The sequence below is a fragment of the Mauremys reevesii genome, linkage group 22 (assembly GCF_016161935.1).
Source record: "Mauremys reevesii isolate NIE-2019 linkage group 22, ASM1616193v1, whole genome shotgun sequence".
NCBI lineage: Eukaryota > Metazoa > Chordata > Testudines > Geoemydidae > Mauremys > Mauremys reevesii.
Window position 1 is genome coordinate 22,106,523 of NC_052644.1, and position 207,740 is coordinate 22,314,262.

The 207,740-nt window shown below is 67.8% G+C and overlaps 17 protein-coding genes across 27 annotated transcripts; 9 read left to right on the forward strand and 8 right to left on the reverse strand.

The window, feature by feature from the left end:
- Window positions 1-19,905: 19,905 nt before the first annotated feature.
- Window positions 19,906-29,054, reverse strand: LOC120388481 (paired box protein Pax-6-like). Its single transcript, XM_039510303.1, has 7 exons — window positions 28,937-29,054; window positions 25,934-26,092; window positions 24,460-24,542; window positions 24,020-24,170; window positions 22,565-22,662; window positions 20,212-20,332; window positions 19,906-19,988 (listed from the first exon to the last, which is right to left on the reverse strand). Exons 1-7 carry the CDS (start codon window positions 29,049-29,051, stop codon window positions 19,906-19,908), a joined length of 810 nt encoding a protein of 269 aa, XP_039366237.1. The 5' UTR covers window positions 29,052-29,054.
- Window positions 29,055-38,817: 9,763 nt separating this feature from the next.
- Window positions 38,818-43,525, forward strand: RCN3 (reticulocalbin 3). Its single transcript, XM_039510101.1, has 7 exons — window positions 38,818-38,839; window positions 40,528-40,763; window positions 41,156-41,349; window positions 41,960-42,132; window positions 42,464-42,524; window positions 42,621-42,820; window positions 42,903-43,525. The coding sequence occupies exons 2-7, from the start codon at window positions 40,546-40,548 to the stop codon at window positions 43,008-43,010; spliced, it is 954 nt and encodes a 317-aa protein (XP_039366035.1). The 5' UTR covers window positions 38,818-38,839; window positions 40,528-40,545; the 3' UTR covers window positions 43,011-43,525.
- Window positions 43,526-45,046: 1,521 nt separating this feature from the next.
- Window positions 45,047-54,251, reverse strand: LOC120388331 (nitric oxide synthase interacting protein). 3 transcript variants are annotated; one of them, XM_039510104.1, is made up of 10 exons: window positions 54,105-54,251; window positions 53,355-53,547; window positions 48,868-48,952; window positions 48,301-48,406; window positions 47,994-48,075; window positions 47,532-47,673; window positions 46,687-46,793; window positions 46,003-46,190; window positions 45,403-45,511; window positions 45,047-45,293 (listed from the first exon to the last, which is right to left on the reverse strand). In XM_039510104.1, the coding sequence occupies exons 3-10, from the start codon at window positions 48,935-48,937 to the stop codon at window positions 45,222-45,224; spliced, it is 876 nt and encodes a 291-aa protein (XP_039366038.1). In that variant the 5' UTR covers window positions 48,938-48,952; window positions 53,355-53,547; window positions 54,105-54,251; the 3' UTR covers window positions 45,047-45,221. The 3 variants fall into 3 exon arrangements, with proteins under 3 accessions (XP_039366038.1, XP_039366039.1, XP_039366040.1); XM_039510105.1 differs by having other exon boundaries at window positions 53,298-53,547; XM_039510106.1 differs by lacking the exons at window positions 47,994-48,075; window positions 48,301-48,406; window positions 48,868-48,952; window positions 53,355-53,547; window positions 54,105-54,251 and adding an exon at window positions 47,771-47,823 and having other exon boundaries at window positions 47,532-47,740.
- A 1,255-nt stretch (window positions 54,252-55,506) lies between these two features.
- On the forward strand, window positions 55,507-61,499 carry PRRG2 (proline rich and Gla domain 2). Its single transcript, XM_039510155.1, has 7 exons — window positions 55,507-55,711; window positions 56,826-56,945; window positions 57,296-57,459; window positions 58,448-58,496; window positions 58,990-59,116; window positions 60,131-60,274; window positions 60,640-61,499. The coding sequence occupies exons 2-7, from the start codon at window positions 56,843-56,845 to the stop codon at window positions 60,668-60,670; spliced, it is 618 nt and encodes a 205-aa protein (XP_039366089.1). The 5' UTR covers window positions 55,507-55,711; window positions 56,826-56,842; the 3' UTR covers window positions 60,671-61,499.
- A 2,866-nt stretch (window positions 61,500-64,365) lies between these two features.
- Window positions 64,366-87,061, forward strand: PRR12 (proline rich 12). The gene is given in 16 exon segments (XM_039509928.1): window positions 64,366-64,489; window positions 69,061-69,173; window positions 70,451-70,612; window positions 71,685-75,061; window positions 75,490-76,006; window positions 76,872-77,043; window positions 77,045-77,180; window positions 77,488-77,604; window positions 77,914-78,047; window positions 78,166-78,602; window positions 83,231-83,356; window positions 84,089-84,186; window positions 84,538-84,556; window positions 84,559-84,665; window positions 84,760-84,855; window positions 85,767-87,061. Coding segments are annotated over 16 exon segments (5,838 nt in total). The 5' UTR covers window positions 64,366-64,403; the 3' UTR covers window positions 85,908-87,061.
- A 1,430-nt stretch (window positions 87,062-88,491) lies between these two features.
- Window positions 88,492-92,564, reverse strand: RRAS (RAS related). The gene is made up of 6 exons (XM_039510162.1): window positions 92,366-92,564; window positions 91,665-91,752; window positions 91,149-91,251; window positions 90,826-90,934; window positions 89,863-89,981; window positions 88,492-89,458 (listed from the first exon to the last, which is right to left on the reverse strand). The coding sequence occupies exons 1-6, from the start codon at window positions 92,465-92,467 to the stop codon at window positions 89,371-89,373; spliced, it is 609 nt and encodes a 202-aa protein (XP_039366096.1). The 5' UTR covers window positions 92,468-92,564; the 3' UTR covers window positions 88,492-89,370.
- Window positions 92,565-98,329: 5,765 nt separating this feature from the next.
- On the forward strand, window positions 98,330-110,615 carry SCAF1 (SR-related CTD associated factor 1). Its single transcript, XM_039510201.1, is given in 12 exon segments — window positions 98,330-98,513; window positions 99,568-99,637; window positions 99,841-99,959; window positions 101,733-101,863; window positions 102,174-102,286; window positions 102,682-105,419; window positions 105,422-105,623; window positions 105,802-105,884; window positions 106,826-107,098; window positions 108,643-108,771; window positions 108,857-108,978; window positions 109,128-110,615. Coding segments are annotated over 12 exon segments (4,569 nt in total). The 5' UTR covers window positions 98,330-98,369; the 3' UTR covers window positions 109,573-110,615.
- Window positions 99,981-101,633, forward strand: LOC120388300 (keratin-associated protein 10-2-like). Of its 2 annotated transcripts, XM_039510071.1 has the most exons (3): window positions 99,981-100,329; window positions 100,375-100,541; window positions 100,831-101,633. In XM_039510071.1, the coding sequence occupies exons 1-3, from the start codon at window positions 100,062-100,064 to the stop codon at window positions 101,503-101,505; spliced, it is 1,110 nt and encodes a 369-aa protein (XP_039366005.1). In that variant the 5' UTR covers window positions 99,981-100,061; the 3' UTR covers window positions 101,506-101,633. The 2 variants fall into 2 exon arrangements, with proteins under 2 accessions (XP_039366005.1, XP_039366004.1); XM_039510070.1 differs by having other exon boundaries at window positions 99,981-100,541.
- Window positions 110,616-111,131: 516 nt separating the features above from the next.
- Window positions 111,132-116,410, reverse strand: IRF3 (interferon regulatory factor 3). The gene is made up of 10 exons (XM_039510049.1): window positions 116,332-116,410; window positions 115,717-115,898; window positions 115,009-115,192; window positions 114,754-114,851; window positions 114,548-114,602; window positions 113,934-113,990; window positions 113,713-113,802; window positions 112,354-112,725; window positions 112,138-112,256; window positions 111,132-111,822 (listed from the first exon to the last, which is right to left on the reverse strand). The coding sequence occupies exons 2-10, from the start codon at window positions 115,879-115,881 to the stop codon at window positions 111,652-111,654; spliced, it is 1,311 nt and encodes a 436-aa protein (XP_039365983.1). The 5' UTR covers window positions 115,882-115,898; window positions 116,332-116,410; the 3' UTR covers window positions 111,132-111,651.
- A 2,596-nt stretch (window positions 116,411-119,006) lies between these two features.
- BCL2L12 (BCL2 like 12) lies at window positions 119,007-122,615 on the forward strand. The gene is made up of 7 exons (XM_039510086.1): window positions 119,007-119,028; window positions 119,216-119,369; window positions 119,845-120,212; window positions 120,583-120,741; window positions 120,820-120,914; window positions 121,423-121,674; window positions 122,251-122,615. The coding sequence occupies exons 2-7, from the start codon at window positions 119,224-119,226 to the stop codon at window positions 122,293-122,295; spliced, it is 1,065 nt and encodes a 354-aa protein (XP_039366020.1). The 5' UTR covers window positions 119,007-119,028; window positions 119,216-119,223; the 3' UTR covers window positions 122,296-122,615.
- A 4,403-nt stretch (window positions 122,616-127,018) lies between these two features.
- Window positions 127,019-139,315, forward strand: PRMT1 (protein arginine methyltransferase 1). Of its 2 annotated transcripts, XM_039510074.1 has the most exons (11): window positions 127,034-127,138; window positions 128,192-128,245; window positions 129,968-130,069; window positions 131,201-131,356; window positions 134,597-134,660; window positions 135,086-135,228; window positions 135,756-135,843; window positions 137,776-137,891; window positions 138,115-138,265; window positions 138,429-138,550; window positions 138,783-139,315. In XM_039510074.1, exons 1-11 carry the CDS (start codon window positions 127,109-127,111, stop codon window positions 138,864-138,866), a joined length of 1,110 nt encoding a protein of 369 aa, XP_039366008.1. In that variant the 5' UTR covers window positions 127,034-127,108; the 3' UTR covers window positions 138,867-139,315. The 2 variants fall into 2 exon arrangements, with proteins under 2 accessions (XP_039366007.1, XP_039366008.1); XM_039510073.1 differs by lacking the exon at window positions 128,192-128,245 and having other exon boundaries at window positions 127,019-127,138.
- A 3,233-nt stretch (window positions 139,316-142,548) lies between these two features.
- Window positions 142,549-145,000, reverse strand: LOC120388381 (DNA-directed RNA polymerases I, II, and III subunit RPABC5-like). Of its 2 annotated transcripts, none has more exons than XM_039510196.1 (3): window positions 144,942-145,000; window positions 143,163-143,258; window positions 142,549-142,803 (listed from the first exon to the last, which is right to left on the reverse strand). In XM_039510196.1, the coding sequence occupies exons 2-3, from the start codon at window positions 143,255-143,257 to the stop codon at window positions 142,695-142,697; spliced, it is 204 nt and encodes a 67-aa protein (XP_039366130.1). In that variant the 5' UTR covers window position 143,258; window positions 144,942-145,000; the 3' UTR covers window positions 142,549-142,694. The 2 variants fall into 2 exon arrangements, with proteins under 2 accessions (XP_039366130.1, XP_039366129.1); XM_039510195.1 differs by lacking the exon at window positions 144,942-145,000 and adding an exon at window positions 143,404-143,454.
- On the forward strand, window positions 142,742-154,948 carry LOC120388346 (tetraspanin-4-like). Of its 3 annotated transcripts, none has more exons than XM_039510131.1 (8): window positions 142,742-142,814; window positions 144,970-145,051; window positions 145,801-145,992; window positions 147,473-147,547; window positions 147,634-147,735; window positions 147,811-147,939; window positions 153,878-153,961; window positions 154,391-154,948. In XM_039510131.1, the coding sequence occupies exons 2-8, from the start codon at window positions 144,983-144,985 to the stop codon at window positions 154,457-154,459; spliced, it is 720 nt and encodes a 239-aa protein (XP_039366065.1). In that variant the 5' UTR covers window positions 142,742-142,814; window positions 144,970-144,982; the 3' UTR covers window positions 154,460-154,948. The 3 variants fall into 3 exon arrangements, with proteins under 3 accessions (XP_039366065.1, XP_039366064.1, XP_039366066.1); XM_039510130.1 differs by lacking the exon at window positions 142,742-142,814 and adding an exon at window positions 144,350-144,455 and having other exon boundaries at window positions 144,973-145,051; XM_039510132.1 differs by lacking the exons at window positions 142,742-142,814; window positions 153,878-153,961; window positions 154,391-154,948 and adding exons at window positions 144,350-144,455; window positions 149,745-150,443 and having other exon boundaries at window positions 144,973-145,051.
- Window positions 154,949-155,137: 189 nt separating this feature from the next.
- On the reverse strand, window positions 155,138-157,720 carry LOC120388382 (proline-rich AKT1 substrate 1-like). The gene is made up of 4 exons (XM_039510197.1): window positions 157,384-157,720; window positions 156,886-156,963; window positions 156,015-156,163; window positions 155,138-155,860 (listed from the first exon to the last, which is right to left on the reverse strand). Exons 2-4 carry the CDS (start codon window positions 156,950-156,952, stop codon window positions 155,717-155,719), a joined length of 360 nt encoding a protein of 119 aa, XP_039366131.1. The 5' UTR covers window positions 156,953-156,963; window positions 157,384-157,720; the 3' UTR covers window positions 155,138-155,716.
- On the reverse strand, window positions 157,380-158,966 carry LOC120388482 (proline-rich AKT1 substrate 1-like). The gene is made up of 2 exons (XM_039510305.1): window positions 158,832-158,966; window positions 157,380-157,841 (listed from the first exon to the last, which is right to left on the reverse strand). Exon 2 carries the CDS (start codon window positions 157,833-157,835, stop codon window positions 157,380-157,382), a length of 456 nt encoding a protein of 151 aa, XP_039366239.1. The 5' UTR covers window positions 157,836-157,841; window positions 158,832-158,966.
- A 302-nt stretch (window positions 158,967-159,268) lies between these two features.
- TBC1D17 (TBC1 domain family member 17) lies at window positions 159,269-169,260 on the forward strand. 2 transcript variants are annotated; one of them, XM_039510008.1, is made up of 17 exons: window positions 159,269-159,350; window positions 159,557-159,655; window positions 160,217-160,291; window positions 160,364-160,469; window positions 160,772-160,982; window positions 161,242-161,353; window positions 162,072-162,236; window positions 162,736-162,867; window positions 164,171-164,274; window positions 164,795-164,889; window positions 165,227-165,343; window positions 165,412-165,512; window positions 165,595-165,694; window positions 166,030-166,127; window positions 166,363-166,479; window positions 167,570-167,656; window positions 168,486-169,260. In XM_039510008.1, the coding sequence occupies exons 1-17, from the start codon at window positions 159,330-159,332 to the stop codon at window positions 168,687-168,689; spliced, it is 1,944 nt and encodes a 647-aa protein (XP_039365942.1). In that variant the 5' UTR covers window positions 159,269-159,329; the 3' UTR covers window positions 168,690-169,260. The 2 variants fall into 2 exon arrangements, with proteins under 2 accessions (XP_039365942.1, XP_039365943.1); XM_039510009.1 differs by lacking the exon at window positions 159,557-159,655 and having other exon boundaries at window positions 159,306-159,350.
- An 8,393-nt stretch (window positions 169,261-177,653) lies between these two features.
- On the reverse strand, window positions 177,654-207,438 carry KCNC3 (potassium voltage-gated channel subfamily C member 3). 3 transcript variants are annotated; one of them, XR_005590544.1, is made up of 7 exons: window positions 207,418-207,438; window positions 202,443-203,261; window positions 191,154-192,093; window positions 185,894-186,088; window positions 182,200-182,308; window positions 180,104-180,146; window positions 178,117-178,221 (listed from the first exon to the last, which is right to left on the reverse strand). XR_005590544.1 is itself a non-coding variant. In XM_039510012.1 (6 exons), the coding sequence occupies exons 2-5, from the start codon at window positions 203,043-203,045 to the stop codon at window positions 182,223-182,225; spliced, it is 1,824 nt and encodes a 607-aa protein (XP_039365946.1). In that variant the 5' UTR covers window positions 203,046-203,261; window positions 207,418-207,438; the 3' UTR covers window positions 180,091-180,146; window positions 182,200-182,222. The 3 variants fall into 3 exon arrangements, 2 of the variants coding, with proteins under 2 accessions (XP_039365944.1, XP_039365946.1); XM_039510012.1 differs by lacking the exon at window positions 178,117-178,221 and having other exon boundaries at window positions 180,091-180,146; XM_039510010.1 differs by lacking the exons at window positions 180,104-180,146; window positions 182,200-182,308 and having other exon boundaries at window positions 177,654-178,221.
- Between the last annotated feature and the right edge of the window lie 302 nt (window positions 207,439-207,740).

Sequence of the window (207,740 nt, forward strand, 5' to 3'; positions counted from 1 at the left end):
GCGAGGGGGCCCCGGATGGCCCCATCCCCGGCCAGGCTGCCCTTCGAATCGCCCAGTGCTGGGCCCACCCCGACCCCCTGGGGGCCAGGGCCTGAGCTCCCCCCGTGGCCACGGGGAGCCTGATCCCCCCGCCGGGTCCGAGCCCTGGGGTCACCCCCTGGCCGAACGGCCCTGGGGGGTTTCACCTGCCCTCCCTCTCCCCCAGGGCCGAGTGGGGCAGGGACGTCCCGTGTCTTCCACCCTGCTGAGACCCCCCGGACGACAGCCCCCCATTCAGGCCACCCCCCGCCAGCGCCCCCAGATCCTGCCGGGCTCCCCCCCCTTGGTAGCCGTGCCCCTGACGGCTCCGGGCCCTGGGCAATTCCCCGCTTTGATGACGCCGCCGGCCCCAGGCCGGATGCCCGCTGGCCCCCCAACCGGTGTGGCCATCCTGCCCCATGGCTTGTTCTTCGCATGGCCTGCCGTGTCCCGTGGTGGGGGACCGGCCCCCCACCACAACAGGATCTGGGGGGGTCTCCATGACCAGAGTGTCTGGGAGGGGTCCGGAAATCCCCCACCCCACCCCACTGCCACGCTGGGAGCGATGGGTGGGAGCCAGGACTCCTGGGTTCGCTCCTGGCTCTGGGAGGGGAGTGGGGTGTAGTGGTTAGAGCGGGGGGGGGCTGGGTTCTCTCCTGGCTCTGGGAGGGGAGTGGCTGTACCCCTGAGGCCAATCCCCCAGGTGGCTGACCCCTCAGGTCCCCATGACTGGAGGATGCGTCTCTGTGTGTTCAAATAAACCTCTTTATTTGCACTTCAGGCCCTAGGCCCCATAACCGATTATTCAGGGGCCCAGGAGGACCCCCCCCACCCCACACTCTGTCTCCCCCCCTCTTGCCCTGTCCCACAGCACCACTTGGGGGTCCGTGTGTGCTGCCAGGCTGCCCACTCTGGATGGGCAAGCGCTGCTGGGTGGGGGGGGGCATATCTCCACACACCCCGGCACAATCCTTGGTCCGATCCCCAGCTCTGGGGGGCCGGCTGCCCCTTTGCCGTGGGGTGCATGAGGCAGCCACCACCGCTGCCTGCAGGGGGCAGCAAGGAGCCGGTGTGGGCGGGTAGGTGGCAGTGTCTCCCCAGGGTGGGGATGCGTGTGCCAGTGGGTGCCAGCCCCCCCGGCTGTGCCCACCCCCTCTTCTCAGCCGGTGCCGCGTGTCTCCGGGCAGAGGTGCTGGGCCGCCCCCGGCTCAGGCTGTGTGTCTGCGGGGTGGGGCTCCCTATGCCCCGGCCGCGCCCAGCCCTGCTCTCAGCGGGTGCTGTCCCGGTGGGGGGCAGGCCCTAGGTGCCGGCCAGGGCTCCCCGCCCGGCGCCGCCGGCGGCCGTAGCCCATGGGGTCGGCCATGTCCTTCTGGGAGTCGTCTTTGTGGTCGCTGGCCCCGATGTGGTACAGCCAGTTGAAGAGGCGATGGGTCTGACACGTGCCCAGCTGGCAGCCGCGCCCAGTCGTCTGCGGAGAGAGCTGGCGGGGGATCCGGCGCCGGGGGCTGGGCGGGGCAGAGAGAGAGTCAGGACTCCTGGGTTCCATCCCCAGCTCTGGGAGGGGAGCGGGGTCTGGTGGTTAGAGCAGGGGGGGCTGGGAGCTAGGACTCCTGGGTTCCATCCCTGGCTCTGGGCAGGGAGAGGGTCTGGTGGTTAGAGCAGGGGGGGCTGGGAGCCAGGACTCCTGGGTTCTATCCCTGGCTCTGGGAGGGGAGCGGTGTCTAATGGTTGGAGCAGGGGGGGCTGGGAGCCAGGACTCCTGGGTTCTCTCCCAGCTCTGATGAGGGAACAGCTGGGCCCCCACCTTTCCTCCCCCTGCCCCTTGGAAGTGGAGGGGGGGTTCCGACCCCATGACACCCCCTCCCCGCCCCTGAACTACCCCAAACTTACCTCCTGGGCAGGCCGAGCGCCTCTCCTGCGTCCTCCGGCTGGACGTACCACACAGGCCTGGCTCCAGCTGCCGGGCCAGGCTCCCAACGGGCAGGTGCTGCCAGGGGGGGCCCCCTCTGGGCCCCCTGCAACTGCTGCAGGAAGGAGATCACGGGTGGGGGGTGCCATCTACAGTGGAGAAGGGGAGGTTGGGAAAAGAGCCCCAATGTCGGGGGAGGGTCCCCACAGCCCCCCAACCCTTCATCCCTCCCCCACACAGCCCCCTTCACTCAGCATCCCCTTCCCAGCCGGGTTCCCCACAAAATGGAGCCCCCCCCCGTCCGCCCTCCTGGCTGGAGTCTCGCCCTGCCCCCCTCAGCCCTCACCTGGCCGGGGGCTCCCCCATCCGCTGCGACTCACACCGGCCTGCCAGAGTCATCATGAGCAGCGAGACCAGTTCGAGGGGCACCATGGCAGAGAGCCTGGAAGAGAACCAGCCACTCAGCAGGGGAGAGAACCCAGGAGTCCGGGCACCCAGCCGCCCACCTCCCTGCTCCAACCACCAGACCCCACTCCCCTCCCAGAGAGGGGGAGAGAACCCAGGAGTCCTGGCTCCCATCCCCCCCCCCCGCTCTAACCACTAGCCCCCACTCCCCTCCTAGAGCCGAGGAGAGAACCCAGGAATCCGGGCTCCCAGCCCCCCTGCTCCAACCACCAGACCCCACTCCCCTCCCAGAGCCCAGGAGAGAACCCAGGAGTCCTGGCTCCCAGCCCCCCCTGCTCTAACCACCAGACCCCACTCCTCTCCCAGAGCGGGGGAGAGAACCCAGGAGTCCTGGCTCCCATCCCCCCGCCGCTCCAACCACCAGACCCCACTCCCCTCCCAGAGCGGGGGAGAGAACCCAGGAGTCCTGGCTCCCAGTCCCCCCCCCCGCTCTAACCACTAGCCCCCACTCCCCTCCCAGAGCCGGGAGAGAACCCAGGAGTCCGGGCTGACTAAAGCCCCCCTCCCGGGGGCGGGGCGGGCCCTACCTGCTGTCAGGGGGGGGTCGATGTCTGTCTGTCGGTCCGGGCCCGGCTGGCTGGTGCGGATGGATTCGCCGCGCGGCTGGTCCCCTTATATCCCGGCGGCGGGGGCGGGGGAGGGCAGACGGGGGGGGGCGGGGCGTCTCTTTACAGCTCCCGGGGTTGGGGGGGAAATGCCGGGCGGGGGGAAGGGGGGACTCATACCCCGCCCCCCGCCAAGGGTCTCAGCCGCTGGGGGGGTAAAGGGTGTTTGCGACCCCCCCCGACCGAATATCGGCCAGGGGGGGTTCACTAGTACCCCGACCCCTGCCCCCCCCCGCTCCTACCGCCCCACTGCCCCTCCCCCCAGTGGGGCACTGCGGTACGTGCCGGGCCCCACACATCAAGGGGCCGCGGATGCAACTTCCCACGTCCCCTGGGCTGACTCACCGCCCCCCCCAACCCCCGGAAAGGGATCCGGCGGGAACCTGTCTGGGATGCTGGGGGGGGGGGGCTGGGCTAGCAGGGGGCTGCGAGTCGGGAGTGGGGGGCACCGGCAGGGCGGGGGGGTGTCCCAGGGCTGGGCTAGCAGGGGCTGCGGGTCGGGAGTGAGGGGCACCGGCAGGGCGGGGGGGGGGGGTCCCAGGGCTGGGCTGGCAGGGGCTGCAGGTTGGGAGTGGGGGGCACCGGTGGGGCTGGGGGGGCCCTGCCAGGATTCCCCAAGTGGGGGCTGCACTGGTGGGGGAGGGGTTTTGTACAGGGCTCCCCCCTCAAGTGCCTTGAGCTGGAATTCCCCCCCCCCAGCCGCGATAGGAAATTCCCTGCTAGAAACCCCCTGCTCTGGCCCTGGGGTGCGGGGGGGCTCAGTTACCGGCCTCCCCCTCTCCCCATACCTGGTGCTCATGGACAGGCCAAGTCTGGGGGTGTAGATCAGAGGGAACTTCCCCCCCCCCCGCGCACCGCACGTGTGAGTGTGACCTAACCCCCCTTTGCACACTCGTGTGACAGGCGGGGGGGCAGCCCTGCCCCCCCCAGGATTAGGACAGGCACCAAAGCGCCCCTGAAACCACAGACCCTCCCCAGTGCCCCCTGCCCCACGTCTCCCCCCACCGAAGGTCCTGGTGCCCCCCCCCCAGGTCCCACTGCTCCCTCCCCCGCCAGGTGAGCTGAAATGGAACTTGGCTCAACCTGGCCTGATTTCCGGGACTGGGGGGGCGGGCGGGGGCACACAGCAATTCCTGCCCCCTCCCCAGGTGGGCAGGTGAGAGGTTCCCTCCCAGCCCAACTCACCCCCCCCCCCGGGCTCCCCTCCTGGGTTCTCTGCGGGGCTCTGGAGGGGAGTGGGGGCTGGTGGTTAGAGCGGGGGGGGGGGCAGGGAGCCAGGACTCCTGGGTTCTCTCCCTGGCTCTGAGAGGGGCGGGGGGGCTAGTGGTTAGAGCAGGGGGGCTGGCGGCCAGGACTCCTGGGTTCTCTCCCCAGCTCTGGGAGGGGAGGGGGGGGGGCTGGTGGTTAAAGCGGGGAGTGGGGAGTCTGGACTCCTGGGTTCTCTCCCTGGCTCTGAGAGGGGAGTGGGGGCTGGTGGTTAGAGCAGGGGGGGCTGGGAGCCAGGACTCCTGGGTTCTCTCCCTGGCTCTGAGAGGGGAGTGGGGACTGGTGGTTAGAGCGGGGGGGGGGCGGGGAGCCTGGACTCCTGGGTTCTCTCCCTGGCTCTGAGATGGGAGTGGGGGCTAGTGGTTAGAGCAGGGTGGGCTGGGAGCCAGGACTCCTGGGTTCTCTCCCTGGCTCTGAGAGGGGAGTGGGGGCTAGTGGTTAGAGCAGGGGGGCCTGGCGGCCAGGACTCCCGGGTTCTCTCCCCAGCTCTGGGAGGGGAGGGGCGGCTGGTGGTTAAAGCGGGGGGTGGGGAGTCTGGACTCCTGGGTTTGTGGGGAGGACAGTGGGGTCTAGTGGAACATCAGAACGGCCAGACTGGGTCAGACCAAAGCTCCGTCCAGCCCAGTGTCCCGTGTGCCGGCAGCCGCCAGCCGCCCCCGAGGGACCGAACAGCAGGGGGCACCGTCGAGTGACCCATCCCCAGCTCCCGGCAAACAGAGGCCACGGACCCCATCCCTGCCCAGCCTGGCTAATGGCCACCGCTGGACCTGGCCTCCAGGGACCTGGCTAGGTCTCTTCTGAACCCTCTTCTAGCCTTGGCCTTCACAGCATCCTGCGGCAGGGAGTTCCACAGGCCGACGGGCTTGGGTAAAACGAGTGGGGGGGGGCTGGATGCCAGGACTCCTGGGTTCTCTCCCCAGCTCAGGCCACAGGGGGAGGGGGGGGTCGCCCCAGCTCGGTCTCCTTGTCCTTGGAAGCGGCTGGGTTTTCCGCAGCACCTGGAGGGCTCCCGACAGGAAATAACAGGACCAGGCTGCGTCTGCATCTTGTGTGTGCTGGGGGCTGACAACAATGGGGGGGGGACGGGTGGGAAGCAGCTGGGATGCGGGTGGCAGGCGGGGGGGGGGCGGGTGACGCAGGTGCACATCCTAGTGCGGCGACACACACTGAAAGGGAACCAGGGCTCCTGGAACGGCCGGGGGGGGGGGCAAGATGTGGGGCAGGGGGGCCGAAATCCAGGGAGCCCAGGCCTGGGGTGGGGACAGGCCCTGGTGAGCCTAGGATGGGGGCCACTGGGCCTGTGTGTGTGTCCCTGGGCTCTGCCTTGGGGGGCACTGACCCCCCCCCACCCCATGCCCCTGCCCCAGTGAGCCACTGTGGGGCCGGGCTGGGAAGCCGGATGTGGGGCAGGAAGCCAGTGATTGTTAGATGCTTTTAGACACCACCTGCGTATTTATCACCGGGGGGGGGCAGACGGCGGGGGGGGGGAGTTTATTTCCAGAGCTGAGAATTTGTTTATAATTCTCCTTTGGTTCCTTGAACTTTGGAAGTGATTTGGAAGGATAAACAGGCGGAAACCGGGGGTGGGGTGACCGGGACAAATGCTGCTCCCACAACACCCCCCGGCCCCCACCTGGACTGGCAGGGGCTGCGGGTCGGGAGTGAGGGGCACCGGCTGGGCTAGGAGGGGGCTGCGGGTCGGGAGTGAGGGGCACCGGCTGGGCTAGGAGGGGGCTGCGGGTCAGGAGTGAGGGGCACCGGCTGGGCTAGGAGGGGGCTGCGGGTCAGGAGTGAGGGGCACCGGCAGGGCTGTGGGGGCTGCGGGTCGGGAGTGAGGGGCACCGGCAGGGTTGGGGGGGCTGCGGGTCGGGAGTGAGAGGCACCGGTAGGGCTGGGGGGGCAGGGCCGGGCTAGCAGGGGGCTGCGGGTCGGGAGTGAGAGGCACCGGTAGGGCTGGGGGGGCAGGGCTGGGCTAGGAGGGGGCTGTGGGTCGGGAGTGAGGGACACTGGCAGGGCTGGAGGGGCTGCGGGTCGGGAGTGAGGGGCACCGGCAGGGCTGGAGGGGCTGCGGGTCGGGAGTGAGGGGCACCGGCAGAGCCACATAGACTCAGTGGACCCCCCTCCGTCATCCTGCACGTGACGGTGCGGGATCGTGGGGAAATCCTGGGTCGGTGGCGCTGCCTGGCATCGGTTGGCAGCCAGGAGCTTCCCAGCACGAGAAGGAAACGGCCCCAGCGCTTCCGGGTGGGGAACAATTATCCCAGGAATAAAGCTTTATCACTGGAACGAAAACCCGTAGCCATGAGTCACACACTGAGCCCTCCGCGAGAGAGACGGGCACTGGCAGGGCTGGGCTGGCAGGGGGCTGCGGGTCGGGAGTGAGGGGCACCGGCAGGGCTGGGCTGACAGGGGGCTGCGGGTCAGGTGTGTGGGGCACCGGCCGGGCTGGGGGGGGCAGGGGGCTGCGGGTCGGGAGTGAGGGGCACCGGCAGGGCTGGGGGCTGCGGGTCGGGAGTGAGGGGCACCGGTAGGGCTGGGGGCCGGGCTGGGCTAGGAGGGGGCTGCGGGTCGGGAGTGAGGGGCACTGGCAGAGCTGGGCTGACAGGGACTGCGGGTCGGGAGTGAGGAGCACCGGCAGAGCTGGGCTGACAGGGGCTGCGGGTCGGGAGTGAGGGGCACCGGCAGGGCTGGGCTGGCAGGGGCTGGGGGTCTGGAGGGAGGGGCCCCGGCAGGGCTGGGGCAGGGCCGGGCTGGGAGGGGGCTGCGGTCGGGAGTGAGGGGCACCGGTAGGGCTGGGGGCAGGGCTGGGCTGGAGGGGGCTGCTGGTTGGGAGTGAGAGGCACTGGCAGGGCTGGGCTGGCAGGGGCTGCGAGTCAGGAGTGAGGGGCCCTGGCACTGCTGGTGGGGCGGGGCTGGGCTGGCAGGGGCTGCGGGTCGGGAGTGAGGGGCACCGGCAGGGCTGGGCTGGCAGGGGCTGCGGGTCAGGAGTGAGGGGCACCAGCAGGGCTGGGGGGAGCCCAGGGCTGGGCTGGCAGGGGCTGCGGGTCGGGAGTGAGGGGCACCGGCTGGGCGGGGCAGGGCTGGGCTGGCAGGGGGCTGTGGGTCGGGAGTGAGGGGCACCGGCGGGGCTGGACTGGCAGGGGCTGCGAGTCAGGAGTGAGGGGCACCGGCAGGGCTGGGCTGGCAGGGGGCTGCGGGTCGGGAGTGAGCGGCACCGGTGGGGCTGGTGGGGGCAGAGCTGGGCTACCAGGGGGCTGCGGGTCGGGAGTGAGGGGCACTGGTGGGGCTGGTGGGGGCAGAGCTGGGCTACCAGGGGGCTGCGGGTCGGGAGTGAGGGGCACTGTTTCCATTTCCATGACTTCCCAGCCCTGAGAGCCCAAGGCCTGCAATCCCCACCCCTGATTTCAGCGTCATTCCTGCCCGGCCGGAGCAGGACGGGCGGGGGCAGAACCAGGTCTCTGCCTGTTGCCTGCCAGAATGGACACGCCAGGTCTATGTGCCAGACGCCCCCTTCCCTCCCGGAGCCGGGGAGAGAACCCAGGAGTCCGGGCTCCCAGCCCTGAGCTCTGCCCACCGACCCCTCCCCTGCCCGAGCTGTCCGGGGAGCTGCTCCCAGACACCGGCCAAGGCGGGTTCCTGCCCCCGGGGCCCCCAACAGCAGTGGCAGCGGGCGGGGCCGTGACGCGGGTTCACGCGGCTTCGTGGGGCGCTGAGGGAGAAGATGAACCAGAGCGAAGGGAAATGAGGCCTGAATTCCCCGCGGCACCAGCCCCCCAGGGTGGTACCAGCCCCCCCCCCGGGCTGGCGCCGCTCTCGGCCCGGTCTCCGGTGGGTTCTCCCCTCGGCCCGGCTGGAAGGGGCGAGTCTTTGCACCGGACGTTCACCCCCGTCCGAGCTGGGTGCTCGGGAACCGCTCGGCGCGAAGCCGGGCGGGACCCGGGGCCAGGAGTCTGCTCGGCTTCGGTGCCTCCTGGGTCCGACCCCGGCGCGTTCACCCCCCCCCCCCCCCGTCACCCCGTGAGCTCCCCACGGCGAGTTCACCCGGATGGGACCCCCAAAGGGCCCTGCCCCCCCACCCCGCAGCCAGCCGGTATCACCGCAGGGTTATTGGCCGACGGGAGCACAGCGTCGGGCAGAGCTGGGGAGCACAGACAGGAAAGTCCATCTTGGGGGGACCCAGAGCCTGGAGCCCTGGACTCCTCCCCCCCAAATGTCCCAAACCAGGAGAGTGACCCCTTCCCGCAGCCCAGCCCCACCCCCGCCCGGTGCCCCTCCTCCATCCTTTGTCCCTTTGCCGGGCCGGCTCCGACACCTCCGGGCCGGCTGGCTCCCTGCAGAGGACGGGCCCCGGGCCCCAGTTGCCAGGCGGGCCGGTCCCCGTGCCCAGGCGGCCTGGTGGCGGGATCCCACCTGCCCTCTAGGGGTCACTGCAGCGCTCACCCCCCCCTTGTCCCACCGGCTGGATACTTGAGTAACACACAGGGGAAACTGAGGCACACACAGGATCCAGTCCTGCTGCGTCGCACCTGCTGATCCTGCCCCATGGGAGGGGGCGCGTGTCCGTCTGTGTGTCCCTGTGCGGGCATGGGGCCGGGACATGGCACTGCGGCATGGTGGGTGGGCAGGGTTGCCAGAGGACACCCCCCCCCAGCAGGCAAGGTGCTCAGCTGGGGGGATCCCCGAATGTGACCGCCTAGGTCACCATAGGGACATGCAGCCAGGCCTGGGGCACCCAGGTGCGTGGGGGGCAGCGGGGGGACAGTTTGCACCCTGCACTAATGAGGCTGGACTTGGGGGGCAGGGATCTGGCTGGAGAGCAAAGGGGGGGGCTCAGAGGTGAGGGGCAAGGAAGGGGGGGATGCTACCTGGGTACCACAAAACTTCAGCCCCCCAAGTCTCCCTCATTCAAGGGCATCTGCCAGCCCCACTGCAGCCCCCATGGCTCTGGAGAACCTGCCCCACGGGTCCCCTGTCTGCCCCCCAGGCTGGCATCCCTGGCCACTCCCCTGGCCCCATGTCTGCCCCTCCCACCGCAGCTGGGTCTGCTCCCCGAGTCACACCAGGCCACCCTCCCGAGCCAGGCTGCTGCCCCCTGAATCAAGGGCTGGGAGCCCCATGGCAGGTAGGACACGTCTGGCCTGATGCTCTGGGGCTGATTCTGGGGGGCTGTAACCCGCCCACCCAGTGCACCCCCCCAAGCTCCCCCCCCACCCCCCATGCTACGCTGGGAAGAATTTGGAATTTTCTGTAGCGATGTGATTAAGCCTGTGTGTGCCTCAGTTTCCCCTGCATTTGCACGGCTATGGGGTGGGGTGAAGGGGGCTGAGTCTGCTCTCAGGGCAGGCGATGGGAGCTGGGGGGTGTCCCCCCCCACGGGCCGGGTCACTGACAGCGCCATGGGGCCCCCAGCAGCCATCACCCCAGAGGGACCTATGTCCCCCCCAAGCCCCCCAGCTGGAGCCCAAGGGGCAGGTGGGGGGGCTGGCAGCTGGCACCGGCCTGAGGGCCGGAGACCCAAAGAAGGGGTCACGGCAGCTGGGCTGGGATCCGGGCAGGGGCTGCGCCCAGGGGACACCCCAGGCCCCGTCTTCTGCACCGGGGGGGGACGACATGTCGCTGCCAGCGCCCCCAGACCCACCAGGAGCCACCCCAAGAGCCTGGGGCCCACAGACTCCATGGGGGGACTGTGGGGCCCTGCCCAGTACGGCTGCACTCCTAGGAGACTGGCGCCAGGTGGGGCAGATCCCTGCCCCTGTGACGCCCCCACGGACCCCCCACTTCGCCCTGGCCTCCCTCCCCATTGCAACCTGCTCCCCTGCCCCTAATCCCCTCCCCACTGCAATCTGCCCCCCCCCCCCCGTTTGGCCAGGCCCCGCCCTGGTCCAGGCAGCAATGGGGCGCAACCACCAGGAGTGGCCACTAGGTGGCAGCAGGGGACAAATGATTCCCTGGTGGGGGGGCGTCCCCTTCATCACGGGGGGGGGGGGGTGGAAGCCTGGGGGGAGGGTAGAGGCGCCCCCCCCACCAGGGGGAAGTGGGGGAGTCTGCGGAGCATGGGGCAGCGGCTGCAATGGGGTGGGGGCAGCATGGGGGGTGTCACTGGGGAAGGGGCCTGGAGGGGTCTGAGGGCAGGGGGCAGCTGGGCCGCGGTTCCTGCCCGGGGGGGGTTGTGTGTTTGCCGGGGATCAGGAGTTGTGTGCAATGGTCCCCCCCCCCGTGAACACCTGCCGCTCCCCCACCCACTGACCCTGCCCCAGGGGCCAGGCACTGCCGAGGGGCGGAGGGAACACCCCACCCCCACGGCTGTCATGAAATAATTATTGTCCAACCCCCCCACCCCGCATCAACCAACGCGGGGAAAAAAATCCCTAAAAATGAACGGCCCAGAGTCAGCCACCAAAACGACACGGAAACCAACCGCGCCCGGTGAGACCCCTTTATTGTACACACCCCACAGCACAGAGACGGCTGCGGGTCGGGAGTGAGGGGCACCGGCAGGGCTGGGGGGGCAGGGCTGGGCTAGGAGGGGGCTGCGGGTCGGGAGTGAGGGGCCCCGGCAGGGCTGGGCGCGGAGGTGGCGGCGGGCCGGGAGTGCGGGGCTCTGGCAGGCTTGGGGGGCCAGCTGTGGGCTGGGGGGGCTGCGGGTCAGGAGTGAGGGGCACCGTCAGGGCTAAGGGAGGGGGCAGGGCTGGGGGCAGGGGCTGCGGGTCGGGAGTGAGGGCCCGGCAGGGCTGGGCTAGGAGGGGCTGCGGGTCGGGAGTGAGGGGCACCGGCAGGATTGGGGGCAGGGCTGGGCTAGGCGGGGGCTGTGGGTCGGGAGTGAGGGGCACCGGCAGGGCTGGGCTGGGCTGGGGGGCTGCGGGTCGGGAGTGAGGGGCACCGGCAGGGCAGGGCTGGGCTGGGCTGGGGGGGCTGCGGGTCGGGAGTGAGGGGCACCGGCAGGATTGGGGGGGCAGGGCTGGGCTAGCAGGGGCTGCGGGTCGGGAGTGAGGGGCACCGGCAGGATTGGGGGCAGGGCTGGGCTAGCAGGGGCTGCGGGTCGGGAGTGAGGGGCACTGGCAGGATTGGGGGCAGGGCTGGGCTAGCAGGGGGCTGCGGGTCGGGAGTGAGGGGCACTGGCAGGATTGGGGGCAGGGCTGGGCTAGGAGGGGGCTGGTCGGGAGTGAGGGGCACCGGCAGGGCTGGGCTAGCAGGGGCTGCGGGTCGGGAGTGAGGGGCACCGGCAGGATTGGGGGCAGGGCTGGGCTAGGAGGGGGCTGCGGGTCGGGAGAGAGGGGCACCGGCAGGATTGGGGGCAGGGCGGGGCTAGGAGGGGGCTGCGGGTCGGGAGTGAGGGGCACCGGCAGGGCTGGGCTAGGAGGGGGCTGCGGGTCGGGAGTGAGGGGCACCGGCAGGGCTGGGCTAGCAGGGGGCTGCGGGTCGGGAGTGAGGGGCACCGGCAGGATTGGGTGCAGGGCTGGGCTAGCAGGGGGGCTGCGGGTCAGGAGTGAGGGGCACAGGCAGGGCTGGGCTGGCAGCGGGCCGCGGTTCGGGAGGGAGGGGCACCGGCAGGATGGCGGGGGCGGGGCTGGGCTAGCAGGGGCTGTGGGTCGGGAGTGAGGGGCACCGGCAGGGCTGGGCTAGGGGGCGCTGCGGGTCGGGAGGGAGTGGCCCCGGCAGGGCTGGGGGCAGGGCTGGGCTGGGGGCTGGGTCGGGAGTGAGGGGCACCGGCAGGATTGGGGGCAGGGCTGGGCTAGGGGGGGGTGGGGGTCGGGTTTGAGGGGCACCGGCAGGGCTGGGCTAGCGGGGGCTGCGGGTCGGGAGTGAGGGGCACCGGCAGGGCTGGGCTAGCAGGGGGCTGCGGGTCGGGAGTGAGGGGCACCGGCAGGGCTGGGCTAGGAGGGGGCTGCGGGTCGGGAGTGAGGGGCACCGGCAGGATGGCGGGGGCAGGGCTGGGCTAGGAGGGGCTGCGGGTCGGTAGTGTGGGGCACCGGCAGGGCTGGGGGCAGGGCTGGGCTGGGGGCTGCGGGTTGGGAGTGAGGGGCACCGGCAGGGCTGGGCTAGGAGGGGCTGCGGGTCGGGAGTGAGGGGCACCGGCAGGGCTGGGCTAGGAGGGGCTGCGGGTCGGGAGTGAGGGGCACCGGCAGGGCTGGGGGCAGGGCTGGGCCAGGATGGGGGGCTGCGGGTCGGGAGTGAGGGGCACCGGCAGGGCTGGGCTAGCAGGGGGCTGCGGGTCGGGAGTGAGGGGCACCGGCAGGGCTGGGCTAGGAGGGGGCTGCGGGTCGGGAGTGAGGGGCACCGGCAGGGCTGGGGTAGGAGGGGGCTGCGGGTCGGGAGTGAGGGGCACCGGCAGGGCTGGGCTAGGAGGGGGCTGCGGGTCGGGAGTTCTTTGGGGTTCCAGGAGCCGGGGGGGCTGCGTGGTTTCCCACCCCCCCTTCTCATCCATCCTCTGCACCAGGGTTCGCTGCAGCATGACACTGGTACAAGGGTTGGGAGAGAGGGGGGAGCAGAGAGGCCCCCCCAGAGCCGCCTCGGGGAGACCCCGGGATCCGCCGCTGGGCAGGCCGACCTGCAAGAGAGAGCGAGAGACGGGCTGGAGTCAGACGGGGCGGGGAGATGGGGGGAGACATGGGCAGAGGGTTGGGGGTCCCCTCTGACTTCCAGCCCCCCAGGATCCCCATCTGGCTGGGGGGGTTGAGACTCTTCCTCCTTCCAGCCCCCCCCCCCCGGTTCCTTCCCTTTTTCACGGCTGTTTCGGTTCCCTGTCGGTTTCCGAAGCAGAATCTCACGGGGGGGGGGCACTCATGGGGGGTGGGGAGACGCTGGAGGGGCTGGCAGGGGAAATAGCCCCCCCACCCCAGTGCCAGGCAGGCCCCAGAGAACCAGAAGCAAATCCCTCCTGCCCCCTTCACCATCTGAGCTGCCCCCCCCCCGACCATTCTGGCCTTTAACTCCACCCACCTTCTGCTCTGTTTCCTGCAGGGGGGGGGACAGAAGTGCCCCCCCCCGATAAACCACAGGAACCCTGGGGAGGGGGATGGAGCAGGCCTGGGTCAAGCCACTTCGGGGGCAGCAAGGTGCAGCCCTGCACCTGGGATGTGGGGCCCTGCAGGGAGGGGACCCCAGGGAACTGAGGGGCTCACCCCCCACCTCCTGCTGCACAGCCCTTCCCCCCAAATCGCGGTCCCAGCCCCCATCACGCCAGGTGCTGCAGAGCCGCGCAGTCCTGCCCCGAGGAGTTCCCCGGGTGAACAGCCAACAGCCAGGTCGGGGCTCAGCCAGATGGAGCCTTGGCCCTATTACTGGTAACGACCCCCCCCCACCCCCCCAGCCGCTCTGCCGAGAGACCTAGGTTCCTTGGCAGATTTACAGGGGACCTGGGTCCCCCACACCCCCACTCAGGAGTGATTAACCCAGGGGCCCAAATGGGTGCACCCCTAGGGGGCAGCACAGGGCTCCCCCCTCTGTATCTCAGCACCCAGAGTCCTCAGCCACCTCCCCTCCCCCCCCCACATCCCTCCCAGAGCCAGGGAGAGAACCCAGGGTGGGGTGAGTGGGGTCTAGTGGTTAGAGCAGGGGGGGCTGGGAGCCAGGACTCCTGGGTTCTCTCCCTGGCTCTGGGTGGGGAGTGGGGGCTAGTGGTTAGAGCAGGGGGGGCTGGGAGCCAGGACTCCTGGGTTCTCTCCCTGGCTCTGGGAGGGGAGTGGGGTCTAGTGGTTAGAGCAGGGGGGTTGGGAGCCAGGACTCCTGGGTTCTCTCCTGGCTCTGGGTGGGAGTGGGGCTAGTGGTTAGAGCAGGGGGCTGGGAGCCAGGACTCCTGGGTTCTCTCCTGGCTCTGGGAGGAGTGGGGGGGGGTGGTATCTAGTGGTTAGAGCCGGGGGGGCTGGGAGCCAGGACTCCTGGGTTCTCTCCCTGGCTCTGGGAGGGGAGTGGGGTCTAGTGGTTAGAGCAGGGGGAGCTGGGTGCCAGGACTCCTGGGTTCTCTCCCTGGCTCTGGGAGGGGAGTGGGGTCTAGTGGTTAGAGCAGGGGGGGTTGGGAGCCAGGACTCCTGGGTTCTCTCCCTGGCTCTGGGTGGGGAGTGGGGGCTAGTGGTTAGAGCAGGGGGAGCTGGGGGCCAGGACTCCTGGGTTCTATCCCTGGCTCTGGGAGGGGAGTGGGGGCTAGTGGTTAGAGCAGGGGGAGCTGGGTGCCAGGACTCCTGGGTTCTCTCCCTGGCTCTAGCTGGGGGTGAGGGGGGATCTGACAGAGGGTCAGAGAACCCAGGCGTCCAAGTAACCCCAGCCCCCCACCCCGCTTACCCTTGGCCGCTCGCGTCCCGTCTGCGCCCCGAGTCTCCCCGCAACCCTGCGCCAGGCTCAGCCTTTAAACCCCCCTCCCCGCCCCCCGCCCCCCGGCCCCGCAGCCAATGGGGCGCGGCGGGAAGTGCCGCTTCCGGCCCGGGGGGAAGCCAGCGCCGAGAACCGGCTCCAGCTTCATAAACAGGAAGAGGCGGGGGGCTGAGGGGAGGGGGGAGGAGGCGAGAGAGAGACACGCGCACGCAGCCTCCGGGCAGCACCCGGAGGGGAAACTGAGGCACGGAGAACCCAGGAGTCCTGGCTCCCAGCCCCTCCCCGCTCTAACCACTAGCCCACACTCCCCTCCCAGCGCAGGGCGAGAACCCAGGAGTCCTGGCTCCCAGCCCCACCCTGCACTAACCACTAGCCCCCACTCCCCTCCCAAAGCCAAGAGAGAACCCAGGAGTCCTGGCTCCCAGCCCCTCCCCCATGCTCTGACCACCCCCCACTCCCCTCCCAGGGCCAGGGAGAGAACCCAGGAGTCCTGGCTCCCAGCCCCCGCCCCCATCACTGCCCTTACCCTTCATAGCCCGGAGTCCCTGGCTCCTGCGGGGGTAGCCTGGCCCCCCAGCTCAGGGAGGGGCAACAGCGGTACCCTGGGGCTGGGAGACAGGGGCAGCTGGCTTGGGTCTCTCCCACCCCTCAGCTCACAGCCCCCCCCCCCCCCGCCCCAGGCCCAACCTGTTCAGGAAGGTCCCCTCTCAGCTGTGTGTGTCCGGAGTGAGGGGCACTGGCAGGGCTGGGCTAGCAGGGGCTGCGGGTCGGGAGTGAGGGGCACCGGCAGGGCTGGGGGGGGCAGGGCTCGTCTGGCAGGGGCTGCGGGTCGGGAGTGAGGGGCACCGGCAGGGCTGGGCTAGCAGGGGCTGCGGGTCGGGAGTGAGGGGCACCGGCAGGGCTGGGGGGGCAGGGGGCTGCGGGTCGGGGTTGAGGGGCCACGGCAGGGCTGGCGGGGGCAGGGGGCTGCGGGTCGGGAGTGAGGGGCACCGGCAGGGCTGGGCTAGCAGGGGCTGCGGGTCGGGAGTGAGGGGCACCGGCAGGGCTGGCGGGGGCAGGGGGCTGCGGGTCGGGAGTGAGGGGCACCAGCAGAGCTTGGGGGGGGCAGCCTGGGGCTCCCTGTGCCCCACATCTTTGTTAGGCCCCCTGCTCCCTCAGCCCCCAGGGAGCCAACGCCCCTCAGGTGCCCCCCAGCCTTTGCCAAGCCCTCCCGACCACATCCTCCCGCAGGGAAGGTTTCAGGGGTGGGGACGGGTGGGTGGGTCTCTGGTTCCCACGTTGGGGGTGGGGGGACAACAACGGCAACAGGAACCGAGAGGCAGCCGCACCCCGAAAGGGTTAAGAAGAAAACCGCTGGGGCAGGCGGGTGGGGGCACCGCAGGGTCACAAACCTCAGCTACAGAGGTGCTGCAATTCGGGGGTGAGGGGCCCCGGCAGGGCTGGGTCGGGAGTGAGGGGCACCGGCAGGGCTGGGGGCTGGGGATCGGGTGTGAGGGGCACCGGCAGGGCTGGTGGGGGGCTGCGGGTTGGGAGTGAGGGGCACCGGCAGGGCTGGGGCTGCGGGTCGGGAGTGAGGAGCACCGGCAGGGCTGGGGGGGCAGGGCTGGGCTGGCAGGGGGCTGCGGGTCGGGAGTGAGGGGCACCGGCAGGGCTGTGGGGGGCAGGGCTGGGCTGGCAGGGGGCTGCGGGTCGGGAGTGAGGGGCACCGGCAGGGCTGGGGGGCGCCCAGGGCTGGGGGGGCTGCGGGTCGGGAGTGAGGGGCACCGGCAGGGCTGGGGGGGGACACTCTATCCCCCATCTTCAAGTCCAGAATCCTCTTTAGATCTCGGCCTTCACACTCCTGCCCCCCCCATCCCAGCCTGGATCCCCGCCCTGCCCCCCCATCCCAGCCTCCCCGCCCTGCACCCCCATCCCAGCCGCCCCGCCCCGCACCCCCATCCCAGCCTGGATCCCGCCTCGCCCCCCATCCCAGCCGGGAGCCCCGCCCTGCGCCCCCCATCCCAGCCTGGATCCCCGCCCTGCACCCCCCATCCCAGCCGCCCCCCGCCCTGCTCTGCTCCCCTGGGCTGTCGGGCCCGGGCCCCAAGTCACTTTAAGGATGATTCTGAAACTCGTAACCATGGCAACCCGACCCCCCCCTGCCCCCACCTCGGGCTCCCGCGCCCCAGCGCTGCTGCAGCGTGACTGGGCGAGAGAGACACTGAGCCGCGTGGGGCACAGGTTGGGGTAGGGGCAGTAGGGGCAGCAGGGGCAGGGGCAGAGGCAGTGGATGGAGGGCATAGGGGCAGGGGTGGTGGATGTGGGGGCAGTAGCGGGACAGGGGGCAGTAGGGGGCAGGGGGCTGTTGATATGGGGTCGGGGCAGAGGCAGTGGATGGAGGGGCATAGGGGCAGGGGCGGTTGATATGGGGTCAGGGGCAGAGGCAGTGGATGGAGGGGGCATAGGGGCAGGGGCGGTGGATGTGGGGGCAGTAGGGGCAGGGGCTGTTGATATGGGGTCGGGGCAGAGGCAGTGGATGGAGGGCATAGGGGCAGGGGTGGTGGATGGGGGGCAGTAGGGGCAGGGGCAGTTGATATGGGGTCAGGATGCAGAGGCAGTGGATGGAGGGCATAGGGGCAGGGGCAGTGGATGTGGGGCAGTAGCGGGCAGGGGCAGTAGGGGCAGGGGCAGTTGATATGGGGTCGGGGGCAGAGGCGGTGGATGTCGGGGGCAGTAGCGGGACAGGCCAGGGAGGCAGTTTTGCCCCAAATATTCCAACCCCCTACATCAGGCCCCAAATGGCCTGGATTCTCCCCCAGGCCTGGGGGGCGGCAGCCAGGTTTGGTGGAACGGGGAGGGGGGGCTGGTTCTCGCTGCCTCCTGGGACTCCGGGACCTGGGAATTTATCAGGGACACCCCCCGCCCCAGCCGTGTCCTGCAGCGTCACTGGGTCTGGGGGCGAGTGGGGTGGGGGAGCCGGATGGGTGGAGGGAATGGGGGGCAGTGGGGTGCGGACACTGTGCTGGGGGGCACTGGGGGGGTGCTGGATTGGGGGCCCCCCCACTGTCTCCACCTTGGCTCCCGTCCCCGCCATGCGGAATCCAGCCCGGATCTTCCCGCCCGGCCCGGCCTGGCCCCTTAATGTCGGCCTGACGCTGATCTGTCCTGACACCCCCTGCACCCCCCTCCGCCCCCATCGCCCTGGGGGCCGCATCCAGCTCCCTGTCACCAGCGCTGCTGCAGCGCTGCTGGGGGGGGCAGGAGGAGGGGGCAGCGGGGGATGGGGGCAGCGGATGGAGGGGGCAGCAGGGGATGGGGGCAAGAGGGGGCAGTGGGGATGGGGGCAGGAGGAGGGGGCAGCGGGGATGGGGGCAGCGGATGGAGGGGCAGCGGGGATGGGGGCAGGAGGAGGGGGCAGTGGGGATGGGGACAGCGGATGGAGGGGGCAGCAGGGGATGGGGGCAGGAGGAGGGGCAGCGGGGATGGGGACAGCGGATGGGGGGCAGCGGGGGAGGGGGGCAGGAGGAGGGGGCAGCAGGGGATGGGGACAGGAGTAGGGGGCAGTGGGGGATGGGGGCAGCGGATGGGGGGCAGCGGGGGCTGGGGGCAGGAGGAGGGGCAGCAGGGGATGGGGGCAGCGGATGGAGGGGCAGTGGGGATGGGGGCAGGAGGAGGGGCAGTGGGGATGGGGCAGCGGATGGAGGGCAGCCGGGATGGGGGCAGCGGATGGAGGGGCAGTGGGGATGGGGGCAGGAGGAGGGGCAGTGGGGATGGGGGCAGCGGATGGAGGGGCAGCAGGGGATGGGGGCAGCGGATGGAGGGGCAGCAGGGGATGGGGGCAGGAGTAGGGGCAGTGGGGATGGGGGCAGCGGATGGGGGCAGCGGGGATGGGGCAGGAGGAGGGGCAGCAGGATGGGGACAGGAGTAGGGGCAGTGGGGATGGGGGCAGCGGATGGGGGCAGCGGGGATGGGGGCAGGAGGAGGGGCAGCGGATGGAGGGGCAGCAGGGGATGGGTAGGAGGGGGCAGCGGGGACAGGGGCAGTGGGGGATGGGGGCAGGAGGAGGGGGCCGTGGGGGATGGGGGGCAGGCCGATGGGGCAGTGGGGGATGGGGGCAGTGGGAGCGGGTGGGACTAAGGGGCTGGGATGAGGGGATGGGGGGATCTGCCCCCCACACAGCTCCCCCTGCTGGGGGACGCCAGGGCTAAAGTATCCAGGAGCCCCCCCCCCCCCAGCTGGAGCCTCCCTGCTCCCCATACCCCCCCATCCCGCTGGTGATGGGGGGTGACACTAACACAGGAATAGCTGGGGGGGGCAGCACCTCCCCCACCCCGGATGCCCCAGGTGTTTCCTCCCCAGCCCCCCCCCCCGCCCGTGTTGACAGCCAGAAGTCGTTTCCTGTGGCAGCCGGCGCATGTTTATTGTAGGGTCTCCCCGGCACGTGTTTATTGTAGGGTCTCCCTGTCTGGGAGGTGGAGGGGCCTGTGGGGCTGATGGCGGGCGGTGGGGTGGGGGGGTCTTTCCCTCACAGGCGGCCGGACAGATGGACAACGGGGGCCAGTTGTTATTTACAGACGGGCTTTATTGACACACCACACAACTTATCACAGTGGGGGGCTCGGAGTGAGGTCACGGGGGTGTCAGGGGCCTGGGGGGGACAGGTCAAGGGTCAGGGCAGCGGGAGAATTGGGCCTTTCTCCCTCCCACCCCCCGGGATCTCTCAGCCCTAGATGGGTCCATCCGTTCAGGGAAAGATCTGGGGGTTGGGGGGGGGCAGACAGCCCCCCATTCCCGTGGTGGGCATGTGGGGGGGGGCACCCACTATCCCATCATGCCCCAGGAGGATGAGGAGCTGACACGTTTCCCAGAATCCTTTGCCAGCCAGGCTGAGTTGACTCGTCTCCCAGAATCCTTTGTGAGGCCTGAGCGCTTCTCCCAGAATCCTTTGCGGGGTCCATGGAGTCCCAGAATCCTTTGCCAGCTCCCGTTGGTTCTTTACTGCCCCCCTCTCTAGGGGTGGGGGGAGGGGAACACAAGACGGGAGGGTGCCACCCCCCAGTGGGGAGGGGAGGGGGACATGGGGAAGGGCTCGGTAATGGGGGGTTCGTCCCCCCCAACGCACACCACACTGGGTCACAGCGGCTCTAACAGACAGACACTGGCATGCGGGAACTGGGGGGGGATGACTGGGGATGGGGGCGCAGGGGGGCTCCCCCTTCCTGGCCAGGACTTACCCTGGGCAGCTGGGGATCTCCCCCCACCCCCACCCCCAGCCGTGGTGTCTGCCCCCCCCGGGGGCCAGGCACAGCCATCCCCCCCTCGCCCCCCCCCGGAAGGATCTGCTTTCTCCCATCTTTACAGACGCGGCCAATACTGGGGGACCTCCGGGTCGCCGCCAGGGACCTGCACGGGGACCGACACGCCGGGGGAGAGGAGACCTGGGGGCAGAGAGAGACGGGGCGTTAGGTGGGCAGGAGAGAGACCCAAAGGACCCGGGGCAGCTGGTCCATACGGGCCGTGCCAGGCCGCGGAGCCTGTGCCCAGGGCCAGCTGGTCCATACGGGCTGTGCCAGGCCGCGGAGCCTGTTCCCAAGGGGCAGCTGGTCCATACGGGCCGTGCCAGGCCGCGGAGCCTGTTCCCAAGGGGCAGCTGGTCCATACTGGCCGTGCCAGGCAGCAGAGCCTGTGCCCAAGGGGCAGCTGGTCCATACGGGCCGTGCCAGGCCGCGGAGCCTGTGCCCAGGGCCAGCTGGTCCATACGGGCCGTGCCAGGCCGCGGAGCCTGTTCCCAAGGGGCAGCTGGTCCATACGGGCCGTGCCAGGCCGCGGAGCCTGTCCCCAGGGCCAGCTGGTCCATACGGGCCGTGCCAGGCCGCGGAGCCTGTCCCCAGGGCCAGCTGGTCCATACGGGCCGTGCCAGGCCGCGGAGCCTGTTCCCAAGGGGCAGCTGGTCCATACGGGCCGTGCCAGGCCGCGGAGCCTGTTCCCAAGGGGCAGCTGGTCCATACGGGCCGTGCCAGGCCGCGGAGCCTGTTCCCAAGGGGCAGCTGGTCCGTACGGGCCGTGCCAGGCCGCGGAGCCTGTTCCCAAGGGGCAGCTGGTCCATACGGGCCGTGCCAGGCTGCAGAGCCTGTGCCCAGGGGCAGCTGGTCCATACGGGCCGTGCCAGGCCTGGGGACGTAGAAGGGACCAATGCCCAAAATCACCCAGTAATCCCATAATGCCCTGGGGGTGGCCCCAGTGCGTGGGGGGTAAGCCAGAGTTGGCATTGCTCCCAGGATGCTTTGCCCGCCCCCGGCCTTAGCCCTGCTCCCAGGATGCTTTGCCCGCCCCCGGCCTTAGCCCTGCTCCCAGGATGCTTTGCCCGCCCCCGGCCTTAGCCCTGCTCCCAGGATGCTTTGCCCGCCCGGGCCTTAGCCCTGCTCCCAGGATGCTTTGCCCGCCCCCGGCCTTAGCCCTGCTCCCAGGATGCTTTGCCCGCCCCCGGCCTTAGCCCTGCTCCCAGGATGCTTTGCCCGCCCCCGGCCTTAGCCCTGCTCCCAGGATGCTTTGCCCGCCCCCGGCCTTAGCCCTGCTCCCAGGATGCTTTGCCCGCCCCCGGCCTTAGCCCTGCTCCCAGGATGCTTTGCCCGCCCCCGGCCTTAGCCCTGCTCCCAGGATGCTTTGCCCGCCCTGGCCTTAGCCCTGCTCCCAGGATGCTTTGCCCGCCCCCGGCCTTAGCCCTGCTCCCAGAATGCTTTGCCCGCCCCCGGCCTTAGCCCTGCTCCCAGGATGCTTTGCCCGCCCTGGCCTTAGCCCTGCTCCCAGGATGCTTTGCCCGCCCTGGCCTTAGCCCTGCTCCCAGGATGCTTTGCCCGCCCCCGGCCTTAGCCCTGCTCCCAGGATGCTTTGCCCGCCCCCGGCCTTAGCCCTGCTCCCAGGATGCTTTGCCCGCCCCCGGCCTTAGCCCTGCTCCCAGGATGCTTTGCTGGCCGGGCTTAGCCCTGCTCCCAGGATGCTGGCCCGCCCCGGCAGGAGCCCTGCTCATGCAGGATGCTTTGCCCTGGCGACCGGCTGGAGCCCTGCTCCCAGGGGCTGTGAGACTCCTGTGCTGAGCCCCCCAAACCCCCCAGCCTGAGCCCTCCTCACCAGGATGCTTACCCCTGGGCCTGAGCCCTGCTCCCACGGTCTGGGTTGCCCGACCCCGGCCAGCCCCTGCTCCCAGGATGCCGACCCCGCCCCGGGCTGAGCCCTGCTCCCAGGATGCTTTGCCCGCCCCGGGCTGAGCCCTGCTCCCAGGATGCTTTGCCCAGGTAGCCCCTGCTGGAGGTGCTGGTGCCGAGCCCCCTCCGACCCACGCTGCCCCGGGCTGAGCCCCCGACCCCACATCCCCTGCTGGGGCCCCTCACCGACCGGGCGCCCGGGCTGAGCCCCCACACTGACCCCACTGCCCCGGGCTGGCCCCCACACTGACTGGACCCCTGGGCGGGGCTGTGACCGACTCCTGTGCTGAGCCCCAAACCCCCCCAGCTGGAGCCCTCCCCTCACCGACCCCACATACCCCCGGCTGAGCCCCCACGTAACCCCAGCCTGAGCCCTCCCCTCACCCACATAACCCCCTGGCTGAGTCCCCACTGACCCCACGGTCTGAGCCCCCAGACCCCACATCCCCTGCTGGGCCGAGCCCCCTCACCGACCCCACGTAACCCCGGGCTGAGCCCCCTCACCGACCCCACCTAACCCCCGGGCTGAGCCCCACACTGACCCCACGTGCCCGGGCTGAGCCCCACACACTGACCCCATGAACCCCCGGGCTGAGCCCCCCTCACCGACCCCACGTAACCCCTCTCTGGGCTGACCCCACCACACCAACCCCATGTACCCCCAGGCTAAGCTCCCCACAGACCTCCCCAGGCTGAACCCCCACCACACCAACCCCATGTACCCCCAGGCTAAGCTCCCCCACAGACCTCCCCAGGCTGAACCCCACGTCAACCCCATGTACCCCCCCAGGTCCCCTCCCCGCCCCCCTCACCTGCATGGGGAGGCTGTTGGCCATGGGGAAGCTGGGCAGTGGGGGGAGGGCTCCGTAGCTGGTGGGGAGGGGCCCCTCACTGCGCCCCAGCAGGGCACCTGGCGGGAGAGGACAGTCATCCACTGGCCGGGGGGGCAGGGAGGGATATGGCGTCCCTTGCGGGGTTGGGGGAAGAGGATGGCGGGGGTGAGGTAGGGACGCAGCGGGACCGTTCTTAGTGTTGTCTCGAAACGCTTCGTGCCTCAGTGTCCCCGGTGTGTTACTCAAGTATCTCTGCGGCGGGACAAGGCGGGTGAGGGCTGCAGGTGGGACCCCGCCGCCCACGGACAGGAGTGTGCCTCTGGGGGGGGTACTTGATCCGGCAAGTGGTGGCACCGACTGGGGTGTATGGGGTGGGGCTGGAGGGGTGAGGGAGCAGTTGGGGATACCTGATCCAGCAGGGGTATGGATGGGGACCGGGGCAATGGAGAGCAGTGGGGGTGCCGGGGGCAGTGGGGCAGGGGACAGCGGGAGGACTGGAGGGCAGACGAGACAGAGAACAGTGTGGGTGGGTGGGGGTACTGGGGGAAGTGGGGTACCCAGGGGCAGTAGGGGTTCGGGGAGGGCACTGAGGGGTACCGGGGGCAGTGGAGGGTACCGGGGCAGTGGGGTATGCCAGAGAGCAGCGGGGTACCTGGGGGCAGTGAGAGGTACCCAGGGGCAGAAGAGGTACCGGGGCAGTGGGGGTACCGGGGGCAGTTGGGGTACCGGGGTACCAGGGGCAGTGGGGGTACCCGGGGGCAGTAGGGGACCGGGAGTACTGGGGGCAGTGGGGGTACCCAGGGCAGTAGGGGACCGGGGATACCGGGGGCAGTGGGGTACCCGGGGGCAGTTGGGGTACCGGGGGGGTACCAGGGGGCAGTGGGGGTACCAGGGGCAGTTGGGGTACTGGGGGTACCAGGGGCAGTGGGGGTACCCAGGGGCAGTAGGGGTACCGGGGTACCAGGGGCAGTGGGGGTACCCAGGGGCAGTAGGGGACCGGGGACCGGGGGCAGTGGGGGTACCTGGGGCAGTTGGGGTACCAGGGGGTACCAGGGGCAGTGGGGGTACCCAGGGGCAGTAGGGGTACTGGTGGGTATTGGGGGCAGTGGGGTACCAGGGGCAGTTGGGGTACCGGGGTACCAGGGGGCAGTGGGGTACCCAGGGGCAGTAGGGGTACCGGGGTACCAGGGGCAGTGGGGGTACCCAGGGGCAGTAGGGGTACCGGGGTACCAGGGGGCAGTGGGGGTACCCAGGGGCAGTAGGGGACCGGGGGTACCAGGGGCAGTGGGGTACCCAGGGGCAGTAGGGGTACCGGGGTACCAGGGGGCAGTGGGGGTACCCAGGGCAGTAGGGGTACCGGGGGCAGTGGGGGTACCAGGGGCAGTGGGGGTACTGGGGGGTACCGGGGGGACGCCAGAGAGCAGCGGGGGGTACCTGACCCGGTGGGGGGCGCGGCCGGGAAGGCCCCGCTGCCAGGGAAGGCCCCGGTGCCCAGGGGCAGGTGCCCGGACCCGCCCGCCTGGCGCCGCTGGTTGCGGAGCTTCTCCTCACGCCGCCACTTGGCCCGTCGGTTGGAGAACCAGACCTGCGGGGGGGGGAGGCGTCAGGGTCCCTGTGCAGGTGGGGGCCCCCCCAGACAGCGCTGTCCCCCCAGGGGGCCTGTGGGGGGTTCCCTCGGGGTGGTGAATGGGGGGCCCCGTTGGGGTGTCAGGGATCCCCCTTGGAGCGGGGGGTTCCCCACTGGGGGCTGAGGGGGTAACCCTGGAGCCAGGGGGTCTCCTTTGGGGCAGGGGGCCACCTCTGGGGATCAGGGGGTGTCCCTGGGCTGGAGGGGTCTCCCTTGGGGTGGGGGGCCCTGGGGGGGTCTCCCTCACCTGGATCCGGGCCTCGGGTAGGTCGATCTTGGCGGCCAGGCGCTCGCGGGCGAAGACGTCGGGGTAGTGAGTCCGCTCAAACTCTGCATGGGGGCAGCGCAGTCAGAGACAGCCCCGGCCCCATATACCTCGAGCATCCCCCACATCTCCGGCCCCCCGGATACGCCCAGGGCACCCCAGTCCCCCCACATCTCCAGCCCCCCGGATACGCCCAGGGCGCCCCGGGTCCCCCCACATCTCCAGCCCCCCGGATACGCCCAGGGCCCCCGGGGCCCCCCACATCTCCGGCCCCCCGGAGACGCCCAGGAGCCCCGGGTCCCCCCACATCTCCCGCCCCCCGGCTACGCCCAGGGCCCCCCGGTCCCCACATCTCCGGCCCCCCGGATATGCCCAGGGCACCCGGGTCCCCCCACATCTCCGGCCCCCCGGATACGCCCAGGGCACCCGGGTCCCCCCACATCTCCGGCCCCCCGGATACGCCCAGGGCACCCCAGTCCCCCCACATCTCCGGTATCTCCGACGTGGGAATGTTCCTAATGTTTTCTCTGAATAGGGTGGGGGCCTCAGTTTCCCCTGTGCGGTTCTCAAGGATCTACGGGGTGGGATAAGGGGATGTGATTGGTGCAGAGCCCGAGAGGGCAGGGGAATGGCCGACGCCCTGTCTCCTGGTAACTAATGGCCTGGCCCCCCCAGCCCCCCCCCCCCAAGGTGCCAACTGAAGGGGCTGGAGAACAAGGGGATCCGGTGGCCTGGCCCGGGAGAGAGACACAGGCCAGAGGAGGGGCTGGGGGGGGGTCTGTTTGGAGCCGGCTGGGGAGACGAGGGGGGGCAGACCTGGGGTCTGGGCTCCCCCCGAAGAGGGACCTGACTGGGGGGTCTGGGCTCCCCCCCAAGCTCTGGTTTGGGCTGTTCCTGTTCCCGGCCGGCTGAGGGTCCCGGGACATCGCAGGAAGTGGGGGGTGCAGGGCCCCGACTCCCCCCCACTCCATGGCAGGGGGATAAGGGGGGGGGTGAGCGCTGCAGTGACCCCTAGAGGGCAGGTGGGATCCCGCCCCTGGGCCGCCTGGGCACAGAGACTGATAGCCAGGCCCATCCCCCGCAGGGAGCCCGCGGGTGCCCCCTGGGCAGGGAGCCGGGCGGGGGCGACCAGCTGGAGGACGAGGGGCCGGGGGGGGGTTGCTCCGTGTGGGGCTGGGGGGGGGAGCTGGGGGCACTGGCACTAAGGGGTCGGGGGGCTCTGGGCTCGGGCCCGACCCAGCCGGCCTCGGCTCTAATTTCTGCCCTTGGCTCCGAGGGGGGGTCCCAGGGGGCGGGAAGCCGAGGGGCTCGCCCCAGTGAGAGTGACCCCGGGGGGGGGCAGGCTGCAGGGCCCCCCCCGGGAGCTGGGCCAGGCCAGGTGGGGGCACCGGGCCCGTGGACCTGAGACACCCCAGAGTCCGGCTCAGCCCCCCCATCCCCGCTGCCCCCCCCCCACCTTTCTCCAGGGCCTCGATCTGCTCCTGGCTGAAGGACGTTCGGTTCCTTTGCAGTTTGCGTTTCAGCTGCAGCCGGAGCTGCGAGTCGTCCGGGTCGTCGGCGCCGGCCCCGGGCAGGGGCTCGGGCTCCAGGCCACCGTCCAGCTGCTGGCAGCTGTCTGGGGGGGCAAACGGGGGAGACGCGTCACCCCTCCCAGGGACGGGTCTGTGGGAAGGGGAGTCCCCTAGGGACTAGCTCCCCCCATGGGGAAAAGAGGGGCTGGGCGAGCGGGGGCTGCGGGTCGGGAGTGAGGGGCACCGGCGGGGCCGGGCGAGCAGGGGCTGCGGGTCGGGAGTGAGGGGCACCGGCAGGGCCAGGGGGGCTGTGGGTCGGGAGTGAGGGGCACCGGCAGGGCCAGGGGGGCTGTGGGTCGGGAGTGAGGGGCACCGGCAGGGCCGGGGGGGCTGCGGGTCGGGAGTGAGGGGCACCGGCAGGGCCTGGGGGCTGCGGCTCGGGAGTGAGGGGCACCGGCAGGGCTGGGGGGCTGCAGGTCGGGAGTGAGGGGCACCGGCAGGGCCGGGGGGGCTGCAGGTCGGGAGTGAGGGGCTCCGGCAGGGCTGTGGGGGGCTGCAGATCGGGAGTGAGGGGCACCGGCAGGGCTGGGGGCTGCGGGTCGGGAGTGAGGGGCACCGGCAGGGCTGGGGGCGGCGGGTCGGGAGTGAGGGGCACCGGCAGGGCGGGGGGCTGCGGGTCGGGAGTGAGGGGCACCGGCAGGGCTGGGGGGGGCTGCGGATCGGGAGTGAGGGGCACCGGCAGGGCTGGGGGGGGCTGCGGATCGGGAGTGAGGGGCACCGGCAGGGCTGGGGAGGAGGGGGGCTGTTGGTCCTGAGTGAGGTGGGGGACGGCAGCGTTGGGGGAGGCTGGATAAATTCTCCCCCATCTCTGCCCCCCGCAGACCACCCTCCCGCTGCCCCCCGGCCCAGCGCTGCCCGTGTCCTGTATCCAGCCCGTCAGCTCGCGCTGCGCCCGGCGCCCGCGGGGAGACAAACCCACCCGTCAGCTCTGCCACCCTGATGCGAAGCGACAGCCCCGGCTGGGCTCCCCCCCCAGCCCCCGCCGGGCAGGTGACAGGCCAGGGGCCGAGCGCCAGAGCCGGGGGGGGTCTGACCCCCGGCCCCTGTTCTCTCCCCCCATCGCCAGCCTGGCCTCGGCCCCAACCATCTCCTTGGGGGGGGTCTGCCGGGGTCACAGCAAGAAACACGTCCCCCCGCAACGGGGGGGGGTGAAGGAGGAAGGGGGAGTGTGGAGGGAGAAGGAGGGGGAAGAGGGAGGCAGTGGGGGAGCGGAGCAGAGTGGGGGGCACAGGCTGGGTGGGGAGGAGCCTGGCAGTGGGGAGGGGTGGTGTGGGGTGTGCAGGCCGGGGATCGGAGAGGAGCCCGGCAGTGGGGGCAGTGGGGCACGCAGGCCAGCGGGGATCGGGAGGAGCCCGGCAGTGGGGCGGTGTGGGGCACAGGCCGGGGATCGAGGGAGCCCAGCAGTGGGGGCAGTGGGGGCACGCAGGCCAGCGGGGATCGGGAGAGCCCGGCAGTGGGGCGGTGTGGGGCACAGGCCAGGGGATCGAGGAGGAGCCCAGCAGTGGGGGGCAGTGGGGCACGCAGGCCGGGGGATCAGGAGGAGCCCAGCAGTGGGGAGGGTGGTGTGGGCCACGCAGGCCGGGGATCGAGGAGGAGCCCGGCAGTGGGGAGGGGCAGTGTGGGCGCTGGGCCGGGGATCAGAAGGAGCCCGGCAGTGGGGAGGGCAGTGTGGGGGCAGTGTGGGGCACGCAGGCTGGGGATCGGGAGGAGCCCGGCAGTGGGGAGGGCAGTGTGGGGCTCACAGGCTGGGGATCGGGAGGAAGCCCGGCAGTGGGAGAGCGGTGTGGGGCACGCAGGCTGGGGATCGGGAGGAGCCCAGCAGTGGGGAGGGGGCAGTGTGGGGCACGCAGGCCGGGGATCGGGGAGGAGCCCGGCAGTGGGGAGGGGGCAGTGTGGGGCACGCAGGCCGGGGATCGGGAGGAGCCCGGCAGTGGGGAGGGGCAGTGTGGGGCACGCGGGCTGGGGATTGGGAGGAGCCCGGCAGTGGGGGCAGTGGGGGCACGAGGCCGGGGATCGGGAGAGCCCGGCAGTGGGGGCAGTGGGGCACGCAGGCCGGGGTGATCGGGAGGAGCCCGGCAGTGGGGAGGGTGGTGTGGGCGCGCAGGCCGGGGGGATCGGGAGGAGCCCGGCGGGGAGGGGCAGTGTGGGGCGCACAGGCCGGGGTCAGGGAGGAGCCCGGCAGTGGGGGCAGTGGGGCGCGCAGGCCGGGGTGATCGGGAGGAGCCCGGCAGTGGGGGCAGTGTGGGGCACGCAGGCCGGGGGATCGGGAGGAGCCCGGCAGTGGGGAGGGCAGTGTGGGGCACGCAGGCCGGGGATCGGGAGGAGCCCGGCAGTGGGGGGGGGCAGTGTGGGGCACGCAGGCTGGGGGATTGGGGAGGAGCCCGGCAGTGGGGGCAGTGGGGGCACGCAGGCCGGGGATCGGGGAGAGCCCGGCAGTGGGGGCAGTGGGGGCACGCAGGCCGGGGTGATCGGGAGGAGCCCGGCAGTGGGGAGGGGTGGTGTGGGGCGCGCAGGCCGGGGATCGGGAGGAGCCGGCGGGGAGGGGCAGTGTGGGGCGCACAGGCCGGGGTCAGGAGGAGCCCGGCAGTGGGGGCAGTGGGGCGCGCAGGCCGGGGTGATCGGGAGGAGCCCGGCAGTGGGGCAGTGTGGGGCACGCAGGCCGGGGATCGGGAGGAGCCCAGCAGTGGGGAGGGCAGTGTGGGCGCGCAGGCCGGGGTGATCGGGAGGAGCCCGGCAGTGGGGTGGGCAGTGTGGGGCACGCGGGGTCGGGAGGAGCCGGCGGGGGAGCAGTGTGGGGCACGCAGGCCAGGGGGGGATCGGGGAGGGAGCCCGGCGGGGGGAGGGGAGAACATGCCGAGGGCTCAGGCCCCCCCCCGCCCCACACCTACCTGGGTTGGGCTGCCCGGGGACCAGCCCGTCCGGGTACCAGTCCTGCCGCCCGCCCCAGCCTGTGCTCTGAATGTTCAGCATCCTGATCTTCTCATACATCCCATCTGCCCCCATGGACCGGCGCCGGGGGGCGGGCGGGGGGCCAGGGGTCGCCCCCTTGGCCGGGGGGCAGCAGCCGTCCCAGGGGCCTGCGGAGAGCGGGACGAGACAGACACAGACACAGGCACAGCCGGTGACCGGGGGCGCGGGGATGCGGCTGGCTCTGGGGTGGGGCGCGGGGATGCGGCTGGCTCTGGGGTGGGGCGCGGGGGGCGGCGACACGGGAATGTCGCCCTGCAGAGCGGACGTCTCTGCTGACAAATCAGCCGGGCCCAGGCGCTGCCGCGTCCCTCACAGGACCCTCCCCCAGGGGGGCAGCTGCTGCTCCGGGGGGGCAGGGGGCACTGGGGGGGCGGGATTCTCCTTTGCCCCTCACTCCCGACCCGCAGCCCCCTGCCAGCCCAGCCCTGCCCCCCTGCCCTGCCGGTGCCCCTCACTCCCGACCCGCAGCCCCTGCCAGCCCGGCCCTGCCCCCTGCCCACGGCTCCACTGATCGGGGACCCAGCTGCGTTCTCCCCGGCCTGTGACTCGCACACGAGAGCCGGGCTGGGGGCCGGGAGGAGGGGGGGGGGTCTCAGGTTTCTAGCTCTGTACAGGGGGAGCAGAGCTGGGTGGGGGGCTGGGCCCTGCCTCGGGGAAGGCTCCGGTCCCTGGGCCCCATCGCACAAAGGGGGAAACTGAGGCGGGGGGGAGGGTGGCTTCTGCAGGGATGTGAATTCTGCTGGACACCCCCTGGCACCATGCAGCCCCTCCTCCCCCATGTCACAGAGTGAGCCGCTGGGGGGGCACCAGGCGGGGGGGGGGTAAAGGGGCTTTGGTCAGACCCCCAGGCTGGGTCGAGAGTGGCTGGCTCCTCCCTGCAGTGGGGCTGAGGAGAGACAAGACGGACCAGGGAGCAGCAGCTTCCGTCGTCTCTGTCCGTCCGTCCGTCCGTCCCTCCCCACTATCCATCCGTCTCCGTCTGTCCGTCCATCCCTCCATCCCTCCCCACTATCCATCCGTCTCTGTCTGTCCGTCCATCCCTCCATCTGTCCCTCCGTCCCATCCATCCATCTGTCCATCTCTGTCCGTCTGTCTCTGTCCGTCCCCACTATCCATCCATCTCTGTCCGTCCATCCGTCGATTCAACCATCCATCTGTCCATCTCTGTCCGTCAGTCCAGCCGGCTGGGCATCCATCCACCCATCACCGTCCATCCGTCTCTCACGTCACCCCCCCCCCGACATGCCCCATCCCCTCCCCCACCCCTCTCAGCGTGGGTCTCTCGTCTGGCTCTTAGCGTATGTTGGGGTGTCCCTCCCCGGCCCCAGAAAACCCTCAGTTGAGAGGAAACAGCCCAGAGGCCCCCGCCCCAGCCCCCATGAGATCAGCTTGAGTCTCAGGAGTGAGGGGCCCGGCAGAGCGGGGGGAAGCGGGGGGCTGTGGGTCGGGATTGGGGGGCCCGGCAGAGCGGGGGGACGTGGGGGGCTGTGGGTCAGGATTGGGGACCCTGCAGAGTGGGGACGTGGGGGCTGTGGGTCGGGATTGGGGCCCGGCAGAGCAGGGGGCGTGGGGGCTGTGGGTCGGGATTGGGGCCCAGCAGAGTGGGGAAGTGGGGGCTGTGGGTCGGATTGAGGGCCCGGCAGAGTGGGGAAGTGGGGGCTGTGGGTCGGGATTGGGGGCCCGGCAGAGTGGGGACGTGGGGGCTGTGGGTCGGGATTGGGGCCCGGCAGGCGGGGAAGTGGGGGCTGTGGGTCGGTATTGAGGGGCCCGGCAGAGTGGGGAAGTGGGGGCTGTCGGTTGGTATTGAGGGGCCCGGCAGAGTGGGGAAGTGAGGGCTGTGGGTCGGGATTGGGGGGCCCGGCAGAGCGGGGGGGAAGTGGGGGGCTGTGGGTCGGGATTGGGGGGCCCAGCAAAGCAGGGAGCTTCCCCATTTTGTGTCCTGTCACCCCCCAATGCCCCAACCCACCCAGAAATGCGCCCCCCACACCCCACGTATGGGTCTATCCCCCTATGAAGCCCACATGACCTGCCCCACCCGAGTGCCTGGGTCTATGGGTGGAAATACCTTGGATCTGTCTGGCTCTGGTGTGTGGATCCCGGTGGGGTCGGGTCAGAACCCGTCTCTGGGTCGGTGCCGGGATCGGTTCGGTGCCGGGATCGGGTCGGTGGGATCGGGTCGGTGCCGTTACCAGGTTGGTGCTGGGATCGGGTCAGTGCCAGAATCGGGTTGGTATTGCTGGGATCAGGTCGGTGCCGGGATCAGGTCACTGCCGGTGGGATCGTGTCGGTGCCGGTGGGATCAGGTTGCTGCCAGTAGTGGGTCGGCGCCGGTGGGATCGTGTTGGTGCTGGAATCTGGTTGGTACCAGTGAGATTGGGTTGGTGCCGGTGGGATCGGGTCGGTGCCGGTGGGATCGGGTCGGTGCCGGTGGGATCGGGTCGGTGCCGGTGGGATCGGGTCGGTGCCGGGATCGGGTCGGTGCTGATACCGGGTCAGTCCAGGGGTACTAAAGCAGCGAGTGCCGTCCACCCGCCTGCAAAGGAAACATGGGAAGAAAATTCAAAGGTGGGGGAAGGATGGAACCCCCCCCCCGCCCCCTGCCCTGTCCTGGGGGGCAGCTGCACAGACCCATCGTCAGGGATGTAACGGTGTAACGAGGTGGGGGGAACTGGGAAAGGTCCGCGAGGGAGGGGCAGGAATCCCCAGGGATTTTTGGGGATGCAGCACCAGGGACACCCCCCATTGTCCTGGCTCAGGGAGCCCCCCGATTCCTCTATCACCCCCCAGCCTCTCCGATACCCCCCTTCTGTGCCACAACCCCACCCCCCCGCTGTCCCCCAACCTCAGCACCACGACACCCCCACCCTCTGCTGCCCCCCAAGCTCAACCCCCATTCCACCGGCCCCACGCCCCCCTGCCCGCCCCAATGTGCCCATCCCAGGACCCCCAGGCGCGCTCGGCCCCACATACCTCGCCTACGATCCTGGACAAAGTTGGGGTCCCCTCACGGGCAGCATCCAGCCCCCCCGTGTACCAGCTCAGCACCCCCTATCTCTGCCCCCCCCAGGGCCCCGCTACCCACCCCCGTCTCTGCCCAGCTCCGTGCCAGGTCTGCTGCCAAGCGGGCGTCGGGGAGAACTAAAGTTCCCAGGCGCTGGGGGGAGGCGGGGCAGGGGGCGCTGCGAGAGCAGGGGGCCAGGCCGCCGTGTGGTGACATTTGTGCTAAGCCGCAGTGTCAGCTTTGAACTTAATTCCCTCCAATGGGCTATGGGGTCGGGAGGGGGCGCTGGGGGCCGGGGGAGGGGAGAGTCCTGGACAATCAGCCCACGCTCCAGCGCTTGAAAAGCTCCCCCCGAGCCGCTCCGGACTGGGGACACGGGTGGGGGGCACGGGGGGGGCAGACCGGTGGGGGGGGCAGAGGGGAGTGTGGGGCGGTGTCTCCTCCTACCCCCACTGCCCTCAGGCCCCCAAGCCCCTCCCCCAGGAGGCAGCCCCCCCCACGTGATTGGAGGGAGCCTGCCCATGGGGGGGGGGGCAGGGCGGCGGGGGAGGAGCCGTGGGGGGGCGGGGGTGGGCAGACCGGGGCTGCAGGTCGGGAGTGAGGGGCACCGGCACAAGCCCCCCCCCCGTCCCCGCACACACATACCCCCCCCTTTCCCAGCCTGGAGCCCCACGGAGCAGCAACTGGGAGGGGAGTGGGGTCCACTGGCTGGTTGGGGCGGGGGCTGGGGGCCAGGACTCCTGGGTTCTCTCCTGGCTGTGGGAGGGGCGTGGGCCGTAGTGGTTAGTGCGGGGGGGGGCTGGTGGATTCCCCTGTGTCACTGGGGGTGGGGGTCATTGTTGATACCAAGTGGGTTGGACCAGCCCCAGCCCAGCCCCTCCCGGCCCCATAGCACAGCTGGGAGCTGTGGGGGAAGCCTGGGCCTGCCCAAACCCACCCCCTCTGTGCCTCCCTGCCCCCCACAACCCCTCATCTTCCCCAGCAGCCCCCACTGCCTCCATCCTGTACCACCCCTCGCACCACCACTGCTCCAGCCCCCGTCCCCCTCCGCACGGCCCCCCCGCTGGGCAGCGCCAGCCGCTCCGATTCTCCATAGCCCGGAGCCCCATCTCGCCGGTCTGACACCAGATCCCGCCTGGCAGCCCCCTCCCGCCTGGCAGCCTCCTCCCCTCTGCCAGCCCCAACCCGGCAGCCTCCTCCCCTCTGCCAGCCCCCAACCCAGCAGCCTCCTCCCCTCTGCCAGCCCCACAACCCGGCAGCCTCCTCCCCTCTGCCAGCCCCCAACCCAGCAGCCTCCTCCCCTCTGCCAGCCCCCAACCCAGCAGCCCTCCGCCCCTGCAGTCCCCAAACCTCTCTCTGAGAGCCCCCCCATCCTAGGCACAAAAAGGGGGGAAGTGACCTCCCCTCCCCCTACCCACAGTCCCCAAGAAACCCCTGAAATCCCACAGCCCCACCTTTCTCCCCAGAAATGGGGCAGCCCGAACACATGCCTCTGTAACCCCCCCCAGCACTGCCCCACATCCCCCAGCTCCCTGAGCGCCGAAACCCAACAGCTGTGGGGAGCTGGGGCAGCGGCGCTGGGGGGGGTGCTGAGGGGAGGGGGGCTGGGGGGGGCCGGGCCAGCGGCGGCCGGGGCGCGGGGGGGGTGGCGCTGGGGGGATCTGGGGGGCAGAGCTGGGGGGGAGCTGGGGGGCGGCCCAGGGGCAGGAGGTTAAGTACAAATCCATGTAGCTGAGACAATGTCAATTAAAAATGCAAAGCGGCGAGTGGTGTGGGAATGGGGGGGGAGCGCAGTGCGGGGGGGGGGACACGGGGGAAGTGGGGCTCTGTCACAGCCCATCCATCCACCAGGCCAGGGACCGGGCCAGGGCGGAGGATGGGACAGAGCAGGGGGGCAGCGGGGGGGGGGGGGCAGGTTTGAGTCCGTAATTCCCCCGCCCCACCCAGCCGCTGCATCCGGGTCAAGACGGAGCAGCCCCTGCTATGGGGACAAAGCCAATAACTCCCCCCACCCACCCCAGGGAACCCCCTAAAACCCCACCTGGACGCCTGGGTTCACCCTCGGCCTCCTCGTCTGCTCACAGGGATTGGAGGGGCCCAGATACCCCCCTTCTTGAACCCTGCCCTGTCAGGGACCCCCCGTCTGGTACCCGGGAGCCCCTCCCCTTAGCACTGGGGCCTCCCCCCAGCCCCCCCCCCCCAGCCCCATCGGATCCGATTAGCACCGAGTCCTGACAGGAGCCTGATCTGGCTAATTGCGGCTGCCGAGACGCTGTGCAAAGTGCCGGGGGTGTCAGACCCTCCTCCCCAGCCCGGACCCCCCCCCATCAATCCATTTTCCCAGAAGCCCCTGCGGATCCACCCCCCGCAAGGCCCAGATTTGGGGGTGGCAGGGGGGCAGCTCCCTGATTTACAAAGCAGGGAAACCCGACCCCCACAGAGCTCCAAGGGGAGCAGGTCACACACCCGGACGCCTGGGTTCTATTCCTCTTCCGTTTCCCCTCCGCTGAGACAAATCTGGGCATCAAGAAATACAAGTGGCCAAGGGAAGGGGCTGCGGGTCGGGAGTGAGGGGCACCGGCAGGGCCTGGGGGGCTGCGGGTCGGGAGTGAGGGGCACCGACAGGGCCTGGGGGGGGCAGGGGTGTCTGGCCTGTGACTCTGTGGCTGGGGCCCCTGGGAGCCTGGATGCCCGGGGGGGGGGGGGCAGCTCCGCTCCGACGCTCTGGATCGGGCCGGGCCGCTCGGCCGCCTCACATCGAAGTGACACGTTCGGGAGAAGGGGGCTGGGGGGGGATCGCCTGACGCCACCTCGTGTTTGGCCTCTGCTCAGTCAGTGGGGGGGGGGGGGCTGACCTGGCCTCATCCTGCAGCATCATTTGCCATTAGGGGAGAGAGCGTGCACCGGTGCCCCTCACTCCCGACCCGCAGCCCCCAGCTCTGCCGGTGCCCCTCACTCCCGACCCGCAGCCCCTGCTCACCCAGCCCTGGGCTCCCTGCCCCATAGCTCTGGGCTGTACACCTCCCATGCCCCAGGCAGTAAATACAGGCCTCAGGGGACCCCTCATGCCTGGGGGGCGAACCAGCCTCGTAGCTGGGCGGGGGACGCGGATCCTCAGGCTGCTGGGCAGGAGCAGAGCAGCTGGTGCCCCCCCCCCCATGGGCCAGGACCAGCCAGATGGGGAGAAGCCTCCAAGCTGGGAGCCTGGGATTGGTGTCACGAAGACACATGGGGGCGAGGGAACCCAGAGCTGGGCTGGCGGGGGGCTGCGGGTCGGGAGTGAGGGGCACCGGCAGGGCTGGGGGATGTGGGGCAGGGCTGGGCTAGGAAGGGATGTGGGTCAGGGCACTGATTTCCTGCAGAGATTCATTAGCACCTGGCCAGAGCACCTGGGCTCTAATGAATTAGGGGTGGGACCTTGGATCCAGACTCCAGGGTTCTCTCCTGGCTCTGGGACGGGAGGGGGACCAGTGGTTAGAGCTGGGCGGGGGCTGGGCGCCCGGACGCCGGGGTTCTCTCCTGGCTCTGGGACGGGAGGGGGTCCAGTGGTTAGCGCGGGGCGGGGCTGGGCACCCGGACTCGGGGTTCTCTCCTGGCTCTGGGGCGGGAGGCCCAGTGGTTAGAGCGGGGCGGGGGCTGGGCGCCCGGACTCCGGGGTTCTCTCCTGGCTCTGGGACGGGAGGGGGGCCCAGTGGTTAGAGCGGGGCGGGGGCTGGGCGCCCGGACTCCGGGGTTCTCTCCTGGCTCTGGGACGGGCGGGGGGTCCCGTGGTTAGAGCTGGGGGGGGGCTGGGTGTCCGGACTCCTGGGTTCTCTCCTGGCTCTGGGACGGGAGGGGTCCAGTGGTTAGAGCGGGGCGGGGCTGGGCGCGGACGCCTGGGTTCTCTCCTGGCTCTGGGACGGGAGGGGGTCCAGTGGTTAGAGCGGGGCGGGGGCTGGGCGCCCGGACTCCGGGGTTCTCTCCTGGCTCTGGGACGGGAGGGGGGCCCAGTGGTTAGAGCGGGGCGGGGGCTGGGCGCCCGGACTCCTGGGTTCTCTCCTGGCTCTGGGACGGGAGGGGGGCCCAGTGGTTAGAGCGGGGCGGGGGCTGGGCGCCCGGACGCCGGGGTTCTCTCCCCGGCTGTGACGGGCAGTGGGCCGAGGTCTCTGGATACCAAACCCTGAACCTTGTTTAACAGAGTTTCCGGGACCTGTTCCCACCTTGGGCCCATGGAGCTCAGGCCGCCTGCCTCAGTTTCCCCTCTGCGCCCAGCCCTGGTCCTGGGGGCTCTGGGCCCCACGCGGGGCAGCCGAGCACTTGGACAGTGGGTCCCGGGGCCTGGGTCAGGAGCCCAGCCCCCCTCCTGCCTCCCGCCCCCCAGCTGCCCCAAAGCCCCACCCCCCACACGCGGCACGTCACCCGCTGGGACAGGGGACGCTGGGGCTGTGCTGCCCCCTGGCGGGCGAAGGGAGAAACGTTCCGCGCAACCCAGAGACCAGCCCGGGGGGGACAGACGGCCGGGGGAGGGGTCGGGGATGGCTGGACGGACAGACGGCCGGGGTGGGGACGGTCGGACAGGGGAGGGGTGGGGACGGTCGGACGGGGAGGGTCGGGGATGGCTGGACGGACAGACGGCCGGGGGGGTGGGCAGACAGACGGCCGGGGGGGGGCTGTCCAGGCTCCCTGCGAGGCCGAGCACTGAGAGGGCCCCCGTGGAGCGATCACTCGGTGGCCCGGGCGGGTCCGTCCCAGAGCGCGGGGGAGGGGATTGTCCGGTGTCACCCGCGTCGCTGCTCCGGGGGCGCTCGGGGCACGGGGGGGGGACCCCGGCTCGGCGCCGGGCTGGGCGATCGCTGGATCTCGGAAGGCCGGTGAGGGGAACCCGGCGTCTCTCGGGATCCGCGGCTGGAGCAGCCCGGGGGGCCCTGGAAGTTGATGCTGGGGCGGGAGTGTCCCAGAGGGTTTGGAAATTCGGGCTTCTGCCCCGTCACCTCCTGCTTTGGGAGCCTTTCGGGGGCCCCGGGGGGGCACATTTTGCAGCTTTTTCCGCAGCCACCAGGGCCAGAAACGTGCGTTTTCTTGAAGGCTGAAATCATCCCAGATCCCCGTGGGCCCAGGGCGCCCGGCCCTTGGCGCGCTGAGCGGTTGGGGGTGGTTTTGGGGAGTCCCGAGATCCCTTCAGCGAGAGCGAAGATGGGACAGGAATTTTCTGGAACTATTTTGTAGGGACGCAGTGTGTGCCTCAGTTTCCCCTAGGAGTTGCACTGTGCCCTGCGGGTGGCGCAGGGCTGGTTACTCCCTGAGGGGGCCCAGAGATGCAGCTGGGACCTGCGCCGGGTGTCTGGGGCCTGGCCCCGGAGACCCAATCACCTGGACATTGGCTACCTGGCAGCTAACGGCCGTGGAGGGGCCCCCCTTGCAGGAGACCGGCCGGCGGCCGGATCTGACCAGCCAGCGAGCAAAGGGGGGGCGCTCCCAAGCTGGGAGAGGGACCGAGCGGGAGACGGGGGGGTCACCGCTGGGCCAGGCTCCGGGCACCAGAGCGGGCCAGGGGGTAACGCTACCCAAGGAGCGTCCGTGCCGCGTCCCAGCCCCTGACAATCCTGACCGTGGGCTGCCCCCCGGGGGGTACAGGGCTCTCTCGGGGGGTCTGTCACTGGCAGGGGGAAGCCGGGGGGGCTGCAGGCTCCAGGGGGGGGGCTGCAGGCTCTGGGGGGGCCGGGCAGCCGTGGGGCTGACCCTGGCAGAAGAGCGGGACCCCTGGGGGTCTGGCCCATGGATGGGGGCCTCCCTGAGGCTGTCCCCAGGCTGGGGGCAGAGCCGAATCCCCCCTGCCCCACGGTTCCTGTGTGAACTTCGGCCGGGACCCACCTTCCCTTGCCCGGCCCCGGAGCCCAGGGTGAAACATTCCTGCCCCACGTAGGCCCCGAGAGATGGGGGTCGAGCCCCCCCCCCGCCCTTTGCTCAGCTGCCCCCTCTCCGGTTCAGCCCCAGGATCCCAGCCGGACGGGGAGGGAGCTGTGGGGTGTGGATGGGCCCATGTGATGCCATAGGGATGCTGCATGGGGCCTGATCAGCTTGAGTCAGAACCCACAAGCCCCATTCCCCATCCCCGCCCCCACAGACCCCCCGATCCCAACCCCCGGGCCTGGTCCCCCCCACAGCTCCCTGGTCCCCTAAGTGCTGCCCTCCAGACCCGGCACATCCCCTGCCCCCACAGCCCAAACCCCAGCCCTGCCCCCATGCCCACTGAACCCCGTCCCTGCCCCCATTCCCCAGACCCCATCCCTGCCCCCATTCCCACAGCCCCGCCCCCATTCCCACTGAACCCCGTCCCTGCCCCCATTCCCACAGACCCCACAGTCCTGCCCCCATTCCCACTGAACCCCGTCCCTGCCCCCATTCCCCAGACCCCATCCCTGCCCCCATTCCCACAGCCCCGCCCCCCATTCCCACTGAACCCCCGTCCCTGCCCCCTATTCCCCCAGACCCCCATCCCCACAGACGCCCATACCTACCCCCTCTTCCCCCAACCCCCCGTCCCTGCCCCCCATTCCCACAGCCCCCCCCCAACCCGCCCTCACCCCCCTACGTGTCCCCCTTTTCCCGGGCCAGGAGTAAAACTTGCGGGAGATACTTTGTGTCAACGTGGCGCCGGGCAGCCAATCAGCGAGCGGCCTGGCCCCGTCCCCTCGGCGATACCGACCTCCGATTGGCCGCCCCGGGACGGGGGCGTGGCCCCGTGAGGGCGGAGTTTCAAGGGTTGGGGGGAGCCGGTTCCCCCTCATCGAAGACGGGAGCCGGGCGCGGCGCGGCGCGGCGCGGTGCGAAGCTGAGCGAGGTATTGGGGGGGGGGGCTGAGTCTGGGGGACCCCCCCGCCGCTGGGCGAAGTGTGGGGGGGCTGAGTCTGGGGGACCCTCCCCCCCGCCGCTGGGCGAGGTGTGGGGGGGCTGAGTCTGGGGACCCCGCCGCTGGGCGAAGTGTGGGGCTGAGTCTGGGGGACCCGCCCCACCGCTGGGCGAGGTGTGGGGGGGCTGAGTCTGGGGGACCCCCCCCCCGCTGGGCGAAGTGTGGGGGGCGGAGGCTGGGGGACCCTCCCCCCCGCCGCTGGGCGAGGTGTGGGGGGGCTGAGTCTGGGGGACCCCCCCGCCGCAGGGCGAGGTGTGGGGGGGGCTGAGTCTGGGGGACCCCCCTGCAGCTGGGCGAGGTGTGGGGGGGCTGAGTCTGGGGGACCCCCCCGCCGCTGGGCGAGGTGTGGGGGGGCTGAGTCTGGGGGACCCCCCCGCCGCAGGGCGAGGTGTGGGGGGGCTGAGTCTGGGGGACCCTCCCCCTGCAGCTGGGTGAGGTGTGGGGGGGCTGAGTCTGGGCCCCCCCCCCCCGCCGCTGGGCGAGGTGTGGGGGGGCTGAGTCTGGGGGACCCTCCCCCCTGCAGCTGGGCGAGGTGTGGGGGGGCTGAGTCTGGGGGACCCCCCCGCCGCTGGGCGAGGTGTGGGGGGCTGAGTCTGGGGGACCCTCCCCCCTGCAGCTGGGCGAGGTGTGGGGGGGCTGGGTCCTGGGGGACCCTCCTGTAGCTGGGTGAGATGGCTGGGCGGGGGGTGGGGGGGCTGAGTCTGGGGGACCCTCCCCCCTGCAGCGGGGTGTGGTGTTGGGGGGCTCGATCCTGGGGACCCCCCCTGCAGTGGGTGAGGTGTGGGGGGGCTGGGTCCTGGGGGACCCTCCTGTAGCTGGGTGAGGTGTGGGGGGCTGAGTCTGGGGGACCCCCCTGCGGATAGGTTGGCATATCCCCCATGTCAATGGAGTCCCAGCCTCTTGATTCCCCACAAGAGGATTTTCCCCCCAGGCACTGTGGAACGGGGGCAGTGGGAGAGCTGTGGGGCAGGAGTCAGTGGGGTTCTATGGGGCTGGTTGGTGGGAAGTGGGGTAGGTGTCAGTTGGGGAGCAGCTATGGGGCAGGCTGGTGGAAGTGGGGGCAGGTTTCAGTGGAGGAGGGGCTATGGGCAAGGTGGCGAGAGGCTGTGGGGCAGGCATCAGTGGGGAGGCGCTATGGGGCAGGGTGGCGAGGGGCTGTGGGGCAGGCATCCATGGGCGAGGGGCTGTGGGGCAGGTGTCAGTGGGGGAGAGTGGCGAGGGGCTGTGGGGCAGGCATCAGTGGGGATGGGGCTATGGGGCAGCATGGCAAGGGGCTGTGGGGCAGGTGTCAGTGGGGGAGGGGCCATGGGGCAGACTGGTGGGAACTGGGGCAGGTGTCAGTGGGGGAGCGGCTACGGGGCAGGGTGGCGAGGGGCTGTGGGGCAGGCGTCAGTGGGGGAGGGGCTATGGGGCAGGGTGGCGAGGGGCTGTGGGGCAGGCGTCAGTGAGGGAGGGTCTATGGGGCAGGGTGGCGAGGGGCTGTGGGGCAGGGGCCACGGGGCAGGCTGGTGGGAACTGGGGCAGGAGGCCGCTGTGGGTGCCAGACTGGCCCTAGGGCACGTGGCGGGGGGGCCCTGCCCCCATGGCCAGCGCAGCCCAGCCCCCGCCTGCCCCCCCAGGGCTGCGGTGGGCCGAGGATGCTGCGGAGCCGGGGGCTGCTGGTGCTGTGCCTGGGGCTGGCGCTGGCCAAGCCGCCCCCCGAGAAGCGGGACCGGGTGCACCACGGGCAGGAGCTGAGCGACCACCCGCACGACGACCACCAGGGCTTCCAGTACGACCACGAGGCCTTCCTGGGCAAGGAGCAGGCCAAGACCTTCGACCAGCTCACGCCCGAGGAGAGCCGGGAGCGCCTGGGGTGAGCCAGGGAACCCCGGAGTCCGGGTCCCAGCCCCCTCCCAGAGCCGGGGGAGAACCCAGGAGTCCTGGCTCCCAGCCCCCCTGTGCTCTAACCACTAGCTCCCGCTCCCACTCCCCTCCCAGAGCCAGGAGTGAACCCAGGAGTCCTGGCTCCAGACCCCGCTCTAAGCACTGGACCCCCCTCCCCTCTCAGAGCCAGGGAAAGAACCCAGGAGTCCTGGCTCCCAGCCCCAACCACTTGGCCCCACTCCCCTCCCAGAGCTGGGGAGGGAACCCAGGAGTCCTGGGTTCTCTCCCTGTTTGTGGGACCTCTCCACCCATTCTCTGTAGAGGGGCCGAGGGTGGGACCCAGGCGTCCAGCGCCCCCTGACGCGCCCCCCCCCCCCGCAGGAAGATCGTGGATCGGATCGACCGGGACCGGGACGGCTTCGTGACCCAGGCCGAGCTGAAGGACTGGATCAAGCACACCCAGAACCGGTACATCTTCGAGAACGTGCAGAAGAACTGGCGGGACTACGACCGGGACGGCGACGGGCGCATCGCCTGGCCCGAGTTCAAGAACGCCACCTACGGCTACTACGAGGGTGAGGGGGAGCCCCCCCTGCCCCCCAGGGTCCTTCTCTGGCCGCGCGAGACCCAGCTGCCCACGGCTCTCCGGGTTCTCTCCCTGGCCCTGGGAGGGGAGAGGAGACTGGTGGGTTAGAGCAGGGGGGGCTGGGCACCAGGACTCCTGGGTTCTCTCCCTGGCCCTGGGAGGGAAATGGGGGCTGGTGGTTAGAGCAGGGGGGCCTGGGAGCCTGGACTCCTGGGTTCTATCCCTGGCCCTTGGAGGGGAGAGGGGGCTGAGATGGAAGGTGAGATGCCCGGCCGTGGGGAGGGGTCGCTACTGAGGGGTCAGGGTGGCAGTAGGGTGGGGTCGGGGGTGGTGAGCAGGCTGTTATGCTGGGGGGGGGGGTCAGGCCCCAGCTGGGGTGGGAGAGGCAGGGTGGAGGGGGCCAGGCCCTGCTATGGGGCAGGATAGGGCAGCCCTGAGAGAGGGGAACACCCCCCCCCCCCCCGAGCAGGTGGGTGGTGTCTCCGTCACCACCGTGTGGCTAGCAAGGGAATAACCCACTTGATATGGGGGGGGGGGCTGGGCGCCAGGACTCCTGGGTTCCATCCCCAGGCTGGGGGCTCACAGCTCCGCGCCCCCAGGGGAGGAGTTCGGAGACCTGGAGGACAAACAGTCCTACCGCAAGATGCTGGTGCGGGACGAGCGGCGCTTCAAGGCGGCCGACAGGGACGGGGACATGGTCGCCACGCGGGAGGAGTTCACCGCCTTCCTGCACCCCGAGGAGTTCGACTACATGAAGGACATCGTCGTCACGGTGAGGGGCCCGGACGCCTGGGTTCCCTCCCCGGCTCTGGGACGGGAGTGGGGGCTGGGGGATAGAGCAGAGGGGGCTGGGAGCCAGGACTCCTGGGTTCTCTCCCTGGCTCTGGGAGGGGAGTGGGGGCTGGTGGTTAGAGCGGGGGGGCTGGGAGCCAGGACTCCTGGGTTCCCCTGGATGCATTCACTGCACCCCCATCCCCCAATTCCTGTCTCTGGCCAGGAACCCCTCAGCCCCGGGGAAAGCTGAGGCTGGGGGGGGGGGGGTCAGTGTTTCCACAGCTGTTCCCATGATGCTCAGCAGCACCTAACTCCTGCCCCCCCCCCAGGAAACGATTGAAGACATTGACAAGAACGGGGACGGCTACGTGCAGGTGGACGAGTACATCGGTGAGTGGGGGGTCCCTGGGGGGAGGGTTGGGGACAGCGGGAGCCTGGCCGGGGGGGGGGGGGTCCAGGCCCTGAGTCTCTCCGCGACCCCCCCAGGCGACATGTACACCCCCGAGAGCGGCGAGCCGGAGCCCGAGTGGGTGCAGAGCGAGCGGCAGCAGTTCCTGGATTTCCGGGACCTGGACCGGGACGGGCGGCTGGACCGGGCCGAGATCGGCCACTGGATCCTGCCCCAGGACTACGACCACCCCGAGGTGGAGGCCAAGCACCTGCTCTACGAGTCCGACAAGGACAAGGTGAGGGCGGGAGAGGGCTGGGCTGACCGGAGGGGAGGGGGGAGCCAGGACCCCCCCCGCTGTAACCGGCTCTGCCCCCCAGGACCAGCGGCTGACGAAGCAGGAGATCCTCGACAACTGGAACATGTTCGTGGGCAGCCAGGCCACCAACTACGGGGAGGATCTGACCCGCAAACACGATGAGCTGTGACCGGGGGGGGCCCGGGCCCCCCTGCCCCCCACAACGCCACTGCACGGACCCTGGGGGGAGGGGACTTATTTATTGGGGGGCTATACGGATTGGGAGGGGTGGTAGGGCACGGACTAGGAGCCAGGACTCCTGGGTTCTCTGCTCCCCCACTCCGGGAGGGGAGCGGGGTCTGGGGGTTAGAGCAGGGGAGGGGCAGCACTCCTGGGGTCCATGCCCAGGGAGAGCCCTTCCCTTCCCTTCCCCGTGCCTCGGTTTACCTGGGAGCTGCTGGCAGAACAGATCCCTCCCCCCACCCACCTGCACTGCAAAAAGCAACAGTATTAACATGGGGGGAGGGGGCTGGACACACACAAATCCCCCCCTCCCCCAGCTGAGACGGAGGTTTCCAGACCCTGACCCTCACGCTCACAGCGGGGGGTGGGGGGTGCCCCACCAAAATGGCCCTGTGGTGGGGCACAGGAGCGGCTCCCCCAGGCCCCCTTTCTGCAGCAGCCAGCGAGTGGGCGGGGGGTGCAGGGATGGGGGGGAAACCAGTGCTGCTGGGGGGGGGGGGTCACAGAGCTGTACACGCACACGCTGCAATAAACAGGGTCCCCCCCACCTCTGCCAGGCTGGGTGTGCTGTGTTGGGGGGGCAGGGACTGGCTGGCTTAGGGGGGTGGGAACAGGGGGAGTGGCCCCAGCATGGGGAGGGGGCACAGGGCCATTTGGATGCTGTGAGCCGGTTCTCCCCCTGCCGTGCGCGGTGGGGCCGGCGTGGGTGGGGGCCGGGGGCAGCTGTTGCTGGGTTTGCTCTGGGGCCTGCACTGGCTCTGGCCCGGTAGCCAGCCCGGCCGCTCTGGAGCGAATCGCCCACAGAGACCCCAGGCTCGGGGCGGGGGCCCTGCACCCCCCAGCCAGCCAGCCAGCCCCTCTGCCTGGCACAAAGCAGCCCCCGCTCCCAGCCTGGCCTAGCTCTGTACCCAGCCGGGGCCAGGGTGCTGCTTTGCCATCTCCCGGGACTGCGTTCGTATAACGAGCCGGGGCCTGGCCCTGCTCGGGAGTGGGGGGGGGGGGTCCCCTGACCCCTGCAGTTCCTCCCCTCCCCGCCTCTTGCCCCTGCCTGGGGCTATGGGGCCAGAAAGGACATTGCGCCAGCTCCAATCAGAAACGGCGCTCGGCTTGGGGTGGGGTCTTCCCCTGGAGCCTTCCGCTCTCGCCACGTCCTTTCCAGGTGCCGGTGACCAACGCTGGACGCAGTTCTCCAGCCGCGGGAACTCGGCGCGGGGGCGGCGAATCCGCCCAGGAATACACCCCCCCCCCCATGAAACACAAACCAAAACCGGGCACGCTTTTCTCGCCGCGGCACCGGCTTACGGCGCAGGCTGCCTGCAGACTCAGGCAGGCAGCGCCGCAAAGCGACTCCGGCCCCGAGCCCCGCCGCAGCCCAGCCCGGGTCGGGGTTGCCCACGGGCGGATCCCAGGGGCTGCTGGGCCGGGGGATGAATTACCTGCGCAAGGGGGGAGCCGACCTGGGGACGGGAGAGGACGGGAAGGTGGCGCTGCTCCCTGCCGGCTTCGCTCCCGGCTTCTCCCAAAAAATAACACGACCGGCCACCTAGCGCCGTTACCCCAGGGCAGAGGGGATGGGACGGGACGCACGAGATCTGGCCAATCGGGATGAATCCAAGTCTCGGGGCCGGAAGAACCTCGGAGCCACTGGGGGTGAGAACGGCAAACGCAGCTGACCGGAGAGTCCCGGCAGCCCGGAGCGGGGCCGGCGCGGTGCCCGTCTTTCAGAAGGGGCAGACTTGGGAGCTGGGGAAGTACCGAGCAGTGGGGCAGGGCTCCCAGAGGCGAGGCCGGGGGGTCTGATCTCCTCCTGCGGGATTCTGCGCCGCCGCACGCGCTCAGCGCCGGGCCGGGGCGGGTTACTGCCCCACGGGGACCAGGCCGCGGAGCGAGTCGGAGGCTGCAGGGTGGGCGCCGGAGGGCAGGCGCTGTGGGCTCCGTTTGGAGAAGGGGGGACGTCACAGCGATCAGACCCACAGGCGCTAGGGGGGACACACGGCTTTATTCACAGATACACAACAAGCAGCCCAGAGGTGGGGGGGGGCAGCACCTGCCTCAGTTTCCCTGCTCAGGAGGGCAGGTGGTGGCGCTGGGGTCTCGGAGGTTGAAACGACCCCTCCCCCATGGCACAAGCCCCGCCCTCTGCACTGAAGGGGCGGGGCTAGGCCTGCATGACAGGCCGGGATTTCTTGGCTTCCAGACACACCCCGGATCCGGCGAAGCCCGTCCCGCCCTGGAAGACAGTTGAGGGGAGAGAGGAGGGGGGTTGAGATCGGGGGGCTGCCCTGACATTGCCCCCCCAACACACCCCACCCCTCCCCCAGGGCCCCGCCCCCACTCACCCGCTGCAGCACGATGATGTCGTCCTCCCGCAGCTTCTCCCCATTCACCGGGTCCACCATGTCCTTCTTCAGCAGCCGCTCCACACACTCCAGGGTGACCACGGCGCCCCTGGGGGGGGACAACGGCTATGGGGGGGGCAGAGAGCCCAGGCCCACCTGTGCGGTATGAGCCGACTGCCCAGCCCTGCCCCCACCCAGCCCTGCCGGTGCCCCTCACCCCTGACCCGCAGCCCCTTCTAGCCTGGCCCTGCCCCCCCCAGCTCTGCCGGTGCCCCCGACCCGCAGCCCCTGCTAGCCTGGCCCTGGGCCCTCCCTGCCCAGCTCTGCCGGTGCCCCCCACCCGCACCCCCAGCAAGCCAGGCCCAGCCCCCCAGCTCTGCCGGTGCCCCCGACCCGCAGCCCCTGCTAGCCTGGCCCTGCCCACCCCCCACCCAGCTCTGCCGGTGCCCCCGACCCGCAGCCCCTGCTAGCCTGGCCCTGCCCCCCCCAGCTCTGCCGGTGCCCCTAACCCCCAACCCGCAGCCCCTGCTAGCCCGGCCCTGGGCCCTCCCTGCCCAGCTCTGCCGGTGCCCCTCACCCCCGACCCGCAGCCCGACTCACGAGGGGCGCAGCACGGCACAGGGCACCGAGTTGCCCAGCATGTCGCGGGTGACGGCGCAGACGTATCGGTCCTGCCGGTTGATGAGCCCGACGCGATCCACGGCCGGGTCCAGCAGGGTGAAGCACACGGGGGTCAGGTCCTTCAGCTTGAGGGGTCGCCCGCTCATGGGGCAGTACACGCACCGGTCCTGCAGGGGGGAGAGACGGGCTGGGTGCCAGGACGCCTGGGCTCTCCCCGTGGTCTGGGAGGGGAGTGGGGGCTAGTGGTTAGAGCAGGGGGGGCTGGGCGCCAGGACGCCTGGGTTCTCCCCCTGGTCTGGGAGGGGAGTGGGGGCTAGCGGTCAGAGCGGGGGGGGCTGGGTGCCAGGACGCCTGGGTTCTCCCCCTGGCTCTGGGAGGAGAATGGGGGCTAGTGGTTAGAGCAGGGGGGGTTGGGAGCCAGGACGCCTGGGCTCTCCCCCTGGTCTGGGAGGGGAGTGGGGGCTAGTGGTTAGAGCGGGGAGAGTTGCCTCAGCCCCTTGCCCCGCGCTGGGGATCTCACAGGCAGGTGACAGCCCATGTAGAAGTGCCCGGGGGAGCAGATGCTATGGGGGGGGGAGGGGCTTCAGCTCCTCCCAGGATGCTTTGGGAGAGCTGCAATGTGTGGGGGGGGGGGGCTGGCGGGGGGGGGGGCGGGACACTCACTGGCTTCCGCACCACGCTGGCCTTGGCCTCGGGGGTCAGCGACGGGATCCAGAAGCTGGGCAGCTGCTTGGCCTCCTCCGCGCTGCTCGGGCCGGGCTGGGGGTCCCCTGGAACACAGCGGTGCCCCTCACTCCCGACCCGCAGCCCCTGCTCGCCCAGCCCTGCTGGTGCCCCTCACTCCCGACCCGCAGCCCCCGCTAGCCCAGCCCTGCCGGTGCCCCTCACTCCCGACCCGCAGCCCCGCCGGTGCCCCTCACTCCTGACCCGCAGCCCCCGCTAGCCCAGGCCTGCCGGTGCCAATCACTCCCGACCGCAGCCCGCGGTGCCCCTCACTCCTGACCCGCAGCCCCGCGGTGCCCCTCACTCCCGCCCCGCAGCCCTGCCAGTGCCCCTCACTCCCGACCCGCAGCCCCGCCGGTGCCCCTCACTCCTGACCCGCAGCCCCCGCTAGCCCAGGCCTGCCGGTGCCAATCACTCCCGACCCGCAGCCCCGCCGGTGCCCCTCACTCCCAACCCGCAGCCCCCTGCCAGCCCAGCCCCGCCGGTGCCCCTCACTCCCGACCCGCAGCCCCTGCTAGCCCAGCCCAGCCGGTGCCCCTCACTCCCGACCCACAGCCCCCTGCCAGCCCAGCCCAGCCGGTGCCCCTCACTCCCGACCCACAGCCCCCTGCCAGCCCAGCCCCGCCGGTGCCCCTCACTCCCGACCCGCAGCCCCCGCTAGCCCAGCCCTGCCGGTGCCCCTCACTCCCGACCCGCAGCCCCGCCGGTGCCCCTCACTCCCGACCCACAGCCCCTGCTAGCCCAGCCCAGCCGGTGCCCCTCACTCCCGACCCACAGCCCCATACCTGACTTGTGGTCGAAGGGATTCAGGGGTTTGCTGACGATGCTCATCTCCTTGGCCAGGAAGCCCTTCACCTTGGCATCCTCAGCCGCCCGGCTCAGCTCCTCCAGCTCCGTCCTCTTCTCCTTCTTCTGCTTCTCGTAGGCCTGCAGCACAGGGGGAGACGGGGGGTTGCTGCAGGGACAGGCCCCCCCGTCACCCCAACACCCTGCCCCACCCCCCACAGGCTGTCAGTGACGGGCCTCACACCTGCCCCCTGCAGCTCCTGGGCTCAGAGCCATGTACCCAGACCAGCCACTGGGGGGCCAGGCCCCCCCACACTGAGCCCAGAGGAGGAATCGCCCAGTCAGGGGACCAGGAGCGGAATTACGACCTCCCAGCCTTGCCCCCCAGCCCCCAGCTCTAGCGAGGCCCCTCCTGCCCCACAGCCCCCAGGGGAGCAGCAGGGACCCCGCGGGGCCGTTACCTTCATCTGCCGGGCGATCTCCTTCTTCTGGTGCAGGATGTACTCCAGGATGGCCTCCTTCTCGTACAGGTACCCGTCGGGCCTGGCGGGGGAGAAATAGGGGTGGGGGGCTGAGACGCAGCCCCCCCCCCACACCAGCCCCCCCTTACCCGCCAGCTCGGGGGCCACGTGGCTGGGCGGCTTTAAAGCACCATCAGGGGGGTTGAACAATACGTGGCGGCCAGGACCCAAAAGGGCCATTTCTCCTTTTAGGGTGTCTCTCTATGCAGCTACCAGGACCCCCACGTCCATGCACCCCGATACCTACGTGACCACCGGGTCCTTGCAGGGCTGCAGGGACAGGCAGCAGCAGTCAAAGTCCTTGACGGCATCTCGGCTCAGACGGACGTTCTGGGTCCCGTAACCGGAGGCAGCTGGGAAGTGGGGGGGGGGGGGGGGAGAAGAAGAGGGTCAGGACACAGGGATGGAAGCTGATCTCCCCCCACCCTCAGCCCTGGCGGTGCCCCTCACTCCCGACCCGCAGCCCCCTGCCAGCCCAGCCCTGCCGGTGCCCCTCACTCCCGACCCGCAGCCCCTGCCAGCCCAGCCCTGGGCTCCCCGTAGCCCCGCCAATGCCCCTCACTCCCGACCCGCAGCCCCCTGCCAGCCCAGCCCTGCCGGTGCCCCTCACTCCCGACCCGCAGCCCCTGCCAGCCCAGCCCTGCCGGTGCCCCTCACTCCCGACCCGCAGCCCCTGCCAGCCCAGCCCTGGGCTCCCCGTAGCCCTGCCAATGCCCCTCACTCCCGACCTGCAGCCCCTGCCAGCCCAGCCCTGGTCCCCCACCACCACCCCAGCTCGGCCAATGCCCCTTCCCCGCAGCAGCCGGAATCTCACCCGTGTCCTTCTTTTTCTCGTGGTAGGTGTACACGGCGCCAGCCGTGCAGTTCTTGCCGTGACGCGTCATCCTGGCTCAGCGTCCCTGGGGGAGGAAGTCAGTTAAGTCCCGAGGCCGCACTGATCCCAGATTCAGTCTCCTGGGGAACAGCCCCCCCGCCAGGAAAGGGGGACCCCCCCAGACCCCCTCCGATCGCCAAACCCGACGGGAGACGCAGCTGTGATCAGTCCCCCAAGGGACAACCAGGAACCCCCCAGATCTGCTGTGGTCACCTCGTCCGACCCCCTGCAGCACCCGGGCCAGAGAGCCACCCGTGTTCCCGCTTCCCCTTCTCATGACGCTAAATACCCACAAGCTCCTGGACTCTGGCTGACACTTGTATCCTTTGCCGACCCCTCTGCAGCTCATCACCCCCCCCCCTCGAGGTGGGGGCCCCAGGACCCTGCCTCGAGATGCCCGTTTACACACCCCAGGATTGCGTTAGCCGTTTCGGGCACCGCACTGCGTGGGGAGCCTGCAGCCCCCCTGCAGCACGCCGGGAGCTTCCCCCAGCGAGTCCACCTGGATGGGACCCCTGGGGGAGACTGACCCCCCCCCAGGGAGCAATGCACCCCCAGCTCAGTCTGGAGGGAATCTCAGCCAGTTTAACTGTCTGGAACCAGCACCTGGCTCCTTAGCTGCTAGCCACCAAATGCCCGGGCCTCGTCTTCCTGGTTCTCCATGGGGGTGGGGCCCGGACCGCCAGGGGTCAATCACACCTGGTCCTCTGCAGAGCTCAAAGCTGTTCCCCCACCTAGTCAAACACGCAGCGCACAGGGGAAACCGAGGCACACGCAGCCTGCACACAAACCATTACGAGGATTCCCACTTAGTCACCGCTCTGCCCCCTTCGAGACCAAAGGGAGCGGGGTCATTTCGGCCGCTGACCTGGGGAAGCTCAGCCCCCCCGACAACGCATCTGCCAATCCATTCACATGGCCCGCCTCCAACTCATGATCCTGGAGGATCAGACTCGTCTCAGCAGCTTGGCATTAGCCCCCGTCATTTGGTGCCCCCCAAATAGATCCAGCTGCAGCTTTTTAGGAGCCCACCCCATGGCCAGGCCTCTCTTCTGCCTTGTGGCCTAGCTCTGCTCCCGGGGCAGCAGGTTCTCGCTCAGGTACACGACGGGGTGTCTCCTCCTTAGCCTCAGCCCTGGGCCTGAGGCGTCGGGGACACCAGGAAGGACTCATTGAAGTCTGGGTTTACCAGACCCAGACCCGGGCCCTGGCTAGAGCCCAGTAATGATCCACCCAGCGCTGGACGGCGGCAGGCGAGGCCGAAAGGCAGGACCCGGAACTCAAAAAGCCCTGCAGAGTTTGTAACTAAAGAGGTGCCGGGACTCAAGCACTTGTTCACTTTCATCACTGATACGGCCAAGCCCGGGGGGGCCGGGGCCGGCCAAGCCCGGGGGGGCCGGGCACAAATTAAACACTCCCTATTGGGGTGGTGACAGCAGATTTCAACCTGCCTCTCGGTGCAAAGGCGCCAGTAACCTTTGGTGAGATCCACAGCAGTGGGGTAACCCTCCCCCACCCCCGCACTTGTCTAGAATCTCGTCCGGCCCAGGCATGGGACATGGCGACGGCATTGAGCTTCCAAGAGTCCACACCGAATTGGTTCAACCCCCCCGTCTTTCCTGGGGACCAGCCCCACAGGAGAGGCCCGGGGGCTGGTGGGCAGCTGCATCACCCCTGAAGCCAGCACCTACTCCACCCCCAATGCTCCATCGGGAGCGGCTTTCCCCTCCCATTCATCCCTCACCAAGTCCAGGGGTCCCCTCGCTCGCCTCCCGAAGAGCAACTCGAAAGAGGAGAACCCTGTGGATTCCTGGGGCACTTCCCGGTAGATACTTGTCCAGGTGCTGGTCCATACAAGTCCTCAGCATCATCTTTAAGGTCCCAAAAAACCTCTCCACCAGCCCGTTGGACTGAGGGGGATACGCTGAGGCCCAGGTGTGCCAGACCCCCCATTTCTCCCAGAGCCCTGGAGCGGGGCTGACATGAAATTGGACCCCAGGTCTGTAAGGATCTCCTTGGGGAACGCCACTCTGCTGAAAATGGTCAGCAGCACGTCCGCCATGGTGTCTGCCTTGATAGAGGACAAGGCCACAAACCGCACGTAGCGGGTAGCGAAATCTACCCCCACCATGATGCATTTCTTCCCTGACTGGGTGGCCTTGCTAAGGGGCCCCACTATGTTCATGGCCACCGCCTGAAAAGGTTCCTCTGCGATGGGCAGGGTCCTCAAGGCTGCTTAACCCTTGTCCTGGGCCTTCCCCATCCTCTGGCAGGAGTCGCAGGACCTGCAGTGCTGCCGGACGGCATCAAAGGCTCCGGGCCGGGAAAAATTCTACAGCAACCTCTGTCTGGTGTCCTGAGAGAGGACCATCACTGGTCAGGTACAGTAGCCTGTGGTGGTGCTTCTGGGGGACCACCAGCTGCCCCCCGATCTCCCCTGGGGAGCCCATTTCTGACACAGGAATCTTCCCCTAAGGGGTCCCGCAACGCCGTGGCCAGCAAAGGTCCTCAGCTTCTCTCAGGAGGGATCCTTCTGCAGCTCGGTCTGGAAGTCAGCTGCTGGGGTAGGGAGCGGAACCTGGCCCAGCTCGCTGGCAGCCCTCATTGGCCGTGCCTCGGTTTCCCCACCTCGGGACAAAGCGTCGAGCCCTGTCCCCGGGTAACTCACTTCCTCCCAGTCAGAAGGTTCCGAGCCCCCTGCTGGGCTGTATGCTCAGAGGCAGGGCAGGGAGGGTGGCTCTGGCTCCGGGTGCCACTCTGACAATCGTTCCCCATCAGCACCTCAGCAGGAAGCTGATCATTCACGCCAACCTTTCTGGGGCCTTCTCCCCACTCACCCCTCGGTGGGTCCTCTTACCCCCTCCATGCCTCCAACTGCAATTCAGGCGAGCTTCCCAAGGCCTAACCCCCTCCCCCTGCACAGGCAGGCAGGGTCCTCCACAGGGAGATGGCTACACGCCACGTCCTCGCTGGTTCCTTCTTCCCTTGCTTTGCCCCCGCTGCTGCCTTCAGCAGCCAACTGCCCACCGGGCGCACTCGCCAACCGTCCCCTCGCTACCACCGGTCACAGAGTCACAGGCCCGGGAGGAGCCCCTTCCACATGCCAATCCTCCTCGCGTGTTGCGCTCTCGACTTGGGGTGAGCCCCACGGCTTCCCAGCCTCCTGGGACCAGACCTCAGAGCCTGCAGGCCCCCCCTGCATCCCGCCACGAGCTCCCCACAGCGAGTGCCCCTAGATGGGACCCCTGGGGGAGACACCCCCCGAAAGGGAGCAATGCACCCCCTGATTAGTCAGGAGTGACTCTGGGATGCTAGGCACCATGTGGCCAGGCATTGTCTTTGGGGTTCTCCATGGGCGTGGGGCCCAGGCACCCAGACAATCACACTTGGTCCTCTGGGGCTCTGCAGAGATGGAACAACCTTTTTCCCTCCACCTAGTCAAACACGCAGCACACAGGGAAACTGAGGCACCCACAATATTCACACCAAACATTACGGAATTTCCCACTTTGTCACATCTCTCCCCGCAAACCTTTTCCAGGTTCGTCCCCCAGCCTGTCTGTGCGGCTGGCGCTCTCTGCTCCCACAACCCTGTTGTGTTTGCCTACACCCGGCTTACCCAGCCGATCCAGATCACATTGTATCCCTGACCTGTCCCCCAGGTTATTTATCACACCCCCAATTTTTGGGTCATCTGCAAACATTATCAGATACAGTTTTGTGTTTTCTTCCAGGTGTGACAAAGTGGGAATATTTTGTAATTTTTTTGATGAGCCCTGTCTGTGCCTCAGTTTCTCCCATGTGCTGCATTGGTGCCTAGTGGGCGGAAGAGGGCTGTTTGCTTAGACACAGGTGTGGATGGCACCCAGCTGTGTGGGCCTTAGGCCCCATATGTGCGGAGAGGGATGCTCCTGTCTCCAAAAATCCCGACTGATGACGAGCGCCACTGCACACGCTGGGCAAGTCTCCTTCAGGGGTCTGGGGGACTTGCTGAGCGAAACTCACAGTAGGACACAGGGGGGGCTGCAGGCCCAGAGGTCCAGTCTCAGGAGACGGTGAAGCCACGGGGCTGAGCCTGGCAGAAGAGTGGGACCCCCCCAGGCAGTCCGGCACACTCAACACGGCCTTCCGGAGACCATTCCAAAGCTGGGGGGGCAGCCCCCATCCTGGGGGCCAGTGACGTCAGGTCATTGGTAAAGGTGTTAAATAGCAAAGGGCCCGACCCCTGCAGGACCCCAGAGGAAACACGCCCGCTCAATGACGATGCCCCGTTTACACGCTGCGATCTAGCAGTTAGGCAGTTTTTCGTCCCCGTCACGTGGGCCGTGGTAAATCTGAGATCAGTCTAACTTTGCTAACCAAAACGTCACCCGGTAGCATGTGAGCGGCCGCACAGCCGGCGACGATTGCTCCGTAGGCGTCGTTACCTGTATCCCCCCAGGGATCTCGGCAAACACAGATCTCAAGCTCGTCCGACGGGACCTGTTTTCGGAAAGCCCACGTTGACTTGGCATCAATCACGTTTCCGTCCGTTAACGCCTGATTCGCCGAGTCCCGCACCAGCCGCGGGGTCCCCGTCAGGCCAAGGGGCCCGGCCTTCCCCAGGGTGCGTCGTTCGCCCTATTTAAACACGGGCAAGACAACACGGCTGGCCCCACGGGTCCTGCTCCAGGCAGCCCCTGGGACTGTCCCTCTGCAGCCGGGGCCTGCGGGAAGCCCCCCCACCCCCCACCTGCGCTCAGGCGCTACCTGGGTTTAGCCCAGCGGAGCAGACACCCCTCCCCGCAGGGTCAGGGCGCAGCCGCCCCGCAGGAGGGTGGAGTGGAGCTGGGGGGCGGGGGGACGACACGGGACATCCCCGCTCCCTCCCCAAGGCCAGGCAGACCATGGGGTACCTCGGGGGGGAGGGGGACTTTGGGGGGTTGTCAGGGTGCCCCTTGCCCTGGGGGGGGTCGGGGGGGGACCCGTTTCCAGGGGGACCCCCCATGCCCGGGTGGGGGAGGGGCGGGGGGACCCGTTTCTAGGGGGACCCCCCATGCCCGGGTGGGGGAGGGGCGGGGGACCCGTTTCTCTGGGGACCCCCCATGCCCGGGTGGGGGAGGGGAGGGGCGGGGGGACCCCCCCCCCCGCACATCCTGAAGGTTTCCTGGTTACCGCCCCCCCCGGGCCGGCCTCACCTCTCCTCTCTCCCACCGCACCGGAAACAGGAAATGGAGGCGGCCGGAAGTGGACGGTCCACACATATCCCCGCGCGGTGCATCCGGGAAATGAGGCCGGCCTGAAAACGGGACCCGACGGGAGGGGTCCGGGGCGGGTTGTTCCCCCTCGGGAAAGTGGGGCGCGGGGGCTCAGAGGTGGTGCCAGGCAGGACCGGTCCTCGGTATTTTGGGGCCCTACGCCGCACCCCCAGGCCTCTGTGGGGGGCCCCGCCACTTCCTGTGGGAAGTGGGGTGACCCAGCCCCAGTCTGCTCCACTCCCCTGGCTCCCAAGCTTGGGGGGACCCGTCCCCCCCCCAGCACTCGCGGACAGGCTGAGCCGGGTCGCTCCAGTCACCAGTGAGTGCCGGTCCGACCCCTGCAGCCGTCCTCAGGGGCGGGGGCCTCCCCCCATTTTTTGTCAGTCTCCCTAGACAGGGGGAGACCCCAGGAGTCCTGGCTCCCAGCCCCCTCCCCTCTGCTCTAACCATTGGACCCCACTCCCCTCCCAGAGCTGGGGAGAGAACCCAGGAGTCCTGGCTCCCAGCCCCCTCCCCTCTGCTCTAACCATTGGACCCCACTCCCCTCCCAGAGATGGGGAGAGACCCCAGGAGTCCTGGCTCCCAAACCCCCGATCTACCCTCCCCCTGCCCCAAAGTCCCAGCCAAGCTCTCCAATCCCATTTCATTCCCTCACAAACAGGCTCCTTACCTGGAAAGGTCACTGTGGGAGGGGGCGGGGGGGGGGTCTCCCCACTTGGTTGCGGCCCCAGCCTGGGGAGTGGAGCAAAGGACGCACAGGGTGGCAACATGTACAGCGCCCCTCACCTGAGTCCTGCCCCTGCAGGGTCCCCACTGCCTGCTCCCCGACTCCTTCCCCACGCACCACCATTTCCCACCCCATCCCCACTCAGCCCCGCCCGGGATCCCCACTCAGCCCGGGATCCCCGCACGCAGCCCTCTGGCATCTGCCCCTCGACATCCCCCACAGCACCTGCCTCCATGCAGACCCCCACTCAGCCCCCCCCCCAGGATCCCTCCCCCGCACAGCCCTCCAAGCCCTGCTCCCCCGGGATCTCCCCACAGCACTCTCAGCATCTGCTCCTCCAGGATCCCCCACAACACCCCGACACCTACCCCACCCCACCGGATCTCCCACGCAACCTCCTGGCACCTGCACCCCTGGGATCCCCTCACACTGCACGCCCGGCACCTGCCCCATGCAGCACCCCTGTCGCCTGCCCCCCCAGGAACCCCCCACGCTGCCCCCCAGCACTCCCTGGGAATCCCCTCCCCCCCCTCGCACCTGGCATCCACCTGTCCAAGCTGCACCTGCCCCTCCCCCGCCATGTGACCTTTGGACCATCCCCCGCCCTCACCTGGGCTGTCTCTGTCCAAAACAAGGACCCAGGCGTCCGGGTCCCCAGGAACCTCGAGACATTCAGGCCTCCCCGCCGCGCTCCCCTGAGATCAGCCGGACTTCACCCCGCTCCGACACACCTGGACCGGTCCCGGGGGGCCGGGTTACGGGCAGAGCCCCCCGCCCCCCATTTCTGATCGGTCCCGCCCCCTTCCCGGACGGGCGGCAGGTGAGGTCGGGCTCGGGGTTCGCCCGGAAACTTTCCCGGGGGGTCCTGGGGCGCCGGGGAGGGGGCTGGGGGAGCCTGGCAGAGGTGGGGGTAACCGGGAACTAGTGAACTCCGGGCACCTCCCTGTTGTGTGGGGCGGGGCAGAGGCGACATGGGAGGGTTTGGGGCCGGGACAGGGGGTGGGAGCGTGGTTTGGGGGTGCTAAAGGGATTGGGGGTGGATTTTTGAGGCTGTTAAGTGAGTCGGGGGTGGGTGGATTTGGGGGTGCTGGAGGGATGGGGTTCAGGGAGGGGCTGGATTTCGGGGTGCTGGAGGGATGGGGTTCAGGGAGGGGTGGATTTGGGGGTGCTGGAGGGATGGGGGTTTGGGAAGGGATGGATTTGGGGGTGCTAGAGGAGTCGGGATGGGAGTTCAGGAAGGGGCTGGATTTGTGGGTACTGAAGAGATGGGGGTTCTGGGAGGGGTGGATTTGGGGTGCAGGAGGAGATGGGTGCAGGAGGGGGTGGATTTGGGGGTGCTCGAGGAGTCAGGGTATGGGAGTTCAGGAAGGGGCTGGATTTGGGGGTGCTGAAGAGATGGGGTTCTGGGAGGGGTGGATTTGGGGGTGCTGAAGAGATGGGGTTCTGGGAGGGGTGGATTTGGGGTGCAGGAGGAGGAGATGGGTGCAGGAGGGGATGGATTTGGGGGTGCTCGAGGAGTCGGGCTGCGAATTCAGGAAGGGGCTGGATTTGGGGGTGCTGAAGAGATGGGGTTCTGGGAGGGGTGGATTTGGGGGTGCAGGAGGAGATGGGCGCAGGAGGGGATGGATTTGGGGGTGCTTGAGGAGTCGGGGTATGGGAGTTCAGGAAGGGGCTGGATTTGGGGGTGCTGGAGGATTTGGGGGATGGGGGTTTGGGAGCAGTTTGTGGGTGGTGTAGGAATCGGGGGATGGGATTCACTGCCCCAGGAGCAGAGGGCATTTGGGGTAACACAATGGGGGGATTTGGGGGTGTCAGCCTGGTACCAATTGCAGATTATGGAGTGGGGGTGCCCAGCTCCGGGGGTGATGGAGAAGGGGCACCAGGGGATGCTGGGCTGGCTGCCCCCATCCCCTGACGCGTCCCCCCCATTGCAGGTCCCCCTCCCCCCATCATGTGGAGGGTGCCCGTCCTGCTCCTGCTGGTCCAGGCTTTCATCTCCACCTTTGCCAGCCCCCCCAACAGGCAGCAGCCCCACGCGCAGGTCGGGGGACAAGGTAAGTGTGGGGGGGGGCTTTAATGGGGGTCCCAGACCCTGGGAGAGGGAGCAACTCAGGATCCTGGCTGAATCCCTCCCTCTCCCAACCCATAAGGAGAGTGTGTGCCCTAAATTGGGACCCCCTAGATCCCACTCCCAGAGTCAGAGAGAGAACCCAGGCGTCCTGGCTCCCAGCCCCCCACCCCGGGCTCTAACCACTAGACCCCACTCCCCTCCTAGAGCCGGGGAGAGAACCCAGGCGTCCTGGCTCCCAGCACCCCCCCACTCTAACCACTAGACCCCCCTCCCCTCCCAGAGCCGGGGAAAGAACCCAGGCGTCCTGACCCCCATTCTCCCCGGTCCCTCCAGTGTTCCTGGGTGCAGATGCCGCGCAGGGATTCTTGGGGCGCCGGCTTCTCTACAATCACTGGGACTTCGAGCTGGTGACGCCGGGGAACCTGGAGCGCGAGTGCCTGGAGGAGGTTTGCAACTACGAGGAGGCGCGGGAAGTCTTCGAGGACAACGTTGCAACAGCTGAGTACCGGGGGGGGGGGTCACAGGGGCCTGGGAGGCTGCAGAGGGGGAGGGGACTTGGGTGCCACAGGGAGATCGGGTGTAGGGGGGATGGGGGAGTGGGGTCCCCATGACCCAGCAGCCATGTCTCAGGGAAGGATCCCAGCTGGCCCAGAGCCCGGACACCTGGGTTCCCACCCCTGTCTCTCTGGGGGCGGGTGAATTCCTTCCCAGCCCCGTGCAGGTGGGTGCGTCACCCGGGTTTGGGTGGGGGTGGAACGCCCACGTTACCCATGGGGCCCTGCGGCATTGAGAGCAGAGGGGGCGGGGCAGGCGGTTAACCCTTCTGACCCCATGAGCTGGCTGGGTCCTAATCCCTGTACTGCTCCAGGCAGAGGGGGATTCTCTCTCATTTTGTGGGGGGTGAGGCAGCTCTGAGGTGCCCCCAATCAGCCTGGTACCCCCCCTCCCAGATCACCCCCATCTAGCTCAGCATCCCATCTCTGAGCGGTTACAGTCCCAAACTGTGCCTTTACCAGGTAACCTGGCCCCCACCCAGGGAAGTCACCCCCCCCACCCCCACAGGCCTCCTTACTTAGGGGTCAGGTGAGCCCTACTCGCCGCCCAATGTCGGAGGCCTTGTGTCAGGGAGTTCCACAGGCCCAAGTGCAATAGGACTCTCCCAGCCTTCTTGCACCCCCCCCCCGTGAAATCCTGTGGCATAGAGTTCCCCAGGCCCACCCTGGCTGTGTGGGATGAGCTGTGAATTTGCCCCTTTCCATTTCATGATGGGGGAGGGGGAGGCTGAGGCTCCTGGGCTCAATCCCTGGTGCTGGGAGGGGAGTGGGGTCTAGTGGTTGGAGCAGGAGGGGCTGGGAGCCAGGACTCCTGGTGAGGAGTGGGGTTTAGTGATTAAGGGTCTCTAAATGGAAGGTGGAGGCAGATGTGGGGGAGCAGAGCAGCTGTACCCCTATATTAATCACTCATCTCTTGTGTTCCTCCCCCCAGAAAGCCTTTTGGGACACTTATCCCCACAATGGGAAAGGCGGGAGCTCAGGTGAGTGTGGGGGCACCCTCCCTGGAGGGGACAGGCCCCGTACCCCATTCCCTGCCCCCCTGAGCCAGCCAGTCCCTGCCCTGGGGCCGGATGGGAGCCAGCGCCCCCTAGAGGGGACAGGCCCCTGCTCCATTCCCTGTCCCACCAGCCAGTCCCTGCCCCGGGGCCGGGTGGGAGCTGGCACCCCCAGAGGGGACAGTCCTGTGCCTCATTCTCCCCCCCGCCCCCGAACCAGCCAGTTCCTTCCCTGGGGCCAGATGGGAGCCAGCGCCCCCTAGAGGGGACAGGCCCCTGCCCCATTCCCTGCCCCCCTGACCCAGCCAGTCCCGCCCTGGGGCCGGATGGGAGCCGGCGCCCCCTAGAGGGGACAGGCCCCTGCCCCATTCCCTGCCCCCCTGAGCCAGCCAGTCCCCGCCCCGGGGCCAGGTGGGAGCCGTCTGCCCCTAGGGACACAGGGTCTCCTGTCTGCTAACCCCCCCCCTCCCCCGCACAGACAGCCCCGGGGTGGACGTGGCCGGGCTGGTGGCCGGGCTGGTGGCCGGGCTGGTTCTGATGATCATGGTCGGCGTCATTGCCATGTACTGGGTCAAGTACCGGTCCAAGGAGCGCAGGCAGCGCAGGTAAGGGGGGGCCCAGCAGGGCCTGGGGGAAGGGGGAGGGGCCAGAGACATGAGGGGCATGGCACCCCGGTGGGGGGAAGGTAGGGGAAGAGAAGGGGGAGGGGCACGGCACCCCCAGGAGAGAGGAGGGGGCAGAAGGTGGGGGGAGGGGCACAGAACATTCAGGGGCGGGGAGCGAGTGGGAGGGGTTGCAGCACCCCTGTGGGGAGGGGCACGGCGCCCCCAGGGGAGGGGAGGGAGCTGTGGGGGAGGTGCCCCCCGGGAAGGGGAGGGGCACGGCATGGAAGGGAAAGGGAGGGGCATAGCACCCCCGGGGGGAAGGGAGGGGTCACAGCACCCCTGGGGGAGGGGTCACAGCACCCCCAGGGGGAAGGGAGGGGTCACAGCACCCCTGGGAGGGCACAGCACCCCAGGGGAAGGGAGGGCACAGCACCCCAGGGGAAGGGAGGGTCGCAGAACCCCAGGAGAGGGCACGGCACCCCCAGGGGAAGGGAGGGTCACAGCACCCCTGGGGAGGGCACGGCACCCCAGGGGAAGGAGGGTCGCAGACCCCCCAGGGGAGGGGCACGGCACCCCCGGGGGGAAGGGAGGGGGTCACAGAACCCCCAGGGGAGGGGCACAGCACCCCCAGGGGGAAGGGAGGGGTCACAGCACCCCTGGGGAAGGGAGGGGTCACAGCACTCCTGGGGGAGGGGCATAGCACCCCCAGGGGGAAGGGAGGGGTCACAGCACCCCTGGGGGAGGGGCACGGCACCCCCGGGGGAAGGAAGGGGTCACAGCACACCTGGGGGAGGGGCAGAGCACCCCCAGGGGGAAGGGAGGGGTCGCAGCACCCCCAGGGGAGGGGCACGGCCCCCCCTGGGGAAGGGAGGGGTCGCAGCACCCCCAGGGGAGGGGAGAAAGGTGGGAGCGGCACAGGGTCCACGGGGGAGGTGCTGAGGTGATGTTCCCCTGTGGATTTGCTGGGGGAGGGGTGTGTGCCCCCCATAATCCTCCTCTTTGTCTCCCCCACAGCGTCCACGTGCCCCTGAATCCCGACGTGCCCCTGACCTGCCTCCCTGGCGACCCCAAGCCGCTGGGCCCCCCCGGGCTGCCGTCATACCAGGAGGCACTGGAGGCGTCAGGTGTCCACGACGCGCCCCCCCCGCCCTATCCCAGGTGGGGGCCACTCGGGTGTCTGTCTGTCTGTCGGGGGTGGGGGGGCTGGGAGCCGGGACTCCTGGGTTCTCTCCCTTCCTAGCTCTGTGACAATCTGTACATAATTTGGTGTGTGTTTCGTGTGCCGGCCCTTTGGGGCTGGGATGGTCTCACAGGGTTTGTGCAGTGCCAGGGCCCCCCAGCTTTGGTGCTGCCCCCTATCAGCCCGTTCTCAGGCACACAGACACCCCCCGAGCTGAGATCGGAGCCCCCACTGCCTTAGGCTGGGGCGGGTCTGGGGGGGCTGTTTGCAAAGGGGGCGGGCACCAACTTTGTGTCCCCTCTGCCTGGGCCCCAGCGTGTAACCTGATTTCCTTTTCCTCCAGGGCTCCCAGCTCTTCTGCCCAGCCCCACTGATTGGACCCACAGCCACTGGATTGCTGCTGGGGGGGGGCGAGTGTGCATCCGTGGGTCACAATGAGTGTGTGGTGAATGTGCGAGACAGTGAGTGTGCAAAGCATGAAGTGAAATGGGGTGAGTGTGCAGGTGTGAGTGTGCGAGGTGAGCGTGCGAGGGGAGTGTACATGCATGTGGCACCGGGTGCGTGCAAAAGGGGGTGCAAGGCAGGGGGCACATGGGACTGGGGTGAGTGTGTAAGGTTGGGGAGTTGCATATGATGGGGCCGTGTGTGTAAGGCACGTGGATGAATGTGCCCGGGGTGTGTGTGTGTGAGTGTGAGACATGAGGGTGCATGTGAGTGTGATGTGGGGTGAGTGTGTGAGGACGGGGGGCATATGTGATGGGGAGTGGGTGTGCAACATATGAGGGATGTGTGTGATGGGGAGTGGCTGTGCAAGATACACGGGGTGTGTGAAGTGGAGCGAGTGTGCAAGACAGGGAATGTGACGGGGAGCAGGTGTGCGAGACATTGGGGCATGTGTAGTGTGGGACAAGTGTGCAAGGCTAGGGTCATGTGCAACAGGGATGGGTGTGTGTGCCAGACACGGGGGCATGTGTGCCAGGGGTGGATGGATGAGTGAGACACAGCAGGTCAAAGCGTGCGAGACACAAGTCTGTGTGGAGGAGTGAGGGGGCACAATCACGCTGGGTGATGTGCACATGTGCGACGGTGAGTGTGAGGATGAAGCAAGTGTGCGACACACTGAGCGAGTGTGCAAGGCACAAGTGTGTGCTTGTGCTGCGAGTGGCATCTGACAGAGTGCGGGGCACAGAGGAGCCGGCCGGGGATGGCGCTGACCCACCCGGTCCCCATCCCCCTGGAGCCGGCTGCACCGGGGCTGGGACCCGCCTCCCGTGCCGGGATTGTTGTCAGCGAAATAAAGCGCCAGCCGTTTGCTACAACCCGCCGTGTCCTACGTCTGGGGTGAGGGCGCGTCTCGCCGGCTGAGTGCTCCTGGGTGTGAAACCCCGCCCCAGCCGGCCCCCTTTCCCGCAGCGGGGCGCGTGATCGTAACTGTGCGGAGAGCTGCTCCGGCCACACCTGGCACGTGCCACCAGGGCTGAGCCACGGCTGGGGACACGGGGACACTGGTGCACGCTCTGCCGGGGGTGAGCCACGGCTGGGGATACGGGGACACTGGTGCACGCTCTGCCGGGGGTGAGCCACGGCTGGGGACACAGGGATGCTGGTGCACGCTCTGCCGGGGGTGAGCCACGGCTGGGGATACGGGGACACTGGTGCACGCTCTGCCGGGGGTGAGCCACGGCTGGGGATACGGGGACACTGGTGCACGCTCTGCCGGGGGTGAGCCACGGCTGGGGATACGGGGACACTGGTGCACGCTCTGCCGGGTCTGAGCCACGGCTGGGGATACGGGGACACTGGTGCACGCTCTGCCGGGGGTGAGCCACGGCTGGGGATACGGGGACACTGGTGCACGCTCTGCCGGGGGTGAGCCACGGCTGGGGATACGGGGACACTGGTGCACCCACTGCAGGGGCCGAGCCACGGCTGGGGACACGGGGATGCTGGTGCACGCTCTGCCGGGTCTGAGCCACGCCTGGGGACGCTGGTGCACGTGCTGCCAGGGCCAAGTCACGCCTGGGGCCACAGGGACGCTGGTGCACACTCTGCCGCTGGTGCATCTGTGCAAACTGCTTCATGAGCCAAGGCTTGGACCCGTGTGGCTGGGGCGTGAATAGTGCTGGTGCACGCCCAGCTGTCCCGTGCACGTGGAAAGCCAGCGTGCATCACGGCCCCCTCGTGCTGTGGCTTGCAGGGAGGCCTGATGCCTGGTTTGGGGGAAGGGAAGGTTGCAGGCCACGGATTGGCCTCTTGCTCTGCCTATCATTACTCAGCAGCAGCGGGTCCCGCCCCTCCATTGGAGCGGATTGGTGGGAAGGAGACAGACAGGCAACTCATCCCAGCCAATGAAGCCTCGAGTAGGATCATGGCGGGAAGGGCTCTAATCCCGCTCCTCCTCCCTGGAACTACAGCTCCCAGCATGCAGTGCTTCCACTTCATTCCAAGCAGCCGGCTTCCTTCCTTCCTCCCGGTGCATGATGGGACTCGTAGTCCCTCCTTTCTCCCCCTCCCGCTTGAGGCTGCCATAGCCCCTGTGTTGTTTGTAGGCCAAGGCAGACCATGGGGCCTGGCCTACAGCAGGGGCCAGCCTGGGACCCTGTTTATAAGAGTGGGGGGAGGGGTCAGGGCACGACCAGCCCCGGGATGCCTGGGTCCTGCCCCACATTTTCTGGGCCCCACCCTCAGGCCTCCAATACAACCCCCACCCCGGCCAGCCCCAGTCCTTGGGCAAGTAGGTGCCAATGAGTTGTGCCCCCCCCCCACCGTCCCTGCCAGTGGTGGGGGCCGGTTACCCACAGGGCCTGTGGGGAGGGCATGGGATGGCAGAGTCAGGGGGGTGTCCCCCCAGCAGCCTCCCCCCAGGGCTCCTGGCTGTGTGTCTGAGATTGCACACCTGTGAGTGCGTTGGGCAGGGTTCACTCTGCGCACACCTGTGCTGGGGGGCTGTGCAAGACCGACACAAGTGAGGGGTTTTGCAAGTTGCACAGACACACGGGGAGGGTGCGCACACGTGTGTGTGATATCGGGGGTGAGTGTAGCACAGGGGCCGTGTATGTAGCTGTCATCCTGATCCTCCATCCCCTTCTCCCCCTCCCTCCTCCTCTCTGCCCCAATCCCTCCTTTCCCACCCACCTGTCTGTCCCTGCCCCACTCCCTCCCTCCTCTCTGCCCCACTCCCTCCTTCCTCCTCTCTGCCCCACTCCTCCTATCTACCCAACTCCCTCCCTCCTCCTCTCTGCCCCAATCCCTCCTTTCCCACCCCCCTGTCTGTCCCTGCCCCACTCCCTCCCTCCTCTCTGCCCCACTCCTCCGATCTACCCAACTCCCTCCGTCCGCCTCTCGGCCCCACTCCCTCCTTCCCTTCTCCATCCCTCCCGCCTCCTCTCTGCCCCACTCCTCCCTCCTCCTCGACCCTTCTCTCCTCCTCTATCTCTACCCCATCCCCTCCCTCCCCCTGTCTCTGCCCCACTCCCTCCTTCCCTCCATCCCCTCCAGCTCTGCCCACTCCCTCCTTCCACCCCTCTCTCCCATCCCTCCCTCCCTCCTCCTCCTCCTCTCTGCCCCACTCCTCCTTCCTCCTCTCTCTGCCCTCCTCCATCCCTCCGTCCTCTCTCTGCCCCACTCCTCCCTCCCCCCGTCTCTGCCCCGCTCTCTCCATCCCCTCCAGCGTTGCCCCACTCCCTCCCTCCTCCCTGCCCCACACTCCGTCCCTCCCCGACCCCCCCCCCCCCGCTCCGTCTCTCTCCCTCCTCCCCCGTCTCTGTCTCATTCCCCCCCTTCTCCTCCCCCCAGCACGGGATTGTGGGAGGAAGCGGGGCGGACAGAGACACCCAGCGAACATGGCTGCACCATGATCCGCCTCGCCAGCGGCCGCCGCCTCCCGCAGCCCCAGCGCCAGCGCCGCCCGCGCGGGGCCTGAGCCAGCCAGGCGGGCGGGCCCCGGCGGGGGGCCGCGGGGGGCGCAGCGGCGGGGACCCCCCCGGCCGCCCCCCCCCCGGCGAGCCCCCCCGCCCCCGCCCCTGCAGGGGACGCGCAGGCCGAGGCGCGGCACCTGGGGGCCCCCCGGGCCGCGCGCCCCGCCCCGCCCCCCCCCCCGCCGGCCCCATGGACAGGAACTACCCCAGCGCCGGCTTCGGGGACCCGCTGGGCGCCGGCCCGGGATGGAGCTACGAGCGCTCGGCCAAGGCCAGGTGAGCGGGATCGGCCCCCCCGGTACGGCCTGGGGACGGGGGCTCCCCCACCCTGTGCATGGGGACGGGGCCCCCCCCGGTACGGCCTGGGGACGGGGGGCTCCCCCACCCTGTGCATGGGGACGGGGGCCCCCCATCCTGTGCATGGGGACGGGGGCCCCCCCATCCTGTGCATGGGGACGGGGGGGCTCCCCCACCCTGTGCATGGGGACGGGCCCCCCCCGGTACGCCCTGGGGACGGGGGGCTCCCCCACCCTGTGCATGGGGACGGGGGGCTCCCCCACCCTGTGCATGGGGACGGGGCCCCCCCCGGTACGCCCTGGGGACGGGGGGCTCCCCGACCCTGTGCATGGGGACGGGCCCCCCCCGGTACGCCCTGGGGACGGGGGGCTCCCCCACCCTGTGCATGGGGACGGGGGGGCAGGGCCTGCAGCCCCCCCCGAAATCCGTGCACGGGGGTAGCGGGACGAGGGTCCCCCCCCCCCACCTGTGCACAAGGCCAAGCCAGGCTCAGCTTCGGGGATGGGGACCCCTGCCCCGGCCCATCTGGGGATTCTGGGCCCTTCCAGCTGGGGGGGGGGGAGCAGGCCCATTAGGGATCCCCCCGCCTCCCAATAGGCCTCTTAGAGAGCAGGGTTGGGGGCTGGGACAAGCGGGCCCCATCGTGCCCTGGGCAGCACCAACCAACACCGGGGGGCTGGGAGCCGTGTGGGGGTGAAGCCCTTGGGGGAGGGGCTCCAGGCACCTCCCCTTAGAGAGCAAGTGCAGACCCCCCAGGTCAGGCGACATGGAACCCAGGAGTCCTGGCGCTCAGCCCTCCCCTCCCCCACAGCTCCAACCCACTAGAACCCCCTCCCATTCTACAGCCAGGGAGAGAACCCAGGAGTCCTGGCTCCCTGCTCCACCCCCCCCCCACTCCAACCACTAGACCCTACTCTCCTCTCAGAGCTGGTCACAGAACCCAGGAGTCCTGGCTCCCAGCTCCCCCCCACCCCAACCACTAGACCCCACTCCCCTTCCAGAGCTGGTCACAGAACCCAGGAGTCCTGGCTCCCAGGCCCACTCCCCTGAGATGTCATGGTACCTTCTGAGAGACCGTTCTCTGAATGTGTCTAGAGCGGCTGGGGGGGATGGGAGCCAGGACTCCTGGGTTCCATCCCTGGCTCTGGGAGGGGAGTGGGGTCTAGTGGCTAGAGCAGGGGGGCTGGGAGCCAGGACTCCTGGGTTCCATCCCTGGCTCTGGGAGGGGAGTGGGGTCTAGTGGCTAGAGCAGGGGGGCTGGGAGCCAGGACTCCTGGGTTCCATCCCTGGCTCTGGGAGGGGAGTGGGGTCTAGTGGCTAGAGCAGGGGGGCTGGGAGCCAGGACTCCTGGGTTCTCTCCCCAGCTTTGCTGCAAGCTCTGACCTTCCCTGGCTCTCAGTCGCCCTCCTGCTGAGTTGTGCTGGGACTGCACCGGTGGGGTGCGGGGAGGTGGGGGTGTGGGGGAAGGTAGAAGTTTGGGGGGAGGGGGAGGTCCATGGGGAAAGGGAGGAGTGTAGGGAGGCTGTTGGGGGAGGGGGTTTCGTTCCCTCTGGCTCAGCTCTGACCCCCTTCGGCCGGCCCCACTGGTCCCAGCATCGGGGGCAGGGGCCTGCGTCCCCCAACCCCCAGGTGTGCGATGAGTTTGTGGGGTTCCGGGCTGCTCCCCTGACAGAATGGGGGCCAGGGGGGGATTCCCCTTGGGCTGGGGGCGGCAGTGAGTGTGTGACCTCCCACCCCACTCCCACACTGCTGGGGAGGTCCTGGCTGCAGGGAAGGGGGGTGGGACGCAGTCCCTGCCCCCTAGGCATTGGCTGTTCCCCACAGCCCCAGAGGCCTCTGCATTCTGGCCCCGCCCCCCCACCCCCAAGGCACCAATCTCTGTGTGACACCCCCCTGCCCCCCAGCAGAGTCCCCGTGAGTGAGAGCTGCTGGTTCCAGGAGCTGGAAGGTGGGGGAGGGGAGCAGGGGACACTGGGACTGGGGAGTGGGGTCTAGTGGTTAGAGCGGGGGGGGGGCTCGGACTCATCTGGGAGTGGGGCCTAGTGGGGTTGGGGGCTGGGCATTGGGGTTCAAAGACTGGGCTCTTGTGGGCTGTGTTTCGGGGGGGGCTGTGTGGGGTGGCGCCCGCCTGGCCTGCTCCTCACCCGCTGCGGTGCATTTCCTGTGCCAGCGGCTGCACTGCTGCCTTGGTGCATGGTGGGGATCTGCTGCATGTGTCCTGGAGGCAGGTGCACCTGCGGGGTGGGGGCGGGGGAGGTGCAGGCATCTGTCTGCAAGCGGAAGCCCCCCCCGACATGGACAATGCATCTGCACACAGCGCAGAGATGCTCCAGGGTGCAGCCTGCATGGCGATGCAGGCACCGCATGCCCAGCCGCCTGCGGCCTGGCGTGTGCCTGGTAGACGCAGTTGCCTCGGGATGGTGAAGGGAGGTTTTGGTGCTGCTTGTGCCCTTCTGCTGATTGCTGCATCTGCGTGGCACATGCCTTCCCTTGCTGGTGCGGGCCCCTACACTGCCCAGGTGTTTGCTGCATGGCGCATGCATCCTGCTGGGGGTGGTTGCATGTGCATAATGCGTGGCATTGCATCTCTCTGCAAGCCGTTGCTCCCCAGCATGGTGCATACCTTTGCCACACGGTGCACGCACCTGCTTGGTGAATGCATTTGCAAGGGCGCAGGCAGCTCTCGGCAGGCTTTTGCACCTCTGAGGCCCGTGCATTTACAGTAGTGCATGCATTTCTCTGCAAGGAGGTCCCTGGGCGCAGCCCATGCATTCCCTCCATGGGGTGTGTATCCTTCCACAGGGAGATTTGCCTGTATGGGACATTCCTTTGCATGTCTCTGCAGGCAGTTGTATGCATATGGTGCATGCATTTTCCATGCTAGCTGCAGCTCTCTTGCACCTGCACAGTGCTTCTATTTGCTGCGATGCCTGCAGCTCTCTGCAGCAGGTTGCATCCCTGTGCTGCATTCAATTGTGCATGCATATCTCTGCAGCAGGTTGCATCCCTGTGTTGCATGCAATTGTGCATGCATATCTCTGCAGCAGGGTGCATCACTGTGTTGCATGCAATTGTGCATGCATATCTCTGCAGCAGGTTGCATCACTGTGTTGCATGCAATTGTGCATGCATATCTCTGCAGCAGGTTGCATCACTGTGTTGCATGCAATTGTGCACACATCTCTGCAGGAGGGTGCATCCCCATGCTGCACGCAATTGTGCATGCATCTCTCTGCATCCGGGCGCATCCCCAGGATACATGCATTTGCTGTGGTGCCTGCATTTCTCTCTCAAAGAAGGGGCTCCTTAGCGCAGCCCCTGCATTAACTGCCTACTGCATCCGCCCCTTGTACAGGGGATTGCAGCTGCATAGTGCGTGGATTGCCGCAGTGCATGCATCGCTCAGCGGGCCTGGGCCTGGGCAAATCCCATGCATTTGCGCCGCGGTGCATACCTCATTCTCCAGACAGTTGCATGCGCCTGGGGTGTTCATTTGCCTCTCTGGAGAGGTTGCAGCTTTGCCCTGGCTCACACCTGCATCTGTCCGCAGCCAGTTGCATCGAGGGCCTGCAGGACCCTGCAGCCTGGGCCGGGCCTTTGCTGCATGGTGCATGGATCCTTTGGCTCCCAGTTGCGCCTGCCTAGCATCGCATGCCCCGCCATGGCCCATGGCCGCCAGGAGGAACAGAGCGTCCCAGGGGTTCAGTGCGGGGCGCAGGCACCGGGGTGGGGGCGGCTGAGAGCTAGGACTCCTGGGTCCTCTTGTAACAGGGAGAGGGGGTGTACTTGCCGGGCAGAGCTTAGGGTCTGATCGGGGTACGGTTCCCAGCTGGGAAGTTCCCTCTGCTTAGTAGGTGGTTGGAAAAATCTAAATCTGTCTTCACACCTCTCGGGGATGGAGGGGAGCCCAGGGGGCTGCAGGTCAGGAGTGAGGGGCACCAGCAGAGCTGGGGGGAGCCCAGGGCTGGGCTAGCAGGGGCTGTGGGTCGGGAGTGAGGGGCACCGGCAGGGATGGGATGGGGGGGGCTGTGCAGCTCCGTTTTGGTGCCAGGCTCCTTCCTGTGCCGCCAGCGAAGCTGGGAAGTGCGAGGGGGATCAGACATCTGGAGCCAGAGCCAGGGACTACGTTTCCCAGAATGCCCTGCTGTCACCACACTCCTGTACCAGATGCTGGGAGGGGGATGGGGGGAAACCTTCCTGCTTCTCTAAGCCATGGGGCTGGGGAGGGGGGATCCATGGGGCGGGCTCTGCTTTTCCAGGGTGTGCCTGTCGGAGACACAACTGGGGGGGGGACACGGTGGGGGGGGGATCCATGGTGAAAGCTCCTCCCCCACTGCAGAAGGATCACTGATGGAACTGGTGCCCCCCAGAGGGGACAGGCCCTGGACCCCATTCCCTGCCCCTCTGAGCCAGCCAGTCCCCGCCCTGGGGGCCGGATGGGAGCCGGTGCCCCCTAGAGAGGAAAGGCCCCGCGTCCCACTCCTCAGGAGCTGGGGGCAGGGTTGGGGGGGGCATGACTGTCACTGATGCTGTCTCCCCCCCCCCCCCAGCCTGGTGTATGGTGGGTCCCGGACGTCCCATCCCGACACAGACATTCTGCACCGCCAGGCCTACGCCGCCCCTCACCCCCTGCAGGGCTATGCCACGAACCACCACCCCGCAGGTACGTCTCCGTCTTCTCCCGCTCGTCCGTCCGTCCTCCTGGCCACCTGCCCCTCCCCGTGTCTGTCCATCCGTCCGTCCTCCTGGCCGCGTGCCCCTCCCCGTGTCTGTCCATCATCCTGGCTATGTGCCCGTGCCGCTGTGCGTCTGCTCCTCCCCCCACCTGTCTCTCTGCAGCCCCTTGTCCGTCTGTCTCTGGCTGTCTGTGTGTCCACCTGCCCCTCCTCCCCGCCTGCTCTGCCCTCCATTATCCATGGGTCTGGTGCCCTCTGCCTGTCTCCCCCCTCCCCTGCCCTCGCTCATCTCCCCTCTCTGCCCATCCCCCTCTGTTAGTCTGTCCTGCCAGCACTCCCACAATTACCTGCCCCCGTCTGCCTGTCCCGTCTCGGCCCCCGTCTGTCCGTCCGCCCTGCCCCCATCTGCCTGTCCCGTCTCTGCTTCCGTCTGTCCGTCCGCCCTGCCCCCGTCTGCCTGTCCCGTCTCGGCCCCCGTCTGCCTGTCCCGTCTCCCCGTCTCTGCTTCCGTCCGCCCTGCCCCCGTCTGCCTGTCCCGTCGGCCCCGTCTGCCTGTCCCGTCTCCCGTCTGCTTCCGTCTGCCCTGCCCCGTCTGCCTGTCCTGCCTCGCCCCGTCTGTCCGTCCGCCCCTGCCCCGTCTGCCTGTCCCGTCTCGGCCCCCGTCGGTCCGTCAGCCCTGCCCCGTCCTGCCTGTCCCGTCGGCCCCGTCCTGCCTGTCCGTCTCCCGTCTCTGCTTCCGTCCGCCCCTGCCCCGTCTGCCTGTCCCGTCTCGGCCCCCGTCTGCCTGTCCCGTCTCCCCGTCTCTGCTTCCGTCCGCCCTGCCCCCGTCTGCCTGTCCCGTCTCGGCCCCCGTCTGCCTGTCCCGTCTCTGCTTCCGTCTGCCCTGCCCCCGTCTGTCTGTCCTGACTCCCCGTCTCGGCCCCCGTCTGTCCGTCCGCCCTGCCCCCGTCTGCCTGTCCCGTCTCGGCCCCCGTCTGTCCGTCCGCCCTGCCCCCGTCTGACTGTCCCGTCGGCCCCGTCTGTCCGTCCGCCTGCCCCGTCTGCCTGTCCCGGCCCCGTCTGCCTGTCCTGCCTCGGCCCCGTCTGTCTGTCCCGTCTCGGCCCCCGTCTGTCCGTGTGCCCTGCCCCCCTCGGCCTGTCCCGTCTGGCCCCCGTCTGCCTGTCCGCCCTGCCCCCGTCTGCCTGTCCCGTCTCCCCGTCTCTGCTTCCGTCCGCCCTGCCCCCATCTGCCTGTGCCCCCCTCACTGTCTCTCCCCCGCCCCAGGTCTCTCGGGGCTCTTCGAGACGGGACTCCATCATGCCAGCAGCGCCACCCCCGATGCCTCCGTCATGAACCTCATCTCGGCGCTGGAGTCGCGGGCCCCCCAGCCCGGCCCCTCGGCCTCCTCGCTGCTCTCCCAGTTCCGCACCCCCTCCTGGCAGACAGGTACGTGGGGGTGGGGAGAGCCCCCCAGGGGGCAGGGCCTGTACAGGGACACTCCCAGCCGGGGCGGGGCAAGGCCTTAGCCCCGCCCCCAGCCGGGCCTGGGCTCCCCCCCCTTAGCCCCGCCCCCCCAGCCAGGCCCGGGCTCCCCCCCTTAGCCCCGCCCCCCCAGCCAGGCCCGGGCTCCCCCCCCCTTAGCCCCACCACCCCCCAGCCGGGCCCGGGCTGCCCCCTTAGCCCCACCTCCCCAGCCGGGCCCAGGCTCCCCCTTAGCCCCACCTCCCAGCCGGGCCCAGGCTCTCCCCCTTAGCCCCACCTCCCCAGCCGGGCCCAGGCTCCCCTTAGCCCCGCCCCAGCCAGGCCTGGGCCTGCCCCCTTAGCCCCACCTCCCCAGCCAGGCCCCCCAGCCCCACCTCCCCAGCCAGGCCCGGCTCCCCACCCCCAGCCAGGCCCGGGCTGCCCCTTAGCCCCACCCCAGCCAGGCCCGGGCTGCCCCTTAGCCCCACCTCCCAGCCGGGCCCGGGCTCCCCTTAGCCCACCTCCCTAGCCGGGCCAGGCTCCCCCTTAGCCCCACCTCCCAGCCAGGCCCGGGCTCCCCCTTAGCCCCACCTCCCCAGCCGGGCCAGGGCTGCCCCCTTAGCCCCACCTCCCAGCCGGGCCAGGCTGCCCCCTTAGCCCCGCCCCAGCCAGGCCTGGGCCTGCCCCCTTAGCCCCACCCCCCCAGCCAGGCCCGGGCTCCCCAGCCCCACCTCCCAGCCAGGCCCGGCCCCCAGCCCCACCTCCCCAGCCAGGCCCGGGTCTCCCCCAGCCCCACCTCCCCAGCCGGGCCCGGGCTCCCAGCCCCACCTCCCTAGCCGGGCCCGGCTCCCCTTAGCCCCACCTCCCCAGCCAGGCCCGGGCTCCCCCTTAGCCCCACCCCTGTTCAATCCCTCCCAGCCAGGCTTGGACTGGCTTGAAGCCACCCCAGCCCCACTGTAGGACCCAGATCTCCCACGGGGCCTTGGGGCGGAGGCCCGGCGGGGCTGTGGGTGCAGGCGGGTGCCGCTCCTGTCTCTGACCCCACCCCGTTCCCCAGCCATGCACACTCCGGCCCCGGCTGAGCTCTTCATCTCGGGCGCCATCCCCGGCTCGGGCACCTTCCCGTCGTCCTCGGCGCTGTCGGCCTACCAGCACCCGGCCTCCTTCAGCGGGCGCAGCTTCCCGGTCACCTCCTCGCTCAGCCTGCAGGACGCGGCCTTCAGCCCCAGCTCCAACGGGCTCCTGTCCCCGCACGACCCGCTGCTGCACATCAAGTCCTCCCAGGCCAGCGTCCCCTCCTCCCTCAGCTTCGACCGGCTGGGCAGCGCCGTGCTGGGCACCGGGCTGCCCTCCCAGAGCTCAGCCTACCGCAGCGCCCAGGAGTCGGCCTCCCGCCACCTGCCCTCCCAGTTCAACCTGCTCTCGTCCTCCCTGGGGCCCCCCTCGGACCAGTCCTCGCAGCTCTACAACACCTCGGTCTTCTCCAGCTCGCCCGCCGCCTCCATGGAGCGGGCCATCCCCCGGCAGGACAGCGTCATCAAGCACTACCAGCGCCCCTCCAGCGCCCAGCCGCAGCTGCCCGCGGCCCACTCCCTGCAGCACTACCTGAGCTGCGGGGGCAGCTACCAGCAGATGTCCCACCGCGCCGGCCTCTCCTGCAGCCCGCTGGGCGAGCCCTCGCCCGCCGGCTCCGAGGGCTCCCAGAAGCCGCCGCAGGCCCCCCGCCAGGAGCCCGGGCAGAGCTACCGGCCCATCATCCAGTCGCCCGGCTACTCGGGCGCGGCCGCCGGCGGCTCCTCGAAATCCAAGAGCTACTCGGCCTCCCGCCAGACCCCCCGCTCCACCGCCACCCCCAAGTGCCAAAGCAGCTTCTCCGTCTCCGTCGCCAAGCCCAGCTCGGTCATCGCCAGCCAGTCCCAGGCCTACTCGCCCGGCCAGCCCCAGAGCCTCCTGTCCATGAGCCAGCCCCAGAGCTACGCCGTCAGCCAGCCCCAGAGCCTCTCCTCCGTCAGCCAGGCCTCCCAGTTCAGCGGCAGCCAGGCGCAGGACCTGACCAGCGTCAGCAAGGCCCAGAGCTACGGCCCGGGGCAGAGCCAGCCGGGCGGGCAGGGCGGGCAGGCCGGGCAGGGGCTGCAGCCCTGCGTGAGTCAGAGCCAGGCCTTCTCTCCGGAGCAGCTGCAGGGGCTGTCGACGGTGGGTTACAGCGTCCAGGCCGAGCCCCACGTCTCGGTGAGCCAGACGCCCAGCTACGGGCCGGCCCACTCCCAGGGCATGCCCACCGCCAGCCCCTCGCTGAGCTACAGCACCGGTCACTCGCCCGCCATGCCCAGCCACCCGCAGCCCATCGGCTACGCCCACGGGCAGAGCCTCCCCGACTCCAGCCCCTCGCAGATCGGCCGGCCCCTGCAGTCGCCCACGGCCGCCCGGCCCCAGAGCGTGAACTCGCCCGGGCAGTCCCAGAAATACCTGACGTCGGTGCTGTCGCCTTCCTTCATGCAGCCGGCGCACGGGCAGAGCTACCCAGGCGTGGAGCGGGCGGCCTCCTACGGCAAGGCCAAGGCCGAGTCGGACCTGCTGGCGGCCGAGCGGGCGGAGGACGAGGATTTCCTCATCCAGCACCTGCTGCAGTCCCAGACGCCGCCCCCCCGGGGGCCGGCCGAGGGGCTCGTGCAGTGCGAGGAGCGGGGGGCCAAGGGGCTGGCGTACGGGGGGCTCAGCAAGTCGGAGGAGCGCTACCACCTGCAGAGCGTCATCCGCACCAACTCCAACCTGGACAGCCAGGGCCTGGAGCTGTCGCTGCAGGGCCTGAAGGAGAAGAAGAAAGGGGAGCGGCCCCACGCCCGCTCCACCCCAGAAGCGCTCGCCACCTCCGTGGTGCATTACACCCACCAGGCCGGCTCCCTGGACAGCTACGCCCAGGACATGAAGAAGTCGGTGGAGCAGCTGCAGGCCGGGCCCAAGGACCTGGCCCAGGCCCACTCCTACCTGCAGAAGACCCCCGAGCACGGCCCCCAGCCCCACCGCATGGTGGGCGAGCCCCCGCCCATGGAGCTGCTGCCCGGCCAGCAGGGGGCGCCGCTGCTGCTGGACTCGTCCCCCGACCTGCCCCAGCTCTCCCTGCCCCCCCAGCAGCAGCAGCAGCAGCAGTCGCAGTCCCAGCTGCTGCAGTCGGTGCTGACGCACACCCAGAGCCAGCTGCATCCCCGGGCCAAGGTGCACCTGCTGGAGCCGCAGCGCCTGCACCCGCCCGAGCCCCCCTCGCCCCAGCTCCAGCTGCAGGCTCTGGAAGCTCACCTGCACCAAGCCCACGTCCGCTCGCAGGGCCTGGACCCCCAGCCGTCGCCCCAGCTCCAGGGCCAGCTGCAGGCCGAGAACATGGAGGTGCTGGGCCAGTCCCAGGAGATCCAGGACTTCCTGGAGCCCGACCTGAGCCTGGAGTCCCACCTGGGCCAGGGCGGGGCCGGCCTGGAGCCCGACTCCTCCCAGCAGGTGCCCCAGGCCCAGCTGGAGGCCAAGGACCAGTTTGAGAGCCCCAGCCCGCAGGGCTCCAAGCAGCGCTTCGTGCCCCTCACCTCCATCTGCTTCCCCGACTCGCTGCTGCAGGACGAGGACCGCAGCTTCTTCCCCGGCATGGAGGACATGTTCGGGCCGGGGGCCTGCGGCCCCGACGACTTCCCCAAGCCGGGCTGCGGGGAGGACGAGCCGCCCAGCCTGGAGCGGGCCGAGGGCCTGAAGGGGGGGGCCGGCGGCTACGACATGCTGCCGGCCGGCCAGGGCTACCAGGGCTACTGCCCCGGCGAGGGTGGGGACGGCTCCCACCTGGCCATGGAGCCGGTCAAACACGAGCTGCCCTCCACCGTCAACGCCGAGCCGCTGGGGCTGATCCAGGCGGGCCACGGCGGGCCGGAGGGGGCGGCCAAGCCGGGCCTGACCTCGCCCATCTTCTGCTCGTCCAAGCCCAAGAAGCTGCTGAAGACGACCTCCTTCCACCTGCTGAAGAAGCGGGAGCCCCCGTTCCAGCCCCCCAAGAAGGCCTACGCCCAGGAGTACGAGTTCCAGGACGACGAGGACAAGGCCGACGTGCCGGCCGACATCCGCCTCAACAGCCGGCGCCTGCCCGACCTGCTGCCCGACCTCATCTCCAGCTGCCGGGCCCGGCCCAGCCTCAGCCCCATGGGCGACATCGACTTCTGCCCCCACCACAGCGCCGCCGACGGCCCCAAGAAGCGGGGCCGCAAGCCCACCAAGCCCAAGCGGGACGGGCCCCCCCGGCCCCGCGGCCGGCCCCGCATCCGGCCCCTGGCCGAGCCCCACGGCGTCCTGCCCCCCGACGGCGCCAAGAAGCCCCGGGGCAGGGGGCGGGGGCGGGGCAAGAAGGGGGGCGAGGAGGGGGGCGAAGGAGGGGCCGGCGCCGAGCCCCTCACGCCGCTCAAGGTACCGGGGTGGGTGGGGCCCTGGCTGGGGTGGGAGGGGTTTGGGATGAGGCGGCCCTGGCTGGGGAGGGAGGGTTTGGGTTGGGGCCCCTGGCTGGGAGGGAAGGACTCTGGGGTGGGGCCCTGGCTGGGGAGGGAAGGACTCTGGGGGCGGGGCCCTGGCTGGGGAGGGAGGGGTGGGGGATGGGGGCGGGGCCCTGGCTGGGGAGGGAGGGGTTTGGGATGGGGAGGGAGGGGCTGGGGTGGGGCTGGTCTGTGGCTCCCAGCCAGGCTGATCTATTGAATGATGGGGAGGGGGGCTGGGGGTCGAGGTCTCCCGGGCGTTGGGGCTGGGGGCGGCCCAGGGCTCTCGGGGGGCAGGGAGCCTGGAGAAGGGGGCCCCCGGCTGGGCCGTCCCCCCAGCGCCCCTGAGCCCCGCTCTCCCCCCAGATCAAGCTGGCGGTGCCCAAGGGCGGCGAGGGGGCCCCGGCAGAGCCGCCCCCCCCCGGGCCGGTGCCCCCCGAGCCGGGGCTGGACAGCAGCCAGACGCGGGAGAAGATCAAGGCGAAGATCCGGGAGGTGGAGGAGAAGCAGCCGGAGATGAAGTCGGGTTTCATGGCTTCCTTCCTGGACTTCCTCAAGTCGGGCAAGCGGCAGCAGCTGCCCACGGCCGCCGCCAGCCCCCCCAAGACCCCGCGGCCCCCCGCGGCCCAGCCCCCCTTCGGCCTGGCGCCCCCCCTGCTGCCGGGGGCGCTGGACGGGGCCGAGGGCGACGGGCTAGTCATGAGCTGCACCAGCCCCTGCAAGCGGCTGGACGAGGAGCTGAAACGCAACCTGGAGACGCTGCCCTCGTTCTCCTCCGACGAGGAGGACTCGGTGGGCAAGAACCAGGACCTGCAGAAGAGCATCTCGTCCGCCATCTCCGCCCTGGACGACCCGGCCGAGCGCAAGGAGGGCGACGGGGCCGGTGGGTGCCGCGTCCCCCCGGGGTCCCCCTGCGTCCCCCCGGCCCGCGTCCCCCTGGGGGTCCCCCTGCCTCCTCCCGGCCTGCGTCCTCCCGGGGGTCCCCCCGCCTTGCGTCCCCCCGCCTTGCGTCCCCCCGGGGTCCCCCTGCCTCCCCCCGGAGGGTCACCCACCTTGTATCCCCTGCATCCCCCCCCACATGTCCTTCCTGCCCTGCATCCCCCTGTGGGATTTCCCTGCCCCGCATCCCCCCCTGCCCCATATCCCCTCGTCCTCCCCTGCCCCATACGCCCCCCATTCCTCCGGGATGATCCCCTACCCTACGTCTCTCCAGTGGGTTCTCCTGCTCCACATCCCCCCTGTCCTGCATCCCCCCACTCCACATCCCCGTGTCCTCCTGGGGGGGCCCCGCACCCCACGCCGCCGGCCCCATGGCCCTGGGCATCTCCCCACCCCACGTCCTCTGGGGTGTCCCAGCATCCCCCTGCCCTGCGTCCCCCACATCCCCGCCTCCCTCTGCCCCAGGTCCCCTCTTGTCCCCTCCACTCTGCTATGGGGTGCCCCCAATTCCCCTATTAAGGGGTCCCCCAGTGCCCTGCTCCCCGGGTCGCCCCCCACCCCAGCTCTCTAGACCCCGCCCCACTCACTTTGGTCCCCCAGGGGATGGCCCTCCCCCCACGGTGCTTCCCCCCGAGACCCCCGGGGCACACCCCTGAATCCCCCAGAGGGCACCCTCTGACCGCCCCCCCCTCCTCCCCCCCCCGGTCAGCTACATGGCCCCCGGCCGGGTCCGGTGCCCCACAGCATGCTGGGTAAGAGGGTTCACCCCCCCACCACCTGCACTAACCCTATGTCCGCCCCACCCACAGATGCCCCCATGGTGGAGGAGAAGCCGCCCAGCCCGGCCCCCTCTGAGGCCTCCCAGCTGGAGCCCCCCCCAGCCACCTCCCCGGCCTCGCCCCCCGAGCCCCCCCCGCCGCCCCCCGAGGGGCCCCCGGCCCAGGCCTCCCCCGAGCTGGAGGAGCCGGAGGACGCGCGCCCTGCACCTGGCCAAGAAGCAGGAGACGGCGGCCGTGTGCGGCGAGACGGACGAGGAGGAGGCAGAGAGCGGGGGGGAGGGGATCTTCCGGGAACGCGATGAGTTCGTCATCCGCGTGGAGGACATCCAGGCCCTCAAGGTGGGGGGCTGCGGGTCGGGAGTGAGGGGCACCGGCAGGGCGGGGTGGGCAGGGGCTGCGGTCGGGAGTGAGGGGCACCGGCAGGGCGGGGGGTGGGCAGGGGGCTGCGGGTCGGGAGTGAGGGGCACTGGCAGGGCTGGGGGGGGCAGGGGGCTGCGGGTCGGGAGTGAGGGGCACCGGCAGGGCTGGGGGCGGGGGGGGGGGCCGGGGACTACGGGTCGGGAGTGAGGGGCACCGGCAGAGTGGAGGGGGGGCAGGGCTGGGCTAGCAGGGGGCTGTGACCCCCCTTTTCCCCCCATGTCTCTAGCTGGCGTTGCAGACGGGCCGGGAGCCGCCCCCAATCTGGCGGGTGCAGAAAGCCCTGCTGCAGAAATTCACCCCCGAGATCAAGGACGGGCAGCGGCAGTTCTGTGCCACCAGCAACGTGAGTGTCCCCCCCCCGGAGCGTGGGGGTGACCCTGCCCCACCCCATCGATAGACCCCTGGTGCCCCACCACAAGCCAGCCTGAGGCTTTTCCTGCGTCTCCCCCGGGGGATGCTAGTTGGGGGGAAGATCGGGGGGGGGGGCCGTGCCCCGGGAGGACGGGGTGCCTGGGGGCCACGTTCCCGGCGGGGGCACTGGGGAGGGAAGTTTCCGTCTCTGTTCCCGGCTCCCCTTTCGGTCGGGGGAGTCGGAGCCACCCCAGAAGCAGCCTCCCCCCTCCCCTGATCTCTGCTCCCCCTCCCCCCCCAGTACCTGGGCTATTTCGGGGACGCCAAGAACCGCTACCAGCGTCTCTACGTGAAGTTCCTGGAGAACATCAACAAGAAAGATTACGTGCGCGTCTGCTCCAAGAAGCCTTGGCACCGGCCGCTGCAGGCCGTGAGGTGAGGGGGGGCTGCAGAGAGGGAGGGGGGTGCACCCCGACCCCTCCCCGGCGTGTTTCCTGCCCGCTCCGGTGCCAGGCTCCCTAACGGGCCCCCGCCCCCTTCCCGCCCCCTGCAGGAGGCAAAACCAGCCCAAGACTTCAGGCCCCAAGGTCCCAGCCCCACCCAAGGCCGAGAAGCAGCCGGAGGCGTCGGAGCGGGCGGAGATGCCGGAGAAGGGCCCCAAGCCGGAGAAGGGTCCCAAGCCGGAGAAGGGCCCTAAGCCGGAGAAGGTGGAGCGGGCCCCCAAGCTGGACAAGCCCCCCAAGGCGGAGCGGGCCGAGAAGCCGCCCCGGGCGGACAAGCCGGCCAAGGCTGACAAGGCCCCCAAAGCGGAGAAGACGGAGCCCCCGGCGCCCGCCCCCCCTAAGGCTGCTCCGGCCGGCGCCCCCAAGCCCAAACCCAAACCCGCCAAGGTGAAGGCGGAGCCGCCCCCGAAGAAGAGGAAAAAATGGCTGAAGGAGGCTGCGTCCTCCTCGGACTCGGAGTCCAGCCCGGACCAGCAGAGCGAGGAGGGTGAGCCGCGGGGGGGCGGGGGGGGGGAAGGGCAGGGAGTCACAGCGCCGGAGCCTGGCTCAAGCCACGGGGCCAGGGCAGGGCTGGCCCCACGGCTCCTCCGCCCAGCTCCAATTCTACCCCGTCCTTTTCCCCATGTTACTGGGGTCACCCCCATTCCCTCCCCCTGGGTACAGGACACCCCATCCGGCCCAACTGCAGGAGAGGCCTGGGTAAACCCCACAGGGAAACCCCAGAGAACCAGGGAAAACGCCCCCAGGGCGAAAGAGCAGAGTGAAAGAGGAGGTTAGAGAGGAAAAGGTGCCTGTAAAAAGTCAGATCCCAGTGAGGAGAGGTGCCTAAGCTCTGGCAATTCAAGTGCAAGAGGATCCTTGCGCCAAAAGAGAATTTAAAAAGCAACTGGCAGCTACTCCCTGGGGTGTGTCACCAATCGCTTCGCTCAGCCTCCGGCCCAGGCGGCTGGAGGGGAGCTCATGTGATGCCGATTTTTAGAAAAGGTTCCGGGCACGATCCTGGCAATTCCAGGCCGGTGAGTCCAGCTTCAGTACCGGGCAAACTGGTTCCCGAACAGCATGATCAGGCACAGAGACAAACGTGACGGGTTGGCTTTTGGAAAGGAAAATCGCGCCTCACCGATCTATTAGAATTCTTCCGGGGGGTCGAGCCGTGTGGCCAAGGGGGAGCCAGCGTATTTAGACTTTCCGAAAGCCTGCGACAAGGTCCCTCGCCCAAGGCTCTTAAGCGAACTAAGCTGTCATGGGATAAGGGGGAAGGTCCCTCGAGGGTCAGTAACTGGGGAAAGACAGGAAACAAAGGGGGGGAATAAAGGGTCAGTTTTCAGACTGGAGAGAGGTGAATAGCAGGGTCCCCTGGGGGTCTGCACTGGGCCCAGCGCGGCTCAACATGGGCATAAGTGAGCTGGGAAAAGGGGGAATCAGGGAGGCGGCCGAGTTTGCTGATGACACAAAACGATGCAGGATAAATCAGTCCGAAGCAGCCGGTGAAGAGTTACAAAGGGACCTCACCGAGCTGCAGGTGAAATTCGGGGTCCATCGAAAGCAGAATCCCCACTCTGCATACGCAAGGCTGGGGCCTGAATGAGCTGGTCCCACTCAGGCGAGAGCTCTGGGAGTCGTTGCAGGTCGTTCTCGGCAAACGTCCGCTTAGTGGGCAGCGGCCGTCAGAAAAGCGAATCGTGTGTTTGGAAAGGGATAGAGAATACGCCAATCAGTATCCTGATGCTGCTGTATAAATCCGTGGCACGCCCACACCCCCAATACTGCATCCCGTTCTGGTCGCCCCGTCTCAAAAAAGACCTACTCGGATTGCAAAGGGGGCGGAGAACGGCGACAAAAACGCTTAGGGGCGAGAACAGCTTCCATATGAGGAGGAAAAGCCAGGGCCGGTTCAGCTTGGAAAAGGGACGAGTAAGGGGGGTATGAACGAGATCTATAAACTCGTGACTAGTGCCAAGCAAGTGATTAGGGACGTGTTATTTACCCCTTCTCATAACACAAAAAACAAGGGGTCACCCGATGAAATTACCAGGCAGCGGGTTGAAAACAAAGCTAAGGAAATATTTCTTCCCCCAACGAACCGTTAACCTGTGGAACTCCTTGCCAGGGGATGTTGTCAGGCCAAAAGGGTTCAGAAAAGAACGAGATCAGGGCCTGGAGGGTGGGTCCGTCAGTGGTTATTAGCCAAGATGGGTGGAGACACTGCCCCTGGCCACGGGTGTCATGGGACTGGCTGCCTGGGCGGGTGGGTCAGTGGTTATTAGCCAGGATGGGTGGGGACACTGCCGACTGCTGGGGGGGGGGTCAGTGGTTTATTGCCAGATGGGGGGGGGACATGCCCTGGCCACGGGTGTCATGGGACTGGCTGCCTGGGCGGGTGGGTCAGTGGTTATTAGCCAGGATGGGTGGGGACACTGCCTCTGGCCACGGGCGTCATAGGACTGGCTGCCCGGGTGGGTCAGTGGTTATTAGCCAGGATGGGTGGGGACATTGCCCCTGGCCACGGGTGTCACTGGACTGGCTGCCTGGGCGGGTGGGTCAGTGGTTATTAGCCAGGATGGGTGGGGACATTGCCCCTGGCCACGGGTGTCACTGGACTGGCTGCCTGGGCGGGTGGGTCAGTGGTCATTAGCCAGGATGGGTGGGGACACTGCCCCTGGCCACGGGTGTCACGGGACTGGCTGCCTGGGCGGGTGGGTCAGTGGTTATTAGCCAGGATGGGTGGTGACATTGCCCCTGGCCACGGGTGTCACTGGACTGGCTGCCTGGGCGGGGGTCAGTGGTCATTAGCCAGGATGGGTGGGGACATTGCCCCTGGCCACGGGTGTCACGGGACTGGCTGCCTGGGCAGGTGGGTCAGTGGTCATTAGCCAGGACGGGTGGGGACATTGCCCCTGGCCACGGGTGTCACGGGACTGGCTGCCTGGGCGGGTGGGTCAGTGGTCATTAGCCAGGAGGGGTGGGGACACTGCCCCTGGCCACGGGTGTCACTGGACTGGCTGCCTGGGCAGGTGGGTCAGTGGTCATTGCCCGTGGCCACGGGTGTCACTGGACTGGCTGCCCAGGTGGGTCAGTGGTTATTAGCCAGGATGGGTGGGGACACTGCCCCTGGCCACGGGTGTCACGGGACTGGCTGCCTGGGCAGGTGGGTCAGTGGTCATTAGCCAGGATGGGTGGGGACATTGCCTCTGGCCACGGGTGTCACTGGACTGGCTGCCTGGGCGGGTGGGTCAGTGGTCATTAGCCAGGATGGGTGGGGACATTGCCCCTGGCCACGGGTGTCACGGGACTGGCTGCCTGGGCAGGTGGGTCAGTGGTCATTAGCCAGGATGGGTGGGGACACTGCCCCTGGCCACGGGTGTCACGGGACTGGCTGCCTGGGCAGGTGGGTCAGTGGTCATTAGCCAGGATGGGTGGGGACACTGCCCCTGGCCACGGGTGTCACGGGACTGGCTGCCTGGGCAGGTGGGTCAGTGGTCATTAGCCAGGATGGGTGGGGACATTGCCCCTGGCCACGGGTGTCACGGGACTGGCTGCCTGGGCGGGTGGGTCAGTGGTCATTAGCCAGGATGGGTGGGGACATTGCCCCTGGCCACGGGTGTCATGGGACTGGCTGCCTGGGCGGGTGGGTCAGTGGTCATTAGCCAGGATGGGTGGGGACATTGCCCCTGGCCACGGGTGTCACGGGACTGGCTGCCTGGGCGGGTGGGTCAGTGGTTATTAGCCAGGATGGGTGGGGACACTGCCCCTGGCCACGGGTGTCACGGGACTGGCTGCCTGGGCGGGTGGGTCAGTGGTTATTAGCCAGGATGGGTGGGGACATTGCCCCTGGCCACGGGTGTCACTGGACTGGCTGCCTGGGCGGGTGGGTCAGTGGTTATTAGCCAGGATGGGTGGGGACACTGCCCCTGGCCACGGGTGTCACGGGACTGGCTGCCTGGGCGGGTGGGTCAGTGGTTATTAGCCAGGATGGGTGGGGACACTGCCCCTGGCCACGGGTGTCACGGGACTGGCTGCCTGGGCGGGTGGGTCAGTGGTTATTAGCCAGGATGGGTGGGGACACTGCCTCTGGCCACGGGTGTCACGGGACTGGCTGCCTGGGCGGGTGGGTCAGTGGTCATTAGCCAGGATGGGTGGGGACACTGCCCCTGGCCACGGGTGTCACGGGACTGGCTGCCTGGGCGGGTGGGTCAGTGGTCATTAGCCAGGATGGGTGGGGACACTGCCCCTGGCCACGGGTGTCACGGGACTGGCTGCCTGGGCAAGTGGCTGGCTCGATGCTCTGTTCTGTTTGCTGCCCCCCAGCTGGGTTTGAGAATTGGTGGTGTCTGGTTTGGGCTAGCTAATGAGGGCCCACAGACAGACAGGTTAGGGCGTCCCGTTGTCTCTGGTGCGTGGGCCTCCCCTGTGCTCCCACACACTTTCCCTTTCACGTCCATGCACTTTACAGGATGGGAGGGAGCCGGGGCAACCCCTGGAATTTGCCACTTTGGGCAATTCCCGGACCCATCTGGCCACCCGTGGGTGGTGCCCTCGTCCCCACCAATGGGGTGAGCTGGAGCAGGTGGTATGCAAATGAGCCTCACTGCATGTTGGGGGGGTGCTCCCCTGCTTTACCACTAGAGGGAACCAAAGTGCCTCTTAGCACAAGGTGCCAGGCCCTGGAGCTTGCAGGGGGCGCTCGGGGCTGAATCTGGGGTGGCAGCCAGGGTGGGGGTCTGACTCTGGGAGGGGGCCCTGGGGAGCTACAGACTCTCGGGGCACGGGATCTTGGCCCTGGGGTGTCTGACTGGGGGTGGAATCTTGGCCCTGGGGAGGTCTGACTCGGTGGGGATCTTGACCCTAGGGGTGTCTGACTGGGGGTTGGTCCCTGGGGGTCTGACTCGGTGGGGGATCTTGACCCTAGGGGTGTCTGACTGGGGTTGGTCCCTGGGGGTCTGACTCGGTGGGGCGGGATCTTGACCCTAGGGGTCTGACTTGGGGCGGGGTCCCTGGGCTAGGAGCTGGTGTGCTGGGGATGCCGGTGGGGGGAAGGTCTGTGTGGTGTGGAGGCATGGGGGGGCTGGCCATGGGGCGTGGCCAGGCCCCCCCACGCACACTGTGCCCCCCCAGAGCGGGTGCCGGTGGGCCGGGTGTTGTACACGCGGGCGATGAAGGAGATGTACCGGAGCTACGTGGAGATGCTGGTCAGCACGGCCCTCGACCCCGACATGATCCAAGCCCTCGAGGACACCAACGGTGGGTGCCCCCCCGGCTGTCCCCATGGCTGGGGCCTCCACTTCCCCACGGCTGGGGGCCTGCACCTCTCCCCCCCACGGCTGGGGGCCCCCCCGCTGCCCCCCCACGGCTGGGGGCCTGCACCTCTCCCCCCCCACGGCTGGGGGCCTGCACCTCTTCCCCCCACGGCTGGGGGCCCCCCCGCTGCCCCCCCACGGCTGGGGGCCTGCACCTCTCCCCCCCCCCGGCTGGGTGGCACCCCCGCTTCCCCCCCACGGCTGGGGCCCTGCACCTCCCCCCATGGCTGGGGCCCCCGCCGCCCCTGGCTGGGGCCTGCACCTCTCCCACGGCTGGGGCCCCCGCTTCCCATGGCTGGGGCCTGCACCTCTCCCCACACGGCTGGGGGCCCCGCCCCATGACTGGGGACCTGCACCTCTCCCCCCCCCACGGCTGGGGGCCCCCCCGCTTCCCCCCCCCGGCTGGGGCCTGCACCTCTCCCCCCCCGGCTGGGTGCCCCCCCTCGCTTTCCCCCCCAGCTGGGGGCCTGCACCTCTCCCCCCAGCCAGGGAAGCAGGGAATCTGCCCTGCCCCCCGCTGCACACAGTGCGGGAGGGGTCCCCCCTTGGGGGGGGGGGTTACTGAGGGCTCCATTGGAGATGGTGAGGGGGGATGAGCCCAGGGTGGCCACATGGCCGATCCTGGGGGTGAGGGGGCAGGATGGCCAGTGACCTTTGCCCTCTGTCTCCCCCCCAGACGAGCTGTACCTGCCCCCCATGCGCAAAATCGACGGGATCCTGAACGACCACAAGAAGAAAGTCCTGAAACGGGTGTCGCTGCACCCGGCGCTGCAGGTAGGGGGCGCGGGGGGGCTGGGGTGGGGACTGGGGGCCCTGGGGCTGAGTGGGGAGACGCTGGGGGGCCCTGGGGCTGGGGCGAGACGCTGGGGGCCCTGGGGCTGAGTGGGGAGACGCTGCGGGGGCCCTGGGGCTGGGTGAGGAACTCGGGGCTGGGGGCCCTGGGGCTGGGTGAGGAACTCGGGGGGGGGCCCTGGGACTGGGGGCGAGACGCTGGGGGGGCTGGGGGGCCCTGGGGCTGCGTGGGGGGAGACGTTGGGGGGGGCCCTGGGGCTGGGTTCTTTGCACCGGTGGGGCGGGGGCCCTGTAACCGAGGCGTCCCCACCCTGCTGTGCCCCGTGCCCCCAGGAGGCGCTGCAGACCTTCCCCAGCTGCAGGCGGAGCCGGGCGAGGCGCAGGTGAGGCTGCGAACCAAGGGGCCGCCCTACAACCGCAAGACCCTCAACAAGCTGAAGAAGAGCGTGTCCAAGCCCCAGGTGGGTGCGGGGGGGCGGGGGGGGCTGCGGCGGGGGGGACGGTGGGGGGAGGGGCTGGAGCCCCTGACTGACCCCCCCCCTTTCACCCCCTCAGGAGTTCAAGGTCGACGTGGAAAAGTCGTTTTTCTTCACCCTGTACCATTCCCTCCATCACTACAAATACCACACGTTCCTGCGCTGCAAGGACGAGGTGAGACCCCGGCCCCGCCTGCCCCACAGCCCCCACCTGCCCCACAGCCCCTGCCTGCCCCCTGACCCCCAGCCCCCACCTGCCCCGCACCATTCCCTCCATCACTACAAATACCACACCTGCCCCACAGCCCCCTGCCTGCCCCGACCCCCACAGCCCCCACCTGCCCCCCCGTACCAGTCCCTCCATCACTACAAATACCACACGTTCCTGCGCTGCAAGGAGGAGGTGAGACCCCCCCTGATACCCCAGCCCCCCAGTATCCCAGCCGTGCTCCCAGCTCCCACAATCCCTGCCCCCTCCAAGCTCTGCCAGTGCCCCTCACTCCCGACCCACAGCTCCTGCCCCAGCCCCGCCGGTGCCCCTCACTCCCGACCCGCAGCCCCTGCCCCCAGCCCCGCCGGTGCCCTCACTCCCGACCCGCAGCCCCTGCCCCAGCCCCGCCGGTGCCCTCACTCCCGACCCGCAGCCCCTGCCCCCAGCCCCGCCGTGCCCCTCACTCCCGACCCGCAGCCCTGCCCCAGCCCCGCCGGTGCCCTCACTCCCGACCCGCAGCCCCTGCCCCCAGCCCGCCGGTGCCCCTCACTCCCGACCGCAGCCCCTGCCCCCAGCCCCGCCGGTGCCCCTCACTCCCGACCCGCAGCCCCTGCCCCCAGCCCCGCCGGTGCCCCTCACTCCCGCCCCGCAGCCCCTGCCCCAGCCCCGCCGGTGCCCCTCACTCACTCCCGACCCGCAGCCCCTGCCCCTCCCAGCCCTACCGGTGCCCCTCACTCCCGACCCACAGCCCCTGCCCCCAGCCCCGCCGTGCCCCTCACTCCCGCCCGCAGCCCCTGCCCCCAGCCCCGCCCCGCAGCCCCGCCCGTGCCCCTCCCTCGCTGCCGCCCGCAGCCCTGACGCGCGTCTCCCCGCAGACGTCGGCCATCGAGGGGCAGGACGCGGACCTGGGGCAGGAGGAGGTCGTCCAGCAGTGCATGCGGAACCAGCCCTGGCTGGAAAAGCTCTTCGACTCCTTCAGCGACCTCCTGACACAAGCCCAGACCAAGTGCGCGTGACCCCCCCCCCCCCGCGGCACAGGCCCCGCCCCCCAGGCCGGGCTGGGGAGGGCTCTGGACCGAGGATGGGGGGGTGTTGGGGGTCCGCTCCCCACCCGCCATCTGCGGTGGTGATCTCCAGCACAGACCCCCCCACACACACCGTGGCTTGGGGTGGCCCTGGCCCTGAGCGGGGGGGGGGGGGGCGGCTCTGGGGTCGGTGGACCTGCCCCCCCCGGTTCCCCCTCCCGTACAGAGAAATTTTATTTATATATATATGTATAAATGTCTATTTAGCAGCTTCCTTTCTCTGTATGGGGGTGGGGGGAGCCCCCCCACGGCCGGGGAAGCCGTGAGAGAAGGGGGGGGGCTGATGGCTTAGGTAGCCAGGACTCCTGGGTTCAAGCCCCAGCTCTGGGAGGGGAACAGAATCGGGGGGGGAGCCCGGACTCCTGGGTTCCATGCTCAGCACACCCACCTTGTCCCCTCGGTCCCCCGCTCCTGCCCCCCCTCCCCCCGCAGCCGGGTAACGATGGGGGGCTATGAAGTATTATTGCTCCCCCGCCCCCCCCCATGGCATGGCCAGGCCACCCCCCCCCCCCGTGCGGTGGTTTGGTTCCCCACTCAGAGCTATTTATTGCCAAGCCCAGGGGAGGGGAGCCAGCCCCCCCCCCCAGAGCATAGCCCCCCATCTGTGTCTGGGGGGGTCTCACGGGGGGGGCAGCCACTGACTCCGTGCGCTTCCCCCGGTCGGGTGGGGGCAGATTCCCTGTCCCCCCCCCCAAGACTATTTAATCCTTCTCTTAGGCCGTGTTTGGGGGGGCCGGGGGGGCGGCGGTTGTTATTTTTGTCGTTGTGTGTTTTTTGTTTTGTTTTTTTATCAGCGGATTTTCTTGTACATAATGTATAGGGTCAAAGTCTATGTATCATATTGTATTTGGCTAACGGACACCCCCGCGGAGCCCCCCCGCCCCCCCTTAGCTGTGAAATTCTTCGGCTTGGATCAACTTCGAAGGAGGCCGGGGGGGGGGGGTCTGAGTTTTGGGGCATCATTATTATAATTATATAGACAATTTGGGGAGGGGGTGGGCCCCAATTTCCCCCCCCCCCCAGGCCAATCTGAATTTTTTAACCCTGGATACAAAATCCAGCCGAGATTAGGGGGATTTGGTCAGGCCCCCATTTTCCAGCCTCTCTCCGCCTCGGTGGGATACATCCAGGTGGGGGAGATGGGCTGCCCGTGACCCCCCCCCCCATGGCCTCCTCCCCACTTTCAGGGGGGGGGACTCAAGGTACTTTGTGGGGAGGGGGTTGCCATAGACTGGGAGCTGCATTGGAGCCCTGCCCCTCGGGGGGGGGGCTGTACCCCTCGGGGGGGGCTGTACCCCTCCCCCCAAGGGAATCCCCCCCCCAACAAATCCTGCCACAGCTGGATTTTTTAAAATTTGTTCTCTGACCCCTTTCTGCCTGGGGGGAGAGAGGGGGGGCTCCTCTCCTCACACCCTATTTGCCCCCCCCCCTTTGGGCTCAATTGTTGCTGGCGCTGGGATATTCTGTGCCACCCCCAAAGCTCTGCCCAAACCAGCTCCCTTCTCCCCCGGCCGGGAGGGATTCCAGCACCCCGGTGGGGGGGGGGGAATTTGGGGTGATTCCCCTCCACATCCAGCGCCCCGGTGTCTGTGGTGCCCTGGGGAGGGGGCTGTGGCCATTGACGGGGGGGCCCCAGGAGGGGGCACAGCCAGGACCCCCCAATACCAGACCCCATGCTAAAGCACTAACCTATTTGTGGGGGGGACTCCAGAGCTGGCCAGACTCCAGGTACCCCAAAGCGTGGGGAGCTGGGAGCCCCCCCCACCCCAGAGCTAACCCTTTGGTCTAAGGCCCCCCCAATCCCGCCGCCCCCCCTTTTTTACGCTGTGTACTCTGTGTCCGTGGGTTTTGCGGCCGGGAATGTGGTCTGTATGGATGTTCCGATATATTTTTATTGTTTAGTCGCGTCTCCGTCTGGTTTTCTCGCCCCCCCCCGATCCCGCGTGCACCCCCCCGTCCTGCTGCCTTATTGGGGGGGGGAGCGTTCCCAGCACCCAGCCACCACTCAGCCAAACTCCGCTCTGGAAGGAGCCCCCCCTCCCTGCACCCCACGATCAGCGGGCGGGCGGGAGAGAAGGCGGGGGGATTTTGGAGACATTGCAGCCAGCTTCCATCGGCAAAGAGCACCCCCCCCCCCAGCATTACTGAGGGGCATGGACAGATGCACCCTAAAATGGGCAGGTTCCAGCTTCCCCACCCCAGGCTGGATGGGAGCTAGCCCCCTCCCCCCCCAAAGGCCAATGTCCCTTCACCCACCCAGTTCCCTGGCCTGGGGCCAGATGGGAGCCGGCGCCCCCCCAGGGGCCACAGCAGAACCCAGGAGTCCAGGTGCTGGGTTGAGGCCCCCAATTGGTCTCAGCCTCCCACCCAAGCACCTTGGGGCTTTTATTCCAACCCCCATCCCCACTGGGGGGGCTAGCGAGGGGGGGTCTTGCACTCAGCGTGCCCTCCCCTTGTCCTAAGCCCCCTCAGAGGGGCAGCCCCCACCCCCCCAATAATGACGCTGACGCCACCCTGGCTTTAAGGCACTTTAATGCAACCTGCGCTTGGTGGGGGAGGGGCTGTGGTATTTACAGAGGGGGGGGGACACCCCCCACCCCAGCAGCCAAACCTGCTCCTAGCTCCCTACTACTGGGGGGGGGGGGGGCTAGGGGTAGAACCCTCCCTGCCCCCCATTGCCCCTCCCTGCTGCATCTTACCCAGACTAGTCTGTTTGCCCCCCCATCCCCTTGGGGGGGGGAGATGAGCTGTGACCCCCCCCCCCAAAGCAGTGCATAGAAATAGCAGTGAGGTAACTAGCCACGTTTATACAGAACCCCCTGCCCCAGCCCCAATCCTCCTGCAGGATCGGGCTACAGAATGCAGCGTGTGTGTCCCCCCCCCCGGACACCGGGGTCCCCCCCCAATAAAGCTTTGTTTTGCATAGAAAAGACCAACCTTTCGGAAGGAGCCTGGCCCATTGGGGAACCCTCCCCCCTCCTTGTGTGTGTGTGGGGGGCAGCACCTCCACCATGATCCGTCCCCCTTAACAGGGGTCTCACGTTTCTCCTTTCCCCAACTGAAATGGGGCCTGGCTTTGGGCCCCTGCCCCCCATACAATTGGGGGGGCACTTGGACTGAGACCCCACAAACTCTCCAGCCACAGGCTGTCGACTGTCATGGGGTCCCACCCTGTTACCCCCTGACCCCGTCATGCAGGGTGACCACTGCCCAACCCCTACGGACCAGGGGGGAGCCACCCCCTTGCTCTGTCCCCCCAAATATCACCTGGGCTCCCCCATCCTCTGCCTGCCCTATTTATATATATGTACAAACACCTATGGACTATCCCCCCCCCCCCGTCTTGCACAGCTGGGTGAGTGTTGGGGGGGCCGAGATTGTGGGGGGCCCCATGTCACAGGATGCAGCAGGGGCAGCCGCTGGACTCTTTAGTTGTGGGGTGCACAGTAGGAGCAGGGGGGGTCTCCAGCTCCTGGAACCTCCTGCAAGAGAGAAGGGGGGAGACACTTAGGAACAGAGCCCAAACGGGGGGCAGGGTTGCCCCTCCTGGGGGGTACTGGGAGGGGAACTGCTGTTTTGGGGGTATCCCTGAGGGAGTCAAACCCCATGTTACCACAGTGGGGGACATGCCCCATGGGGAGGGAGGGGGCTGATGGTTCCCCAGGGAATTCTCTGAGAGTTAAGTGGGGGGGGGCATCGGGGGGGCCTGAACCCCCTTTGGAGGGATCTCATGGGAAGTTTGTTAGGAATCTACCCCCATGGGGGGAAAATACCACCCCACTGTGGAGGTCTCCCTGGTGAGACATCCTGCAGGTTACACTCCCCTATTTTACGGGGTGCCTTGGGGGAATGGGGGCTTCGGGGGGGGTCAGAGCCCCCCCAATACCTGATGGCCCGGACGACCTCATGGAAGGACTCATCTACGTTGAGGCGGATCTTGGCCGAGGCCTCCATGTAGGGGATGCGATTCTCCTGGGCGAAGGCCAGCGCCTCCTCCTTGGGCACCTGGGGGGTGGGGGAGGGGGTTATAAGCAGCTCTATTCAGTTGGTAGGGGTGGGGGACAAGCTGGGCACCTCTCAAAACCCCAGGGCATCCAGGGGACCCAGGCATCCGGGCTTCAGAAACCCCATGCCACCGGAGACAGCGGCACTTCCTGTCCAGGCACCGTCCAAGATGGCCACCGACAGAGCGCGAGTGGCGCACGGGGCGGAACTTCCTGTCTCGGCACCGTCCAAGATGGCCACCGACAGAGCGCGAGTGGCCCATGGGGCGGAACTTCCTGTTTCGGCACCATCCAAGATGATGGCCACCGACAGAGCGCAAGTGGCCCATGGGGCGGAACTTCCTGTCCAGGCACTGTCCAAGATGGCCACCGACAGAGCACGAGTGGCCCATGGGGCGGGATTTCCTGTCCAGGCACCGTCCAAGATGGCCACCGACAGAGCGCGAGTGGCCCATGGGGCGGAACTCCCTGTCTGGGCACTGGCCAAGATGGCCACTGACAGAGCGCGAGTGGCCCATGGGACGGGACTTCCTGTCTGGGCACTGGCCAAGATGGCCACCGACAGAGTGCGAGTGGCCCATGGGGCGGGACTTCCTATCTCGGCACTGTCCAAGATGGCCACCGACAGAGCACGAGTGGCCCATGGGGCGGAACTTCCTGTCTCGGCACCGTCCAAGATGGCCACCGACAGAGCGCGAGTGGCCCATGGGGCGGAACTTCCTGTCTCGGCACTGTCCAAGATGGCCACCATAGCTCGAGCCCAGTGGCCCTTGGGGCCCCATCAGGACACCCCCGTGTGGGCGGAGCCCAGAGACCCCACCTGGCCCCGGCCCCGCCCCCCTCACCTGGCGCTGCAGGTCCAGGTCAGCCTTGTTGCCCACGAGGATCATGGGAAAGTCGTCCCGGTCTTTGACCCGCAGGATCTGGGTGTGGAACTTGCTGATCTCGGTGAAGCTGCAGGGGGACGAGATGGAGAGCGGATGCGGGGGGCTGCTGGAGGGGGGTCCTCACCGGCACGTGGGGGGCAGAGGATGCTGTGGTTGGGGAGCAGGGATTGGAGGGTGGGGGGCTGCCGTGACCCAGGCCCCCGGGGGTGAGGGGATCTCAAGGGAGGGGTACAGGGTGGCTGCCGTAGTGGGGGGGGGTCTCAGTGTGGGAGGGGCCTTACCTGCCGCGGTCATTGATGGCGTAGATGAGCAGGAACCCCTCCCCCGTGCGCATGTACTGCTCCCGCATGGCCCCGAACTCCTCCTGCCCGGCTGTGTCCAGGACTGTGGGGCAGAGACGGGGGGCAGGGGGTTAGCTCTCCCCACAGCCTCAGGGCCAGGGCTCCTCGCCCTCCCAGAGCCGGGGAGAGAACCCAGGAGTCCTGGCTCCCAGCCCCCTGCTCTAACCACTAGACCCCACTCCCCTCCCAGAGCCGGGGAGAGAACCCAGGAGTCCTGGCTCCCAGCCCCCCCTGCTCTGACCACTAGACCCCACTCCCCTCCCAGAGCCAGGGAGAGAACCCAGGAGTCCTGGCTCCCAGCCCCCCCGTCCTGTTGCCCACCCATAGAAATTCCTCCCACCTCTGAAGCCTCCCCCATAGCAGGGGCAGGTGGGTCCCTGGGCTCGGCCCCTCTGTCCTGGCTGGGTCAGGGCTCCCCCGAAGCTGGGCGCCAGCCAGCCCCCCCCCCCCACTCACTGTCCAGCCGGGTCGGGGTCCCATCGATGGTGCAAATCTTCGTGTAGGAGTCCTCGATGGTGGGGTCATAGTCCGAGACAAAGTACGACTGGAGGGGAGGGGGAAGGGGGGGGTTACAGCCCCTATTAGAACCCAGGCGTCCGGGCTCCCTCCCCCCGGCTCTGACCACTAGACCCCACTCCCCTCCCAGAGCCGGGGAGAGAACCCAGGAGTCCTGGCTCCCAGCCCCCCCCCCGGTCCCCGTTCAGTTCTTGAGAAGAGAAGATTTGGTGGAACGTGGAACAAGCGGCTGCTCCTGCCCCCCCCGGGGCCCCCACCCCCCAGTCCTGCGCCCCCGCCCCCATCCGCCCAGGCCTGTCCCGGGCAGCGGGAGGGGTGGGGCGGCTCCCTCCCTCCCGGCCCCAAATTCCTGCTGCGCGCCCCGCCCTGAGCTACGGCGGCGGGGGGGGAGGAAACAGGAATGTCCTCTCCCCCCCCCGGCTCCCTGCCCCCCCAGACACGCTCCCCCCTCGCAGGCCGGGCACCCCCACCTCCAGGCCAGCCCACCGACGCAGCCCCCCTCCTGCCCCCTTGAGCCAGGACCCCCAAATCCCGGGATTCCCCACAGCCTGAACTTTTCCAGGGACGAAACTTTGCCGCCCCGGGAAGGGGGGGATCCCGGCCGGAGGGGAGCCCCCCCTGCCGCCCCGGCCCCCCCGTACCTGAATGAACTGGATGGTCAGGGCGCTCTTCCCCACGCCGCCCCCTCCCACCACCACCAGCTTGTATTTCTCCTGGGGGGCGCCCGGCTCTTTGGGGGCCATGACTGGGGGGCTGCGCCCCCTGGGGGGGAGTTTGCAACCCGTGGGGGGTCACCCCACCCCGCCCCCTCCGCGACCGGCCCGGCGATGCGCTGGAGTCCCCAGAATATGGCTGGCTATTCCCCCCCCCCTCCGGCTACCCCCCCTCCAGACCTGGGCGGGGTCCTGCTTTATGCTAATCTATGCTAATGAGGCGCTCGCATAGTCATGAGGCGCCGGGCGATTCACAAAAATCCACTTCCCTATATGGCGCGCGGGCGAGATGTAAGGGGGGAGCAGCCCCCCCCCCGCGCACAGTGCACCCCCCCTCCACTCCTCTAAACCCGGGGCTGGGAGCCAGGACTCCTGGGTTCCATCCCCAGCTGGGGGGGGGAGTGGGGCCTAGTGGGTAGGAGGGGCTGGCAGCCAGGACTCCTGGGTTCCATCCCCAGCTCTGGGGGGAGGGGAGGGGGGCCTAGTGGGTAAGGGGCGCTGGGAGCCAGGACTCCTGGTTTCTCTCCCGGGCTCCGGGTGGGGGTGTCTAGTGGGTAAGGGGGGCTGGCAGCCAGGACTCCTGGGTTCTGTCCCTGTGCGATTGTCCCTCTTTCCCCCTCTGCATCATCGACCCCCATCCAGACCCCCCCCCCTTAGCCCCACATATCCCTGTGCAGGGGGGGCGGGTTACAGCCCAGGCACAAGGACCCAGCGGAGCTGGGGGGGCCATGACCTCACTACATTCCTTTCATATGGTGTGTTGAGGAAGTCGACTCAGTTCCCCCCTCCCCCTCCGGGCACCGCCCCCACCCTCCCGCAGCCCTCCCCTTCCCGGAGCCTGGAGGGGGATGGGCAGCCGAACAGAGCTGTTGGGGGGCTGGGTAGGAAACTGCCTGCCCATTCCCCCCCCACCGCAGTCCTAGGGATTGGGGGGAGGGTCAGGCTGGAGTCAGGGACCCCCTCCAAGCTCTGTGGCCCCTTGGTCAGGGGGAACCCCCACAATAGGGCCAAAAAGAAGCCTGGGGGAGAGAACCCAGGATTCCTGGTTCCAAGCCCACCCCCCTGCTCTAGCCACCAGCCCCCACTCCCCTCCCAGAGCCCGGGAGAGAACCCAGGAGTCCTGGCTCCTAGCCCCCCTGCTCTAGCCACTAGCCACCACTCCCCTCCCAGAGCCGGGGAGAACCCAGGAGTCCTGCTTCAACTCCCCAAGGAAAATGGGGTTCAGGGCAGTGGAGGGCTGTGGTTAGGGTGTTTCCCAGGGAAGAGACTTGGGGCTTTTCGGGCTGAGTTTTGGGAGTCTGAGGCTTGGGGTGTGGGGGGACTGGGACTGGATGGGGCTGGGGTTTGGGGCTACAGGAGCCTGGGAGGTTCCAGGACTTGGCCTTTTGGGGGGAGGGGGTTCAGACCCCTAACACCAGTGGAGGTGCAGGTCTGTTATAACCAGGGGGATGGGGGTGGCTGGAGTGGGTGTGGATGGGTAACCCCTGGTCCCTCCTCTCTCTGATTCCCCCCCAATCCAGGACCCCCACATCACTGAGCCCCCATGGGGGCCAGGTCAAGCTGGGAGCATTAATCCCTCCCCCAGCCCCTCCCTGGCTCCATCATCCCTGCCCACCACACCTGCCTCTCTCCCCCCTCCCAGCTGCTGCTGAGTCCCCACTTGAGGGGGTGATGCCCACGCCTGACCTGCCCCCCTCTTTCTCCTGGGCTCCCCCTCCCAGTGATAGTCTCCCATTGGGTCTCCTGGGGTGTGGGGGGAACAGGAACGGAGCTAGGAACCTGCTGCTCCTGCTTTGGCTCCAGCACTCCCAAGGGGGGGATTGGTGCCCACACTGGAGTCCCAGGGACGGGGGGCTGGATGCTAACGGCAGACAAAGTCCCACGCTCCGTCCATCCCCGTGAGGGGCCGGGTTCTCCTGTGCTCTGGGCCGCAGCCCCTTGGGTAGCTGCTGTAGCCAAACGCAGGGGGCTGGGCTCCATGGAGGGGCCAGGAGGGGCCTGGGTGATACGGGCGGGGGCAGTCAGGGGGGCTCATGGGGCTATGTGGTTATCCAGCCCCCCCCATCTGCACCTGGCATTCTCCATTCCCCCCTCCCCATCTGCACCCAGCATGCTCCTCCATCCCCCTGTCCACACACAGCCCCCTCCAGCCCCCCCATATGCTCCCAGCACCCTCCAGCCCCCCCTCCCCATCCACACCCTCCACCCTCCATCCCTCCCTCCCTCATGCCGCCCGCCCCCCTGCATAGCGCAGGCCAGAGGCCCCGCAGCTCCCCTCGGGAGGCCCTGGCAGGATGAGGCTGTTTCGGGGGATGACGAGGGCTTGTCACGGCATGAGGTCTTGGGGGATAGTGTCAAGCTAGGATGACCTCAGGGTGTGACATCACAAGGGGGTGGTGTCACAGTGTGAGGATCGGTGCAAAGTCACAAGAAATGTTGTTGACATTGTGATGATGTCATGGGGTGAGGTCACAGGGCGATGACCTCATAAGACCGAGGCCCTGTGGGCATGTACCATGGTGGGTGGATGTCACTGTGAGATGATGTCATAATGTCGGGGATGCCATCACAGTAGGGTCTTGGGAGGATGATGCCCCAGCGTGGCAAGGGGGGGTTGATGACATGATGAGGTGGAATCCCAGGGGATGATGTCTCAGGAAGATGATGTCGCAGTAGGCAAGGGGGGTGATGACATCAGGGGGTGGAGTCCCAGGGGATGATGTCATGGCAGGGGATGACATCACAGCAGTGTCTCAGGAAGATGATGTCGCAGTAGGCAAGGGGGGGTGATGACATCAGGGGCGGAGTCCCAGGGGATGATGTCATGGCGGGGGGATGACATCACAGCAGTGTCTCAGGAAGATGATGTCGCAGTAGGCAAGGGGGGTGACGACATCAGGGGGTGGAGTCCCAGGGGATGATGTGACCACGGATGATGTAATGGTGGGATAGGATGACATCACAGCAGCGTCTTGAGGATGATGTCACAGCGCTGGGCCATGGCAGTCTAACGTCACGACGCTGCGATGACGTCACGGCTCCAGACGGACTCCCGCATGCTACAACCGCTAAAACTACCAGTCCCATGATGCACCGGGCGCTCCCGCAAGGCATGGTGGGATCGGTCTCCCCGCCGCCGCCGCTCAGCCCAGTCTCTCCCAGGCTGCCCCGCGGCAGGGCGGCGCGAAGCTCCCTGGGACACGTAGTCCCGGCCCGCGGGGAGGGGGAGGGGAAGCGCGGCGGGCGGCCGCGGAGCCTGATGGGAAAGGCAGGCGCCGGGCCCCTGAGTCACGGTGGGGGGTGCGGACTACACGTCCCGGCATGCCCCGCGCGGCGGGGGGAGCGGGCTGGGCGGCGGGCGGGCCGCGGGGCATGCCGGGAGCGGTAGTTCCCCTCCCCCCCGCCAGAAGGGGCGGACTCCATCTCCCGTCGGCCCCCGCGGCGCCGCAGCGGCCGAGCCGGAGCCGGAGCCGAGCGGGGAGCGGAGTAAGATGGCGGCGGCCGCGGCGGCCGGGCCGGGGCAGAGGCGCCCATTGTCCTAGGGGAGGGGCGGGGCGGGGCCGGGCCCGCGCGCAGGTAACCGGGGGAGGGCTACATGGGGATGGGGGTGCGGTGTGAGGGAGGGGGTTGTATGGGGGGGGTGGATCTAGGGGGCAGGAAGGGGGTAGTGGATATAGTGGGGGTGTGGGGAGGGGTTACATGGGGAATGGGGGTGGATATGGGGGTGCAGTGTGGGGAGGGGTTGTATGGGGTGGATCTAGGGGCAGGAAGGGGGTAGTGGATATAGTGGGGTGCGGTGTGAGGAGGGGTTGTATGGGGTGCTGGATCTAGGGGCAGGAAGGGGTAGTGGATATAGTGGAGGTGTGGGAAGGGGTTGTATGGCGGAATAGGAGTGGATATAGTGGGGTGCGGTGTGGGGAGGGGTATGGGGGTGCAGGAAGGGGGTAGCGGATATAGTGGGGAGGGGTGGATATAGTGGGGTGCGGTGGGGAGGGTTGTATGGGGTGCTGGATATAGGGGCAGGAAGGGGGTGGATATAGTGGAGGTGTGGGAAGGGGGTTGTATGGCGGAATGGGGGTGGATATAGTGGGAGTGCGGTGTGGGGAGGGTTGTATGTTTGGGGGTAGTAGTGGATATAGTTGGGGATGGGAAGGGGGTGCAGTGTCGGGAAGGGGTTATGTGTGTGTGGTGGATATAGCATGGGGGCAGGAAGGGAGGAGGTTGTAGGGGCCTTGGGGTGGTGGTGGATATAGCATGGGAAAGGGAAGGGGGCAGTGTGGAGGAGGGGTTATATGGGGGTATGTAAGGGGTGCAGTGTAGGTGGAGAGGAGGGGGTACAGTGTGTGGGAGGAGGTTATAGGGGGCATGGTGGTTGTGGATACAGCATGGGGACAGGAAGGGGGGGTTATAGGGGGCCTTGGATGTGGGGGTGGATATAGCAAGGGGATGGGAAGAGGGGGCAGTGGGGGGGGTGCTGTAGGTGGAGAGGAGGGGACACAGTGTGGGGGAGGAGCTATGGGAGGCCTTGGGGGGGGTGATACAGCATGGGATGTCGACCGGGGCTGGGGTGCGGCATAGGGGAGGGTATTATAGGGGGCGTGGTTGGGGGTGGTATAGTGTGAGGGCAGGAAGGAGGTGCGGTGGGAGGGGTTATATGAGGGGTTCCAAGCAGGGGCTGTGGAGGTGAAGGGGTTAATGTGCCAGCCAGGGTGGGGGTGGACCAGGAGGGCCTGGGGTTAATGGTGGGGGGTAGAGATGAACCTAGGCATGGGGATTGGAGGCCAATGGGGGAAAGTGAAGGAAGATGGGAAATGGGGCAGCTAACGGTGGGGTCATTAATCTGGGGGAGGGGGGGCTGGAGGAGATGAGGGAGGAAGGAGGGACAGGGCTAATGGAGTGGGTGGGGGTTGGAGAGGGAGGGGAATTGCTGGGGTGGCTGGGAAGGGGGGGTGATGCTCAGTCCCCGTCTCTGGCCAGAGCATCACCCCACATCCTAGGGCAGGCGGCTGAGTTGAGCTGGTGCACAAAGGCCAGGGGCTGTGTCTGGGGAGACGGCCCCCCCCACCTCTCACTCAGCCACACAGCAAAGGGGTGGGGGGCCCATGATGGGGTGCCCAGGTCAGAGGGGGGGACCCTGTGGCCCTGTTTTCCCTGTTGAGCTCACAGCTTCAGCCCGTGCTGGGGCAGAGGCATGTCCTGGCGTGGGGGAGAAACGGGCCCTTTCCTCTCTGGAGGGTGCTGGCCCTAATCTGGGGCTGCGGGTTGGGATTGAGGTGGGGTCTAATGGTTAGAGCAGGGGGGCTGGGATCCAGGATGCCTGGGTTCTATCCCCGGCTCTCGCTGGGAATTGGGGTCTAGTGGTTAGAGCGGGGTGGGGCTGGGATCCAGGATGCCTGGGTTCTATCCCCGGCTCTCGCTGGGAATTGGGGTCTAGTGGTTAGAGCGGGGTGGGGCTGGGATCCAGGATGCCTGGGTTCTATCCCCGGCTCTCGCTGGGAATTGGGGTCTAGTGGTTAGAGCAGGGTGGAGCTGGGATCCAGGATGCCTGGGTTCTATCCCCGGCTCTCGCTGGGGAGTGGGGTCTAATGGTTAGAGCGGGGGGGCTGGGAGCCAGGACGCCTGGGTTCTATCCCCGGCTCTCGCTGGGGAGTGGGGTCGTCTAATGGTTAGAGCGGGGGGGCTGGGAGCCAGGATGCCTGGGTTCTATCCCCGGCTCTCGCTGGGGAGTGGGGTCTAATGGTTAGAGTGGGGGGGCTGGGAGCCAGGACGCCTGGGTTCTATCCCCGGCTCTCGCTGGGGAGTGGGGTCTAATGGTTAGAGCGGGGGGGCTGGGAGCCAGGCTGGGCACAGTGGCTGCATTGCTGGTGGTGGTGGTGGTAGCTGGTGACCTCACTCACCTTCCCTGTTCATAGGATCCTCTCCGTCCGCGGCCATGGAAGAGGAGGAGAATCCAGCTCCCCCAGCACCAGAGGATCCAGTGGGGGGCAGTGAGGAGCAGCGGCGGCCAAGCGATGCCCCCCCGGACAGGGAGCCGTGTCAGCCGGGTGCTCTCTGCACTGGACAAGTCATCATGCTGGTAAGATCCATGGCCCTGTGCTGCCCACCCAGTTCCAGGGGCCTGTTGCTGGATGGGATGTGGTGGGGGAACTATGGGTCCCAGCATGCACTGCTCCCTCGCGCTCTGTGTGTGGGGCCTGGGAACTATGGGTCCCAGTATGCACTGCTCCCTCGCGCTCTGTGTGTGGGGCCTGGGAACTATGGGTCCCAGCATGCACTGCTCCCTCGCGCTCTGTGTGTGGGGCCTGGGAACTATGGGTCCCAGTATGCACTGCTCCCTCGCGCTCTGTGTGTGGGGCCTGGGAACTATGGGTCCCAGCGTGCACTGCTCCCTCGCGCTCTGTGTGTGGGGCCTGGGAACTATGGGTCCCAGCATGCACTGCTCCCTCGCGCTCTGTGTGTGGGAACTACGGGTCCCAGCATGTACTGCTCCCTCACGCTCTGTGTGTGGGGCCTGGGAACTACGGGTCCCAGCATGCACTGCTCCCTCACGCTCTGTGTGTGGGGCCTGGGAACTATGGGTCCCAGCGTGCACTGCTCCCTCGCGCTCTGTGTGTGGGGCCTGGGCTGTGTGTGGGGCCTGGGAACTATGGGTCCCAGCGTGCACTGCTCCCTCACGCTCTGTGTGTGGGGCCTGGGAACTATGGGTCCCAGCATGCACTGCTCCCTCGCGCTCTGTGTGTGGGAACTACGGGTCCCAGCATGTACTGCTCCCTGGCGCTGTGGCTGGAAGGCCCTGGGGACTGCAGATCCCAGCATGCACTGCTCCCTCGTGCTCAGTATGTGGGGCCTGGGGACTACGGGTCCCAGCATGCACTGCTCCCTTGCGCTCAGTATGTGTGGACTGGGGACTACAGGTCCCAGCATGCACTGCTCCCCTCCACTTCTGTGGGCCTGGTCTGCTGGGTTTCCTGCCCAAGTGGGGTCCCATTTTGGGGTGATCCTTGCCTGGGGCGCCTCCAGCGGGTGGAGGCTGGGCCAGGGACAGCCTGTCCGGTGTTCCCCAGCCTGGCTCAGGGGATGCGCTTTTGGGGGTGGCTGGAGAGCCCCTGCTAACCGACCCCCTCTCTCAGCAGAAGGCCTTGCAGCAGGTGGTGAGCAGCAGCTTCCAGAGCGAGCGGCCGGGCCGGGCCGGCGGAAAAGGTACGGACTGGGGCGCAGCGGGGTGGGGCCCGGGGACGACCAGCCGGGGATCAGGTCCGGCCCTGAGTCCGGGATACCCAGCCTCCGCCTCCTTTGTGAGCCAGACCCGATGGCTTCCCCGTCTGCACCCCCGGGGTATGGGACGGGGGCACCCCCGGCGACGGGCCGAGAGCAGCGGGGCCGACCCTGTGTCCCTGTTGCAGATGCGGAGAGGAAGAAGATGAGCCGGAAGAAATGGTGCCGGAGCCCCCGGGCGGATGGATCTGGCAATGGCAAGGGGGGCACCGGGGACCCTATAGGCACATGTGACCGGAGCATCACTGTGAGTGACCCTGATCAGCCTGGACCCCCAGGACGTGGGGACTAGGGGCGCCAGCCTCCCTTGCGCTCAGTGTGCCGGCCCCTGGGAACTGTGGGTCCCAGCATGCACTGCTGCATCAGCTCCATGCACCCAGCATGCACTGCTCCCTCAGCTCCATGCGTGTGGTTCCAGGTCCCAGCATGCACTGCTCCCTCAGCTCCATGCACCCAGCATGCACTGCTCCCTCAGCTCCATGCGTGTGGTTCCAGGTCCCAGCATGCACTCCTGCCTCAGCTCCATGCACCCAGCATGCACTGCTCCCTCAGCTCCACGCCTGCGAATCCGGGTCCCAGCATGCACTGCTCCCTCAGCTCCATGTGTGCGAATCCGGGTCCCGGCATGCACTGCTCCCTCAGCTCCATGCGTGTGGTTTCAGGTCCCAGCATGCACTGCTCCCTCAGCTCCATGCGTGTGGTTCCAGGTCCCAGCATGCACTGCTCCCTCAGCTCCATGCACCCAGCATGCACTGCTCCCTCAGCTCCATGTGTGCGAATCCGGGTCCCAGCATGCACTGCTCCCTCAGCTCCATGCGTGTGGATCCAGGTCCCAGCATGCACTGCTCCCTCAGCTCCATGCACCCAGCATGCACTGCTCCCTCAGCTCCACACCTGCGAATCCGGGTCCCAGCATGCACTGCTCCCTCAGCTCCATGTGTGCGGATCCGGGTCCCGGCATGCACTGCTCCCTCAGCTCCACACCTGCGAATCCGGGTCCCAGCATGCACTGCTCCCTCAGCTCCATGTGTGCGGATCCGGGTCCCAGCATGCACTGCTGCCTCAGCTCCATGCACCCAGCATGCACTGCTCCCTCAGCTCCATGCGTGTGGTTCCAGGTCCCAGCATGCACTGCTCCCTCAGCTCCATGCACCCAGCATGCACTGCTCCCTCAGCTCCATGTGTGCGAATCCGGGTCCCAGCATGCACTGCTCCCTCAGCTCCATGCGTGTGGATCCAGGTCCCAGCATGCACTGCTCCCTCAGCTCCATGCACCCAGCATGCACTGCTCCCTCAGCTCCATGTGTGCGAATCCAGGTCCCAGCATGCACTGCTCCCTCAGCTCCACGCCTGCGAATCCAGGTCCCAGCATGCACTGCCCCCTCAGCTCCATGCGCCCAGCATGCACTGCTCCCTCAGCTCCGTGGGTGTGGATCCGGGTCCCAGCATGCACTGCCCCCTCAGCTCCATGTACCCAGCATGCACTGCCCCCTCAGCTCCATGTACCCAGCATGCACTGCTCCCTCGGCTTCATATGCATGGATCTGGGTCCCAGCATGCACTGCCCCCTCAGTTCCATGCGTGTGCATCCAGGTCCCAGCATGCACTGCTCCCTCAACTCCATGCAAGTGAATCCGGGTCCCAGCATGCACTGCTTCCTCAGCTCCATGCATGTGGAACCGGGTCCCAGCATGCACTGCTCCCTCGGCTCCATGCACCCAGCATGCACTGCTCCCTCAGCTCTGTGTGTGTGGAGACGGGTCCCAGCATTCACTGCTCCTTCAGCTCCATGAGTGGATCCAGGTCCCAGCATGCACCGCTTCTTCTGCTCTGCGTGGAGGGCGCGGGGGCGTATCCGAGTCCCAGCATGCACTGCTCTTTCCCATCCCAGTGGTGAGGTGCTGTGCATGCTGGGAGCCGTGGCCTGGAAGCAGCTGCAAAGGGGCAAACCTGGGGGCTGTGGTGGTGGAGAGGGGGCGGCCCCCCGCTGGCACTGCCCAACCTGTCGTCTTCTCCCCAGGTCCCCGAGGCCCTGGGCCTGTTCTCCGGCCTGGCGGGGGCCCTGCAGTTCCTGCAGAGGTCGTGTGCCGCCTCCATGCAGACCCGGCTCCTCCTAGGAGACGACGGGCTCCTGGGGCCCCCGGGCGTCTGGTAAGGGCAGATCCCGTGCACCCCAGCTGGGGGGGACACCTGAGGAGTGGGGTCACAGCAGGGGAGCTGGGATCCCGGACTCCTGGGTTCCATCCCTGGCTCTGGGAGGGGAGTGGGGGGCTCGTGGTTGGGTAAGGGGTGGGGGGCCGAGGTCTCTCTCTCTGGCGTGTGGCCTGCATGGGGAGGGTTGTGGATCCCATGAACTTGCTGGGCTCAGCAGAGGCCCAGTCGCGTCACAAAGAGCCCCCGGGGTTCCCCCCCAGCCCAAATCCCTGCTCCAGCTCTGACCATCCTGTCGTCCTCCTGGCAGCGGGGACGCGGAGCCGGACGAGGTGGAGCTGGTGGCCGAGGTTCGGCTGGGGGACGTGGCTGCTGCGTCCGGCATCTTCAGGAGAGAGCGGGCCTGGAGGGTGCACAAATCAGGTAGGGCCGGGGGTGGGGAGGACGGGCCACGGGGCCTGTCGCGCTGGCTCCCATCCGGCCCCAGGGCAGGGAATGGGGTACAGGGCCTGTCCCCACTAGGGGGCGCTGGCTCCCACCCGGCCCTGGGGCAGGGACTGGCTGGCTCCGGGGGCAGGGAATGGGGCAGGGGCCTGTCCCCACTAGGGGGTGCTGGCTCCCACCCGGCCCTGGGGCAGGGACTGGCTGGCTCAGGGGGCGGGGAATGGGGTACGGGGCCTGTCCCCTCTGAGGGGCACTTTCTCCAATCTAGCCCCAGGGTGGGGGGAGCATGCGAGATGGTGGGGGTGGGGTGGGGTGGGGGGTACCAGGCCAGGCCCATTGCAACCCCCATCCCTCCTCTTTGCATTTCCCTGCAGTCTCCCTGCCCAGCCCCTCGGCTCCGCGCTGGAGAGGAGCTGGCAGCCTCCCCGTCGCCCTGGACCCGTCTTCCGGCCCCCTGGACCTTAAGTGGCCCCCCCGGACTCGTGGGGGCGCAGCCCCGCTCCCCGGCACGGGCAGGACTCGGCGCGTCCCCGGCCGCTGGGCTGTGGCCCTGGGCACCGGCACGGGGGTCTCCAACGGGCAGCAGCGGCCCCAGGCCCCGGCAGGCAGGGACCCGGAGGCCCAGCGCTCCCAGCCACCCCCCGCCAGCGCCCTGGAAAAGGCCGATTCCAGCTCCAGCTCCTCCTCCTCCTGCTCCTCGTCGTCGTCCTCCTCCTCCTCCCAGCAGGCGGCGCCCCCCGGGGGCGGGGACAGCAACCTCGGCCCCCTGCGCTCGCCAGACCCGGATATTTATGATCCCTTCCACCCGACGGACGAGGACAACCCGGGCGGGGACTTCGGCTACGCGGCCTCGCCCGGCAAACAGCAGGACCAGAAGTACGACCCCTTCGACCCCACCGGCTCCAACCCCAGCTCCTCCCGCAGCAGCCCCTCCCCCGACGAGGAGGAGGACGAGGAGGAGGAGGAGGAGGAGGAGGACGACGCGGCCGCCCCCCGGCCCGACATGTCCCACAGCATCAGCCGCATCTCGGAGACCCTGGCCGGCATTTACGACGAGAACAGCTTGAGCCAGGACTTCCCCGGCTCGGAGAAGGGGCGGGACGAGGCGGAGCCCAGCGAGGGCCCCGTGGCCGGTGGCCGGCGCCCCGAAAAGGAGCCGGCGGCCGGGGCCGACTCCACCCTGCCCGAGGAGGAGATCGCCTCGGAGCAGTCGGACGGGGCTCCCGAGCCGCCCCCGGAGCCGCGGCGCCGCGTCTTCGTGGTGGACCTTGCCAGCAAGAGCCGCTCGGAGGCAGAGGCCAACCCCAAGCTGGAGGGGAAGGTGTCGCTGGAGGTGGTGACGGCCGGAAACCCCAAGGCTCCGGCCCGGGGGGAGAAGGGCCCCAAGGCGGGCCGGCACCGGGGCGGGCGGCGCCCCTCTCTGGACTGGGCCGGTGCCGACTCGGAGATCGAGGAAGGCGAGATCGTGCAGCCGGAGGACGAACGCTACAGCCCCATCCGGCTCTTCCGCAGCCGGTGTCGGCCGGCCGAGCCGCGCCCCCTGCGGGTGGCGGAGGGCGATGACTTCCTGTCTCTCCACGCCGACTCGGACGAGGAGGGGGACTTTGGCGAGAGCCAGCCCGAGCCCCGGTGGAAGGCGGCCGCCGACCTGCGGCGCAAGATCCTGACGCAGCGCCGCGAGCGGTACCGCCATGACTCGCCCAAGCACTCGGGCTCCAGCTCCGGCTCCCGCAAGAAGGCCAAGCGGTCCCGTGAGCGCCGGCCCCCCAAGGCCAAGGAGCCCCGCGCTGGCCCCTGGCCCCCCAAGAAGAAATCCAAGTCGCGCTCGAAGTCCAAGGAACGCCGGCGCTCCCGGTCCCGCCGGCGCGGCTCCCGCTCCCGGTCCCGCCGCCGCGGCTCCCGCTCCTGGTCACCCTCCCTCAGCACCAGCCTGTCGGCCATGGGCTCGGAGCGGCGCCGGCGGTCACGGGAGAGGCGGCGGGGCCGGCGCTCGCGCTCAGGGAGCCGGGCGCGGCACAAGGAGAAGCACCGGGACGGCGGCGGCGGCAAGAAGAAGAAGAAGCAGCAGCGCTCCCGTTCCCGGGAGAAGCGGCCGCCCCGCGACAAGCAGCGCGAGGTGCACGTCCTGGAGGAGCCCAAGGCGGAGGAGCGTCGCCGGGACGCCCGCACCGTCGTGCCGCCCTCCATCCAGGACCTCAACGACACCGACCTCTTCACCATCAAGAGGACCATCACGGTCAGCCGGCAGGACGGCTCCCCGGAGCCGGCCAAGCGGGAGGTGCTCTATGACTCAGAGGGGCTGAGCTTCGAGGGCTGCTTCTCGGACCGCGAGCCCGCCGAGGGCCCCCGGCACCTGGGTGGCAAGGGCGACGGGGGGCCGCCCCGCAAGGAGCGGTCGGAGGAGGAGGCCAAGCCGCCCAAGGAGAAGGAGCGGAAGCGGGGGTACCCGGAGGAGCGCCCCGCGCCCCGCGAGAAGTCCAAGAAGAGGTTCAAGGAGGCGCCGGGCCGGTCGGCGCCCGAGGCGGGCAAGGCGGAGAAGGAGAAGTCGCGCCCGGAGCGGGAGAAGCCCCCCCGGAAAGCCAAGGCCGGGCACAAGGACAGCGGCAAGGCGGGCGGCTCGGGCCGCAAGGTCAAGCTGCAGTCCAAGGTGGCGGTGCTGATCCGCGAGGGCGTCAGCAGCACCACGGTCTCCGGCAAGGAAGGCGGCTCCATCGGCATCAAGTTCAGCCGGGACAAGGAGAGCCGCTCGCCCTTCCTCAAGCCGGAGGAGAAGGGGCCCGGGGCCGAGGCCAAGGCGGAGCCGGCCAAGGAGCCGGGCGCCAAGGCCAAGAAGCCGAAAGGGCTGAAGGCCAAGGCGGGGCTGAAGAAGGCCAAGGGGCCGGGGGCCAAGGCCAAGGCGCCCTCGGAGGCCAAGAAGAAGAAGAAGCTGAAAGCCAAGACGGGGCTGAAGAAGTCGAAGGCCGACAGCTGCAGCCAGGGGGCCGGGAGCCCGCCCGCCCCCGCCCCCGAGCCCACGGGGGGCGCCGGCTCCCCACTCAGCCCCGCCCAAGCCGCCGCCCGCCCGGCCGAGCAGGAACTGACCCCGACTCGCAGACGGTGGACAGCAGCTGCAAGACGCCCGACGTCTCCTTCCTGCCCGAGGAGGCGGCCGTGCCCGCGCCTGGCGAGCAGCAGAGGGCGCCGGCGGGCGAGCCCCAGGCCGACAGCCTCTCCGAGCCCAAGGAGGAGCCCGCCCGCGCCCTGCCCCCGCCCCCGGCCCCCATGGCCTGGAACTTGCAGGGGGGCGTGGACTGCACCACGAGCGGCGTCCTGGCACGTAGGTGACGGGGAGGGGGGTGCGCTGGGGGGGCCTGGCCGGGGGGCGGAGGGGCAGCTCCAGACCAGGATGGGGGAGGCAGGGCATGGGGGCTGGATCTGCCAATGCTTGGGGGGTCATGGGGGAAGCAGTGGGGTGAGGGCCACCCCAGCTCTGACCCCCCCCGTCTCTCACCCAGTGACCGCCCTGCTCTTCAAGATGGAGGAAGCCAACCTGGCGAGCCGAGCCAAGGCCCATGAACTCATCCAGGCCACCAACCAGGTAGGGGGAGCTCTGCCCGGCCGCGGGGCTGGGCTGGTGTCCCCGTGCGGCACTAGGGGGCGCTGTGCTGCAGGGAGTGGGGCAGGGCAATAGGGGGAGCTCTCCCTGGTCAGTGGGGCTGGGCCGGTGTCCCCGTGCGGCGCTAGGGGGCGCTGTGCTGCAGGGAGTGGGGCAGGGCAGTAGGGGGAGCTCTCCCCGGTCAGTGGGGCTGGGCCGGTGTCCCCGTGCGGCACTAGGGGGCGCTGTGCTGCAGGGAGTGGGGCAGGGCAGTAGGGGGAGCTCTCCCCGGTCAGTGGGGCTGGGCCGGTGTCCCCATGCGGCACTAGGGGGCGCTGTGCTGCAGGGAGCGGAGCTCAGTATGGGGAGCTCTCCCGTTCAGTGGGGCTGGGCTGGTGTCCCCGTGGGACGCTAGGGGGCACTGTGCTGCAGGGAGTGGGGCAGGGCAGTAGGGGGAGCTCTCCCCGGCTGGTGGGGCTGGGCCGGCATGTGGCACTAGGGGGCGCTGTGCTGCAGGGAGTGGGCCAGGGCAGTAGGGGGAGCTCTCCCCGGTCAGTGGGGCTGGGCCGGTGTCTCCGTGCAGCACTATGGGGCGCTGTGCTGCAGGGCAGTAGGGGGAGCTCTGGGCTGGTGTCCCCGTGCGACGCTAGGGGGTGCTGTGCTGCGGGGCAGGGCAGTAGGGGGAGCTCTCCCCGGCCATGTCATGACACCAATTGTCGCACTGAACCCAGAGTTGGCCGGGGAACCCCGGTGTCCTGGCTGAAGCCGCACATGGGCGATTGTCTGCTCCCGACCCCCCCTCTACCCTGCCCCGCCCCGGAGGGGCCGCGTCTCCACATCGGGCGAGGAGTCCCCATATACCCAGCCCCCACGCCCCACCCCAGAGGGGCCACGGGCCAGCGCTGGGGCCCCCGCCTGAGACTAATCACCTTCTCTCCCCCTAGATCCTGAGTCACACCAAACCCTCCACGTCCCTAGCGGGCTCCCAGGCCCCCGCGCCGCCTCCCGCCCACACGGCCGCCCCCTACCTGCTGCACAGCTCCCTGCCCCTGGGGGGCTGCAGCTCCACCCCCCCGACCCCCACCGGGCTGCCTGGCACCCTCGGCCCGGCCTCGGCGGGCGCTGGCAGCGGGACTCTCTTTGGCACCGGCTCCGGCAGCGACCTGGGCAAGCGGGACGGGAGCACCAGCTCCGACGGGCGCGGGGACACCGATAAGGTTAGTGGCGGGGGGCTTGTTTGAGCACCGGGGGGGGGGGGGCAAGGCTGGGAGGTGACCCACAATGCACTGGGGGGTCGTGAGCTTGGCAGGTGTGGTGGGGTCTGTCCCGGGCTGTGAGCTGGGGGGTGACCCACAATGCACTGGGGGGTCGTGAGCTTGGCAGTGGTGGTGGGTCTGTCCCGGGCTGTGACCCACAATGCACTGGGGGGGGGGGTGAGCGTGGCAGTGGTGGTGGGTCTGTCCCGGGCTGTGAGCTGGGCGTGACCCACAATGCACTGGGGGTTGTGAGCTGGGGTGACCCACAATGCACTGGGGGGTCATGAGCTTGGCAGGTGTGGTGGGGTCTGTCCCGGGCTGTGAGCTGGGGGGTGACCCACAATGCACTGGGGGGTCGTGAGCTTGGCAGGTGTGGTGGGGTCTGTCCCGGGCTGTGAGCTGGGGGGTGACCCACAATGCACTGGGGGGTCGTGAGCTTGGCAGTGGCGGTGGGTCTGTCCCGGGCTATGACCCACAATGCACTGGGGGGGGAGCTTGGCAGGTGTGGTGGGGTCTGTCCCAGGCTGTGAGCTGGGGGGTGACCCACAATGCACTGGGGGGTTGTGAGCTGGGGGGTGACCCACAATGCACTGGGGGGTCGTGAGCTTGGCAGGTGTGGTGGGTCTGTCCCGGGCTGTGACCCACAATGCACTGGGTGGCTGGTGAGTTTGCCAGGTGTGGTGGGGTCTGTCCTGGGCTGTGAGCTGGGGCGTGACCCACAATGCACTGGGGGGGTTGTGAGCTGGGGCGTGACCCACAATGCACTGGGGGGGGGTGAGCTTGGCAGGTGCGGTGGGTCTGTCCCGGGCTGTGAGCTGGGGCGTCACCCACAATGCACTGGGGGGATGGTCAGCTTGGCAGGTGTGGTGGGTCTGTCCTGGGCTATGAGCTGGGGGGTGACCCACAATGCACTGGGGGGATGGTGAGTTTGCCAGGTGTGGTGGGGTCTGTCCTGGGCTGTGAGCTGGGGGGTGACCCACAATGCACTGGGGGGGTTGTGAGCTGGGGCGTGACCCACAATGCACTGGGTGGCTGGTGAGTTTGCCAGGTGTGGTGGGTCTGTCCGGGGCTCTGAGCTGGGGGGTGACCCACAATGCACTGGGGGGATGGTGAGCTTGCCAGGTGTGGTGGGGTCTGTCCTGGGCTATGAGCTGGGGCGTGACCCACAATGCACTGGGGGGGTTGTGAGCTGGGGGGTGACCCACAATGCACTGGGGGGGGGGGTGAGCTTGGCAGTGGTGGTGGGTATGTCCAGGGCTGGGAGCTGGGGCGTGACCCACAATGCACTGGGGGGATGGTGAGCTTGGCAGGTGTGGTGGGTCTGTCCCGGGCTGTGACCCACAATGCACTGGGGGGATGGTGAGCTTGGCAGGTGTGGTGGGTCTGTCCCGGGCTGTGACCCACAATGCACTGGGGGGGGTGAGCTTGGCAGGTGCGGTGGGTCTGTCCCGGCTGTGAGCTGGGGGGCCCCCTCCCCGGTGAGCTGACCCCTGCTCCCCCCCCAGTACCTGAAGAAGCTGCACACGCAGGAGCGGGCGGTGGAGGAGGTGAAACTGGCCATCAAGCCGTACTACCAGAAGAAGGAGATCACCAAGGAGGAGTACAAGGACATCCTGCGCAAAGCGGTGCACAAGGTGGGGCTGGGGGGCGCCGGCGGGGCTGGGGGGCTGCGGCTGGGTGCCCCCCACCCTCCCTGACTCCCGTTCCGTCTCCCCCCAGATCTGCCACAGCAAGAGCGGGGAGATCAACCCGGTGAAGGTGAACAACCTGGTGCGGGCCTACGTGCAGCGCTACAAGTACTTCCGGAAACACGGCCGCCGCATGGAGGAGGAGCCGGGGGGCCCCAAGGACCTGGGGGGGCTGGACAAGGCCTCGCTACCCATGCCCCCCCTCTGAGCCCGGCGGGGGGCCCACCCCCCATCTGCGTCTCTAGCTGACTCAGACCCCCTGGTGCAAAGGGAGGGGGGCGCTCGTGGCCTCCCTCCAGCCCCCCCAGACTCTGGATGGTTTTAAACAGGAACAGTTTTACTCTGTACATATGGGGGGGCTGGACTTGGGGCGGGGGGGTGAGCCTGGCTGGGGGGGGCCTGTTCGCGGGCTACCCTCCCCCCGACTTCCCCTACTTTACTCATGTTAGCATGTTTTTATTTGGATTCCTCCCCCCCAGGGAATCTCTCATCCAGCCCCCCCCCGGCCCCCAGCTGCCCTGGGAGGAGCAGCTCTCTGGGTTGAGATGCCCCCCCACAGCTGGTGCCCCCCCATCTCTGTATCTTCCTTTCTGTCTCTTCATAAACTGCGTTAGCCACTTGGCTCTGGATCGTCTTCTTGGGGCGGGGGACACGTGTGATAGCAGGTCTGGGGGGCAGGGTTGGGGGCCGCCCCCCAGCCAAGGCACAAAGAGTCCCCCACCCTTTCCTGGAGCAGGTTCTCTCTGACCCCCCCACCCACTCCAGAGGGGCCACTTCCCATGTAGGGGTCCCCCTAGAACTGTGCCCCACCCCGGAGTGGTCCCCGGATAAATGGAGGGGGGGCACATCCCCAAGGAAGGCCCCATGGATGTGGGGGGGGAGCCGAGCTGGGAACGGGAAGGCGGCTTCGCTCCCGGCGTCCTGGCGCCGTTACCCCGGGCGCTAAAGGGGACGGGACGCAGCTCGGGGCGAGTCGGCCGCGATCTTCTGCCCAATTGGGAGGAATTCAAGTCTCGGGGCTGGAAGAACCTCGGAGCCACGGGGCGAGAACGGCGAACGCGGCTCACGGGGGAGTCCCGGCAGCCCGGAGCAGGGCCGGCGCGGTGAACCCCAGCCCAGTCAGCCAGACTTCGGTCCCTGGGCAAAGCTTGTCTGCGACCCCCTGGAGGAGCAGGGGCTGGTCGCCGGCAGCCAGCGTGGAGTCCCCAGGACCTGACCCTGCCCACGCAGCCGGGTTTCCTCCCCGGCGCAGGAACCGGTTTGGCGGCGGGGGGATGCGGCGGACGTCGCGTCCCTGGATGTCACAGTCTGCTAAGGCAGCTGGAGCGATGCGGGCTGCGGAATTGGTTAACCAAGCGCAAAGGGAATGATGGAGGCAGGCCCCGGGTGGGGCTCGTCAGGGACCAGTGTTAACGACCTGGCTGTGGGGATCGAGAGCCGGCGACTCCAGTCTGCTGATGACACGAAGCTGGGAGGTTGCCAACCCCTCGGAGGACAGAGCGAAGATTCAGAGGGATCTTGAGAACTGGGCTCTAGGCGACAACACGACATTCAGCGGAGACGTGAGTCAGGTGCTGCACGGAGGGAAGAGACCCTGCTGCACCAGTGCAGAACGGGGGGTGAGGGGCTTGGCAGCGGCCCTGCGGAGAGGGAGCTGGGAGCTGGGGCAGATCCCGGCCTCAGCGTGAGTCAGCACCGCGACGCTCTTACGTCTGCGTTACCGGCGAGTCCCGGGAGGCGACCGGCGCCTGGGGGATCCTGCACCATGTTCACGCCGGGCGCAGAAAATACATTCTGGACAGACAGTGCGGGGCACATGGGGGGGGGGGTCACAGACGGGGGTTCAGAATGGCTAGTGGGGGCTCAGGAGCTAGTGGGGTGACAGCATTGGGCTGAATGGGAGGGGGGCTACAGGGCCACGGGGATGGGGGGGTGCAGGGACACCGGATGGGGGGCAGATGTGCCTGAGTGGATGGGAGAGCCTAGGGGTCAGCCATGGTCTGCATGGGGGAGCCTCCACCCGCCCTCCCCCCCAAAACCCTGTTCCATATTTCCCCACCCCCCACAACCCTCCAGGTTCACTCGAAGGCTCCTTCCCTCTCCCCCCGCTCCCCCGAGCCTTGGTGCGGCAGGAACTACGGCTCTGCCGTGTGGTTGAAACGAATCTCCTCCCATTTCTGTATTACTTTGCTGAGTAAGGAATCGATTTGTCAGACCCCCAGTCCCCGAGTCCCTTTTCTTTTGGGGGGGGGGGGTCTGTATTGTCACGGACGGACGCGCCGACCGGCAGTTTGAAATAAATGACCAAAAGCCGTGAAAGCGGCAGGATTCCAGGGTGTTATTTTGACAGACAAAACCAGGCAGAAGTTGAACCCACGGGGCGCAGGCTGGTTCCTGGTCGGGCGCAGGAATCCCCCGCCCCCCCGGGGGTGCGATCGTTCCGCGCGGCGCCGGTGAGGCCGCGGCTGGAGTCCCGCGACCAGGTCCGGGCCCCGCTGTGCGGAAAGCGGCGGGAGCCCCGCGGCTGCCACGAAAACGCCAGCTGGGGCCCCCTTGTTCTCGCTGCCCCGGAGGGCAGGACAAGAGGCGCCGGCGGCACCCTGGGGCACGGCCGGTGAGAGGAAAAGCGGCCTGAGGACGAGGGAGGCGCCCAGGAGCAGGCTGGGGCGACACCTGTCTGGGATGGACCTGATCCTTGGGGGCCCTTCTAGCCTCATGGGGCTCCGAGAACCAGGCCGCCCCACCCCCAGCGGCCTGATGGCACAGACAAGGTGGGTCTGTCCCGGACGCCTGGGTTCGGTTGGGTGGGGGAGCGCGAGCGGCCGGCTAACCGTAGGGCTGGGTCTCCATCCGCTCCTCCCAGCCCCGCAGGGCCCCCAGCAGCCCGGCCTCCCCCAGCGAGTCCGAGATGCGCAGGTCCGGCTCCTCCGCCCGCAGCGACGAGGCCCCCCCGGCCTGGCTCAGCTGGTGCAGGGTCTGCAGGGCCGTGGGCACCACCTGGGGGGGGGGGAGGGCTGGTGTTTGCGGGATTCCCAGCCCCCCCTTCCTGAACCGATTCCCAGCCAGCTCAGTACCATCTAAACTCAGCCGGTGCCAGCCCCCCCCCCTCTCCCCGTCCCCTGGGGAGAAGCGGAGCTGCGGCTCCTGGTCACTGTGGGGCAGGATTTCTGCCCCTTTTGTCCACCTCCCCATGGACCAAGCCCCCTCTCCCCCAGGGCCAAACGCCCTCAGCCACGCTTTATGTGGGGGGGGGACAGGAGGGACCCCCCCCCAGCAGGCCCGGGAGAGGGAGGGAGGGGGCCGGATTCCTACCTGCACCATGATGAGTTTCTTTTTCCACGAGCGCCCTGTGTCCGGCCAGGCCTCCCCCAGGCAGAGCCACAGCTCGTAGGTGGGGGAGCTGCCCTGCCCCTCCATGAAGCGGATGAGCTCTGGGGGCAAAATGGGGAGCATCAGCCAGGTGGGGGGGGCAAGGGTCCCCACAGGGCCCCCCCACCGCAGCCCTCGGGGGCTCCCTCTCCCCCGTACCTCTGACGAAGCGCGGCAGGTCGTAGACGGGGGTGCACCCCTCCTTGGCCAGCTCCCCGCCTTCAGCCCCCGGCTCGGGGGTCTCCGTGCGCCCCCAGTAGGCGTGGAGGCGCCCCAGGCGGGTGGCGCAGAGGGCAGGTCCCTCCACCCGCAGCAGCACCCCGGCCCCCAGCCCCTGCAGCAGCCGGGCCGTGTACGAGGCCTGCACCCCGTCCCGCAGCATCCCCGGCTCGGGCAGCGCCACGTCCGCCAGCTCGGGGCAGGGGCTGGGCCCGGCGCTGGGGGGCACCAGCCGGAAGCCCTGCGGGTTGGGGACCAGCGTCTGCAGCACGAGCTGCCCCCGGTAATAGACCCGCACCTCGAAAAACGTCACTGCGGGGAGAGAGAGAGTGCGAGGGGGAGACAACAGCCCCCCAGTAACAGCCAGAGCCCCCCAGCAGCCCCCCAATGCCCCCCATCCCCCCGTAACACCCAGAGCCCCCCAGCAACCCCCCGCTCCCCACGTAACAACCAGAGCCCCCAGCAACCCCATCCCCACGTAACAACCAGAGCCCCGGCAGCCCCCAATGCCCCCATCCCCACGTAACAACCAGAGCCCCAGCAGCCCCCAATGCCCCCATCCCCATGTAACAACCAGAGCCCCCAGCAGCCCCCAATGCCCCCATCCCCAGAACAACCAGAGCCCCCAGCAGCCCCCGATCCCCGTAACAGCCAGAGCCCCCCAGCAACCCCCCGCTCCCCCCGTAACAACCAGAGCCCCCAGCCCCCAATGCCCCCATCCCCACGTAACAACCAGAGCCCCCAGCAACCCCATCCCCAATAACCAGAGAGCCGGCAGCCCCCCAATGCCCCCATCCCCACGTAACAACCAGAGCCCCGGCAGCCCCCAATGCCCCCATCCCCACGTAACAACCAGAGCCCCAGCAACCCCAATGCCCTCCTGATCCCCATAGCAGCCAGAGCCCCAGCAGCCCCCCAATGCCCCCCATCCCCCCGTAACAACCAGAGCCCCCCAGCAACCCCCCAATGCCCCCCATCCCCACGTAACAACCAGAGCCCCAGCAGCCCCCAATGCCCCCATCCCCACGTAACAACCAGAGCCCCAGCAGCCCCCAATGCCCCCATCCCCACGTAACAACCAGAGCCCCAGCAGCCCCATAAACCCCCAGCTCCCAGTACCCCCATGATACACTAGTAACAGCCATAGCCACCCCCCCCCGACACAGACCCACCCTCACTGCTCCTGCCGCCCCCCTTGCCCCAGAGATGTGGGTGCTACACAGGGTGGAGGAGGGGTCCTGACCATCCCCCAGCCCTGCAGCCCCAGCAGTGGCCAGCGGAGGGCGCCAGGTCACTCACTCAGCACGTTGGACCCCAGCAGCTGCTCCAGGGAGCTGGGGGCCGGCTCCAGGGGAGGGAAATCCCCGAACCCCGGCAAGAGGGCGCCCCCTAGGGGGAGAAAGAGCACTGGTGAGGGACGGGGCCCAGGGCAGGGCTGGGCGAGCAGGGGCTGCGGGTCGGGAGTGAGGGGCACCGGCAGGGCTGGGGGGGGCGGGGGGCACAGATGGGGATTTACGCACCTGTTGCTGTGTCAGGGGCGTACGAGGCACCTGGTGCTTGTGCTGGGCCGGGAGCATCTGGAACAGAAAGTCAAATAGTTAAAGGGGGAAGGGGGCTGGGAGCCCGGACTCCTGGGTTCTCTCCCCGTCTCAGGCAGGGCTCCGGAGGGGGGGCGGTTCCTAGCCGGCCCACACGCTGCAGGACCCCCCGGGAGAAGCCCTTCGGCCCGGCCTGGCGGGCAGCCGTGGGGCCAGGGACGAGTCCTCTGCAGGGGCGCCCGGGCCTGGACGAAGCGACCGGCGCCGACGGGTCCAGGCCGTCTCCTCGGCTGGGCGCCCCGGGGGGTCCCTGCGGTGCCAGGCGCCTGCTCCCGGCCTCCCGGCACCGCATCGGGGCTCCCCGAGGGCTTCTCCCCTGGCCAGCACTGGAGGGGTGGAGAACGCGCCGCCCACGGCGGAGTGAAGGGAGCGGCCCGGGGCCAGGCCACCACCCTGGGGGCTGGTGCAGCTTCACCCAAATGACAGGGCCAATGCTGGGGGGGGGCCGGGAGCCAGGACTCCTGGGTTCTCTCCCTGGCTCCACGGGTGCCCATCACCCCGGCCTCCGGCCCTGCCCCTCCCCCGGGGACACTCACCCTCGTCGGGGCTGGAGAGGGCCAGTGAATTCAGAATGTCGTCCAGCTCCTCGTCCTGGGGGGGCAGAATTTGGGGAGTCACTAAGGGGACGGGCCCCCCCCGTACCCACCATTCCCCTCCCTACCCCCCGCAGCCGGGCTGGGCTGCCCCCCCCCCAAGCCCATGCCCTGACCCCGGCCGCTCTGTGCCCCCCGCGAGCACTGACCTGGCTGGAGGAGAAGCCGCCCCCCGACCTGTCCAGGAGCTGGCTGCTCGCGTCAGCCTCGCTGCCCCCCACGGCAGCACTGGGGGCCTCGTCCGCACCTGGGGGGGGGAGGGGGACAGAGCCACGATTTGGGCACAGCCCCACCTGTGCCCCTCACTCCCGACCCGCAGCCTCCCCAGCCCTGCCGGTGCCCCTCACTCCCGACCCGCAGCCCCCTGCTCGCCCAGCCCCAGGCTCCCCCATCCAACCGCTCACCTGCCCGGGCTCCCTCGGGCAGGATCTCATAGACCTTGTGGGGGTCGGCGGAGTCTGAGCTGTGATCCCGAAGCACCTGGATCCCCGGTTTCCGGTTCAGGGCGGAGCGGAAGTTGCGTTTCCAGACGGAGGGCGCGGGGGCATCGTGGTCTGGCCGGTAGCTGCCGCTGTCAATGGCCCAGTCCTGGGGGGTCGGGGAGGGGGGGGAGAAGAGACGTAGGTACCTGGCAGCTGGAGAGGCCTAGAGGCGGCTGTGGGGTGGGGGATGATGGGCGTCCCCCCAGAGCTGGTCCCCCAGAGCTCACTTCCCCCCCCCCCCAAGGAGGGCACGAGGGCTGAGAAGTGACTGGTATCCGAGCCCGCAGCCCCCCCAGCCCAGCGCCCGACTGGGGAGCCGTTCAGGGAGGGGGAAGGGTCCTAGCATGGCGGGGGCGGGGGGCACCACCGGGCCCCACCCTGGGGAACTCCCTGCTACTGGACGTGGGGAATCCGGTATCAGGGGTCTAAACCCGGGCACTTGCGGGAATCAGGAGCGGTTCAGAGCTGCCCATTGGGGGTCCCCCCCCATCACCGGCAAAGACAGGAGATTTGGGTAGATGGGTCACCATGGACTAGGGGGGCGAGGAATCATCCTGCCACCCTCCGCCCCGTATCTGGGGGTGCAGAGGGGCTGGGACGGGGGGATCTCCGGCTTGGGGGGGGGGTTACCCGGAATAGCTGGAAGTCCTCGGTGGAGGCGTCTTGCCGCAGCCCGTGTTTCCAGGGCACCCGGAACTGGGTGCGCCCCTGATCCAGCCACCTGACCCCCGGGTAGCACCCGTCGTCCAGCTTCTTCCGCAGCCACGGCACGATCAGCGGCTTCGGGGTCCCCATCGCCGGGGCGGCGCCGCCTAGGGGAGAGAGGGGGGCACATGGGGGTGGGGCCTGTCCCCTCTGGGGAGGGCTCCCACGCAGGGCAGGGCTGGGTTGGGGGGCAGAGAATGGGGGCGGGGCCTGTCCCCTCTAGGGGGGCTGGGTTGGGGGGCAGGGAATGGGGGCGGGGCCTGTCCCCTGGGGGGGCTGGGTTGGGGGGCAGGGAATGGGGGCGGGGCCTGTCCCCTGGGGGGGGCTGAGTTGGGGGGCAGGGAATGGGGGCAGGGCCTGTCCCCTGGGGGGGGCTGGGTTGGGGGGCAGGGAATGGGGTGGTGCCTGTCCTGGGGGCTGGGTTTGGGGGGCAGGGAATGGGGGCGGGGCCTGTCCCCTCTAGGGGGGCTGGGTTGGGGGGCAGGGAATGGGGGCGGGGCCTGTCCCCTGTTGGGGGGCAGGGAATGGGCCCCCCCGTACCTGCCTGGCACCCTCCGCACAAGGAAGCGGCTCAGAGAAATTAAATCCGCCCCTCCAGGTCACATGACTCCCCGCCCCCGCACGTCACGTGATCCCCAAACTTTGTTACAATTTGCGTCCGTGTTCCGGGGGCGGGCGCAGCCCCCCCGCCCCGCTATTCCTGGGGGTCCCCCCCAGCTGATTGTGGGGCGGCTCGGAGTTCAGCTCATGAGCTCTGGGGCCGGGAGGGGCCGCATCACCCCAGGCCTCCACGGCCCCCCTCGGCAGAAGCCATCCAGGAGATGCAGCCGCCTCTGGGGTGGGGCTGGGGGGGCTGGGTGTGCGGGGACCCCTCAGGTGGGGCTGGGTGTGCGGGGAGCCCCCCTGGGGTGGGGCACGGGGGACTGGGTGTGCAGGGACCCCCCGGGGGGGCTGGGTGTGTGGGGACCCCCTCAGGTGGGGCACGGGGGGCTGGGCGTACGGGGTCCCCTGGCCTGGCTCCGAGATGCGCCTGGCTCTGGGTGATGTGAACCAGGCAGCCGGAGCCCAGCCGGGCTGCCAGGCCTGGCCTGGCTCTGTGCCCGCAGCAGCCGTGCGCCATGGTGGGCTGAGCGGGTGTCGCACGGGGGCTCCACGCACTATTATCAGCCACGCCCGTGGGGGGGGCACAGGCAGCAGACGGGGTCAGGGGCATGTGACAGGGGCCTGGGCCTGGGGCGCACAGCGGCTGCTCCCACGGCTGGGCACGTGTGTTACACACACAGTCACGCGTGTGAAGCAGCATCTGCCTCGCCTGGTGCCAGCTCCTCCACAACACCCCCCAGGACACCCCGCTGCCCCGCCAGGCGCCTCCCAGGCCTGGGGCAGGATGGACACACGGCCGTGGAAACACGAGTCGCTCTGCTGCCGACCAGCTCCCCACAGCCTGGCCCCCCACTGCCTGGCCCCCCACTGCCTGGCCTGCCCCCCACTGCCCGGCCTGGCCCCCCACTGCCCAGCCCCCCACTGCCCGGCCTGGCCCCCACTGCCCGGCCCCACTGCCTGGCCTGCCCCACTTCCCAGCCCCCACTGCCTGGCCTGCCCCCACTGCCCAGCCTGGCCCCTCACTGCCCGCCCCCCACTGCCCGGCCTGCCCCCACTGCCCGGCCCCCACTGCCCGGCCCCCACTGCCCGGCCTGCCCCCACTGCCCGGCCCCCCACTGCCCGGCCTGCCCCCACTTCCCAGCCCCCACTGCCTGGCCTGCCCCCACTGCCCAGCCTGGCCCCTCACTGCCCGGCCCCCACTGCCCGGCCTGCCCCCACTGCCTGGCCCCCACTGCCCGGCCCCACTGCCCGGCCTGCCCCCACTGCCCGGCCCCCACTGCCTGGCCTGCCCCCACTGCCCAGCTCCCCACTGCCTGGCCTGACCCCACTGCCCAGCCCCCACTGCCTGGCCCCCACTGCCCGGCCCCCACTGCCTGGCCTGCCTCCCACTGCCCAGCCTGGCCCCCACTGCCCAGCCCCACTGCCTGGCCTGCCCCCCACTGCCCTGCCCCACTGCCCGGCCTGCCCCCACTGCCTGGCCTGGCCCCCACTGCCCAGCCCCACTGCCTGGCCCCCCACTGCCCTGCCCCTCACTGCCCAGCCTGACCCCACTGCCCAGCCCCCACTGCCTGGCCTGCCCCCACTTCCCAGCCCCCACTGCCCGGCCTGGCCCCCACTGCCCTGCCACCCACTGCCCAGCCTGACCCCACTGCCCAGCCCCACTGCCTGGCCTGACCCCACTGCCTGGCCCCCACTGCCCAGCCTGGTGCCCCACTGCCCAGCCCCACTGCCTGGCCTGACCCCACTGCCCGGCCCCCACTACCCAGCCTGACCCCCCACTGCCCGGCCCCCACTGCCTGGCCTGCCCCCACTGTGCAGCCCCCACTGCCCAGCCTGATCCCCACTGCCTGGCCCCACACTGCCCTGCCTGGCCCCCACTGCCTGGCCCCCCACTGCCTGGTCCCCCACTGCCCGGCCTGACCCCCCACTGCCCGGCCCCCCACTGCCTGGCCTGGTGCCCCATGTCACTGTACCCCAGCAGCCCCGTCCCGGGTGAGCAGCACCAGCCTGGGGGGAGTGAGGGGCCGGGGTTACTCTGGGTCACCAGATCCTCCCCCTTCTCTAACCACTAGAGCCCCTCCCCTCCCAGATCCCGGACTCCTGGGTTCGCTCCCCGGCTCGGGGAGGGGAGTGGGGGCTGGTGGGTTAGAGCAGGGGGGAGGGGCTGGGAGCCAGGACTCCTGGGTTCGCTTCCCAGCTGGGCTCCTCTCAGGGGGTCCAAAGAGCCCCGGGCGTGGAAAGGGGGTGGAGCTTATTGGTTTCTATCTATATGCAAATAAACAAGGCCACACCCCCTTCTTCTTATTTGCATCTCGCGCGGCCGCCGCGTCCTGCGCCCAATCGACCCGCCAGGGGGCGTGACTTATGGGGCCCCGCCCCCTCGTCTAAGCTCCGCCTCCCCGCACGGGGCGGGGCATGCTCGGTTTCCTGCTGCTCAGAAAGTTTCGGGCGCCCCCCCCCCACCTCGGAAAGTTGAGAGGGGCGGGGCGAGGCGGGGGTAGTTACCGGGGGAGGGGGAGCAGCGGGGGGGTCAGGGGAGGGGGAGCAGCGGGGGGGTGGAAAGGGGGGAAGTGGAGGGAGGGTTGAGTTCTCCTCCTCGATCCCCGCCTAGATCCTGCCCCCCCCCCGGGACAGGTGCGATCCGGGGTGGCCTTGAACTTGGGCTCTGCGAATCGCAGCTGGAGCCCGGCGCGTCCCCCCCCCGCGGCACCCAGCCCCCCACCTCGCGGCTGGGCAGGGCTTGTGCGCAGCTTGTGTCGGGGGGGGGGCTGGACAGAGATTCCCCCCTCGCCCCGTGTCTGACCCCCCCCTTGCCCCCCAGGCAGGGCCATGGCGGCCCCCCCCGAGCAGCGCCGCCGGCTGCAGGAGGAGACCCGGCTCGTGCTGGAGGCTTTTCTGCGGGGGGCGCTGGGCCAGCGGCCCCCCCTGGGGCACGTGGGGGGCAGCTACCATGACCCCCACTGCTACGCACACAGGTAAGGGGGGGCGGGGCTCACCCCCCAGGGCGCATGCAGGGAAGGGGGGGCAGAGCTCATGGAGTCCCCCCCCCCGGGGGGGCAATGTGCGGGGGGGGTGTTAGCTAGGGAAGGGGGCACATGGGCGAGGGGAGAGATGGGGAGGAATGAGGGAGGGGTTGCCCGTGGATGCCCAGGGGATGGGGATGGGGATCTGCAGGTGGGGAGGTGGGATATGCAGGAGGAGATGGGGATGGGGGTGGCTGGGTGCAGGGGATATGCGGAAAGGGGGAATGGGGAGGGGGATATACAGAGTGGGGGGACAGGGGGAGGGGGGCCGTGCACGGGAGGGGGGAAGGGGGATATACAGGGTGGGGGGACATGCCGGAGTGGGGAGGCAGGGGAGAGGGGCTATACCGGGGGAGGGGGGACGTGCTGGGGGGGGCAGGAGACTCATTCTGGGGAAGAGCTCCCTGCCCGCCGACTCTCCCTGCAGGCGCCCCGTGGCGCAGGGGGGGGCGCCTGCCCCAGGGGGGGCCTGGACCCCCCTGCACGAGGAGATCAGCCGGGTGGAGGAACGCAAGCACGGCTTTAAGACCAGCATGAAGCGGCTGCTGCAGCGACGGACCAGCCCCCGCCGGGACCCCCCCGGGGCAGAGCCCCGCGAAGGGCCGAAGGAAGGGGGGGAGGGGCGCCCCAAGCACAGCCGGGGGTTTTCCTTCAAGGGGGTGCTGCGGAGGAAGGGCCCCCCCCGGGAGGAGACAGAGCCCCCACCTCCTCCCTCCGCACCCCCCAACTCCCTGCCAGTCACCCCCTGCTACTGCACGGACACCCTGACCGCACAGCCGGACCCCCTGCCTCTGGGTAAGAGAGAACCCAAGAGTCCGGGCTCCCGGCCCCACCCCCCTGTTCTAACCACTAGCCTCCATTCCCCTCCCATTGCTGGGGATGGAACCCAGGAGTCCGGGCTCCCAGCCCCCCCCTGCTCTAACCAGCAGCCCCCACTCCCCTCCCAGAGCCAGGGAGAGAACCCAGGAGTCCTGGCTTCCAGCCCCCCTGTTCTAACCACTCGACCCCCCTCCCCTCCCAGAGCCAGGGAGAGAACCCTGGAGTCGGGGCTCCCAGCCCCCCCCCCGCTCTAACCACTAGCCCCCACACCCCTCCCACTGCTGGGGATGGAACCCAGGCGTCCGGGCTCCCCCCTCCCCTGCTCTGACCCCAGCTCTCTCTCCAGGCCGGGCGGCCGAGGACCCCGAGTTCTACGCCCGCGTGGCCCGCAAGCTGGACCGGCTGGTGAAGCGGCAGCGGAGCACCCCAGGCAGCCCCAGTGGGGTCCGGTCCCCTGGGGTCATGGCCGGGCCCCTCAGCCCCAAGCTGGGCCCCGGGCCCCCAGGTGAGCAGGGGGCCTTGGTCCTCTCCCCCCCGCCCCCCGGGGGCAGCTCTGGGTCACAGGCCTGTGTCTCTCCCCCAGTCCCGCCGGAGCCGGCCAGCGAGACGCACAAGGAGCAGGTGATACAGAGACTGGTGGCCCTGCTGGAGGAGCAAGCCGGGGTCATCAACGAAGAGGTACCGACCCGGTGCCCCTCACTCCCGACCCGCAGCCCCTGCCAGCCCAGCCCTGCCGGTGCCCCTCACTCCCGACCCGCAGCCCCTGCCAGCCCAGCCCTGCCGGTGCCCCTCACTCCCGACCCGCAGCCCCTGCCAGCCCAGCCCTGCCGGTGCCCCTCACTCCCGACCCGCAGCCCCTGCCAGCCCAGCCCTGCCGGTGCCCCTCACTCCCGACCCGCAGCCCCTGCCAGCCCAGCCCTGCCGGTGCCCCTCACTCCCGACCCGCAGCCCCTGCCAGCCCAGCCCTGCCGGTGCCCCTCACTCCCGACCCGCAGCCCCTGCCAGCCCAGCCCAGCCCCCCCCCCCCAGCCGGTGCCCCGCACGCCCGACCCGCAGCCCCTGCCAGCCCAGCCCTGCCGGTGCCCCTCACTCCTGACCCGCAGCCCCTGCCAGCCCAGCTCTGCCGGTGCCCCTCACTCCCGACCCGTAGCCCCCTGCTATCCCAGCCCTGGGCTTTCCCCCACAGATCGAGGCCGACCCGCTGCTCCGCGGTTCCCTGTCCCGCCTGTCGTACCGCAGCTTCTCCCGGCTGGCCGAGGCCTACACCGCACAGGCCGACCCGGGCAGCTCCAGTCCCCAGCTCACCCGGCTGGCCCTGACCATGGAGCTGACGCGGAAGGTGGCAGGAATCAACAGCCACCCGGTGCAGATGCTGATGGGCTACAGCCTGCAGTACATGGACATGTTCGTGCCCTGGCTGCAGCAGCAGGGCGGCTGGGTACGGGGGGGCTGGGGGGCTGGGGTTGGGGGCTGGGTACGGGGCCTGGAGGAAAGGGGTGGGGGCTGGGAAGGGGGCTCTGGAGGAAGGGCGTGGGGTTGGGGTCAGGTGTGCCGGGGCTGGGAAGGGGGGTGGGGGTCAGGGTGTACCAGGGGGCTGGGGTCAGGGTGGACTGGGGGGCTGGGAAGGGGGGGTGGGGGTCAGGGTGTGCCAGGGGGCTGGGAAGGGAGGGTGGGGGGCTGGGTGTACCAGGGGTTTGGGATCAGGGTGTGCCGGGGGGCTGGGAAGGGGGGCTGGGTACAGGGTGGACTGAGGGGAGCTGCACCCATGGGGGAATGGGTGATGTGTGAAAGACCCCGGGGGGGGGCTCTGTGTATGGTGTTGGGGAGCCGGGGGTGGCAGGGGGGGCCGAGCAGGAATGTGGTGCTGACTGGGGCTTGGAGGCAGGCTGGAGCTGACCCCCGGGCTCATAGTCTGCAGGGCAGGGGCTGCATGAGCCTGGGGTGGGTTGTTTTTTTGGTGGGGGCGATAAACCCCCCCCATCACAGGGGCTAATCTCTCTCCCCACCCCGGCAGGAGAGCATCGCGGGACAGGACGAGATGTTCGAGCTCCTGGACTAGCAGCCCCCTGGCCGCGGGGGGGCTCCGAAGGGGTGTCACAAGGCTGGCCCCTCCCCCTTTCCTCCCCAGAATCCGCCTTGTGGGGAGGGTTCAGAGCACAGCCGTGACAGGGGGGAGGGTACCTGTCTGGGGGGAAGGGCAGGAAACTGAGCCAGCCCTCCCCGAATTCTCAGCGGGAGTCGGGGTCACTGGAGGAATCCGCCCCATAAAATCTCTGGGCCTGCCCAGGCTGGGGGGGGCCAGCCGAGAGAGACCCCCCCACTTTTGTTCTGGGTGGTGGGGGGGCGAGTGATTTTTTTTTATAAAGAATGTTCAATATATTTTAATATTAAAGTGCCTGGTGTGTCTATGTCTCTCCTGCCCGCAGAGCGAGGGGACCCTGCACTGCTTCTAGTGGGTGGCCAGTCCCCTCTGGGGTGGGGCGCTGAGATGCGAGGGAGGGGGGCAGGAAGACGGGCCTGCCGTGATGGAGGGAGGGAGTTGCAGTGTGTGCGGTGAGGTGTGCAGGGGCGGGTTGGGGTGCACAGGATGCCTTGGCAGGGAGCACAGGCCTCTCGGCTGAGGATGTTCGGGAGATTCCCAAACCTGAGCCGGCTTTTGGAGGTGACAAATCTGAGGAACTGTCACAGATTGAAGTGTCACTAGAGGAGGTTTTGGAATTAATTGATAAACGTAACAGTAACAAGTCACCGAACCAGATGGGATTCACCCAAGGGTTCTGAAAGAGCTGAAATGTGAAATTGTGGAACTATTAACTAGGGTTTGTAACCCGTCCATTAAATCAGCTTCTGTACCCAATGACTGGAAGTTAGCTAATGTAACACCAATATTTAAAAAGGGCTCTAGAGGTGATCCTGGCAATTACAGACCGGTAAGTCTAACATCGGTACCGGGCAAATTAGCTGAAACAATCTTAAAGAATAAAATTGTCAGACACATAGAAGAACATAAATTGTTGGGCAAAAGTCAACATGGTTTCTGTAAAGGGAAATCGTGTCTTACTAATCTAGTGGAGTTCTTTGAAGGGGTCAACAAACATGTGGACAAGGGGGATCCAGTGGACATAGTGTACGTAGATTTCCAGAAAGCCTTTGACAAGGTCCCTCACCAAATGCTCTTGCGTAAATTAAGTTGCTATGGGATAAGAGGGAAGGTCCTTTCATGGACTGAGAACTGGTTAAAAGACAGGGAATAAAGGGTAGGAATTAATGGTAAGTTTTCAGAATGCAGAGGGGTAACTAGTGGTGTTCCCCAAGGGTCAGTCCTCGGACCAATCCTATTCAATTTATTCATAAATGATCTGGAGAAAGGGGTAAACAGTGAGGTGGCAAAGTTTGCAGATGACACTAAACTACTCAAGATAGTTAAGACCAAAGCAGACTGTGAAGAACTTCAAAAAGATCCCACAAAACTAAGTGATTGGGCAACAAAATGGTAAATGAAATTTAACGTGGATCAATGTCAAGTAATGCACCTTGGAAAAATAACCCCAACTATACATACAATATGATGGGGGCTAATTTAGCTACAACTAATCAGGAAAGGGATCTTGGAGTCATCGTGGATAATTCTCTGAAGACGTCCACGCGGTGCGCAGCGGCCGTCAAAAAAAGCAAACGGGATGTTCGGAATAATTAAAAAGGGGATAGAGAATAACCCGGAGAATATCTTATTGCCCTTATAGAAATCCATGGTGCGCCCACATCTCGAATCCTGCGTACAGAGGTGGTCTCCTCATCTCCAATAAGATCTACTGGCACTAGAAAAGGTTCAGAGAAGGGCAACTAAAATGATTCGGGGTTTGGAACAGGTCCCATATGAGGAGAGATGAAAGAGGCTGGGACTCTTCAGCTTGGAAAAGAGGAGACGAAGGGGGGATATGACAGAGGTCTCTAAAATCATGAGTGATGTGGAGAAAGTGAAGAAGGAAAAGTTATTTACTGGTTCCCATAATACAAGAACTAGGGGCCACCAAATGAAATGAATGGGCAGCAGGTTTAAAACAAACGAAAGGAAGTTCTTCTTCACGCAGCCACAGGCAGCCTGTGGAGCTCCCTGCCGGAGGAGGTTGTGAAGGCCAAGACTATAACGGGGTTTAAAAGGGAACTGGATAAATTCACGGAGGCTAAGTCCGTTAATGGCTGTTAGCCAGGATGGGGGGTAAGGAATGGTGGCCCCAGCCTCTGTCTGTCAGAAGATGGAGATGGATGGCAGGAGAGAGATCACTTGATCATTGCCTGTTGGGTTCACTCCCTCTGGGGCACCTGGCACTGGCCACTGTGGGCAGACAGGACACTGGGTTGGATGGACCTTTGATCTGACCCAGTCTGGCCGTTCTTATGGTAGGGAGACCAGAGATGGAAAGCGGGTGCAGTGAGTGGGAGGGATTGGAGGAGAGGGATGGAGTGAGGGGTGTCGCAGTGCTGGGGAAGGGAGTGGGATGGGGAGGGGATGCAATGAGGGGGATGCAATGATGGAGGAGGGGGTGTTGCAGTGTGGTGGGAGGGGATGCAGTGAGGGTGTTGCAGTGATGGAGGAGAGGGATGCAGTGATGGGGGAGAGTGTTGCAGTGTGGTGGGAGGGGATGCAGTGAGGGTGTTGCAGTGACGGAGGAGGGGGTGTTGCAATGTGGTGGGAGGGGATGCAGTGAGGGTGTTGCAGTGATGGAGGAGGGGAGGCAGTGCTGGGGAGGGGTGTTGCAGTGCGGTGGGAGGGGATGCAGTGAGGGGATGTAGTGCTGGGGAGGGTGTTGCAGTGATGGGGAGGGGATGCAGAGCTGGGGAGTGGACGGGAGGGGATGCAGTGATTGGTGTTGCAGTGCGGGGAGGGGTGTTGCAGTACAGTGGGAGGATGCAGTGAACGTGTTGCGGTGATGGAGGAGAGGGATACAGTGCTGGGGAGGGATGCAGTGAGTGGTGTTGCAGCGGGGAGGGGGATGCAGTGAGAGATGTTGCAGCGCGGGGAGGGGATGCAGTGAGAGGTGTTGCAGTGCGGGGAGGGGATGCAGTGCGGGGGAGGGGATGCAGTGCTGGGGAGGGGTGTTGCAGTGATGGAGGAGGGATGCAGTGCTGGGGAGGGGTGTTGCAGCGGGGAGGGGGATGCAGTGAGAGGTGTTGCAGTGCGGGGGAGGATGCAGTGCGGGGAGGGGATGCAGTGCTGGGGAGGGGTGTTGCAGTGATGGAGGAGGGGATGCAATGTGGGGAGGGGTGTTGCAGTGCGGGGAGGGGATGCAGTGAGAGGTATTGCAGTGATGGAGGAGGGGATGCAGTGAGAGGTATTGCAGTGACGGAGGAGGGGAGGCAGTGCTGGGGAGGGGATGCAGTGAGAGGTGTTGCAGCGTGGGGAGGGGATGCAGTGAGTGGTGTTGCAGTGCGGGGGAGGGGATGCAGTGCGGGGAGGGGATGCAGTGAGTGGTGATGCAGTGATGGAGGAGGGGATGCAGTGTGGGGAGGGGATGCAGTGCGGGGGAGGGGATGCAGTGAGTGGTGATGCAGTGATGGAGGAGGGGATGCAGCGTGGGGAGGGGATGCAGTGAGAGGTGTTGCAGTGCGGGGGAGGGGGATGCAGTGCGGGGGGAGGGGGATGCAGTGAGAGGTATTGCAGTGATGGAGGAGGGGATGCAGTGAGAGGTATTGCAGTGACGGAGGAGGAGGCAGTGCTGGGGAGGGGATGCAGTGAGAGGTGTTGCAGCGTGGGGAGGGGATGCAGTGAGTGGTGTTGCAGTGCGGGGAGGGGATGCAGTGCGGGGGAGGGGGATGCAGTGAGTGGTGATGCAGTGATGGAGGAGGGGATGCAGCGTGGGGAGGGGATGCAGTGCGGGGGAGGGGATGCAGTGAGTGGTGATGCAGTGATGGAGGAGGGGATGCAGCGTGGGGAGGGGATGCAGTGAGAGGTGTTGCAGTGCTGGCGGAGGGGGATGCAGTGATGGGGGAGGGAGTGGGCCCGGGAGAGCTGCATGACCCCACAGCACTGGGGTTGGGGGCCGGGCTCCAGGTGACAGGCACCTCCCGCACCCAATAATTGCAGGAGGCCTTTCCGCGGTGGGCGGGCCTGGGTGCTGAAAAGAGCCAATGGGGTTTGTGGCTGGAGGGGGAGGCGGAGCCCTGCCTGTGACGGGCACCATCGTATCCAGTGACGTAGCTGGGTCTCAATACGTGATTGACGTTTCGCTCTGCAAATGGGATGGGCCTGCGAGTGTGAGCGCTCAAGCCTATCATGGAGGCGGGGCTCAGGGTTTGAGTGACACATCGTCCACCAATGGCATTTGCCTGAGGAGGTGCCCGGGAAGGCAATTCCTGAGTGACACCTGCGTCGTCCAATGGCATTCGCCTTTGGCTGTTGGGGCCTGTTACCGTCTGTCGGAGTATAGCGGCCAGCAGCGTTTGCCCTAGCGAGGATGGGAGGGGCAACATTGTGAGTGACATCCCTTTGCCCAATGGGAGCGTCACGAGGCTGTGAGGCCAGGCTTGGAATGCTGAGTGACACCTCCCTCACCTAATAGATACATCTCTGAGCTTGAGGGCGGGCACTCTGAGTGACACCTCCTTCACCCAATAAGAATGCGTATTAGCTGTGGGGGCGGGCCCGTTACTCTGAGTGCCACCTCCGTCACCCAATAGAAGCGCCTCTAGATTGTGGCGGGCGGGCCCCGGCAGATGAGTGACACCTGCCTGGCCCAACGGCAGCACCCAGGTCGAGGGGCGGGGCTTGGGCTCATACGGGACCAATGGGGGCCGAGAGGCGGGGCCGGGCCCTCCCCCGGTATAAGCGGCGGGGGGCGGGGCTCTCGCTCTCTCTGCGCTTCGCTCGCAAGATGGCGGAGGCGACCAACTGCACCATGGAGGTGGGGGCCGGGACGGCACGTGCGGGGCCGGGGCGCGGGCCCGGCGGGGAGGGGCGGGGCGCGGGCGGGGTCCCGGTGGGGGCCTGGGGCAGGAGCCAGCGAAGGGGCGGGGAGCCCGGCGGGAGGGGGAGGCAGGAGCCGGGGTTGGGGGCCGGCGGGGAGCCCGGCGGGGGTCTCGGCGGGGCGGGGAGCCCGGTGGGGCGGGGGAGGGGGGCATGGGCCGGCGAAGGGCGGGGCTGGGCTGGGGAGGGGGAACCCGGCGGGGGAGGGAGGAGCCGGGAGGGGCGGGGAGCCCGGCGGGGGTCTCGGCGGCCCCACGCGGCTCACGCCTGCGGATAAAGGGCGGGGCGGCCCGGGAGGCGGATCCGCGGGGGTGATTGGGGCGGGCCTGTGCGAGGGGAAATGGGGCGCGTCCATCTCCCACCGCTGCGAAGCGCGGTCCCTGCGGCTGGTTTCCGGTCCCGCGACCTCCTCGCATTGGGGAGTGGGGGCGGGGCTGGCGGGGGCTGCAGGTCGGGAGTGGGGGCACCGGCAGGGCTGGGGGCTGCAGGTCGGGAGTGGGGCACCGGCAGGGCTGGGGGCTGCAGGTCGGGAGTGGGGGCACCGGCAGGGCTGGGGGCTGCAGGTCGGGAGTGGGGGCACCAGCAGGGCTGGGGGCTGCAGGTTGGGAGTGGGGGGCACCGGCAGGGCTGGGGGCTGCAGGTCGGGAGTGGGGCACCGGCAGGGCTGGGGGCTGCAGGTCGGGAGTGGGGGCACCGGCAGGGCTGGGGGGGGCTGCAGGTTGGGAGTGGGGGGCACCGGCAGGGCTGGGGGGGGCTGCAGGGCGGGAGTGGGGGGCACCGGCAGGGCGGGGGGGCTGGTCGGGTCCGGGCCGGGCTCGGTGCTTATTCTCCATGGGGTTGGACCCCCCCCCCCCGGGACCCCTGTCTCCCCTCCCCTGGCAGCTGAGAGCAGTGGCCCCGGGCACAGTGTTAGGGAGACCCTGGCTCTGGGGGGCTCGGCCCCCCCGGTCCCCGAGCCCCCCATTGACTTGTCTCCGTTACTTTCTCCTAGAATTTTGTAGCCACCCTGGCTAATGGGATGAGCCTGCAGACTGCGATAGAAGATGTAAATATCCTTTGAGTGAGGGGCCAGGCCAGGGCTCGGGGGCTAGTGACCCCCAGGGCCGGCCGGTAACTTCTCGCCCGCCCCCCCCCGCCCCCCGGCTCGTTCCCAGCACTGACTGGTGACACCCCACCCCTGACCCTTTCCCCGTGCTGGCCAGCGACCGTCCCCGATTTCTACTGACCCCCCCCTGGCCTTGCCCTGCCCCATCCCGTGGCAGCCAGCCCCCAACCCCCCCTCTGGAGTCAGATAAACCATGGGGAGGGGGATCAGAGAGATCCAGGACACCCCCCACCCCCATCCCAGCTCAGAGCATCTGCCCCCCTCCGCAGGCAGGTTGTGACCCATTCCTCACACATTGCTCAGCCCTAAGGGGGGCAGTGTGGGTCTGCTGGGGGGGGCTTTCTGCAGGGCGGTCCCATAGGAAGCTCCTAGGGCCCTGTGTTCTGTATGGGGGTTACTGGCTGGGAGTTTCTGAGGGGGGCGGGTAGCTGCCGGGGGGCTGTGCATGGTTGGACCTCGGGGGCAAGGCAGTAGCTGTTGGCTCTGTGCCTGGGGGCTGTGTGCTTGGGGCTGTGTCCTGGGGGGGGCAGGTGGCTGCATGGGAGGGAGGGGGATCCAGTAATTCCCCAGTTTCCTTAACTTGGTCTCCAGCCCCAGCTCCTGTGGTGCATTGTGGGTGCGGTTGGTGGGGGAACGGAGGTGGGGCTCGGGGAGACCCAGCTCTGCGGGGGGCTGGAATGGGGGGGCTCGGGGCTATGCGTCCTAGCCCCGCATTGTTCCTGCCAAGCAGACATGCACTGGGCCCCACCAGGGGAGGGGGCAGGATGGGGGGCCGGGTCCCCTGACGCCAAGCCTTCAGCCCAGCCCCCCAGACTGGTGCTGTCTGGTGCCAGGGGGCTCTGCATGGGGGGTGATGACACTACGCGGGGACTGGTGTTGGGGATGTGGGGGGGCTACAGGCTGGGTCTGTGGGGCAGGTCATAGAGGGTGGATACTGGCTGGACTGGGCCTGTGGGGCTGATGTGGGGGCTGGATACCGGGTCGGCTGGGCCTGTGGGGCTGATGTCGGAGCTCGGGGGTGGATACAGGCCGGGCTGCGTCTGTGGGGCTGATGTCGGAGCTGGGCGGTGGATACAGGCTGGGCTGGGCCTGTGGGGCTGATGTGGGGGCTGGGTACCGGCCGGGCTGGGCCTGTGGGGCTGATGTCGGAGCTGGGGGGTGGATACAGGCTGGGCTGGGCCTGTGGGCCTGATGTGGGGGCTGGGTAGCGGCCGGGCTGGGCCTGTGGGGCTGATGTCGGAGCGGGGGGGTGGATACAGGCTGGGCTGGGCCTGTGGGGCTGATGTGGGGGCTGGGTACCGGCCGGGCTGGGCCTGTGGGGCTGATGTCGGAGCTGGGGGGTGGATACAGGCTGGGCTGGGCCTGTGGGCCTGATGTGGGGGCTGGGTACTGGCTGGGCTGGGCCTGTGGGGCTGATGTCGGAGCTGGGGGGTGGATACAGGCTGGGCTGGGTCTGGGGGGCTGATGTGGGGGCAGGAAACCGGCTGGGCTGGGCCTGTGGGGCTCATGTGGGGGGTGGATACAGGCTGGCCTGGGTCTGGGGGGCTGATGTGGGGGCTGGATACCGGCCGGGCTGGGTCTGTGGGGCTGATGGGGGGGCCCTGTGGCTCAGCCCCACCCCTGTGGTGTGTTTGGGAGTGTCTATCTGACCGTGGCCCCCAGGTGTCCTGCCCCCAGGCGGAGAGCAGCGTGAAGCCCACGGCCGAGGAGATGACGTCCAAGGATTATTACTTCGACTCCTACGCCCACTTCGGCATCCACGAGGTCAGTGCGGGAGGGGAGGGTGCGCTCCAGGGCCGCGGGTTGGGGGCAGAGGTTTCCATGGGGTACGTGGCTTCGTGGGCACATCCCTGCCACCTGTCCCCATCCCCACCAGGAGCAACTGGAGGATGAGGTGCACTGAGGGGGCTGGGTGGGGTTGGGTGGCTCCCTTCCTCCCAGGAGGTGCTGCAGGACAAGGCGTTTGGGGGCCCCTGCTGACCCCCATATCCCCCAAGTGTTGCTGAAGGACGAGAGGCGTGGGCTGGGTGGGGTTGGGGGCCCCGTATGCCCCCAGGAGATGCTGAAGGACAAGGGGAGTGGGGTTGGGGGGCCCCTGCTGACCCCCTGTCCCTCCCACAGGAGGCGCTGAAGGATGAGGGGGGTGGGGTTGGGGGCCCCCCGTATCCCCACAGGAGACGCTGAAGGATGAGGGGAGTGGGCTGGGTGGGGTTGGGGGCCCCCGCTGACCCCTGTATCCCCGCAGGAGATGCTGAAGGACAAAGGGTGTGGGGAGTGGGCTGGGTTGGCTGCCCTGTGTTCCCCCAGGAGATGCTGAAGGACAAGGGGAGTGGGGTTGGGGGGCCCCCGCTGACCCCCTGTCCCTCCCACAGGAGACGCTGAAGGATGAGGGGAGTGGGCTGGGTGGGGTTGGGGGGTCCCCGCTGACCCCCATATCCCCCCAGGAGATGCTGAAGGACGAGGGGAGTGGGCTGGGTGGGGTTGGGGGGCCCCCACTGAGCCCCATATCCCCCCAGGAGATGCTGAAGGACGAGGGGCGGGGGGAGTGGGCTGGGTGGGGTTGGGGGGCCCCCGCTGACCCCCATATCCCCCCAGGAGATGCTGAAGGACGAGGGGCGTGGGGAGTGGGCTGGGTGGGGTTGGGGGGGCCCCCACTGACCCCCATATCCCCCCAGGAGATGCTGAAGGACGAGGGGCGTGGGGAGTGGGCTGGGTGGGGTTGGGGGGCCCCCGCTGACCCCCGTATCCCAGCAGGAGATGCTGAAGGACAAAGGGCATGGGGAGTGGGCGGGGTTGGGTGCCCTGTGTTCCCCCAGGAGATGCTGAAGGACGAGGGGTGTGGGGAGTGGGCTGGGTGGGGTTGGGGGGCCCCCGCTGACCCCCATATCCCCCCAGGAGATGCTGAAGGACGAGGTTCGCACTCTGACCTACAGAAACTCCATGTTCCACAACCGGCACCTCTTCAAGGACAAGGTGGTTCTGGACGTGGGCAGCGGCACTGGGATTCTCTGCATGTTCGCGGCCAAGGCGGGCGCCAAGCGGGTCATCGGGGTGAGTCCCGGGCCCCCTGCCCCCTTGCTGCCCAGCTGGGGCTCCCCTCCAGCTTCCCTGCCCTGGGCCCCCCAGGCGTTTCCTAGCACCATAGGGCTGGAAGGGGCCTCGCGAGGGCTCCTGGCCAATCCCCTGCACTCAGGGCAGGACTCGGTATTATCCAGACGGCCCCTGACGGGTTTGTCCAACCTGCTCGTAACGATCCCCAACGACGGCGATTCCACCGCCTCCCTGGGCGATTTATTCCAGAGCTTCCCCACCCGACAGGCGGGACGTTTCTCCAGCCGAACCCTCCCGGGCTGCAGGTTAAGCCCGTTGCTTCTTGTCCGATCCTCAGACGTTAACGAGAACGATCTTCTCCCTCCTCCTTGGAACAACCTTTTACCAACTTGTGGCTTCTCGTCTCCAGACTAAACAAACCCCAGTTTTCAGTCTTCCCCCATAGCTCACGTGTTCTAGACTTTTCCACTCTTCTCTGGACTGTCTCCAATTTGTCCACATCTTTCCTGAAATGTGGCACCCAGAACTGGACACAACCCTCCAGTTGAGAGCATATCAGTGCAGATCAGAGCGGAAGAATTATTTCTCGTGTCTCGCTTACCACACTCCTGCTAATACATCCCAGAATGACGTTCTCGTCTTACACAAGAACGGCCATACTGGGTCAGACCAAAGGTCCATCCAGCGCAGTGTCCTGTCTGCCGGCAGTGGCCAGTGCCAGGTGCCCCAGAGGGAATGAACCCAACAGGCAATGATCAAGTGGACGGCAGGAGAGGGATCATCTCCACCCTGTGACAGAGGCTGGGGACACCATTCCTTACCCAGCCTGGCTATTAGCCATTGATGGACTTAACCTCCGTGAATTTATCCAGTTCTCTTATAAACCCTGTTCTAGTCCCGGCCGTCACAACCTCCTCAGGCAGGGAGCTCCACAGGCTGCCTGTGGCTGCGTGAAGAAGAACTTCCTTTGATTTGTTTTAAACCTGCTGCCCATTCATTTCATTTGGTGACCCCTAGTTCTTGTATTATGGGAACCAGTAAATAACTTTTCCTTCTTCGCTTTCTCCACATAATAATAATTGGAGATATACCAATCTCCTAGAACTGGAAGGGACCTTGAAAGGTCATCGAGTCCAGCCCCTGCCTTCACTAGCAGGACCAATTTTTGCCCCAGATCCCTAAGCGGCCTCCTCAAGGATTGAACTCCCAACCCTGGGTTTAGCAGGCCAATGCTCAAACCACTGAGCTATCCCTCCCCCCTGGGACGATTTTATAGACCTCTGTCATATCCCCCCTTAGTCTTCTCTTTTCCAAGCTGAAAAGTCCCAGCCTCTTTCATCTCTCCTCATACGGGACCCGTTCCCAAACCCCGAATCGTTTTAGTTGCCGTTCTCTGAACCTTTTCTAGTGCCAGTAGATCTTTTTGGAGGTGAGGAGACCACCTCTGTACGCAGGATTCGAGATGTGGGCGCACCATGGATTTCTATAAGGGCAATAAGATATTCTCCGGGTTATTCTCTATCCCCTTTTTAATGATTCCGAACATCCTCTTTGCTTTTTTGACGGCCGCTGCGCACCGCGTGGACGTCTTCAGAGAACTATCCACGATGACTCCAAGATCCCTTTCCTGATTAGTTGTAGCTAAATTAGCCCCCATCATGTTGTATGTGTAGTTGGGGTTATTTTGTTGCCCAATCACTTAGTTTTGTGGGATCTTTTTGAAGTTCTTCACAGTCTGCTTTGGTCTTAACTATCTTGAGCAGTTTAGTATCATCTGCAAACTTTGCCACCTCACTGTTTACCCCTTTCTCCAGACCATTTATGAATACGTTGACTAGGATTGGTCCTAGCACTGCCCCTTGGGGAACACCACTAGTTACCCCTCTGCATTCTGAAAACTTACCATTAATTCCTACCCTTTGTTCCCTGTCTTTTAACCAGTTCTCAGTCCATGAAAGGACCTTCCCTCTTATCCCATAGCAACTTAATTTACGCAAGAGCCTTTGGTGAGGGACCTTGTCAAAGGCTTTTTGGAAATCTAAGTACACTATGTCCACTGGATCCCCCTTGTCCACGTTTGTTGACCCCTTCAAAGAACTCCAATAGATTAGCAAGACACGATTTCCCTTTACAGAAACCATGTTGACTTTTGCCCAACAATTTGTTCTTCTACGTGTCTGACAATTTTATTCTTTAATATTGTTTCAGCTAATTTGCCCGGTACCGACGTTAGACTTACCGGTGTGTAATTGCCAGGATCACCTCTAGAGCCCTTTTTAAATATTGGCGTTACATTAGCTAACTTCCAGTCATTGGGTACCGAAGCTGATTTAATGGACGGGTTACAAACCCTAGTTAATAGTTCCGCAATTTCACATTTCAGCTCTTTCAGACCCCTTGGGTGAATCCCATCTGGTTCGGTGACTTGTTACTGTTACGTTTATCAATTAATTCCAAAACCTCCTCTAGTGACACTTCAATCTGTGACAGTTCCTCAGATTTGTCACCTCCAAAAGCCGGCTCAGGTTTGGGAATCTCCCGAACATCCTCAGCTGAGAAGATTGAAGCAAAGAGTCCGTTTAGTTTCTCGGCAGTGACTTTACCGTCTTTAAACGCTGTTCGGGTCTCGATCGTCCAGGGGCCCCCCTGGTTGTTTAGCAGGCGTCCTGCTTCTGATGTACATCAAAAAGAAAAATTTGGTTGTCATCTTTTTTGCAACTGCGTTACCCTGTTGACTCCTATTTAGCTTGTGATCCACGCTGACCCCTAGATCCCTTTGTGCAGGACCCATTGTGTGTGCGACTGATGGTTCCTTCCGAAGTGGGGCACGTTGCATTTGTCCTCATTGAATTTCACCCCGTTTACTTCAGACCATTTCTCCGGTTCGTCCAGATCATTTTGAATTTCAGTCCTCTCCTCCGAAGCGCTTGCAGCCCCGCCCAGCTTGGTATCGTCCGCAGACGGTGTCCGTGTCCTCTCTGTGCCAGTATCTGAATCGTTGGTGAAGATATTGAACAGAACCGGACCCAGACCCGATCTCGTTACGTCCTTCCAGCCTGACTGTGAACCCCTGGTAGCCACCCTCGGGGAACAGTTTGCACCCGTTTCTCTCCTCCCGGGGCCCCACCCCCAATCTCCCCGTTCCGCCCCTGCCCCACGTCGGGGCCTTGCTGTTGGGGTTCATCTCTCCCCACTGAGGGGGGATGTCGTCTCTCCACTGACCCCTGGCTCCCCCTGCAGATCGAGTGCTCCAGCATCTCCGACTACGCCGTCAAAATCGTCAAAGCCAACAAGCTGGACCATGGTGAGTGGGAGCCCCCCTGCCCCCACTCCCTCTCCCCCAGGAGCTCCTCAGACCCCCTCCTCCCCCCCCTTTCCTGGGGGGCTGCCTCCTCGGAACCTCCTGCCCTCATCCCTGGAGTCCCCTGGAATCCCCTGGGGCGTCCCCCTGCCCCTACGCCCTCTCCCCCAGAGCCCCCCCGGAGCCACTCCCCCATTGCTCCCAGGCCGCCCCCCGGAGCCTCGCTCGGCCTGGTCATGGTTCCTCCCACCTCGACCGGGGCGGCTCTCCCCACAGGGCCCCCGCCCTGCACCCCCATAACAGGAAACAGCAGCTCGTCCTCTCGCAGCCCCGGGGGTCTGCGTCCATCCTCCCCGGAGCCTTCTCCCTCCCCCACGTCTGGCCCATCCCCCGCGCTGAGACCCCCCCCCCCATCCCCTCCCCTGCAGTGGTGTCCATCATCAAGGGCAAGGTGGAGGAGGTGGAGCTGCCGGTGGAGAAGGTCGACATCATCATCAGCGAGTGGATGGGCTACTGCCTCTTCTACGAGTCCATGCTCAACACCGTCATCTACGCCCGCGACAAGTGGCTGGTGGGTCCCCGCGGGCCCCCTTCCCTGCCCCCCAACGACCTGCCATGGGGTCAGATGGGAGCCGATTCCCTCGGAGGGGACAGGCCCTGGGGTCCCATTCCCCGAGCCAGTCAGTCCCTACCTTGGGAGTGGGTCAGAGCCGGTGCCCCCTAGAGGGGACAGGCCCCGGGCCCCTTTCCCTGCCCCCCTGAGCCAGGCGGTGCCTGCCCTGGGGCTGGGTGGGACCTGGCGCCCCCTAGAGGGGACAGGCCCTGATCCCCTTTCCTTGCCCCCCTGAGCCAGCCTGTCCCTGCCCTGGGGCCAGATGGGAGCTGGCGCCCCCCAGAGGGGACAGGCCCCTTTCCCTGCCCCCCTGAGCCAGGCGGTTCCTGCCCTGGGGCTGGGTGGGACCTGGCGCCCCCTAGAGGGGACAGGCAGCCAGTCTCTGCCCCTTAGTGGGGTGAGGCCCTGTGTCTAGGTGCTGTGGGGGTGGGGGAAACAGGGATTTTAGGGGCTGACACTCAGTGACCTCCCATCTGTCTCCCCAGACCCCCGACGGACTCATCTTCCCTGACCGGGCCACCCTGTACGTCACGGCCATTGAGGACCGGCAGTACAAGGACTACAAGATCCACTGTGAGTGGTTGGGGGCTGCAGCCCCTCTCTCGGGGGCCGGCTCAGTGTCCTCTGGGCGCCGGGCCTGGTGGCTCTGCCTGGGGGGGGGGGGGGGCTCGGGGTGTTACTGTCGCTGTTAGGGGGGGGTGCTGGGGAGGGCCCTGTCTCTCTGTCCTGGGCGGGGGGGTGTCTCGCGCCGCCTGTGGGGTCTGACTGCGGCTCCTCCCCGGTGACGGGGATCCCGGGGGAGCCCCACGGAGGTTCCTCAGTTAGGGTGAACCCCAAGGAATGGGGCGGACGGTCCCCAAAGCTGGTGGATCTTCCAAGACTTGGATTTCCCAAACCAGCCAGCACGGCTTCCGTTCCCCCTCCCTGGCCGCCCCGAGTTCCCTCAGCCCCAGTGGTTTTCGACCCGGGGGGCGCGACCCACGCCTGGACGCACCGTTAAAAGTCCAGGCGTCGGGTCCGGCTCCTAGGCGGGGGGCCCACTTCGTCACACCCCTGCCTCGAGTGCTGGCTCTGCTCTCCCATTGGCCAGTTCCCAACCAATGGTTGCTGGGGGGCAGTGCCTATGGGTGGGAGCCGCCTCTGCCTAGGAGCTGGACCTGCTGCTGGCGGCTTCCGGGGCACAGCGCGGTCTGCGGTGCCAGGAGAGGCAGGAAGCCTCCCTCTGCACCCCTGTGCGCCGCTGACTGGGAGGTAACCCCCTGCCCCAGCCCTGACCCCCTCCCAAAACCAGAGCCCCCTCCTGCACCCCAAACTCCTCATCCCCAGTCCCACCCCAAGGCCTGCACCCCCAGCCCAGAGCCCTGACCCCCCCAAAAGCAGAGCCCCCTCCTGCACCCCAAACTCCTCATCCCCAGTCCCACCCCAAAGCCTGCACCCCCAGCCCGGAGCCCTGACCCCCTGCTCCAACCCAGAGCCCCCTCCCACAGCCTGAACCCCTCAGCCCCACCCTGCAGCCCTCATCCCCACTCTCCAAACCCCTCATCCCCAGCTCCGTTGGGTCACGGGCATCAACTGTTTTCTTCAATGAGTCCCCGGAAAAAAAGATTGAACGTTCCTGGGTTAAAGCAACGGGGCCTCAGGCCTCCCCGCAGACACCCACCGCAGGCGTGCTGGGGATCACTGAAAATCGTATTCATCATATGAGAGAGTTCCACCAACCCCAAAGGATCCGACACGTCACCTCCCAGGTTAATGAACGTGCCAGATCTTCCCCAAATACGCACGTTCAGCCGAGCCTCATTAACGAAACGAATGTTTATTAAAGAAAAGAGAGAATTTGTGGAAAGGTCGGTGCACGGGCAGGCGTGAGCACAGCTCCGAGCTCGGGTTCGTAGCAGAGGCGATGAGCTCGGTAGCCGCGAAGCGTTGGTACAGAATTAGTCCGTAGGTTATGGTCCAGTGGCCGAATTCAGGGTGATCCCGACCGGACTGCAGGTCTGGGTGGTGCTTTAAGCTTCCCCTGCAGGAAGCATCAAGCAGATGGGAGAGAGAAAGCTCAGGACACGGGGGGTTCTTAGCCCTTAGGCAACCGTGGAGCCTTTGAGGTAGCCCCGTTTCCCGGGAATTAGCTACACCGATTAACATCCATAGAGACAGTGATTTCACCCAGAGCTTCATCTAAATGTTAATATTCCCTTTTGATCTCTGAATCAGCAGCCATAGCGACAGACAGGAGCCGTCTGTTTGCGGGGCTAACACCTCATCAGATGTGTGTAAACACACAATTAGTGTTGCCTCCAATTCTCTAGCAATCCAGGTTTGCAGTGAGTTGGCGCCTATCTAGCATGGAATGGCCCTAATTCCCGTTTACACGCTTTCCTAAGGGCCTTTCTCCCGCAGGGGGTTGAACCCTTTGTGGCCCCGCGTCACACTGTGTACAAGATTTGTTGCCGTTATAGCCACGGCTTGGTCCCTCCTCTGATCCGATAACGTCTCATCCCCCAGGGTGGGAGAACGTCTACGGCTTCGACATGTCCTGCATCAAGGACGTGGCCATCAAGGAGCCGCTGGTGGACGTGGTGGATCCAAAGCAGCTGGTCACCAACGCCTGCCTCATCAAGGTGCAGCGCGGAGGGGGGGCCAGTGGGGGCGGGGCCGTCAGGGACACGTGCAAGGGGCTGGATGCCAGGAGACACAATCCCAGCCTGTGGCACTCCCTGCCGCTGGGACGGAGAGGCCCCCGGGGGCTCCCCGGGCAGGGCCTGGCGGCTCTGGGGTGTGGGCGGCGGTGCCGGGGGGCCCGGCGGCAGGGGTGGGGGCCGCGCTGACCCCGCTCTCCCGCAGGAGGTGGACATCTACACGGTGAAGGTGGAGGACCTGACGTTCACCTCGCCCTTCTGCCTGCAAGTGAAACGCAACGACTACATCCACGCGCTCGTGGCGTATTTCAACATCGAGTTCACCCGCTGCCACAAGCGCACCGGCTTCTCCACCAGTACGAGGGGCGGGGCCGGGTGTGGGGGCGGGGCCTGAGGGTGGGGGTGGAGCTTGGGGAGGGGGAGGGGCCAAAGGCTGGAACTGGGGGTGGGGCTTGGGGAGGGGGCGGGGCCAAAGGCTGGAACTGGGGGTGGGACCCCGCTGACGCCCTGCCCCCCCAGGCCCGGAGTCGCCCTACACCCACTGGAAGCAGACGGTGTTCTACATGGAGGACTACCTGACGGTGAAGACGGGCGAGGAGATCTTCGGCACCATCAGCATGAAACCCAACGCCAAGAACAACGTGAGTGACGGGCGGGCGGGGGGGGGGCACCGGCGGGGGCGCCCACATCAGGGCTTGGGGGGCCGCCCCCCTCCCTGGGGGTCTGGAGAGCTGGGTAGTCGTCCTTCAAGGGGCAGTGCCCTGTGGAACTCCCCGCCGCTGGAGAGGGGGCTGGGGGGCAGGGACTGGTGCAGTGCATGCTGGGGGGCAGACCCCCGTGACTGACCCCCCCGCCCCCATCTCTCCCCTGCAGCGGGACCTGGACTTCACCATCGACCTGGACTTCAAGGGGCAGCTGTGTGAACTGTCCTGCTCCACGGATTACCGCATGCGCTAGGCTCCCCGTCCCCCTCCCGGGGTGGGCCCAGGGCCCTTCTCACGCCCAGGGGGGCACAGAGCTGCCACTGACTCCCCCCTCCCTGCGCGGCCCTGGGGGGGGCTGATTGTCTCCCTCCGCCCTGGGGCCCCACCCCTCCCTCCCGTCCGCTTTTAAACCAGCGACCCCCCCCAGTAACTAAGTACCTCACTGCCCCCCCTCCCGCCCCAGGACACCCACGAGGGGCTCTGGGGCCCGGCTGAGTCCCTCTGCTCCGGTGGGGGGGGCTGCCCTATTTTTTAGCTGGGGGGGCAGGTCGGGGGGGCTATGGGGAGGGTCCCCAGTTTGTGTTTTGCTGACGGTTCTGTCCCCCCCCCCTTTTACCCCCTCCCGGTTGACACATCGTGACTGTTTCATAAGTTATGTTTTTATATGGCTACATTCATGAGAAAATAAAGAGATGAAACGGGGCCCCTGGCTGCCTGGGGAGGGTGGGGGGGCCCCCAAACTGTGCCCCCCTGTGGCTTCCTGGGTAGGGTGGGCCTGGAATGCTGAAACTGGCTCCTGCTGCTCTGTACCCCAAAAACCTGCCTGCGGTGGGGCCCCCCCAGCCTCTGACCTCTGCAGGGGGAGGGATCCCCCCAGCCCTGTGTCCTGTCCTGGCACCCAGAAGCCTCTGGGTGGGGGGGGGGGCAGGGGGCTCCCCTATCTGGGCAGCGCCCCAGGCCAGGAGCTGTATGGCCGCAGATAGCTGAGCTGTACTTGCTGGAGCTAGGCACAGAACCCAGGTGTCCTGGCTCCTAGCCCCTCCCAGAGCTGGGGATAGAACCCAGGAGTCCTGGCTCCTAGCCCCTCCCAGAGCTGGGGATAGAACCCAGGTGTCCTGGCTCCTAGCCCCTCCCAGAGCTGGGGATAGAACCCAGGTGTCCTGGTTCCTCCCCTGCCTCTGCCTCCATCCTAGGGCTGGGTGGAGAACCCTGGAGTCCTGGCTTCATTGCACCCCCGGACCTGCTAAATGCCAGCTGTGGGGTGATTGGGGGGCTCCCCATGGGGGCGTGGCTTAGAGCTGTGCTCTGCTGTTCCCCCCCCCCCCGAGCCCTGGCTGCCCCCTGTAGCTGGTCATCCAGGAAGTGGGGGTCCGACCTGGAGTGGAGGTGGCAGATTTGGCATTTTTGGGGCAGGGGCTTCCTGGACACCCCCCAATCCCCTGTGGATGCACCAGCTCTCCTCTTCCCCCCCCCTGCTAGAAAAATACCCTCAGGTGGGGGCTGCCCTCAGCCTGATCCCCCCCCCCCATCCTTGGTGTGTCCCCAAGGGCTGCGCCCCCACCAGCCTGGCACATGGGGGGCCCTGAGCTCGGGGGGGGGGGAGTGGCCTGTCATGGGTCACATGCCCGGGAGTCAGCCGGGCCCTGGGGATCAAGCCCAGCTGGGGGGGCCTCCCTGAGCGCGTCGGGGGGGCCAAGCTGTGGGTCTTTCCTAGGAAAGCCGAGCCCCACAAGCGCCAGGCTCCAGGGGCTGGTTCTCAGGCCCAAAGGCCCCACCTGGGACTCCCCCTTCCCAAGCTGCCTCCTGCCCCGGCTGCCCCACGGCTGCCAGGCTTCAACCCGCGGGCCCAGGTGTGTCGCTGCCACTGGGCTCGGCCCTGGGGGAGCAGCTGAGCTGGGCTCCTGCCGTCGCTTTAAGGCAGGTTTTCTGGGGGCCCTGTGGCCTCATCCCGGCCTCCAGCCGTGGGCACCCCGGGGTCGAGGCTGCTGCTGCGCTCGCTGCTCCCGAGACGCCCGTGTCTGCGCAGCCCCCTGGGAGCTCGGGTCCGGCTGCTTCGCCCGCACGTGGAGCCGGGTCGCCCTAGGACTGACTTACCCCCAGGTTTGGGGTCGTCCGCAGCCCGTAGGGGGGCGTTTCCTCCAGCTCCTTGATAAAAACGGTGCCCAGCGCCAGGCCGAGAACCGGTGCCCGCGGGCGGCCCGGAACTCACCCGGGAGCCGGCACAGCCAGTGTTCGAGCCGTTTAACGAGGGCCGGTTTTTAATCAAACTGCCCCGGTGGTACCAAGGCAAATGCCTCCGCACAATTACCTCTCCGCCCGTTGGACAGGAGCTGGTTTGCATAACCCAGCTTGATTGGCATTAATGACCTCGCCCGCCGTCATTCTTCATTAACCAGCTTGGGGTCTGGCTTGAATTCCCGGGTCGGCCCATTTACCTTTTTTAAATACTAGCACAACCGCGGCTTTCGCCCCATCTCCCCGCCCTTCCCCAGGGTGCTGCGACGGTGGGGAAAAGCAACGGTCGTGGCCCAGCGAGCGCCTCGGCCAGCTCTTTTAAAACTCTTGGATGGAAGATATCTGGACCTGCTGATTTCAAACGATCTCACTTCGGTAGCTGCTGCTCACCAGCCTCTTGGGAGACTGGTGGAATGGAAAGTGTTATGATGGATTATGACTACATCCTTTTTTTTTTTTTACTCAAATACAGACCAGAAATATTGAACAATTCTGTCTTTTCTGCATTATTGTGGCTATTCTAATGTGTTCATCTAGGAGTGGACCAATACCACTAATATACACCTCTACCTCGATACAAGGCGCTCCTTGGGAGCCAAAAAATCTTACCGCGTTGTAGGTGAAACCATGTTATACTGAACTTGCTTCGATCCACCAGCGGGCGCAGCCCCGTCCCCCCAGAGCACTGCTTTACCGCGTTATAGCCAAATTCGTGTTATAGCAGGTGACGTTATATTGAGGTAGCGGTGTACTGAAAATTACTCCTTCAGTGTCCTTAGTTATGCGGGCCCTAGATGTCCCCTGGTGTCCTTTCCCTTCCCTTATCAATTTTCTACAATTCCTAACTACTCGTTATTTTTAGCAACTACCCCTTGCGTCCATTTGTTACACTTTTTCATAGCTCCTTTTGACTCCCCTCTCAATTAGGCCGTTTTATTTTTTAAAACCCGTCCAGCCGCGTTTCTCACTCCTGGCTTTTTGGACATCTCCATTAAATGTTATTCAACGATCCTCCTAGCTGCTTTGCCGCCTAATTGTTTCCGGCTTTGTGAAATCAACACATTATAAACGTGAGTGCCTCACCATCGGTTGTGTCACCGCCACAGCTTGGTTTGGTGATGCTGTTCCACTTTATCCAACTCCCAGAGCCAGAAGCGGGATTCGCCCTGCTGGCTTCCAGATCGACGCTGTGTGTTTATCCGCTTGTGCGCTACACACACACACACCCCCCCCCCCCGGCCGTAGACCTGCATGGGTGAGTTCTAGATGGATGCCTGCGTCAATGGGCTGTGGCGTGGTCTAGATCCCTGGCCCTGTTCTGGAGCCTGTTCCCGGGTGATCTGCAGCTACCTCTCCCTGCCAGCCCCCCCGCAGAGGGGCAGGGGCTCCCTGTTTTCCAGAGCCCCCCACTTCACCTTTTCCAACCCCCTTCCCAGGTTAGCAGCAGCAGAATTCAGCTGGCACATTCCCCTACCCCCTTAAGTCTGCCCCCCACCAGGCAGCCATACCCTTAACTCTGCCCGGCATCCATTGGAACAGACCTGGAACCCGCAACATGAATTCCCCAGACATGTGTTTGTGTGGGGAGGGGCTCCTGGCTGCAGGATGGATGTGGGGGGGCAAGAAAGGGGCACTAGGAAGAGGGAAGCTTAGTGGGGGGAGGGTTTGGGGGTGGAAGAACAGGCTGCAGCCACAGGGGCGTCTCTTGCTGGGTTTTATTGGCCTGGGGCAGAAGCTTCCCCCACCGGCCCCACACACACTAAAGCATCATGTTAAATCCAGCACAGATGACTCCCGCCTGGCGGGGGGGGGGTCCCATCTCTCCCCCCTCCCGCACTGGAGGGCGCTATTTCTCCAGGGGGGCGTAATTCAGCAGCTTCTCGATCAGATCCACGTGGGAGAGCAGCATCCGCCGGCAGCAATATCGCTTCAGCCCCAGGGCGTCCAGAGCGTCCCTGGAGAGACAGGTTAGAAGGGGTGAGGGCTGCAGGGGGTGAGGGCTGCAGGGGGTGAGGGGCACCGGCGGGAGTGGGGGCACCGGCGGTGGAGTGGCGGGGCTGCGGGGCGGGGTGAGGGGCACCGGCCGGGGGCTGCGGGGCGGGGTGAGGGGCACCGGCGGGGAGTGGGGAGCTGCGCGGCGGGGTGGGGGCGGGGTGAGGGCACCGGCGGGGAGTGGGGAGCTGCGCGGCGGGGTGGGGGCACCGGCGGGGAGTGGGGGCTGCGCGGCGGGGTGGGGGCACCGGGTCGGGAGTGAGGCGCACCGGGCTGGGGGGGGTGGGGGCTGCAGGTCGGGAGTGCGGCGCACCCCACTTACCCCTCCGTATACTCCGCCTGCAGCAGCCCCAGATACGCCTCCCACTTGTTCCCCACAACTTTCCCGCACGTGAAGCACCGGACCGGGATGATCATCCTGTGGGGGAGGGGGAGACACTGAGCGCGGGGGGGAAATGCCCCCCCCGGCCCCGGAAACCCCCCTGCGCCCAGCAGCCCCCGCCCCCGCCGCGCGGCCGCCAGGGTCCCGGTCCGGTCCGGTCCGGTCGGGGGGTTGGACTCACCCTGCGCAGCCCCGTGAACCCGCCGCCGCCGCTTGTTTATGTCGGGTCGGCGCCGGCCGCTAGGGGCAGCGGGGCCGGCGGGGCGGGGCCGGCGGCGGGGCGGGGCGGGTTCAGCCCCTACGCGCGGGGTTATGGGGGCGGCGGGGAGGTTGGGGGCGCAGGCGGACGGGTCTGAACCCGAAAACCAGCCCCGGGACCGAACAACCCTGGACCCCCTCAGCGCGTCACCCCACCCCCGGTCCCTGTCAGATTTCCCCTCCCCAGGGACCCCAGCCCCTCCCCATTCCTTCCCCAGCCCCGCCCCAGGGACCCCAGCCCCTCCCCATTCCTTCCCCAGCCCCGCCCCCAGGGACCCCAGCCCCGCCCCATTCCCTTCCCCAGCCCCGCCCCCAGGGACCCCAGCCCCGCCCCCAGGGACCCCCAGCCCCTCCCCATTCCTTCCCCAGCCCCTGCCCCAGGGAACCCCAGCCCTGCCCCCCATTCCTTCCCCAGCCCCGCCCCCAGGGACCCCAGCCCTGCCCCCATTCCCTTCCCCAGCCCCAGAGACCCCCAGCCCCTCCCCATTCCCTTCCCCAGACCCCGCCCCAGAGACCCCCAGCCCTCCCCATTCCCTTCCCCAGACCCTGCCCCAGGGACCCCCAGCCCCTCCCCATTCCTTCCCCAGACCCCGCCCCAGGGACCCCCAGCCCCGCCCCATTCCTTCCCCAGACCCCGCCCCAGGGACCCCCAGCCCTCCCCATTCCCTTCCCCAGACCCCGCCCCCAGAGACCCCCGCCCCTCCCCATTCCCTTCCCCAGACCCTGCCCCAGCGACCCCAGCCCCTCCCCATTCCCTTCCCCAGCGACCCCCAGCCCTCCCCATTCCCTTCCCCAGACCCCGCCCCAGAGACCCCGGCCCTCCCCATTCCCTCCCCCGCCCCTTCTACTCCCTCCTCCCGTTTCCTCCCCGCTGAGTCTGGAATTTCCTCCTCCATCCCGCCCCCGAGCGAGCAGCGCCCGCAGTTTAGGGGGATCCCGCAGCGCCCCCCAACCCGTCGCCGCCCGGGGGCCCAGGTGAGGGGGGGGCGGGAGCTGGGACAGCGGATTCGATGCGGGGGGGGGGTAACAGGACGGAACTTTCCAGCCCCCAAACTCCGGGGAAACTCGGGGGGCCGGGGGGGCGCAACGTTTCCACTCACCCTCCCAGCGAGACGGGGGAGGGGGGATATTCGGGGCAACCCCCCCCCGTAACCCCCTTGGGCCCAGTGGATCTGGGGACGGACGAGGGGACCCAGAACCCCCACGTGCTCCAGCCCCCTGGGACTGACAAGACCCCCCCGCCCCCCATCCCCAGCGAGGCGGGGCAGGAAATGGGGGGGAACCAGGATGGGTCAGTGCCCCCCCCCCCGGTCAGGGACCAGCTGACAGGCGAAGGGGAACTGAGCAAAGTGGGGTGTCAGTGGGGGGCACCGGCAGGGCTGGGGGAGGGGAGCAGGGGGCTGCGGGTCGGGAGTGGGGGGCACCGGCAGGGCTGGGGGGAGCCCCCCCAGAGGTGCTGACCCCCAACTCTGCTGGCCCCCCTCCTCCGCAGCTCCTGCACCATGGGCCCGACCCAGCGCTGCCTCCTCTGTCTCAAGGTTGAGCTTTTCATCTTCAATCTGATCTTCTGGGTGAGTCTCTGCTGTGAGCGTCTCTGCAGCAGTGCCCTGGGCCTGGGCGTGGGGCTCTGGCTGGGTCCCCTGACCCGCCCCCCCCCCAGCTGGGCGGCTGTGGGGCGCTGGGTGTGGGGCGCTGGGCGTGGGGCTCTGGCTGGGTCCCCTGACCCCGCCCCCCCAGCTGGGCAGCTGTGGGGCGCTGGGTGTGGGGTGTGGGGCGTGGGGCTCTGGCTGGGTCCCCTGACCCCGCCCCCCCAGCTGGGCGGCTGTGGGGCGCTGGGTGTGGGGCGCTGGGCGTGGGGCTCTGGCTGGGTCCCCTGACCCGCCCCAGCTGGGCGGCTGTGGGCGCTGGGTGGTGGGCGCTGGGCGTGGGGCTCTGGCTGGGTCCCCTGACCCCGCCCCCCCAGCTGGGCGGCTGTGGGGCGCTGGGTGTGGGGCTCTGGCTGGGTCCCCTGACCCGGCCCCCCCCCCATAGCTGGGCGGCTGTGGGGCGCTGGTTGTGGGGCTCTGGCTGGGTCCCCTGACCCGCCCCCCCCCAGCTGGGTGGCTGTGGGGCGCTGCGCGTGGGGAACAGGCGCGGTCCCCTGACCCGCCCCCCCCAGCTGGGCGGCGGTGGGGCGCTGGGTGTGGGGTGCGGGGCGCTGGGTGTGGGGCGCTGGGCGTGGGGCTCTGGCTGGGTCCCCTGACCCTGCCCCCCCCAGCTGGGTGGCTGTGGGGCGCTGGGCGTGGGGCTCTGACTGGGTCCCCTGACCCGCCCCCCCCAGCTGGGCGGCTGTGGGGCGCTGGGCGTGGGGCTCTGGCTCGCTCTCTCGCAGGGCCGGTTCTCTGCGCTGTCGCTCTCGCTCCCGTCCCTGGGGGTCGCCGGGCTGGTGATGGCGGCCGGCGCCGTGGTGATGGCCGTGGGCTTCCTGGGCTGCCTGGGGGCTGCCACCGAGCAGCGCTGCCTCCTGCTGACGGTAGGGCCGGGGGGGCAGGCTGGGGGATACAGAGAGGGAGGCGTGGGTTACGGGTGGGGGCGGCTGGGGATACAGAGAGGGAGGCGTGGGTTACGGGTGGGGGCAGGCTGGGGGATACAGAGAGGGAGGCGTGGGTTACGGGTGGGGGCAGGCTGGGGGAGGGGATACAGAGAGGGAGGCGTGGGTTACGGGTGGGGGCAGGTTGGGGGATACAGAGAGGGAGGCGTGGGTTACGGGGGCAGGTTGGGGGCTGGGGATACAGAGAGGAGGCGTGGGTTACGGGTGGGGGCAGGCTGGGGGATACAGAGAGGAGGCGTGGGTTACGGGTGGGGGCAGGTTGGGGGCTGGGGGATACAGAGAGGGAGGCGTGGGTTATGGGTGGGGGCAGGCTGGGGGATACAGAGAGGGAGGCGTGGGTTACGGGTGGGGGCAGGCTGGGGATACAGAGAGGGAGGCGTGGGTTACGGGTGGGGGCAGGCTGGGGATACAGAGAGGGAGGCGTGGAGTTACGGGTGGGGGCAGGTTGGGGCTGGGGATACAGAGAGGGAGGCGTGGGTTACGGGTGGGGGCAGGTTGGGGCTGGGGATACAGAGAGGAGGCGTGGGTTACGGGTGGGGGCAGGCTGGGGATACAGAGAGGAGGCGTGGGTTACGGGTTGGGAGGCAGGTTGGGGCTGGGGATACAGAGAGGAGGCGTGGGTTACGGGGGCAGGTTGGGGGCTGGGGGGATACAGAGAGGAGGCGTGGGTTACGGGTGGGGGCAGGCTGGGGGCTGGGGATACAGAGAGGGAGGCGGGTTACGGGGAGGCAGGCTGGGGATACAGAGAGGGAGGCGTGGGTTACGGGTGGGGAAGGCTGGGGGCTGGGGATACAGAGAGGGAGGCGTGGGTTACGGGTGGGGGCAGGCTGGGGGATACAGAGAGGAGGCGTGGGTTATGGGGGGGCAGGCTGGGGGCTGGGGATACAGAGAGGAGGCGTGGGTTACGGGTGGGGGCAGGCTGGGGGCTGGGGATACAGAGAGGAGGCGTGGGTTACGGGTGGGGGCAGGCTGGGGGGATACAGAGAGGAGGCGTGGAGTTACGGGTGGGGGCAGGCTGGGGGATACAGAGAGGGAGGCGTGGGTTATGGGGGCAGGCTGGGGGCTGGGGATACAGAGAGGAGGCGTGGGTTACGGGTGGGGGGGCAGGCTGGGGGGATACAGAGAGGGAGGCGTGGGTTACGGGTGGGGGGCAGGCTGGGGGGCAGGTTGGGGGGCTGGGGGGATACAGAGAGGGAGGCGTGGGTTACGGGTGGGGGGCAGGCTGGGCGGCAGGACAGCCTGGGTGTATGTGGTGGGGGTGGCTTGGGGGGTACATGGGGGAGCTGCCTGCAGGGCAGGGGCCGAAGAGGAGGGGGCGGTTTGGGACCCCCCCGTTGCCAGGCAGGGAGGAGGATCCCCCTGGCTGTCCTGGGGGGCTCTGATCCGTCTCCCCCTCCCCCAGTTTTTCGTGGTTCTCCTCACCATCGTCCTGCTGGAGCTGAGCGGGGGCCTGGCCTTCTACGCCTGCCGGGGGCAGGTAAGGGGGTGCCCCCCATCTCCCCACCCCACGCCCCCCTCCCCCTGTTCAATGCCCCCCCCCGGCCGACGCGCTCTGGGTCTCAGTTTGACAGATACGCTCAGGACGACCTGAAGTCGGGGCTGCGGCGATACGGGGCCCCCGGGGAGCCGGCGCTGACCCAGGCCTGGGACACGGTGCAGACCGAGGTGAGCCCCCCCCCCCGCCCTGCGCCCCGCTGGTTCCCCCCCCCCCCGGTGTCTGACGCTCCCCTCCCCCCCCAGTTCCGGTGCTGCGGGGTGCAGAATTACACCGACTGGTTCGAGCTGCGCAACGGGACGGGGCTGCCCGAGTCCTGCTGCCTGGAGCACGGAGCCGCCTGCTCCGGCCTCGCCGCCGCCTGGTGGAGGGAGGTGAGTGCCCCTCCCTGCCTCCCCCGAACCCACCCAGACACCCCCATCCTGTCTCCCATGGCTCAGCAGGGCTGGGGCACAGTGGGTGGGGTGGCTGGTCACTGTGGCTGGATAACGCCCGGGGGGAGGGGCAGGCGGTCACTATGGCTGGGTAACGCCCAGGGGGGCGGGGGGGCTGGTCTCTGTGGCCCTATAATGCCTGGGGGAGGGTGCAGCTGGTCACTATGGCTGGGTAACGCCCGGGGGGAGGGGTGGCTGGTCACTGTAGCTGGATAATGCCTGGGGGAGGGGCAGCCGGTCACTATGGCTGGGTAACGCCCAGAGGGGAGGGGTGGCTGGTCACTGTGGCCGTATAATGCCTGGGGGAGGGTGCAGCCGGTCACTACGGCTGGGTAACACCCGGGGGAGGGGTAGCTGATCTCTGTGGCCATATAATGCCTGGGGGAGGGTGCAGCTGGTCACTGTGGCTGGATAACGCCTGGGGGGAGGGGTGGCTGGTCTCTGTGGCCGTATAATGCCTGGGGGAGGGTGCAGCCAGTCACTATGGCTGGGTAATGCCTGGGGGGGGCTGGTCACTGTAACTGGATAATGCCTGGGGGAGGGGCAGCTGGTCACCATGGCTGGGTAACGCCCAGGGGGGAGGGGTGGCTGGTCTCTGTGGCCGTATAATGCCTGGGGGAGGGTGCAGCTGGTCACTATGGCTGGGTAACGCCCGGGGGGGAGGGGTAGCTGGTCTCTGTGGCCGTATAATGCCTGGGGGAGGGTGCAGCTGGTCACTATGGCTGGGTAATGCCTGGGGGCTGGTCACTGTAGCTGGATAATGCCTGGGGGAGGGGCAGCTGGTCACCATGGCTGGGTAACGCCTGGGGGGAGGGGTGGCTGGTCTCTGTGGCTGTATAATGCCTGGGGGAGGGTGCAGCCGGTCACTATGGCTGGGTAACGTCTGGGCAGGAGGGGTCGGCCGGTCAATCTCAGGGTTGGAAGGGGGAGGGGTAGCTCAGTGGTTTGAGCAGTGGCCTGCTAACCCGAGGGGTGAGAGTTCAATCCCTGAGGGGCCACTTAGGGATCTGGGGCAAAAATCTGTCTGGGGATTGGTCCTGCTTTGAGCAGGGGAGGGGGGGACTAGATCCCTCCTGAGGTCCCGTCCAAGCCTGGTTGTATATGAGTCTATGAAGGGACCCCAGGAGGGATCTATTCCCCCCCCCCCTCAAAGCAGGACCAACCCCAACTGAATCAGCCCAGCCAGGGCATTGTCAGGCCGGGCCTTAAACACCTCTAAGGAAGGAGATTCCCCCACCTCCCTAGGGACCCATCCCAGTGCTTCACCTCCCTCCTCGGGAAATAGTGTTTCCTAATATCCAGCCTAGACCTCCCCCGCTGCAACCTGAGCCCATTGCTCCTTGTTCTGTCATCTGCCACCACTGAGAACAGCCAAGCTCCAGCCTCTTTGGAAACCCCGTCAGGGAGTTGAAAGCAGCCATCAAATCCCCCCTCACTCTTCCCTTCTGCAGACTAAACAAGCCCAGGTCCCTCAGCCTCTCCTCAGTCATGTGCTCCAGCCCCCTGGTCATTTTCGTTGCCCTCCGCTGGACTCTCCCCAATTTGTCCACATCCTCCTTGTAGTGTGGGGCCCAAAACTGGACCCAGTATCCAGATGAGGCCTCACCGGTGCCGACTAGAGGGGAATGAGCACGTCCCCCGATCTGCTGGCAAAGCCCCTACTACTGCAGCCCAACGTGCCGTTGGCCGTCTTGGCACCAAGGGCCACTGCTGACTCCTATCCAGCTTCTCGTCCTTTTCTGCAGAACCGCTGCCCAGCCCGTCGGTCCCCAGCCTGGAGCCGTGCCAGGGATTCGTCCGCCCGAAGTGCAGGACTCTGCCCGCGTCATTGCTGAACCTCATCAGGTTTCTTTGGGCCCAGTCCTCCAATTTGTCCAGGTCCCTCTGGCTCCTCTCCCTACCCCCCAGCGTATCTGCCTCTCCTCCCAGCTCAGTGTCATCGGCAAACTGGCCTGTAGTTCCCCGGATCCTCCTCCTTCCCTTTTTAAAAGATGGGCCCTGCATGAGCCTGTCCCAGTCACCCGGGACCTCCCCGATCGCTGGATACTGGCCAATGGCTCTGCAGTCACATCCGCCGACTCCTTCAGCGCCCGGCCCCAGGGACTTGGGCTCGTCCGGCTTTTCTAAATAGCCCTGAACCCCGTCTTTCTCCCCGGGGGCTGGGCACCTCCTCCCAGGCCGTGCCGCCCGGCGCAGCCGGCTGGGAGCTGCCCTTGTTCGTGAAGACAGAGGCAAAAAAAGCATCGAGGCCGTGAGCTTTTCCCACATCCTCTGGCACGGGGTGGCCTCCCCCATTCAGCGAGGGGCCCCCACTTTCCCTGACCCTCTTCTTGGTGCTAACGTACCTGACGAAACCCTTCTGGTTCCTCATCGCATCCCCGGCCGGCTGCAGCTCCGGGTGGGACTGGGCCTCCTGATGTCGCTCCCGCTGGCCTTTGTCCAACCTTCCCCTTCCCTGCTATTCTGTGTCCAGCACCAGTGCGGATTTCACCGTAAGCCCGGCCGGGCGCCCACCGGGGGCACGATTCTGGCTCCGCGGTGGGATGGTTTGTTCCTCCAGCCTCCTGCCCCCTCGGGTTACTCCCCCAGGGGGTCCTGCCCCGCAGTTCCCACAGGGAGTCAGGCTGCGTTTCTGAATCCAGCCGCTAAAGCCCCAGCGGATAAAGGGGCAGCTGGTCGCTGTGGCCGGGTAGTGCCCAGAGGGGGAGGGGACGTCCGGTCAGTCCATCTGGGGAACACCTGGGGGAAGGGGGCAGTTGGTCATTATGGCCAGGGAATCATAGAATCATAGAACTTAAGATCAGACGGGACCATTATGATCATCTAGTCTGACCTCCCGCAAGATGCAGGCCACAAAAGCTGACCCACCCACTCCTGAAATAATTCTCTCCCTTGACTCTGCTGTTGAAGTCCCCAAATCCTGATAATCCTCCAGCAAGCGACCCCTGCCCCATGCTGCGGAGGAAGGCGAAAAACCTCCAGGACCACTGCCAATCTACCCTGGAGGAAAATTCCTTCCCGACCCCGAATATGGCGATCAGCTGAACCCCGAGCATGCGGGCAAGACTCTCCAGCCAGACACTCAGGAAAAAGACTTTCAATATCCCAACATTGACCCTCGGTACTAATTACCAGTGTGGCACGTTATTGACCTATTGACTAAATCACGTTCTCCTATCAAACCATTCCCTCCATGAACTTATCAAGCTTAATCTTAAAGCCAGAGAGGTCCTTCGCCCCCCCTGTTTCCCTCGATAGGCTGTTCCAGAATTTCACTCCCCTGATGGTTGGAAACCTTCGTCTAATTTCAAGCCTAAACTTCCCGACTGCCAGTTTATATCCATTTGTTCTCGTGTCCACATTAGCACTGAGCTGAAATAATTCCTCTCCTTCCCTGGTATTTATCCCTCTGACATATTTAAAGAGAACAATCATATCTCCTCTCAACCTTCTTTTGGTTAAGGAAAACAAACCGAGCTCCTCAAGTCTCCTTTCATATGACAGGCTTTCCATTCCTCGGATCATCCTAGTGGCCCTTCTTTGTACCCGTTCCAGTTTGAATTCATCCTTCTTAAACATGGGAGACCAAAACTGCACACAATACTCCAAATGAGGTCTCACCAATGCCTTATATAACGGGACTAGCACCTCCTTATCCCTACTAGAAATACCTCGCCTAATGCATCCCAAGACCGCATTAGCTTTTTTAACGGCCACATCACATTGCCGACTCATAGTCATCCTGCGATCAACCAGGACTCCGAGGTCCTTCTCCTCTTCCGTTACTTCCAACTGGTGCATCCCCAGCTTATAACTAAAATTCCTGTTAGTCATCCCTAAATGCATAACCTTACACTTCTCACTATTGAATTTCATCCTATTTCATTACTATTTCATTACTAATACTCCAGTTTACAAGGTCATCCAAATCTCCCTGGAGGATATCCCGATCCTTCTCCGAATTGGCAATACCTCCCAACTTGCATGTCATCCGCAAACTTTATCAGCCCACTCCTACTTTTGGTTCCAAGGTCAGTGATTGATAAATTGAATAAAATTGGACCCAAAACCGAACCTTGAGGAACTCCACTGGTAACCCCCCTCCAACCCGCCAGCTCACCTTTCAATACGACCCGCTGCAGTCTCCGCTTTAACCAGTTCCTCATCCACCTCTGGATTTTCATTTCGATCCCCATCTTTTCCAATTTAACCAGTAATTCCTCATGCGGTACCGTATCAAACGCCTTACTGAAATCCAGATATATTAGATCCACCGCATTTCCCTTGTCTAAAAAATCTGTTACTTTCTCAAAGAAGGAGATCAGGTGGGTTTGGCACGATCTACCTTTCGTAAATCCATGTTGTAATTTGTCCCAATTGCCATTGACCTCAAGGTCCGTAACTACTCTCTCCTTTAATATTTTTTCCATGACTTTACATACTACAGATGTTAAACTAACAGGCCTGTAGTTACCCGGGTCACTTTTTTCCCCCTTCTTGAAAATAGGAACTATATTAGCTAATCTCCAGTCAAACGGTACAACCTGGGACGGGGAGGGGGTGCCCATCAGTCCAGCCGGGTAAGGCCCGAGGAGGGGGCGGGCGATACAGGCGGGTAAGGCCCAGGGAGGGGCTGGTCCATACGGGTGGATAAGGCCCAAGGAGGGGGCGGTCTGTACGGTTGGGTAAGGTCCAGGAAGGGGCCAGTCCATACGGGTGGATAAGGCCTGAGGAGGGGCGCTCGGTACAGCCAGGTAACCCTGGGAGGGAGTGGGCAGCCGGTCCCTACAGCCAGGTAAGGGGCAAGGAGGGGGCGGTATGGGTATGGGTGGGTAAGGCTCAAGGCGGATGTGGTCTGTACATCCCGGTAAGCCCCAAGGAGGGGCCGGTCGGTATGGATGGATAAGGCCTGAGGAGGGCGCAGTCCATATGGCTGGGTAAGGTCCGAGGAGGGGGCGGCTCGGTACGGCCCATGGTGGGGGTGGTCCATATGTCCGAGTAAGGCCCCTGCGACCCATGGATGGGGCAGTCTGTATGGCCAGGTAAGGCCCGAAGAGGGGGTGGGTGGTACAGGCAGGGGCCGGTCCATACGGGTGGCTAAGGCCCGAGGAAGGCATGGTCCATATGGCTGGGTAAGGCCTGAGGAGAGGGTGGGTGGTCCATACATCCGAGTAAGGCCCGAGGAGGGGGCGGGCCGTACGGCCAGGTAACACCCAAGGAATGGCTGGTCCCTACGGCCCATGGAGGGGGTGGTCCATACGTCTGAGTACGGCCAGGTAACGCCCGAAGAGGAGGCAGTTGGACCTGTTCTCCGGCTCTCCCATACCAGCCAGCACAGATTGTGACGACCACCCGGCGCCGGCCCACCCTGATCTCCAGCCCTGTGGGTTGGGGGCCGCCGGAGACACGCGGGATCTCACTGTCAGGGAGGCTTTTGCTGCCATCCCCCGGGCCTGGTTCGTAGCAACGTGGGGCCGGATCCTTCCGAACCAGCGACTCCCTGGGGCCCTGGCTGGCGGGAAGGCGAGTTCGGCTCAGAAATCCTCCGCCCGGGCGGGGCTCACGGCGCCCCGGGCAGTGCAGAGAACCAGCTGGCGGGGTGGGGCGGGGATCCCTGTGCCCGGCGCTGCCCCTGGGGCAGGAAGAGCAGAGGTGACACCCGATCCCACACTGAACAGGGGCTGGCGGCAGCGTTACTGGGATAAGGCGCGGGGGGGGGGGGGACATGCTGGGGCAGGGGGCCGGGCCGCGGGGAGGGCACGATCTGCAGGGTGAGCGGAGCCGCCAGCGGGATCCCGGCCTGGGAGGTTTATAGGGCCGGGTCGGGTGGGGCCTGGCTTGGTGACCCCCCCGTTTCTGTGATTCTCCCATTCCCCAGCCCTGCTACGAGAAGGTGAAGTCCTGGGTCGGGGAGAACGTCTGGGCCATGGGCATTTTCGCTGCCTGCATTGCTGTCGTCCAGGTGAGGGGGCCCCCAGGGGGGTCTCATCTGGGACAAGGGGGCTGGAGGGACCCCCAGGGAGATCCACAAAGGTCTCTCAGAATTGGAAAAGGGACCAAAGGCGTGTTGGGGGCCGGCCCAGCTTTGGGGTGAGGGGAGGCGAAAAGCCCTGGGCAGAGCCGGGTGCACGGGGGAGGGGGGAGCATTATTCACCCATCACCTGATCCACAAACCAGGGGTCACCCAATGCCCCGTTAACCTGCGGAACTCCCTGCCAGGGGATGTTGTGACACCCGCAGGACAGGGGGCTCAGAGAATGAGAGGGGTTCCTGGAGGTTAGGTCCAGGACAGGCAGGGACGCAGGCCCCCTGATTAATTGCCCAGGTCCCTTCGCTGCCCCCTAAGCGCCCAGCCTGCCCCCCCACCACCCTCACCTTCCTCTTTCTCTAGGTCCTGGGCCTCGTCTCCTCCATGCTGATGTACTGCCAAGTGCTGAAGGTGGAGAAATACTACCACTGACAGGGGGCGCCTGGAGTCTGCTGCCCCCCAGTCCCTCTTACAGCCATTTCCCCCCCAGCCTGGCCGCCATGAGAGCACGGGGTGCACCCCCCTTACAGAGCTTGGGGGGAGTCACATCCTACAGCGGGGTGGGGGGGCTTCAATTCCAGCCCATCCTCCCCAGCCCACTAATACCCCCCTGCAGCTTAGATGCAGTGGCGGGTAGTTCCACTGGCTCAGGTGGGGCACTGAGAGCCCCCTGCCCCCCCCAGCCTGTTTGGGTCCCCCATGGCCACTCGTTAATGGAGCCTCGTCCTCTCCTCAGCCCCCCAGTCCTGCTATCCTGCCCCACACCCAGCACAATAAATGGTTCTGTGTCTGGCAGCTGGCTCCAGCTCTGCCTTGGGGGGGGTGGGTGCTGGGAGCTCACGCACCATGGGAAGTTGAGACCCCCCACAAGTGTCATCGTCCCCCCCAAATCAGAGGCACCAACAGCTGAAGCTGGTAAAAGTCAGCATCTCTTTATTGGCCAACAAGGGATGGAGGGGCGGGGCTCCCCGCGCCCTGACCCACCAATCATCTTTGGACAAAAATAAAGGGGCGGGGCCAGGGCCCCTGAGCATCTGGTACAAAAGACGGGGTGGGGGGTCCGGGCCAGGTACTGAGGCCAGGGGAGCCCCCCCCCCCACCTGAAAGCCGGCCCCTGCCTGTCCTCTCAAAGGAGGGGGCAGTTCCCCCCCAAAATGAGGGTGTCAGTTCAGGGGGGTGTATAATTCTCTGCTGGAGGCTGACAGCAGAGCCGCCCCCCCCCCATGAGGGGGTTTGGGGAAGCTGCCCCCCCCTTTCCAGGGGGAACAGCTCATGTGCAAACAGGGCCTTACAAAACAACCTATTAAGACACTTGGGGGAGAGGGGGGCAGCGTCCCCTGTAGTGTGGGCAGGGTGCTCCCCTCTCATTAGCTGTAGTGCTGGGGGGACCGGAGGGGCTCCCCGACATCTGCTGCTGTGGGGTGGGGGATGGAGAGGGGGAGCCCTGTGTGCCCCCCCCGCACATCACCTTCCGGCAAATCCTGTAGCATGAGCAGCTTAGATGCGGTGGCGGGTAGTTCCACCGGCTCGCTGGGCCCCACGGAGCCTCTGTCACCGCAGGCCCGTTTGGGGCCGGGGGGGGGATTCCCCCTGCCCTGCTGTCAGGTCAGGGGGTGTAGTGTCCAAGGGAGGGGGCGCTGGCGGGGGGGCCCCAGGCTGGCGGGGCCCCTCCCCCGGCCAGGGGAGGTGTCAATATTTCCGCTGCAGTTTCTGGAGGTCCCCGGTGTTGAGGCGGGGGCGGGGCAGGTCCCCGAACATCTCGGTGCCGTCGGAGCCGCGCAGGGCCAGCGCCCGCATGCTGGCCGCGATCTTCTCCAGGTCCGGGGACGAGTGCTGGGGGGGCAGGGAGGGGTTAGCGCCGGGGGCACCAGCCGGGGACCCCAACACCCCCCCAACATCTCCCCCTGGGGCCGGATTCTGCCCCCACCCCCTCTACAAAGCCTCCAGCCAGGGCCAGGGCCCCCCGTCCCCGCGCCGGGCCCCCCACCTTGGCATTCTCCTCGTCGGACGAGCGCGGCTCTGGCCCCGCCTGCCGGAAGGCCCAGACGGGCACGGAGACGGGCAGTGACTTGGCGTACTGGTGGTTGGGGGGGGCGGGCGGGGGCTGGGCGGGCGCCTCCTCGCTCAGGCTGCCGTCTGGGGAGGGAAGAAAGTTAAGAGGGGGACCCCAGACGCCCTGCCCCCCCCCTCCTGCCCCCACCCTCGCTGGCAGGCTCCCTCCCCCGCCATCCGGCCAGGCTCCCAGTGCAACGGGGTGAGATGGGGGCGGGGTTTTAGTCACCTTGTGATGCTGCACGTGAGTTTCACTGGCCTGTGCGCGCCTCAGTTTCCCTGGGTGCTGCACCAATGCTAGGTGATGGGAATTGGGGGGGTGAGTTTCGCTGAGGCCCTGGGGGCAGGTGAGGCCCGAGACCCAGGAGGGGGGTGCAGCCAGGTGACTGTGCCCAGGAAACAAGACAAAGGCCAGGAGTTGCCAGGGAGTCTGGGGCCTGGGGGGGGGGGCATCTGGCCCAGGATTCCCAAGCTGATTTCTGTGCTAACGAGCTCTGCCCTACGCTGTGACCCTGGCGGCTAATAAACCTTCCGTGTTACCGGCCGGCGGAGAGTCACGTCTGGCTGCGGAGTTGGGGGGCAGGACCCTCTGGCTCCCCCAGCCCCGCCCCCGGCGCACTCGCTGCGGGAAGCGCACGGGGGGACGGGGATGCTGGATGCTCCGGGGTCAGACCCAGGAAGGTGAAGCCGCGTGAGCTCCTTGCCGGGGGCCAGTCTGCTCCGAGAGGTGGCCCCCCCGAGTCCTGCCTGGCTTCCTACGGACATCGGCCGAGTGACTCCATGACACCCCCCCCCCCGCAACCTACCGTCAGTGCTCTCCGGGTCCGAATCGAAGAAGGGTTCGTAGTCCTGGCTGGGGGAGTCCTCGTCCATCACAAAGAGACCTGGGGAGCCGCAGAAGGGCCCATGAGGAGATGCGGCCACCTCTGGGGTGGGGCGCTGGGACTGGGTATCCCGGGACCCCTTACTGGGGCTGGGTACACGGGGACCCCTTGCCCGGTGTAGGGAAGTGGCCCTCCCTGGGGTGGGGCACAGGGGCTGGGTGTACAGGTCCCCTTGCCCGGTGCTGAGATGCGGCGCCTCTGGGCTGGAGCGTGGGGCTGGGTATACAAGGATACCTTGCCCGGTGCTGGTATACGGGGACCCCTTGTCTGGCACCGAGCTGCGTCCCCTCTGGGGTGGGGCGTGCAGCTCCCGCCGCCCGGCGTCCCCTCTGGGGTGGGGCGCGCAGCTCCCGCCGCCCGGCGCCGAGATGTGGGGCGCGGGTAGACAGACACCCCCCCCAGTCGGGGGCACGGACTCACCCGTGGTGTCGCTGGGGGGCTGCTGCTGCTTCCCGCCTGCCTCCACCTCCCTGGGCGCCGGCACGTTTTTCTCCTCCTCCTCCTCCTCTTCGTCCTGCCCCCCCGCGGCCTCGGCCGGGGCTCCCTGGGCGCCCGCTGTCCAGTGGGGGCCGGCGGGGGGGTCCTGGGGGGGGCAGCTGCGGTTGTCGGGGCTGGGAGGGGCCGGGGCGGGCGGGGGCCGGGGCGTAGCTGAAAGCCGTGGTCTTGTGGACGACGGCGATGTCCTCCAGGTAGCGGCGGGCGGCGTCGCCCAGGGCCCCGCAGCCGTGCTGGGCGTAGGAGAAGCCGCCCGGCTGCGGGGCCCGGAAAGCCGTGATCAGAACCACCTCGTTCCCCGTCCGGCGCCGGTACCGCTCGGCCTCCGCAATCAGCCCCGCCCAGCTCTCCCGGTGGTTGTCGGCCATGCCCGTCATCCTGGCCTGCGGGAGACACGGGGTGAGCGCCAGGACGCCTGGGTTCCCTCCCGCCTCGGGTGGGCACGGCCTGGGGGGCAGAGCCCGGACACCTGGGTTCTCTCCCTACCCGCAGTGGGGGAAATCGGGGGCAGGGGCAGAGCCTGGACGCCGGGGTTCTCTCCCCCTCAGGGAGGGGAGTGGGGGGGTTGGGGTTAGAGTGGGAGGGGTTGGGAGCCAGGATGCCTGGGTTCCATCCTGCCTCGGGTGGGCATGGTCTGGGGGGCAGAGCCTGGACGCCTGGGTTCTCTCCCTGCCCGTGACGGGGTATCGGGGGGGTGGGGTGGCGGACACCTGGGTTCTCTCCTGTCAATGGGGTATCGGGGAAGGCAGAGCACGGACGCCTGGGTTCTCTCCCTGCCCGTGGGGGTATCGGGGGAGGACACCTGGGTTCTCTCCTGCCAGTGGGGAGGGGTAAGGGGACAGAGCCCGGACGCCTGGGTTCTCTCCTGCCAGTGGGGGTATCGGGGCAGAGCCCGGACGCCTGGGTTCTCTCCTGCCAGTGGGGGTATCGGGGCAGATCCCGGACGCCTGGGTTCTCTCCTGCCAGTGAGGAGGGGTAAGGGGGGGGCAGAGCCCGGACGCCTGGGTTCTCTCCCTGCCAGTGGGGGGGTATCGAGGGGGGGGGCAGAACCCGGACGCCTGGGTTCTCTCCTGCCCGTGGGGGTATCGGGGGAGCAGAGCCCGGACGCCTGGGTTCTCTCCCTGCCCGTGGGGGTATCGGGGCAGAGCCCGGACGCCTGGGTTCTCTCCTGCCCGTGGGGTATCGGGGCAGAGCCGGGACGCCTGGGTTCTCTCCCTGCCCGTGGGGGTATCGGGGGGGGGGGCAGAGCCCGGACTCCTGGGTTCTCTCCCTGCCCGTGGGGGGGTATCGGGGGGGGGCAGAGCCCGGACGCCTGGGTTCTCTCCCTGCCGGGGGGGGGGCTCGGACGCCCGGGCTCCCGAGGGCCCCGTTACCTGCCCCCGCCGCCGCCTCCTCCTGCCTCCCTCTGTCCGTCCCAGCCCCCGGGGTCACTGCGCGGCCCACGACGGCGTCACCCTCTGACCCCTGACCTTTCACCCCGCTTTATAACCCCCGGGAGCGGCTCCGCCCCCGCCCCGCACAAGCATGGCGTCCCCCGCAGTGCCCCGCACAAACGTGGCGGCGGCTTTGTTGCCCCGCACAAACATGGCGGCCGCCACCAGCCCCTCCCCTTTTCTCCTCTAATCCTCTCCTTTTCCCCCCCGCCCGCACCGCGGGGGAGACCGAGGCAAACATGGCGGCCGCACAAAGATGGCAGCCCCCCCCCCCCCCCCGCCACGCAGAGACCCGGCGTCACCCGCGCTCACGTGGGGACGGACAGCAGGCGCGCCCCGCACAAAGATGGCGGCCGTCCCTCGCCTCTCCCTGGCCCCGCCCCTTGCGTAGGGCGGAAGTGACGGGTTGTTGTTTCCGGAAGTGGTGGTCTGCGGAGGATGGAGTCGGAGGGCTGCAGGGTGAGCGCGGGCCGGGGCCGGCGGGGGGCGGGGTCCCCGGGCGGGGGCGGGGCTGGCAGGTGGGGAGGGGCTGGGGACGGGCAGGTGGGGGCAGGGTCCCCGGGCGGGGCAGGGGACGGGCAGGCGGGGGCGGGGCTGGGGTCCCCGGGCGGGGACGGGACTGGCCGGCGGGGGCGGGGCCGGTCCTGCTCTGGCTGACCCCGCAGGTGGCCTTCGAGCAGGGCGGGGTTTTCCTGCACACCAGCCCCAAGCGCCACCCGGATCAGGACTCGCTCATCCCGGGGGTCATCCGCATCCTCGAGAAGGTGCTGGGGGGGGGGGCGGGAGTGAGGGGCACCGCGGGCGGCGGGGGGGGTGCGGGGCGGGAGGGAGGGGCACTGGCAGGGCGGGGGCTGCGGGGCGGGAGTGAGGGCGCCGCGGGCGGGGGCTGCGGGCGGGAGTGAGGGCACCGCGGGCGGGGGCTGCGGGGCGGGAGTGAGGGGCGCCGCGGGCAGGGGCTGCAGGGCGGGAGTGAGGGGCACTGGCAGGGCTGGGGAGGGGGCTGGGCTAGCAGGGGGCTGCGGGGCGGGCGCGAGGGGCACCGCGGGCGGGGGTGCGGGGCGGGGTGCAGGGCGGGAGTGAGGGGCACCGCGGGCGGGGTGCGGGCTGGGAGTGAGGGGCACCGCGGGGGCTGCGGGGCGGGAGTGAGGGGCACCGCGGGGGGGCTGCGGGCGGGAGTGAGGGGCACTGCAGGCGGGGGCTGCGGGGCGGGAGTGAGGGGCACCGCGGGGGCTACAGGGGCGGGAGTGAGGGGCACCGCGGGCGGGGGGCTGCGGGGCGGGAGTGAGGGGCACCGGCAGGGCTCTGACTGCATCCTCTGCCCGCAGGGCTCAGAGCACCTGCTGCAGTGGACACCCCTGGAGGAAGGTGGTGATGGTGCCCAGATTGTTTTCTCCAAGAAGGTGAGTGGCTCCCCCCGGAACCCCCCCGTGCCCCCCCCCCCAGCCCCTCGAACCCCCCCATCTGCCCTGCAGGAGCCCCCGGGCGCGGCCGAGGAGGAGCCCTTCGATCCGGGCTATGAACCCGACTGGGCCGTGATCAGCACCGTGAGGCCCCGCAGGCCGCAGGAGGAGCCCCCGGGTAATGGCTGTGGGGACGGTAGGGCGGGATTGGGGGTGGGAGGTGTGTGAGGTGAAGCCTGGCTCGTGGATCTCGGGGTGCAGCAGGGGCCTGAGAGGGTTGGGGGTCGGGGTATTGGTGGGGCAGCCCTGGATGGTGCGGCCGGGGGGTGGGGAGGTGTTAGTGCGGGGGGCCCAGCGTGGGGGGGCTGTGCAGCTGGAGGGGTGTTAGTGCGGGGGTGCCCAGCAGGCGGGTCATGGAGGGGCAGGGCTGGGGGGCAGGTCGGGTGCCCTAACCCCCCCCCCCATTGCTCTGCCCTGCAGGCTCTGTGCCCCTGCCCAGCCCCCGGGCGCAGTGGGCCTTCACGCTCAGCCTGTCCGAGCTGCAGTCCATCCGCCGGAGCCGGCCGGGCCTGGGCTGGTCCTACCTCATCTTCATCAGCCGGGACAGTGGGTCCCTGCCCGCCCTCCACTTCCACCGCGGCGGCAGCAAGGCTCTGCTGCGGGCGCTCTGCAAGTACCTCATCCTGGCCATGTGAGCAGGGGCAGAGCTGCCGGGGAGGCTTGTGAACTGGGGCACTGGGGAGTGGGGCACTGCTGGGGGCAGCTCGCAGCAGGGGTTGGGGAGTGGGGCACTGCCATGGCTCCAGGGTGGGTGGCCCAGGTGGGGGAGCCGTCGGCATGAGGCTGGCGCAGTGGGCACTCGAGGTGGTCCCGGAGGGCAGGGGGCGGAGGGGGGGGCACGCGGCAATGCTGGGGTAACTGAGGATGCTGATGCTGGCTCCCCCCGGCAGCTCCCCCAAGGACTCCCGGCTTTACCTGGTCTGCAGCCACGACTCCTACGCGCTGTCACATGCCTTCGACGAGCTGCAGCTGTTTGACGAGAACTCCTCCAACCTGGTGTCGGTGAGTTCCCCAGGCCCCCCGGCCCGGCCTCGGGGGAAGCCCTCCCCACGGCCTGTCTCAGCCATGAGCCCCACCCCACTCATGACATGGGGGGGAGGGATTTAGAGGTCGGGGGGGCTGGGAACGAGGACCCTTGGGTAGCATCCCTGTGTCATGGAGTGTGGGGGAGTCGAGGCCTTGCACCCCCCACTTCCTGCGATGCACCGGGACTCTCAGCTGGCCGGTAACACAGAAGGTTTATTAGCCGACAGGAACAGCCCAAAACCCAGAGCTTGTGGGTACAGAAACAGGACCCCTCAGTCAGGTCCTTCTTGAGGGGTGGGGAGCCCAGACCCCGGTTCTGGTCTCCCTCCGTTTTCCCCAGCCGGCTCCAAACTGAAACCCCCTCCAGCCGCCTCCCCCCGGCCCCTCCTCCAGCCTTTGTCTGGTTTCCCGGGCAGGTGTCACCTGGCCCCAGCCCCCTCCGGGCCCAGGTTATGCAGCCGCCGTCAGGTATCACCCTCAGTGACGTCACCCCCGTATTTCCCATCCCCACCTAGTATCGGTGCAGACAGTAAACTAGCGAAACTCCCCCGCAACATTCCCAGGTTAACGCTCCCTGTTCTGTCACACCCTGGCTCTGGAAGGGGGGGGGGCGGCCTGGGAGCCAGGACTCCTGGGTTCTCTCCTGGCTCTGGGGGTTCACATCCAAGAGTGACTCTCCTCCCCGCCCCCCCAGCGTTTCCTGCAGGACCCCTACACCGCCACTTTCGGGGGCTTCTCCAAAGTCACCAGCTTTTTCCGTGGGGCCCTGCACCACGAGGCCGGCACCCCCCTGCGGCCCCCGGGCGCCGCCGCCGCCACCAGCCTGGAGGATGAGCCAGGCTTTGAGGTCATCACGTGCGTGAGTGTCCCCGGCCAATCCGGGCGCACCCCAGAAGCACCAGCCAATCGCGTCTCTGTGTGGTGCTTTTGGAGCAACAGCCAGTCGGGTCCCTCACACTTATAGGGTGTGGCTGGTTAGTGGGGTGGAGCCAGCCATGCAGGCGGGGCGCGGGTGGCAGGAGACGGAGCTGGCCTCACAGGGTGGGTTGTGGGTGGCAGAGGGCAGGGCTGGCCTAGGAGGGGCGGGGCATAGGTGGCAGGGGGCGGAGCCAACCATGCAGGCGGGGCTTGGGTGGCAGCGGGCGGAGCTGGTGACACAGTAGGGGTGGAGAGTGGGTGGCAGGGGGTGGAACCAGCCTAGTGCGGGGAGCGGGGTGTGGGGGGCAGGGGGCAGGGCTGGGCTTGTGGGGGGAGCAGGCAGTGGGGGGAAGGGGGCGGAGCCGGGCTTGTGGGGGGTGGGAATGGTGTGCACTCGGGATGCCTTTCCCGCCTGCCCCGTGACCCCCTCCCGCCCGCAGCAGGTGCAGCTGGGGCCGCGGCCGGCCGTGTGCCGGGAGGCCCCGGTGACGGAGCAGGAGTGGGGGCAGCACCTGGACCCCGAGGGGCGCATCACCCACCTGGACGGGCTCAAGAGGAGGATCTTCGCTGGGGTGAGGGCAGGGCCTGTGGGGTAGGTGGGGGGCCGGGCCTGTAGGAGACAGCTGTGCTTGGGAGCTGGGGCCCTGGAGAGAGGGGGCCCAGGCTGGGCGGAGGGCCTGATGGGGAGGGGGCCTGGCTGGGGGGCACAGTGGGGCTGGAGGAGAGGCCTGTGCTTGGGGGACTGGAGGCCCTGGGCTGGTGGGGGGGCTGGGCTGGAGGAGGGGCTCAGCTAGGGGCGGGGCTGCAGGGTGTGGGCAGGGCTGGGTTGGGAGGGGGCGGAGCTGCAGGGTGTGGGCGGGGTAGAGGCGAAGCTCTCTGGGAGGAGGCGGGGCTGGGTTGGAGGAGGGGTGGGGCTTCAGGGGGTGGGCGGGGTAGAGGAAGGGCGGTAGCTGGGGGTGGAGTGGGGCTGGCTTGCAGGAGAGGGCAGGGCTGCAGGGTATGGGTGGGGTAGTGGCGGGGCCCTGGTGGTGGGTGGGGTACAGGCGGGGCCCTGGCGGTGGGCGGGGCTGGCGAAGTGGGAGGGGCTGCAGGGTAGAGGCGGGGCCCTGGCGGTGGGCGGGGCTGAAGACGTGGGAGGGGCTACAGGGTAGAGGCGGGGCCCTGGCGGTGGGCGGGGCTGAGGAAGGGGGCGGGGCTGCAGGGTAGAGGCGGGGCCCTGGCGGTAGGCGGGGCCCTGGCGGTGGGCGGGGCTGCAGGGTAGAGGCGGGGCCCTGGCGGGGGGCGGGGCGGACGCAGGGGGAGGGGCTGCAGGGGAGAGCGGGGCCCTGGCGGTGGGCGGGGCTGAGGAAGGGGGCGGGGCTGCAGGGTAGAGGCGGGGCCCTGGCGGTGGGCGGGGCTGCAGGGTCGAGGCGGGGCACTGGGGGTGGGCGGTGCTGAATAAGGGGAGGGCTGCAGGGTAGAGGCAGGGCCTGGCGGTGGGCGGGCTGAAGAAGGGGAGGGCTGCAGGGTAGAGGCGGGGCCCTGGTGGTGGGCGGGGCTGAAGAAGGGGGAGGGGCTGCAGGGTAGAGGCGGGGCCCTGGTGGTGGGCGGGGCTGAAGAAGGGGGAGGGGCTGCAGGGTAGAGGCGGGGCCCTGGCGGTGGGCGGGGCTGAGGAAGGGGGAGGGGCTGCAGGGTAGAGGCGGGGCCCTGGTGGTGGGCGGGGCTGAAGAAGGGGAGGGGCTGCAGGGAAGAGGCGGGGCCCTGGTGGTGGGTGGGGCTGGCGAAGGGGGCTCTGATGGGGGAGGAGGTTGGAGCTGGTTCGGGCTCCGTGTCCATCACTCGGGGGAGGGTCCCAGGACTCTGCCCCCCGAGTCTCACACCCCCCCCCCGCCCCAGGGCCTCAGCCCAGCGCTGCGCAAGGAGGCCTGGAAGTTCCTGCTGGGCTACTACAGCTGGGAGAGCAGCAGCGAGGAGAACCGGGCCCAGGCCCGGCGCCGAACGTGAGCCTCCGCCCGGGCTGCGGGTCGGGAGTGAGGGGCGCTGGGGGGGCTTCGGTTCGGGAGTGAGGGGCACCGGCAGGGCTGGGGGCTGCGGGTCGGGAGTGCGGGGCACCGGCAGGGCGGGGGGGGCTGCGGGTCGGGAGTGAGGGGCACCGGCAGGGCTGGGGGCTGCGGGTCGGGAGTGAGGGGCACCGGCAGGGCTGGGGGCTGCGCGTTGGGAGTGAGGGGCACTGGCAGGGCTGGTTGGGGGCAGGGCTGGGCTAGCTGATGCCGTGGGTCGGGAGTGGGGGGCACCTTCAGGGCTGGTGGGGGGCAGGGCTGGGCTCACCGGCAGGGCTGGGGGCTGCGGGTCGGGAGTGAGGGGCACCGGCAGGGCTGGTGGGGGGCAGGGCTGGGCTAGCTGACGCCGTGGGTCGGGAGATAGGGGCACCGGCAGGGCTGGTGGGGGGCAGGGCTGGGCTAGCTGACGCCGTGGGTCAGGAGTGAGGGGCAGCCCCTCACCCCACTCCCCCTGCCCCAGGGACGAGTATTTCCGCATGAAGCTGCAGTGGAAGTCGGTGAGCGAGGAGCAGGAACGGCGGAACTCCCTGCTGCGCGGCTACCGCAGCCTGATCGGTCAGTGCCCCCGCCCCCCTCCCTGCCCTGGGTGACCCCCCCCAGAGTGAGCCCCTGTGACCCGGTGCCTGGAGGGGCCACGCTCGGGGCAGATGCCGCCCACACCCCTAACCGGGGAGCGGCTCCGGCTAGTTCCCCCCAAGCCAACCCCAGCCCCACTCGTGAAATGTGGTTCACCATTCTTGTGCACACCCAGGCCCGTGCGCACGCCGGTTCCCTGCACCGGGAGCCGAGAGGAAACCGAGGCAGGCGCCGGCTTTGGGAAAGTCCCCCTCCATCGCCCCCCACAGAGCCCCCCCAGCCATGTAACACCCCCCCACACACACCCCCTTTGCAGAGCGGGACGTGAGCCGCACCGACCGGAGCAACAAATTCTACCAGGGCAGCGAGAACCCGGCGCTGGTCCTGCTTCACGACGTGCTCATGACGTACTGCGTGTACAACTTCGACCTGGGTGAGCCGGGGGCGCCGGGGGGCTGCGCCGCGGGGGGGCCGATCTGTAACCCCGTTGTCCCCCCCCAGGCTACGTGCAGGGCATGAGCGACCTGCTCTCCCCCATCCTCTACGTCACCCAGAACGAAGTCGACGCCTTCTGGTGCTTCGCGGGTTTCATGGAGCTGGTGGTGAGTGTGGAGGGGGGGGGACCGGTGCTGGGGGGGGTGAGATGGGGGGTTCGGGCCCCCCTAACCCACCGTCTCCCCGCAGCACCATAACTTCGAGGAGAGCCAGGAGAGCATGAAACGGCAGCTGGCCCAGCTGGCGCTGCTGCTGCGTGTGCTGGATCCGCCGCTCTGCGACTTCCTGGGTGAGTGCCCCGGGAGCCGCCCCCTTGTCGTGGGGGCAGGGCGAGGGTCTGTGCGCCCCCCCCCAGTCCCAACTCGGAGCCTGCCCAGCGGCCCGTCCTCTGCCGCGCTCACCCCCCTCCTCCCACCACCTCCGTACACAAGGGAAACTGAGGCATGTGCGCTCGTCATACAAAACATTAAGAGAATTCCCATTTCATCACATCTCTGGGACTCCCCGGGGCTGGAGGGGGGCCAGAGGGGACACGCCCCGTTTCCCCGTATCCTGAGCCAGCCAGGCCCCGTTCCAGGGCAGGGCCCCCTCACGGACAAACCCCCCCCCCTTGTCTCCCCCCAGACTCGAAGGAATCCGGCTCCTTGTGTTTCTGCTTCCGGTGGCTCCTGATCTGGTTCAAGCGGGAATTCGCCTTCGAGGACGTGCTGCAGCTCTGGGAGGTGTGGGGGGGGGAGGCTGTGCGTGTTGGGGGTGGGGCTGGGGGGGCTGTGCGTGTTGGGGGAGGGGCTGGGGGTGTGTGATCCAGGTGGGAGGTTTGGTGGGTGACCCCTGCCCCTGGGGGGTAGATACATGACGGGGAGGGTGTCCCTGTGGGGGGGGAGGGCTCAGCTGAGGGGGTCCTTGTGAATCTGTCTGGCAGGAGGGCCTCCCCGCTGACCCTGCCCCTCCCCCCAGGTGCTGTGGACGGGGCTGCCCTGCCCCAGCTTCCACCTGCTGGTGGCCTGCGGGATCCTGGACTCGGAGCGCGAGGCCCTAATGAACTCGGGGTTCGGCTTCAGCGAGATCCTCAAGGTGAGACCCCCCTGTGGCCCCCCGAGCTGCTCTGTCCCGGCTGCCCCGGCTCCGACGCCGTCTCGGGGTCCCCCGGGGGCCGCAGCTCTGAGCCCCCAGCGCCCGGCTCTGCCGTGGGCCCCTCGGGGATCCCCCGGGGGCCGCAGCTCTGAGCCCCCAGCGCCTGGCTCTGCCGCGGGCCCCTTGGGGGTCCCCCGGGGGCCGCAGCTCTGAGCCCCCAGCGCCCGGCTCTGCCGCGGGCCCCTCGGGGGTCCCCTCGCTCTGGCCCACAAGGGGAGCAGCCCCCCTGGGCCGGAGTGGGGAGTGTTCACCTGGGAGTGGGGCAGGGGAGTTTCACTAGTTTATCGTTTTCTGCTAACACGGGGTGTGCCTCAGTTTCCCCGGGTGCTGCACCAGAACTAGGTGGGGATGGGAAATGGGGGTGACGTCACTGCGGGGTGATACCTGTGACCTGAGCCCGGGAGGGGGCTGGGGCCAGGTGACACCTTCTGCCCGGAAACTGGACAAAGGCTGGAGCAGGGGCCGGGGGGCGGCCGGGGGGCAGCAGCTCGAGTGGGTTTCAGTTTGGAGCTGGGGGACAGAACTGGGGTCGGGGCACCCCAGAGTCATAGGGTGACACTCGGGAACTGCTCCCTCCAAAGCCAGGCAGGACTCGGGGGCTCTGACCGAGCATCCAGCATCCCCCTCCCCCCATGCGCTTCCCCCAGCGAGTGCACCGGGGCTGGGGAGCCAGAGGGTCCTGCCCCCCACCCCCAGCCCCTCCTCTGGCCTGTGTCTCTCTCCCGGGCCAGGCTCCGGATCCCCTTGTTCTCCAGCCCCTTCAGCTGGCACCTTGCGGGGGGGCCCAGGAGACAGGGTGTCACCCCGGCCCCCTCGGGCTCTGCACCAATCACCCCCCCTCACCCCCCCACCCAGACACTGCACAGGGGAAACTGAGGCCCCCACCCTGAACAGTCCCACGTCCTCCCTCCTTCTCCCGGCGTTACCGTAATACACCTAAGAGAACTACGCTGGGGGGTCCTGGGGCAGGAGTGGGGATCCCAGGCACGACCGTAACGTACCTAATAGATGTGCCCCCCCTTCCCCCCAGCACATCAATGAGCTGACGATGAAGATGAATGTGGAGGAGACGCTGAGCCGGGCCGAGGCTCTGTACAGACAGCTGGCGGCCAGCCCCGTGAGTGCCCCACGGCCTGCCCCACGGCCTGCCCCCCGCCCCCCGGCACTCCCCTGCCTGCCCCCCACACCCCCAGCCCCGTGAGTGCCCCACGGCCTGCACCCAAACACCTGCCCCCGGCACTCCCCTGCCTGCCCCCCACACCCCCAGCCCCGTGAGTGCCCCACGGCACCCCCCCTGCCTGTCCCCCACCTGCCCCCCACACCCCCAGCCCCGTAAGTGCCCCGGCCTGCCCCCCGGCACCCCCCTGCCTGTCCCCTGCCTGCCCCCCACACCACCAGCCCCGTGAGTGCCCCCGGCCTGCCCCACGGCACCCCTGCCTGTCCCCGCCTGCCTCCCATGCGCCCAGCCCTGTGAGTGCCCACGGCCTGCCCCACGGCACCCCTGCCTGTCCCCGCCTGCCCCCACACCCCAGCCCCGTGAGTTCCCCTGGCCTGCCCCACGGCACCCCTGCCTGTCCCCGCCTGCCTCCCATGCGCCCAGCCCTGTGAGTGCCCCTGGCCTGCCCCCGACCTCCTGGCCTGCCCCTGCCTGCCTCCCACGCCCCTGCCCCACTGCCTCCCGCCTTCCCCGGTACCGCCTGTCCCCACCTGCCTCCTACACCCCCTGCCTCCCGCCTTCCCCCCCGGTACCGCCTGTCCCCCCGCCTGCCTCCTACACCCTAACCTCCTGAGTCCCCCCCTGCCTGTCCCCAGTGGCCCCTCAGCCCACCTCCCACACCCCCAGCCTGCCTACCACACCCCAGCCCTGCAGCTCCCATGTGCCCCCCCCCCAACCAGCCAGTCCTGGCCCCATGTCCCAGCCCCCGGTGACCTCGCTCTCCTCACAGGAGCTGCCGCGGAATGTGCAGGAGCTTCTGGGGCTGGGGGGCCCCGCGGGGGGTAGCCCCCCAGCCACCCCCCCTCAGCCCCTCTCGCCTGGCCAGGCCCCGGAGCTGGAGCTGACGGGCAGCGTCTCACCCCCCCAGCCCGACAGCAGCATCGAGATCCTGCCCCCCGAGGAGCCCCCCACAGCTCGGAGCCCCCCGCCCTGAGCCGGACGCCGGGGTCCACCTGCCACTGCCGCCTCTTCACACAGCACTTTAATGGGGGGGGGCGGTGTCTGCTGAGGGGTCCCAGGGTGCCCACGGGGGGCGTGTCGGGGCCAGACCTTGTTCCCAGGGTGCACTGGGTTCTGCTTCCGTCCCCGCGAGCCGGACGCCTGGGTTCTGGCCCCAGCTCTGGCGGGGGAGGGGTTCCTATCACCCCACTGGCCCGGTCCCATGATCCTGGGGGCGGCCGGACTCCGGTGCCATATGGGGGAGCAGCAGCCCCGGCCCCAGCTGCCTGTGAGTATCCTGGGCTGGAAGGGGAGGGGGCACCCTGGGAGCCAGGACTCCTGGGTTCTCTGCAGCCCCAACCCCTGCCCCCCCCCAGGGCTGCTCCACCCCAGCCCCAGGGGGCCCCCATTGCTGCCCTGGGGCTCGCTGCTTTCGGCCATGTACAGATCCCGAGGGGCTGGGGGTCCCTGTTCCCCCCCCAACACTGACACCCCCTAACAGCATCTGTCCAGGGGTGCCCTGCCCCCGCCCCCTTTGTAATGTACATTAAACACTCGTTACCAAACGGCTTGGATATGTTTCCTAATTGGAGGGCTGGGAGCCAGGACGCCTGGGTTCTCTCCCCGGCTCTGGGAGGTGGGGCTAGTGGTTAGAGCAGGGGTGGGCTGGGAGCCAGGACGCCTGGGTTCTCTCCCCGGCTCTGGGAGGTGGGGCTAGTGGTTAGAGCAGGGGTGGGCTGGGAGCCAGGACGCCTGGGTTCTCTCCCCGGCTCTGGGAGGTGGGGCTAGTGGTTAGAGCAGGGGTGGGCTGGGGGCTCTGGGAGGTGGGGCTAGTGGTTAGAGCAGGGGTGGGCTGGGAGCCAGGACGCCTGGGTTCTCTCCCCGGCTCTGGGAGGTGGGACTAGTGGTTAGAGCAGGGGTGGGCTAGGAGCCAGGACGCCTGGGTTCTCTCCCCGGCTCTGGGAGGTGGGACTAGTGGTTAGAGCAGGGGTGGGCTGGGAGCCAGGACGCCTGGGTCTCTCCCCGGCTCTGGGAGGTGGGGCTAGTGGTTAGAGCAGGGGTGGGCTGGGAGCCAGGACTCCTGGGTTCTCTCCCTAAGCGGCCCCTTGTCCTCCCGAAATCAGCATCCGCTTCCCTGCCTGTGACCCTTCCCTGAGGATGTAATGGGGGGGGGGGCAGACCCCCCCACCAGGGAAGGAAATTTCCTGGGTCTGCTCTAACCTGCCCCAGCCAGAGCCCTGTGTCCCCCTTCTCAGGGAGTTGGGGGCAGGGGTCTGGGTCGTGCTGGAGGGGGCAGAGACGCCCCGGACTCCTGGGTTCCAGGATTCCTCCAGCAGGTCATTGCTGGGCTGTTGTGTGTGCGGGGGGGGGGGGGGGGGGGGCGGAATCATTCCCCCCCAGGAGGGAGAATCTAGGCCGCGCGTGTTCCCCCCCCCCCCAGCAGGGGCTATTTCTGGCCACGCGGCCCCCTCGGCGGCTCCCTTATGTAACCAGCTGCGCCCCCGGGACGCGACCTAGATATAGCGGCAGGAGCCATGGCAGGCGGGCGAAACGCGGCAGCTGCTGCCCCCCGCGGGGCCGGGCACGGAGGGGGGGCTGTGCCAGGCTGGAACATGTGTGCCCAGCTTCCCCCCCCCATGCAGCTGGGCCGGTGCCCCTCACTCCCGACCTGCAGCCCCTGCCAGCCCTGCTCTCCCGGTGCCCCTCACTCCCGACCCGCAGCCCCCTGCTAGCCCAGGTGTTGCTCTGTGTTTGTCTCCAGGGCCTTTGCCAGGCTGACCCAGCCCCACAGGGGCCCCATGGCAGGAGAGGGGAGAGTCCAGCTGCCGTGGGGGAGTCACAGACTCTCTGACCCAAGGCCAGTCCTGACATCGGCCACACATTGACCTCAGCTCCAGCCCTTCCATGGGTCCCGGCCATCCCAGCGCTGCCACCACCGAGACGCCCGTCAGCCGCTGTGGCCTGCAGCATGAATGGGGGCTTTGAACCCCCCAGAGGAGACACCTCCCCCTCCACCACAGCCCCAGCCAGAGGGGAGGGGAGCCCAGGGCAGGACTAGCAGGGGCTGCGGGTCGGGAGTGAGGGGCACCGGCAGGGCTGGGCTGGCAGGGGGCTGCGGGTCGGGAGTGAGGGGCACCGGCAGGGCTGGGCTGGCAGGGGGCTGCGGGTTGGGAGTGAGGGGCACCGGCAGGGGTTGGGAGTGAGGGCACCGGCAGGGGGCTGCCAGCTGCAGATCGTTAACCCTGTCTCGTCGGGGGGGGGGGGCTCATACTGGTAGTAAAGGAGGACAGAAAGGAGGGCAGCCCCCCCCCCCTCGGGCCTGGTGAATTAATTAGCTACAAACCAGCTAAACTAGGTCTGGAAGGACTGAAATAGACACAAAATACAGCAATGCCCCCCTCCCCCCCTCTGGACTCCTGGATTCTCTCCCTGGCTCTGGGAGGGGAGCGGGGTCTAGTGGTTAGAGCAGGGGGCTGGGAGCCAGGACGCCTGGGTTCTCTCCCGGCTCTGGGAGGGGAGCGGGGTCTAGTGGTTAGAGCCGGGGGCTGGGAGCCAGGACTCCTGGGTTCTCTTTCCTGTCCTCCCAGGGTCAGGCCCCGCTGGGGGGTGGGTTGAGACCCGGCTCTGGGGGCTCAGGGCTGCTGGGGAACAGGCCGGGGGGTCCCTGGGCCACATCCGCTCTGCGGGGGGCTCGGAGCTGGGCCGGGTCGTGGCCCTGAAGCCTGATGCGTCTTCTCGCTGGCTGCTGCCAGCCGGGCCCCTCGGAGCCGCCAGGAGCCGCCCGGCCGGGCCCCTCGGAGCCGCCAGGAGCCGGCCCAGGGGACAGAACTTCCTTACGGGCTTGGAATTAACATTAATTCACGACCACACGGGCTGGATGCGGGAGAGAGACAGGGGGGGGTTGGTGCCAGACCAACCTGGGGTGGGGGCGTCACTCCCAGCCCCCCGCAGCCCTGCCGGTGCCCCTCACTCCCGACCCGCAGCCCCTGCCAGCCCCGGTGCCTCTTGCTGGGGCAGGGTTGGGGGGGGCCCGTGGGCGGGGGGGGGGACACAGCCTTTGGGGGGGGTCGGTGCCTGGAGAGGCCCAGCTTGGGGTGGGGCTGGGAAGTGGTGGCCCAATTCTGTCATTTCCCCCCATCGCCCTTAGGCCCCCGCCCCAAGGAAGAGGCTGGAGCCGCTAAAGGACCCGGGGGGGGAGGGGCTGGGTAGTTGGGGGGAGGGGCTGGGTCCCTGTTTCCCTGGCACCGTGTAGGGGCCCCCCCGGCCCCCAATCCCCCCCCCCGCGCTGGGCGGAAGGAGGCGCCGGCCACGGGGTGAAGGTTTCATGAAAACGATTCGTTTATTTCATGCTGTAACTCCCGGCCTGGCCTCATGCAGACCCCGCCCCCCCCTCACAGGCAGGGACCGGGGGCAGATAACAGGGGGGAGAAAAGAAACAGCAACAAAAGCACAACCCCCCCCGGAGCTGCTCAGCCCCCCCCCAGCCCTGAACGCTCTGGGGTCCAGGCGGGCCGGGGCAACACCAGGCCCCAGGGGTCGCAGCGGGCCCGTCCGCGTAGCACCAGAGTTGAATGGGAGCGGGGCTGGGAAGATGCAAACCCCCGGAGGCGAGGGGGTAGACGGGCTGGTGGCAGCGGGGGGCAGGGCGATGTGGCCTGTGGCTGGAGGGTTGGGAGGGCCTGGCTGGATGGACGCAGGAGGAGGGGGAGGGGGTGAAGGACAGACGGATGGAGGGGAGGCTGAGAGGAGGTGCAGGAGGAGGGGTGGGAGTGAGGAAGGATGCGGGGAGGAGGGGGCAGTAGATGGGGGCAGGATGTGGGGGCAGGAGGTAGGATGCCGAGGGGAGAGGGGAGGATGGGGGGCAGGCTGCGGGGAGTGGATGTGAGGGGGGAGGCAGGTTGCGGGGGGCAGGAGGTAGGATGCCGAGGGGAGGAGGAGTGGATGTGAGGGGGAGGCAGGCTGCGGGGGGCAGGAGGTAGGATGCCGAGGGGAGGGGGCAGGTTGCGGGGGGGGCAGGAGGTAGGATGCCGAGGGGAAGGGGAGTGGATGTGGGGGCAGGTTGCAGGGGCAGGAGGTAGGATGCAGAGGGGAGGGGAGTGGCTGCGAGGGGAGGCAGGCTGCGGGGGCAGGAGGTAGGATGCAGAGGGGAGAGGGGAGTGGATGGGGGGCAGGAGGTAGGATGCCGAGGGGAGGGTGGTGCAGGCTGCGGTGGGGCAGGAGGTAGGATGCCGAGGGGAGGGGAGGATGTGGGGGCAGGCTGCGCGGGGGACAGGAGGTAGGATGCAGAGGGGAGGGGTGGATGTGGGGGCAGGTTGCAGTGGGGACAGGAGGTAGGATGCAGAGGGGAGGGGGAGTGGATGTGGGGGCAGGCTGCAGTGGGGGTAGGAGGTAGGATGCAGAGGAGGGGAGGATGTGGGGAGGCAGGTGGGGGGTGCAGGAGGTAGGATGCCGAGGGGGAGTGGATGCCAGGGGAGGCAGGCTGTGGGGGGCAGGAGGTAGGATGCAGAGGAGGGGCTTTGAGGGGAGGAGGCAGGCTGCGGGGCAGGAGGTAGGATGCAGAGGGGAGGGGGAGTGGATGGGGGGCAGGCTGCGGGGGAGGAGGTAGGATGCAGAGGGGAGGGGAGTGGATGTGGGGTGGGCAGGCTGTGGGGGGGGCAGGAGGTAGGATGCAGAGGGGAGGGGCTTTGAGGGGGGGGAGGCAGGCTGGGGTGGGGAGCAGGCTCAAGGCCTTGGCTGATTTGGGGCTGCCACAAGGCGTGGGGGTCACCCTGGGTCCTGCTGGCACCCTGTGTGTTGGGGGGGAAACCACTGGCTTGTCCCCGGGGCTCAGCCAGGCCCTGCCCCCCCCCGGTCAGGATGGGGGGGGAGTGTTATTGCTTTGGGGGGGCAGTACTAGGAGACCCCTCCCTGCCGGGGCACCAGTCCACGAGGGCCCCCCCCCAGGATGGGGTGGGGGGGCTAGTACCAGCACATTCCCCCCTCCCAGGGAGGCAGCAGAGGGGCGGATGAGAGACCCGGGGGGGGCTGGAGCAATGGGGGGGGCATGGCACATGGGGGGGCACAGGTGTAGGCCCTAGAATTACACGTCATCCAGCAATTCCCCCCCCCCCCCCATCACAATTCATTTGGCACAATTTGGGGGTTGGAGGCCAGGACCCGCTGCGCGTGGCGGGGGGGGGGGTCAGGACATATGGGGCGATGGGACCCAGGTGTCCAAGGGAACGAGTGGGACCCCCCCCCCCGACTCCATCACAGCTGGTGCGTTGCCATGGAAACCGGGGGGGGGATTGTTTCTATGAAAAAATAATGTCGCTTTTCTGCATTTTATTAAACATCTGCTTGAAAAAATAGATCTGTGCCCCCCCGGGTACCCCCCCCCACCTGCCCATCCCCCCCCTCACTTTGCACCGTTTCCTTCCTCCTGCCCCCCCCCAGGGGGCTGGGCCCTCCCCAGCTCCCCCCTTCCTGAGTCTAAATCACCTGTATGTGCCCCCCCCGCCCTTGGGGGGGGGCAGGCGGTGGCTGGAAGACATTGTCACCCCTGTCCTCTATGGGGCTGCCCCACGGCTGCAGGGCTCAGCCCCTCCCCCGTTCTTGACTCTGGGACCCCCCCCCCCAGGAGATAATTTAATCAGGAGACAGCACAGCCCCCACCCCTTGATTTTCTTGCGCCCCCAGCTCAGTGCAGTGGGGGGGGGGCAGCGCCACAGGGGCTGAGGGGGCTGGGGGGACCCTTAACCCCTAAATAAAGCCAATCCCAGCCAGAAGTGAAGCACTGAAATTCCTAAGTGGGGACGACTGGGGGCTGTTAAAGTGCGAGATGTGTGGGGGCAACACACAAAAGATCCCCAGCGATAGATGGGGGTTAGACACCGGGGGAGTGGGGGGGGCTATTTTAAAAGAATCGGACCCCCCCCCCCAACATGCACGTGGGGGGGCGGTAGACAGGCCTTCCCCCCCAGAAATAGCGTGCTCCAGTGAGGGGTTCGGAGCTGGGAGGAGCCCAGCCAGGCTGGGGCGTGGAAAGACCTTCGTTCAATAGTCCCCATTCGCTGCCCTCTGCAGTGGGCAGGGACGGGGGTGTCTGGGGGGGGGCGGCACTGCAGGGGAAATCCCCTCCCCACCAGCCTTCCCCCCCCATCTGCTTCTCCGGGGGGGGGAAGCCAGACCCCCACCATCTAAAAAACAAGAAAATCCTTTGAGTTTTGCATAGGAATTGTTGCCTAAGAAGCTGCTGGCATCAGCTGGGGGGGGGGGGCAAGAGACTGGGAGGGGGTCTCCGGGGGGGGGGATCTCAGAGCAATGGCGGGAAAGGGCTGGAACTGAGGGGGCTCCCCCCCAGAAACCCCCCCCGGCTCAGACTCGGTGCTGTTGCATAGTGTGACGGATGAATTTCTGGGGGGGGGGGTTGTCCACCCTGCAAAGGGGTGGGGGGGTCAGTCTCTCCCCAGCCCTAGGCCTTGCAGCTGCTGGGGGAGGGTCTCCAACCGCTGTGGGGGGGGGGGCTGAGTGAGGAGGAGTAGGGCCAGGCGGGGGGGAGGAGGCAGACATGTGCCCCCCCACCTCAAACGGCTCCCCACTGCCCCCCCCCACACCGCATCCCCTCCCGCAGGGGAGGAGGGCAAACCAGGTGCTAAGGGACAGGGGACCCAGGATTTGTGGGGTCCGGCGCCGCCCCCCCCCCCAGACTGGGGTGGTGGTGGGGGGGGTTGCATATAACACGAGCGGATTCACATGCAGACACATGCTGGCTGGCACAATGCAACTTGGAGCTCAGCTGGGGGGGCGGGCGGTCCCGATCCTGCGCCCCCCCCCTACACACACGCCGGTCCCACCTCCGGCCGCTGGGGCCCTCCGTTCCGCTGGTGCCGGCGTCCGGCCCTGGGGCGCAGCCGGGGGGGATCACAGTGACGGGCCGCGCCAGGAGGGGGGCACGACCCCAGGGCAGGGGAGGAAGAGGAGGAGGAAGGGGTTGGGGGAGCCGGCAGCCCCCCCTTCACCCCACGCCGGCGCCCCTCCGTCCGTCCGACCCGACGGTCCGCGAAGTCTGTGCGTCCTGGGGCCGGCGGCATGCAGCCGGGGAGGCCAGCGCGGACCTTATTGCTTGTGTGATCCATGGAAGATCCATGCAGGAGAGAACCAAGCGGGCGGGGGCTCCGGGGGGGTCCTCGAAGGAGCAGAGTCTGTGAGTCCAGAAAGCGGAACAGAGGTTGTGTGTGTGTGTGTCTGGGGGAGACAGACAGACTAACGGGGCGCACAGGGATGGACGGACAGAATGGTGCATATGGGGACGGACAGCCGGAGGGGGGGTTGATGAGGACAGACAGACAGTCGGAGGGGGGTGTATGGGGACAGGCAGCTGGAGCGGGGTAGGTGAGGACAGACAGACAGTCGGAGGGGGCTGTATGGGGACACACAGCCGGAGGGGGGTAGGTGAGGACAGACAGTCGGAGGAGGGTGTATGGAGACAGGCAGCCAGAGGGGCGCTGATGAGGACAGACAGTCAGAGGGAGGTGTGTGGAGACAAGAGGGCGGAGGGGGGTAGGTGAGGACAGACAGTCGGAGGGGGGGTGTATGGAGACACAAAGCTAGAGCGGGGTTGATGAGGACAGACAGACAGTCGGAGGGGGTGTATGGGGACAGGCAGCCGGAGCGGGGTAGGTGAGGACAGACAGACAGTCGGAGGGGTGTGTATGGGGACACACAGCCGGAGGGGGGTAGGGGAGGACAGACAGTCGGAGGGGGGTGTATGGAGACAGGCAGCCAGAGGAGGGTTGATGAGGACAGACAGTCGGAGGTGGGTGTATGGAGACAGGCAGTCGGAGGGGAGTTGATGAGGACAGACAGACAGTCGGAGGGGGGGTGTATGGAGACACACCGCCAGAGGAGGGGGTAGGTGAGGACAGACAGTCGGGGGGGGGTGTATGGCACAGACGGAGGGGGGTTGACAAGGACAGACAGACAGTCGGAGGGGGGTGTATGGAGACACACAGCCGGAGGGGGGAGACGAGACAGACAGACAGTCGGAGGGAGGTGTATGGAGACACACAGCCGGAGGGGGTTAGGGAGGACAGACAGTCAGGGGTGTATGGAGACACACAGCCAGAGGGGGTAGGGAGGACAGACAGACAGTCGGAGGGGGGTGTATGGAGACACACAGCCGGAGGGGGGTTGACGAGGACAGACAGACAGTCAGGGGGGTGTATGGAGACACACAGCCGGAGGGGGTTGATGAAGACAGACAGACAGTCGGAGGGAGGGTGTATGGAGACACACAGCCGGAGGGGGGTTGACGAGGACAGACAGACAGTCGGAGGGAGGGTGTATGGAGACACACAGCCGGAGGGGGGTTGACGAGGACAGACAGTCAGGGGGGGTGTATGGAGACCCACAGCCGGAAGGGGTAGGGAGGACAGACAGACAGTCGGAGGGGGGTGTATGGAGACACACAGACGGAGGGGGGTAGGGGAGGACAGACAGACAGTCGGAGGGGGGTGTATGGAGACACACAGCCGGAGGGGGGTTGACGAGGACAGACAGACAGTCAGGGGGGTGTATGGAGACACACAGCCGGAGGGGGGTAGGGGAGGACAGACACACGGAGGGAGGTGTATGGAGACACACAGCTGGAGGGGGTAGGGAGGACAGACAGACAGTCGGAGGGGGGTGTATGGAGACACACAGCCGGAGGGGGGTTGACGAGGACAGACAGTCAGGGGGGGTGTATGGAGACACACAGCCGGAGGGGGGTAGGGGAGGACAGACAGACAGTCGGAGGGGGGTGTATGGAGACACACAGCCGGAGGGGGGTTGACGAGGACAGACAGTCAGGGGGGGTGTATGGAGACACACAGCCGGAGGGGGGTTGGGGAGGACAGACAGACAGTCAGGGGGGGTGTATGGAGACACACAGCCGGAGGGGGGTAGGGGAGGACAGACACACAGCCGGAGGGGGGTTGACGAGGACAGACAGACAGTCAGGGGGGGTGTATGGAGACACACAGCCGGACGGAGGGAACGGACCGAAGGACCCAGAGGTGCAGTGTGGGGCAGGGGGCTCCTGGACCCCCCCCCTGCAGTATTTGGATTCTCAGAGCAAACCTCCCTCCCGCCAAAAATACAAACTCTGCCGCCCCCCACAGCCCCAGGTCAGGCCCCTCCCCGGAGGGACCCAGGCGTCCTGCTCCGGGGGGCGGGGGCAGGGGCGGGACTCATGGATGTTCCAGAAAGTGCCGTGTAGCGTGTCCTGTAGCAGCCGAAGGGGGGACAGGACCCACGTTGCCCCCGGCGACGAAGCCCCCCTGGTTGCCCCCGGCGACGCCTCCTCTCTTCTGCCTTGTTCTTTTGCTTGTTCTTCTTTTTTGCTTAAAAAGTCGGGGGGGGGCAGAGTCCGGGGCCCCCGGGCTATAGGATGGAGGGCAGGGGGGGGCGGGGGCGCCGGGGGGCGCCGGGCGAGCCCAGGGGGCTGGGGCCGGGCGAGAGGCGCAGCCCCACGATGCTGTTCAGACTCCGGGACTTCTCAGAACCTTTGGGGGCAGCGGTGGGAGAGAGAGAGGTGAGTGGGGCGAGGCACCGCCCCCGACCCACGGCACCTCCCAGCCTGTTATCCCCCGACCCACGGCAACCCCGACCCACTGCACCCCCAGCCTGTTATCCCCCGACCCACGGCAACCCCGACCCACTGCACCCCCAGCCTGTTATCCCCCGACCCACGGCACCCCCGACCCACTGCACCCCCAGCCTGTTATCCCCCGACCCAAGGCAACCCCCACCCACGGCAACCCCCGACCCACCGCCCCCCCAGCCTGTTATCCCCCGACCCATGGCAACCCCGACCCACGGCAACCCCCGACCCACGGCACCTCCCACCCTGTTATCCCCTGACCCACAGCACCCCCGACCCACGGCACCCCCAGCCTGTTATCCCCCGACCCACAGCACCCCCGACCCACGGCAACCCCTGACCCACTGCACCCCCAGCCTGTTATCCCCCGACCCATGGCAACCCAGCCTGTTATCCCCGACCCACAGCAACCCCTGACCCACAGCAAACCCCAGCCTGTTATTCCCAACCCATGGCACCCCGACACACAGCACCCCCAGCTTGTTATCCCCTGACCCACAGCACCCCGACCCATGGCAACCCACAGCCTATTATCCCCCGACCCATGGCACCCCAGCCTGTTATCCCCTGACCCACAGCACCCCGACCCACTGCACCCCAACTTGTTATCCCCGACCCACTGCACCCCAGCCTGTTATCCCCGACCCACAGCAACCCACAGCCACCAGGGGCTTGTTATCCCCGACTCATGGCACTACACCCCCCAAGGCCCCCATGACTCACAGTACCCCATGCCCCGAGCACCCCCCAACTCACAGCACTCTCTAATCCACAGCACCCCACACCCCAGGCAGCCTGTGACCCTCTGACCCCCCCAACACCTAGGCCCTGCCCCACAAATACCACAGCCATCCACACGCCTGTGCACCCCAGCCCCTCCCCACTCACCTCCAGGAACTCAGCCCCAGCCCCCAATGCAGCTCCTGTCACCCCCACCCCCGAGCATCCCCCAAATTGCAACTATCCTCCTCCAGCTCCCAGGAAGCTCTGCCCCACCCCCACTCTGCTCACGCCAGCGCCGGGCTGCGAGCGGGGCAGGGGGGGGTGCGCGGGGCCCCAGCTCTCATCCGGTAACTCGTCCTCTTTCTCCCCTCCTCCCGCCCCAAAGGGTGTTTGGGGTGTCCCCGAACCTCTCAGTCCAGCCAGCCACTGGAGAACCCAGGAGTCCTGGCTCTCAGCCCCCGGCTCTAACCCACCAGACCCCACCCTCCCAGAGCCGGGAGAGAACCCAGGAGAACCCCTGCTCTACCCACTAGACCCCACCCCCAACCCCAGAGTCAGCCGCATCTCAGCGCTGTGGCCGGGATCGCCATATACTCAGCCAGGTGAGGGGTTCCCTTATAACCATGCCCTGCACCCCACCCCAGAGCCAGCCACATCTCAGCGCTGGGGGAGGGGTCCCCATATAACCCGCCCCTGCACTCCACCCCAGAGCCAGCCGCATCTCAGCGCTGGGGGAGGGGTCCCCATATAATCGGCCCCCGTGCCCCACCCAAGAGCCAGCTGCATCTCAGCGCTGGGGGAGGGGTCCCCATATAACCCGTGCCCCGCCCCAGAGCCAGGTTTTTGCCCCGGGCGAACAGTGGGAAGGGGCCCGGAAGCCCGTGTGAGCAGTGGGGGTGGGCGGTTAGTGCGGGCGCCCTAGGCTGGTGGGGTGGGTCAGGGGATATGGGCGGGGGGGAGACACTGTTCTGCTCAGAGTGGTGGCGGCGGCTTCTGGGAGGGAGATGAGGTTTTGTGGGGGGGCGTCTGTGCCCCACGGGGCGCCGGGGCAGGGTACGTACCTGGCTGACGCAGCCGGGGCATTACAGGGGCACTGGGCGAACCCTACAAGACGTATGAAATGGGGTGTTAATTGAGGTCAAATATTGGAGCAGCCCAGGGTGAATACGAGGGGAGTCCTGAGCACCCCGCACTTGCACCCCCCACCATCGTCCCCCAATACCCTGACCCTGAAACCCACCCCTCACCCCCCCTGCACTCCTCCTCCTGTCTCCCCCACTACTCCCTGCACCTCCCAGCCCGTGCCACCCCCATTCCCTGCACCCCATCTCTTCCCCTCCCGCCCGTGAGATGCCAACCCCAGCTCCGACCGCCCCCCCAGGAGGAATATGGAGACCTGCCACCCCCCATGTGACCTGCCCTTGGGCGTGGCCTCCGGCCTTGTCTCCCTTTGGGGTGGGGATAGTATTTTGATTGACTACTGCGTGTGCCTCAGTTTACCCACATACTGTGTGGTCATGGCGGGGTGGGGGGGCGGACGAGGCTGTTTGCTCGCTGCACAGACCCAGGTGTGACCCACACCGGCTGGCTGGGGCCAGGCCCCCCCATGCCCAGGGAGGGGCCCAGAAGACAATGGCCCCCCCACTGCCCAGCCTGTTGGCACCCAGCAGCTAACACCCGTGGGTGCCCCCTGGGCAGGGAGCCGGGCGGGTGTGACCAGCAGGAGGACGAGGGGCCGGGGGGGGGGTGTTGCTCCATGTGGGGCTGGTGGGGGGAGCTGGGGTCTAAGGGGCACTAAGGGGTCGGGGGGCTCTGGGCTCGGGCCCGACCCAGCTGGGCTTGGCTGTAATTTCTGTCCTCGGCGCTAACCCGGGACTCTCCGCGCTGCACCCAGACCCCCAACAAGCTCCCCGCTCTCCCCCTCCGGCCGATTCACTCCCGAGCCCGGAGCTGGGGGGCCTGTCTGCCCCCAGGGCCCATCCCAGGGCACTCACTGTGGGGGGCTCCCGGCCTGGCCCCAGGAGGGGGGGGCTGCAGGCTCTGAGGGGGGGTCCCAGGGGGCAGGAAGCCAAGGGGCTCACCCCACTGAAAGCCACCCCCAGGGGGCTGCAGGGGTCCCCCAGGGTCCAGGCCAGAGCTCTCTCCTTCTATCACAATGGGGGGTTCCAGGCATCGTCCCTGGGGGTCCCCAGCACCCCCCAACCCAGGGCAGGGACCCTTCGTATTCACCCACTGGGTGCTGGCCCCATATTTGCCTTGGAGATGGAGATGCAAAAGCAGCAGGTAAAAAGCAATGGACTGGAGGGTGGGGTGGGGGGTCATTCGGGATGTGGGGGGGAGGCCCTGGCGAGGGGCGGGGCTTGTGAGAGTCTGGCGGGCGGGGCTGGGGCATAGGGAACCAGGGGCAGGGCTTGCGGAATGTCCCGGGAAGGGGGTGGAGCCTAGCCGCCGGGGGAGGGGCTTATGGAATGTAAGGGGCGGGGCCTGGGGAATGTCCCAGATAAGGGGCGGGGCCTGGGCGCAGTAGGGCAGGGACTGGGAAACCCCAGTCTGGGGAAGCACCAACCCCCAACCCCCAGCCCAGGGCTCAGTTAAAGGGCCAGTGTCCCTCATCACTCCCCCTTCCCCCGAACCATCCTCACTGCTTCCCCACTGCAACCCGGCTGCACCTCCCCCACTGCACCCTCCCCATTGCTCCCCCACACTGGAAATTCTGACCCCCAAGCGCAGCTGAGTGGCTGAGTTTCGGTAGGACCCACAGGAATGGGTCTGAGGGGATGGCTGGCGGTTTGGGGCGGGGGGAATCAGCCAATCAGGAGGAAATGGGGAGGGGGTATCAGGCAGGGGAGGGGATTGGGGCTACACCGGGGGTAGGGGGGATCCTAGGAGACCCCACTCCCCTCCCAGAGCCAGGATGGGACCCAGGAGTCCTGGCGGCCAGCTAGGCCTGGCCGTGTCTTTAGCCTCAGATGAAGATGGGGAGGGGGCTGGGGGGGTGCACGGGGCGGGGCAGGAGCAGCTGGGGCAGCTCAGATGACAAAGGGGGGAGGGGGCCCGGGGGTGTGTACAGCGGGAGGACGTGGGGGATGGGCGGGGGTGCAGCACAGGATGCAGCGGGGGGGCCCCACGTGGCCTGGGGGGGCAGGGGGTTACTCACCCTTCCCCAGCGTGCCCTGCATCCTAGTGCTGGCTCCAGGAGGCGGCAGTGGCATTGAGGCCATGCAGGCACCAGGGGGCGGCGTCCGTGGGCGGCAAGCGCAGCGCGGCTATGGGGGGGCCCGGGCAGAGGGGGGGCACGGGCGGAGATGTGGAGGGGGGAGATAAACAGACAGAGACGCCACGTGAGGAGGAGGCGCTGACAGGGGAGGGGAAGGGACCCACCACCCAATGTGCCCCCCACAATGTGTCTGCTGGGTGCGTCGTCCCGGCCGGGCCCCCCTGGTTCCCCCCGCTGCAACCCCACTGCACCCTCCCCCACTGCACCTTCCCCCGAACCATCCTCACTGCTTCCCCACTGCAACCCCGCTGCACCTCCCCATTGCACCCCCATGAACCATCCTCACTGCTCCCTCACTGCACCTTCCAACCACTGCACCCCAGCTGCAATCCCCACTTCATCACCCCCGCACCTTCCCCGAACCATCCTCACTGCATCTTCCCCACTGCACCCTTGCTACACCCCCACTGTACCTTCCTCGCAATGCAACCGCACTGCACCTTCCCCAAACCATCCCCTGCACCTTCCCCAAATCATCTTCACTGCCCCATCCCCACAGCACAATCACTCACTGCACTTGCCTCTGATGGCACCATCTCCTACTGCACCCCACCATCCTCACTGCACCCCCCACTGCCTCCCCTCCTTCACCCTCACTGCACTTTCCCCTCACCTTCCTCACTGCACCTTCCCTCCACTGCACCTCCCCACTGCTCCCCACTGCACGATTGCTCACCGCACCCCCCACTGCACGCCCACACCATCCTCACTGCACCTTCCCTCCACTACACCATCTCCTACTGCACCCCCCAAAGCTCTCCCCATTGCACCATCCCCCACTGCACCGTTCCTCCACCACACCCCTCACGGCACCCCACACAGCAGCATCGCCTACTGCACCTTCCCCACACTGCACCCCCGCCACCGCACAATTCTCTCACTGCAGTCCCCACTGCACCACCACCTTCTGCTTCCCTGCTGCCCCTTCCTCCCACTGTACCTCCCACTACACCCCCATCACCCCCCCCAGTGCCTGCCCCATCCCACGACTCACCTGCTCCTCGGTGCCTAGCGGGGGGAGGATGGGGGGAGGGGTTTGATAGATTTATTGACTGGGTGGGCTCTCAGCCCCCCCATTAGCCCTGAACCCCCTCTTAGAGGTGGGGTTGGAAGGGGTCTGACCCAGGAGTGGGGTTCAAATGCCCCCCCCATCCCAAGCCCTTCTCTGGAGGGAGGGGCCTGGGCTCCCGCCTTCCTCAGCCCCCCTCCTCCTGTTCAGGGCTGTCACCCCCTATCTGGGCCCACCCCATGGTCTGCCCCCTCCCACAGGCCCCAGCAGCTGCTCCTAAGGGGGCTGTGATGGTGTGACGATGTGGGGGGGTTTCCAGGTTTCCCAGGGGGTTCCAGGCCGAGGGGGTGGGACTCAGTGTCCCCGGGTGTTACGGGTTAACGAGGGGAGGGGGGAGGGAGTTTGTGGGCACAGAGGGCTGGAGAGGGAACGCGGGACCCCGGCCGCTGGCCTGGAGGATGGAGACCCCAGCGACTGGTGCCCGGGTGACCCGGAGACCCGGCTCAGGAGTTGCAGCCGGTTCTGGCTGGGGGGAGGACAATGGGCTGCGGGGACGGGACCCCGGTGACCTGACCAGCCGGGTCCGGCCAGAGGGGCCAGAGGACGGGAGGGGAGGAGCCCAGGAGACCCTGTTTCCCTGGAGAGAAGACAATGGACAGAGGGGGGCTTGGGGCCGGGGGTCTCAGATGCCCAGCTGGGAGCAGGGGGGCTCGGGGCTGGAGGGGGGAGCAGGCAGAGCCCACCTGGCTGCAGGGGGACTGGGACGTGCTGGGCTGAGGGGGGCCAGGCCTGAGGCTGGAGAGTTTCCTGTGCTGGGTTCAACGCTCAATAACCCTCCTGTGTTACGCTGGCTGAGTCGCTCCGGGCTAGAGAGCAGGGGGCATTATTCCCTCTGGGAGTGGAGGCCCGGGGGGTCTGGAGCGCGGGGACTCCCCGAGGGGGCCCACGGCAGAGACAGACGCGCTGAGGCTCAGGGAGGGGCGGCTCCAGGAGGTGGAGGGGCCTGACCCCGGGGGAGAGCGGCCCCCCAAGAAGGGCTGTCGCACTGAAGGGGGCACCCCCCCAACGGACCGCACGGGGCCATGAGTGGGCCCGATCTGTGAGTCCGTGACAGATGGGGGGGAGCATTACACCCTAGTATGAATCCTGGGGGATCAGTCCTTGTCGCCTGCTCAGAGGAAGGGGGGTGTCTTCATGTCGGGGGGGGGGCTGATGAGAGGATGGGGGCATGTCTGTGCTATGGGGAGGAAGTGGGTCAGGATGTGGGGTCTGTCCTTGCCATGGGCTGGGGGGCTGGGATGGGTCTCAGTGTGGGGGAGGAGGAGGAGGTGGGGGGATGGGGGGTTCCCATTGGATGGGGGAGGGCAGTGCCCGTGCTGGCAGGGAGGGTTGGTGGGGTGTAGGTGGGGGGTTGTCACGGGGCAGTTGGCGTTAATGGGTGTGACCGTCTGTACCCCAAAGCAACCCCCTTGCCCCCCCCATATTCCCCAGGCTGGCACAGAGCTCGGCCTGGGGGTTGGGTTTCTTGCGTCGGGACCGTCGCTCTGTCGGCGGATCATCAATCTGGCTCCTATGGGACCTAAAACCCGCGGGCTTGGGGGGGGGTCGAGGTGCTGGGGAAATCTGGTGCCCCGGACGGACGGGGGACTAAACTGACCCCGGCCGGGCGCTCTGGGGTGAAGCCGCCGTGGAAGTGCAGCTGCGGGGGGTTGCGACGGCTGCAGCTTGTCACAGGAGCTTGGGGGGACCCCCGGGAAGTCGGTCCCAAGGGGCTTGACGGGGGGGGGGGAGCAGAGGTCAGCAGGGTGATGAGAGGGGCAGGGGGTCACTGGGGCAGTGGGTTGGGGCAGGGGGTTGAGCGGGGGGAGGTCAGGCGGGGGGGCAGCACACGGGGAGCGGACGGGGCAGCACGAGGCTGGAGGTGGCTCCACAGGGGCTGCACAGGGGCTATTAGGGGCCATTGTGGGCTGGGCTGCGCCGGGGGCCGGGCGGGGAGGGCTGCAGGGGCCGGGCTGCACCGGGAGGAGCTGCAGAGGGGCCAGGCTGCATCGGGGCTGGGTGGGAGGGGGCTGCAGAGGGGCCGGGCTGCACCGGGGCCGGCCGGGGAGGGCTGCACCGGGGCCGGGCGGGGCTGCACCGGGGCCGGGCGGGGAGGGGCTGCAGGGGGCCGGGCTGCGCTGGGGCCGGGCGGGAGGGGGCTGCAGGGGCCGGGCTGCGCCGGGCCGGGCGGGGAGGGGGCTGCAGGGGCCGGGCTGCGCCGGGGCCGGGCGGGGAGGGGGCTGCAGGGGCCGGGCTGCACCGGGGGCGGGAGAGGGGGCTGCAGGGGACGGGCTGCACCGGGGCCGGGCGGGAGGGGGCTGCAGGGGCCGGGCTGCGCCGGGCAGGGCAGGGAGGCTGCAGGGGCGCCGGGCTGCACCGGGGCCGGGCGGGAGGGGCTGCAGGGGCCGGGCTGCGCCGGGGCCGGGCAGGGCAGGGAGGCTGCAGGGGCGGGCTGCACCGGGGCCGGGCGGGGGAGGGGGGCTGCAGGGGGGGCCGGGCTGCCCCGGGGGCCAGCCGGGGGGTCACCTTTGCGGATGTTGCCGTCGGGCGCCGGCCCGAACTCGCCGGCCGTCAGCAGGAAGCAGGCGCGGTCCCGGCTGTAGCGTTCGTGGGCCGCGGGGGTGACGGGCGACTTCTCCTCGGGGGACAGGGCCTGGTCGATGGTGGGACAGTCCTCGTTGGCCAGCGCCGCCTTCGCCGCGTCGCCGTTCTGCTTGGAGTCTGCCAGAGACACAGCCCGGGTCAGGGGAGCCGAGACCCCTCCCCGGGGGAGAACCCAGGAGTCCGGGCTCCCAGCCCCCCCCGCTGTAACCACTAGCTCCTACTCCCCTCCCAGAGACAGGGAGAGAACCCAGGAGTCCGGGCTCCCAGCCCCCCCCGCTGTAACCACTAGCTCCTACTCCCCTCCCAGAGCCGGGGACAGAACCCAGGAGTCCTGGCTCCCAGCCCCCCTGCTCTAACCACTAGCCCCCATTCCCCTCCCAGGGCCAGGGAGAGAAATGGGCCCTCATCCCTCCGGACTGTTACCCGGGTAACGCAGGGTGGGTTGGTTACTTGGGTTATGGGGGGGGTAACCGGGAATGGGTGATGGGTTACGGGGGGGGGATGGGCCGGCCTCACATGCTCAGAGCCCCCCCTTCCCCGGTGATGCTCTTCTGCTGCGGGGAGCCCCCTGAGCACCCCAAAAAAGACTCCAGCCCCCCCCAGACGTTTTCATGTACCTGCTCTGCCTGCGTCCAAGATTGTCCTCCCCTCCCAGAGAATGAACCCAGGCGTCCTGCCCCCCCCCCTTCACCCCCATTCCTCTCCCAGAGCCTGGGAATGAACCCAGGCGTCCTGCCCCCCCACACTTCACCCCCATTCCTCTCCCAGAGCCTGGGAATGAACCCAGGCGTCCTGCCCCCCCCACTTCACCCCCATTCCTCTCCCAGAGCCTGGGAATGAACCCAGGCGTCCTGCCCCCCCCCCACTTCACCCCCATTCCTCTCCCAGAGCCTGGGAATGAACCCAGGCGTCCTGCCCCACTTCACCCCATTCCTCTCCCAGAGCCTGGGAATGAACCCAGGCGTCCTGCCCCCACACTTCACCCCCCGTCCTCTCCCCGAGCCTGGGAATGAACCCAGGCGTCCTGCCCCCACTTCACCCCATTCCTCTCCCAGAGCCTGGGAATGAACCCAGGCGTCCTGCCCCCACACTTCACCCCCATTCCTCTCCCAGAGCCTGGGAATGAACCCAGGCGTCCTACCCCCATTTCACCCCCATTCCTCTCCCAGAGCCTGGGAATGAACCCAGGCGTCCTGCCCCACACTTCACCCCATTCCTCTCCCAGAGCCTGGAAATGAACCCAGGCATCCTGCCCCCCCACTTCACCCCCATTCCTCTCCCAGAGCCTGGGAATGAACCCAGGCGTCCTGCCCCCCCCACACTTCACCCCCATTCCTCTCCAAGAGCCTGGGAATGAACCCAGGCGTCCTACCCCCACTTCACCCCATTCCTCTCCCAGAGCCTGGGAATGAACCCAGGCGTCCTGGCTCCCAGCCCTGCCCCCGGGGCTGTGCGGCACCATCTGCTCCTGTCCGCCCTCCCCCTCAAGTCCTCAGCGGGCCATATGCTCCTGCCCCAGAGCATTGTGGGAACGGGCTGCTGTGGCTGTGAGAACCGAGCCCCAGCACTGACAACCCCCCACCCCCACCGCCCGGCACAACCTCCAGACCCCCACTGGGACACAGTCATCGCCCTGTGCGGCCGCGTCACACGGCCTGACCCTCGGCACCTTCACAACAGCCAACACGCGACGCACTACCCGTGCACACCCATCGCGGCACAGCGCACGCCCCTGTGCACCCCCGGCACAGCGCACACCCATCGCGGCACAGCGCACGCCCCTGTGCACCCCCGGCACAGCGCACACCCATCGCGGCACAGCGCACGCCCCTGTGCACCCCCGGCACAGCGCACACCCATCGCGGCACAGCGCACGCCCCTGTGCACCCCCGGCACAGCGCACACCCATCGCGGCACAGCGCACGCCCCTGTGCACCCCTGGCACAGCGCACACCCATCGCGGCACAGCGCACGCCCCTGTGCACCCCTGGCACAGCGCACACCCAGCATAGCACACACCCCTGTGCACCCCCGGCACAGCGCACACCCATCGCGGCACAGCGCACGCCCCTGTGCACCCCCGGCACAGCGCTCACCCACAGCCCCCCAGCGCTCGCCCCTGTGCACCCCTGGCACAGCGCACACCCAGCATAGCACACACCCCTGTGCACACCCAGCACAGCGCACACCCATCGCGGCACAGCGCACGCCCCTGTGCACCTGGCACAGCGCACACCATCGCGGCACAGCGCCCGCCCCTGTGCACCCCTGGCACAGCGCACACCCCGCATAGCACACACCCCTGTGCACCCCAGGCACAGCGCACACCTATCGCGGCACAGCGCACGCCCCTGTGCACCCCTGGCACAGCGCACACCCATTGCGGCACAGCGCACGCCCCTGTGCACCCCTGGCACAGCGCACACCCAGCATAGCACACACCCCTGTGCACACCTGGCACAGCGCACACCCATCGCGGCACAGCGCACGCCCCTGTGCACACCCGGCACAGCGCACACCCATCGCGGCACAGCGCACGCCCCTGTGCACACCCGGCACAGCGCACACCCATCGCGGCACAGCGCACGCCCCTGTGCACACCCGGCACAGCGCACACCCATCGCGGCACAGCGCACGCCCCTGTGCACCCCCAGCACAGCGCACACCCAGCATAGCACACACCCCTGTGCACACCCGGTACAGCACACACCCGGCATAGCACACACCCCCGTGCACACCCGGTACAGCACACACCCGGCATCGCACACACCCCCGTGCACACCCGGTACAGCACACACCCGGCATAGCACACACCCCCGTGCACCCCCGGCACAGTGCACGCCCCCACGCACACCCGGCACAGCGCACCCCCCCTGCGCACCCCTGGCACAGTGCACAACCCTGTGCACACCCAGCACAGCGCACCCCCCATGCGCACACCCAGCACAGTGCACACCCCTGTGAACACCCATCGCTGTGCACCCCCGGCACAGCACACACCCAGCATAGCGCACACCCCTGTGCACACCCGGTACAGCACACACCTGGCATAGCACACACCCCCGTGCACCCCCAGCACAGCACACGCCCCCACGCACACCCGGCACAGCGCACACTCCTGTGCACACCCATTGCTGCACACACCTGGAACAGTGCACACCCCTGTGCACACCCAGCACAGCACACACCCAGCATAGCGCACACCCCTGTGCACACCCGGCACAGCACACACCCAGCATAGCGCACACCCCTGTGCACACCCGGCACAGCACACACCCGACATAGAACACACCTCTGTGCACGCCCGGCACAGGGCACACCCCTGTGCACCCCCAGCACAGCGCACCCCCCCGTGCACACCCGGCACAGCGCACCCCCCTGTGCACACCCGGCACAGTGCACCCCCCTGTGCACACCCATCACAGCGCACACCCCTGTGCACACCCGGCACAGCACACACCCAGCATAGCGCACGCCCCTGTGCACACCCGGCACAGCACACACCCGGCATAGCACACACCCCTGTGCACACCTGGCACAGTGCACACCCCTGTGCACACCTGGCACAGCGCATCCCCCTGTGCACACCCGGCACAGCGCACATCCAGCATAGCGCACACCCCCGTGCACACCTGGCACAGCGCACACCTGGTACAGCGCAAATCCAACATAGCGCAAACTCCTGTGCACACCCATCGCCACGCACACCTGACGCAGTGCACACCCAGCATAGCGCACACCCCTGTGCACACCCAGCACAGCGCACACACCTGTGCACACTCAGCATAGAGCACACCCCCATGCACACCCATTGCTGTGCACACCCAGCACAGTGCACACACAGTGCAGCGCACACATGCTGTGCACACCTGGCACAGTGCACACCCAGCACAGCACACACCCCTGTGCACACCCGGCACAGCGCACACTCCCGTGCACACCCATCACTGCGCACACCCGACACAGTGCACATGCGGTGCAGCACACTCCCCTGTGCACACCTATTCCTGTGCACGCCCAGCACAGCACACACCTGGCACAGCACACATCCCTGTGCACACCCATCGCTGCGCACACCCAACACAGTGCACATGCGGTGCAGCGCACTCCCCTGTGCACACCCATTCCTGTGCACACCCAGCACAGCACACATCTGGCACAGCACACATCCCTGTGCACACCCATCGCTGCGCACACCCGACACAGTGCACAGTCCTGTGCACACCTGGCACAGCGCACACTCAGCACAGCGCACCCCCCCATGCACACCCGACACAGCACACATGCTGTGGGGCAGGGCGCGGGGCTGGGATCCCTGCGGGACAGGGCATGGGGCGGAGATTCCCTCAGGACAGGGTGTGGGGCTGGGATTCCCATGGGGCAGGGTGTGGGGCCTGGATCCCTGCAGGACAGGGCATGGGGCTGGCATCGCCGTGGAGCAGGGCGTGGGGCAGGGATCCCCACGGGGCAGGGTGCGGGACTGGTATCCCTGCAGGACAGGGCGTGGAGCTGGCATCGCCGAGGGGCAGGGCGTGGGGCAGGGTGTGGGGCAGGGCACGGGGCTGGGATCTCTGCGGGACAGGGCATGGGGCTGGCATCACCATGGGGCAGGGCGCAGGGCAGGGCATGGGGCTGGCATCGCCATGGGGCAGGGGGCAGGGTAGGGCACAGGTCCTGGATCCCCGCAGGACAGGGCATGGGGCTGGCATTGCCGTGGGGCAGGGCATGGGGCTGGCATTGCCGTGGGGCAGGGCGCGGGGCGCGGGGTTGGGATCGCCTGGAGCAGGGCGCGGGGCAGGGCGTGGGGCTGAGATTGCCATGGGGCAGGGCGCAGGGCAGGGCATGGGGCTGGCATCGCCGTGGGGCAGGGCGTGGGGCTGGCATCCCCGTGGGGTATGGGGCTGGCATTGCCATGGGGCAGGGCGCAGGGCAGGGCACGGGACTAGCATCGCCGCAGGACAGGGCATGGGGCTGGCATTGCCGTGGGGCAGGGCATGGGGCTGGCATTGCCGTGGGGCAGGGCGCGGGGCGCGGGGTTGGGATCACCTGGAGCAGGGCGCGGGGCAGGGCGTGGGGCTGAGATTGCCATGGGGCAGGGCATGGGGCTGGCATCGCCGTGGGGCAGGGCATGGGGCAGGGCACGGGGCTGGCATCGCCACGGGGCAGGGCGCGGGGCCCCTACCTGCCCGGTTGATCTCGATGATCTCCTCCTGGGCCAGGGGGCAGGCGTCGGCGGCCGGGGGGCCGGGCCGGGGGCCGGGGGCTCCCTCGGGCTTGCAGTAGTTGGGCGAGCCGGGCTGGGGCGCCCGGGGGATGTGCTTGTTCTTCTTCTTGGGCAGTTTCTGCTTGGCCATGGCCAGGGAGTAGTACATGCCGAAGTTGTTGACGATGACGGGCACGGGCATGGCGATGGTCAGCACCCCGGCCAGGGCGCACAGCGCCCCCACCAGCATGCCGGACCAGGTCATGGGGTACATGTCCCCGTAGCCCAGCGTGGTCATGGTCACCACGGCCCACCAGAACCCGATGGGGATGTTCTTGAAGTAGGTGTGGTTGCTGCCCGTGATGTCGTTGGGGTCGGCCCCGATCCGCTCCGCGTAGTAGATCATGGTGGCGAAGATGAGGACGCCCAAGGCCAGGAAGATGATGAGGAGCAAGAACTCATTGGTGCTGGCCCGGAGCGTGTGGCCCAGCACCCGCAGCCCCACGAAGTGCCGGGTCAGCTTGAAGATCCGCAGGATCCGCACGAAACGCACCACCCGGAGGAAGCCCAGCACGTCCTTGGCCGCCTTGGAGGAGAGGCCCCGCAAACCCACCTCCAGGTAGAAGGGCAGGATGGCCACGAAATCGATGATGTTGAGGCTGCTCTTGACGAACTCCAGCTTGTCCGGGCAGAAGCAGACGCGCATGAGGAACTCGAAGGTGAACCAGATCACGCAGGCCCCCTCCACGTAGGTGAGGAACGGCTCCGTCTCCACCTCCACCGCCACCTGGGTGGCCGTCCCGTTGGCCACCGCCACCGTCTCCGTCTTGTTGATGATGCGGTTGAAGGCCTCGTGCGTCTCCAGGCAGAAGGTGGTGATGGAGAGGAGGATGAAGAAGAGGGAGGCGAAGGCCACGTACTGGAGAGGGGGTGGGGGCGGGGCGAGGGGGCGGACGGAGAGGGGTGGGGATGTGGGGGGCAAACACGGAGGATTGTTAGTCGCCCCGTTCTAGAAATCTCAACAACAACAAAAAACCCAAAACACCTCCTGGAGAGGGGAGACCCCCAGCAAGATGGAGATCCCCCCATGCCCCAGCCCCAGAGCCAGCCAGTCCCCGTCCTGGGGCCGGATGGGAGCCGGCGCCCCCCAGAGGGGAGAGGCCCGTGCCCCATTCCCTGCTCCCCTGAGCCAGCCAGTCCCTACCCTGGGGCCGGATGGGAGCTGGCGCCACTCAGAGGGACAGGACCCAGGCCCCATTCCCCGCCCCCGTCCCTGAGCCAGCCAGTCCCCGTCCTGGGGCCGGATGGGAGCTGGCGCCACTCAGAGGGACAGGACCCAGGCCCCATTCCCCGCCCCCGTCCCTGAGCCAGCCAGTCCCCGTCCTGGGGCCGGATGGGAGCCGGCGCCCCCCAGAGGGACAGGACCCAGGCCCCGTTCCCCGCCCCCGTCCCTGAGCCAGCCAGTCCCGGTCCGTGGGGCGGTTGTGAGCCGGCGCGGGGCGTCGGGACAGGACCCAGGCCCCTTTCCCCGCCCCCGTCCCTGAGCCAGCCAGTCCCCGTCCTGGGGCCGGATGGGAGCCGGCGCCCCCCAGAGGGACAGGACCCAGGCCCCGTTCCCCGCCCCCGTCCCTGAGCCAGCCAGTCCCCGTCCTGGGGCCGGATGGGAGCCGGTGCCCCCCAGAGGGACAGGCCCCAGGCCCCAGGCCCCATTCCCCACCCCCATCCCTGAGCCAGCCAGTCCCTGCCCTGGGGCCGGATGGGAGCCGGCGCCCCCCAGAGGGAAAGAACCCAGGAATCCGGGATTCCTCCCCCCACCCTTTCCAATGGCAGAGGGATCCAGGCAGTGGGAGCATTCGCACGTGGGCGGGGGGGGGGATGAGGGGGTTTGTGGGGAAACGGAGCCCCCCCGAATTCCAGTGGGAGGGGGCAACCCTCAGCGCCCCGACCCCCGAGTGAATGAGCACCAATATCTCTGCTTAAGACAGGGGAGACACCAAACAGCTGGGAGAGAACCCAGGCGTCCGGGCTCCCAGCGCTGTTAAGTGGGGAGATGATCAGAACACAAGGCGGGAAGTGGGGTGGGGGCGTCACCGGCTCCGCGCTGCTCCCCCCCGGAAGTAAGAAGCGGGCGCTGGGATCAGGCAGAACCGGGCCGCGTGGGGGGGGGGGACACACGGGGCCGGGAAGATTGAGGGGGGGGCAGCCGTGGGGGGCTGCGGGGGGCCACACAGGTAGGTGCGGGGCCGAGGGGGACACACGTGGAGCCGCGGGGGGGCTGCGGGGCCGGGGAGGCACATGGGGAGCCGCGGGGGGGCTGCGGGGCCGGGGGGGACACGGGGGGGGGGGGCTGCGGTGAGCGGATTGTGCCGAGTTTGCGGGATTCGCTGCTGCAGCGCTGCGGGGCCGGTCCAGCGCCCCCTGGTGGGCGACCAGCGCCTCTCCCGCCCCGCCATGGGTCCGGGCGGCCCTGCTTCGGGGCCGGAGGGGGCGGGGGTCGTCTATAAATAAACCCAACAGCCCCAGAGCCCCGGCCCCCAGCACGGACGGGGTATCCCGCTGCCCCACCCGGGAGTTTATCTGGGTGGATCCTAACGAGCCCCCCACTGCGCCCCCTCCCAGCCCCCCAATCCCCCCACTGCGCCTCGCCCAGCCCCCCACTGCCCCCACTGCGCCTCGCCCAGCCCCCAATCCCCCCACTGCGCCCCCTCCCAGCCCCCCCGCTCCCCAGCCCCAATCCCCACTGCGCCTCGCCCAGCCCCCACTCCCTACTGCGCCCGTCCCAGCCCCTGCTCCCAGCCCCACTGCCCCCACTGCGCCTCGCCCAGTCCCCAATCCCCACTGTGCCCCCTCCCAGCCCCGCCCCAGCCCCCAATCCCCACTGCGCCTCGCCCAGCCCCCACTCCCAGCCCCCAATCCCCACTGCGCCTCGCCCAGCCCCACTCCCCAGGCCCCCAATCCCCACTGCCCCCTCCCAGCCCCCAATCCCCAGCCCCCAATCCCCACTGTGCCCTGTCCCAGCCCCCGCTCCCCAGCCCCCAATCCCCACTGCGCCTCGCCCAGCCCCACTCCCCAGCCCCCAATCCCCACTGCGCCTCGCCCAGCCCCACTCCCAGGCCCCCAATCCCCACTGCGCCTCCCAGCCCCGCTCCCCAGCCCCCAATCCCCCACTGCCCCTCCCAGCCCCCAATCCCCACTGCGCCTGTCCCAGCCCCCACTGCCCAGCCCCCAATCCCCACTGCGCCTCCCAGCCCCCAATCCCCACTGCGCCCTGTCCCAGCCCCACTGCCCAGCCCCAATCCCCACTGCGCCTGTCCCAGCCCCCGCTCCCCAGTGTCCCTGACCCCCACTGCGCCCCCTCCCAGCCTCCAGTCCTCCCTGTCCCGACTCCCCTCTGCACCCCTCCCCCCACTGCAGTCTTCTTCTATTGCAAGGCAGGCTGTGGCCTCTGTGTGTGTGTGTGTGTGTGTGTGTGTGTGTGTGCGTGTGTGCGCGCACGCACAACTGTGTGTTCCCGTGTGTGTGTGTGTCCTTTGCTGTGTGTCTGTGTTCACTGTTGTGTGTGTGCATGTGTGTCTGCGTCCATTCGTGTGTCCGTGTGTGTCCATTTGTCTGTGTCCATTTGTGTGCATGTGTCCATGTCTATTCGTGTGTGTCTGGGTGCGTGTCCATGTCTATCCATGTGTGTCTGGGTGCGTGTCCATGTCTATCCATGTGTGTCTGTATGTGTCCACGTGTGGGTGTCTGTGTGCGTGTGTGTTATGTCTATCTGTGTGTGTCCGTGTGTGGGTGCATATGTGTCCGTGTCCATCCATGTCCGCATGTGTCCATCTCGGTCCATGTGGGTCCGTGTCCGTGTGCACGGCTGTTACATTCCCTACACTCCTGCTCTGAGCCCAGCCCCTCGCTGGGGTGGGCGGTTTGTTTCCAAGCTCTGAAGGCTCGTGTGCCCGCTTGGCCCCCCAGCCGCCCAGGGCAGACGGGTCGGGAACGTGGCCCTAGACGCTGGCACCTTTCCTCCCGGGGCCCCCCTGACCTGCCAGCTCCACCCGCCCCATGGATAGCCCCAGGGTGCTGGGCCGTCAGCCCTGACCACCGGCTGCGTGGGGGCGGCCTCAGAGAGGAGGCTGGCGCCATGGGCGAGGGCGGCTGGTGCGGCCAAGGTCCCCGCTGGCAGATGTACCCGTCCATTGCCACACGCTGCCAGTACCCGCCGGGCAGGCGCTGGGCAGGGGACGGTTCTGCACCTACGGCCTCAGCCAGAGCGCGGCGTGTTTCACAGGCGGGCGGGTTAACTGCTCAGCTGACAAGTTATCCACCCGTCCGTCTACCTGCCTGTCCGTCCATCCATCCATCCACCTGCCCGTCCACCCGTCCGTCTACCTGCCTGTCCGTCCATCCATCCATCCACCTGCCCGTCCACCCGTCCGTCTACCTGCCTGTCCACCCGTCTGTCTACCTGCCTGTCCGTCCATCCATCCATCCACCTGCCCGTCCACCCGTCCGTCTACCTGCCTGTCCGTCCATCCATCCATCCACCTGCCCGTCCACCCGTCCGTCTACCTGCCTGTCCGTCCATCCATCCATCCACCTGCCCGTCCACCTGTCCGTCTACCTGCCTGTCCGTCCATCCATCCATCCACCTGCCCGTCCACCCGTCCGTCTACCTGCCTGTCCGTCCATCCATCCATCCACCTGCCCGTCCACCCGTCCATCTACCTGCCTGTCCGTCCATTCATCCATCCACCTGCCCGTCCACCTGTCCGTCTACCTGCCTGTCCGTCCATCCATCCATCCACCTGCCCGTCCACCCGTCTGTCTACCTGCCTGTCCATCCATCCATCCATCCACCTGCCTGTCCACCCGTCCGTCTACCTGCCTGTCCGTCCATTCATCCATCCACCTGCCCGTCCACCTGTCCGTCTACCTGCCTGTCCGTCCATCCATCCATCCACCTGCCCGTCCACCTATCCGTCTACCTGCCTGTCCGTCCATCCATCCATCCAACTGCCTGTCCACCCGTCTGTCTACCTGCCTGTCCGTCCATCCATCCATCCATCCATCCATCCATCCATCCAACTGCCCGTCCACCCGTCCGTCCACCCGTCCGTCTACCTGCCTGCCCGTCCACCGGTCCGTCTACCTGCCTGTCCGTCCATCCATCCATCCACCTGCCCGTCCACCCGTCCATCTACCTGCCTGTCCATCCATTCATCCATCCACCTGCCCGTCCACCCGTCCGTCTACCTGCCTGTCCACCCGTCTGTCTACCTGCCTGTCCGTCCATCCATCCATCCACCTGCCCGTCCACCCGTCCGTCTACCTGCCTGTCCGTCCATCCACCTGCCCGTCCACCCGTCCGTCTACCTGCCTGTCCGTCCATCCATCCATCCACCTGCCCGTCCACCCGTCCGTCTACCTGCCTGTCCGTCCATTCATCCATCCACCTGCCCGTCCACCTGTCCGTCTACCTGCCTGTCCGTCCATCCATCCATCCACCTGCCCGTCCACCTATCCGTCTACCTGCCTGTCCGTCCATCCATCCATCCAACTGCCTGTCCACCCGTCTGTCTACCTGCCTGTCCGTCCATCCATCCATCCATCCATCCATCCATCCAACTGCCCGTCCACCCGTCCGTCCACCCGTCCGTCTACCTGCCTGCCCGTCCACCCGTCCGTCTACCTGCCTGTCCGTCCATCCACCCACCCCTCTACCCGTCCACCCGTCCGTCTACCTGCCTGTCCGTCCATCCATCCATCCACCTGCCCGTCCATCCGTCCATCTACCTGCCTGTCCGTCCATCCACCCACCCCTCTACCCGTCCACCCGTCCGTCTACCTGCCTGTCCGTCCATCCATCCATCCACCTGCCCGTCCACCCGTCCGTCTACCTGCCTGTCCGTCCATCCATCCATCCACCTGCCCGTCCACCCGTCCGTCTACCTGCCTGTCCGTCCATCCATCCATCCACCTGCCCATCCACCTGTCCGTCTACCTGCCTGTCTGTCCATCCATCCATCCACCTGCCCGTCCACCCATCCATCTACCTGCCTGTCCGTCCATCCACCCACCCCTCTACCCGTCCACCCGTCCGTCTACCTGCCTGTCCGTCCATCCATCCATCCACCCACCCCTCTACCCACCCATCCATCCACTCCACTACCCGTCCACCCACCTGCCCGTCCACCCATCCATCCATCTACCCATCCCTCTACCCATCCACCCGTCTGTCTACCTGCCCGTCCGTCCACCTGCCCGTCCATCCATCCGCCTGCCCGTCCACCCGTCTGTCTACCTGCCCGTCCGTCCATCCGCCTGCCCGTCCACCCGTCCGTCTACCTGCCCGTCTGTCCATCCACCCGCCCCTCTACCTGTCCACTTATCCATCTACCTGCCCATCCACCCGTCCACCCGTCCGTCCATCCATCCATCCATCCATCCATCCACCCCACTACCCATCCAGCCATCCGTCTACCTGCCCATCCACCCGCCCTTCTACACGTCCACCCATCCATCCACCCCACTACCTGTCCACCCATCTATCTACCTGCCCGTCCACCCGTCCATTCATCCACCCATCTGTCAACCTGCCCATCCACCTGCCCTCTACCCGTCCACCCGTCCGTCTACCTGCCCGTCCACCCATCCATCCATCCACCCATCCGTCAACCTGCCCATCCACCCGCCCCTCTACCCGTCCACCCATCCGTCTACCTGCCCATCCACCCATCCATCCATCCACCCATCCGTCAACCTGCCCATCCACCTGCCCCTCTACCCGTCCACCCGTCCGTCTACCTGCCCGTCCACCCGTCCATCCATCCACCTGCCCCTCTACCCATCCAGCCGTCCGTCTACCTGCCTAGAAACCTGTCCATCCGTCCATTCACCTCACTACCCATCCACCCATCAATTCATCCATCCATCCATCCACCCAACCCACTACCGTCCATCCATCCATCCATTCCACTACCTGTCCACCCGTCTATCTGTCCATCCACCCCACTACCCATCCATCCACCCTTCTACCCATCCATCCATCCATTCATCCATCCACCCACCCACCCCTCTACCCATCTGTCCACCCACCCTGTCCACCCCGCCCTTCTAGCTGTTCATCCATCCACTTGCCCCCCTACCCATCCATCCATCCAATCCGTCCACCCGCCTCGCTACCCATCCCTCCGTCCACCCTCCCTGCTGCCCCTCCATCTGTCCTCTCATCCCACTACCCACCTCTTCGTCCACCTGCCTCTCTACCTGTCCCTCCGTCCACCTGCTCCTCTACCCATCCACCCATCTGTCTACCTGCCCATCCACCTGTCCATCCGTCCACCCACCCCTCTACCCGTCCATCTGCCCCTCTACCCGTCCCTCCATTCACCCACCCCTCTTCCCGTCCATCTGCCCCTCTACCCGTCCCTCCATTCACCCACCCCTCTACCCGTCCATCTGCCCCTCTACCCGTCCCTCCATTCACCCACCCCTCTTCCCGTCCATCTGCCCCTCTACCCGTCCCTCCATTCACCCACCCCTCTACCCGTCCATCTGCCCCTCTACCCGTCCCTCCATTCACCCACCCCTCTTCCCGTCCATCTGCCCCTCTACCCGTCCCTCCATTCACCCACCCCTCTACCCGTCCATCTGCCCCTCTACCCGTCCCTCCATTCACCCCCCCCTCTACCCGTCCCTCTGCCCATCGACCCGTCCCGCCCTCCAGCCCCCCCTCGTCCCGTCGCTCTGCCCCTCTACCCGTCCCGCCCTTCACCCCCCCCTCTACCCGTCCATCTGTCCTCCTGTCCCACTACCCGTCCCTCCATTCACCCACCCCTCTACCCGTCCATCTGTCCCTCTACCCGTCCCTCCATTCACCCACCCCTCTAGCCATCCATCTGTCCTCCTGTCCCACTACCCGTCCCTCCATCCACCCACCCCTTTACCCGTCCATCCATTCCCTCGTCTCTCTATCCATCCGTCTGTCCGTCCGCCCTCCGTCCACCCACCCCTCTGCCCATCCATTTGTCCACTTGCCCGGCTACCTGTTCGTCCACCCTGCTATCCCTCCACCCACCCCTCTATCCTTCCAGCCGCACCTCTGCCCTTCCCCCATTCATCCATCCATCTGCCCCTCAATCTGTCCATCTCTCCCTCCGTCCGTCCGTCCATCTGCCCCTCCCCCGCCCCCTCCCTCCGTCCATCTGCCACTCACTCCCTCTCTCCCTCCTTGTCCTTGGACCAAGTCACTAGAGGAGAGGGGCCCAGTGGGGAGTCCCGCATTTCATTCCCGCCCCCCCTTGGAGATAACTTTTCTCACCCCCCCCCCACCAGCAGCAGCTGACGGGGCAAGGAGCGGGGATCACCCTGTGCATCTGGCAGAACCGGCTGCACTAGGGCACCGCTGGGTGGGGGGCTGAGGTGCATCCTGGAGGGGGGGGCATGGCAAGCTGGGCTGGATGCAGACTGCAGTGCGGTCCCCCCCCCCCCGACCCGCTGCCTCTGCAGAACCAGCCCAGCGCAGAGCCAGCGCCAGCCACTGTCCTCAAAGTGATCCTGAGCTGGGGGGGGGGGAACAGGGCTGCGCTGGGGGTGCAGAGGGTGGGACAGGCTGTGCTGGGAGTGCAGGGGCTGGGACAGGGCTGTGGGGGTGCAGGGGAGGCTGGGACAGGGATGTGGGGGTGCAGGGGCTGGGACAGGGGTGCAGGGGGCTGGGACAGGGCTGCGGGGAGATACGGGGGGGCTGGGTCAGGGCTGCGGGTGGGGTATGGAGGGGCTGGGACAGGGCTGCAGGGGGCTGGGTCAGGACTGTGGGGGGTGCAGGGGCTGGGACAGGGCTGCGGGGGTGCAGGGGCTGGGTCAGGGCTGTGGGGTGCAGGGGCTGGGACAGGGCTGCGGGGGTTGCAGGGGCTGGGACAGGGCTGTGGGGGTGCAGGGGCTGGGTCAGGGCTGCGGGGGTTGCAGGGGCTGGGACAGGGCTGTGGGGGTGCAGGGGCTGGGTCAGGGCTGCGGGGGGTTGCAGGGGGCTGGGTCAGGGCTGTGGGGTTGCAGGGGCTGGGTCAGGGCTGTGGGGTTGCAGGGGCTGGGACAGGGCTGCGGGGGTTGCAGGGGGCTGGGACAGGGCTGCGGGGGAGATGCGGGGGCTGGGACAGGCTGTGGGGGTTGCAGGGGCTGGGACAGGGCTGTGGGGTTGCAGGGGGCTGGGACAGGGCTGCGGGGTTGCAGGGGCTGGGACAGGGCTGTGGGGTTGCAGGGGCTGGGACAGGGCTGTGGGGTGCAGGGGGCTGGGACAGGGCTGTGGGGGTTGCAGGGGCTGGGACAGGGCTGTGGGGTGCAGGGGCTGGGACAGGGCTGTGGGGGTTGCAGGGGCTGGGACAGGGCTGTGGGGGTGCAGGGGCTGGGACAGGGCTGCGGGGTGCAGGGGCTGGGACAGGGCTGTGGGGTGCAGGGGCTGGGACAGGGCTGCGGGGTTGCAGGGGCTGGGACAGGGCTGTGGGGGTTGCAGGGGCTGGGACAGGGCTGTGGGGGGTTGCAGGGCTGGGACAGGGCTGCAGGGGCTGGGACAGGGCTGTGGGGTGCAGGGGCTGGGTCAGGGCTGCGGGGTTGCAGGGGCTGGGACAGGGCTGCGGGGGTTGCAGGGGCTGGGACAGGGCTGCGGGGTTGCAGGGGCTGGGACAGGGCTGTGGGGTTGCAGGGGGCTGGGACAGGGCTGTGGGCAGGGGCTGGGACAGGGGCTGGGCTGCAGGGCTGGGACAGGGCTGGGGTTGCAGGGGCTGGGACAGGCTGCGGGGAGTTGCAGGGGCTGGGACAGGGCTGTGGGGTGCAGGGGCTGGGACAGGCTGTGGGGTTGCAGGGGGCTGGGACAGGGCTGTGGGGTTGCAGGGGGCTGGGACAGGGCTGTGGGGTTGCAGGGGCTGGGACAGGGCTGTGGGGGTGCAGGGGCTGGGTCAGGGCTGCGGGGGAGGGGCTGCAGGCTGCGGGGCAGGGGCTCAGGGCTGGGGTTGCAGGGGGCTGGGACAGGGCTGTGGGGGTTGCAGGGGGCTGGGTCAGGGCTGCGGGGTTGCAGGGGCTGGGACAGGGCTGTAAGACATGGGGCTGGGACAGGCTGTGGGGGTCAGGGGCTGGGACAGGCTGTGGGTAGCCTGGCAGCCTCACCTGCCAGTGCACCTCAGGCCTGGACACAGGCTGGCGGCACACACGGGGCTGGCACACTGTGGTGCAGGGGCTGGGCACATCTCCTGCACAGGCACAGCCCTTGCACACTCCTTTGTGCACACTTGAAAGAACCCTTGCACGCACTGCATTGCACACGCACGCTGACCTTGACACGCACACTTAGATGTTCATAGTGACACTTGCACCATTCCCTCACATTCACGCTAGCTTTGGTACACACATAGCTGCATGCTCACATTGACCTTTGCACGATTCTCTTGCACACTCACATTGACTTTGGTGCACACACACTTGCATGGTCACACTGATCCTTGTGTTATCACCCCGGTGCACATCCTTGCACACTAACACTGACCATTGCACTATTCCCTCATACACTCTCATTGACCCTGGCATATCTACCCTTGCACACTTATGCTGACACTTGCAATATCCTTTTGCGCACTCAAAATGATCCTTCCACTATTCCCTCCCACACTCACACTGACCATGCCCCACACATCCTTGCACACTCACAGTGACCCTTGCACTAATCCCCCATGCACTCACATTGGATGTGGCACACATACCTTCGCATGCTCACACAAATGTGCACTACCCTTTTGCACACTCAGAATGAGCCTTCCACTATCCCCATCACACACTCACACTGACCATGCCACACACACCCTTGCACACTCAATTGGTCACTTGCACTATTCCCTTGCACTCATATTGGTCATGGCACACATGCCCTTGCACACTCACACTGGCCCTTGCACTATTCCCTCATGCACTCATATTGGCTGTGGCACGCATACCCTCGCACACTCACACTGGCCCTTGCACTATTTGTGCGCACAGCTACAGTGACCCTTGCACGACCCCCTCACACACTTACATTGAGGCTGGCATGCACACACAAGCCCTGGCACGCTCCCGGTGCCCCGTGCCCAATCCTCATGCACCCTCCCTCTGACCCAGTCCCCATCCCCATGCCCACTCAAGCCGGCCTTCGCCCCCCCCGTCCAAGCAGGGCACCGTCCCCTTGCACGGGCCCAGCGCGACCTCAGCTCACGCGCCCCAGCCCCGCTCGCACACGCGCTCCCCCCACCCCCTTACCCTGGCCATCTTGGAGGAGTACGGATCCTCAAAGAGCGCCCAGAGCTTGGGCTGCCAGCGGCGCCACCAGCCGGCCTGGCGCCCGTCCTCCTGCAGGCAGAGCCGCTTGAGGTCGCCGGCGGCGTCCTCCTCGTCCTGGGCCTCGGGGGCCTCGAAGCTGTCGAGCGCCTCCTCGGCGTCCCGGTGCTGCCGGTAGTTCATCCAGCAGCAGGCCTCCACGTCGGTCTCGTCGATGCCCCAGAAGGCCAGCTCCTCCTCGAAGAGCGGCCCGCAGACGTCGGCCGGGCAGTGCAGCTTGCCGGTGCGGTAGTAGTTGAGGACGTAGGCGAAGACCTGCGGGTGGCGGTCGAAGAAGAACTCGTCGGCGGCCGGGTCGTAGTCGAAGTTGCTGCAGGCGTCGGGCTCGGTGAGCCAGGCCAGGCGGGTGCCGGGCAGGGTCTGCAGGGTGCTGCGGTAGGTCTCGTGCCGCACCCCCCCCACGTTAATCACGATCTTCTCGCTTTCCTCGTGCCGGCCCATGTCCCCCCTGGGGCATGACTTGGCTGGCGCCTGGCTGCCCGGCTTGCGCCCGCGGAAGGAGGAGACGCACACTGAGCTGAGCATTGGGGGGGGCGGGCACGGCGCGCCCCCCGGCACGCGGCGGGGGGAGGGGAGGGGGCGGTCAAATCAGGGCGCTCCGCGGGGGAGGCGTCATCGCAGGCCCGCCTCCGCTGGCCCCGGCGGGGGGGGGTGCAGGACCGAGGTGGGGGGGTCGGGATCCCGGACCAGGGCGGGTGCTGGAGTTTGGAGAGAGGCAGAGAAGCCGGCAGGCAGCAGGCGCTGAGAGAGAGAGAGACAAGTGGAGCAAGGTTAGTGCGGGCTCCATCCCTCCGCCGAGCCTCCGTCCTTCCGTCCCTCCATCCCTCCGCCAAGACTTTCCCATTCCCTCCTTCCCTCCATCCCTCTGCTGAGCCTCTGTCCTTCCATCCCTCCGTCCCTCCATCCCTCCGCCAAGACTTTCCCATTCCCTCCATCCCTCCACCGAGCCCCTGTCCTTCCATCCCTCTATCCCTCTGCTGAGCCTCAGTCCCTCCATCCCTCCTCCCTCCATCCCTCTGCTGAGCCTCTGTCCTTCCATCCCTCCGTCCCTCCATCCCTCCGCCAAGACTTTCCCCTTCCCTCCATCCCTCTGCTGAGCCTCAGTCCCTCCATCCCTCCGTCCCTCCATCCCTATGCCGAGCCTCTGTCCTTCCATTCCTCCATCCCTCCACCGAGCCTCCGTCCCTCCATCCCTCCATCTCTCCGCTGAGCCTCCATCCCTCCGCCAAGACTTTCTCATTCCCTCCTTCCCTCCATCCCTCTGCCGAGCCTCCATCCTTCTATCCCTCCGCCGAGCCTCAGTCCCTCCATCCCTCTGCTTAGCCTCTGTCCCTCCATCCCTCCGCCAAGACTTTCCCCTTCCCTCCATCCTTCTGCCGAGCCTCCGTCCTTCCGTCCCTCCATCCCTCCGCCAAGACTTTCCCATTCCCTCCATCCCTCCACCGAGCCCCTGTCCTTCCATCCCTCTATCCCTCTGCTGAGCCTCAGTCCCTCCATCCCTCCGCCAAGACTTTCCCATTCCTTTCTTTCCTCCATCTCTCCATCCCTCTGCTGAACCTTTCCCATTCCCTCCATCCCTCTGTCCCCTCTATTCCTCCATCCGTCCGCTGAGTGTTTTCCATTCCCTCCGTCCGTCCTCCAAGCCTGTCCCGTTCCCTCCATCCATCCTCCGAGCCTGTCCCGTTCCCTCCGTCCCTGCACTTTCTCTCTTTCTTTTCCTTTCCAGAGTGTGTTTGGGTTTCAGATCAGGGACCCTCCCCCCAAACAGACCCCCCAACTCTCCCTGCTCCTGCCCCCCCATCTCTGTATCTGCCCCTGTTCCCCTGCTCCCCCCCCCGTCACAGCTCGTCCTGTCCCCCTCGACCCCTGGGGTCCCGGCTGGGGTCTGCAGGTGCTGCAGGGACCCGGCTGGGGGAGGGGACTTTGGGGCTGGGGACGGGGGGGGGGGCACTGCCCTCCCCTCGAGGGGCTCTGCACTCAGCGGGAGGGGGGGTTCGGAGCCTGCAGTCACCCCCCCCCCCGCTCTAGCTGAAAAAGCTCAGCTTTCACCTGGGGAGGGTGCTTCCCTTGCCCTCCCCCCAACTTTTGCTGCAAACTCTCTGCAGCCCCCCCCCCCCTGCGTCCTTCCCGGGGACTCTTGTGTAACTGAGGCTAGCGGCTCCCCCCCCTCCGCGAGCGACTGGGAACGAGCTATAAATACCTCACGGGGCTCCCAGGGCCCCCCCCCCCAGCAAGGCTGCTAAGCTGCCACCCCAATGCAACTCCCCTGGCCTGAATCCCCCGCCTCAGGTGAGTGCAGCAAGGGCAGGCGCACGCGGGGAGCGGGGGCTGGGAGCCGGGACAGCTGCCTCAGCAGATCTGGTGGGGAGGTGAAGCCCCGCACTTAGAACCTGCCACAGCTGGGCTGTAGGGGACTATGGGACAGCTGAGAGCGGGGGTCCTGAGGTGGGGGCTCTGGGGCTGGGAGGTCCTGGGGGCACTGTGGGACTGGTGCAGGGGTGCATGCTAAGGGGGCTGGGTGTGCGGGGTATTGGGGTTGGGGTGCCCCAAAGGGGTCTCTGGGGCTGGCTGTGAGCTTTCGGTGGGGGCTGGGGGCATTCCAGGGGCTGGAGGTGGGGGTGTCTCAGGCTGAGTGGGAGGGTTTGGGAGCTGGAGGTGTGTGAGGGTTCTGGGGGGGCTTGGGTTGGATGTGGGGGTTCTGGGGGGTGGGGATGGGAGTGGCGGTCAGGGGGTCTGGATGTGGGGGCTGGGGAAGTCCTGGGGTGGGGCTGGTGTGGAGTTCGGGGGCTGGATGTGGTGGGGCTGGGGCTGGGAAGTGGGGGGGCTGGTGTGGGGTTCGGGGGGCTGGATGTGGGGATTGGGGGCTGGGAAGTCCCGGGAGTGGGGCTTGTGGGGGTCAGGGGCTGGATGTGGTGGGGGCTGGGATCCCGGAGGCTGCCGGAGCACAGAGCTCCCCCCGTTCTGCCCCCTCCCTTCTGTAATTGCCCCAGTGTGTGGATTTGCCCCCTGGCCCCTGAGCTGAGTGGTGGGTGCGGCGGGGGGGCAGGACCCCCAGGCAGCCCAGCCCCGGGGGTCCGGACAGGCTCTGCTCAGGAAGCCTCCCAGGGGAGGCCTCCAGGAACTTGCTGACTCTGTGTGTGTGTGTGTGTGTGTGTGTGTGTGTGTGTGTGTGTGTACACTCTGCATGTGTGTGCACTGTGAGTGTGTGTGTCTGTGTGTACACTCTGCATGTGTGTGCAGTGTGTCTGTGTGTGTGTACACTCTGCATGTGTGTGCACTGTGAGTGTGTGTTTGTACACTCTGCATGTGTGTGCAGTGTGTCTGTGTGTCTGTGTGTGTACACTCTGCATGTGTGTGCACTGTGAGTGTGTGTATACTCTGCATGTGTGTGCAGTGTGAGTGTGTGTGTCTGTGTGTGTGTACACTCTGCATGTGTGTGCAATGTGAGTGTGTGTTTGTGTGTACACTCTGCATGTGTGTGCAGTGTGAGTGTGTGTCTGTCTGTGTGTGTGTACACTCTGCATGTGTGTGCGCTGTGAGTGTGTGTGTGTGTGTTGGTGTGTGCATGTGGGGAGGGGTTGTGTGTGCATGTGGGTGAGCTGGTGTGTGTGTGTATGTGCTGGTGTGTGCATGCTGTGTGTGTGTCCGTTGATGTATGTGCTCTGTGTGTGTGTATGTGCTGGTGTGTGTTCACTGTGTGTGTGCACGCTGTGTGTGTGTCCGTTGGTGCATGTGCTCAGCGTATGTAGTCTGTTTGCATGTGCATTCTGTGTGCATGTGTATGTGCTGGTGTGTGTGTGCGGTTGTGTGTGCTTTGTGTGTGTTCACTGGGTGTGCACATTCCCTCTCTGGGTTTCTTTCTCTCTCCTGGGGTCCCACTTCTGTGTCTAAAATCATCAGCATCCCAGAGCCCCCCCGATACACACCGCCCAACACACACACACACACTGACACAGACACCCCAACACACACACCCTGACACAGACACACACACCGACACATGCACACTGACACCAACACCCCAACACACACACACACACCACAACGCATACACACACACCCCGACACTCCCCCAACACACACACACACCTTGACACACATGCCCCGACACACACACACACTGACAGACACACCCCGACAGACACACCCCAACACTCCAACACAGACACACACCCAACACACACACATACCTTGAAACACATGCCCCGACACACACACACACACACACACACACTGACAGACACATCCCATCACATACACACACACCCGAACACACACACCCTGACACACACACATTAACATCCCCAACGCATACACACACACACTGACACATGCACTCCAACACCCCAACACACACACACCCACACCCCGACACAGAAACCCCCAATACACACACCGTGACACACACACACACTCACACACATACACCAACATCCCCAACACATACACACACAGTGACACATACACACACACACTAACACACGTGACACACACACACACCCCAACATCCCCAACACATACACACACTGACACTGACACACACACCCCGACACACACTGACACCCCCACACACCAACACCCCCACACACAGACATCCCCCCAACACACACACACTGACACACACACACAACACACAATCTGTCCAAGGCTGAGACCCCCCCCCCAATCCAGAGATACTCAGTCAATTCCTGGGGGTGTGGGGGGTGCAGCCTCCAGGCCAGGCTCCCCCCCCCCCCCCGCGCCTGCTGAGCCAGGAGCTCCTGACATCACCCCTCCCTCCACGCAGACACCTGTCATCGATCCCTCACCCCCCAGGTCCCCCCCTCCCCCTCCATCCCCCCTCCCCTCTGCAGCCTCCAGCCCCCCGCAACCCCCCCTCCCCCCAGCTGATACTCACTTGTCAGTCAACGCCCCCCCCGGGATTTTGGGGCGGCTCCACGTCCCGGGGTGTGTGTGTGAGGCTGGGCCGGGCCGCGGCAGGGGCTGGAGAGGGCGGCGGAGGGGCGAAGGCGGCCGGATCCTGCTGGCGGGGCCCGATCCTGGCGCTGGCTCCTCCCCGCGGCGAAGCTGGAGATGCGGATCCGGCTGCGGCTGCTGGGACTGCGGACCCGGCTATGACATCACCGCCCGTAAGGTGGAGCCTGGCCATTCGGGGGGGGCGGGGGGGGCGGGCCCGGCGGGGGCTGGAGCCTGCAACGGGCTGGGCTCGGATCTGCCCCG

Bases quoted from the DNA above. Each gene is read 5' to 3' on its own strand.
- LOC120388481 (XM_039510303.1), bottom strand. From the start codon at position 29,051: ATGGGGGCAGATGGGATGTATGAGAAGATCAGGATGCTGAACATTCAG. The intron at 26,093-28,936 runs GTAGGTGTGGGG...TTGCCCCCCCAG, and splicing joins CCCCGGGCAGCCCAACCCAG to ACAGCTGCCAGCAGCTGGAC. The intron at 19,989-20,211 runs GTATGGACCAGC...CTCTGCCCCCAG, and splicing joins TCTGCTGCCTGGCACGGCCA to GTCTCCTCTCCCCCGGCGTG.
- RCN3 (XM_039510101.1), top strand. From the start codon at position 40,546: ATGCTGCGGAGCCGGGGGCTGCTGGTGCTGTGCCTGGGGCTGGCGCTG. The intron at 40,764-41,155 runs GTGAGCCAGGGA...CCCCCCCCGCAG, and splicing joins GAGAGCCGGGAGCGCCTGGG to GAAGATCGTGGATCGGATCG. The intron at 42,133-42,463 runs GTGAGGGGCCCG...CCCCCCCCCCAG, and splicing joins TGAAGGACATCGTCGTCACG to GAAACGATTGAAGACATTGA.
- LOC120388331 (XM_039510104.1), bottom strand. From the start codon at position 48,937: ATGACGCGTCACGGCAAGAACTGCACGGCTGGCGCCGTGTACACCTAC. The intron at 48,076-48,300 runs GTAGGTATCGGG...CTCCCCCGCCAG, and splicing joins TGCAAGGACCCGGTGGTCAC to GCCCGACGGGTACCTGTACG. The intron at 46,191-46,686 runs GTGAGTGTCCCG...TCCCCCCTGCAG, and splicing joins CCAGCGTGGTGCGGAAGCCA to GACCGGTGCGTGTACTGCCC.
- PRRG2 (XM_039510155.1), top strand. From the start codon at position 56,843: ATGTGGAGGGTGCCCGTCCTGCTCCTGCTGGTCCAGGCTTTCATCTCC. The intron at 56,946-57,295 runs GTAAGTGTGGGG...CGGTCCCTCCAG, and splicing joins CGCGCAGGTCGGGGGACAAG to TGTTCCTGGGTGCAGATGCC. The intron at 58,497-58,989 runs GTGAGTGTGGGG...TCCCCCGCACAG, and splicing joins TGGGAAAGGCGGGAGCTCAG to ACAGCCCCGGGGTGGACGTG.
- RRAS (XM_039510162.1), bottom strand. From the start codon at position 92,467: ATGGCCCCCAAAGAGCCGGGCGCCCCCCAGGAGAAATACAAGCTGGTG. The intron at 91,252-91,664 runs GTGAGTGGGGGG...TCTGCCCCACAG, and splicing joins GACCCCGACCCGGCTGGACA to TCCTGGACACAGCCGGGCAG. The intron at 89,459-89,862 runs GTATTGGGGGGG...TCTCTCTTGCAG, and splicing joins GAGGTCGTCCGGGCCATCAG to GAGGTTCCAGGAGCTGGAGA.
- LOC120388300 (XM_039510070.1), top strand. From the start codon at position 100,062: ATGCACTGCTGCATCAGCTCCATGCACCCAGCATGCACTGCTCCCTCA. The intron at 100,542-100,830 runs GTCCCAGCATGC...GTGTGGTTCCAG, and splicing joins CTCCATGCGTGTGGATCCAG to GTCCCAGCATGCACTGCTCC.
- IRF3 (XM_039510049.1), bottom strand. From the start codon at position 115,881: ATGGGGACCCCGAAGCCGCTGATCGTGCCGTGGCTGCGGAAGAAGCTG. The intron at 113,803-113,933 runs GTGCGTAAATCC...TTCTCCCCCTAG, and splicing joins CGCCCCTGACACAGCAACAG to GGGGCGCCCTCTTGCCGGGG. The intron at 112,257-112,353 runs GTACGGGGGAGA...TTTTGCCCCCAG, and splicing joins CCTGCCGCGCTTCGTCAGAG to AGCTCATCCGCTTCATGGAG.
- BCL2L12 (XM_039510086.1), top strand. From the start codon at position 119,224: ATGGCGGCCCCCCCCGAGCAGCGCCGCCGGCTGCAGGAGGAGACCCGG. The intron at 119,370-119,844 runs GTAAGGGGGGGC...CTCTCCCTGCAG, and splicing joins CCCCACTGCTACGCACACAG to GCGCCCCGTGGCGCAGGGGG. The intron at 120,213-120,582 runs GTAAGAGAGAAC...CTCTCTCTCCAG, and splicing joins GCCGGACCCCCTGCCTCTGG to GCCGGGCGGCCGAGGACCCC.
- PRMT1 (XM_039510073.1), top strand. From the start codon at position 127,022: ATGGGGGCCGAGAGGCGGGGCCGGGCCCTCCCCCGGTATAAGCGGCGG. The intron at 131,357-134,596 runs GTGAGTCCCGGG...CTCCCCCTGCAG, and splicing joins GCGCCAAGCGGGTCATCGGG to ATCGAGTGCTCCAGCATCTC. The intron at 134,661-135,085 runs GTGAGTGGGAGC...CCTCCCCTGCAG, and splicing joins AGCCAACAAGCTGGACCATG to TGGTGTCCATCATCAAGGGC.
- LOC120388381 (XM_039510196.1), bottom strand. From the start codon at position 143,257: ATGATCATCCCGGTCCGGTGCTTCACGTGCGGGAAAGTTGTGGGGAAC. The intron at 142,804-143,162 runs GTAAGTGGGGTG...CTGTCTCTCCAG, and splicing joins CAGGCGGAGTATACGGAGGG to GGACGCTCTGGACGCCCTGG.
- LOC120388346 (XM_039510131.1), top strand. From the start codon at position 144,983: ATGGGCCCGACCCAGCGCTGCCTCCTCTGTCTCAAGGTTGAGCTTTTC. The intron at 147,548-147,633 runs GTAAGGGGGTGC...TCTGGGTCTCAG, and splicing joins TCTACGCCTGCCGGGGGCAG to TTTGACAGATACGCTCAGGA. The intron at 153,962-154,390 runs GTGAGGGGGCCC...CTCTTTCTCTAG, and splicing joins CCTGCATTGCTGTCGTCCAG to GTCCTGGGCCTCGTCTCCTC.
- LOC120388382 (XM_039510197.1), bottom strand. From the start codon at position 156,952: ATGGACGAGGACTCCCCCAGCCAGGACTACGAACCCTTCTTCGATTCG. The intron at 156,164-156,885 runs GTAGGTTGCGGG...TTCCCTCCCCAG, and splicing joins GGACCCGGAGAGCACTGACG to ACGGCAGCCTGAGCGAGGAG. The intron at 155,861-156,014 runs GTGGGGGGCCCG...CTGCCCCCCCAG, and splicing joins CCGACGAGGAGAATGCCAAG to CACTCGTCCCCGGACCTGGA.
- LOC120388482 (XM_039510305.1), bottom strand. From the start codon at position 157,835: ATGACGGGCATGGCCGACAACCACCGGGAGAGCTGGGCGGGGCTGATT.
- TBC1D17 (XM_039510008.1), top strand. From the start codon at position 159,330: ATGGAGTCGGAGGGCTGCAGG. The intron at 159,656-160,216 runs GTGCTGGGGGGG...CTCTGCCCGCAG, and splicing joins TCATCCGCATCCTCGAGAAG to GGCTCAGAGCACCTGCTGCA. The intron at 166,480-167,569 runs GTGAGACCCCCC...CCTTCCCCCCAG, and splicing joins GCTTCAGCGAGATCCTCAAG to CACATCAATGAGCTGACGAT.
- KCNC3 (XM_039510010.1), bottom strand. From the start codon at position 203,045: ATGCTCAGCTCAGTGTGCGTCTCCTCCTTCCGCGGGCGCAAGCCGGGC. The intron at 192,094-202,442 runs GTAAGGGGGTGG...CCCCCTCTCCAG, and splicing joins ACTCCTCCAAGATGGCCAGG to TACGTGGCCTTCGCCTCCCT. The intron at 186,089-191,153 runs GTAGGGGCCCCG...TGTCTCTGGCAG, and splicing joins CATCGAGATCAACCGGGCAG to ACTCCAAGCAGAACGGCGAC.